Source organism: Phocoena phocoena, chromosome 1, assembly GCF_963924675.1.
Source record: "Phocoena phocoena chromosome 1, mPhoPho1.1, whole genome shotgun sequence".
Classification (NCBI taxonomy): domain Eukaryota; kingdom Metazoa; phylum Chordata; class Mammalia; order Artiodactyla; family Phocoenidae; genus Phocoena; species Phocoena phocoena.
The window spans coordinates 165,224,128-165,512,485 of NC_089219.1; the positions used below are offsets into that span (position 1 = coordinate 165,224,128).

At 40.5% G+C, this 288,358-nt stretch overlaps 3 protein-coding genes, 1 non-coding gene and 1 pseudogene across 4 annotated transcripts; 2 read left to right on the forward strand and 3 right to left on the reverse strand.

Annotated features, from left to right (window-relative positions):
* The first annotated feature begins 2,986 nt into the window (after nt 1-2,986).
* On the forward strand, nt 2,987-106,559 carry NVL (nuclear VCP like). Its single transcript, XM_065871782.1, has 23 exons — nt 2,987-3,043; nt 6,656-6,729; nt 8,432-8,484; nt 8,571-8,670; nt 12,450-12,507; nt 13,738-14,010; nt 16,660-16,792; nt 16,986-17,062; nt 17,593-17,727; nt 19,726-19,827; nt 23,145-23,262; nt 28,607-28,751; nt 40,299-40,548; nt 42,260-42,478; nt 43,324-43,428; nt 48,774-48,836; nt 53,431-53,550; nt 57,175-57,274; nt 74,614-74,720; nt 86,011-86,087; nt 88,824-88,912; nt 92,055-92,125; nt 106,515-106,559. The coding sequence occupies exons 1-23, from the start codon at nt 2,987-2,989 to the stop codon at nt 106,557-106,559; spliced, it is 2,571 nt and encodes an 856-aa protein (XP_065727854.1).
* A 5,086-nt stretch (nt 106,560-111,645) lies between these two features.
* Nucleotides 111,646-130,144, forward strand: LOC136118555 (large ribosomal subunit protein P1 pseudogene; annotated as a pseudogene).
* Nucleotides 130,145-132,668: 2,524 nt separating this feature from the next.
* DEGS1 (delta 4-desaturase, sphingolipid 1) lies at nt 132,669-141,245 on the reverse strand. The gene is made up of 3 exons (XM_065877099.1): nt 141,065-141,245; nt 135,742-136,484; nt 132,669-133,175 (listed from the first exon to the last, which is right to left on the reverse strand). The coding sequence occupies exons 1-3, from the start codon at nt 141,144-141,146 to the stop codon at nt 133,029-133,031; spliced, it is 972 nt and encodes a 323-aa protein (XP_065733171.1). The 5' UTR covers nt 141,147-141,245; the 3' UTR covers nt 132,669-133,028.
* Nucleotides 141,246-163,042: 21,797 nt separating this feature from the next.
* TRNAE-CUC (transfer RNA glutamic acid (anticodon CUC)) lies at nt 163,043-163,115 on the reverse strand. The gene has a single exon. It is a non-coding gene; the product is annotated as a tRNA-Glu (tRNA).
* Nucleotides 163,116-183,729: 20,614 nt separating this feature from the next.
* FBXO28 (F-box protein 28) lies at nt 183,730-211,356 on the reverse strand. Its single transcript, XM_065889737.1, has 5 exons — nt 211,058-211,356; nt 200,044-200,153; nt 196,271-196,409; nt 186,399-186,594; nt 183,730-184,641 (listed from the first exon to the last, which is right to left on the reverse strand). Exons 1-5 carry the CDS (start codon nt 211,322-211,324, stop codon nt 184,247-184,249), a joined length of 1,107 nt encoding a protein of 368 aa, XP_065745809.1. The 5' UTR covers nt 211,325-211,356; the 3' UTR covers nt 183,730-184,246.
* Nucleotides 211,357-288,358: the final 77,002 nt, after the last annotated feature.

Here is a 288,358-nt window from a genome sequence, read left to right on the forward strand (position 1 = left end):
AACCCCCTTGCTATTATTGCAAGCTCTGAATAGTCTTTGCCTGTTCTCATTTGGGTGACTTTCATTTATTTCCACAAAAGGAATACTGTTAATAATTGTGCTTGATCAGGAGGCAAAAATCGGGACTGTCTTGAGTAAATCAGGACATAGATCACCCTAATTAAGAAGCACAATTAGACAAGAGGCTGTTTGCTAGTGAGATACAAAATTTGGGAGGGCAAAGGTATGATGAACAGAAGGTGAAATGTGCCACTACCACTAGGTGGGGTTGCACCACTAAAGAATGGAGGACAATTCAATTACTGCAGGAAGTTCTTGAGATGTATATGCACTCAAGTTACTATTCGGTAGTGTTTTTGGTTTAGGTGTCTGGTACTGTAAAATCTAAACACTGGAATTAAGGTAAAATTGTCTTCAGGGCAATGATTACTGGAAATAATTCCAATGGAAAATGTTCTAGCCTACAGTTATTGATGCCTAGTATTAACTTACTTTCAGTTATCGCCTACTGCACCTGATGCAGTAAATAGGTGAAAAACACACTGCTTGCCCTTAACAAGTTTGCATTCTAGAGTACTTAAGGTCCAGATGAGTTACATAATTTTCAGGGCCCAATGCAAAATTAAAATAAGGGGCCACTTGTTCAAACAGTATTAAGAATTTCAAGATAGCAACTGCAGAGCATTAAACCAAGCGTGGAGCCCTTCTGAGCACAAAGCCCTTTGCGGCTGCACAGATCACACACCCATGAAGCTGACCCTAAGTGTAGAATAGTACTCTCCAACAAATTATAGACTAATACACTATGCTGCTTGGTATATGTTGTAATGCTGCTGGGCCCTTCAGCCTGTTTTATTCTATGTGGTACATTTGGTATGCACAGAATAAAATTACATTTAAAAAGTTACTGGGCAATGAGTATATTTTGCTATTTGCTGTAAGGAATTTTCACTAAAGTTTAATCAAGCACGTAAATATTTAATCCAATTTAAAATATTATAAAAGTTACAATTATAATTATTTTGCTTTTCCCCACAAGACTCAAGGGCAGGGCAGGGACTTATACTGGTTGGTATTCAGTAAATACTTGTTGAATGAATGAAAGGAGGCTTCACTGGGTGGAGATTTTAATAAAAGGAAATATCAGGAAAGGCTGTAAGGGAATGGTTAGCTAGGATGCTGAAACTCATAGGCTGGCCAGGAAGGACATTGTAGATAAGAGGAAATGTCAGTGAAAGCAAAGTGCTGTGTATAATTTATTTATCTGTTTATCATTATTACCTTCCAACAGAACTATACGTCCCATAGAAGCAGGAATCTTTTCTGTTTCTTCATAGCTGTACTCAGTGCCTGTGACATAGTAGGTCTTCAATAAATATTCATTGGCTGAATAAATGCAGGCAATGCTGCTTAGCTAAAAGCAGAGTACCTATATAGTGAAGAAGTAGGAAATGAAGTTGGAGCCACATTGCCCAATGTTTTGAATATCAGAGTGAGAATCTATACTTCATCCAGTGTACAGATAACAACCATTAAAAAGAACAGTGTTATACTCTAAACTCTGAACAGAAAGTAAGTCAGTGGTACCCTGGCTAGAAGATTATCTGTTGTCGACTGAAAAAATGCATAGCCTAAAAGTTGAGGATTATGTTTTATTTGGCAGACTAACTGAGGACTATACCCCTGGGAACCAGCCTCTGCAATAGCTGTGTGATCCAAAGAGGTAAGGGAGGAGCCAGGATGCATAGGAAGTTTTGCTGAAAACAAAAACAAAAACCTTTAGTTGAACATCAAAAGATTACCGCTAATCACAAAAAACAGACATCTCAAGTCAATGATTTTAGTGCTTTTTTATGTACGGGAAGATGCAAGAGTCTGGCCTTATTGAAATTATGCCTTTGATATGCACCTTAACTATCTAGGGTCAGTATCCTGTTTTTCTCCATCCTGAATTCCTCTCAGGGTGCACCACTGGGGGCAGCAAGAGTGGCTGATGGCTTTATGGCCACAATATCCTTTGTTTACTAAAATGGCAGGCAACATGCTTTATCCACACTGTCAACATCTCACCATCTTCTCTTAATTCCATCACTACTTAGGCCACACTTTATATTGTCATAAGCCAAGTAAGACCTCAAATAAGGATACTGAAAACACGATTAAAACAAGCAAACAAACAGAAACTAAAGCCAGTAAATTTTTTGATAATGGTTCCTTTATTTAGTGTCTCCTTCGCTGCAAGATGAACTTATTGCGGGCATACACATACGTTTAATAAAATTCTGGGCAGTTTCTAAGCCAAGATGGAGTCTGCCACTGGATGTGCTCAATGAATTATCTGTCAAAAATACCATAATAGCAAGTGATTTCCAAATGTAACAGATGGTTTGGTTATCTGGGTAAGCTAATCTTTCCTTCTCTTTTGACACCAAGCCCCTTTGTCGGGTCTCAGTAATGCGCGTCACAGGGTGGGAGAGGAAGCAGCAGGGTGGCGGTGTTTTTATCCTGATCTAATCGTCCCAAGTATCTAGTTTTTGTTTTGTTAAGATTCTAAGTCAAGATTAACTTTACATTCGCAAACGGTGCGCCTGGAACGCCTAGAATCTGACAACCAAAACCGGCTACAAACAGATGCGTGGAGCCAGGCGCCCGCACTAACCTCCCCGCAGCCGCCTATGCGCTTCACCTCACAGTTGGGAACAATAAAGTTGAGCGTGTTCAAACGGGTCCTTGTCTTCCAGGGCCTCTCGGACAAGCCTGTAAGATAAGACTCCTAGAAACTCCCTACTGCTTTCAAGTCTTCTCCGTGTGTTTTCGGTAGTTTTTTTTCCTCACTCGCCATACAAAACTCCTGAGGGGAACGGCACGGGCTAGGCCGGCTTGGGGAGCATTTCTGGGGGAAGCCGGCCCGGCGTTCGCCGCGGGCAGCCTCGGGGAGGCCCTCGGTTCACGTGAAGCCCAGGCTGCGGCGACGGAAGCAGAAGCGATGAAGCCCAGGCCCGCGAGGTTTGTGGATAATAAGCTGAAGCAGCGCGTCATCCAGGTGTGTATCCCGAACGGCCAGGCCTCACAGTGGTCCGCGTTCGGTGCCCAGGGTCACCGCAGGCCCCTTCTCGGGGGGCTCCCAGCTCGAACCCGATAAGCCGCCTGCTCTAGTCTGGGTGCGGGCGTGGGGCTGTTGACAACTCCGCTTCTTTGCGAGCGGTTCGAGGCCTTCCCTTCTCACTGTGGGTCGGGGTTTCACGGAGCAGCCCGAGACCGTGGGAGGCTGCGGCTTGGTGGGGCCCAGCCCGGATCTGCTTGACCTCAGTGCAGATCAGCAAGGAGAGTGCAGATGGCCTTTGAGTTTAAATCTTCCTGTCTTGTGAAGTAGGGACGGAAACATTCTTCGAAAGCCCGTGTGGGCGAAGCGCTTTGGGAGCCATGAAGAATACGTTAATTTCCATTCTCAGGAAATTTGGGGTCAGGTTGGGACACAGTAAAAACAGGTACTCTGGATCTGACTTTATAATGGGCACTTTACCTACGGTTTTTTTTTTCATTTTCATAATCACCAGTGGAATGCATTGTGTGGTAAATGTCTCGGAATGGTATAGTCAGCACGCAATCTTAGTTAGAAAGAGAGACAGATACTTTAAGAGCTATATACTCTCCTTCTGTCTCTTTTACTTTTCCGGCCACTGTACAGTCTCCTTTTTGGATCTGTCTCTTCCTACCATCTGTAGGAAGTGCCTTTGAGCACCTGTGCTCTTACCTTCTCTTTCGTTATCCTCGTACTTCTCTCTTATCCATCCACACTTCTAGGTGATCTCATGCAGTCTAGTACCTTTAAATACTATTTACACATTCATTACTTCTAAATTTATATTATAATCCAATGCAGATTTTATCTTGAATTCCAGATTGATACATCTAGCTGCCTACTCACCATCTCCTCTTGAGTGTCTGATAGATATTTCAACTTAACGTATCCAAACTAAACTTTTGATATTCTCCTCCAAACCTGTCCTTTCTTAGTGTTCTTTATCTCAGTAAATAACATCCATTTGTTAAGGCCAAAAACCTTAAGACTCATTCTGACTTTTGCTTCCTGTAACCAATTAATCAGCAACCTATTTGGCTTTACCTTCAAAATATATTTCAAACCTAACCACTTTTTACCATCTCCTCCAACATGCTAGTTCATACCACACTCCCTATTAGAGTATTGGAGTAGCTTCCTAATTGATCTCTCTGATTCTGGTTTTACTTAAAGTCTGTTCCCCACAGAGCAGCCAGGAAGATCCTTTTAGAGGGAAAATTGGAGTTTGCCGGGGCCCTGCTCAAAACCCTGTGGTGGACTTTCAGACGTTTGGAGTAAAATCCATCTGAAATAGCCCTATGTACTTTGGCTCCATCTACCTTTTTGTCCCTTTTGATCTCTCCCTTGATTACATTGTCTTACATACACGGACCCTCTCAAACATGCCAAGCACAGGACTTTCGCTGTTGTAGTTCACTCCGTCTCAGTTACTCTTCCGCTGGATGTTTGCACAACTTGCTCCTTCACTTTATTCAGGTCTCTGAGCAGTGACTCCTAATGGCTAAATCCAGTGGCCTCTTCTCAGTCCTTGCCACACTTGACTGCTCTTCAGCATTTGACATTAGCAGTTTTCCTCTCTTGCTTTTACTTTGGTTCATTATAAAAGTGGTAGGTTCTTATGGTTTAAAATAAAACCATAAGAGGGAGGGTATAAAATGAAAAGAAAGAATTCCTTTCATCTCCACTACATTTCTCCACAGGTAATCAGGGAGAGTTTCTGTTGTATCTTTCTTAAAATTTTGTATGCATATATGCACTTATAGATGTATTAATTTTTGGTAATCACACACATGGGCTCATCTGCATCTATTCTGCTGCCTGCTTGTTTCACTTAGCAGTATGTTTTAGACATCTTCCCACAAGTAGTACACTTGCCTCCTTTTAACTAGCATATTAGTTATCTATTGCTGTATAACAAATTACTCTAAGACTTAGCAGATTAAAGTGGTTTTAGTTCTGTTGCGTTTTAGTTTGCAGTGGGTATGAGATATACATGTATATGTATAATTCAAGATTAACTGTGGTAAATGACAGCATGTTATAGAAGTTCAGAGAAGGGGAAGATTAACAAGAACGGTCCAGCTGTGGATACCTAGTCTCTTGTCATTGGAGACATTTATGCAGAGACTGTTCTTATGTGTTAGGGATCCTTGAGAAGAAATTGCTGTATGAAATGGGGAACCTAGACTGGATAACTAGCAAGTAGTGAAACTTGAGAGTTGATGGTTAGACATTCCAGGTTTGAAATCTGGCCGTGTAACTTACGTGCTGGTGAGCAAGTAACTAACCTTTTAAAGCCTCCTATAAAATGGGGGGAGATTGACATCTACCTCATAGCATTGTGAGTACTAAAAGAGATAATGTGTAAAAGGCCCCTAGAACAGGTTTACCAGGCCCTTAGTTTCTTAGTAATTTTTTTCACGGTACTCCTAGGCCCAAAGTAATACCTAATGGGTTTGTTTATTAAGTAGTTAGGTTCAAGCAACTTAATAACTATTTAGTCCAAATAACTTATTAGCTTTTTGAACAAATAATACAAAAAGTGCAAGGAAAGTTAATGCATTTGTATTTCATTCTTAAAATAGCCACAGTTATTTACTAGTGGGATTTGTGAGTCCATTGGGCACAGCACAACTTCTCATACCTTCGGATCAGATTGACACCGCTCCTCTCATTTCGTGTTCCACCTTGATTTTTTCTTTTCTTTTTTAAAATTAATTAATTAATTTACTTTTGGCCGCATCGGGTGTTCGTTGTTGCACGTGGGCTTTCTCTAGTTGCGGCGAGCAGGGGCCACTCTTCGTTGCGGTGCGTGGGCTTCTCATTGCGGTGGCTTCTCTTGTTGCGGAGCACGGCCACTTTGATTTTTATTACAGCAAATGCTTAAAAAGCCAGTTTTGCAAAGATATGACATCATCAAAAGGTGATTTAATATTGCAGCTGTGAATTGTCTCAGGCTGGTACAGTGGACCCTGGAACAATCCGGGGGTGTGGTGCTGACCACCTCCCCCCACCCCCACCCCTACTCAGTTGAAAACCTGTGTATAAGTGTACAGTTGGCCCTCCATGTGTGGTTCTGCGTTGACATATTCAACCAGCCCTGGGTCACCCAGTACTGTAATACGTATTTATTTTTAAAAATCTGCTGTAAGTGGACTGGTGCAGTTCAAACCCGTGCTGTTCAAGGGGCAACTGTAGTTCCTGCACTATTGGACAGATACTGAATATTACTGTTCCCTCAAATTTAAATTATCCCTCGGTGCTCTCGCAAGTTGAGTGCTTTGTTCTGATATATTTGGGAACCTAGGGTATAAGAAGCCCTCACCTACTTACTGCCTTATAGCTATCCTAGTTATTATTGTTGTGTTGTCATAGTGATTAATAATGTTAATTAAATTCTTTGATTCATATTTGATAATTATTTGGTGATTTTTATTTATATTTCCAGTATACTTTATTAATGGAGAGTTTACATTAACATATGACATGTTTTAGTAGCTCAGTCGCTTACTTGTCGATTAAAGTCACTGAGTTTGAACTATTGTCTTGTATTTATCATGTTTTCTGTTTTAGTACCTCACCAGTAACCGATGTGGCAAATATGTGGACACTGGAGTCTTAGCATCCGATTTACAAAGAATGTACAGGTAAAGAAATGTAGTCTCCAGATTCTTGCTTTTCTTTCCTACCATTTTTAAAGTTTACATCCTGCCTAAATTTCCAACCGATATTAATAGCCGCTGGCAGTAGTTCACCAGTCCATATGTTTAGAATTCAGTTTATCTATACAAACATTTATCAAGCACTTGTGATATGTAAGGAGCCATCCTTGTTGCTAAGGAGAATGGCTGCTGCTTATGTTTTGGCACACGACTCTCTGGTCAGGAGTATACTGCTTTTCCTGCTTCATTAAAAAATTAAAACCGTTAGGCATGATCTCCCTCAGTCTCCTGACTATCTAAAAATGTGTAGTAGTCTTTGAGTAGTCTTTCCACTGAAGATTAAATCCTCCTTTTGTGCCTCTAATCCCACTTCTTCTGCTCTGTTGCCTCTCTAATTGTCTCTGCTTTGTGTATCTCACTATTTCTATTTTCTTGACTTCCTTAGTCTGTATATTAGTTTGCTAAGGCTGCTATAAGAAAGTATCACAGAGTAGGTGGCTTGAACAACAGAAATTTTATTCCCTAATGTTGTGGAGGCTCCAAGTCCATGATCTAGGCATTGTCAGGGTTGGTTTCTTTCGAGCTCTCTCCCTGGCTTACAGATGGCTGTCTTCTCCCTGTGTCTTCACATGGTCTTTCCTCTGTGTGTGTCTGTATCCTAATCTCTTATTCTTATAAAGACACCAGTCATGTTGGATTAGGGCCCACCCATATGACTTCATTTTACCTTATTTACCTCTTAAAAGGCCATGTCTCCAAATGCAGTCACATCCTGAGGTGCTGGGGGTTAGGACTTAAAACATACGGATTTTGGAGGGACACAGTTCAGCCCATAACACTCTGCCCTCTTGCCCCCCACATTCATGTCTTTATTGTTTGCAAATATACTCCCTCCATCCCAGTGGCCCTGGAAGTCTTAACCCTAAATCCACAGTCTCATCTGAATATCATCTAACTCAGATATGAGTGTGACCGGAAGTATGATTCCTCCTGAGGCGAAATTCCTCTCCAGCTGTGAACTTGTGAAGTCAGGCAACAAGTTATCTGTTCCCAAAATATGATGATGGGACAGGCATAGGATAGACATTCTCATTCCAGAGCGGGGAAATTGGGAAGAAGAAAGGAGTCATGGTCTCAAGGAAGTCCGAAACCTAGCAGGGGAAATTCCACTAAACTTTAAGAATAATCCTCTTTGACTCAGTGCTCTGTCCTGTGGGCTCACTGGGATGACTGCCCTGCCATTTGGAACCGAGTGGGAGACTGTGCCTCTCCCTGGACCTGTGTCCTCTGGGCGCGTGGTATCAGTGGCAACCCTGACACCTTCGGAGCCTCCTTTGTAGTCATTCTTTCCTTTTTTGAAGGATAAATGTGTTCGCAGCTGCATTCCTCTTTTGGCCTGCCCTGTGGAATCCAAGAAGTCCAATGGCCTTCCTTCATTTCATCCCTTCTCTGTCTTCTTCAGTACAAGCTGGCAATGTTGCTGCTGCTATAACCCTATTTCTAATCTAGAAAAATTACAGTTGTAAAAATATAAACTCAGAAGTTGTTTGAAAATAGGGTTATGGTCAGTGTGAATACAGTGACATAATTATATATTCATGCAAATTTATGTTCTCAATTTAGATTGAGCTTAATGGGAAAATATTGGTGGAGACCACTGTACTAAACTTCTGGTTATGTTTTTCAGTATAGACTATGGTCGAAGAAAAAGAAATGCTTTTAGGATTCAGGTAGAAAAAGGTGAGTCTTTTAGTGTTAGAGCTGCATTATTAATAAAGTCATAGAAAGAATTGTTTTAGCTCATGACATTTTTCTTTTTGTTTCAGTATTTAGCATAATTAGTAGTGAGAAGGAACTTAAGGATCTACCAGAATTAGAAGATGAACATCTGGCTAAAAGAGCAAGACACGGTGAAGAGGATAATGAGTAAGGATTATAGAATGGAGACATTTTTCCTAAAACATGAACCTGATCACGTTACATTCCTACTTGTAAAACTTCAGTGGCTCTTCATTGCCAGTGAGGCCCAGCATAATACCTACCTGTCCAGACTTTTACCTCAGACCACTGAATGCTCACTGTTCCCCAGAGAGGTCAGCTTCTTTCTTTGTGCCTTTGTGTGGGTGGTTTTCTGTAGCTGGAGTGTTCATTACCCCTTTTTGAACTTTCATTCAGCCTTCAAGAGTTAGCTTTCTTTTTTGGGGTGGGGGGGTTATAACATCTTTATCAGAGTATAATTGCTTTACAATGGTGTGTTAGTTTCTGCAGGAGTCAGCTTTCAAAAAGCTATGTTATTGCTTTTTCATGCCTTTTTGGACTCCTTTCTCAGCATTTCCTTAACTCCTAGTTATAGATATTTAGTGTAGCATGTCTATCATATTATATTGAGAGTATTTGTTTACGTGTTTGCGTTACTAACAGAACTGTCTCATTAGCTCTCTTTTTCTCTGCCCTAATACAATGCCACGTACATTAAAAGGTGCCAATTAATTTTGTGTTTAAGAAGTAATATCATTGGGGCTTCCCTGGTGGTGCAGTGGTTGGGGGTCCGCCTGCTGATGCAGAGGACATGGGTTCGTGCCCCGGTCCGGGAGGATCCCACGTGCCGCCGCGCGGCTGGGCCCGTGAGCCATGGCCGCTGGGCCTGTGCGTCCGGAGCCTGTGCTCCGCAACGGGAGAGGCCATGATGGTGAGAGGCCCGCGTACTGCAAAAATAAATAAATAAATAAATAAGTGATATTGTTGAGTTTTTTATGACTATGTTGCAGTAAAATTGACATACAGTAAGCTGTACTTTTTTTTTTAAGTTCCTTTACTCTTTTTTTTAAAATTAATTTATTTATTTTTCGCTGCTCTGGGTCTTGGTTGCTGTGTGCGGGCTTTCTCTAGTTGCGGCGAGCAGGGCTACTCTTTGTTGTGGTGCGCGGGCTTCTCATTGTGGTGGCTTCTCTTGTGGAGCACGGGCTGTAGGCATGTGGGCTTCAGTAGTTGTGGCTCGTGGGCTCTAGAGCGCAGGCTCAGTAGTTGTGGCACACGGGCTTAGTTGCTCCAAGGCATGTGGGATCTTCCCAGACCAGGCCTCGAACCTGTGTCCCCTGCATTGGCAGGCAGATTCTTAACCACTAGGCCACCAGGGAAGTCCTAAGCTGTACATTTTTAAAATGTACAATTTGTTGGGTTTTGACATGTGTATATACTCATTAAACCATCACCATAAGCAAGTTACTGAACATATCCAACCTCACAGGTTTTTTTTGCCCACTTGCAATTTATTTCTCCTTGCATCCCTGTTCCGAGACAGCCGTTGATTTGCTTTCTGCCACTATATGTTTACATTTTCTAGAATTTTATATAAATGGAATCATAGAGTATGTACTTTAAAAATTTGGATTCTTTCAGGATAATGATTTTGAGGTTTATCAATGTTGTGTGTATCAATATTTCATTGATTTTTATTGCTCTGTATGTATGTATATGCCACTATTTTTTTACCCATCTACCTGCTGTTGGACAGTTGGGTTGTTTCTACTTTTTGGTTATTACAGACAAAGCTACTGTGATAACTTATGTCCAGGAATTTGTGTGGAAAGTGTTTTCATTTCCCTTCGTAAATACCTGAGAGTGGAATAGCTGAGTCACCTGGTAACTGCATATTTAACTTTATAAGAAACTACCAGACTGTTTCCAAAGTGTTTGTGCCATTTTACCTTTATATCAGCAGTATGTGAGAGTTCCACTAGTTCCACATATTACCAACATTTGGTATGGTCAGTTTTTAACTTTAGATAGTCTGTAAGTATAATGTTAGCTGTAGGCTTTTTAAATAGGTACCCTTTATCAGATTGAGAAAATTTCCTAATATTCCTAATTTGCTCAGAGTTTTTATCATGAATGGGTATAACATTTGTCTCATGCTTTTTATGCAGGTATTGAAAGATCTTATTATTGGCTTTCTCCCCTTATTAATTTGGTGAATTACATTGATTTTTGAGTATTAAGCCAGTCTTGCCTTCTTGGGATAAACCCTACTTGGTTCTAATATAGTAGTCTTTTTATATATTTAAATTTTTTAAAAAAAATTTATTATTTTTTGGCTGCATTGGGTCTTCATTGCTGTGTGTGGGCTTTCTCTAGTTGCGGCAGGCAGGGCCTACTCTTCGTTGTGGTGCGCGTGCTTCTCTTTGCGGTGGCTTCTCTTATTGCGGAGCATGGGCTCTAGGCACGGGCTTCAGTAGTTGTGGCACGCGGGCTCAGTAGTTGTGGCGCAGGGGCTTAGTTGCTCCATGGCATGTGGGATCTTCCCAGACCAGGGATCAAACCTGAGCCCCCTGCATTGGGAGCGTGAAGTCTTATCCACTGTGCCACCAGGGAAGTCCCGATTTTTGCCAGTTTTATGGGCAAAAAAATTGATTGTATTATTTTTATTTGTAATTTTTTGAAAACTAATGAGGTTAAGTTTTTTCATGTTTCCTTTGTGAATTTCTTGTTTATGGGTTTTATCTCTCATCTGAGAGCTATTTGAATTTTCCTTATTAGTTGTTAGAGCTCTTTGTATAAAATAGCACCTCTTTTTATATGTATTACAAATGCTTGTCACAGTGTGCCATTTGCCTTTTATTTTTGTTTATGGCATCTTTTAATTAGAGGAGTTTTGTATCTTTACCCAGTCAAGTCTTTCTACCTATTTCTTTACGGTTTGTTTATGCTGATGTACTTAGAAAGACCTCTGTCACAAGAGTGTATAGAATAATTATCTATACATTTTTCTTGTGTCTTTATGGTATTTCATTTAACTCTTTATAATTAATTTTGTTAACTTATAATTAATTTTATTTGTAGGGCATGAATTGTAGAGCAAAACATTTTTTTCCAAGTATTTGAATAATCCACGTTTTTTAACTTGATTAGAAATGCCCCAGATTATACTAATTGAATTTAATGAATAACAGAAGAATTCATGTCTTAATTATAAAGGTGGGCATAGAATTTACATAAATCTTTTTACTTAGGAAAGGTCCATTTCTTGTTTATTTTCTAAAGAAACTATATTAAATGGTAACAGAGTCCTGTAGTTACTTGAAGCTATTAGATATCAGCTGTCAGTTATAATGAACTGAGATTGCAACTTCAGTTTGTAGTTACTAGGATTTATAGTTGTTTTTGGCCGTATTATATGAAAAAAACTTTGTACCTTCATTTCTCATGAATGGACTTGGAGAAGTTGCATTTGGTTACATGGCTTGGTCCTGTTGAATTTGTTACTCAAACTGCTTTATCATGGCTTGCTGGAATATTTCTTCTACTGGCATCTCACATTCCTAAACGAGACCCTTGGATCTGATGGGAATTTGTATGTCACTTTGCTAGAATAAAGATAACCACAATTTATTAAGCGTTTACTATGTGCTAAGGACTTTGCAAGCTTTCATTTGATCCTCTGTTAAGCCAGTGAGATAGACATTATTTATTATCTCCATTTTATAGATAAGGAAGCTGAGGCTCAGAGAGGTTAAGTAGAAGCTAGTAACTTCTAGAAGCTGGAAGCTAGTAAAGCTGGATTTTGAATCCAGATTTCTCTAATTCCAAAGCCTGGACTCTCACTACCATAGTATTTTGCCTCAGTATATTTTCTTGTTTTGGGAAGTAATTTTTTTGGGATGTGGGAGAAAAGCCTTTACAATGTTTCTTTTCTTCTTTTTACTGAGGTATAATGAAAGCTATTCTGATGATGATTCAAATATGGAAGATTACCCAGATCCACAGGTAAGTCAGATATTTTTTTTTTTTTTTTTTTTTTTTTTTTAAACATCTTTATTGGGGTATAATTGCTTTACAATGGTGTGTTAGTTTCTGCTTTACAACAAAGTGAATCAGCTATACATATACATATGTTCCCATATGTCTTCCCTCTTGCGTCTCCCTCCCTCCCACTCTCCCCATCCCACCCTTCCAGGCTGTCACAAAGCACCGAGCTAATATCCCTGTGCCTTGCGGCTGCTTCCCCCCAGCTATCTACCTTACTACGTTTGTTAGTGTGTATATGTCCATGACTCTCTCTCGCCCTGTCAAAACTTACCCTTCCCCCTCCCCATATCCTTAAGTCCGTTCTCCAGTAGGTCTGCGTCTTTATTCCTATCTTACCCCTAGGTTTTTCATGACATTTTTTTCCCTTAAATTCCATATATATGTGTTAGCATACGGTATTTGTCTTTTTCTTTCTGACTTACTTCACTCTGTATGTAAGTCAGATATTTAATGGACCAACTTTGATTTTTAAAAAATCATTATGAATCCTTCTTAGAAAAGATCAATAAGGAATAGAATAAGAGACTTTGAACATCTTCATCAGTAAATAATTGAATATTTCTGTGTACAGCCTTGATGAACCCTTGGATTGGCCATCCTTCCAGTATTTGTGTGTATAGCCTATTATATAGTGGACAGAAGGGAAGAGAATGGCCAGAAATATGGGCAGACAAGAAAAGGACAGACAATTAATAGTAAAAATGGAGGAAAGAATACCTTTTCTGCCAAAGAGCTGGCATTGCCAATAAATAGGCTTGGATTAAAGGGAAGTATGGGAATAATATGTGAAATTATTTATAATTTTCTTTTTTTCCATTGATAATTAAGCTTTTGAATTTATTAACTAAGTCATGATGATACTGTTATATTTGATCCAGTTTTGAATTGATATTTGATCCAACTCATTTTCATTATATTTCATTCTATTATATTTTTTAAAAACAACCATTCTTATTTGGTTTTATTTAACTGCTAATTATGAATTTGTACATTAACTTGGAGTGGAGGGGGTACATCTTTTTGAATAGTAAATGTTTGTGAATTATCCTATTGTAAACACCTGTATTTTCTGACTAGTTGTTTTGAGAAGAGGTGTTGAGAGGAAAAAGTAGAAAGCTTCTTAATATAGGTAATCAAACTTTCATGAGTACCTACTGAGTAATTTATGCTAAAATCATGTTTCTACAGTCAGCAAATCAGATGAACAGTTCCCTGCTCTCCTTATATCGGAAAGGAAATCCTGATTCTGTTTCAAGTACTCCTGACATGGAGCGAAGAGAAACCACGATTTCAACACCACGGATAACTTCCAAAACAGGCTCCATTCCTTTGAAGTCCCCTGCCAGAGGTTCTGAAGGAGGATGGTTTATTGACAAAATCCCGGGTGGGAAGAAAGACAGTTTTTTCTCAGACCTATCAGATGAGAAAAGTAATGATAAGAATCCGATCTCTGAGATAGAGGTATTTTTCTAGTGGAATTTTAGCCCCACGTAGTTGGAGCACATTACACCCTTTTCATTGAACGTAATATCAGACAGATTCTTGTGTTTTGTAAAAGACTTAGGAACTTTGAGATACATGTAGAATTTGATCACTTCCCACTACCATCATCATTTTCATCCTAGTCCAAGCCTCTACTCTTTCTTTCCTTAACTACTGAAATAACCTTCCAACTGGAGTCTGCTTCCATTCTTGTTCCCCTAGTTTATTCTTCACACAGAGATAACTTTTTTACAAGTTAAGTCCGATCATTGTCATTCTTTTATTAAAAACTCTCCAGTGGCTTCATTCATTCTACGGTCAGAGATCTTGCAGTTGCCAGGAAAGCCCTGTATGATTTGGCTGCCCTGCTGCCCTCCTCCCCCACCTCCCAGCGTTGCTTCAGCCACAACTGGGCTGTTTGTAGAATATACCAACCAGGGGACTTCCCTGGTGGCGCAGTGGTTAAGAATCCACCTGCCAATGCAGGGGACACAGGTTCGAGCCCTGCTCCGGGAAGATCCCACATGCCACGGAGCAGCTAAGCCCGTGTGCCACAACTATTGAGCTTGTGCTCTAGAGCCCACAAGCCACAACTACTGAAGCCCGTGTGCCTAGAGCCTGTGCTCTGCAGCAAGAGAAGCCCACAACAAAGAGTAGCCCCCGCTTGCCACAGCTAGAGAAAACCCGCGCACGGCGACAGAGACCCAACGCCGCCATAAATAAATAGATAAATTTATTTATTTATTTTTAAAAAAAGAAAGAATATACCAAACCTTTTCTCACTTGGGGCATTCATACTTGTACTTCTGTTTAGAACATCTTTCCTGAGATTCCTGTGGCTCACTCCATCATTTCTTCACATCTCTTTTCACATGTAATCTTTGCAGAAAGGCCTTCCCTGACATGTAAACTAGCACATCATTGGATACTCTGTTTCCTAACCCTGCTTTATTTCTTTTTTTTAAAGTACTTAAAAAATTACTTATTAGTCCCTTGAGGGATTAATGACATAAATGGATACACTATGAAAATGGACAAAATAAGTAGACACTTTTTTTAAATCTTTTTAAATTGAAATATACCATATATAAAGAAAAGTAAAGCTTGATGGATTATCACAAAGCTAGCATAATTGGATATAATTCTTTTTTTTTAAATTAATTTATTTATTTTGGCTGCACCAGGTGTTAGTTACAGTATGTGGGATCTTTAGTTGTGGCATGTGGACTTCTTAGTTGCGGCATGCAGACTCTTAGTTGTGGCATGTGTGCGGGATCTAGTTCCCCGACCAGGTATTGAACCCGGGCTCCCTGCACTGGGAGCGTGGAGTCTTACCCACTGGACCACCAGGGAAGTCCCCTGGACATCATTCCTACCTTATTCTTTTAATGCATGGCAAAGAGGTGGTTTAAGGTAATCTGTCCCCCGGTAGAGTGGCTGTCTGTGCTCTGGGGCTTGCTGTCCAGTGTGGGAGATATTAGCTACATGTGGCTGTTGAGCCTTTGAAATGCGGTTAGTGCAAATGAGGAACTGAGTTTTTAATTTAAATTTAAAAACTAATAGTTCAGTTATTAGAAAACTTCTAAGTATACTTAGAATAACTTCTACTTTTTCAGCTGTAAATTATATAAAATCTAAATACAAATCTAAATACAAAGTATTTCCCATGAAAATTTAGTGTATGACTTGAGATGTGCAGTAAGCATGAAGTATCCATTGGACTTTGACGACTTACTACAATGTTTTACAAAAACAATGTAAAACATCTCAATTTTTATACTGACTATATGTTGAAATAATAATGTTTTGAATATATTTGGTTAAATAAAATAGATTATTAATTTCCCCCCAAAATTATTTTCCCTTGTTTCTTTTTTCCTTTTTTAAATGTAGCTACTAGAATATTTAAAATTACATATGTGGATGGTATTATATTTCTGTTGGATGATGCTGCTCTAAGTGGTTTTCAAGCACCAAGCCCTTTGATTTGGCAAAACCTCTCCCCTCCCCTTTTGAATTATTAGTGGGCCTTTTCCAAATCCATTTACTTTAGTCATTTGTCCCTAAAGAACATTATTATCGTTGGCAAGGTCAAGGGAAAAACTTGACCCTTAGATTGAATTATACTGTTTTATGGCTGTCAGAGCAGCTCTGTCATCATATTTAATTTAGTGATTGATGAGACATCAAATGAACACCAACTGTATAAAAGGCTCAGTGAGAAATAAAAGATGAACGTTAGTGTCTTAACTCCAACTCCAGAAGCACACAATTCAGTGACGGAGACATAGACAGGTGAGTTACTCAAATACAAGGCCGACTGTGGTAGGCTGTACTACAGTTGCAAATTTAGTGTTCTGAGTGTGAAGAAGAGATCAATTCTAATTAGAAGAATCAGGAAAGGAGGTTTTCAAATGTTAGGATATAAAATGAGAATTAAGGCTATGGAAAAGGACGTCCCCAGCAGAGATCAGCCTTAAGCAAATAGGTTGGGAATAGCTAACAGGTGAAAGTGCTAGGGCAGGAATGATTTTTTTAATAATGCCCATCTTTTAAAAAAATATATTGGCATTATAATTCCAAGCATGGCACATTTAAATTTCCTTCTCCCCCCCACCCCACCCCCAGAATTCAAAAGATTCTTCTCTTCTGGAGAGTAATAAAAAAAGAAAAGGCAGGCTAAACAGCAAAAGAGGCAAAAGGAAGAAAGAAGATCTTCAGGAAGTAGATGGAGAAATAGAGGCTGTCCTGCAAAAGAAAGGTGAGACGCCAGTCTTGTGGGTGGCGGCAGCTGTGTTTGCTCTGAGAGAGGCATCATGATTCCAAGCTATTTTGCATGGGGGACCTTCTGTGTGCAGAGACATCTACTAGAATTGTTTACTTAAAGATTATTCAGTATAGTTCTGATTTGCTACTGAATCACTAATCTTTTCACCTCCTTTTTTGTTTACCAGCTAAAGCCAGAGGGCTAGAATTGCAGATCTCCAAGGTGAAGTTTGAAGATGTTGGAGGCAATGATACGACATTAAAAGTTAGTTCAAATTCAGAATTTCTACCTTAGATGGATATGGCCAATCAGTTATTCAAACAAAGCCTTTCTCTTTTTATCTAATAGGAACTGAGTATAGAAAAGGAAGCCAGGAAGGTGAGAAGGGCAAGCGTGGCTGTACTCTTCAGGGTAGTGAGGGATAAAAGAAACATGTCTTCAACTTTTTTCACCATTTTAATTATAGTGTACATAAGATACATGCTTTATAAGGAGTATTACTTTAACAGTTGTAAAAGTTAACTATTTTTTGGTGTTTGTTTCAGTTACAATCTAGTTACTATTCATTGTATTTGCAAGGTAGATATTATTACAGCTTAGGAAATGGAAGCTCAGAGAGGGTATTGCTAAAGTCACAGGACAGGTACTAGAGCTGGGATTCAGTCTCAGGTGTAAGCCTAACGTCTGTTCTGTCTACTGTACTTTGCTGCTCCAAAGAATAGGTCGTTTCATTCCACATTGATCCTTTCTCTTTGGGGCTGTGAAGATCATCGTTCCTATTTATTCCCTAACAGGAGGTCTGCAAGATGCTCATACACATGCGTCACCCAGAGGTGTACCACCACCTGGGCGTCATACCCCCACGCGGAGTTCTTCTTCATGGACCACCTGGCTGTGGGAAGACGTTGCTTGCCCATGCAATTGCTGGGGTGAGGTTTGCTGACACTTGTTTGCTTTTGTAATTTTTGTTGTTACTCATTTTTATTTTTTCTCTTTGGTCACCTTGAACCACACTTGGCATATTCTCAGGAGGACTGATCCTTTCTTCATTTTTTTACCTCTTTTCATGCAGCTATGTGTGAGATGCTGTTTTGACGTATCCAATTATTTATATGGCAGGGGTTGGGTGGGAAGCAAAATAATACAGCTGTAAACAACTCTTTTTTTAACCACATAGTTTACATTTTAGTCACTTCTCTTTCTCTTTAAGCCAGTGGTTCTCAAGAGCAGTAAAATAAGAAAACTGAAGATTGAATTGTCCATAGAACTAAATATTCAGAATTTCCATTCAGAGTCATGTTTTTATCCTTTTTAGTGTTAAAATATCTTTTCTAAAATGGTGATAATAGGTACTCACTTGGCAAAATAAAAAACAATCTTAATTTTAGTCCCATCAGATTTCTTGGAAACTGTGTTGGATGGTAAAATGCAAAATGTCCAAGTAACTTCAGTTTGAAGAATAGTATACTATGCCAATCATTAACAGATAGTGCTCTATGAAAGCAAATTATTTTTATAGGAGAACTTGATTGATTTGCCTCATTTATTCATTTATTGAATAAATCTTTTGTGTGACTGCTGCATGCTGGACATTGAAATATAGTGATAAGTAAAACAAACTCGGTTGTTATCTTTAAGGAGTTTTTCGATCAAATATGAGAGACAGACATTAAACAGTCTTTCACACAAATAAATGTTGCTCATGATTACAATTACAGTGAGTGAGTGGGAGACAGAAGTGCAGAATGCTATGTGGTATGTTGTTGGTATGTTGTCTTAAGCCAAGTTAAGAGTTAGGATCAAAGAGAATATCATTGAGGAAGTGAAATTTCAAGATAGCCAGAAGAATAGTAGGGTTTAGGCAGGGTTGCTGCCATTTGTATTGGTGGGACAGTGGTAGTTTCTCTTCCTTTACTTTAAGAACCTGCCTCCTCTGACTAGTAACTGGCTATTTCTGTGGGTTCAGGGAGGGAGAAACGCCGGTGGGGTATGTGGGAGACCACTGTGTCACACCCCCCTGCTATTTCCTTTCCAGCAGATAAATAACAGATGAAGTTGTTTTGGCTCAGCTCTAAGTGGGGGCAAACATATTTCTTAAGATTCAAGACCCTTTATTCAGAAGAGATAATAACAGTTTTATAGTGGTATCTACAGAGTAAAAACAAGTAGAAGGTATCCAGTCATAAAGAAGATGTGGCACATATATACAATGGAATATTACTCAGCCATAAAAAGAAACGAAATTTAGCTATTTGTAATGAGGTGGATAGACCTAGAGTCTGTCATACAGCGTGAAGTAAGTCAGAAAGAGAAAGACAAATACCGTATGCTAACACATATATATGGAATTTAAGGAAAAAAAATGTCATGAAGAACCTAGGGGTAAGACAGGAATAAAGACACAGACCTACTAGAGAATGGACTTGAGGATATGGGGAGGAGGAAGGGTAAGCTGTGACAAAACGAGAGAGAGGCATGGACATATATACACTACCAAACATAAGGTAGATAGCCAGTGGGAAGCAGCCTCATAGCACAGGGAGATCATCTCGGTGCTTTGTGACCGCCTGGAGGGGTGGGATAGGGAGGGTGGGAGGGAGGGAGACGCAAGAGGGAAGAGATATGGGAACATATGTATATGTATAACTGATTCACTTTGTTATAAAGCAGAAACTAATGCACCATTGTAAAAAAAAAAAAAGAATAAACCATTTCTCTATCATCAAAAAAAAAAAGGTATCCAGTCAAAGTGTTTGGATTAAATTTTAGATTTTTAGGTAATGTTTTTCATTGGACCAACGCAAGATGAGGTTCCCCAGAAAATTGGTCATTTAAAAAATGTAATTTTGAGAGAGGGACTGAGTGAGGAAAAAGTAGGGAAGTGAAAATTTGACAATTTGGTCATTCTTTTATATATTTGTGCATAGGAACTTGACCTTCCAATATTGAAAGTAGCTGCTACAGAGATTGTATCTGGAGTATCTGGAGAATCGGAACAGAAGCTGAGAGAGCTATTTGAACAAGCTGTGGTGAGTCAGCTAATGGCTCTAATTTTAGGTGTTCAAATATAAGGCTACGTGGAAGATCCTGTTTTCTCTAACGCTGGTATTTGTTAACCTGTTCACTGGCCATTCTTTTCTTTTTTTTTTTTTTCTTTTGCGGTACGCGGGCCTCTCACTGTTGTGGCCTCTCCCGTTGCGGAGCACAGGCTCCGGACGTGCAGGCTCAGCAGCCATGGCTCACGGGCCCAGCCACTCCACGGCACGTGGGACCTTCCCGGACCGGGGCACAAACCCGTGTCCCCTGCATCGGCAGGCGGACTCTCAACCACTGCACCACCAGGGAAGCCCACTGGCCATTCTTTTCTAAACATGGTAGTTTGTTACTCATGGTGGCTAAATGTTTAAAGTAGATTAACTAACATAGACTGTTGGATAAAATAATCTGTTTAATCTGAAAATAACGTAATTGGTGAGAAGTTCTGGGCTGTCATACCCAATAGCGATATGCTGAAAGGAGATTATCTTTGTGATACTTTTTTCACTTTTACTTTCCTTAACATAGGTTTGACCGAACAACCTGTAAGCAGTGTGAACATTTTTAATATTTAAGGATTATCACATTATAAAAGCACCCATGGACATGCCAGGATAAACTCTTCTCTATTTGTATAATTGAAGCTGTGAAAAGAAAATTCTGTTACCAGAGAAATTACAGATTGGATTTTATTCTGATTATAATTCATGTTATCAAAATTTGGATGCTTAAGAACTTATGAGGAAGATGACATTTGTATCTCATGAAAGTTTTATCTTCAGTGTAGTGTTATGGTTAAATGTACTTTCAAGTCAGAAACATGGGTTCAGTTCCTTATGCCACCACATACTAATTGTGTAATCTTGGGCAAGAGATTTAACCACTCTAACCCTTAGTTTCCTTACTAATAAACTGTTAATAATACTACTTAAATCTCATGAGGTTGTTGATTGTATTAAATGAGAAGGTTCATATAAAATCTTTAATGTAGTGTTTAGCACACAGCAAAAGCCAAAAATGTTAGCTATGACATGCTCACTTGAGCAGTCACTAGTCATCACTGGTTGAAAACTAAAAAATAGCAAAAAGTTTAAATTTATGTTGTCATCATTTGCACCCCAATTATATAGGGCCTGGTGAACATGGCCAATGCATCTGAAATGCAAAGCTGATGGGAAATTAGAAGAGAAAGTGTATTTTATCAGTACTTGAAAATGTTTTTTTAAATGGCAAGAATGTAGCAAAATTCGTTACCTAGTCCAAGCTAGTATTGTTTGCTGCCGTAGGCCAGTAAATGGGGAGACAAGTTGTTGAAGCAAGGAATAGAGACTTTATTTGGAAAGCCAGCCAATGAAGAAGAAGGCTTCTTTTATTCTAAAATGGGGAAGAGGTAAAGTCCTGGTTCTGGTCAGACCCCAGAAGGGATGTGTTGTTTTCCTTCCTGCAGTTATTCACACAGGTGAGCCTGGTCAGGATGTTTCCTGTGACTTAAACATAGACTGTCATTGGAAAAGCTGTGGATGCACAAGGAAGGTGCAGAGGAAGGGTGGGAAGGGTACTGTGCAGAGCAAAGCTAAATTCTTTCAGGTGTTACCTGTTTTCCAAAATGAGCTTGATTTGATTAATTGGCATACAGCTGGAAGACAAGTAATAACTTTCGTGTTTATGGTAAACACAATGATGAATGAGGATAAAAGAGACAAAAGGGCAAAATTAGGTTGTTAGTTGTGTGTTTGTGTCTCTCTGGAACCAGTACTGAGCTGGTACTATGCCTAACAGCAGATGCTCAGTAAATGTATGGTCTAGCTCCCCTCTTTCCTGGACCCCCTGTTTCCTAATGAAAGTCAGTACAATAAGGTATGTGTGAATCAGAGAACAAAAAGGTAAAATCAGATCAAATCGTTCTTTGTTGAAAACTACATGCTTGCTTTAGGCTAAATTCTGATGACCATCATTTATTCTTTTTTCCTTTTTTTCTCATTCAGTTTTCCAGAACATTGACAAATACTATTGCCCTTGCTTTCTGAGACCTTTGCTGTCTGTAACTTTACTCTTTTGTAACTGGGTAATGTGTCGAGCAGTCAGAGGTTCTCCTTTGCAAACATCATGAAGAGGATTGGAAAGAGAGGCAGCTAGTGGCAGGCCAAATTTGTTTCCCTTTAAAATGCAGTGGTTCACACACTTTTTAGATATCTTAGCCAGGCTGACAGTCTGACTCTTAGCATAATCAGTGTCGCTCCTAACTAAATAACTAAGGATGAGCTGTGCTTTAGATTGTAAATCTACATCTTTTTATTTAAATTTCTCATTTTAACTGATTCTTAATCTGTTTGTTTTTTATTGTGGTAAAATATATTTAACATAAAACGTGCCATTTTAAACATTTTTACAGTTTGGTGGCATTAAGCACACTCATATTGTTATGTGACCATCACCCCTGTCCATCTCCAGAACTTTCCATCTTCCCAAGCTGAAACTCTGTACCCAGTAATCACTAACTTTTCATTTTCCCCTGCCCCTAGCCCCTGGCAACTGCTGTGCTACTTTCCACCTCTGTGATTTGACTATTCCAGGTAGTTGTTGCTTATATTGTATCTTAACTTAACTCTCTCTGAACTCTATCTAGTTTATGTTTAAAAAAAGACTGAAGGTGATTGTTGTCCACACTGAATGTATTGGAACTTTATCCTCCTTTCTTACTCAATGTAGTCTTCAAACTAAGCCTCTGGTAGTTTCAGTTGGGGATGATGAAAACAACGTAAACGTATTTAATGCCACTAAACCATACACTTAAAATGGTTAAGATGGTACCACAATAAAAAAAATAAAAGCAAAGCCTCTGGTGCTTCTTAAATTCCTCTTATAGCAGATTCTAGGGAAAAGCTTGGATGTTTTTATGTTGGTAGGAACATTCATGAAACGTTTGTAGTGAACTTAGTTTTTCTAGTTTAAAATTTATAAACTTATTATTTTTAAATTTCAGAACATAGCAAATGTGCCTAATTTACAAAAGAATTTCAGTAGTTTTATCATCACAGAACATGGATTGATGAGAAGACTATAACATGGATTGATAAGACTCTAAATGTGTTATCCTATATGTAGTCTCTCACTGTTCTCTTTTAATCCTTTCAGTTCTCCTAAGTCAGATAAAAATCAGAAGTAAATCACTGTGAACTGCCTTCTTTAGGGTTATTCTTTTGGTGAATGATCCTTGAACTTTAAGATTGAAAAAAATGTATATACTTAACCATGCTGCAGTACAGGGAATACATTTATGATTGTCTTTTTGTGATATTCTTATTTCTAGTCAAATGCACCATGTATCCTTTTTATTGATGAAATTGATGCTATTACCCCCAAAAGAGAAGTTGCTTCAAAAGATATGGAACGAAGAATTGTAGCCCAGCTCCTAACCTGCATGGACGGTCAGTTTGAAATAATGAATTCATTTTAAGAAAATGAATTTTCTTTTTTTAGTGTAAGATGTGAAGATATGAAACGTTCAAGTAGCATAAAAGAGTAAAAACAGAAGTCTTTTTTTTTTCATAAAAGATTGCATCGTTAATTTTTGGAGTATATCTTACAGTTATTTTTAATGCATTTACACACATGTATAAATACAGTAACATTGTTTTGCTTTTTACAATACTCTGATTGCACCATACACACTATTCTATAACCTGCTCTTTGTATCTTAATATTTCTTGGAAATGTTGCCACTTTAATGCATTTGTATCTACCTCTTTTTAATTGCTGCTTGGTATCCTTTAGGATAAATTTATCACATTGTACTTAAATATTTCCATTTTGATGGATATTCAAGTTGTTTTGGTTTTTGCTTTACAACAAGTTGTAGGGAATATCCTTAAATGGTCCTTTTTGATACACATGTATTTTTCTAAGACAAAGCAGTGGTTAAAGAGTGTACATTTAAAATTTTTATAGAAAATGGCAAATTGCCTTCCAAAAAGACTTTGCCATTTACATCTTTACTGGCGCCATACGAGAATCACTCTTTCTCCAGATCCTTCACAACATTGAATTGTTTTAATTTTTGCCAGTCTGAGGGATGAAAATTGGTATCTTTGTTGTAATTTGCATTTCCCTGATTACCATTGATGTAGATCATCTTTCCATACTTTTTTGGCTATTCATATTATTTCCAAAGTCCCTTTTCTCATCCTTTTCCCATTGTTCTATTGAATTTTTTAAAAAATTTGAGTGAATATTATATTTTAGTATATTATGGAAACAAATCTTTTGTTAAATATACTGCAATTACTTCCTATCTGTAATTTGTTTTTCAATTTTGTTTAATGGTTTTCGGATACAAATTTGGAGGAAAGGACTCAGCACAAGTAGAACTTTTGGAACTAAATCTTACCTACTGTGAAATAGCATGTTTTATGTACATAAGAAAATTTGAAGTAATACGTATTTTTCATTCCTTGGGATGCTAGGTTGTAGATTGCTTATTCTGCTGTTCTATTTTTATGTAAAATTTTCTTGCCATGTTTTAAGGACTGTGTTCTTTTTTTAAAATATCTGCATCAATTCTTTTTTTTTAAATTAATTTAATCATTTATTTTTGGCTGCATTGGATCTTCATTGCTGCATGCGGGCTTTCTCTAGTTGCGGCAAGCGGGGGCTACTCTTCGTTGTGGGGCGCGGGCTTCTCATTGCAGTGGCTTCTCTTGTTGTGGAGCACGGGTTCTAGGCAAGTGGGCTTTGGTAGTTGTGGCACGTGGGCTCAGTAGTTGTGGCTTGCAGGCTCTAGAGCGCAGGCTCAGTCGTTGTGGCGCACGGGCTTACTTGCTCCGCGGCATGTGGGATCTTCCTGGACCAGGACTCGAACCCTTGTCCCCTGCACTGGCAGGCGGATTCTTAACCACTGCACCACCAGGGAAGTCCCAGGACTGTGTTCTGAATTATCATTATTTTATTGAAGCTAATTTGTTATCAGTTATAAGATACACCATTATTTTATGTACCTCTGAGAAGGAAAATGGCAAAACACCAATCCAAGTATGACATAACACTTATCACATTGATAGTATAAGCATTCTGATTTCAGAGATATTAAAATGTGGAAAAATGAACAAGTACAGGAATTAAGCAGACTACTTATTACTAGAACATTACTGAAAGCCCTGTTAGTTGGGATTTTTGGTGTGTCTTTGTATGTGTTTTAAGTTTTCCCTTTATAAACCAAAGTAAGAAAAACAGTAAATAATTCAACTTACATAGTCATCCTTTTACTGAACTGAACTTGGATCCAGTTGCCCAATGCCCAGCAAAGCCAATTTACTGACACTGGGTTGTGGTGAAGGAAAGTACAGTGTTTATTGCAGGGCACCAAGCAAGGAGAGTAGGCAGCTAATGCTTAAAAGACCCGAAGTCCTGATGCTTTCAGGCAAGGTTTTTTAAAGGTGATATTAGGGGAGGGTCTCAGGGTACCTGATCAGCTCCTGAGCATTTTTCTGATTGGTTGGTGGAAAGGTAACAGGGTGATGTTTTGGGAATTTTAATCACCAGCCAGTCTGGGGGCTCTGTGCTTGTGGTCAGCATGTAGTTACCATCCTCCACTGGGTAGAGGGTCTTAGTTTCTGTAGAACCACTGAAAGGTATGCGTCAGATTGTTATCTATATATCCCTTCTGGAGGAACTACAAGTCCTGTGACTCTGTTGTAATTGTTAGCTGCTTGGGTTCACTTTTTAGAACTCTGCAAAGGCCAAACAAGAAGCAGAGGACACAGAGGGGCTTGTACGCAGGAGGGCTCTGCGGAGTCCTGCTCGGTCTCAGTTCTCCCTTTTCTTTGATACTCCTTAATCCTGAGGGGAACAGGGGTGGGACAAGAAAGGGAATAAAATTTTGCATAGAGATGTTAATCATAAACTCAGTGGAGGAACTCGGTTTTACGGGGACTTGTTTCTTTCTCTCTCCCCAAATAGCCTGTACCATGTGGTCATTTTTTTCCCTACAGTTTGAGAATTTTGTAAAACCTTATTATTAAATCAGAGTTTATAAATCTGAAATTGTAAGAAGTTAACACTTTTAGGTAAATTAATATGAACAAGATAATTAAGGAGACCACTTAAAAAAAACTAATTTCACCTAATTTTAAAAACTTAAACTAGACATAATTCTAATTATTAAGAGCTGCGAAGGATCTTAAAACATCATCATTTGTTTATGAGGAAACTGATGCACAGAGAGCTAAGGGCCAGATACATACAGTGAGTCATTAGCAAAGCATAGGCCAGAATCCAGATGTTTATTTATACATATGCAATTAATGAGCTACCACAAATGCTTTATTTATGAGAGCTATTATCCCAGAAACACATTAACTAGTTTTTGTTTTTGTTTTTTTTACTCTGTGTAAAAACAAGTAAAACTTCATTTTTTTAATAATCAGAAATTCATACTTTTGACTAATGTAACTTCAATTTAAAATGATCAGATCCTCTAAAAGTGAGAAAAAGAATGGGATTTATCTTGTAGTAAGTGGCCGATCGTAGCTAGGGTCTGATTTTTATCTTTCTAGCTTTTGAAACAGCACTTGTGTTACTAAGTATTGACTTCCTGTGGAAGGATATTTTCATTACTGAAGATTTAACAGATTTCCATGATTGTTCTTGTTGAATTCTGTTATTAACCCTTGCTATGTTCAGAGCATATCACCAAGACTGTAGTGTCTGAGCAATGTGAACTAGAAAAAGGAAGCAGACTCCTACCCTTGGTCATTGTTTTAGCTGTGAGACGGAAAGCATCCCTGAATCAGCAGTGGAACGGCTTTGGCTCTATACCAGCATTAGTGCAGGGAGGGTTCAGCATAGGAACATCTTCCTGTGACTGCAAGTTTGTAGCCCGTGGTGCTATGTCAATTCTAAGGTGTCACCTCGTTTTCTGTAAAGTAGTTCTGCTTGTTCAGGGATCTCCTCTTGTAGTGTGAGTCTCTTTTTTAGCTGATTCCTTTTATTCAGTTTTCAAAAAGTATTAAAGAGCTTTTTGTGTCGCTCAAACGTATACCTTATGCCTCTTTTCTTTTCAATTCAAATTTATCCAAAGAGTAGTCACTGCCAATTAAATATGTTTCTATTTCAGTTCTATTCTGTAACCCCACCCCTAGTTGTCTCTCTGCCTCTACCATTCCACTGAAACAGTCATAGAAAACCCGTTGATGATCACCGTTGGCCACATCTTTTGGTTTGCTCTTAGCCCTCACCCCTCTGAACCCACTTCTTACAGTTGTTATCTGGGGGTAGCGATTGTACCTAGAGTAGTTCCTGGCACAGGGTGAGCACCCAGTGAGTGTTACTGGTGGTGGTTGAGAGCATTTGATACTGTGATCGCCTTGTCCTTGTTGTTGTTATCACACTTGGCTTGAGTAACACTCTCTGTCCTTCTGTTCTCTGACAACTCCCTACTGCTTTCCTTTACTTACTTGCCTCCTTTTCTCCATCCCTTAAAGAAAGATATCCCATAAGGATTTACACTTGATCTTCTTTTCTTCTTGCCCTCCCCACTTCCCAACTATCTCCTGTTCAGTGCGTTGAAAAACTGTCAAATTACATCTCTAATCTTAATTTCTGGTAGGCTTGCAACCCATCTTCGCAGCTGCCTGTCAGATACTTGCAGGTGACTGTCCCACGTCCCCTCACACTCGGTGTGTCCAGAGCTCCACGGGCTTCCCCTGTGGCCCTTTCTGCATGTCTGACCTCCCTCCTGTATTTCATATTTAAGTTAACAGCATCCAAACTGAGTTGTCTTTGTCTCTTCCTTCTCTTCCGCCTTCACATTGAATCATTTGCTTAGTGCTTTTGATTCTATCTACAACTTGGACCTTAAACTGGGCTTTTCGTTTTCATCTCCTATGTTCCTCCCTTCACTCATCTCTCACCTGATTATTGCATTCAAATCACAACAAACTCTTTTTGCATTTATTCCTCTTTACTCGATTCAAAATTATTATTAGAGTTATCTTTCTAAAATACAAATCTTACCAGAGGAACCTTTCATGGCTTCCTGTTGGCAAAAGAATATACTCTAAATTCCTCACGACTTGGCTGATAGAGGACTTAGTTACCTGTGAGGGGGTGTAACCTCAGACTCTCTGCTAGTCACCCCTGGTTCAGTTGAGAGAAATAATACTTGTGGAAAATACACTTTAGGCCCTGCATTCTGTCCATTAATAAAAATCTGTATCTGGATTAGGCCAGAGCAACTGGAGACTATATTGTATTCCCCGATCTCAGTGCCGTGAGTCTGTTTTGAGATACAGACTACTCTGTCTTGCCAAGGCTCCCTATTGGTGGACCACTCACCTTGTCTTAACATGCCACACCTGTTTGTACCTCTGTGCTTTTCGCTCATTCCATTTCTTCCATGTAAAATTTCATTAACCTATGTTTCAGCTTATCAATATCCTATTTACCCTTCAAGCCTTTTCTAGAATGTTACCTCCTCCCTAAGTTCTCCCTGATTCCTCAGTCTGAATTCATATCTTCCATCGTATCACTGTGGTGCTTTGTTTATGCTTACTGTGCTTCAAATAGATTGAGCTGCTTGAGGACAAAGTTTGTATTTTCCTTACATCTTTCCCATACTAGACATTTAGTGAATGTTAGTTTTATATACATATATATATATATTGCTATCAGTGTGTAATACTCTCTCTCTAACCACGTAAATGACTTGTGTAAGCATTATTATCCTTAATGTCAAGTGTCTTGTTCACCACTCATCCTGTGTCTGGTTCTTACTAGATCTGAATGACATGGCCGCTACAGCTCGGGTCCTAGTCATCGGAGCTACTAACCGACCAGACTCCTTAGACCCTGCTTTGAGACGTGCAGGAAGGTTCGACCGAGAGATATGCCTAGGTATCCCAGATGAAGCATCCAGGGAAAGGTATACTCTTAGAGAATGAAGTTTATATGCCACTACATCATCTGAACTGAATGCTTTGAAAATGAGGGTTGAGAAATATGATGTAGCCTTTTCTTTCTCTCTCTCTTTATGTGTCAGTGAAATTGATTTAGAAAGGAAAAAGCCCACATTAAATTAATGCTTAAGAAAACAATTTACGCATTGATACGGCAGTTGTTTCAGGCTGCTTTTTTCAATAGTGATATTGGACTTATGTATCCATACTCATTTATCTGGTCTTATTAACAGTGTCTTGTGTTTTTTAGGTGGCCGATCAGCCTAGGGAGAGTGTCTAGAGCTATGGAATAGTGCTCACTGGTCCACATGCAGGCTAAATCTGAGTTTAACAAGTATTTTAACTTGTTGCACTAATCTGCCTAAGGTCACAGGTTCCCTGACAAATAATTAAATGGTAGCCAGAGAGTTGAAAGCTGTCTGTTTGCTCTAGGACCAACCTTTCCTAGTAATTGGGGTTAAATGTCCATAGAGCAAAGAAACATCAACCAATATCTCAGTAACAAAAATATCTCGGGAGGCACTGTTCAGGCAATGGAGTAAAGAAAATCTAGTAATGTGCTGAAGTACCGTATTTTTTTTTTTTTTTTTTTTTTTAGCTGAGTTGGGTCTTCGTTGCTGCGTGCGGACTTTTTCTAGTTGCGGTGAGCAGGGGCTACTCTCCATTGTGGTGCGCGGGCTTCTAATCGTGGTGGCGTCTCGGATTCTTAATCACTGTGCCACCAGGGAAGCCCTGAAATACCGTATTTACAATGACTTTCGGCTTAAGTTAGACACTGAATTGCTGTACACGATCGCCAGTGGCTTTTAGAGAAAGTGGTATGTAGTGAAAGGATAGTTAAGGGGACAGTGGAGAAGGGAAGAGGTGAAGGACAGGAGACTTCATGAATGCAGGACATAAAAGTGATCAGAAGACACTTTGGACAGGAGAAAGCATTCGAAAGGAACAGGTCATCCTTATCTTCTTCCCAGTGATTAATGTGACTTCAACTTTTCATTCATTGACATTTTCTTCTTAAGCTGTTGTATTCAGTGTCATCTATAGGTATGCTCATTGCATTCTCACATATATAATCTTTAAATAGTTACTCAACCATTCAGGTTTCTTTACTAACATGTTTATACCCACAGCAAAATAATATTATTTAGTATTTAAGTTGTTTGTATTTATTCAGCAAACATGTATTGAGCATATAGTTTATGTATATACCACTGGGGTAGGTAATATGAGGAATATAAAAAATTGTAAGTCCTTGCTTTCAGGATGCTTACAGTACAGAAAGAGAAATAAGGCCTGTATCCTTTATCAAGCCTTTTTTTGATTAAGTGCCAAACTTAATGGTAGAGACATAGACACAGTAGAGCCCATCATCCCTGCTAGATAAAATCCTTTGTCCATTGATCACTATTCCATCATCAACAAAGTTCTTAAAGGGCTTTCCTAGATAGCCATATTTTGAAAATTTTCAAGCCTACGGAAAAGTTGAAAAAATAATACAATAAATATCTGTCCTTTAGCTGAATTTACCACTTGTTAACATTTTACCATATTTACTTTCACTCTGTATATAAAAACGTCAGGGCTTCCCTGGTGGCGCAGTGGTTGAGAGTCCGCCTGCCGATGCAGGGGACACGGGTTTGTGACCCGGTCCGGGAGGATCCCACATGCCGCTGAGCCTGCGCATCTGGCGCCTATGCTCCGCAATGGGAGAGGCCACAACAGTGAGAGGCCCGCATACTGCAAAAAGAAAACAAAAAGACACAAAATGTCATATATTTGTGTGTGTGTGTGTATATTTTATTTAATTTTTATTTTATTTATTTTTTTTTGTGGTACGTGGGCCTCTCACTGTTGTGGCCTCTCCCGTTGCGGAGCACAGGTGCCGGACGCACAGCCTCTCACTGTTGTGGCCTCTCCCGTTGCGGAGCACAGGCTCCGGATGCGCAGGCTCAGTGGCAATGGCTCACAGGCCTAGCCGCTTCGCGGCATGTGGGATCCTCCCGGACTGGGGCACGAACCCATGTCCCCTGCATTGGCAGGCGGACTCTCAACCGCTGCGCCACCAGGGAAGCCCTATTTTATTTTTTTTTGCCAGCCCATTTGAAGGATAGTTGAAGACATCATGACACTTTAGCTGTAAATACTTCTCCTGTGTAACTATCATACCATTTTCCATACTAAAGCAATTTAACACTGACAATAGTATTATTTAATACACAATCTATTCTAATTTTCCCAGTTGCCCCAAAACTGTCCGTTGTACCTTTAATCTTTCATTTTGTTTAGCTTTTTTTTTTTTTACCCTAGATTCAATAAAGAGCAAACCTGCTGTGTAGTTGGCATGTCCCTTTAATCTCCTTGAATCTGCCTTTTTGGGGGAGAGAGTACTTTCATGACATTGACATTTTTGAATTGTCTAAATAAGTCTTTTGTAGATCACTCTACAACTTAAATTTATCTGATTGCTTTTTCACGATTAGATTCGGGTTAAATATTTTGAGCAAGAATGCTACATTTGCGGTGAGGTGTCTCAGAACATATCAGGAAGTTCGTAGTGTCAGTTTGTATCGTTGTTGATGTTAAGCTTGATCACTTGAAAGATTTGTCAGAGTTCTCTCCTCTAAAGGTACCTTTTCTTTTGTACTTAATAAATAAAATCCATGTTTCTGGTATCTACAGTTATTTATGATTGCCTTTTGTTGGTTTGTTCAAACTCCATTTTAGATTCAGGAAGTAAATTCTATAGGCATACATTGGTGTTTTATGTAGGCTGTAATCGTCTAGCTAAGTCTTAGACGGCTAGGGGAAGAATTTTCTGAGACTAAAGAGGGTTATTAAATGTTTACTATGTTTAAGGCCAATTGGGAAGAGCAAGGTCAAGCCTGAAAGAAGATAGCTCTTGAATATAATTATGAGGTAGAATTTTTTAAGGAAGAAGTTTTGTTTTTTTTTAAAAACTTTTTGTGGTAAAAAAGCACAGACTTTGCTATCTTAACCTTTTTTTTTTTTTTTTTTGCGGTACGCGGGCCTCTCACAGCTGTGGCCTCTCACAGCTGTGGCCCCTCCCGCTGCGGAGCATAGGCTCGGGACGCCCAGGCCCAGCAGCCATGGCTCACGGGCCCAGCCGCTCCGTGGCATGTGGGATCCTCCCAGACCAGGGCACGAACCTGCGCCCCCTGCATCGGCAGGCGGACTCTCAGCCACTGCGCCACCAGGGAAGCCCTTAACCATTTTTAAGAGTACAGTTCGGTAGTGTTACGTATACTCACATTGTAGTGAATCTCTAGAACTTTTTCTGTCTTACAAAACTGAAACTCCATACCCATTAAACACTAATTTCCCCTCCTAAGGAAGTGTATCTCTCTTTTTCTTTCTTTTTTTTAATAGTTTTAAAAAATTAATTAATTTATTTTGGCTGTGCTGGGTCTTTGTTGGGGCTCTCGGGCTCTTTGTTGCAGTGCACAGGCTTCTCTAGTTGCAGTGTACGGGCTCAGTAGTTATGGTGTGTGGGCTTAGTTCGCCGACCAGGAATCGAACCTGGGCCCGCTGCATTGGGAGCGCAGAATCTAAACCACTGGACCACCAGGGAAGTCCCGGAATAGTATTTCTGATTGAGTCTTTGACAAAGGCAGAATACAGTTTTCTTATTTTTATACTTTTGTCTAGCTCTGAAGGCAGAAGCAAACTAGTTATATTATTATATGCAGATGTTAATGAGTTAAATTCTAAGATGGGGAAATTATATAAATAGAATTAATATATTAATAGAATTACATCAGTGTTTATCAGTAATTCTTAGAAATAATAATTCTTAGGAAGTCATTAATTGAAGAAATATTTAAGCACCTGTTGTTTACCAAGGAGATACAATGGTTGGCACTTCAGTCACCACTTTAAATAATCAGAAGTGTGATGAGTACAAAAAGACAAAGACAGGGTCTTAGGGAGGATATATATATCAGGCAAAGCTAACATGGTCTGGAGGTTCTCTTTTTTTTTAATTTAATTTAATTTAATGTTTTTTAAATTCATTTGTTTATTTGGCTGCACCTGGTCTTAGTTGTGGCATGCAGAATCTAGTTCCCTGACCAGGGATCGAACCCAGGCCCCCTGCATTGGGAGGGCGGAGTCTTAGCCACTTGACCACCAGCGAAGTCCCGGTCTGGCGGTTCTTAGGTTCTTAAAGGCGTCTCTGAGGAAGCTGAGATTCAAAGAATAAATAGCAATTAACTGATCACATGGTGAGAGTGATGAGAGTATTGCTAGGAATAGCATGTGTAAAGGCCCTAAGGTGACTGAGAGCTCAGTATGTCCAGGGAACCGGAAGAAGAATATGGCTATAGAAGTAGAGATAGGATGTGGAAAGGCTGCAGAGGTGTACAGAATCCAGCTCACAGATACCTTGGTAAGGGTTTTGGACTTACTCTGTAAGTGGTAGGAAGCAATTAAATTAAGCAGGACAGTGATAGAAACAGATTTTTGTTTTGAGAAGGTCGCTGTAGCTGCAGTGTGAATAAGGAATGACAGGAGAGCAAGACGGGTTGTGGTAGCCCAGTGAGGGAGCTGTTGTGATATCCAGAGGCAATGGTGGGTGGGCTTAAAGAGGTGGGAGTGCAAATCGAGATAACTGGAGACATTTAGGAAGTAGAATCAATAAGTTATGTTTATCAATAGAATATATGTGTGGAGAGGTGGGGGCTATGAACAAGAGGGAAATATTCCCAGATTTCTCGCTTAAGCACCTGATGGTTTTCAGGTGCTTAAGGGGTGGGAAATACTGGAGGATAAGCAGATTTTAGAAGAGGATTTAGGGATAGATGGAGTTTAGAGGCAATTGCAGGATGTCCAGGTAGAGATGTCAAGTTGGCAATTGGACAAATGAGTCTGGATCTCCACAGAAGCCAACATTTAGGAATCATCGATGTATTGATGGCAGTTGGAGTTAAGAAAGGAGATGAGATTGTCCAGAGAGAGTGTGAAGAGAACATGTCAGAGGTTCTGGGACAGGCCTGAAGAGGCTAACAGGCTCAGGATGTAGGAAGAGCAGCCAGAAGCATTGGGAAAATGAAGAGAAAGTTGTGTAATGGAAGCCAAGAGAAGTCTGTGTTTCCAGAGGGAGGAATGAGAGGTCCAGGGAGGGAGGGCTGAAAAAGTGTCTTTGAATTGAGCAGCCTAGAGGTCACCAGTGACCTTAACAAAAAGCTGTTTGATGGGCTTCCCGGGTGGCGCAGTGGTTGAGAGTCCGCCTGCCGATGCAGGGGACACGGGTTCGTGCCTCGGTCCGGGAAGATCTCGCATACCCCAGAGCGGCTGGGCCCCTGAGCCATGGCCACTGAGCCAGAGCCTGTGCTCCACAACGGGAGAAGCCACAACAGTGAGAGGCCCGCGTACTGCAAAAAAAAAAAAAAAAAGCTGTTTGAGTGGAATGGTAGAGGTAAACTCCAGGTTGGAATGGTTGAGGAGTAAAGGGAAACTGAAAAAGCGAGAGCAGCAGACTTCCACGGTTCACTCAGGAGAGTCTGCAGCGAGGGAGAAGGCAGAAGGTTGTGGTGGCTTCATGAGGTGGTAATGGGGTGTCTAGAGAGGACTTTTCTAAGGTGGGAGAAGCTTGAGTGGTGTCCTTACAGGTTGATGGGAAGGAGAAATGGGAGGAGCAGGGAGTCAGAGCTTATGTATCGGTGCTGGCCTTAGAACGAGGGTTAATTTGTTGACATGATAGTAAAGGGAGAAAGAATGGATATGCAGGCAAGAAGGATTATCAGTTTGGTACTAGAAAATTGAGGGCGTTGTCTCTATGAATTAAAAAGCGAGATCTTCAGATGAAAGTGAGGCTCATGATGGATAGGTTAGAGGTTTGAGGAGGATGAAGATCTGAAATTATACTTCCTTGGCTAATTTGAGATGACCTGGCTGGGGTAACAGGATTTTCAGGTAGTGTTTAGGATTGGGGTATGGAATGGTACCAGTAGGGCTGGTTTAATGATTTTTTTTCCCATAGCAATGCTCAACGTTCTAGGTTCAGGCACGGAGAAAGCAGAGATTTAGAATTTAGATTAAGAAAGAAATAAAGAGACTATGGACTCTTAAATTGTAAAAATAGGACTATTTGATGAGGCGGTGGTGAATCCGAGAACCTACTGAGGTTTGAAAACAGGTGTGTGGGAGACTGAGCGAAGAGGAGATGCTGGAGCTAGTGATTTCAGAGGTGGGACAGATCCAGGTGCTGATAAGGTCCAGGGCATGACTGTCCATGAAGTGGAGAAGAGGGCAGAGGCAGGTGAGATGGGGGTGCAGAGGCCTTCAGTAGGTGCTGGAACTTTGAGTCATTGAAGGAAATTATCTGGGAATCCAAGCGCTGCCCGTATGTCCTGTGCTTTTTTCTAGATGTTTAACATTTCCCAGCTTTAGTTTATTTATCTGAAATACAGTAATAGTAATAATAACAAGACCTTACTTGATCTGTAAAATGATAATAATACTTTAACTTGAAGGCTTCTCGTAAGAATTAAATCAGTGGACCTAGCATAACATTTGGCACATAGCAAGAAAAGAAGTTTTTGAGGTAGTTACTGGTATTTTTCTGAACTGTAAAAGCATTTTATTATGTAAAATGTGTACGCAGAAGGAGTCTAATATAATTGTTTCGGTTTCTATTCTTGCAAAACAAAGCACCCCCAAGTTTATTTTTATTGTTTCTCACCATTTCTGTGGATAAAGAATTCAGAGAGGCTCAGCCAGCTGGTTATGTCTCAGGGTCTCCCGTGGTTGCAGAGACTCTAGCTGGAGCTAGAACATGTGGAGGATTGGGGCAGCAGGGCTGTGCTTGTCTGCCTACTTAGCTATCTGTATACCTATCATTTGATCTTGTCTGTTCCTTGCCTCCTGCCCCCCCAACCCCTTTCTCGTCTTGTCCGCTGAAGGCCTCTCACGTGGCACCCTTTACAGGGTAGTGTGGGCTTGCTCAGAGTCGGGCAGCCTCAGGGTGGAAGGGTTCTTCCATGGCAGGTTAGGGCTGCAGCATGAGGATTGCAGGAAACAGGCTGAAGTGACACTGCTGTTCATTTTATGTTATGTTATGTTATAGTTGTGCTGGGTCTTAGTTGCAGCTCGTGGGCTCCTTAGTTGCGGCTCACCGGTTCCTTAATCATGGCATGCAAACTCTTAGTTGCAGCATGCATGTGGGATCTAGTTCCCTGACCAGGGATGGAACCCGGGCCCCCTGCATTGGGAGCTTGGGCAGCACTGCTGTTCTTGACCTCAGGATTTGTAAAACATTACATCAAAGGGAGGAAAAAATAGCAGTCAAAACCAGCCACTCTTAACACACCCCAGCCCTGTCACCTGGGCGTGTGACTCTCCCCCAGGAGGCCGGGGGAGAGGCAGGTCCTGGGAGCAAGGATCTGCATCCTCCGGTCACCAGTCCACCCGGGGCCATGCTGGAGGGGGTGGCCTGGACTTGGACACTGAGGTCTAAGCTCTTTCTACAGCATATCTTCTAGCCTTGGAAGTGAGGTCACATAGCGTCAATTCCACTGTTCTCTGTTGGTTGATTGCTCACTGAGGTCAGCCCAGATTTGAGAAGAGGAGTCATACATAGCTCCACCTCCCACTGAGAGGAGGGTTGAGAATTTACAAACATGCTTTTTAGAACGGTCACAATAATGAAACCCCATGTTTTTATCACCCAGTTTCAATAATTATCAATATTTTCACAGTTTTATTTTATTTATCCCCCACTTTCTTTTTCTTGGAGTGTTTTAATGCAAATTCCAGGCATTATATCATTTCAGCTATAAATACGTCCATATCTAATGAATAAAGACTTTTTATTTAGCATTACACAATGCCTTTATATACCTAACAAATAATAATTTACCTGATATCCAAACGTGTTCATATATTTGTAGTATGTAGTTGTATTATGAAGTTTGGCTATATCCATATTTAGCATTTTCATTTCTCATCTTTATAAATATTGTTCCTATATGAGGATCACATTTCATTTATTCACCTTTGTAACTTTTCTGAAATTCATGATTGCCAAATTTTTTTCATTTGCTAGCCCTCTTACAATTTTTTCTGCACTGTTTCCTCCAAGTTTTTTTTTTTTTCTTTGTGTATGTATATGTGTATATATGTGTTTGTTTGGGTCTGTATATTATACTGCACTGAGAAATGCTGTCTTTATAAAGTCATAATAACAGGACCTGGCATGTGGTAAGTCTTGACAGTTACTATTACTATTTCATGCTGGCAGCTTAAGAGTGAGGCTAATTGCATGTGTACGATACAGGCTACTTTGTTGAAGTGTGAGTACCATTGTAAAGCAGTCATATGACCAGCTAAATTTTGAGCTAGCAAACTCCAAATATCTATTTCTGTAGATTCTTTTTGTTGAACCAATTCAGACTTTTCAGAAAAAGATCTTCAGACAACACCATGGGGCTGTCTGTCTAGCTGCTGGTCTTCTGACAGGGGCAGCGGCAGGGGCAGGGGCAGGAGGTTGAGCGACTGGACACAGACTTTGACCTTTTTTTCTGATGGAGTTGATCTTACTGTTGTCTACAAACCTGGGGCTTCCCTCTCCTGGTTCAGTTTCTCCAGAGGGTACATTGCTGGTCTCCTGCTGGTTGACAGGGTGGAGGGTATGTGGCGTCTTCAGACTTCTTATGCAGATTTTCAGATAATTTCTGTGTTTTGGCTCCCTGCTGTGGCCCTAATTTCTGTAGTTCAACACTTTGGTGCCTCTGGTTCATGGTCTTTGAGGTTCCACCAGACAAATATACTTCCTTCTCAATAGTGCACCTTTCTGCAAAACGTTAATTTTGACTTTGTGCCCTCTGCAGGGTCATTTACCATTCTCCACAAGTTTCTTCATAAATTTTGGTTCAAGATTACAGATAGTCAAGTATTTGTTAGTCTATACTGATAGAAATAAATGATTGAATAAATAAATGGGTGAGAATAGGCAAGTCTCTGATGCAAAAGAATTTCAAATAATTTATGTGGTTGCATTGCCCTTAAGGAGGTGGAGTATAGCTCCCTATTTCTTAAATGTGAGCCAGACGTAAGTGACTTACTTCCAGAGAGTGTAGTATGGAAAGGGAGGGAAGAGTAACTTCAAAGTGAAAACCCTTTCAAATACCGTCTCAAACCTGGTAGTCAAGGTTCACATCTACAAAAATAAGTCGTGTTGACAGTATGTATCCTTGATGATGATATGATGAGAATGACACTTTACCTCTGTGGTCTTCTTCCCAAAAATGCTTTACTCTAGTCTAATTGTGACAAAAATGTCAGACCAATCCCAGTTGAAGGACATTCTACAAAATACTGGGCCAGTAATCCTGAAAATTTTCCTTAATGGCAGGAGAGGTGTATGAGGTGTACAGAGTTCTCTGAACTATCTTTGCACTAATTCTATAAATCTAAAACTTTATAAAATAAAAGGTTTATTTTTTAAAACTCATCCCATTTACAGTCAGCTATATTATTAAACCTGAGTTTTTATTCTGGGAATTCCTAATACTTGAATCTTTATAGGGATTTGTAGTTCTTAGGGCACCAGCTAGAGCTGACACGGAGAGACCCATGTTGGGTGGCCTTTGTCTTCTTTGGTAGTAAAATATGCATATATCAGCACCCCCCCTCCACAAATATCTGTTTCCTTCAATATCTCATATCAGTGTAGATACCTGTCTTTATTATAGAGCCATAATGAAGCCTATAGCCTAAGACAAGTGTTGATAGCTTTTTAAAGACCTCACGGAGATAAAGACTGATCCTCTTGTTGCAAATTCTTTGCCGTACTTCCAGGATAGCATGGGGGGGGTTGGGGTGAGGGAGTAGAGTACAGATAATTTCCTAGGTTCTTTGACCATGGAGTTTGTGTTCCTGTTTGTTGTTCTTGTTTTGTTTGTTTGTTTTTGTTTTGGAGGTGGGGTGGGGAGGAAATATTGCTGAAACACTTTTACTCAACTGTGTTGAAACTGGAAATCTCGTAATGGTTATTTTCTCCTCCTGTGGAGTTATAGTATGATGACCAAAATTACATTTTTTCCGGAGTAGACTGTAACTGAAAAAAAGGATGATATTTATTTTATCTTAGCTAGTTTTCTTAACATTCTAAATTTCTTAGTATTCTCATGCATAGCAGCAAATCAGGTCTGTATCTTTAGGAATTAGTTCTATAATGGGACTTCTTCTTGGCTCCCATTGTTTACAGTATCAAAGTGAATTATTTTTCATTTGTCAGAAATGTTTATCTGCTTCTATTCTATTCACTTACATGATCCCACATGACATTTGTATAGAAACTTATTCTCCAGTAACTTGACATTTGAAAATATTAGTCTCCTACAAATTTGGAAATTTCAAAATATATTTTCTTGTCCAAGTTAATTTATAATATCACAATATGTAACTAATAATAATAACAAACATTTATTGGGCACTTATTGTGGATCAGTCACTGTTCTAGGAGCTTTGCATGTATTCCACTTAACAGCCCCACTATTAAGTGCTACTGCAATATATATTTAACAAATGGAAAAACTGGAGCACAAAAATGAAATAACAGAGAGTGACAGAGCTGGCATTCAGACTCAAGTGGTCTGGCGTCAGACCTTTTTTTTTTTTTTCCACTGCCTTGGGTCTTAGTTGTGGCATGTGGGATCTTTCGTTGCGGCATGCGGGCTCTCTGGTTGTGGTGCATGGGCTTAGTTTCCCCACGGCATGTGGGATCTTAGTTCCCTGACCAGGAATCGAACTGGCATCCTCTGCATTGCAAGATGGATTCTTAACCACTGGACCACCAGGGAAGTCCCTGGCATCAGACCTTTTGTCCTGAATATCTTTACTGCTTTTAAGTTTTATTCAGTAAATTCTTACCAGAAATTGTTTAAGGTATTCCTTTAATAATAATAATTATCCAGAGTCCATATTTCATTGACACATATACCATGTTGCCAGTTCAGTTGAGCAAAAATTTTCACACATAAGTACAAAGGATGAGCAGTAAATAAAGATAAAGTTGGAGAAATAACTATCCTAATATAAAATCGGATATTAAAGTTTGTATCAGCATAACTTTTCGTGATGAATAAAATTAATGGTTGATTTTGAGTTTAGAGACTTTTTTATTGCTGGCAGATGTCCATTTAAACTACTCTAAAAGTAGAATTTACCTTATATCCTCATAAATCATTTGTCTTATTTCCTCTGTAATATTGTAAAATTCTTAAAGGCAGAATATTTTTTAAAAACCAATTTTTTATTCTTCACAGAATTTAATATAGTTTCTAAAAAAGCAGATATGTGTATGTATTAACCCCTATTGGAATAAGGTAGGATATATTAGAGCGATTTAGCATTTGCTGAATGAGTGAGCTATTTGATCTTATTACCTGTTATGATACCACTGACAGAGGAAAGGCTTCAAATAAATATATTCCGTGACTTGTTTTTACTAGTAGATTAGGAATCTGAATTTCTTTTCCTTGTCTTTTCTACAGAATACTTCAAACTTTGTGCAGAAAAGTAAGACTTGCCGAAACTTTTCATTTTCGTCACTTAGCACACCTAACACCGGGCTTTGTTGGTGCTGACCTGATGGCACTCTGCCGAGAGGCAGCCATGTGTGCAGTCAACAGGGTCTTAATGAAGCTGCAGGAGCAGCAGCAGAAGAATCCTGAGATTGAAGGTTTGCCCTCTGAAGGAGGCCAGGAAGAAAGGATTGGAACTGAACCCACTTCTAAAACACAGGTGCTTTCTCTATAGGTACCTTAAACTGTCATTTAAACATTTTTAATATGTGTTATCTTACAAGCAGGCAAGTGTCAATATAGTTGAGGTTTATGAATTTCTGTTCCATTGGCATTGTATCTTTAGAGTAATTATCAGTTACACCCAGAGTGTCTATAATTTCAAAAGTACAAGTTGTTTTACTTTTTTCAGTTGATTCTGAATAAATTCCTTTTACAATAATGATTATGAAATCTACAGCAGGTGTTGGCAAACCATGGCCCACCTGCTCACTGCCTGTTTTTGTAAATTAAAGTTATATTGGAGCACAGCCATGCTCCTTTATTTTTTATTTTATTTTTTAATACTTTTTTTTTTCTTTTTGGTTGCGCCAGGTCTTAATTGCGGCTCGTGGGCTCCTCAGTTGTGGCATGTGAACTCTTAGTTGTGGCAGGCATGTGGGATCTAGTTCCCTGACCAGGATCCAACCCGGGCCCCCTGCATTGAAGCGCAGAGTCTTAACCACTGTGCCACCAGGGATGTCCCCATGCGCCTTTATTGACACGGAGTCTTCTTCTACTTTCACACTTCACAGCTGAATTCGCATAGACATCCATACAGCAGAGACCGCATGGCCCATAAAGCCTTTGGTGTTTACTCTAATACTTTACAGAAAATGTTTTCCAGCTCTCATGAGAACATTGGCATTTTGTTATATTTCCAGGTTACCTTTTGGTTTGATATACTAAGATAGTCTGCTGATGCAACCATATCCTTGTCCCTAGCTGCAAATGGTGCTGGAGGACAGTGCTGAGAATGCGAGAGGGACATTTATTATCCAAGATCTCTTAAAATTTAGAGTTTTGTGAGTCATGAATACTCAGTATAACATTTATATAGCATTTTATAGCTGGCACAGGGTACTTTTACATATTATATAACTTGCTCCATATAACTTTGTTAAGTAAATATCATTACTTTTCCCATTTCATAATCAAAGAAACTAAGCTTAAGAGATTGTGACTTGCCCGAGGCCACACGACCTCTACTTTCCAGAGCAGGAACTTAGATCTAAGTCTTTTGTTTTCAAATCATTTGTTTGTTCCGTACTCATTTGGAACCACAATGATATCTGTTAAAAATAATAGTAAACTCATTCCTTTTATAATATTGCATATAAATTAGGCTTTTATAAGTTGAATTATTCAGAGTTACTTTCTATACCTGTTCTTTCATATTCCTCGCAAAGCAAGAAATCTGCCTTTGAAGTTCAAGATTCATTCGTACTAGGAAAATTGCCTGCTTTCTGTTTAGTTGATAAACTATCACGGAGCCATATTATGAAATTAAACTGCCACCAGAGTAACTTTGTTTTAATTTTGTCAAAATTCAGCTGTTTCATGAATATTTGTAAATGAAGAATGGAAGTAACATGATTGTTGAAATGAATATTTGCCAACTGCTTATGTTTGCTATAGCTAGCCCTAGTAGAGTAAATAAAAATCATTCTTCTATAGTTGATGACAGTCGATGTATTTTTGCTTGACTAAATCAAATAATCCATTTGGAGCAAAATAAGTGACCTCTGTCAATAGAGAAAATTATTTTAATGCATAGAAGTTCGTGTAGTTTACAGAAATATTGGAGTAATAATTTTTTAAAGTACAAACAATAACGTTTTCAACAAACTTTGTGGTTTTTCATTTTTTCCCCCTCATTTGTTCCCTTTCAGGATGAATTGCAAAGGCTCTTGGGGTTGCTGAGGAACCAAGATCCCCTCTCAGAGGAGCAGCTGCAAGGGCTGTGCCTTGAGTTGAATGATTTCATTGTTGCTCTATCCTCTGTCCAACCCTCTGCTAAAAGGGAAGGCTTTGTCACTGTCCCTAATGTGACATGGGCGGATATTGGTGCCCTGGAAGACATTAGAGAGGAGCTCACCATGGCAATATTGGTAGGTATATCTGCCGCTAACTGTTGTTGGCGTGTGTGATGGGTAAACGACCATGCGTGTGTACTAGGTTCTATGTCTAAATTGGCTTAACTATATGTTTTCTTTTATCTGTTGTATTATTATTAAGCCCCCGATGATGGTTTTTCATTCTTCTGAGATCTGCTTTAGATTTTTTCTTTTGGTTGTGCTTGAATTCTATGGCAGTGAGTTTAAAGAAGAAAAGAAAAGAAAAGATTTTAGGTTTCAACTGAGAATAAATTATTTGAGAAATACTTTCTGACCTTGATCACGCTCATAAGGGTCAAAGCAGTTTTAATGCCCGTGAAACTTTGGATTTTCATTTACTCTTACTTTTCCACTTCCCTGATCATTTCATGGTTCATTAATGATGTATGATCCATTTAGAGGTGTGTAACTACTGAAAGAGAAAATTCGTGGAGATGATAGTGAACAGGTGTCTCTTGCTTTTGATTACATAGAGTACCGCTGCTTCTGATTTCTTAAAGGGGGCCATTGCTTAAAATCTTTATAACCTAGAAATCTAGGTTATAGATTTAGATTATAGATTTAGAAAATCTACGTTTTCTAAAAATTGAGTTTAAAATGTTGAAATACTGTATCTAAAATGTTTTCAGAACTTACATTTAAGTATGAATTTTTCAAGAGCAGGGATTTTAAATTTATCACCACTTACCTCATGCTTGTAACAGAGGTAAGCACTCTGTGCCAGGCACTGTTCTTATCTTCAGGCCTCACAATCAGTGTTGAAAATAGGCATCTAGAGATGAATATGCAGTAGGAAGTGGACATTTGTAACACATTGATGTTGGGATTGTTTTTTCCAGGCACCGGTACGTAACCCAGATCAGTTCAAAGCTCTTGGGTTGGAGACTCCAGCTGGAGTCCTCCTTGCTGGTCCCCCTGGCTGTGGGAAAACTCTGCTGGCAAAGGTATGGAATAATTCAACTGCACGTATTTTATTTCTTACTATCAGTTAGGATAACATGGATTTAACTTTAAATGTTACAGTGAGATATTTTTGCATATTTTCATATTATTAGAATTTCATTTTGGAAAGACTGACAATTTCCTTCAGGAAAGTTTCCCACTTTAATTTTAATTATACAAGGTATATCATTGCAAATTTGGAAAAGAAAATTTTAAATCTACCATAACCCCATTGATTTTAACACAGAAATTTTCATGTTTTCTGTGTATTATATTCTGAGTTTTTAATGAACATTATTGCATAGTTGTAGTTTATAGCTGACCTTGTTTCCTGCTTTGATATAGTTATTATTTATAAGTTAAGTATTTTACATTCCTTATTACAAATGTTATTTTGAAAAATTAGTTTTTTACAATAGAAAATATAGATAAGCAAAAGGGAAAAGCATCATTTATAATCCTCTCACTATTGCCTACTAGTAACCACTGTTTCATTTTGTTGTTAGTCCTTCCAGACGTTCTTTTGTACATATATATCAAGATAATATGAATAACTTTAATACATATATTTACAACTATAAGGTTTTTAAACATGCATTTCTCACTTATCAATATTTCTTGAACATCTTCCCATGTCAGTATATACAGATACACATCGGTATTTTTTTTTTTTTTTTTTTTTTTTTTTTGCGGTACGCGGGCCTCTCACTGTTGTGGCCTCTCCCGTTGTGGAGCACAGGCTCCGGACGCGCAGGCTCAGCGGCCATGGCTCACGGGCCCAGCCGCTCCGCGGCATGTGGGATCCTCCCAGACCAGGGCACGAACCCGTGTCCCCTGCATCGGCAGGCGGACTCTCAACCACTGCGCCACCAGGGAAGCCCCCACATCGGTATTTTTAATGCCTGTGTAGTATTCTGCCATAAAGATGCTCTATAATTGGGCTCCCCTGGTGGCGCAGTGGTTGAGAGTCCGCCTGCCAACGCAGGGGACACGGGTTCATGCCCTGGTCCCGGAAGATCCCACATGCCGCGGAGCGGCTGGGCCTGTGAGCCATGGCCACTGAGCCTGTGCGTCCAGAGCCTGTGCTCCACAACGGGAGAGGCCACGATAGTGAGAGGCCCGCGTACCACAAAAAAAAAAAGATGCTGTATAATTTATGGAAATGATTCCCCTATTAAAACAACACTGCATGAAACAGTCCTGTGCTTACATTTTTGTACCTCAACGGGTAATTTTAATAGAATGCATTCCTAAATAATTTTTTAATAAAAAGAATGCATGTATTTAAAGCTTTTGATCCATTACCACTCGATCAAAATGATCCATTACCCAGTTACACTTGATCCGTTACCAAAGTGTCTTCCAAAAAGTCTGTACCAGTTTCATCCATATAGGGTATGAGTATCCATTTCCCCAACACCCCAAATTAGCAATAGCCATTAACATTGTTTTTAATATTTGACTAATAGGTAAAAATGGTTATCTTACAGTTTTTAAGTTATGTTTTAAAAGCTACTAGTGGGCTTTTAAAAATAATAAGTGTTTATTGGCTTTTTTCTTTATGAATTGTCTGTTTGTATCCTTTGTTTTCTTAACATGCTTGTGATTTTCTTATTTATAATCACTCTTCATATAGTAAGATCTGTTATATTTGTAGTTTGTCAGTGTTTTTGGCATTCTTACTTTATTGATCATAGTTTTGACACTTTTGGGGTTTTTTTTCATATTTATGTGGGCAAATTTCTTAGTCTTTTGTGATTTTTTTCCTTTGGAATCATGCTTACTAGAACCATTTTTCTTGTCTGTATCTTATATTAGTCATCATTTTTAATGTCTGTATAATATTCCATCTATAATTTACTTAACCCTTATCAACTTTTAAAAATACTTGGATTGTGCTTCCCTGGTGGCGCAGTGGTTGAGAGTCTGCCTGCCGATGCAGGGGACATGGGTTCGTGCCCCGGACCAGGAAGATCCCACATGCCACGGAGCGGCTGGGCCCGTGAGTCATGGCTGCTGAGCCTGCACGTCCGGAGCCTGTGCTCCGCAATGGGAGAGGCCACACAGTGAGAGGCCCGCGTACCGCAAAAAAAAAAAAAAAAAAAAAAAAATTTGGATTACTTGTAAATAAGAAATCAAAATTAATGGCATTTTTAATAAGTTTCACAGCAGCCGAATAATCTGTGGCTCCTCAGTAAATACCAAATATCCACAGTGCCATTTGCCCGTGTATATATATATACCTATATAATATACATGTACATTTTTAAAAACATTTTTACTTATATTACTAAATTTCCTTGCTAAATGCTTTCAGTACTCTTACAAGGCATTTCTGTAAAGGAGTTTGGAAACAAAGGAGGGAAAGGAGAACACCACAGTTGCTGGTCTATGTTTTTTCACAACAGTTTTAGAAAATCGTAGCCAGAAAGAAGGTCCTGCAAGCTAATATGTGAATTCACTGGGTGGATGCAGTTCCCTTGCCTGAGTGCCTTGTAATGTTTGTTTATGTTTTAATTATATCTGCCTTTGACTATTTCTGCTTACAGCAGAAAGGAGATAGCTTAGATCATTTGAAATCCCTAAATAATGTTAAGGCATCATAGATCACATTTTTCCTCTTCTTCCCACCCGCCGCCTCCCCAAATTGCCAACATTTTGGTCCCTCTCTGTTCAGTCAGATTTCTGGTATCTGACCATTTAGAGCAGGGAATCTTACCTAGGACTCCATGGATGGACTTCAACAGCTCACTGGATCCATGAGCCCAGGCAATATATTATGAGTATTTGTATTTTTTCCAGGGAGAGAGTTCACACTTTTATTAGATGCTTCAAGAGATTCATGACTACATGCCCTAGAATCTAGAAGTAATAGAAAATGTCCTGGAATGGCAGAAGCAAAGTGTTACTGGAGTAAAGTTATGGAACCACTTATGAGTCAGAACCTGGCAACCTAGAATTGGTTATAAAATTAAGATTTTGGATGACCTTGGTTGTTTTGTTTACTCATGATAACAATAACATAATGAAAAATTTCTAAGCACTAGCACATATTATATAAATAGCATCAAGTAAAGGCATGTGATTGCTGGGGGCCAACACACTGAAAATTGGTGACTAATAAGAAGGAAACTAGAAAGAGAACAGTAAAAATCATTTAGTCATCTGCAACCATATAGTATGGAAGCAAACAGCTCCTAACACTGAGTACAAGATTCATGATGATATCCATGAAAAAATTAAATTATATTCACTGTATTTCATTTATCAATAGAAGACAAAAGATTTCTGATAATTTCAGGAACTCTGTTGGGTGTTTTAATGGGTGAAATCTTAGTTATCTCGCATATGGATGTTGAAAACCTAATGTAGATGAATCATGCTTTATTAGATGTGTATCCTGACTCTACTTAGAACGTGAGAGGTAGGAAAGTTAAGAAATTGGCATCCGGAAAGACAGAGATTTCGAGATGTGGATAAGCTGCATGTTGAGCAGTTTTTGCCTGGCAGCGCCTGCATGCATTCATTTATTCAACCAGTATTTGTTGAGCTACATACACTTTGCCAGAACTTGTGCAAGGTGCTAGGGATAAACTAGCAAACATGACACCTACTCTAATGGAATTTATTGTCTGTCTTGAAGAGGCAGGCAGTAAACAAAACAATAAAATTGCAGATTCAGCTAAGTTATGATGGAAATAAACAAACTGTTGTGGCTGTTTTAGGTTTGGTATTCAGGGGATGGTGATATTTAACAGAGTCCTGAAGGACTAGATAGCCACATGAAGAGGCAGAGAAAGAAGGGGAAGAGTCTTCCAGATAGAGGGAACAGCAGTTGCAAAATCCCTGAAGTGGGAAAGGGCTTGGTGAATTCGAGAACCAGAGAAAGATCTAGTGGCTGGACTAAGAAGAAACTGTCATGTCACAAAATACAGGCTTGCAAGCCATGGTGAATATTTCAATTTGTACTTGAAAATAAATGAGAAACATAGTAAAACTATATGATCTCATTTACATTTAAAAAAATCTTTTATTGGATTATAGTTGATTTACAGTGTTGTGTTAGTTTTAGGTGTACAACAGAGTGAATCAGTTATGCATATATATATATCCACTCTTTTTTTTTAGATTCTTTTCCCATATAGGCCATTACAGAGTATTGAGTAGAGTTCCCTGTGCTATACAGCAGGTTCTTATTAGTTATCTATTTTATATATAGTAATGTGTATATGTCAGCCCCAATCTCCCAGTTTATCCCTCCCCCCTTCATTAATATTTTTGAGTTAAGTGGAGAATGGATTGGAGGAAAGCAAAGAGAGAGAGGAAGCCAGCTAGGGTTTTTTTGGTTTGGTTTGGTTTGGTTTTTTTGCATGTCCAGACAGTAGGTGATGATGGTCTGGATGAGGATTGTGGTATAGTGGAGAAATAGGAAGTATCAGACTCACCTACATTTTAGCATTAGAGCTAATAGAACTTACAGATGGATTGGCTGACCTGACAAGACAGGAGATCAAGGGAAGACACCGTGGTTTTGGCTTAGAAAATATATTTACTGGGATAGGGAGAAAAAGAGTTTGGGGTGTGGGATTTGGGGAGAGTTGGGAGAAATTCAGGAGTCCGGCTTTGGAAACAACAGATTTGAAAATCCTATGAGATCCAAATGTGAAATGAAAAAAAGAAAAAAATAATCCAAGGGGAGATGCTGAGGAATGTGTTGAACATAAATCTTGAGCTCAGATATCAGGTTCTAAGAATAGGAAAGAACTTTATTCCCTGATCATTTTGAAGTTGTGAGTGATTTTATTCGGGTTTCATCTCTACATTCTCAGTGTAATTTTTGTATTCTTCTACACATATAACCATATATTTCTCCTTTGTTATTCTCTTTGGCTTTCAGCCATGCAGTTTAATCTTTATTTATTAAACAAAATAACCTGTAAATACTGTAAAGACTGATACCGATGCTTTTGACTTCTGGTTTATGAATGAATGAATGAATGATTGCTTTCATTGGGCACGGCATTTGTTTATACAGAGATTATGATTTCACTAGGATTCTAAGCTAGGGCTACAAATATACTTACATATACCATGTTTATGTAAAAAAAACATTTACATAAATGTTTCAAGTCATTTCCATCTGATTTCTAGCCTGTGGAAAGTTTTATGTTCACATTTACTTCCTTTGATTTTCTTTTTATTCCCATTTGTCTCCTCTCCTTGAGAAAGAGGCAGCTATAAAAAGGGGGAACTAGAGTATAAACCACAAAAAGTTCTTGCATTATCACAAATTATTGTTATTATTATTTTATTATATGTTTGTCTTGTGTCTTTTTTCTCTTACTAGGCTGTTGCAAATGAGTCTGGGTTAAATTTTATATCTGTCAAGGGGCCTGAGTTACTAAATATGGTAAGTTGTTGTGGCATTAGCCATTATTTTTGATTAGGAAAAGTATGGTCATTCAAATTACAGGGTCCTCAGATCATTGAAACAGTCGAGTTTTTTGGTAAAATCACTGCAATAGGAGTGAAGAGATTGAGCTTTGCTCTGCTGTACTATTTACTGTGTATAAATGCTTTTTTAATTAAGTCTGTTCACCTCTGAGCCTAAGTTTTCTCACCAGCAAAATGGAAATAATCAAAATAATCAACATTTAAAGTGTTAACTCTGAATTTGTCAAGCCCTTTATATATATTATTCTTCAACACCCTGTGAGATACAAATTGTTTTTTTCTCTGATTCACAGATGAGGAAACTTAAGTTTGGAGGGGTCGTATAACTTGGCCAATGTCCAACAGCTTGGGGATAGTGGAGGTGACATTTGATCTGCTTTCCTTGTCCTGTTGTTGTATAGCTCAAATGAGTTAAGGATTAATAAATAAAAATACTTGGGAAAGAAATCACTAAACTACTATATAATAACTTCTTTCTGCATTTAAGCAGCTTATATCTTAAATTTAAGAGACTTTGAATTTCTTGTTTCTTGTTCATGCCTATGAAGAGTAAAATGCCATTCCATAATATTCAAAGAAGAAACGAAAGTGTTATCATTTGTTTTAAAAGGCTTTTTCAATTTATCCCCCCTCTAATTTTTTTTGTTTCCTATTAAATATGTTACTTTGCTCCTAAAATAAGGATTTGTACTTTTATCTTGACTCTTCTTACCCTTCATTTTGGCTTTCTAGTGGAGGAGGTACTCAAAATAAGCGCTGAGGGGAAGGGATTGATGGGGGGTGAAGGGTGAGGCTGGAAAAAAAGTAATATCCAGGCAGTGCAGGGCCTTCATACCAAGCTAGAGTCAAAATGTTACCTTTAGCATATTAGAGAGCTAACAGAATGTAACTTTTTTTTAAGAGTGTAATATTTTTAAAATTTTACTATGAAATATTTCAAGCATATAACAAGTTATAAAGAGTAATATAATGACCCCTCCATGTATCTAACATCCAGCCTTAAAAAAAAACCCAATATATACTCAAAGCCCCCTGCAAACCTTACCTAATCATGTCCTCCATTCTCTTTCCCATAGAATTTACTATAATCCTGAATTTGGTGTTTATTAATTCTGTACACTTCTTTCTACATTTACTGTAAATGTTATATATTTATCCCTAAATAACATGTATTATTTTACATGTTTCAAAAAATAAGTTTATGAGAATTGGAAATGTGAACACCTACTGGACAGTTTATATTAAGAAAATAACTTTTAAGTGTGATAATGATGTAGTTATGTTAAAACCATTATCTTTGGACTTCCCTGGTGGCTCAGTGGTTAAGAATCCGCCTGCCAATGCAGGGGACACAGATGCGAGCCCTGGTCCGGGAAGATCCCACGTGCCACAGAGCAACTAAGCCCCGTGTGCCACAACTCCTGAGCCCACGTGCCACAACTACTGCAGCCCATGCACCTAGAGCCCGTGCTCTGCAACAGGAGAAGCCACCACGAGAAGCCCACGCACCACAACAAAGAGTAGCCCCCGCTTGCCGCAACTAGAGAAAGCCTGCACACAGCAACGAAGACCCAACACAGCCATAAATAAATAAATAAATACATTTATAAATGATGGGATTTTAAAAATATATATATATTTTAAAACATTATCTTTTAGAGACAATGAAATATTTACAAATAAAGTTATGATGTCTGGGCTTTCCATCAAAATATCAAGTAGAAAGAAAAGTGGGCAGAATATAGATAAAGCAAGTTGATTATGAATTGAGCTGATAATAATGAAGCAGGGTGATGGGTATATCTGGGGTTTATTAAACTATTATATCTACTTTTATTATATGTTTGGAACTCCTTTTATAAATGGTAAAGCAAAAACAAAGCCACTTTATATAAATGGTATGTGTTCTTTTGTAACTTGATTTTATTGTTATTTTTGTTGAGCATTATATTTATAATATTTATTGATATATTTACCTCTAGTTATTAATTCTCTGTGCAATAGTCCATTGAATGAGTATAACCACACTTTTAAAAAAATCAGGTTTTTTTTCTTTTTTTAAAAAAAAAAAAAATTTATTTATTTATTTGGTTGCACAAGGTGTTAGTTGCGGCAGGCGGGCTCCTTAGTTGCTGCTCGCCGGCTCCTTAGTTGTGGCATGCGAACTCTTAGTTGCAGCGTGCATGTGGGATCTAGTTCCCTGACCAGAGATGGAACCCAGGCCCCCTGCGCTGGGAGCACGGAGTCTTAACCTCTGTGCCACCAGGGAAGTCCCTTAAAAACATCAGTTTTTTTCTTGACTCATGTTTAGGTTGAACATTATATACATATATCCTTATGCATATTTGTGAGATATTTTCACCCTAGGGTATGTACTCAGCAGTAGAATTGCTGTATCTTACAGTATATACACTTTCAAAAATATTAAGTATTGCCCACTTTTTTCCCAAAGTGGTTCTTACTGAGTTTTACTTTCACCAGCAGTGAATGAAAGTTACTTACGTTTTTGCCAGTCTGATGAGTATGAAATTTTATCTCATTGTCATCTGGTTTGTTTTTTGGAGGTAAATGTGGGAAGAGTTCTGTGGAAGAGTCCAGAATGACTCTGAGAGATTAAGTGATCTAATGAGGAAGATAGACATCTTGGGGTTAGAAAATGAGTTTGCTCTAGGACGTTTTAGATTTATAGAGCCATTTGGAGGGATTCAGCAAACTATAGGAACTGTGAATCTGGAGCTCTGAAGAGATTTGGGAGTAAGTATCAATCTAAATGGCACCTAAAACCTAGGGAATGGGTAAGGTTGAGTAGTATTGTAAGGTGGTCTCTGACAGAACCTTGGAAGACACCAACATTTACGGACCAGGAAAGGAAAAGCTGGCAAAGGAGACTGTTCAGAAGGTGGAGGACGTCCAAGACTTTCTAAGCCTGAAAACCTAGGGAAGATAATTTTTTCCACCTGTCAATATAACCAAACAATAGAAAAGAAATTGAAAGTAGGGCTCTGGTTTAGCAATTAGAATGTCACCAGTGACTTTAGGGAAAATATTTTCAATAATTATGTTTGCAAAAGCCAGATTATAATGGTTGAAAACTGATGGCAAATAAGGAATTAGAAATAATAAGTATAGGATCCTTACTTGAAATAGTTCTTAAAGGCCAAGGTAGTGGGAATTTTAATCATTGTTACATTTCTTAAGATGAATTGATTTTAATCTGTCCTTTTGAAACTTTAGGTTTACCTTCTCCTAAATTAAATTTCCTTTTACTTAGTCATTTTGGTTAGCTATATCCAAAGTCCCTTTGCCGGCTGTATTGATTCTTGTCTTTCATCCCTGTTTGAAACTCTGTCCCAACCCCCTGATATCTTTTCTTTAAAAATATCTACTGAATGTCTTTTCAGCATTCCAAATATAATTTTTGCTGATTTAGATTTTTCAGGAAACTAAATAGGTCTGCTGTATTTGTACACTGAGCAGGATGTTATGATCAGAGAAAAATTTGAAACTGTCATGACTTCTGCTTTCCAAGGACTTTATGATGTAATATAGTGAAGGTAGAATAGCTCAGAAGTTATAATAGTAGGAAGTGCTGTAAGAGCAAAGAAGAGAGGGTGGTGGGAAGAAAGATTAGTGATCTTGATCTAGAATGCAAGAGCTGTTTTAGAGGTAGGTTGGAGAAGCAGTTCAAGTGAGAGAAGCAGAATAAGCAAAAGTACAAAGAAAAGTTACAGGACAGATCTGAGGAAAAGAAGTTCTACTCAAATAGAAAATAAAAATAATCATTGTCATCTGTGATATATTCTGTGCCTTAATTACTTTATTATGACCATATAGTCATAACATAAAAATAACCTTATGATATAATTGGCACCGTAAAGACATTTTCAAATTGTCTTATTTAGCAGTATTATTATGAGAAACAAAGCTTTTCTTAGTTAACTAATTTGAAATTTTACAAGAACAATTTCTTGTGCTTAGCTGAAAGTAAAGCTGTATTTTTACATATAACTTTTTATATTAATTAGTCCTCATGTTATAGCTGCTTGTGAATTGCTTTGTATTTTGATTTTACCGTACATTATGCATTATGAAACCTGGTAGATGTCTAACTGGCTCATTTTGCTTCCTCTGATGTTGTATGACCGTTAGCTCTTCCTTTAGCAAGATGACTTGTGTAGAAACAGCAGTAGAACAGTAAATTGTCTTGTTCACATTTAAAATACTGCTGAATTAATGAAAATTACTGCTGGGTATTTTATATGCATAAAGCTTTGATCTGTTCTAAGATACCATAAAATTGTGGAATTCTTTTGAGCTAGAGGAGACCTTTCATTCTATTTAGTCTTCATTTTATAAATGAGGAGATTTATAATAAGCTTAAGTAATAGCTAATCTTATTAAGTTGAACCACATATAACTGGCTATTTTTGACCTAGTACTTTTTGGACGCTGGCATATAAATGTCATTTAAAACTAGTACTACTATAATTTGGCCCAAACTCCAAAGTTGAAACATCTCTACATTTTATTTCCTTTCTGTATATGGCTAGTATGTTGGTGAAAGCGAGCGTGCTGTGCGACAGGTTTTTCAGCGAGCCAAGAATTCAGCACCCTGCGTGATATTCTTTGATGAAGTGGATGCCTTATGTCCTCGAAGATCAGTCCGAGAGGTAGGTATCATAGTTTGGTGATTACAGATTTTTTTTTAAGCACCATGAACCTTTTGTAAGTTCTTACAAAGTTACGTAAAGTTCAAATAGTTCTTATAAAGTCATTCATTGAGAACACTGAGACTCTTTAAGTGAAGAAACCTAGTAATTTGAAAACAGGGCCTAGGGATAACAATTGTGTTTTTATTAGCCTCTGTATCCATTTTTCTTTCTGCGTATTATTTTGGTTGCACATATCTGATTCACACAAATGAGTTTTTGGGAATGGAAATGATTATTAGTTTTGGATAGCCTACCTTGTAATCGTATGATTGTCTTCAGAGTTCTTGGAGAAAATATAATTTAAGACACCATGCACTCAAAGTAGGGTCAGATGATATGCTTTAAGACGCAGCACCATTTCTATCTGGGGAAGATATAAATTGGTGTGCATTAAAGACCACTTGCATTACTACACTGTGTCACCATTCTTAGAAATTTTGGTACAGTGATTACCTGGAAAACAGTTATCAGGAATACTGTTTGAATCATAGTGAAACATAATATAAAGAATATATTTTAAATATATATATATAACCTTTTGAAGAGGATAGCAGAGACTGTGTACTAAGTACATTTATTACAAGATGATTGAGGAAATGATTATATTTCTTATGTGATTTGTTTTCAATAGTTACTCTGTGTGTGTTCTTGGGTTGTGAAACATTTATTAGGTGCCTCGTTTTGCTTAAAATTCCCAGCATTCAGAAGTTGCAAAACAAAACTTGACTAGGATAAGTGTGCTTTATATCATAGCAGTTTTGTTTGCTCACCCCGCAGTCAGCAATATCACAGAAAATCCTTATTACAGTCTTACCTCTGATAGTGATGTCAGTGGCCAGGGCAGAGATCCTTCCTGGGTTCTCCTGCCGGCCGTCACGTTCCAAAATCTAATGTGGGATCCAGACCAAAATCCTACACACTATATCCAGCTGGTGGGGGCATGGTATGCTCTGGAATTTACTCCTTTTTATTTATTCCCTTTTGCTGTGAATTAAACCCTTTGTTCATTGATAGCCCATTTCACTGGTTTGCATCTCTCTGTTATCAAGTGGTAATTTAAATTAGGTATATCCAGTCAACTCCTTGCCCTCAGAGAAGTCTGCATTCTTATGAACTACATTTCTAACTTCTAGGTTATCTCTCTTGGCTGTCAGCTACCACACATCCCTGTAATCAGATATATGTGTTTTGCTTTAACATTTTCACCTGAAGGGGATTCTGAAAATATTTTTAAATTGAACATATTCTTTTTTTAATGATGCAAGTTATTCATGAATACATGCTTGTGAAAAATGCAAATAAATACAAGTATAGAGTCAAGTCTTTCTTCCAGTTCTCCTCCCTGTTACTCTTCTTGGAGGTTACTTCTGCTGACAGTTTAGTGTTTTGCATTTGTGGTCTAGAACTTTTTCTATAAGCTTAAAAACATGAATGATTTAAACTTATTTTTTTATATAAATATGGTCATTCTATCTGACACTTTACCCATGTACTTAATAACTTATTTTGTAACTATTGAATAAATATTCCACAGTCTGGATAGGGAAGAATTAATTCAACAATTCCCCTGTTTTGGACATTTACATTGTTTCCAGTTGTTTCCCCTATAAACACAACTGTATTAAACATTCTTATCACATATTTTTGTGCACATGTGGGAATATGTGAGAGTTTTGGAAGTAGAGTTTCTGGGTAGAAGATGTATACAAATATTTTGAAAGCTAACACAGTCATTCTTTGCAAAAACTACATACACCTACCAACTAAAAATAACCATTTTCTACACCTTTGTCAACAATGGGTAATACCCATCTTTTTATTTTTCTCAATTTTATTGGCAAAACATGATGTTAAATTTTAGTATTCATGTCTCTGACCCTTTCGCTGTTGAAATGTTTTTCTGTGCTCACTTTGGCAGCACATACACTGAAAATGAAATGTTCCCCCCCTCCCTTTTTTTAAGATTTTTTTTTTTTTTTTTGGATGTGGACCATTTTTTTTTTTTTTTTTGCAGTATGCGGGCCTCTCACTGTTGTGGCCTCTCCCGCCGCGGAGCACAGGCTCCGGACACGCAGGCCCAGCGGCCATGGCTCACGGTCCCAGCCGCTCCGCGGCACGTGGGATCCTCCCGGAACGGGGCACGAACCCATGTCCCCTGCATCGGCAGGCGGACTCCCAACCACTGCGCCACCAGGGAAGCCCTGGACCATTTTTAAAGTCTCAATTTATTGAATTTGTTACAGTATTGCTTCTGTTTGATGTTTTGGTTTTTTGGCCCCAAGGTACGTGGGATCTTAGCTCCCACACCAGGGATTGAACCCACACCCCCTGCATTGGAAGGCAAAGTCTTAACCACTGGACCGCCAGGGAAGTTCCATCTTCCCCTTTTTTTGTTGTTAATTTATAAGAGCTTTTTATATGTGATGGAAATTAGTCTATTGTCCAATTATGTGTGTTGGTACTATTTTTCCCAGTTTTATCACTTATCTTTTTTTATTATATAAAATTTTATATATAGTAAAGTCTGTCAGCCTTTTCATGAATTGATTGTGAGGTTTTTGTCTTGCTTAGGTAGGACAGTGTTTTGGGGTTTTTTTGTTTGTTTGTTTTTTTAAAACCAGTACTTCTTTATTTTTTTGAGTCCTGATTATAATTCTTTTAAGCTCCTAATGGTTAATACTGTGTCTCCAAGGGGTGATAATAAGGTGCACCAAATTTTTTTTCTGGAGAAATCAGTATGTTAAACTCATTACCACCTCTGTACATGAAATTTATGTTGAAGAAAGGCAATTAATGACAAAAAGAAACACAACACCACTTTTCTCATTTCCTGCATTGTGCATTTTAAAACTTTCTGCATTTAAGGGATAAACATCCCCCTATTCACCAACTCCTTGAACGTCTTAGATATTGCCCTGAGGTAGTTCAACTTTGTACTGCATGCTTCAAGGAAAAGAGAAAAGGCCTCAGTGTCCCAGCTGAAAGCTCTGGAATATCCAGTATCCTGGGGAGTCTGATCTGGCATTCAAAAGCTGAGTCTAGATTTGCCCAAAGGGAAATTCGTTGTGGCTATTAGATCTTCTTTTAAAAATTTATTTTATTGGAGTATAATTGATTTACAATGTGTTAATTTCTACTGTACAGCAAATTGATTCAGTTAGACACATATATATTCTTTTTCATATTCATTTTTATGGTTTATCACAGGATATTGAATATAATTCTCAGTTCTTAGATCTTTGGATAACTCAGAGGCATAAGACTGTGGGATCAGCTAAGCCTGAGATTGAATTTCATCTCTACCCTTATGTAGCTTTGAGACCTTGGACAAATAGCCTCTCTAAGCCTCAGTTTCCTCATCTGAATTGTGGATGATAGCAGGATTGCTGGGGAAGCACACTGATGAGAATATGTTTTGCACAGTGCTTAGATATAGTGACTTCTCAGGAAATAATTGTTATATCTTTTGACAAAAGCTTTCATTCAAGTTAGCAAATGTATTATTTTGCATGGAAAAAAAAAAACTGGTGATGTATTTTTCTTTTATTGGGAGCTGATGTAGCTGTATTTATTTGTTTTTAGACAGGGGCAAGTGTCCGGGTGGTAAATCAGCTACTTACAGAGATGGATGGTCTGGAAACACGTCAGCAGGTTTTTATTATGGCAGCCACTAACAGACCAGGTAAGAAAGAAGAATATAAAACAGATGAGTCTAAAAACGTACAGCGTTTATGAACAGTATAATTTATATACGTCCTAGTAAAGGAAGAATAAGTTTGGGAAATCCCTTTTTGGTTCATAAGTTGGAATAAAACCTTAGAAAGCTTTTATGTAAGCTATAGTAAAAACAAAAAATAAAAAAAACAGTATAACATTATTGCTTGGATTCTGTAAGATTTTTTTTCTGTGTTGTGCATAGAAAATTGTCTTGTTAGCAGAGAACCCTTGTAACATACACTTTTGACCACAAAGTATTATCAGAATTTATGTCCTATGGTTTCTCTCAAGCTTATAGGAGACAAGAACCAGTCTCTTTTTCAGTGTTATCTGAAGGTTAAAGATAGGTTTTTAAGGTTTTATACTGGAAGCATGTCCATATACCTGCACTTAACTATTTTTTTAAATTGTTAAAAAGCCTAAGTACTAGTGAGGGATTTAGAAAAAGTCTCAAAACTTCAAAAGTACTGAAGGTGGCTTTTACTTTGGGTCCTCAGTTCTCTTCATATTGTTTAATACTTTGCCATCCACATGCGCCGCTGTATCATAGCTGCTCCTGCATTGATATTTGTGTTAACTATGTCTACTGGCAGTGACTTGGGACTTTAATTGCTTAAATGGATTTTTCAGTTTTCAAGCTGATGTAATTTTTCTTGTAAGTTAGTACAGATACTAAAACCTTCATGAATTATATACCATTTCCTTTTAAATTGAAAAATCGAAAGGTTTGAATTAGACTCTTACCTTTGAATTAGAAATACTCTGAGTTAGGCAGAACTGGGTTTGAGTCCTGGCTCTAGCACTTCATATTTTACTAACTGTTCTCTTTCAACCCTAACTAGTGTATACCAACTGAGTAGGTTATAATTCAGGTCTGACACTAACCACCTGAAGTTAATGTCAGAACCTGCAGGTCAAGGGGTCAGTTGTCTACAAGACTGCCCTATGTCAGATACCAGATGCAAGTGGTGTCTCCAGGACACACGCACTTCTGACCAGCCTGCTACAAACTTGGGGATTCCCGTCACCCCTTTCAGGTTCACTAATTTGCTAAAAAGACTAACAAAATGAAGAAAAGCACTATACTTACAATTACAGTTTATTATAAAGGGTACACTTAGGGCTGGGTCTCAGAGGGAGTGCAGAGCTTCCATGCCCTCTCTCCATGGAGTCAGGGCACATCACCCTCCTGGCACATCACTGTGTTCATCAGCGAGGAATCTCCCTCAAGTTTGATGTCCAGAGTTTTTATTGGGATTTTGTTATGTATCCATGATTGACTGACTCATTGGCCATGTGACTGAACTCAGTCTCCAGCCCCGCCCTACCTCCCCAGATGTCTGGCTCCAAGTTCTAACCCTCTAATCAGATGGTAAGTTGTTCTGGTAACCAGCCCCATCCTGAAGTTACCTGCAGGGCCAACCTTGAGTCATCTCATTAGCACAATAAAGACACTCCTGTTACTCAGAAAGCTCTAGCCAGGAACCAGGGGCAAAGACCAAATGTATTTATTCCTTATTATGCCACATTAATCCTGGGCATGTATTACTTCATCTTGCTAACCAGTACTTCCTCATCTATAAAATGAGGATAATAACACCAAATAGGCAGTATTGTCCCAAAGCTTAAGTGATATTGGTAATGTATCTGTCATAGTGCGTGGCAAGTAGCTGTTTAGTATCATTATCATTATCATGAGCACTTTGGGTATTAGCAGTAGGAGCAGTCATTAGGTCATAAAATCAGAGAGTCATCCTCGAAGAAACCTTGAAAGTCTGTCAGATTTGGACAGAATCACATCCTACCTTTCCTGAGCAGCTACAGATTTTTCTAGTAGATTTCAAGAAGACAGTCTTTGGTGTGCTCTAATAACCTATTCTGTCTTTAACCGTACTCACCATTTTTCATATTTGTTTATTGTAAACACTCTTATCTTTTAGTTTAATCTCTGTAGATTAGAAAATAACAGGTCCTTCAGTGTTACTCAAATAATAGGTCCTTCAATGTTACTACTAGGTTTTACTTAAATCCCTTCCTTCAAAAGGGTTCAGGTACGTTACCTTTCCTCATGGTTTTTTTTTTTTTTCCTCCGATCTCTTTATTCATCTTTGAATTCCTTAGGATTCTCCAGATTCTCCTTAGTTGTAAAACCCAGAACTGAGTACAGTAGTCTCTTGAGTTTAGCCAGTGAATGACAGGATGAATGTGGTACCTCTGTTTTGTTCTTTCCAGTGTTCTTGAGTATTGTCTTCCTCTCCACTGCACCTCACCCATCCCTTTCTCCCCACAACAAACCCCATTACGTTGAGGATCCACATAAATTTAAAAATAGATGTTTTAGATCTTTTCACTTGTATTGATGCCTATTTGGCAGTTCTGTTCCATTGTATTCTATCCTGTGATACTTTGTTTGATTGTTTATAACTTGGATTCTGCTCAGCTTTAAGAATCCCCTTCTTGCCCGATGTCCTGGTCAGCTCTTGCTGCATGGTGAACTACTGTGATACTTAGTGGCTTAAAATCACCATTTTTGCATTTTTCATAATTTTGTAGGTCAGGAATTCAGGGAGGGCTTGTCCAGGTGGTTCGTCTCTGATCCACATGCCACCAGCAGGCATGGCTGGGCCAGAGGATCCCCTTTCAAGGTCACTTCTGGTACTCACATGTCTGGTGCTTTGGTGCGCCTCGGCATTCTGCACACCCCCTCCCCCCAGCCCATCCCCACCACCAGTTGTCATCTTCCAGGGCCTCTCCATGTGGTTTGGCTTCCATTAGAATGGTTCTCTGAGTACTCACATTTCGTACTTGACAGCTGGATTCCAAGAGATAAAGGTGGAAGCTGCCATTCCTTTGAAGGCAAGGCCTAGAATACACAAATTCTCTTGGTCAGGGCAGTGACAGGAAGGGCCAGATTCGAAAGGAGAGAAGTAGAAAGGTAAAAAAAGGGGGAGTTATCTTTAATCCTTCTTATGTATATTTTTCTTTTATCATATTCTTTGTTTTATGGTGCAAGTTATACATTCTGCCTTACAGCTTGGTGTTATAGGTCAGTCATACCAGTATAATTTTCTTTAGTCTCTCAGGTTTACTCCTTCACTCATCAGATATTTATTGAATTTTTATTATATACCTGATCCTACTGAACTTTGGGAATTCAAAAGTTAACAATTCAGAAAAATTCTTTGCCTGCATGTATTCTGACTTGGGGCTGGGGAACAGGGGGTAAATAATAGACAATCAAATAAATAAAATAAAACAGGGTAAGAGGATGGAGAATGACTGGTGTTTGGGGAGAGGAATGCTAATTTAGATATCATAGTCTGGGAAAGCTTCTTCTTCAGAAGTAATGTCAGCACACACCCAAATAATGTGAAGTATCAAGCCATGCAAAAATCTGGGAGAAGGCATTCCAGGCGGAGAACAAACAATAAGTATAAAGGCCCTGAAGTGAGAAGAAGTTTGGAGAACCAGCAAGAAGGCCAGTGCGTCTAGAGTGAAAAGAGTTGGGGGGTAGTGATGGAGAAGTGCAAGGGGCCTTTTAGGCCACAGTAAGGGGTGTGGATTTTATTCTGCCATGAAGGGTTTTTTAAATTTATTTATTTATTTATTTATTTTTGGGCTGCCTTGGGTCTTCGTTGCTGTGCCCGGGCTTTCTCTAGTTGCGGCAGGCAGGGGCTACTCTTTGTTGTGGTGTGCAGCCTTCTCATTGTGGTGGCTTCTCTTTGTTGCGGAGCATGGGCTCTAGGCATAACACGGGCTGCAGTAGCTGTGGCTCGTGGGTTCTAGAGCTCAGGCTCAGTAGTTGTGGCACACAGGCTTAGTTGCTCCACGGCATGTGGGATCTTCCCTGACCACCTGTGTCCCCTGCATTGGCAGGTGGATTCTTAACCACTACACCACCAGGGAAGTCCCATGAACGTTTTCTAAGTGGGGGAGTGAAGTGATCTGATTTTCTTTTTCTTTTTATAAAATATGTGACTTTTAGTTTTACTTTGTATTTTGAAACAATTATAAATTCACAAGAAATTAGAAAAATAATGCACAGGAGTTCCATGTACCCAGTTTAACTCAGTTGTTACATTTTACATAACTATGGTACAAAATCAAAACCAGGAAATAGACATTTGTGTAATTTGTCTATTTTGTTGCCATTTTAGCACACGTGTAGATTCATGTGATCACCACTGCAGTCAATACAGGAACTATTCCATCACCACAAAGATCTCCCTCATGCTATCCCTTTATAGTAACAACCACCTCTCTCCTACCATGTCTAACTCAAGGCAACTGCTAATCTGTTCTCCATCTCTATAATTGTGTCACTTTAAGAATTTTGTATAAAAGTAATCATACAAAATGTGACCTTTTAGGTTGGCTTTATTCACCTATTCTAACGCCCTTGAAATCTGTTCAAATACTTGTGTGTATCAGTAGATTGCTCCTTTTCAGTACTGCGTAGTGTTCTGTGGTGTGGAAGTTCTAGTTTGTTTAACCATTCTCTTCTGGGGGCATTATGATCATTTCCAGTTTTTGACTGTTTCATATAAAGCTACTCTGAACATCTACATATAGGTTCTTATGTGGACATAAGGTTTCAATTCTTTGGGATAGATGCCCAGGAGCATGATTGCTGGGTCGTATGTTAAGTATATGTTCAGTTTTTTAAAGAGGTTGTCAAAGTCTTCCTGAGTGGCTATAATTTCTATCAGTAATGCTAAGGGAGATTCAGTGTCTTTGCATCTTTGCTGGTATTTTGTATTGTCACTGTTTTTATTTTATCTTTTCCAAGAGATGTATAGTGATATCTCATCATGGTTTTATTTGTATTTCTCTGATGGCCGATAAGAACTTCTTTTCATGTGTTTCTTTGCCATCCTTATATCTTCTTCAGTGAATTGTCTCTTTGTGTCCTTTGCCCATTTTCTAAAATTGGAATGTGTATTCTTTGTTATTGTTGAGTTTTGAGAGTTCTGTATATATTCTAGATGTGAGTCCTTTGTCAGATATGTAATTTGCAACTTTTTGTCCCAGTCTGCATCTTGTCTTTTCATCTTCTTAATCACAGAGATCCAAATTATTAATATTTCCTTTTATATATTACACTCTGCAGACCATGTCTAAAATCTGGTTTTCAAAACTATGTCCCAAAGATTTTCTCCACTGTTTTCTTCTAAAAGTTTTATGGTTTTATGTTTTACATTTAAACCTGTGGTCTATTTTTAGGTAACATTTATGTGAGGTGCAAAGTTTAGGTCGAGAGGTTTTTTTCCTATGGGTATCCAATTGCTCCACCATCATTCACTGAAAAGACTATCCTTCCTCCACTGAATCACTTTTGTACCTTTTTCAAAAATCAGTTGGTAGGGCTTCCCTGGTGGCGCAGTGGTTGAGAGTCTGCCTGCTGATGCAGGGGACACAGGTTCATGCCCCGGTCCGGGAAGATCCCACCTGCCACGGAGGGGCTGGGCCCATGAGCCATGGCCGCTGAGCCTGTGCGTCCGGAGCCTGTGCTCCGCAACGGGAGAGGCTGCAACAGTGAGAGGCCCGCGTACCGCAAAAAAAAAAAAAAAAATCAAAAATCAGTTGGTAAATACTAGCAATGAACAATTGGAGTTTGAAATTAAAAACACAATACCATTTATATCTGCACCAAAAAGAAAGAAAGAGACAGACATAGACTTAGGTATAAATCTAACAAAATATGTACAAGATCTATATGAGGCAAACCATGACACTCTGATGGAAGAAATCAAAGAAGATCTGAATAAATGGAAAGATATTCCTTATATATGATGGGAAAACGCAGTACTGTCAAGATGTCAGTCTTCCCAGTTTGTTCTATAGATTCAAAGCAGTCCTAGTCAAAATCCAAGCAAGTGTTTTTTTGTGAATATCAACAAATATTCTGAAGTTTATATGGAAAGGCAAAAGACCCAGAAAAGCCACCACAGTATTGAAGGAGAGAATAGAGTTGGAGGACTGACATTACCCAACTTCAAGACTTACCATAAAGCTACAGTAGTAAAGAAAGTGTAGGGGACTTCCCTGATGGCCAAGTGGTTAGCATTGCAGGCTTTCACTGCTGTGGCCTGGGTTCAATCCCTGCTCGGGGAACTGAGATCCCACAAGCCATGTGGGGCAGGGAAAAAAAAAAAAAAGAGCGATTTATTTAAAAAAACGAAAAAAGTGTAATATTGATGAAAGAATAAGGTAAATAAATCAATGGAACAAAACAGAGGCCAGAAATAGACCCACACAAATACAGTCGACTGATCTTTGACAAAGGAGCAAAGGCAACACAACGGAGAAAGGACAGTCTTTTCAACAAATGGTGCTGCAACAGCTGCATACTCACATGCCAAAAAAAAAAAAAAAAAATCTAGACACAGACCTTATACCTTTTACAAAAATTAACCAGAAATGGTGTTCTTAACCTTGGGGATCTGTGGTTAGAATTTAGGGGGTCTGTGAACCTGAATGTGAAAAACTTTCATCTCAGTTTCACCAACCCCTAACTGAAATTTAGCATCTCCTTGAATTATGAATGTTGGCAACGAGCCCAAGTAGTGCCTGCAGCCGTCAACCAGTAAAATCATAGCTATTTCTCTGTCACCTTACAGTCGTTGCAGATATCACAAAATACTGTTTATACCCATACTACTCCAAAATTACAATTCTATCAGACCTGCTGCTTAAGGTTATCAATAAGGAAGTACATATATTATCAAATTTTTGTTTTTCTAGCAGTTTGATAACTCTTAGTACCATTGATTTCTTTGTAGTCCTATGCATTTTGCCTTATGCATTTAAAAACACTTTTTTTGACAAGGAGTCCATAAACTTTGCTATATTCCCAAAGGAGTTCTTGACACAAAGGAGTTAGAAGATCCATGGTCCAAGGGAGAATTGATGTGGGCTTGGTGGGAGAAGTAAGAAGTGATCAGTGGGGAGCTGACCCCGCTTTGGGATATATTTTGAAGGTAAAACCTATAGAAAGTGCTGGAATTAGATGTGGATGTGAGAAAGAGAATAAACAAAGGTTACTGTTAGATTTCTTTTTTGCCTAAAAAACTAGGTAAAAGGTTTTGCTACTTCCTGAGATGGAGAGCACTTGGAGAGAAGTACACAGGTGTCTTCAGCTCTAAAGTATCTCTAAAAGGGGGTGAAAATAAATCCATCCCATTTTCTTTACTTAAAACTCAACAAATCAACTATACTCCAGTAAAAAAAAATTTTAATTAAAAAAAAAACTCATCAGTGATAATAACTGGAGTTCATGGATCTTTGCTAAATAAATGCTAAGGACTTTGTTAACACATTTTTGACCAGAGATGTATTATGGCCACAGGCAGCAGTTTCTGCAAAAATCCCCCAGTCAGTAATGTGTTAAGTGTTCACCTTGTTAAACCTCACAACAACCCTGTGAGGAAAGTACCATGATGTATATACTTACTGTTGCAAAAGTTAAATTATTTTAATTAAATTAGGTTAAATTATTTGCCCAAGTAGAACTGACAAGGGTGGAGCAGCAATTTGAATCTCAGTCTGCCTGAGTCCAAATAATCATAATTATCGTGTGAGCACTCATATTCCAACCACTGCAGTGAGTGCTTCCCATGTTCTGTCAGGTAATCCCCACTGTAAAGCTCACAGTAATTAGTAGATTTCAATTAGTTTGCCACCAGATAAGTTAGCAGTGGCAAAACCAAGATTTGACCCTCAGGCACCCACCGAATTATATTTTCTTTAAAGCACAAGTTCATTTCCTCTACATTCTGTACCATAGTCACCTCTGCATACTGAAGTTTGTTTTGTTATGTCTCAGATTTTGAACAGTGCTTGTTTTGTGTGACACGGCTCTGGTAAATTGACAAACTCCGTAAGAGAATGGCCATAATAAGCTGTGAGGTTGTGGATCCAGTTGGTGAATGGCATAAAAAAGAAAAACCCGCACAGGGAGATATCAGTAAACATCAAATGACACCGAAAAGCTGGGCTTCCCTGGTGGCGCAGTGGTTGAGAGTCCGCCTGCCGATGCAGGGGACACGGGTTCGTGCCCCGGTCCGGGAAGATCCCACATGCCGCGAAGCGCCTGGGCCCGTGAGCCATGGCCGCTGAGCCTGCGCATCCGGAGCCTTTGCTGTGCAACGAGAGAGGCCACAACAGTGACAGGCCCGCGTACCGCAAAACAAAACAAAACAAAAAAAACCAAATGACACCAAAAAGCTTATAATAAAAACTGTTGGTCCTCTGCGTCCCCCAGCCCCCATCCCAGAGGCTTCTACTGGTAAAATCCTTGAGCTATTTTTTTTTTTTGCTGTGTTTCCTCCATATTTTCAAATAATATGCTCGTACTGCTATGTCTTATCAATTTCACACACTACCCATTAACTTCTTTTCAATGAATGAAGATTCATTATCTTACATTCACCCTTTCTCCACACACATAGCCCAGCCCACCATCACTGCCACACCATGCCCACCATCTGTTCTCGCCACTCCAGCCTCCCAATATTATAATATAGATTTATTATAACTTCTGGTTAAATCACTAGTCAACACTTACATTACCATGACTTTGAAAAAATTTCTCTCCGCTGACCCAAGAATCGCAGCATGATTAGGTTTCCTTCTCCTAAAACCTTTTTTATTCTTAGATTTAGTAACCCTCATTTTTTTCTTTTGCTTTGTTTTCTGTGTTCCCATTCTTCATCAACTATGTTATACATCAGTCAGTATTATTTATCTAGATAATGTATCAATTCCATTTGACGTTTTGTTTGCTTTTGGAGATCTCCCTTCTGGAGCTTTCTATCATGCTCCAGTCTGGACTGGTGCCATCTAGGTCTGTGATATAAATGGCTGTCATTTCAAGACTTCCCTTTCCTGCTTTCCTTTGTTTTGCACTGTTTCTGATCTTATGTTTGTCTCTTGCTTTACTCTTAAATTTTGCTAGAGCTTATCTTTCAGTGGCTTTCTTAAGAAAGGTCATGTAGGAGGTAAATTTTTTTTGAATTCTTATATATGTGAAAATATCTTTATTCTAGTCTCATTATTGATTGGTAGCCTGGCTGGATATAGAATTTTGAGTTGAAAATTTTGTTTTTTGTAATTTGTAGGCATTGCTTTTTTTCTTTTAAAAGTTCTGTGTCATTCTGATCCTTTTTATGTGACTTTTTTGTTTGTTTCACTTGTATGCTTCACACTTGGTGGGTTTTAAGCCTCTTGAATTGATCTACTAAAGTTCTTCTTTTCACCTATTTTCCATCTCTGTCTTTATCCTTTTTCCCTAATTTTTGAGGTACTGATTTTTAGGAAGTAAATTAAAATCCTGTCCTCTCACCATTCTACCTCTGGTTGTTCTGAGAAACTGTGACAGCCTTCTTCTAATGTGTGGTATACCAAAGTCCATACCCTCTTCTGGAAATAAACCAGTTCCCTGTGCTCAACCAAAGGAGATGGAGCTCCTGGTGCAAATTACATCTTGAGCACAGATGCCCTAAATTTAACTCTCCTGTACACATCTTTGCATTGCATTCTTCAGGTACCAAGTCCTGTAAAGGATGTTCTCATTTGAGGAACAGTTCCCACTTAACCCCTGTCTAGCTGGTTAAAAACACTCCTGAGCAGCACGCATAGGTTATGTAACCCAGATGGCCACACTAGCTTATTACTTTTTCTTCTATTGAGTAGGTGTCTATTTCTTACCAGTAGCAATTCAGTATCTAGAATGAGTTTCTGCTCTCCATATATGGTGCAGTCCAAAAAATAAATAAGTAAATTATGATGTGTAAGCTTCTTCTAGGCAAGGAATAAGTCTGCAGTCTTATATTTGAGAGAGAGCTTCAAGTTTAGGGTTTCTACCTATTGTAAGCCCACAGTTATTTGTCAGATGAAAGAGTGGGTGACTTAAAAGAAGATACTGATTTTATTATAGTAAGATATTCAGCCACTTAAGTACCAAGTCAAATGCAATGCTCCCTTACCTATTTATTCTGAATGGCCTTGGATTATGGTTGAATGCTTCTTGAAGGCAGTTGAACAATGACTTGGTGCCATGGTCAAGCCAGTATATCTTGCCCTTTGGTAAGTACTGCCCTTATAAAATTAACATAGGCCCTGGCATTACTTCTGCTGATATACAGGTACCCTGGTGCATCCTAGAACTCAGTAAATATTTGTTTATGAATCATAAGAAGAGATCTACTTCTGATTCATGAAGGCTGTCTGATCTTATAATAATTCTTCTATTTCACTGGACATACTGATAATCTCTTTAGTCTGAGGATCTAATTTTAAAAAAAACAGCTTTATTTAGATATGTGGTATACCATAAATTTTCCCCGTTTTAAGTATACAATTCAGTGGTTTTGCGTATATTTACAGAGTTGTGCAGCCATACCAATAATCTAATTTTAGAACACTTCCATCACCCTAAGAAGAAAATCTGTGTCTCTTAGCAGTCACTCCCTATTCTTCCCCCACTGCCAGCCCTAGGCAACCATTAGTCTACTTACTGTCTCTGTAGATTTCCCTCTTCTGGATATTTTATGTAAATGGAATCATATACAGTATGTGGGCTGTTCTATCTAGCTTCTTTCACTCAGCATGCCTTCAAGTTTCATCCATGTTATAGAATATATCAATACTTCATTCCTTTTTATTGCTGGATAATATTCCAGTGTATGGATATACCACATACTATGTATTCACCAGTTGATGGACATTTAGGTTGTTTGTACTTTTTAGCTATTATGATAATGCTGCTATGAACATTCATGTACAAGTTTTTGTCTGGATATATGTTATAATTTATCTTAGGCAGATACCCAAGAGTGGAATTGCTGGGTCATATGGTAACTCTATGTTTACCATTTCGAGAAACTGCCAAATTCTTTTCCAAAATGTCTGAATCGTTTTATATTCGCACTAGTAATTGTGACAAGGCAGTGTATGAGGCTTCCAGTTTCTCCACACCAACACCTGTTACCGTCTTTTTTATTATAGCCATGTAGTAGATGTGAGGAAGTATTTCATTGTGGTTTGATTTGCATTCCCCTGATAATTAATGATGCTGAACATCTTTTCTTTTGCTTGTTGGCCGTTTATATATCTTCTTTGGAGAAATGTCTGTTTGAATCCTTCCCCCAGTTTTTAATTGGGTTAATGCCTTCTTGTCATTGAGTAGTAAGAGTTCTTTATTTATTCTAGATACAAGTCCATAATCAGATTTGTGATTAGCATATATATTTTCTCCCAGTCTGTGAGTTGTCTGTTTACTTTCTTGATGGTATCATTTGAAGAACTAAAGTTTTAAATTGGTAAAGTTCAATTTATTTATTTCTTTTTTTAATCACATGTACTTTTGATGTCATACCTAAGAAATCACTGTGTAACCCAGGGTCATGTTTTCTTACAAGAGTTTTAAACTTTTAGTGCTCACATTTAGGTCTTTGATCCACTTTGAGTTAATTTTTTGTATGTTGTGAAGGTGTCCATTCATCCTTTTGTATGTGGATAGTCACGTGTCTCAGCATCCTTTGTTGCAAAGACTGATCTTTTCCCCATAGAATTGTCTTGGCACCATTGTTGAAAATTGAGGGTCCATTTGTAACAAAATACTGTTTTCCTAAAGTTGAAAGTTGCTACCATTAGCTCTTAAATTTTAGCGCTTTTTTGATACTTAATAGTATAGTAGTTGCTTTTTAATCAGCAGATCTGAGGGAGAGTTCCTCCTCTTCAGGCATCTGTCTCATTTGTAAGTGAATGGATTTTGTCCTTAGATCTTTGGAATTGTTGGTGACTTCTTCATTGCAAAGATAAGAATTGTTATCTTGAGTCTTCCACCTATCTGACACAATTAGGTAGGGAACCACTTAGGAAGCTGTAAAAATAATCTAAGATACTTTGAACCAGGTGACACCTGGGAATGTAGAAGGAATCTGAATATACTGTGTCATACAGTTGACAGGATTTGCTAATGGATTGGATATAAATGTGGGAGAATGGGATCAAACATGACTCCAAGTTTTAGGCCTGAAAAACTGGAAGGATGAATTGCCATTAACCAAGATGGGAAGAACAATGGTAGGGCCCTGTTTGGGCAGGTGATGGGAAAAGATCTGGATCTCAGTCTTAAATATGCCGTGTTTAAGATGCCTGTTAGTGGGCTTCCCTGGTGGCGCAGTGGTTGAGAGTCCGCCTGCCGATGCAGGGGACACAGGTTCATGCCCCGGTCCGGGAAGATCCCACATGCCACTGAGCCTGCGCGTCCGGAGCCTGTGCTCTGCAACGGGAGAGGCCACAACAGTGAGAGGCCCGCGTACCGCAAAAAAAAAAAAGATGCCTGTTAGTGAAACAGAATTGTTGAGTATGAGCCAGCTTTTCTTTGAGAAAAGATGTAATACGTAGAATTTTGTAAGAGCTTCTGGTAGAGCATAGTTTAAATCATCTAACACATATATACACACACATACTTTATGGTATATAGATTACTCAGGATGCTTTTTACTGTAATTAAAATAAGTAAATAATTTCTTAAAATAATAAACAACAAAATACTAAATGTGATGTTGTCAGAGAATTTAAATGATTATAAAAGTCCTAAACTAAGAATGCTTTCTACGTACAATTGGGATTCTTTATATCAAGCTTTATTTTGGGGCATGCAGATCTGGCTTTAAGATCTCTGTTTGTATATTTAAGATAAAAGGTGTTTTCACAGCATGGTATTGTTATAGACATAGACATATAGATCATTGGATAGTAGAATTTAAAAATGTTCCCACAAATATCTGGACAATTGATTTTTTTTTTTTATAGAGCACAAAAGCAATACAGTGGAAAAAAGATAGCCTTTTCAATAGTTGCTGGAACAGTTGGATATCCATAGGCAAGAAAAATGAACTTTAATCCCTATCTTTTACCATATGCAAAAATTAACTCAAATGAATCAAAGACCAATGAAAACCCATAGCTATAAAACTGCTGGAAGAAAACACAGGAGAAAATTTTTTCTATCTTGGATTAAGCAAAGATTTCTTAGATGGATAAATTGAACTGCTCTTCAAAAGATGCCACTAAGAGAATACAGAGACAAACCACAGACTGAGAGAAAATACTTGCAAAGTATATTATTTTTTAAAGAATATATAATGAACTCAACAACACAACTCAAAACTCAACAACAACAAAAAAGGCATTAAAAATAGGCAAAAGAATTGTACAGACACCTCACCATAGAAAGTATACAGGTGGCAAATAAACACATGAAAAGGTGCTCAACATCGTTAGTCATCAAGGAAATGCAAATTAAAGCCTCAGTGAGATATCACTGCAAACCTTAGAATGACTGACTAAAATGAAAAAGACTAACTATAGGTCATTTCATGGACGCTGGGTTTGCAAGAGCATCTGCGGGTGCCTGGCGGGAGGGAACCGGAAAGACCCAGCTGAGGGTGTGTGGATTTGAGCCTCCGCGTTTCTAGCCCAGGATCTCGAAATGCATTGTGATTCCTGTCCATTAGACTGTAAGCTTTATGTAGGTAATCTTAGAAACAATGGTAGTGACCAAATTGGAACAAGCTTTTGGCCATTGTGGACCCATTCAAAGTGTGTGGGTTGCTAGAAACCCTTCTGGCTTTGCTTTTGTTGAATCTGAAGATCCCAGAGAGGCAGAGCTAGATGGGAGAACACTTTGTGGCGGCCCAGTAAGAGTGGAACTGTTTTTGTTTGTTTGTTTGTTTGTTTGTTGCGGTACGCGGGCCTCTCACTGCTGTGGCCTCTCCCGTTGCGGAGCACAGGCTCCGGACATGCAGGCTCAGCGGCCATGGCTCACAGGCCTAGCCGCTCCGCGGCATGTGGGATCCTCCCGAACCGGGGCACGCACCCGTGTCCCCTGCATCGTCAGGTGGACTCTCAACCACTGTGCCACCAGGGAAGCCCAAGAGTGGAACTGTTGAATGGTGAAAAGAGAAGTCGAAATCTTGGCCCACCTCCTTCTTGGGGTCGTCACCCTCAAGATGATGATTATTTTTATTTATTTATTTTTGGCTGCGTTGGGTCTTCGTTGCTGCACGCAGGCTTTCTCTAGTTGGGGTGGGCGGGGGCTACTCTTTGTTGCGGTGCGCAGGCTTCTCATTGTGGCGGCTTCTCTTGCTGTGGAGCACAGGCTCTAGGCGTGCGGGCTTCAGTAGTTGTGGCACGTGGGCTCAGTAGTTGTGGCTCGGGGGCTCTAGAGTGCAGGCTTAGTAGTTGTGCTGCATGGGCTTAGTTGCTCTGCAGCATGTGGGATCCTCCTGGACCAGGGATCGAACCTGTGTCCCCTGCATTGGCAGGTGGATTCTTAACCACCGTGCCACCAGGGAAGTCCCTCAAGATGATTATTGAAGGAGGAGGCCTCCCTCGCCGCAGATCCACAGATCTCCAAGACAGAGAACCTTCTCCTACAGCTGGAGCGGGTCCCTTTCTAGAGATAGGAGAAGAGAGAGAAATCGCCGTTCTGGAAGAGAAATCACAAGCCGTCCCGAACTTTCTCTATGTCTCGTAGCCGATCTAGGTCAAATGAAAGGAAATAGAAGACCAGTTTGCAAGAGGAGGAGTGTTGTACAGGAAATAACTTCATTTGACAGGAGTATGTACAGAAAAGTCAAGTTTTGTTTGAGAATTCATAAGCTTGGTGCATTTCTTTTTTAATAAATTTATTTATTTTTGGCTGCATTGGGTCTTCGTTGCTGCACACAGGCTTTCTCTAGCTGCGGCCAGTGAGGGCTACTCTTCATTGTGGTGTGCAGACTTATTTCAGTGGCTTCTGTTTTGCGGAGCACGGACTGTAGGCGCATGGGCTTCAGTAGTTGTGGCTCGTGGGCTTAGTTGCTCCGCGGCATGTGGGATCTTCCCAGACCAGGGCTCGAACTCGTGTCCCCTGCATTGGCAGGCGGGTTCTTAACACTGCGCCACCAGGGAAGTCCAAGCTTGGTGCATTTTTAAGATGTTTTAGCTGTTCACATTTGTCTGTCTGTTGGCACAGTGATGCATAAAGGTGTAATCCTCTATGGTTTGAAATGGACTGTATGAGGCATGTAATATCAAGAATTGTTACTTTACAATGTTCCCTTAAGCAAAATTGAATTTGCTTTGAATTTTAGTCTTGCGTAGACTGATAATAAATCTCCAACTCCTGCCCAGCTAAAGTATGATGTTTAATATTATGGAAACAAAACTGGCAAAAATTGAAAAGACTTTTTCCATAGCTGGGATATGGTATGCAGCTGTAGTTAAGCAAGCAGTCTTTAAAACCTACTGTGAACACAAGCCAGCAGGTAAAAATTAAAGCTGCACCCTTAACCTAGATTAGAGGTTTAAAAATTCTACTAGTGTTCACACTGGACAAGAGGCTGTCCAGTTGGTGTAGAATCGAAGAAGTTTCAAGAAATTAGTTTACCTTTGCTTTAGGTCAGAAGTTCCTTCTGTGATTGCTGTATATGAATACATAGCTCTTTGTAACATGATTTATTTGGAAATTTGAGACTATTTAAGGTACCAGTGTCCTGCCAGTTTAAGGGTACATTGTAGAGCTGAACTTTGAGTTGCTGTGCAAGATTTTCTTTCATGCTGTCATTTGTTATATGTTTTGTGAGAATCCTTGGGATTAAAGTTTTGGTTACAAATTGTTGTTTAACCTGAAAGCCTGGTTTTCCTTGCAAAACTAAAATTTGAGCTTGGTACCAAGTCCAGGTATAACATTCCTATTGGAAGCCATACTTATATTTTCTTGTACAGCACTTCTGAAAATAAAATATTAGCATAACTGTGTAATAGTTGAACCCACCATTACCATAGATAGTTCTTGTCCCATAGAAGGCAGTTGGTTACACAAATCTTATTTTGTAAGAAACAGAGTTGCAGCTTTTGAAGTGAAGGGAGTTTTTGGTTGTCCACCTAAGTGATGATACATTTTTAGGAGTAGAAGCCAGTTCAAAGTCCATGATATTCAGTGATCAACATTTTAAGGTAGAGCCATCTGATACATTATAATCCAAAGTTGCCCATAAAAAAAGGCTTTTATCGTTAGCATGAAAGCTTTACACAAAGCTTTAAAAATTGCTTCCATTTTATATAATTTGAGGTGTTTCATGGGAATTCGAAGTTGATCCATCATGATGTAAAATTAACTATATGGTTCAAATGTAACAGTGCAGAATTGAATAGGGAGGTATGCATAACCTTGCTTTTAGAAATCTAGAGGTGTAATTTCAAATTTTTGTGCCATTAGATTAAATCATAATGCAGCAACAGCAACAAAAGACTAACGTATTGACAAGGATATAGAGGATCTTGAACTCTCATATACTTCTGCTGTTGGGAGTGTACAATGGTACAACTCATTTGGAAAATAGCTTGTTGATTTTTTTAAAGTTAAATGTACACCTACAGGGTGTTATAGCTGTACTGCTTTGCATCCCACACTTAGGTATTTACTAAAGAGAGATGAAAGCATATACAAAGACTTGTACTTGAGCGTTCATAGCAGCTCTGTTTGTAGTAGTTCAAAACTAGAAACAGACCAAATGTTTGTCACCAGAAGAACTAAAAAACAAATGTGGCATACCCATACAATGGAATGCTGCTCAGCAATAAAAAAGAATTAAGTACTAATACAAATAACAACCTAGGTGAATCTCAAAATAAGTATGTGGAGTAAAAGAAAGCCAGTAGTATGTGCTGTATGCTAAAGTGCAAAGGTTTCCTGAGACCAGAATTTTGAGAACCTTTGCCCTGTAGAGTCAGGTGACCCTTAGACTTGTCAGAGACATGAGGGTGCAAGTGTTAGGCTTCAATCTGCAGTGGGAAGCGGGAGTTGAGAGAATTGAATATGTATTTTAGGAAGATAACCTTGGCAGCATTCTAAGGGGTCCCAGAGAGGGGAAGTTTAGAAATACGACCAGTTAGGGGGGCATTACATTTGGCCTTGACTTAGGGTCTAGGTAATGGGAGGCGGACTCGATAGAATTGATAGAATGTATCTCCAGTTAGAGGGAAGGGAGAAACCTGCCTGGTATGTGGGGGGGCAGGTGGGGGTCTTCATCTGAGATTGAGAATCCTGAAGGAAAAGTAGGTTTGAGGCAGGAAGGAGGCGGGTGGACTTCACTTTCTTAAGGATGAGCAGAATCTTTTAACTGTAAAAAAGTCTAAATTACCAACTTTTTCTCTTAAAAATGTACTCTTCCTGTCTCTCATGTTAATTATATTTTGTAAAGGATTCTGTTTCATTTATTTAAGCCTTTTTCCTCCCTTCGTCTCTAGATATCATTGACCCTGCAATCCTGCGCCCAGGCCGCCTGGACAAAACACTCTTTGTGGGTTTGCCACCCCCAGCAGATCGTCTCGCCATCTTAAAAACTATCACAAAAGTGAGTAAAGGAAATGGTACATTTTTGTGTATGTTTCTTGCATTTTAAATACAGATAACTAATCATTTACGGTGCCTAATCACTGTCTTTTCTGTAGCTTTAAATATTTGCCCAGCCTATAAGATCTTTGTTACTTTAAAGGAATTGTTCTCAGAGCATATTTGAAATGGAATAGAAGCTTTTGGAGATGAAAAGTAAATAGATATGGGCCCATTTTAAATATCCAGAGAAAAATTGAGTTTTGAAGCCACAATGTTGAATTCTGTCCTCCATGTTGGTATATGCCAACTTTTAAGATGCCTGTACAGTATTGACTTCGCTCTTTTTATAAAAATCATAAGTAGTGAATACAAAGAAGAAAGCAGATCACCCTAAATTGAACTACTGCAAAATAATCTGCATTAACATTTAGTGCAGACATCGTTCCAAACATCTTTATGCACAATGGGTTGTTGGATGGGTGGATGGTTGAGTGAATGAGAAGGAGGAAGGGGAATAAATTTAACACATTATTTAAATAAAGTTAAATTTATTTGAAATTTAACAGAAAACAAAACTAAAGGAATTATTAAACTTCCAAGTACACGTTTCATTTTAGATGGCATCAGTTTAATTTCTGCTCTGAAAGTTAGATAATTAGCATTCTTATATTTCCCTTTTTCCACTTACCAGCTTTTCTTCCCTGTATATTTTTTATTTGCCCAGTGTCATCAAGTTTACATTCTGTTCTAGAGTCATATTCTTAGTTTCACATTTATATAGATACAGTACTCACAGCCAGCACTTTTGCCACAGCTTTTATGTTTTCTAGTTTAGTTCATTTCGTCATTTGGTTGACTGTATTTCATCATCCGGTTTATTCCATTTATTAGTAGTTTATTCAACTGTATTCCTCAAGTTCTTTTCATGGTTAAGAATGTCTGCCTGTTGTCTTTATAATTAAATGATATATTAGCTTTATACTTAAATGATATATTAAATGATATAATTTTTCCTTGGTCACACAGTCTTTCTGGTCTTTGTAGAAATTGCAGCATGAGTTTGGGCATTGAATGTGTTTGTAAAATGTCTGAGGTCAGTCTGATCTTTGTTTTCTCTTTGGTAGGTGACTTGCTTTTTCTGCTTGGATCCCTGAAAAATTCTTTATCTCTGAAGTTTAATAACTGAAATAAGATATGTCCCTGTCAATTTTTTGTTGTTGCTGTTGCTGGTGGTGGTGGTAGTGGGGTTTTATTTTGACTAGTGAAGAACTAAAGTTTGGTGTGCCTTTTTATTTTGTAGGTGCAATTCTTCCTTCATTCCAGGGAAATGTTTCTGTGTTGTATGTATGAATACTTTTTCTGTATCATTTGTTGGATTTATTTCTTCAAGGTCACTGATTATTCTTATATTAGATACCCTTTGTCTTCTGTATCTTTTGTCTACTTGTTTTATTTTTTATTTACTTTTTAAATTAATTAATTTATTTAATTTTATTTTTGGCTGCGTTGGGTCTTTGCTGCTGCACACAGGCTTTCTTCAGTTGAGGCGAGCTGGGGCTACTCTTCGTTGTGCGCAGGCTTCTCATTGTGGTGGCCTCTCCTGCCGCAGAGCATGGGCTCCAGGTGTGTGTGTTTCAGTAGTTGTGGCTCACGGGCTCTAGAGTGCAGGCTCAGTAGTTGTGGCGCAAGGGCTCAGCTGCTCCGTGGCATGTGGGATCTTCCCAGACCAGGGCTCGAACCCATGTCCCCCGCATTGGCAGGCAGACTCTTAACCACTGCGCCACCAGGCAAGCCCCTGTCTACTTGCTTTAATTTGTCTTTTTCTACTGCACTCACTGTGATTAAACTTGAAGTCTTCTCTTTTTTTCCTTTTTTCCTTCCTTTCATTGGAACCCCCAAGTTCATGAAATGAACTTGATGGTTACTGATGGTTACTTCATCCATACCTTCTCTTTGTCCCAGTGTAGAGTGAACGAGTTCTCTCATCACCCTCTCACTCTACCTGGAACTAGTTTTCCTACACTTCACACATTACAATTTGAGGTCTGGTTAATTGCTTTCTGTCCACATTTTTATAGCCTGGGGGTGGGAAAGAGAGCTAAGCTGGTACTGATTTGACCATTATAAGGAAGCCTGAACTTACTCTCTTCTGAAAGAGACCCTGTGAAATGCCTGATGCCTGGACCTGCTCTCTTCATGCAGAGTGTGTCTCATTCCCATGTGCTTGTGCCCCCAGTGCTGCACAGCTCCTGGGGAATGGCATACCTTGGCGTTTCTTCCTGATTCTGCTGAAATCCCCTGATAGTATATCTGAAGGTTTGTGTTTAGCTTTTCCCAGGGATATCTGCTCCAAAGACTGCTTCTCTCCAGATTGGAATCTTAATGGACATTCATAAGATTTTGTTAGCTTCTTTCCTCAGTGCTGCTTCCCAGGAATGGAGGCCTAGTTAATAGCTACTCCAGAATGATCTCTTTCCTTGGAACCCACTTTTCAACATTTACAACATAAGGTTTACCCCCTTTCTTTATTTGGTTGCCACTGGTAAATTTTTAAACTTAACTTTTTTTTTTGGTATTTTCTTTCTGTGTTGGCAAAGGAAGATTCTGTGTTCCTACTTCACTGGGCCACCCTTACTTAAAAGTGCATAGAGCAGTGTTCATAACTGTCTCCCGCAGGAGCGGAAACAGGAGGATAATCAGCTCTGTGGGTTAACAAGACCTCACTGCCGGCAGTATGGAAGGCAACTTGGAGAAAGGTGAAAGTCAAGGTTGTACAATGAGGCATGCCGGAACTAAGGCAGTATCAGGGGAATAGCAAAGAGGACATAGATGTGGGGACTATTTAAAGGTTTTAGTTAAATAGGACATTGGATTAACTATAGAGTTAGGGGGGTAAAGAAAAAGGAAGATGATTTCTCAGCTTGAGCAGCTGAATCGATGGTGGTGTCTATCAACACAAAGAGATTGAGGAATGAGGAGGTGAGGTCATTTGAGTTTCAGATGCTTGGGCACTATCCAAGGGGAGACGTGTAGCAGGATGTTAGTCCCGTGGTTGGCAGTTCAGAGGAGTCCTCTGGCTGGGTTATGGTTTCTCCTGTCATCAGTACATAGCTGGTGGTCAAAGCCATGAAAACACATTGCTTTAGTTCAGTGGCTCTCAACCTAGGGCAGTTTTACCATCACCAACAATCCATCTCACCCCAAGGGCAATGTCTCGGGACATTTGTTTATCACCAAGGCAGGGGAGTGATGGTGCTACTGGACATCCTACAACATACAAAACAGCCCCACAACAAAGAATTTTCCAACTCAAAATATCAATAATGCCAAAGTTAAGAACCTCTTCTTTAGTTACGTGTACTTGTTTCTTTGTATCAATCGAGTTTGATAATGATGCATCAAGGCACTTCTCTCCCTTTCCTTGGCTCTGTCATTAGAGGCTATGATAGTGAGATTCTGTTTGCTTTGGTTAATGTCTATTTAGATCTTCCACCCATTTTTTGTTTGGGTTGTTTGTTTTTTTGATATTGAGCTTCATGAGCTGTCTGTATATTTTGGAGATTAATCCCTTGTCGGTTGCTTCATTTGCAAATATTTTCTCCCATTCTGAGGGTTGTCTTTTTGTTTTGTTTACAGTTTCCTTTGCTGTGCAAAAGCTTTTATGTTTAGTTAGATTTGCTTATTTTCGTTTTTGTTTCCATTACTCTAGGAGGTGGATCAAAAAAGATCTTGCTGCAATTTATGTCAAAGTGTGTTCTGCCTATGTTTTCCTCTAAGAGTTTTATAGTGTCCAGCCTTCCATTTAGGTCTTTAATCCATTTTGAGTTTACTTTTGTGTATGGTGTTAGGGAGTGTTCTGATTTCATTCTTTTACATGTAGCTGTCCAGTTTTCTCAGGACCACTTATTGAAGAGACTGTCTTCTCCATTGTATATTCTTGCCTCCTTTGTGTCATAGGTGTCATAGATTAGGTGACCATAGGTACGTGGGTTTATCTCTGGGCTTTCTGTCCTGTTCCATCTGTATTTCTGTTTTTATGCCAGTACCATATTGTTTTGATTGCTTTGGTTAACGTATGTGTGTATGTATACACACACAAGCACATTTATACAATCCTAATTTGTTTCTGTAAATTTCTTATAGTTATAATGATATAATGATGATACTTTCACACTTGGCTGTGGGAGATCACTAATTAAAGGCAAAGATTGGAGTAATAATTCATGAGGTATTTGGTGTTGAGGGCCTTACAGATTTGGACCCAGAAGAATGACTGGCTCATTCTTCCAGACGTATGTCATCCACTGTATGGTACTCAGCACTGTGCAACAACTTTATACTTCCTTCATCTAGAATTTCAGCTCTATTTGCTAAAATTGTTAGCTCTTGGACTCAGGGGTAAAGGCCCTACTTCAAAGATAAAATTATTAGGAAAATAAGATACTAGAATATTAACCTAAATGAATGATCTTCTAGTCAGTCAACAAGTATTTATTGTAAACTAAATATATCCCTGGTTGTGTGTATACCATGGGGAGACTAAGACACATAAGACATAGTCCTTACATATAAGGAGCTTTTCTTCTAGATGAAAAGAGAGTATGAATGTTTCTAAAACAACAACAGGTATATTAATTCATTCCTGAGAAAGGGAGAAAAATGAAGGCAACTGACTAACCTAGAGATTTCAACTATATAAAGAAATATAAAGAAAAAAGTCAAGAAGAAAATATGAACAGTGCTTGCCTCTTGGGGATGGGCTTACAGTTTACTTCTTCTGCCTTCTCAGTGCCCTCCAGTCAGACACCAGGAACACACTTGGAGTTGAACAAGCAGGGCTTGTTTCTCTTTGAAGTGAGGGAGGACCCGTACCACAGAGAACTGTAGGAGTGGGGTGTCTCAGTAAGAGGATATTAGAAAGGACTTCAGTGATTTGTGTTTGTGTTAGGTTTGGGAAGAGTTTAAGGGGCTTTGCTCTGAATTGCTTTCAAAAACCAGGCATTATTCTGTGATTGAGGGTCTTAATAAATCTTACCAAGAAGGAAGACTAGACCAAGGCTGAGGCTGTGATTGGGAAAGAAGCAGCTGTCATTTACATTAGCTGGGACAGGCAATGTTTGACCATTCTGTGGTTTGGACAGTGTTCACGTTTTATCTGTGTTCAGACATGATTATGCAGGAATCTTGTTTTTCTCTTGATCCATCCTGGTCACGGAGTGGCCTTCTCTGATGTTGATGTTCTGTGAAATTGTTTATGTTCAACAGGAGAGCAGCACTGCCTAGCTGTGAGGGCCCAGCCAGCTCGTAGCAACACCAGGGCCTACTTGCTGGATGTCAGGGCCTGCTTGTCTCTGTCTCAGTGGCTTTATATTTCCAAATTTTCTATCATGAGCATATATGCATATAGTGGGGGGAGGGATATGGAGAATGTTTTGTGGTTGTTTTTTTTTAAACAAAAACATAAATGTTGAGGTTAAGGAGGAAGGGCCTAGAATTAGATAGAAAGACCCTTTGGGCAGCCTCCATGCACAAAGCTGTGACTACAGAAAGAAAAGAAACCAGAAAAAGACATGTTGATAAAAATCTATTTGACTTTAAAAGCAACTTCTGTGATATTGTGGTTTAGACTGTTATATAGTCAGTTCTCAGCATCTGTCTATGCTAAAGGCAAAGGAGGGCTTTTGGCTGTTTAGACTATTTTTGCAGCGGTTATGGGCGTGTCGTGTTCTCAGACCCGCTCCAGAGGAAGGGGCCCACACAGGCCTGAGTGACGGTGCACTTGCTGTTGCCCTCTGAGGAGAGCTGCTTGCACTGCATTTCACATCCTTATCTTACTTTTTCAAACCTCCAGAGGCCTTGAATGTTTTTGCTTAAAGATCTTTGTTGATGGCTAAAGCTAAAGCAGGGTAGAGGGAGAGGAAGCAGAATCTCTAATTTCAGGGCAGAGTCCACGAGGCAGACCTCTTCCTCATGGCAGTCTTTATGAAGACTCAGCCAAAAGTGAGAAAAATTGGCCTTTTTAATCTTTAATAAACCTTTCTATTTCAAAGTTTGCTGGCTTTTTACTCAAATTCCCCAGATTGTTTTATATATACTATTTCCTCTTTTTCCAATTAATACTTGAAATATTTTGGGGAGATTAGAATAAAATTCTTTAGTCTTGGTCCTAAAAATCTAAAGATCTGTGGGTCAGAGCAACTTCTCAGTATCTTTTGGAGTCTAAGTTTCTTAAGAGAAAAACGAGCAATGACATACTGCTTTTTTATATATTCTATTTGGTGTTTCTGCTAATGTTGTGGTAATAAGAGGTTTATCACTAAAAACCCCTTGGACAAGTAGAACATTTTTTTCTTAATTTCTGTTTCTTCCTGTAAATGTCATTAAAACTTGCCCTTATCTCAGAAAGCCAGAAAGGTTATTTGGTGTCTGCCAAGTGCTTTGAGGTAATATGCAGTCTTTAAAATAGTGATAAAAATTCCACTAAGAGACCCAAAATTCTCAATATGTTTTTTAAAATGTGCCCCGTAAGACTAAAACATATAACATCTCACCAAGAAACATATCTGTTAAATTTTCATGAGCTAAGATAAGAATATCTGATATAATAAAAAGTGATATTTATTAAACACTTACTGTGTTCTAGGTACTTTACAGATGTGAATATGCTTAATCCTTGCAAACTGCCTTTTGAACTGTTTGAATTGAATATTTAAATATTCAAATGAATATTATTTCCATTTTACTGATGAGCAAACTTTATCTCATAAAAACAGGATACAAAGATGTGTTTTTTTCTTTTTTCTTCTATTGAAGAAATATAGTTGATTTACAATGTTGTGTTAATTTCTGCTATACAGCAAAGTGATTCAGTTCTTTATATATATAAAAGAATATATATATATATTCTTTTTCATATTCTTTTCCATTATGGTTTATCACAGGATATTGAATATAATTCCCTGTGCTATACAGTAGGACCTTGTTGTTTATCCATTCTGTATATAATAGTTTGCATCTGCTAATCCCAAACTCCCAATCCATCACTCCCCCACCCCCCTTGGCAACCACAAGTCTATTCTCTATGTCTGTGAGTCTGTTTCATAGATAAGTTCATTTGTATCATATTTTATTTTATTATTTTTTATTTATTTTATTTATTTAAAAAATTTTTTTTTTTTCTGTACACGGGCCTCTCACTGTTGTGGCCTTTCCCATCGCGGAGCACAGGCTCCGGACGCGCAGGCCCAGTGGCCATGGCTCATGGGCCCAGCCGCTCCGCGGCATGTGGGATCTTCCCGGACCGGGGCACAAACCCGTGTCCCCTGCATCGGCAGGCGGACTCCCAACCACTGCGCCACCAGGGAAGCCCCCATTTTACTTCTTACTGCCACATTTCAGTTAAGAATAATTAGATTTTAATGATACAGAGATTCCTTAGCCCTTATTTCTACTAATTGGAAAGTAATGTTGCTATTGAAACGTTTGGAAGTATCCTACGTAGACCACACTCCCCAAAAAAAGGCAGTTTGTTACTTTCTTTCAATTGATAGTATTTTGGGGGTTTATTTTTCTAAAAAACTAATCTCCTAAGAATTAGAAAATTGCTGAGAATCTAAATTTCTAAGCATTAATTATTTTTCTAAAATATTACTTTTAGATAAGCATTTGTTTATTGTGTTCCTTTATATATTGAGCTTTCTCAAAAGATTTAACTTAAAGAGTGCCCTAAATATGGCAAGTTGGCAATTGCTCCCCGTATGCAGTTGTGAGAAAAATTTCTCCTCTGGATTCTCATAAAGAAGACACTCAGTTGTGATAGACGTTTTTACCAATATCCCTATCATAAACACAATAATAAGCCTTTCAGGACTGAAGCTGGTGGTTCTCCTATTGTAAGCTGTGGACATAACTAAAAGCCAGTTCATTAAAAACAACTTCATGAGAGGTCAAAGAAATGCACTTCGAGGATGTGTGAGCCTTTATGAAAGTCCGGCTTGACCCAAGAATAGAATTTAGATACTGAGAAGTATAAAAGAATTATCCTCAGGCAGTCCTCCATGAATCAATTTCTTATGATTGAGCTTTTGATTAAAACAGGACAGTAGGGACTTCCCTGGTAGCACAGTGGTTAAGAATCCACCTGCCAATGCAGGGACACAGGTTCGATCCCTGGTCCGGGAAGATCCCACATGACACAGAGCAACTAAGCCCGTGCGCCACGACTACTGAGCCTGCGCTCTAGAGCCCACGAGCCACACTACTGAGCCCACGTGCCACAACTACTGAAGCCCATACGCTCTAGGGCCTGAGAGTCGCAACTACTGAGCCCGAGTGCCTCAACTACTGAAGCCCGCATGCCTAGAGCCTGTGCTCCACAACAAGAGAAGCCCCCTCTTGCCACAACTAGAGAAAGCCCGCACGCAGCAACAAAGACCCAACACAGCCAAAAATAAAAACAAAAAAAAAAACAAGACAGTAGATAGTTTGAGGTAAAATTCTCTAGCAGCACAGGGAACATCCATGTGCTGGGTGACCATCAAGGTAGGGTTGATAGTTCCTTCCTTCCTTCCTTGCTTCCTTCCTTCCTTCCTTTCTCATTGCGGTGGCTTCTCTTGTTGCGGAGCACGGGCTCTAGGCGCATGAGCTTCAGTAGTTGTGGCGCATGGGCTCAGTAGTTGTGGCTCATGGGCTGTAGAGCACAGGCTCAGTAGTTATTGCACACGGGCTTAGTTGCCCCATGCATGTGAGATCTTCCCAGTCCAGGGCTCGAACCCGTGTCCCCTGCATTCGCAGGCGGATTCTTAACCACTGTGCCACCAGGGAAGCCCTAATAGTTTCTTAAGAACATTAAAGAATCTCAAAAGGGTTCATGCCTGATGAGGTAGCCTCTTGCCCCACCTCCTACCTCCTCCTACTGGTAGATTGAGGGACTCAACAAGGCAGTGTCCTCGGGCTTTCCCACTTCCGACATAGTTTGGAAAGTCCAAACATTTCTATTCTCCATCATGATAAATCCTTATTACCTGTTCATCATCACTATTTAAACAAGACTTCCCCTCCCCCTCCCCCTTCCCCTCCCAAATATAGCACCAAATTATCTCTCCTTATCTGGAGATAAGATACTGGGTTTTGGGGGGAATTCCTGGTGGTCCAGTGGTTAGGACTCAGTATTGTGAACCTGGGTTCAATCCCTGGTCAGGGAAGTAAGATCCCACAAGATGTGTGGCCAAAAATAAAATTTTTTTTAAATTAAAAAAAATGATGCTGGGTTTTTTTAATTATGAAAATACGCAGTAAAGATTTGGGGCCTTACCAAATGTCCGTTCAGTTGCGGATTTGAACTTCAGAACTCAAGTTTTTAAATTCCTGGTTCAGTGTTATTTCCACTTTTCAGACCTTTTTATTTATTTATTTATTTATTTATTTTTTGCTGTACGCGGGCCTCTCACTGTTGTGGCCTCCCCCATTGCGGAGCACAGGCTCCGGACGTGCAGGCTTAGCGGCCATGGCTCACGGGCCCAGCCGCTCCGCGGCATGTGGGATCTTCCCAGACCGGGGCACGAACCCACGTCCCCTGCATCAGCAGGCGGACTCTCAACCACTGCGCCACCAGGGAAGACCAGACCTTTTTATTAAAGTATAATGCACGTACAGAAAAGTGGACATATCATTAAATGTCCAACTTCATGCGTTTTTATAAACAAAACCTTCAAGAAAGAATATTAGCAGTTAATTTCATGGAGACAGAAAGTAGAATGGCGGCTGCCAGGGGCTGGTGGAGGGGGGGTGGAGTAGGGGAGGGGAGGGTTGTCCCTTAACACAAACAAAGTTCCATTTTGGGAAGGTGGCTGGTTATGTTTTAGAGATTGATGGTTGCACAGTAACAATGTAATTAATGCCACTAAACTATACATTTTTAAATGGTTAAAATGATAAATTTTGTTACGTAAATTTTACCACAGTAAAAGAGAGAACATTACCAGAGCCACAGAAGCTGGCCTCCTGCTTCCTTCAGGCACTGCCCGCCTCTACCTGCACAAGGTTAACTGATGAGATTGAAGGAAACTTAGGGATCACACAGTCTGACCATCTAGTTTTACACACAACCAGAGGGAGAAAAGAAAAAAGCACAAAGATTGTTTCCTAAGGTCTCACAGAAAGTTTATTTTCCCATGTTTATTTCACAGGTCGAAGTGGATTGAATGGGAAACGTAACTGTTTCTTGAACCTGTGTTAGATGAACATTTGCATTTTATCAAATAATAGCAGCTAGCAGATGTACAGTTGATTAAATTCTTAAACATGCCCAGCTGGGAGGACATGAGAGGACACCCTCTGAGCATGGACCAGACAGAAGCAGGTGATAGCTCAAGGTGCTGGGTCGTCTGACCCTCTGTTTGGAGCACCTGCCGAGCTAATATTTACACTTGAGGCTTAATGACATATGTTTATTTACTTTTTTCCTGTGTGTTTCTTCTTAAACTGTTTATTTCCATGTAATATTTGCTACCAAGGAAAGACAATATGCAATGTAGATTTAAGTTGTGAATCAGAATAATAAAGCAAATACTCACAAACCTACCATCTTAACAACGTCCTGTACTTTAAGTCACTAAGAACTGTTTTGTTTGCCTCTGCAGTTTAAGTCACCAAAAATGTTATTAAGTATATACTGTATGCATGCAAGGTACCGTGTTAGGTGTTGTTGGAATTCTAAGGCTGTTCTGATACTTGTCCTTTCTAGCATCTCTTGGTATGAGCTGAAGGGGAATTGGCACCAAAGTCAACTTTGAGTTTTAGTTAAGGGTTAGGAAAGAACACATTGAGCACAGAGGGCTTTTGGCTTTTTTTTGTAGAACACTTTGCTGATTGTTCTCTCCTGGCCACGTTCAATGTTATTTCTCCCTTCCTAGCCCGCCTCACACCAAAACTAAGCACATATGCACGTCAAAACTTATCACTGCTTATGCACTTGCCATATTTAATCAGGCAAAGGAAATGTGATTCTTCACCATTGGAAAGATTGAAGGTGGTGGGTTTTGTTCTTGGTGTTTTGTTTTTGCTGTAGTACTTACAGATTGTTCAGACTTCACCAGCATAAATTGTTTGCCTTCAGCTTTCCCCAGTTTGGGATCTACTTCTTAACCTCATTTCTCAAAATTGAAATTTGTAAAAATCTGTTATACTAGTCTGGGAGTCAATTATATTCATTTAGTCAAGCAGCCATTACTATTTATTTAGAACCTATTATGTGGGAAAATATAGGTCTTTAAAGCCTCAGTGAAAGTGGATTTTTCTCTCTTACTCAGAATGGCACCAAACCCCCACTGGATGCAGATGTAAATTTGGAAGCAGTTGCTGGTGACCTTCGCTGTGATTGCTATACGTGAGTATCTCCATCTCCAGTCAGTTAACTCTCTGAGGCTCAGTTTTCTCATGTGCAAAATGAGGGAGAATGATGTTCGGAGGGTTAAATTAGGAATCCTGGAAAGCACCCAGCGTCTGGCTTTTCCTCCTTCTTTCTTCTTAGAGAAGGGACTACCCATTTTGGGGCTCTGAGGAGTTCCCAGGAGTACGGGGAATCCTCTCATATGTTCACTCTTGGTACTCAGCTACCCTGACCACCATCGCTGCCTTTCACAAATTGTCTCTGTCGTACCAGAATATTAAAGCAGACATTTCATTACCAGCTGCCAAATTATCGAGGTGCTTCAGCACTTAAAAGAAAATAATCTACAGGTTTTTCAAGGCTCAGAATGCATTTTTCACAGCACACCTGTTAATATTCACACAGCCTGTAGTAAAAGCAGGAGGTCAAATATTTCTGCCTTCAGCTTTCATATGTGTGTGGTGGTGGTTGATCTTGTTGTTTCCTTCATGTGTTTTTAAGTAAATTTGTTAACTTTCCTAATTTTGGTTCACAGGGAAGAAAATGGAATTCACGTTGGACTAACAGGGGACATCTCTCCCTCTGGCTTATTTAAAAAGCCCTGTTGATTGTCCACAATATACTAGGGTGATCATGATATTCCTCTAGGTCAAGGTCAAATAATGTGCTTTCTGAAGCTCAGTCAGTCAAGGAGAGCAGTGTTTTAATCTTTGAGGTCTTCAGGAGTCTCTTGTTCAGCAGTGTAAATTTATATCCAAGGAACATAGCCGCTGGTACTGATATAGGCACTCAGTTCTTTCCAGTTCTGGTTGAAGAATTTCACATAACTGTCTGTCTCTTTTTTTTTTTTTTTTTTAATACATTTATTTATTTATTTATTCATTTTTGTCCGCGTTGGGTCTTCGTTGCTGTGCACGGGCTTTCTCTAGTTGTGGCGAGCGGGGGCTACTCTTCATTGTGGTGCGCGGGCTTCTCATTGCATTGGCTTCTCTTGTTGTGGAGCATGGGCTCTAGGCACACAGGCTGCAGTAGTTGTGGCATGTGGGTTCAGTAGTTGCGGCATACGGGCTTCGTTGCTTCGCGGCATGTGGGATCTTCCCGGACCAGGGCTCGAACCCGTGTCCCCTGCATTGGCAGGCGGATTCTTAACCACTGCGCCACCAGGGAAGCCCACATAACCGTCTCTTATTAAGATGATTCCACTTGAAACCATGCTGGTCATTTTTAGGGCGTGTGGCCAGGATCCAAAATTTAATGTCCAGTGTTTTCATATATGAACATCTAGGGATCTGAGTCTTGATCTTTGTTCTGCCACCTCAACCCCAACGCACTCTGGTCAGGACTCTTGGCTCACTTAAGAAAGCAGTGACTGTCTCAGTGAAAGGGAAATGGTCCCCCAGGCCGTGGTGGTGAGGGGCGTATGTAAAAGCCCTACCTTACCTTTAAGGAGAATGTCTCTCTTCCCCTCATTGGGAATCAAATGCATGCCAGTCTATAATTAATGAACTTACTGCTAAAGAAAATAAGACTTAAGTGAGTAGTTTACATGTTTGAGTGCTAAAATCTGAAAAGATTTTTCAGTTGGTAGCAGAGGCAGTTTTGATGGCAGAACCTTCCCTGGGCCAAATCTTCTGGATTATACCACGTAAGGAGTCAGTTAATAAATGGGTTAGGGTTAAAGTTGAATGTTGTATGTTTTGAGTTTTAATGCCACTGTCTTCACAGTTTGAAAGGCAGTATAATACTACAGTCTTCAGCTACTTGTTACATTATTGGTTAATGTGTGTGATTATTAAATAATGTTACAAACCTAACACATAACCAACAGAAAGATTGGATTCAATTAATAATGTAAACTCTGTGGGTCTTTAATTTTATTAGTTATGTGTGTTGTCACATTATATGTTAAACGTTTGTCTAGAAATGAGGTTCTTATCCCCCAATTCAAAATCTTTCTCAAAGCATCTGTAAGAATCCTGTTAAAGATGTAATGTATTGAAACACCAGTCAGCCCCAATGTCTTTCATTGAACTCAAGAACCATGCTGACTCAGCATATTACACAGAACCATTAAATGAAGGTTTGTTAGTTCTTGTCATATTTTAAGTAATTTATGATGTATCCATTCAGCTTGAGCTTGAATCAAGTGCATCAAAGACTTTTTAGCCTTTGTGTTTTCCTTTTTTGAACTAAGGGTCATAAATGATTTCTTATATAAGCTTAGTTTAGACATTAGGTTATATACTATTGGTATATACTGGTAATGGGCCAGTTAGCACTTTAGCATGGGCCTTGTGAATGAAAATTTTACAATAAATAATGTATAAGTTGCTTTCTACTGACTGGTTGTTTTAGACTTTTTATATTATCATTAGTATCTATAGTGGGATATATTAGCATCTATAGTGGGATATATTAGTGGGATATTTATATTATCATTAGTATCTATAGTGGGATATATTAGTATCTATAGTGGGATATATTAGCATGGGAATATTTATGATTCATTGCATTGTTTCCTTCATAATTTCCTTTTTTCTGAAAGTTAGAAATATTTTAGGTGAAAGCTAAAAGCTCTTTCCTACTGACCATGATCAGTTTATCCCACCGTCATTGGTTAGTGTCTTTCCTGATTGTTTAATATGTGACTTAAAAAGAAATTGCTGTCAGACTTTTTTCTGGGCTTTTGCAGTGTCTAAGAATAAATGAATAAGAATGGTTCTTTTATTACAGGGGTGCAGATCTCTCTGCTTTGGTACGGGAGGCTTCTATCTGTGCCTTGAAGCAGGAAATGGCAAGACAGAAGAGTGGGAGTGAAAAAGGTACAGTTCTCTACAGAATCTCTCAGTCCTAGTTAATTATGACTCTGGATACCTAAAATCACTGTTAACCCGGAAAATGTCCATTTTCTAACATCTATCATCTGTGATACTAAAACTGACATTTTTCTGATGAGACCTTTAGCAGCTGTTCTGGAATATTACATAACCTCTGTGGCTGACAACTATAATCATAGCAAAGTTATTTGGTGCCTAATAAAATGTTTTCTGTCTTTCCTTATCATCATGTACAAATGTTTAGAGTTAGGCAAGTAGGTCCATTTACTGTCTTCATCATGAGTTTGGTCTATTTATCAATACTGGAAAACTTTCTCATTCTTTTTCTAAGGTGATACCTACTTTCATGTTAAAATGTGGCCTAAATTGAAGAGCTTAGAAAACACACAAACAAGAAGTAAAAATTGAAATAACTTTCCATATACTTACATTTTCCTTTGGGGCCATGTCAGCAGCTTTGCATTGTTCTTCACATTTGACAGTGCCTTTGATTGTATTATTTGGGTTACAAAACAATTCATTTGTGACCTGCAGGCCGACCATGCCAAGTACAGAAATAGCCTCTACTTTGCTTGGTTCCTGGGACAGTTGTTTGATCTGTTGCAGTTGCAGTTGCAGTGTGTGGCTATCTTCCTTACAGTACTGTCGAATACCTTCTTCAAAAGACCTGCCTTGTCCTCAAAACCTGTACTTTGATCTGAAGTTCAAGTCTAGGTTGATCTCCTTTTATTCAGTAGATTTCCCAGAAGATGTCTTTCTTTATTCATATTTATTTCTTTTATTCTTTTCCCTTTTTTCTTTGGCTACCAGGAATCTTGGAGCTAACTTTTCTTTACAGTTGCAGCAGCATATGCTTAGCTTAGATTTGTCAACACATGTATCTTGATTGTGAAGTCCCTCATTTTTTTGGTTGTTTAAGATTCAGTTATCTGAACTTCTTTTATTGTAAGCTATTTTAAGTTCATTTTGGAAGTGGGTGGGATATAATTAGCAAAATTAGTATGTCTTATAAGAAATCATTGTGTGGTAGTATGCTACCTGAGAGCTGAATCTGATGACTATCTTTGGATTTGTTTGTCACTAAAAATTAGCAGGCCTCTGTATATGTATTGGCTGCTACTAATAATTCTGATTGGGGACTTCCCTGGTGTTCTAGTGGTTAAGACTCCATGCTCCCAATGCATGGGGCCCAGGTTTGATCCCTGGTCAGGGAACTAGATTCCGCATGCCGCAACCAAAGATCCCACATGCCACAACGAAGATCCCACACATGGCAACGAAGATCCTACGTGCCGCAACTGAGACCCGGCACAGCCAAATAAATAAATAAATGGCTTTTTAAAAAAAATAATAATAATTCTGATTGGATGTTACTTTATAAACATGTGTAGCAAATTTTGACATCCCTGCTTTGCTACAGTCTGCATTTGCAGCTGCCTGTCCTTCAGGGACTTTTTTTTTTTTTTTTTTTGCAGTATGCGGGCCTCTCATTGTTGTGGCCTCTCCTGTTACGGAGCACAGGCTCCGGATGCGCAGGCTCAGCGGCTGTGGCTCATGGGCCCAGCTGCTCCGCGGCATGTGGGATCTTCCCGGACTGGGGCACGAACCCGTGTCTCTTGCATCAGCAGGTGACTCTCAACCATTGCGCCACCAGGGAAGCCCCTTCGGGGACTTTTCATTGATATCTTACAGAACCTGAAATCAGTAATGCCATTCAACTTCCATTTGACCTGTTCAGCAACACATTGTATTTTACTTTTAAATACACTATCTTAATATCTGTATAAAAGTTTACTGTGTTAAGTATAAATTGTCATCACTTAAGTTGTCATACTAAAATTGTAAACCAAGGCTTATTTAACATTTAGTTATTAAATTTCTCTTACTGTGTGATGGCATAACCTTTTAAGGAATTAAAACACCCTTCTATTCCAGTGTTGTGATATGACCTATATATATTATGTATTATGATATAATTCCATAGCATCTAATTATGTGTATGCACTCTTGAATACTATGGAATTCTACTTTCCATTCTTAGTTAAATTTATTTGAATTATCCTGAAAGAGAACAGTTCTACTTCTTCTTCATGAACATTGCCATTAAGTTAAAGTAAACAGTACAAAGATAACAAAGAATTATCTGTTTATGAGTGATAGTTTTCTTTGGATGGTACTGCATTAAAATCTGAGGAGCAGAATGTGGGGAAAATGGGGAGATACTGGTCAAAGGTTACAAACTTCCTGCTACAAGATGAGTAAGTTCTGAGGATCCAGTGTAATAATTAGCAACACTATGTTATATACAGTTAACCCTTGAACAACATGGGTTTGAACTGTGCAGATCCACTTACACGTGGATTCTTTTCAGTAAATACGTAGTATAGCACTACACAATCGACCATCAGTTGAATCCGCAGATAATGGAACCGCAGATTCAGAGGGCCAACTTTAACATTATATGCAGATTTTTGACTGAGGGTCACCACTCCTAACCCTGGCATTGTTCAAGTGTGAGCTGTACTTGAAAGTTGTTTGGAAAGTAGATCTTAAAAATTATCACCACAAAAATAAAAAAGCTATCATGAGGGGATAGAGGTGTTAACTAACCCTATGTGATAACTATTTTGCAGTATATTCACCCATCATATCATCATGTTGTACTCCTTAAACTTGAATGTGTTATATGCCAACAATATCTCAATAAAGCTGGGGAGAAAAACAAAGTAACAAAACACATGAACTGTTTTCTTTAAAGGATAAGAATCTTTATCTAATTAAGTCTGGACAAAGTACTTTCTGGTATAATTTGTTCCACAATAAACTGTTTTGATTGCTGGGGGAAAAAAGATTACACTTTTTAATATAGGATATTATAAACATTACACATTTATGTAAAGTTAAATGTGGTCAGGTATTTGTAAATTAAATTAAAATTTTAAAATGTCTAAAAACTTGAGAATATATCTGGCTTGAGTATTGTTCTGAAAAAGAGTAGAACCAGTGTCATCATTAATTTCCTCAGTGTTCCCCTTGAATGCTTAGAAGTCTCTCAAGAGAAATTAAGTTGTAAATCACAATTAGCATACTGCACCCAGATATGTATATTTATGCATTTGCTCCACAGGTGAACTCAAGATTAGTCACAAGCACTTTGAAGAAGCTTTCAAGAAAGTAAAGTCATCTGTATCAAAAGAGGTAAGCAGTGCTCTTTTTTTTTTAACATCTTTATTGGGGTATAATTGCTTTACAATGGTGTGTTAGTTTCTGCTTTATAACAAAGTGAATCAGTTATACATATACATATGCTCCCATATCTCTTCCCTCTTGCGTCTCCCTGCCTCCCACCCTCCCTATCCCACCCCTCTAGGTGGTCACAAACCACCTAGTTGGTCTCCCTGTGCTATGTGGCTGCTTCCCACTAGCTATGTACCTTACGTTTGGTAGTGTATGTATGTCCATGCCTCTCTCTCGCTTTGTCACAGCTCACCCTTCCCCCTCCCCATATCCTGAAGTCCGTTCTCTAGTAGGTCTGTGTCTTTATTCCTGTCTTACCCCTAGGTTCTTCATGACATTTTTTTTTCTTAAATTCCATATATATGTGTTAGCATATGGTATTTGTCTTTCTCTTTCTGACTTACTTCACTCTGTATGACAGACTCTAGGTCTATCCACCTCATTACAAATAGCTCAATTTCGTTTCTTTTTATGGCTGAGTAATATTCCATTGTATATATGTGCCACATCTTCTTTATCCATTCATCCGATGATGGACACTTAGGTTGTTTCCATCTCCGGGCTATTGTAAATAGAGCTGCAATGAACATATTGGTACATGACTCTTTTTGAATTATGGTTTTCTCAGGGTATATGCCCAGTAGTGGGATTGCTGTGTTGTATGGTAAGTCTATATTTAGTTTTTTAAGGAACCTCCATACTGTTCTCCATAGTGGCTGTATCAATTCACATTCCCTCCAGCAGTGCAAGAGTGTTCCCTTTTCTCCACACCCTTTCCAGCATTTATTGTTTGTAGATTTTTTGATGATGGCCATTCTGACTGGTATGAGATGATACCTCATTGTAGTTTTGATTTTCATTTCTCTAATGATTAGTGATGTTGAGCATCATTTCATGTGTTTGTTGGCAGTCTGTAAATCTTCTTTGGAGAAATGTCTGTTTAGGTCTTCTGCCCATTTTTGGATTGGGTTGTAAGCAGTGCTCTTAAAGGTGTAAGAGAAAAGCGACTAGAATTGAGAGTAGTAGGTATGTGAACTCATGAAAACGAGCAAAACAGTTGCCTTTGTGAGAGTGTTCTTGAGAGACTGTAATGTTGAATGTTTTTGGAGACTAAACACAAAGAGAAAATGACCTCTTGTGTCTGTTTCCACAAGCTCAGAATTTTTAATCAGTCTCATTCAAGTATTATTGGACCTGCTTCATTTCACCCTTTTAAACAAATAATTTCTTATCTTCTTCAACCTAAGCTGCCTAGACTAAGCACTATGGACTTAACCCGTAGTTTCAGGAGACTAGAAATACCTTCACCGTAAGGTCAGAGAAGGGTTAAAAATCACTGTGACTTGTCCTTACAAAAACTACCAGATTTTCCCATATTTATTTCTTACTGTGTTGAGGTATTCTGTTTGTAATAAGTTAAATATTTGCTATTAAGTGAAGTCAGGTTACTATGACACTTACAAAGAGAGCAACAAAATATCCAACCCTAAGAAATGCATAAATTGAAAACTGTTGTGATAAGTTTTGTTCACTTGGATATCTTGTGTTTCTGAACTCCTAGAATGTGCCTTAGCCACGAGATCCTGTTTATTGACTGTACTAAAAGTTCCTTTAAGTCGTTTGCCATTTATTACTCCAGGCTCAGTGTTTATGATTACTCATTGAAAACACTTAAGTCCAAGTTCAAACACTTACTGGGTTGGCCAAAAAAGTTCGTTCAGGTTTTTCCATAACATCTTACAGAAAAACCCGAACGAACTTTTTTGGCCAACCCAATATATGCGATGGGTTGTTTTGTTCCAGTGCCTCTGGTCTTGGTGTAAATGCTCTAAGTTAGTTGACCATCTTATCACTTTTAACTAAAATAATCAGTTAAGGGGTTTGGGCTGGCGGTGGTATCTTTTAGGCCTATGACTTACTTCTTTTTCTGCTAGAGTAAAGTCAAGTCTGCTGAACTTGGACTGGTTCTTCTACCATATTTGGAGAAACGAAAGTCTGCTTTGACCTCTCAGGCATTTTTGTATACTAGAGGAAATGTTTTTATTTTACTGAATATCTTTGAATAAGATAATCTTATTAATTAAAATCAGAAACAGTTTTACAGTTCATCTTACTGGAAGTTTTCATTCTGATCAACAACAGAGTACTGATATGTGTCCTCCCAAAGATTTAGTCATTAAAAAAAATCTTTTTAATTGAAATTGTTTCTTATCTACAGCCACGTTTTGAGGCTTTTCAGGAATTAGGACATACTGACATAGCTCTACATTTGGCACTCTCATCCTGTAACCTTCCTTTTTTTAATTGAAATTTAATGTACCTATGTAATGCACAAGTACAGTTCTGTAAGTTTTGGCAAATGTAACCAGCACTACAATCAATATAGAGGACATTTTAATCCCTTCAGAAAGTCCCTTGTGTTCTTTTGTAGTTGCCAGTCCCTTTCTAAACGCTGCTCTAGGTAACCCCTGATCTGACTTCTGTCATCATGCTCAAACTTTGCCTGTTTTAGAACTTTATGTAAATGCAGTCATACATGCAGTCATACAATATATACTCATTTGTCTGGCTTCTTTTGCTCAGTTTATTGTTTTAGAGACTCATCCACTTTGCTCTGTTTTTCACTAACTTGATCTATCCTCTTGCTGAGTAGTTTCCCATTATATGAATATACCACAATTTACTTATCCTTTCCCCTGTTGGTGGACACTTCAACTGTTTCCAGTTTTTGGCTTTTATGGATAATGGTGCTCTGAATGTGTGTGGGGTTTTTTTTGGGGGTGGGGGGGAACATGTGTTTTTATTTCTCTTGAGTAAATAACCAAGAGAGGGGACTTCCTTGGTGGTCCAGTGGCTAAGACCATGCTCCCAACGCAGGGGGCCCCAGTTCGATCCCTGGTCAGGGAACTAGATCCCACGTGCTGCAACTAAGAGTTCACATACCACAACTAAAAAATCCCAGATGCCGCAACTAAGTCCCGATGCAGCCAAATAAATAAATAAATACATATTAAAGAAAAAAAATGACCAGGAGAGGAATTGGTGGGTCTTATGGTGAATTTATGTTTAACTTAATAGAGAACTGCCAGCCTTCTTTCCAAAGTGGCTGTAATACCGTTTTACATTTTATGAGAGTTCTAGTTGGCTCACAGTCTCACCAACACTTAAATATTTTCAGTCTTTTAATTTTAGCCATTCTACTGGATGTGGAATAGTATCCTTTTGTGGTCTAAATGTGTGTTTCCCTAATGACTAAAATGTTGAGCATTTTTTCATATGCTTATTGGCCATTTGGATATCTTATTTTGTGTCCTCATCTTTTGCTCTTAAAAAATTGAGTTGTTTCCTTATTATTCAGTTGTACAAATTCTTAGTTCATCTTAGATAGAAGCCTTTTATCAGATATGCATATTGAGGATATTTTCCCCTAACCTGTTGTTGACCTTTTTATTTTCTAAAGTCATCTATTGAAGAGCAGAAGTTTTAAATTTAGATGAAGTTCAATTTATCTTTCTTCTTTTTTTTTTATAATTTGTGTGCTTCTGTCATAAGAAATCTTGACTATCCTAAGTTTGCAAAAATGTTCTCCTTTGCTTTTTTTCTAGTAGTTTAATAGTTTCTGCTGTATAACAAAGTGAATCAGCTATACATATACATATATCCCCATATCTCCTTCCTCCCTCTTGCATCTCCCTCCCACCCTCTCTATCCCACCCCTCTAGGTGGTCACAACATCAATTGGTTTTTATATATTGACCTGGGATAGCTCCTCATTTGTCACTGTTTTTACTTTCTTTACCTCTAAAAAGATCACTTCAGTTCTCTAGAAACTTGTTTGTATTTGCTTGCTGTAATTTTTTTTTTAACATCTTTATTGGAGTATAATTGCTTTACAATGGTATGTTAGTTTCTACCTTATAACAAAGTGAATCAGGGCTTCCCTGGTGGTGCAGTGGTAGAGAGTCCGCCTGCTGATGCAGGGGACACACGTTCGTGCCCCGGTCCGGGAAGATCCCACATGCTGCAGAGCGGCTGGGCCTGTGAGCCATGGCCGCTGAGCCTGCGCGTCCGGAGCCTGTGCTCCACAATGGAAGAGGCCAAAACAGTGAGAGGCCCACGTACAGCCAAAAAAAAACCACAAAAAACAAAGTGAATCAGTTATACATATACATATGTTCCCATATCTCTTCCCTCTTGCGTCTCCCTCCCTCCCACCCTCCCTATCCCACCCTTCTAGGTGGTCACAGACCACCGAGCTGATCTCCCTGTGCTATGCGGCTGCTTCCCACTAGCTATCTATTTTACGTTTGGTAGTGTATATATGTCCGTGCCACTCTCTCACTTTGTCACAGCTTACCCTTCCCCCTCCCCATATCCTCAAGTCCATTCTCTAGTAGGTCTGTGTCTTTATTTACCCCTAGGTTCTTCATGACCTTTTATTTTTTTCCCTTAGATTCCATATATATGTGTTAGCATACAGTATTTGTTTTTCTCTTTCTGACTTACTTCGCTCTGTATGAGAGACTCTAGGTCCATCCACCTCACAACAAATAACTCAATTTCATTTCTTTTTATGGCTGAGTAATATTCCATTGTATATATGTGCCCCATCTTCTTTATCCATTTATCCGATGATGGACACTTAGGTTGCTTACATGTCCTGGCTATTGTAAATACAACTGCAATGAACATTTTGATACATGACTCTTTTTGAATTATGGTTTTCTCAGGGTATATGCCCAGTAGTGGGATTGCTGGGTCATATGGTAAGTCTATTTTTAGTTTTTTAAGGAACCTCCATACTGTTCTCCATAGTGGCTGTATCAATTTACATTCCCACCAACAGTTCAAGAGGGTTCCCTTTTCTCCACACCCTCTCCAGCGTTTATTGTTTCTAGATTTTTTGATGATGGCCATTCTGAGCGGTGTGAGATGATATCTCATTGTAGTTTTGATTTGCATTTCTCTAATGATTAATGATGTTGAGCATTCTTTCATGTGTTTTTTTTTAATATATCTTTATTGGGGTATAATTGCTTTACAATGGTGTGTTAGTTTCTGCTTTATAACAAAGTGAATCAGTTATACATATACATATGTTCCCATATCTCTTCCCTCTTGCGTCTCCCTCCCTCCCACCCTCCCTATCCCACCCCTCCAGGCGGTCACAAAACACCGAGCTGATATCCCTGTGCCATGTGGCTGCTTCCCACTAGCTATCTACCTTGCGTTTGTTAGTGTATATATGTCCATGACTCTCTCTCGCCCTGTCACAGCTCACCCTTCCCCCTCCCCTTATCCTCAAGTCCGTTCTCCAATAGGTCTGTGTCTTTATTCCTGTCTTACCCCTAGGTTCTTCATGACATTTTTTTTTTCTTAAATTCCATATATATGTGTTAGCATACAGTATTTGTCTTTTTCTTTCTGACTTACTTCACTCTGTATGACAGACTCTAGGTCTATCCGCCTCATTACAAATAGCTCAATTTCGTTTTTTTTATGGCTGAGTAATATTGCATTGTATATATGTGCCACATCTTCTTTATCCATTCATCCGATGATGGACACTTAGATTGTTTCCATCTCCGGGCTATTGTAAATAGAGCTGCAATGAACATTTTGGTACATGACTCTTTTTGAATTTTGGTTTTCTCAGGGTATATGCCCAGTAGTGGGATTGCTGGGTCATATGTTAGTTCTATTTGTAGATTTTTAAGGAACCTCCATACTGTTCTCCATCGTGGCTGAACCAATTCACATTCCCACTAACAGTTCAAGAGTGTTCCCTTTTCTCCACACCCTCTCCAGCATTTATTGTTTCTAGATTTTTTGATGATGGCCATTCTGACCGGTGTGAGATGATATCTCATTGTAGTTTTGATTTGCATTTCTCTAATAATTAATGATGTTGAGCATTCTTTCATGTGTTTGTTGGCAATCTGTAAATCTTCTTTGGAGAAATGTCTGTTTAGGTCTTCTGCCCATTTTTGGATTGCGTTGTTTGTTCTTTTGTTATTGAGCTGCATGAGCTGCTTGTACATTTTGGAGATTAATCCTTTGTCAGTTGCTTCATTTGCAAATATTTTCTCCCATTCTGAGGGTTGTCTTTTGGTCTTGTTTATGGTTTCCTTTGCTGTGCAAAAGCTTTTAAGTTTCATTAGGTCCTATTTGTTTATTTTTGTTTTTCTTTCCATTTCTCTAGGAGGTGGGTCAAAAAGGATCTTGCTGTGATTTATGTCATAGAGTGTTCTGCCTATGTTTTCCTCTAAGAGTTTTATTGTGTCTGGCCTTACATTTAAGTCTTTAATTCATTTTGAGTTTATTTTTTGTATGGTGTTAGGGAGTGTTCTAATTTCATATTTTACATGTACCGTCCAGTTTTCCCAGCACCACTTATTGAAGACGCTGTCTTTTCTCCACTGTATGTTCTTGCCTCCTTTATCAAAGATAAGGTGACCACATGTGTGTGGGTTTACCTCTGGGCTTTCTATCCTGTTCTGTTGATCAGTATTTCGGTTTTTGTGCCAGTACCCTACTGTCTTTATTACTGTAGCTTTGTAGTATAGTCTGAAGTCAGGGAGCCTGATTCCTCCAGCTCCATTTTTCGTTCTCAAGATTGCTTTGGCTATTGGGGGTCTTTTGTGTTTCCATACAAATTGTGAAATTTTTTGTTCTAGTTCTGTGAAAAATGCCAGTGGTAGTTTGATAGGGATTGCATTGAATCTGTAGATTGCTTTGGGTAGTAGAGTCATTTTCACAATGTTGATTCCTCCAATCGAAGAACATGGTATATCTCTCCATCTATTTGTATCATCTTTAATTTCTTTCATCACTGTCTTATACTTTTCTGCATACAGGTGTTTTGTCTCCTTAGGTAGGTTTATTCCTAGATATTTTATTCTTTTTGTTGCAATGGTAAATGGGAGTGTTTTCTTAATTTCACTTTCAGATTTTTCATCATTAGTGTATAGTAAGCCAGAGATTTCTGTGCATTAATTTTGTATCCTGCTACTTTACCAAATTCATTGATTAGCTCTAGCAGTTTTCTGGTAGCATCTTTAGGATTCTCTATGTATAGTATCATGTCATCTGCAAACAGTGACAGCTTTACTTCTTCTTTTCCAATTTGGATTCCTTTTATTTCTTTTTCTTCTCTGATTGCTGTGGCTGAAACTTCCAAAACTATGTTGAATAATAGTGGTGAGAGTGGGCAACCTTGTCTTTTTCCTGATCTTAGTGGAAATGGTTTCAGTTTTTCACCGTTGAGGACAACGTTGGCTGTGGGTTTGTCATATATTACCTTTATTATGTTGAGGAAAGTTCCCTCTGTGCCTACTTTCTGCAGGGTTTTTATTATAAATGGGCGTTGAATTTTGTCAAAAGCTTTCTCTGCATCTATTGAGATGATCTTATGGTTTTTCTCCTTCAGTTTGTTAATATGGTGTATCACGTTGATTGGTTTGCATGTATTGAAGAATCCTTGCATTCCTGGAATAAACCCTACCTGATCATGGTGTATGATCCTTTTAATGTGCTATCGGATTCTGTTTGCTAGTATTTTGTTGAGGAATTTTGCATCTGTGTTCATTAGTGATATTGGCCTGTAGTTTTCTTTTTTGTGACATCCTTGTCTGGTTTTGGTATCAGGGTGATGGTGGCCTTATAGAATGAGTTTGGGAGTGTTCCTCCCTCTGCTTTATTTTGGAAGAGTTTGAGAAGGTAAGGTGTTAGATCTTCTGTAAATCTTTGATATAATTTGCCTGTGAAGCCATCTGTCCTGGGCTTTTGTTTGTTAGAAGATTTTTAATCACAGTTTCAATTTCAGTGCTTGTGATTGGTCTGTTCATATTTTCTATTTCTTTTTGGTTCAGTCTTGGCAGGTTGTGCATTTCTAAGAATTTGTCCATTTCTTCCAGGTTGTCCATTTTATTGGCATAGAGTTTCTTGTAGTAATCTCTCATGATCCTTTGTATTTCTGCAGTGTCAGTTGTTACTTCCCCTTTTTCATTTCTAGTTTTATTGATTTGAGTGTTCTTCCTTTTTTTTCTTGATGAGTCTGGCTAATGGTTTATCAATTTTGTTCATCTTCTCAAAGAACCAGCTTTTAGTTTTATTGATCTTTGTTATCATTTCCTTCATTTCTTTTTCATTTATTTCTGATCTGATCTTTATGATTTCTTTCCTTCTGCTAACTTTGGGTTTTTTTTGTTCTTCTTTCTCTAATTTGCTTGCTGTAATTTTGAAAAGCTTCTATTTTCAATGTTCAAGTAATTTTATTACAGATGGCTACAAAAATGTCATGCAAAGTTTGAAAGTTGTTTGGCCTGTCCTTAAATTTGGCCACATTTTAATCCTTGCAGCTATAATAATTAAAGATTAAATCTTTATTTTACCACCTTTGCTTACTCTTTGCAGGTAAATTTGAAACCAGTGTTACGTTAATGTTTATTGGGGGCTCCGTCCTTTCTGGTTCTGGTTCTAGTCCTTCACAGTTCAAAGCTGTACCAAAGAACTTCTTCCTTCCTTAAATTTTTTTTTTAATTGATGTATAGTTGATTTACAATGTTGTGTTAGTTTCTGGTGTTCAACAAAGTGATTCAGATATATATATATGTGTATGTATTCTTTTTCATTTTCTTTTCCATTATGGTTTATTATAAGATACTAAATATAGTTCCCTGTGCTACACAGTAGGACCTTGTTGTTTATTTTATATATAGTAGTTGTATCTGCAATCCCAAACTCCTAATTTATCCTTCCCCTTTATAGCCCCTTTGGTAGCCATAAGTTTGTTTTCTATGTCTGTGAGTGTTTCTGTTTTGTAAATAAGTTCATTTGTATCATATTTTAGATTCTATATATAAGTAATATCATATGATATTTGTCTTTATCTGACTTACCTCACTTAGTATGATAATCTCTAGGTGTATCCATGTTGCTTCAAATGGCATTATTTCATTCTTTTTTATGGCTGAGTAGTGTTCCATTTTATATATATACCACATCTTCTTTATCCATTCATCTGTTGATGGACATTTAGGTTGCATCCATGTCTTGATTGTTGTAAATAGTGCTGCTGTGAACATTGGGGTACATATATCTTTTCGAACTAAAGTTTTTTCTGGATATATGCCCAGGGGTGGGATTGCTGGATTATATGCCAGCTCTATTTTTAGAAGAACTTCTTCCTTCTAATTTAGGAGAATTCAGTTGAAATTAGAGGAGTTGTATGGTCAAATAAAATCCATTTCAAAAATCAGACCAAAAGAAAAACATATCCAACCAAAAAAAAGGTGTGGCATTTGTTGAGATGTTTTTCTGAACGTAAGGTTGAGCAGCTCATTTATCAGCCACCTCTTTCTACTTTTAATATTAGGGCTCTTTTAGTTGTAAATGACAGAAGCCCAACTCAAACTAATGTAAGTGGGAAAAAAGAAGAACTCATTGGTCCATATAACAAGGAAGTTGAGAGTACTGCTGGCTTCAGGCATGCTAGATCCATAAACCTCATTGCTTCATCTCATGGGGGTAGATGGCTGTTTGCAGGCCCAGACATACAGACATACATACATAATCCCCAGAGAAAGAGAATTCCCTGATAGCTCTGGCAGGAGAGTTTCAGGGAGCCTGTGATTAGTCCAGCTCAGGTTAGAGCCCATGACAAAACCAATCACTATGACTCACTAGGAAATTAGATACTCTGGCCAGGCAGATTCTAAAGGGCATAGTTTTGTACAGGTCATGACTTCAAGCCCTAGAATGAAAAGCTGTAGATAAGACACTGGCATCAAGTTAATTGACTTGTTAGCGGCAGGGTAGTCTTTTCACACTAAAAGAGAATCACTAGATTTTGTTAAATGTAAAAGGAACACTTACTACATTTTAACATTTCAGACATACTTACAGAGATCGCAGTTGCTTTGAAATGAGTTAACATTAAATAAATGATCAGGAGATGTCAAAAAAGGAAAAAGAAAACTGAAAGAAGAAGGGTGTGCACATTCTCTCCCAAAGTCCGCAGAGCTGATCTTTACAGTTCTGAAATATTCATCATGCTCTCCTGCCAGGTAAATCATTCCTACTAGCTGGTGCCTTCTTCCTTGAAGCAGTTGGCTCCCAGGTGCCACATGGTTGTTAATTTGAGGTTGGGCAACAACGGCATGTGAAGTGGATTCCGTGTCCAGCAATTGGCTGACATGATAGTAGGGTGTAGTTTAGAGGCCAAATGCAGCAACGTGTCACCTGACCCAGTAAATCCTTGGTAACCAGTGAGGGTGGAAAGTAAACACATTGAGCAAATATTCCTTCTCTGAGTCTCTACCCGTATTCCTCATTCATTCCCACTTCATTGGTACCAAACTTTCAGGCTCCATCTGAAGATACCTGCTCTGTCCTAGTTTCTGGTGAGAGGCCATGTCCTATTGTGGTCCTAAGAAGACTTAATAGACTGGTAATTTGTTATGACAGATATCCCAACAAAGAAGATTGAACTCTTTTTGCCAGTTGCTTCTCAGTCACTGTTAATTCTCTCCCCTCAATTAAGTCAAATTCTCTTGTCCAACATGTGTCACTTCGTAGACCTATGAAGCATAACTTATTTTGCTGGTTTGGTTTTTTCAGTAATAACTGCTCACCAGAGACCTGAGGCTAGGTTAACTATTAATAAATGTTGAGACCTTGAGATTATTTTCCCAGCTATTATCTCAAATTATAGCCTTTTCACTCTGCCTACTATTGCATTGTTCAGATGTCAGGAAGGAAACCTCACTCAAACATAAATTATAATTTTTTTTTCCTCCTCTACTAAAGCCACACCATAGAAACTCTCCTGTTTTAGTAACTCGTTGTTTTAGTGTTTTCCACACCCACTGGCCGGAACACATTGATTCTCTTCTTCACACTCAGGATTATATGGTTCATCCATTTGCTTGATCAAGCCTGTCACATTGACATTTATGAGAGAAAAACTTCCCAAGTATAGTCCCTCTTGCCTCTAGCTGTGTATTGAGTTGCCTAAGATCCCATCCATCCATAAATATCACGTACCTACTGTACATATGCCAGCCTCTGTGCTAGACTCACAAGACTTATTTAAAATCACATAAGATGTGGACTAGGAACCATTTTGAGCAATTAAGAGTTGTATGGTAAGCACTACCATAGATGTATACATAGAATACATATTAACCTGGTCACTCAGTTCTGTTAATGTTAGAAAATTGTTTGCAAGCAGCTTTTGCTTCAGAGGTATCAACTACAGTATGACAAAGGCCATATGACTGATTTTATTAAAGAAACTGGACCTATAATTCCACACAAGGTAGAATTTTTTTTATCCTCTTAGGAACGTCCCTTGGAAGGCTACATGTATGCCCTAGTGATGCTACGTGATTCTAATATATTCTCTTTAATATTTTTGGTGATCATAAATCTTTAAGTATTTGATCTCTGGAAACTACACTAGTGAATAAGAAGATATAACTTCTCTTTTGGAGGTAGGCATGGTATGAATTTTGAGTAAATGATAAATGAGACAGATGACCAAGCTGATTATTACTTTGTTTGATCTTTTAGAAAAATAAGGCACAACATTAAGGTAAAGAGACTACTTTCCTTGTTTGGCATATTAACTGGCCCTTATGAAATTATTACTTATGAAACTAACAGTGGTTGCTTGTGGGAAAAGAAACTGAGTAACTGGAGGACAGAGGTGTGAAAGTTGACCTTTCATCCTGTTTGAATTTTGAACCATGTGAATGTATTACCTATCTTTAAAAATTAAATACTTAAAAAATAATAATTTAAAAGATCTGTAAGGCCAAAATAGTAATAATAGTTATCTTTGGAAATTAAGGATTAATTTTTTTTTGCTTATCTGTATTTTCTTTACATTTCTACAAAAATATTGTTTTATAACTTAAAATGTTATTTTATTATTAAAAAAGGAATTGCTTTAATCTGGCTATAAGCAAAGCATGCTTAAAATGTCTTTACATATATTATTTAGCAGTGGTGTTGAAATACAGAGGTCCTTTTATCCTATTTCAGAGTTAATTCAGCATTTCACTTATACCTATTTTCTGTTCACCTTTGACACGGTTTGAGAGGTACTTGAGGGGAGTTGGTCCAGTGGTTAGGACTTGGTGCTTTCACTGCCGAGGGCCTGGGTTCGATTGCTGGTCAGGGAACGTTACATTTATCGTGCACTTTATTTCTATTATTATTATATTGTAATATATAATGAAATAATTATACAACTCACCATAACGCTGACAGGAGGTGGAGCTCAGGCAGTAATGCAAGCGATGGGGAGCGGCTGCAAACACAGATGAAGCTTTGCTCGCTCACCTGCCACTCACCTCCTGCTGTGTGGCCCAGTTCCTAACAGGCCACGGACCAGTACCAGGGGTTGGGGACCCCTGTTCTATGGGATTTGACAAATACGTAATGACATAAGTCTACCACCATAGCGTCTTACAGTATAGTTTCACTGCTCTGTGCGCAACACTCTCTCGCCCAACCCCTGATATTTTTACTGTCTCTATAGCTTTGCCTTTTCCAGAATGTCCTACAGTTGGAATCATACATTAGTGTTTTCAGGTTGACTCCTTTCACAGTGATATGCATTTAAGGTTCCTCTCTGTCCTTCATGGCTTGATAGTCCACTTCTTTCTAGCACTAAATATTCCATTGTCTGGATGTGCCATAATTTATCCATTCACATACTGAAGGCCATCTTGGTTGCTTTCGGGTTTTGGCAATTATGAATAAAGCTGCTATGAACATTTGTATGCATGTTTTTGTGTGGACATACATTTTCAACTCAACTGGTTAAATACCATGGAGCATGATTTCTGGATTTTCTAGTAAGAGCATGTTTAGTTTGGTAAGAAATTGCCAAACTGTCTTCCAGAATGGCTGTACCATTTTGCATTCCCACCAGCAATAGATGAGAATTCTTGTTGCTCCACAGCCTCACCAAAAAAAAAAAAGTTAGCGTGACCACAGTGAGAATCCACTACACATCTACCAGAATGACTAAAATTTAAGGGACTGACAACAGGACTTCCCTGGTGGTTCAGTGGTTAAAAATCCTCCTGCCAATGAAGGGGGCATGGGTCCAGGAAGATCCCAAATGCCGCAGAACAACTAAGCCCGTGTGCCACAACTACTGAAGCCCACGTGCCTAGAGCCCGTGCTCCACAACAAGAGAAGCCACCGCAATGAGAAGCCCGCGCACAGGAACAAAGACCCAACGCAGCCAAACATATATACATAGATAAATAAAAGACTGACAGCACCAAATGGTGGCAGGGATGTGAAGCAACTAGAACTCTCGTACATTGTTACTGAAAATGTAGAATGATACCACCAACTGGGAAATGCTGTGGCAGTTTCTTACAAATGTTAATGTAGTATAAGATGCCTCTGCTTCTGCCTCCCATTCTCATCTGGACCCCATACAGTTTAGAATTTTGCTTTCTTCATTAAATAGATATAGACATAAGAATCTTTTAATCTGATTTTTACAGCAAACTTTAGTCAACAATTATAAGAGTCGTGGGCATTCCCTGTAGAAAGGAGTCTGTATGGACTTTAAATCAGGGAGGTAAGGCCACCTCTCTTTGTTTGCTCCGGTTGCTATAACAAAGTACCACCAACTGGGTGGCTTAAACCACAGAAATTTATTTTCTCACAGATCTGGAAATTAGAAGTCCAAGATCAAGGTACTGGCAGGGTTGGTTTCTTCTGGGCCCTGTTTGGAGATGACGGTCTTCTCCCTGTGTCTTTACATGGTCTTCCCTCTGTGCGTGTCTGTGTCTTAATCATCTCTTTTTTTTTTTTTTTTTAATTTATTTATTTATTTTTGGCTGTGTTGGGTCTTCGTTGCTGCGTGTGGGCTTTCTCTAGTTGTGGCGAGCGGGGGCTGTTCTTCATTGCCGCATGCAACTTCTCATTGTGGTGGCTTCTCGTTGCAGAGCATGGGCTCTAGGCACGCAGCCTTCAGTAGTTGTGGCGCACGGGCTTAGCTGCTCCGCGGCATGTGGGATCTCCCTGGACCAGGGCTCAAACCCATGTCCCCTGTATTGGCAGGAGGATTCTTAACCACTGCACCACCAGGGAAGTCCTTAATCATCTGTTCTTATAAAGACACCAAGTTGTATTGGATGTAGTAGAGCCCACCCTAATGACTTCATTTTAACTTAATCACCACTTTTAAGATCCTGTCTCCAAATCCAGTCACACTCGGAGGTACTGGGGGTGAGGACTTCAACATCTGAATTTTGGGGAACACAGGTAAACCCATGTCATACAGTGACCAGCTCTATATTCTGTCCTCTCCTCTCAGGATCAAGCGATGTATGAAGCTCTGCAGTGGTCCCTCAGCCGGTGACTTCTCCAGCAGCAGGCCTTCAGGGAGTCCAGTGCATCGAGCTGCCAAAGATACCCACGTGCTCTGAGCTGTCCACTTTCAACTTGACACAGATGTGGTCTCACGTAAGCATTTTATGCTCAAATTAATGAGGCCAAGTCAGAGCTAAAGATTCTTCCCATCTGGCCAACCTTGTACGGAAACACCCTATACCTCCTGTTTAAGAAAAAGAAAATAATTTTTAACTGTCAAAATAAAATAAAATACCTTTTTTAAATAGAATGTTTTATTTTGAAACAACCTTGACTCTACTACAGGAAAGTTGCAGTCACAATAGAAAGAACTCCCCCTCCCCCCGAACTGTCTGAGAGTATTGGCCAACCTGATGCCCCATCACCCCCAAATACTTTAATGTACACTTCCTACACACCAGATTTCCCTACATAACCAGCCATCAACATCAGGACATCAGCTGTGATACTTTGCTACCATGTAATCCTCAGGCTCCATTCAGTTTTCTCCAGTTGTCCCAATAATGTCCTTTATAACAAAGGGATCTAGTTTAGAATTAGCTATTGCAGCCGGTTGCCGTTTTCTCTTTAGTTTCCTTAAAGTCTGGAACAGCTCCTGTCTTGACTTTTGACACTCTTGAAGGTTATAGGCCAGTTACTTTGTAAAATGCCCTCAATCTGGATTTGTCTGATGTTTCCTCGTGATTAGACACAGGTTGTGCATCTTTGGCAGGAATATCGTGAGGTGATGCTCTTCTCACTGTGTCGTGTCAGGTGATGTGCAGTTTTGATTTGCCCCAATACTGGTGATGTTCACTTTGGTCACTTAATTAAGGTGGTTCTGCCAAGCTTCTTACACTGTGAAGTTACTCTTTTCCTTTGTAATTCATACGTGTGTTGTGTGGAGGTACTTGGAAACTGTAAATATCCCATTCCTCATCAAACTCAGGTATTACTACTTCTGCAGTGTGTTTTCCGTTACTCTCATTATATGATGTTCAGATTGTCTGAGATTCAGCCAGTTGGGAGCCCCTTCACACTGTCCTCTTTGCACCTTTCACAGGTCTCTAGCTGGTACTTTTGGGAGGGTTTAATTTGTGTCATGTTTCATCTCATCCCTCATTTACAGTGCTGCTCACGGTGTATTCTTAGGTTGTATAGATGGCCTTGGTTACCTCCTTTTTTCCTTCCAAAATTTCTCCTCCACCTCAGTCTATAAAAATGTTTATGCTACTTTGAAGAATGTAATTGACGAGATGGAAAAAATATTAATAGATCAAAGCAAGTGAGGTAAGTAAGACACAGTCCTTTTTTTCAAGGAGTTCACAGATGGATACAGACATCTAAACAGAATATCACAATGCCCAAGGAAGGGGCATAGAAAGGAGGGTGCTGTAGGACCCCAGAGGAAGGAAGACCGAAAGAAAAAGCAAATCAGGATCATGTCCTGGGCATAGATGATTAGTAATGAAAGTTAAATTAGAAGGTGGGCCAGAAGGTCTTAAGCAGTTATGAAATTTGAGGAGTAGATTTGATTGTGCGTGATACCAGCCAGATCAAAAGAGAAACACGCCGAGCTCCCTGGTGGCCTCGTGGTTAGGATTCCGGGCTTTCACTGCCATGGCTCGGGTTCAATCCCTGGTTAGGGACCTGAGATCCTGCAAGCCACATGGTCAAAAAAGAGAGACACAGTCTGGTATATCATATATGTAGGTTATGAGGGATTTTCCTGACGATTGAATTTTCTTGACAATTTCTAGACAATTAGGTCTACCTACCGAACTTTCTGGTAGTTTAGCTTAGCCTAAACAAAAAATGTCGACCGCATCAGAGATCAGATGGGCTGCATGTCCATCAGCTTTTCAAATCAGCTGCTGTGTAGGTTGGACAGCGGCAGTTATTGGTCAGAAAGCCAACCAACTAATGTCACAGTGGATATTGCCAGCCCTTCTCCATAAGGAAGGAAAGATAACATGTTCTAAGTACCATCTGTGTGCTAGACACTGTCATACTCCCTATACAATGGGGATCGGATGGCATCCCCATTAAAAAGAATAAGGTTCAGAGCTTGTTCAAAGTCACCTGTGTATATACATGCATAAGAAGAGTCTGAATTCTGGTCTACAGCTGTCCAGCTTTTCTTTCTTTTGTGAACAACGTCCAGTCCCGTGTTGAGAAGCATCTGGAGTTGTATCCTCTGTAGCATTGTGAAAAATTAGGCAGTTTCATTAAATGCTTTGTGCTGAGCACTGATAACATAATAGTGAACAAACTCAGAACTTACTGCCTAATTTGGCCTAGTTTGTTGCCTAGTTTCTGCCTAATTTGTTAGCAGAAATAGCTGATTGTCCCATAATATCCATTCATCCCTTCTTCCTTTTAGTAGGAGAGTGATTAAGTTCTGGCTAGTGTAATATGAACTCAGGTGATGAGTGCAGCTTCTGGTCACATCCTTACAAAGAAGCAGCAGCTTGGAGACTTGGCAGTCCGGTGATTAGGACTCCACATTTCCATTGCAGGGGGCGTGGGTTCAATCCCCGGTCGCAGAACTAAGATACCGTGTGCCGCCCAGCGAGGGCCACGACCCCCGCCCCCCCCCCAAAAAAGAAGCGGCTTGGACTGCGAACCCATTATTAACTGGGGGCAGCCTGCCTTGAACTCATACATCTTAGCCCATAGGCAGACTCTGGGAATGTCCTCAGAAACCACAACTGGTTTAAAAAAGAGGAAAACTCTGCTTGCTCTCTTAATTCCACTTTTCCTTTTCCAGGGCTAGAATGTGATGAAGTAATGATGAACCAGCTTTGACCATATAAATGGAGACATTCTAGGGGGTGACAGAGCAATAAGACATAAAAAGCCAAGGTCCCTGGACACTTGTGGAGCAGGTTTCTCACTGCTCAGACACAGTTGGCCTAGACTTTTATATGTGACCTTTATCGTGCTTAAGCAATTATATTTTGATCTCTGTTAAAGCAGCCAAATTAATGTCCTAATTAATGCAGTGAAACAAGTAAAGAGGCAGTTGCAAAACAGCCTGAGAATGACTGTGAAGGGATAAGAGTAGATGCCATTCATTAGGAGGAGCACAGAGGAAGGGCAGTGGCGTCCAGGGAGAGTTCTCCGGAGAAAATGATGCCTCAGCTGAGTCCTGAAGGCTGAGAGGGAAGTGCAGGAAGGGAATGCATGATCTAACTGACAATAGAGACCTGCAGATGGGAGAGGGGCTGGTGTCTGAGAAACGAAGGACGGGTGCGCTCCAACATTCATCCACAGGATGTTGCTGAAAACACGTCAAAGTTGTGTTTACAAGAGCATCTTATTTCCAAAAGCTAAAATAGTTAGAAAGCACCTAGTTACATGTTAGGCGCAATCTTTAGTCATTGTTAATATCTCTCACTGTTGAAGTTCTCACTACCTGAACTCAGGAACTGAATGGATTTGGATACATTTTTGCGCTGCCCATGTTCCAGAGCTGAGAGGCCAGATAGATTTGGGATAAAATGGAATCCCACATCATTCAGAGGCTACCCTTAACTCCATTGCTTTAGGTCCATGAGACCTATGCTTATCACTGGCATCAGCATTTTTAATTTTCAACTTATTTTTACAAAATAAGGACAAACAAAAATATTCAGTTAAATGTGCAGGCATTATAGTTGTCTGACTTGGGGTGTCCTGCTAAGTTTCATGAGGAAGGGGTCCTGTCAGTCTTGTCTCCTTAGCATCCAGCCCAGTGCCTGGATCACAGGAAGCATTTAATAAATGTTAAACGAATTACCTTTCTTAGACAACAGGACTGTCAAAATTAGACTGCTGGCTGTGCCCAGCCCCTCCCTCCACGTGAGAACTAAAAATGTTGATTCATTGGGTAATAGAAATCTCACTTTGTCATATGAGAAAAGATAAAGGGACATGTGACTAGCCTATAACCCAGCAGTTCCACTCTGACATATGTATCCAACAGAAGTGCACACACCAAAATAGCAAAATGCATAATTGACCAAAACTGGAAACAACCTAAACATCCATCGACCGTAGAATGGATAAACATGGTGTTTTCATGCACTAGGATACTACACGGCAGGGGTGAACCGTATGCAACAGCACGGGTGATTCTCACAGATACTGAGAGGAAGACGCCAGCCTTGAAATCATCTTGTGTGAGTCTATTTATTAACGTATAAAATTCAAAAAGGCAACTGATCGACACCATTAGAAGTCAGGTTTATGGTTACTATTGGAGGGCAGTGCCTGGAAGGAGCACCAAGTGGGCCAGCCTCTGGGATGCTGGCCACGCCTTCCTTGATCTGGTGATGGCTTCATGCATGTGTTTTCTTACTGATGATTCATTGCACCGTGTGCTTATCATAGCTCTTTTCTATAAGTATGTTCACTTCAGTTAAAAAGATTTTTTAGGGCTTCCCTGGTGGCACAGCGGTTAAGAACCTGCCTGCCAACGCAGGGGACACGGGTTCGAGCCCTGGTTTGGGAAGATTCCGCATGCCGCGGAGCAACTAAGCCCGTGAGCCACAACTACTGAGCCCATGCACCGTAACTACTGAAGCCCACGTGCCTAGAGCCCGTGCTGTGCAACAAGAGAAGCCACCGCAACCAGAAGCCTGTGCGCCGCAACCAAGAGTAGCCCCCGCTCGCCGCAACTAGAGAAAGCCCACGTGCAGCAACAAAGACTCAACACAGCCAAAAATAAATAAGTAAAAATAAATAAAATAAATTTATTGTATAAAAAGGTTTTTTAAAAACTTAGGAAAATTTTTTCTGTAATTCATGATTCTTCATCTGATTTTATTTATAATAAACATTTCAAAAATTTAAAACAATAGGAGTATCAATATTGAAAACGTGGGTCACTTAAAAGTAAAGAGGTGCATAGAGCCCAGTATACTTGAGGATAAGCCAGCCACTCTTTTCTCTTTCTTTTTCCCCTAAAACATCAGGCGTTTTGCTCATACTATCCTCCCATCTGGTCAGTGGTGAGAAAATAAAGTTGAAGAGGTGAGTGGGAGTGGAATTTTGTTATTTAAATTAGCCCAACACTAATATTCTCTCTTCCTGGGAGAATATGAGCTTCAAAGATGCCTGCAGCCATCGAGGTTGTCTGGACCAATGCTGCCTTCGGGAATGTTTCCTTAGATGGCATGCTGGCCATGCAGTCTGGTTCCACTGCCAGGTAGGCCTTGCCCCTGAGATGGGGAGGGAGGGAGGAACTCACCAAAGTGTGTTCCAAAGAACTCCTTCTTAGGTGTGGAGATAAGCAGTCCATGTTACATCGCAGCCAAGGACGTTCTATTTTCCAAGACCACAGTAAGTGTCAAGAGGGAGAAACTGGACAGCTCCTTAGCTTCCCTTCCCTCTATCTGAACACCTGCTCTGTCTCCCACAGTCCTCATCACCCAAGCTAGGAAGGTGGAAGGCATCTTCAGTTCTTCTGTTCAGTGATCAGGCATTTATTACTTAGATGTACTTATTCTCACAGACACTGACCTAGCTCAAGCTGTCTTTGTCTTTCATATGTTTACTTTGGCCTCCTATTTAATCTCCTATTCCAATCTCTTACACACTGAAACTGGGGTTGCCTTCAAAAGATACTAATCAATCATGTCACTTCTCAGCTTAGCATCCTCCTGTGGCCTAAACACATTGGTCTAACTATGCATGGGCCTTTGTAATCTGACATCAGTCCACCTTTGGCACCTGTCCTGCCCCCTCTCCCCTGACTGGATATATTGCCATTCCAGTGGAACACCATGTTCTTTCACATCTCAGGCCTGGCTCACAGTGTTCCCATTACCCACCTCCTCCCTCCACCCAAACACAAGACCCACTCCTGGGCTTGAAATACCCATCGTGAGAAGCCCTGCCCAATCCCTCACTCCACTTTCTGCTCAGACTGTGCTGACCTGGACTGTGGCCATTAAACACCCTCTGCTTAAGTACTAGCTTCTCAGTGGCAGAGTCCGTAATTCATTTTTGCATTATAGCACTTGACACATAATAAGAACAAAGTAACTTTAGCACAATTGAATCACTTTGCCCTATGGCACAAAGCACAGCTAACATAGGGGAGATTTGCTGGAGATTTTATGTTGTTTCCACCCCAGGAATCTGCCAAACTGGAACTTCACGGCTCGTGGCTCTCTGAAGAGAAATCAGCAAAGCTTTGGAGGTGGGGCTTCCTCAGGCATTTAGTTATTGCTGATCAGAAGTCCTTTTAGCAATACTTCTCCGTGGCTAAGGAGCCCCTGAATGTGCTCAAGGCATTCAAAAGAAACTGGTTCTAAGAGCTTGGCCCACACAAGCATTCTCTCTCTAAAGCAGAAAGTTTTAAGGAGGAGATAATATATATTTATTACAACCAAAATTCTAATTACCGTCATTGCACAGACAGGAAAACCTCTGCTACTCTGGCTAACTGTGAGTGAGCCTGGTAAATGGACAATGGGTCTTCCTTACAGACTCCAGGAAGTTTTGCTAGCTTGAACTTTCTCAAAACTAATAATGCAGAAAGCTAAATGAGTTTCACAATAACCGAGGCCTTTAGAAGTGGAGATACCAGGTGACGGAAATAGATTAGGGAACTGTAGAAGCCCTGTTTTGCAGTGTACGTATAAGGAAGTCTGTTTTTCAAATTAAAAAGCCCTATCTGAGAAGGAGTCAAAAGCAAATTAATTAATTCAACAAATACTCTTTGAGCATCTACTTCATATCTGCTTTTTTCCAACTGCCTCCTTTATTTTATTGCTCTCAGCTCACTTAGAACTTGGATGTTGAAGGAGCATCCAGATTCTCTGACCCTTTATTGCCAAACTCAGTTTGAAGTCCAGCTTAGATTCATTTATTAAAAATGACATTGTTTGTGCCACTTTAATTTTGCACCTTGCACGGCACCAGTTTGGAGCATCTGTGCCTTGACACACAAAATGTCACAGGCTTTGTTATTATTGCCGGTGGCATGGGATGGGGGAAGAAGAGGAAGGTGGACTTATAAACTGTATCTTTACTAATACATTAAAACTGAGACATATAGTATCTTCACTTTATATTTGAGAAAACAGGCTCAGAGAGGTTGAACAACTTGTCTTGGTCACACAACTAATAAGTGGCATCTGGAAACTCAAACCCGAGACTGTCTTAACTCTAAAGACTTTGGCCTCCTACATCCTGCTGGCTTTAGGGGCAGGAGATGGACTTCTGTGTCATGTCCCCTGGGGAACTACCAAAATGCCTTCTAAATCATTAACTAGTGTGAGTTGTAATAATAATAATCTTTATTAAATAGTGAATAACATTTTTTTCTTTGACCTCAAGCAACTAGTATCAGAAACCTCTCTACACAGTTGCCGCTCAGTAAACTCTGATGTTCTGACAGACAAGATTTTATTCATTTATTTATTTATTTTTGATCGCACCACATGGCATGCGGAACTTCCCTGACCAGGGAACGAACCCGTGCCCCCTGCAGTGGAAGTGCAGATTCATAACCACTGAACTACCAGGGAAAGTCCTGTCCATGTATATTTTAAATAGTGATTTTTAAATGGCTAGGGTGGAGGCAAAGAAATAACTATTGTATTGCCCAGCCTCAGAAGTAAAAGATTTAAGAAAATGGGCAAGTGTTTAACTCTAGGAACCTTAGAGTATGCTCATATCCCTCCTTAGTCATAATCAGAAGCCAGTGTTTGCATTGTGCTTTTCAAATGCCTTTGAATCCTAGAGAACAATGGGTATTTCCCCACATCGCTGGGGATCTCAGGTTATCCAGCAACATTAGCATGTGTTTTATCTTGCAAAATATTACCTACAGTTTACTTATAGTCTCCTTCTCAAGACTATTGAATCGTAATGCTACAAAAGGCCTTTGAATCCTCTGTTAGGATTTCTCAACTCGATGACACAAGAATCAACTGAGGCTCTTAAAAATAGGCTACCTGGCAGTCTCCCAAGTCAATAGAAATGAAAGCAAAAATAAACAAATGGGACCTAATCAAACGTACAAGCTTTTGCACAGCAAAGGAAACCATAAACAAAGTGAAAGACAACCTACGGACTGGGAGAAAATATTTGCAAATGTTGCAACCGACAAGGGTTTAATTTCCAAAATATATGAACAGCTCATACAATTCAGTAACAAAAACACTCAAATGACCCAATCAAAAAATGTGCAGAAGACCTAAATAGACATTTCTCCAAAGAAGACATACAGATGGCCAATAGGCACATGAAAAGATGCTCATTGCTAATTATTACAGAAATGCAAATCAAAACAATAATGAGGTACCACCTCACACTGCACAGAATGGCCATCATTAAAAAGTCTACAAATAATAAATGCTGGAGAGGCTGTGGAGAAAAGGGACCCGTCTTACACTGTTGGTGGGAATGTAAATTGGTGCAGCCACTATGGAATACAGTATGGCAGTTCCTCAATAAACTAAAAATGGGAGTTGCCATATGATCCAGCAATCCCAGTCCTGGGCATATATCCAGACAAAACCATAATTCAAAATGATACATGCACCCCTATGTTCATAGCAGCAGTATTTACGATAGCCAAAACATGGAAACAACCTAAATGTCCATTGACAGATGAATGGATAAAGAGATGTGGTACATATATACAATGGAATATTACTCAGCCATAAAAAAGAATGAAATAATGCCATTTGCAGCAACATGGATGGACCTAGAGATTGTCATACTAAGCAAAGAAGGTCAGAAAGAGAAAAACAAAATACCATATGATATCACTTATATGTGGAATCTAAAATACAACCCAAATGAGCATATCTATGAAAATGAAACAGACTCAGACGTAGAGAACAGACTTGTGGTTGCCAAGGGTGGGGAGAATGGGGAAGGGAAGGATTGGAAGATTGAGATTAACAGATGCAAACTATCATATATAGATGGATAAACAACAAGGTCCTACTGGGTAGCACAGGAAACTATATTCAATATCCTGTGATAAACCATAATGGAAAAGAATATGAAAAAGAATGTATGTATAACTAAATCACTTTGCTATACAGAGAAATTGACACAACATTGTAATTCAACTTTACTTCAATAAAATTTTTTTTAAAAATGCTACCTAGGCCTCACTGCAGACCTGTTGAATCAGAGTTCCTGGATGGGGCTTGGGTGATTTTTTTCTTTTATTGAAATATAGTTGACGTACAATATTATATTAGTTTTAGGTGTACAACGTAGTGCTCTGACATTTATATGCATTATGAATTGACCACCACAATGTCTAGTAAGCGTCTGTCACCATACAAAATTATTATAATATTATTGACTCTATTCCGTGCTGTACTGAGGTAAATTATATGACCAGCTAAAGCCCCAGTCACGTTGAAAAAGAGAGGAAGCAGAAGCGAGATCTGCCAACGCTGGCTTCCTGATGATCTTGACGGAGCAAACGAAGCCGCCCTGGAGATCACGTGCAGTCCAGATGTGCCTGCCACCCTCGTTCTCAAGGTGAAGCCCCTGGAGGGTTGTTAGCCCAGTGACAGCTCTGGTGCCACACTTTCCCCCCTCCTTCCTTTCCTTCCCCTGCAGCCAAGTCCAAGCAGCTGGCTGTGAGATGAGCTGACACACAGCAATGAAAATTTGCCCCGGTGGAACTTCACAGGCTCCTTCTATCCCTGCTGGAGAGCAGTAGAGGCATTTGAAGTCAAGAGGCTGAGCCAGGTAGGGAGCACAGCATGATTAGCAGCAAAGGGGATGAGGGACAAACGCCAGGAACCCTCCTTCCCGCTGCTTAGTGTGTGACAAAACTGGAAGAAAGGGAAGACTTTGGGATTTATGTGAGGTCTCAAATCTTGAAGGATGCTAAATTTGTTCTCACTTGGGACCTGTAACAGGTTCAGATGCCAGATGAAAATCAGGTTCATTTCAGGTGAGTCTAAAGATTGATTTTTTTTTTTAATTGGCATCAGGGCACAATAGATATAGTAGTTTGCAGTCCATAGTCCACTCGTAACTTGAAATTAGAAACTGAAAAGCAGTCATGTAAGTGGGAGGAGAGATTTCATTAATTCATTCAACAAATATTTCTTAACCGGCAACTGAGCAGGTTCAGTGCTAGTTGCAGACAGTACAGCTCAGAGCAAAACTCAAGTCCCTCCCCCAAGGGCGTCTCCCCCTCCCACGGTGGGGGAGGGCATGGGGAGAAGAAAAGGGCAGAGTCAGTAAGTCCAGGTATGTCTACGTTATGCACACACACCAAATAGAACAAGTGGTAAGTGCTGTGAAAAAAAGGAGGGAAAGGGCTGGCGAGAGCTGTGCGTGCGTCTGTGGGTCGGTGGTTATTTTACGTGGTGGTGGGGGACAAGGAGTGAAAGAGAGGCAGGTAGCCTTTGGGGGAGAGGGTGCTCTGCCCCACGAGACCACAGAACCTAAATGTCCGTCAGTCAAAGGCATCTACACCTAGCTGTGCCACCGTCCCTTCATGTGCTACCAGCCTCTTCATCAGATCCATGACACCTGGTCAGCCTCTTCCAGGTTGACCGGCAGACCCTCGGGTACTTTCAAGCCCCATAACAGGCCAGGTTGGTGGTCTGGTCTTGCCTCTGTCCTCCTCACTCTCCAGGGCAGGACGTCGCAGCATTGCTCCTGTCCCAAGCTCCATCTGTGACATTGATGACCCCTAACCTCTGCAGAGGAGGGGCCTTGCGGAGCCATCATACCTGCACTCCCGGTGGCCTCACGGGTCATTACCTCGAGGCTGAGGGACAGTGGCTGTGAGCTGCCAGCCTTCCCACATTTTAACTCATTCACTTCTCACTGTAGCCCTGGGAGGGATGTGTGACTTTATCATCAGTTTGCAAATAAAGAAACTTGCCCATGGCTAGAGAGAGGCAGAGTTGGGCAAGTCTTATCCACTGAAAACCCCTTTCTTTAAGGAAACAAAGCACAATTATGGAAAGTGTAAACGTCTAGGGTTTAAATAACGCCCCAAGCGTAGTCACAAGGCAAAAACGGTGACTCAGGAAAGGAGAGAGGGCTTAAGTCCTCTTAAGTGCTGGCCATCGGTTGGCACAAAAAAGGATTAAGTGCGGAGCACTTTGCTATGGGAGAGAGCAATTTAATACACGTGTGGATAACTTCGTTCATTTATTTTTCTGTTGCTAAAGGAATTTGTAGAAATTTACAGCAAGGCAGCAGAAAGGTATATGAGTCATCCATAATCTTGCTTTTCAGAGACTACCACTATTAACAGCTGTCAAATATCTGCCTCTAAGATTTCCTCTCATCAGATGGATTGGGGTGATTTTTGTCCCTGGTCAGATGTTAACATTACTTCCCCATGAAGCAGGCCTTTTTGGGGTCCTGTCCCAGTGACCCACCTTCATTCCTACAAAGAATGACTCCCCAAGGTGAAAGTGAGGCAGGAGATAGATGGGCTCCAGGCTAGACACTTACAACTGGCCTCCTGTTCACACTTCCTGGGGTGAGAAGAAGATGGGCTCCAGGCCGGACATTCATTACCAGGCCCCTGTTTACATTTCCTGAAGCAAGAGACAAACGGGCTCCAGGACTACATATTTAGGACCAGACTCCTGTCTGTATTTCCAGATCTGCACCTCAGTATAAAAACCAGCAACAGAAATAGGGTAAATAACCAGACATTGGACATTTTTATGGCAGGGATAGAGTGGGACTAATTAAAAGATCAAGAGGTCATACATTTCCCATCCTTGGGGCAAGGGAAACATTGCAGGTGCACAGAAAGACTCCTTGGGGGCAAAAAGGAGAGGGTGCCACTCCATGATATGTGATGCTAAGGCCGCCCCATAGGCCTCTGGGCTATAATCCATCTTGGAAAAAAGTTGCGCATGCATGTTCGAGAGGGTCCTGAGGCAGATCAGGTGTGGAAAAAGAAACCAGATAATTGGCCAAAGGTAAACAAAGACCCGGAAGAACTGCCTTATATAGATGACTTCAATGCCTCTTTACTGAGCTTCTCATTAGGGAGGATGCCCACACCCTTTCTCTCTGGGTGTGCATCTCTGCCTTGCTTCTGTCTTAAGTAAACAAACTGTTTCTCTGTGTGCTCTCCCGCTTGTTGTGCTGTGTCTCTAATAATAAACTTTGTATCTGTTTTTACAGTTTTTGCCTCATGAGAAATGCATTTTTCACTGGGGGCAGGAGCCAGGGGTTATGGTGGCTAGGATTCCTGGTTTGCATCCAGGCTACCCAGGTTCCATTCCTGGGCAGGGAACTAAGATCTCTCTTCACGCCACCACTCACTGCTGCCTCTCCGAGATCCAAAGGGCACCCTGGCGACACCTGACTCCAAGGCCCTGGGACCAGAATCCTTTTGCTCTGTCTCTTACTGGGAGGCCCATCTCTTAAGAAGCCCCTGCAGAGAAGGGCACCTCATTGCTTTGCAGGCCGGTCCAGGCCTTTCTGAGGCCATTCTGATTGTTGGAAAGCTTTTCTCTCTTAGAGGTAGACTCCAGGTGAGGTCTGATCATTAACACAGCACGCTGGATGGGTAACCCAAGTTGCACTAAGTTTCTTTTTTTTGTCTTTTTTTGTTTTTTAATCACCTTCCTTGCAGCCAGTTTTAAAAAATCCAAGATGTTTCTTACATGAACTACTTGATATCATCTTTCTCAGTCAGCTGTGGCTGCCTTAACAAAATAGCACCAACTGGGGGGCTTAAACAATAGACACTTATTTCTCACAGTGCTGGAGGCTGGGAAGTCCAAGACCAAGGTGCCGGCAAGGTAGGTTTCATTCTGACACCTCCCCTCTTGGCTTGTGGAGGTCACCACCTCACCATGTGCTCACATGACCTCTTTTGTGTGAGTGGAGAGAGGAAGCTCTGGTATCTCCCCTCATAAGGGCGCTAATTCCATCATGAAGGCTCCCCACACCCACCTCACAACCTCATCTAAACTTTATACCTCTCGGACTTCCCTGGTGACACGGTGGTTAGGAATCTGCCTGCCAATGCAGGGGACACGGGTTCGAGCCGTGGCCTGGGAAGGTCCCACATGCTGCGGAGCAACTAAGCCTGTGCGCCACAACTACTGAAGCCCACGTGCCACAACTACTGAAGCCTACACACCTACAGCCCGTGCTCCGCAACAAGAGAAGCCACCACAATGAGAAGCCCGTGCACCGCAAGGAAGAGTAGCCCCTGCTCGCTGCAACTAGAGAAAGCCCACGCACAGCAACGAAGACCCAGCACAGCCAAAAAGAAATAAATAATAAACTTAATACCTTTCCAGGCCCCACCACCTAGTGCCATCACATTGGGGCTTAGGGCTTCAACATATCAGTCTCAAGGGGACACAAACATTGAGTCCATAGCACCATGCCAGGTCTGCCAACCCTGAATGATTTTGTGAACCAACCCTCATCAAGAAAGAATGACTTTTGAAAGGTCTGTAAAGTGAGGGCTGCCAACCAGCTTCTCTGGACTCCATTCTAGGATTGTCTGCCTTATGCTGGCCTTTCTGGGACAGACCCCTCCCACCCATGTCCTCTGCCTGGCTCTTGTTTATAGAAAAACTTTATCCTCCTAGGCCTTCCCTGAGTTCTAAAGAATAAATTTAATCAGAGAAGTGAGAAAATGCAGAAGCAAAGGAAGACAGTCAAGCAAGACAAAATAATAATAGTTTAGCCACTAAACAAGGTCAGGGATCTTTAGTTTCTCCTCAAGAGCTATAGATAATACTCTGAGCCATGTCGTTTGAGCTGTTTTGCAGATACTGAATCCCCACCAGGTGGAAGAAGTTAACTGGATGCTGCCCTCAAGCACACAGACCCCAGAACCAGAAGGTGGGTGATGTTGACTCCTGATGACCTCACCACCAACCCATCAGAAGAGTGTCCATGAGCTGATCGGGACCCAACCCTCCCTTATCCTGTCTAAAAACCTTTCCTGGGCTTCCCTGGTGGCGCAGTGGTTGAGAGTCCACCTGCCGATGCAGGGGACATGGGTCCGTGCCCCGGTCCGGGAAGATCCCACATGCCGCGGAGCGGCTGGGCCCGTGAGCCATGGCCGCTGAGCCTGCGCGTCCGGAGCCTGTGCTCTGCAACGGGAGAGGCCACAACAGTGAGAGGCCCGCATAGCACACACACACAAAAAAAAACCTTTCCTGATAGCCTTCAGGTAGTGTGGGCCTTTTAAGCACTAGCCACCTGGACTCCTTGCTTGGAGCCCAGCAGTAAATGCATACTTTCCTTCACCACAACCCTGTATCAGCATATTGGCTTTATTGGGTGAGCAGGCCCAAGTTTGGTTCGGTAACAATGCCGTGCTCCATGTATCCAAACCCTCTTGGAAGCCAGTTAAATACTTATTACTCAGCAAAAGTTTAGTGAGCACTTCCAGGCTCTGTAGGAGAGCTGGGGACACGGTGGCAAACAGACAAATACGGCTTCTGCTCTCACAAAGCCCATGTGATGGTTCATGACTGAACTGAACAAAATATCTGGATAGGATGATTTCTGGTGGAGAGGCATACTAGGAAGAAAATAAGGGAAAGGGGCACGGGCAGATCCCAGTTTTGGAGCCTGAAGCTTATTTGGGGACCCTCTTTTAGAAAAAGAATACATGGGCTATTAGTTTCCCAGGGCTGCCATAACAAAGTATCACAAACTGGGAGCCTCAACAATTCTCTCACGGTTCTGGAGGCTAGAAATCCAAGGTGTCGGTTCCTTCAGAGGGCTCTGAGGTCGCATGCGTTCAGGCCTCTCTCCAGTCATTCCTTAGCTGGTAGATGCACCCCCCCGTCCTCACCTTCACATGGCATTGTCCCTGTGTTGACGTCTTCTTCTAAGTCTTGTTGGATCAGGGCCCCACTCCTTCAGCATGACCTTGTCTTTTTTATTTTTTTAATTTTTATTTTATGTTGAAGTATAGTTGATTAACAACGTTGTGTTAGTTTCAGGTGTACAGCAAAGTGATTCTGTTTTACATATACATGTATCTATTCTTTTTCAAATTCTTTTCCCATTTAGGATATTACAGAATACTGAGCAGCGTTCCCTGTGCTATACAGTAGGTCCTTGTTGGTCATCTATTTTATATATAGCAGTGTATATATGTCGGTCCCAAAGTCCCAATTTATTCCCACCCCCCGCCAGCATGACCTCATCTTGGCTAATCACATCCACAATGACCCTATGTCCAATAAGTTCCAATTCTGAGGTATGGGCGCTAGGACTTCAATGTGTCTTTTTTGGGGGGCAAGATTCAACCCCCAACACAAGGCTAGGGCTCCTCCAGGGCTTGCAGGGGGCCTGTGCCAGCAGGGGGCTCTGAGGTGTAAGCTTCTTCAGCATGGCAGCAGCTCTACCCCTGGGATGTGGGTGGCAAACTGTGTGGCGAGGGGCCCAGCAGACCCATCAGTGCCCCTCCTGTCCTCTCCACCCACTCTGGAGATCCCAGTCCCCCGTTTGCAGAAGCCCTTCTGGGTCTCTCAAGGGCCTCTGCCCCCAGCCCCAGCAGACTAGAAGTGGCCTCAGGAGAATCCACCAGCCAGAGAGGAACAGGGGTTGGTGAATGTACACCTCAGCCTCTTCCTCCCTCAGACGGACTTTTTTTTTTTTTTTAGTACGCGGGCCTCTCACCGCTGTGGCCCCTCCCGTTGCGGAGCACAGGCTCCGGATGCGCAGGCTCAGCGGCCATGGCTCACGGGCCTAGCTGCTCCGCGGCATGTGGGATCTTCCCAGACCGGGGCACGAACCCGCGTCCCCTGCATCGGCAGGCGGACTCCCAACCACTGCCCCACCAGGGAAGCCCCAGAGGGACTTTTTAAAAGATCTTTTATCGTAAGTGCAGATGCAGAAAAACACAGCGAAGACATCCAGGGCTTCTTGAACTACTCTAAGGCAGACACCCTGTAACCACTGGTGGGACATTGTGCGGTGTGGTCCGTCCAGTCTCAGGAGCCGCAGCACCAAGGTGACCTTTCCCCATCTCTTCGTCGTGCTCCTGGGACCACCTTCCAAATAAGTGGCTTGCACCGAAGTCTTGTCTCTGGGTCCGCTTTGGGGGAAACTCAAAAGCAGGCAGTTGGTAAGGAAAGGCCTCTTTAAAGAGATGGCATCTGAGGCGAGACCTGGGTGTTGAGAAGGCGTTGGCCATGCAGGGACGCGGCCTAGTGTTGAGGGGCGGCAGGGTGCGGGGAGGCGGGACACGACGACCGCAGAGGCCCCAGGACAGTGGGCCTGGGGGTGTACGGGGAACAAAAAGGAAGCCCGGTGTGGCTGTAGCACAGGCACGGGAGAGGCAGCGGAAGCCTGGAAATCCTGCGTGTGTGTGTGTGTGTGTGTGTGTCTGTGCTGTGCGTCCGCAGGTATGCGAGTCACGTGGGAGGTGGGGTGAGGGCCCCTGTGGGGAGAGGCCGCCTCCTTCTTCCCTTTCCACCCCTGCGGGCTGACACGTCCCCACACACACAGGAAGCTGTGTTCTGAAAACCTCATTTCACGTACCCATTCGAGTCCCGCGACAAGTATCTATTCAGATCAGGTCGTTAGGAACCAAATCGTCTCAACAGCTGCGCTAAGTGCGGAGAACCCTGAGTAACCGGGACCCAGCTTCAGCTCCCCCGTGTTGGCTAATGATGGAAACACAGTTGCCGTTGCCCAATAGCGGCTCCGAAGCTGGGGCACCGCTTCCAGTAGAACAATTGGCAGCTATTTAATAAGCCCCAGCTGCAAAGGGGGAATGAGTCAGGGTGTTGAAAGCTGCCCTCACCTGAAGCTGCGGTGGGTGTGGCTCCCTCTCTGACTAATTATTACCTGCCTTTGTTACTCTAGTGTGAGACAGGCCTGCTGTGGAATGCTGGTGGTGTGGATTGACAAACCCAGTGATGAGTTTTGCTGAAAAGAGGAAACCACTCAAGTCAAACTTATAGAGACAGGAAGTAGAATGACAGGTGCCAGGGGCTGGGGGAGGGTGACTTGTTCAATGGGTACAGACTTTCAGCTCTGTAAGATGAAACGGCTCTGGAGATTGGTTGTACAACAATGTGAATGTACTTAATACTACTTAAGAATGGTTAAGAAGGTAAATTTTGTTATGTGAACTTTACTACAATTAAACAGAAAAAATTCTTGGGCTTCCCTGGTGGCACAGTGGTTGAGAGTCCGCCTGCCGATGCAGGGGACACGCCCGGTCCGGGAGGATCCCACATGCCGCGGAGCGGTTGGACCCGTGAGCCATGGCCGCTGAGCCTGCGCGTCTGGAGCCTGTGCTCCGCAACGGGAGAGGCCGCAACAGTGAGAGGCCCATGTACCGCAAAAAAAAAAAAATAAAGTGAGCTCCAGGCCACAGGCTCCTGTTCTGACTTCTGCTTAAGCACCCTGTGGTCCCGTCAAATGTGGAAATAACTTGAGGGGGTTACAGGCTATGCCACCCATCCCCACTCCCACCCTTTTGGGTGCCACCATGTCGCTGGGCCTGCTGCCCAAATTCCTGGGAGTGTTGGAATTGATATTATCTGTAAATAAACTTCACACATTACACTAATTAGGAGAGGGCTCTGAATTCAAGGAAAATGTTCATTGTAAATCCAAATGCAGAACTCATGGACTTTGAATTTAGACACTAGACTTGAGCTGACTGTGGCTTTAGACAAGTTACTTATGCTTTCCTATTCGTTTTCTTGCCTGCGAAATGAGGCTGATACCAATGGGAAGATTAACAGGGCATGAAGAGACCAACCCTGGCAACAGCCCAGTGCCTGGCACATGGCAGGACCCCCGTCAATATTGGCAGCCCCCCAGTTAGGGTTCTCTGGGAACAAGTAGGTTTATCGCCCTTTCGTCCTCAGAAAGTTTGGCTTCTTACCGTATCATTCTGTGAAGTAGATTAAATTCTTCCTACACCTGTGCTTACATTATGCATTTACTCAGTAAACGTTTACAGAGCCTGGGTAACCCTCAGGGCAGGCAGGTCCAAATGGGTCTGGAGCAATGTCACTTTTCCCTAGAAGTTCAACCATGGGCCTAAGCTAGTTGCAGAGACAGCTTGTGGCATCGTTAGGTGTTTCTCCCTGGAATATGAGGAGGAGAATGGGGAGCGGGTGGGCTTCAGCCTTTATGGTAGAGCATTCAGAGACCCCAGGATTCCAAACTGCATGGCACTGTAGCCCAACACCCTTGCTTCACACACGAACAAACAGAGGTTCTTCAGAGATAAGTAAGTAACTTCAGTCATGAAGCCTCTACGCTGTGTGGGCTAGGGCTTGGGCTTGGGAACAAGCTACTTAAGGTCTGGGTTCTGGGAGATAAAAAGCTGGCTAGCCTGAAGCAAGTTACCTAACTTCTTGGATTCTCTGTTTCCTCCTCCTGTAAATGGAAGCAAGATTACCGACTTTACATTGTGAGATTTAAAAGGAAATAATGATGCTAAATTGAAATAAGACACTGGGACTTCCCTGGTGGCACCGTGGTTAAGTAAGACTCCGAATTCCCAATGCAGGGGACCCGGGTTCTGCCCCTGCTCAGGGAACTAAGATCCCACATGCATGCTGCAACCAAGAGTTCTCATGCCACAACTAAGGAGCCCACGTGCCGCAACTAAGACCTGGAGCAACCAAATAAATAAACAAATATTAAAAAAACAAACAAACACTTAACCATTCTTGTCAGGATGTAGGGTTTTTATTTTAAAAAAGAAAGAAAGAGAGAAAAGACAGTGACTTTCCTAATACATGATCACTCTTTTTTTTTAGTTAATTAATTTATTTTGGGCTGTTTTGGGTCTTCGTTGCTGCGCGTGGGCTTTCTCTACTTGCAGAGAGCAGGGGCTACTCTTCATTGCGGTGCGCGGGCTTCTCATTGCAGTGGCTTCTCTTGTTGCGGAGCACGGGCTCTAGGTGCACGGGCTTCAGTAGTTGTGGCATGTGGGCTCAGTCGTTGTGGCTCACGGGCTCTAGAGAGCAGGCTCAGTAGTTGTGGCGCATGGGCTTAGTTGCTCCTTGGCATGTGGGATCTTCCCAGACCAGGACCAGAACCCATGTCCCCTGCATTGGCAGGCGGATTCTTAACCACTGCGCCACCAGGGAAGTCCCTATGATCACTCTTATCTCTGATCCTTTAAGAAAGGAGACAACAAAGGGATCAAAGGGATGAGTGAGACCATCGGAGTCCACCCAGGCACCTCCCAGGGAGCCTGGCCCGAGAGCTCAGGGGCGGAGGAATCTCACACATAGTTTGAGAGATCTCCTGACTCTACAAAGGAAGAGAATCAGGGACTCTAGATCAGTTAGCTAGGCCAACTCAGTTCCCAAAGGACTAAGGAGGTTTTTGGAATTTGACTTTTGCCCTTTCCTCTGGCCCAGCTCCTCCCTCTGGTGGAAACAAACAGCTCTGGTCAAACTGCTTTAGACCCAGCTTGTCTGGTGGCCCTGGGCTGGGGGCCCCAGAGGGAATCGGGTACTCTGAAAAGAAAGAATGAAATCTTCAGGAATTTGATGAATCTGTCATTCAGAGTTGATTTTTGGTGAATCCTCTTGCTTTTATTTATCTGTTTTTGAGAAGGTAGCTGGAGATGAAAAACTTTCTTTTACGAAATCGAGGGATGGCAGAGTTTGAATTAGAATCTGCGGTTGTTTTCAACTCTAAAAGTCGTTAAAGTCGAGTGCAGTGGGTGAGCTACCAGATTTACTTCTGAGCCTGTGAAGAGAGAGCGGCGACCCCAGTGGGGGCACTTGGTCGGGTGTGCATGGAACCAAGGGGACATGCAGGGTTTAGAAGCCTGGCTGGTTAGGCCAGCGCTTTCATTGTCAGCGCTGAAACAGACATGACCAAGCATGGAAAGGTGATATGAAAGTGCTTTCACTCAAGACAACAGCAGAAAAGAACCACTTTCTGGCACACTTAAGGCCCAGCCTGGAGGGGAAACGAGTTGTCAAGACGTGTGGTTATTAAATCAACTAGACTCCAATAAAAATTTTTAAAATAAATAAAATTTGCTTGCAAAATTGTAAAAAAAAAAAAAAAAAAAAAGATGTGTGGTTATGGCTAAGATCGGAGACTGCTGTTCAGGGGGCTGGAAACCTCAACCCTACCCTCCATGTGCCAAAAAAATCTCAGCTCATAAGTGGGAAGGAAATTGGAGGCTTCAACCACTGCGAAACAAAGGACTATCCTCTTCCCTTTTTGACCGATGAAGGGTTACTCTGGGTCCAAGGGCCTGTTCCAGCAGCCTTGCATAATGACCTCACAGGGGAGGAATATTAGTGGCCCTCGGATTAGTGAATTGCTGACCTACAAGGAACCCAACATTGAGGCCAACTCTATTCCTCCAGGTCATTTCACGATGCAACGATTCTGTGCCTTTGCTGAGGATTACAAATACAGGGATGTGTGCCTGGTAACACGTAATCCACTCTTTTTTTTTCTGTTTTGTTTTTGCTGTGTTTGGGTCTTCATTGCTGCACGTGGGCTTTCTCTAGTTGTGGCGAGCGGGGGCTACTCTTCGTTTGCAGCGCACGGGCTTCTCATTGTGGTGGTTTCTATTGTTGTGGAGTATGGGCTTCAGGCACGCTGGCTCAGTAGTTGTGGCTTGCGGGCTTAGTTGCTCCGCGGCATGTGGGATCTTCCCAGACCAGGGATCGAACCCACGTCTTCTGCATTGGCAAGTGGATTCTTAACCACTGTGCCAGCAGGGAAGTCCACGTAATCCACTCTTAACTCTAGAAATGCTGCCTGGGTTTCTTTGGGTTCTGTCTTTTGAAGAAAATTCTAAGTGTGTGCCCCAGACCCCCTCGGACCCCTTCGTTTTGATCTTTGTGTGCCAGTTCACACACGCCTGTTGTAGCAGCTACCTCTGAGCAGCAGTGATGCATTCACTTGTCAGCATCTGAAAGCTTCCCCTCTGCTGGGTCCAGTTATTTGCTTTATGAACCATCTGCCAATTTGGATTAAATTCGGCGAAAACAAACTCCATTTTCAGATGACGCTCCCCATTCTTCTTCCTCTACCATGTCATCAGTTTTCCAACCAAAAAGTACCAGCATGCTCTGACCTGCATATCCTTCTGTTGTCATATCCTGCTCCTTTTTCCAACGGGGACCCTCCCTGGGTTGTTACCACACTCTGTTTTGCTAATCCCCATCGCAGACCTCACCCTCAGCCCGGTGGGGATCTCTGGCTTTGATGTCTTCAGGTCTCTGCTGCCACCTCTCCTCCACTCTGAGCCCCCGTTGCAGGTGCCACCCTCATCCTTGTCCTATCTCAGAATCAGATACACCGAGACGGTCTCAGGGGTTTAGTGCTGTTGGGTTTCTGAGGGTAAAGATTTTTCAGGGCCTTCCCAACCCTAGGGTTAGACTATCCTTGCTTCATTTCAAATGACTAAGGCTCCTGGAGAGTTTTCCTAAGAAGACAAGAAATAACACATTTCCCTCCTTATCCAAGCAAAGTAACTTCTGAGTCAGCTGTGCCAGTGGAACAGCAAGAGCACAGGCGTGGACAGCCCCGCTGCTTGCAGCGCACACCCTCACGCTGATCTCTTGGAACCTCCGTGTCTTCATGTGAGCATGTGGGATATGGTATCTCTCTCCCCCAGGCCAACATGGATTAAAAGGCGAGCCCGTGGGGACAGTCTGGCAGAGTTCAGACACTGATCAACGGCACTGTTTTGTGCCCTCCATTCAGTTCCAGCCACGTCGTGACTCTCCTATGTAAGGCACTGAGTCCTTTGTTACTGAATTCTTTCTTTTTTAAAAAAATTTTATTGGAGTACAGTTGACTTACAATGTTGTGTATGTTTCAGGTGTACAGGAAAGTGATTTTTCCCATATAGGTCATTACAGAGTATTGAGTAGAGTTCCCTGTGCTATACAGTAGCTCCTTGTTAGTCATCTATTTTACATACAGTAGTGTGTGTTTGTTAATCCCAATCTCCTAATTTATTGCTTCCCCTCACGTTTCCCCTTTGGTAACCATGAATTTTATTTCGAGATCTGTGAGTCTGTTTTGTAGAAAAGTTCATTCGTATTATTTTTTTAATATCATGTAAGTTTCAGGTATACAACAAAGTGATTCACAATTTTTATTTATTTAAAAGTATTTATTTATTTATTTTTGGCTGTGCCAGGTCTTAATTGCAGCACGCGGGATTTTTCATTGTAGCACACGGGCTTCTCTCTAGTTGTGGTGCATGGGCTTAGTTGCTCTGCGGCACGTGGGATCTTAGTTCCCTGACTAGGGATCGAGCCCACATCCCCTGCATTGGAAGGCGGATTCTTAGACACTGGACCAGGGAAGTCCCATTTGTATCATTTTTATATTAGATCCCACATATAAGTGATATAATACGATGTTTGTCTTTCTCTGACTTACCTCACTTAGTATGATAATCTCTGGGTCCATCCATGTTGCTGCAAATGGCTTTTTTTTTTTTTTTTTTTTGCGGTACACGGGTCTCTCACTGTTGTGGCCTCTCCCGTTACGGAGCACAGGCTCCGGACGCACAGGCTCAGCGGCCATGGCTCACGGGCCCAGCCGCTCTGCGGCACGTGGGATCCTCCCGGACTGGGGCATGAACTCGTGTCCCCTGCATCAGCAGGTGGACTCTCAACAACTGTGCCACCAGGGAAGCCCTTTTTTTTTTTTCTTTTTTTAATTTATTGTATTTATTTAGTTTTGGCTGTGTTGGGTCTTCGTTGCTGCACGCGGGCTTTCTCAAGTTGCGTCGAGCGGGGGCTACTCTTCATTGCGGTGCACAGGCTTTTCATTGCAGTGGCTTCTCTTGTTGTGGAGCACGGGCTCTAGGTGCGCGGGCTTCAGTAGTTGTGGCACGCAGGCTCAGCAGTCGTGGCTCGCGGGCTCTAGAGCGCAGGCTCAGTAGTTGTGGCACACAGGCTTAGTTGGTCCGCGGCATGTGGGATCTTCCTGGACCAGGGCTTGAACCCGTGTCCCCTGCATTGGCAGGCAGATTCTTAACCACTGTGCCACCAGGGAAGCCCAAATGGCTTTATTACTGAATTCTGATTCCATTTGCATATCCCAGCACTAGAGCATCAGCTCCTTAACTGGGGACCATGATTTGTCTTTGCATCCTCTCTGCCTAATGCAGTGCCTGGCCAAGTACCTGTAGAATGAATAAGTAAGTGCATTTTTACTTTGGATTTAAACCTTAGTGTTTCATATTAGAATTTAGATGGGCCGTTTCCTCAGCTTCTGCTAAAATGCTTGATCTTTCCAAGGAAGCTAAGGCAGTGTTGAAGTGAGGCCCTCATTTCTGGGGGCACCTGTACCTGGCAGCCGCCCACTCGGCACACACCCCTCCACAGCCTCCGTCTCCAAGCTCACCTGAATCTACCCAACCCTTATCCTGCAGGAGGATGAGATGACACTAACGTAGGGTATGATCAACGCCCTCATTAAAGCAGCCAGTGTGAATGTTGAACCTTTCTGGCCAGGTTTGTTTGCAAAGGCCCTGGCCAATGTCAACACCAAGACGCTTATCTGCAGCCTAGGGCTAGTGGCCCTGCCCAGCAGGAGGTCCTGCCCCTGATGGAGGACAAAATGGGAGCAAAGAAAGAAGGCTCTGAGGAGTCTGACAATGGCATAGGCTTTGGTCTTTTTGATTAAATCTCCTTTGTATTATGTTCAATAAAAAGCTGACCTCTTAAAAGAAAATAAAAAAGAATTTTAGATCGTTAAGTCAAAAACCCCCAGAGATCTAGCCAGAACTGCTGGCACACAGGAAGGGATGGACAAGACAGTGGAACGAAAGCACATCTGGTAACGCATGGGAACTATGTTTTCCTTCCCGCTCCCGTTGCAGGACTAGGCTCATTAGACAAGCCCTGTGAAGCACGGTCCAGAGTCTGGGCTCTGGAGTCACTGTCTCAATCTCAGATCCTGTCTCTGCAACTCACTAAGTGTGACCTTGAGCCAGCTACTCTCTGAGCCTGTCTTCTCGTCTATAAAATGAAGATATTAATAGTACTACCTACATCACAGACATACTGAGAATGAAATAAGGTAATGCATAAACTTAGTTCAGGGCTCAGTGAATAAGAATTCTCAATAAATGGCCACAGTGTTCAGTGGACTGAATACACACTCACTTAAAGGTTATTCAAATGCCCTCCATCTTTTTTTTTTTTTTTAATTAATTTTTGGCTGCGTTGGGTCTTCGTTGCTGCACGCGGGCTTTCTCTAGTTGCGGCGAGCGGGGGCTACTCTTCGTTGTGGCGCACGGAGTTCTCATTGTGATGGCTTCTCTTGTTGCGGAGCACGGGCTCTAGGTGCGCGGGCTCAGTAGTTGTGGCTCGTGGGCTCTAGAGCGCAGGTTCCATAGTTGTGGTGCACGGGCTTAGTTGCTCTGCGGCATGTGGGATCTTCCTGGACCAGGGCTCGTCCCCTGCATTGGCAGGTGGATTCTTAACCACTGCGCCACCAGGGAAGCCCTTGTTTCTGTTTTCAATGAAAAGCTTCTCAAGTTTAAGGATAGCCTCTGTCGGTCTCTCTCCATTCATTAAGCACTTACTTTGAGCCAAGCACTGTTCTTGTTAGCGTTGGGGAACAGAGAAATAAAAGGTCATCCCTGCCCTTAAGAAATTACAGCCTCAGGGGAAAACAAAGTATATTTACAAAATAGTATGTGGACCGTGAATGAGATAAATAAACACTGGTTGGAGAGTCCAAAAAGCGGCACCTGACCTGCTGGCGAGAGGGATGGGCTACCAAATACTGGTGTGAGCCCGGAGGACCCAGACCAGGAATGGGGAAAGGGAATCTAGGCAGAAGGGAGAACTCGTGCAAAGCTACTGAACCATGTCTCAGGACCTATCCTTGTGCCTTCAAGGCTCTGCTACCCAGCCTTCCTACCGCCCTGATTCGTAGGTCTCTCTTTGGAAGTCACCGCCAGTGACAGATAGAATGGCCCAAGCTGGCAGATGGAAGCTAGACTGGCCTGGAGACCTCTAGGAGGCTGAACCCTCCGTCAGGCAAGAGGTCACGTAAGCAGAACTGGCAAGTTTTGGGAAGGAAAATGAGACACCCCCGTCTACGGACCAGGAAGGAAATGGAACCGAGAGGGGGCTGAGCTGGCAGAGCTGGGGGTTTTCAGCACTTGCAAGGCAGCTGAGCCACTGACTGAAGTTCTACAGCAAAGGGGAGTGAGTGGAGGGCTCAGTGAGTGTCAAACCCAAGGGGAGGTTTCACAGATACTTTTACTGACTGAGCCCGTACATCTGAATTGTAAAGTTGGTTCTGTTGTCACTCTAAACGTTAAAGCAAAGGGTCATTAAGCAATAGTTCGAAGACGGTAGGAATTTTCCCAGGCAAGAGGACAGGGAAGGGAAAGCAAAGTACTCTGTCTCCCCAGATTACGTCTGTGAAAACCCAATCCTTCTGAGCACGAGCACTGTGCCCTTCACCACCAGCATGTGAAACTGCAGTACAGCTGGGAATTATAAGAGAATTTTATAGCATCTCGTATTCAGGATGACAGAGGGTTGGTGTTATGTACAAACTGTAGACTATTTGATTTTTTGATACCATGGACTACTTTAAAATAGTTCACCAGGGACATCCCTGGCAGTCCAGTGGTTAAGACTCCTCCGGGCGCGCACCGCAGGGGGCACAGGGTTCGATCCCCTGTCAGGGGAAGATGCCGCATGCTGAGCAGCCCGGCCAAAAAAAAAGATTAAAAAATAGTTCACCATCTTACACTACATTTACCCAAATGACACGTTTCAGGTAACCAGGACTGCCGGCCTAACAGCCCTCGATACTGGCTACTTGACTCCAACCATCTACCACCAGATCCAACCAGCTTCCGCTGAAACGAAATGACAAGAAACTCTTGATCAGTTAGTTGAGTTGCTTCTACTTTGAGAGTCCACGCATCTGAAAAGGAAGCTGAAGGTTCTATGCGATTCAGTTCAGTCATGTCTTGACTTATGAATAGGCTGTGCAGGACTCAGCACTAATTAGGTTCCATGTATTGCTACAACAGAAAAAAGTAAAAATGAGTCACTCGGCTTGCAGTGAAAGAAATATAGTTCCAGGCCTTTTTAAATTTTAAAGTAAGCTCACCCCCAGTACTCTGGTTATAGTGTAAAGACAGTAAAATTATTTAAAAAAATACGATACACACTATTTATTGTGATCAACAGCTCAGTTTATTAGATGTTTTAATAAAGTAAATCCTTATAGTGAAAACAACATACTAGAAATAGCTTTTGAAAAGCCATTTTTTTATGATATGCTTACAAAGTGTCAGACCTAAGTGAAAACATCCACCACGGTGGTAATACAGTGAACAAGTTTCCTGTGAGTAAAGCTGAATGCTGCACAGATAGGCTGACTGTTTACAGCCAGATTAGCTTCTTGATACCATGAAGATCAGACTTCGAATTTGTAGGAGGGCAGCTTCTAAACGTCGCTGGTCTTTTTAGTAAAAATTCCACTTTCTCAGCTATTCTGGAGTTTCAGAGAGGAATTCCTTTGGCCTTAATGACATTTACTCCAGAACCACGCTGCCTTTTTGATGCCTCTTCACCCTCGAATAGGGACTTATTGTATCATCCGTCACAAAATCATACAGTACTTTTATCCAGGAATTGTAGTGGGGGAGGCTCTCATAGTACTCAGCTGCTATCTTCCTCACCTGGAAGGGAAAATACAGCAAGATGAGTGAGTGCTGAGTCCTATTACAGATGACAGATGAACGTCTGACACACACACTCAGGAGAAACCATGAGACTTTCTCCCGCCTCCCTCTCAAATAAATAAATAAATAAAAGCAGCAGTTTTGGGAATTCTAAACAAAAAGCAGCTTACATTTCAGCAGTAACATATACTTGATCCTCTAGAGTTAATGACGTTCCAACAAGCTCTGAGGGACTAAATATACTGGTTTACTTGTAAAAGTTGGCAGCTGGAATCTTTAACAACAAATACTTGCAATCCAGTCAGCTTGCTGCTTTTTAAGTGTTGTACTGCATGGCCGCCACCGTAGGGTTTAAAGGCACCACTTGATCCCCTGCCATTAAGGAACCTACAAATACTGATCAATTATTGTGGCATGCCAGTTAGAAATTAATCACTTATCAAGTGTGCGATTCAGCCATCTCAAGTCGAGAACGTCTTTTAAAAAAATTACTGCCAGTGTGATGAGCAAGCAAAACTAGTTACTGCTGAGTGAGAAAAAATTCTGTGGCTTCAACAAAATGTACAAAAACTACCCTAATAAATCCCAAAGGAAGACAAAAACACAGAATCCAAGATGTTGAAGAGAGACAGCACAAAAAACATAGAAAAAATTAAAGAACCTTGTTATTGTGATAAGAATATTCTAAAATTGATTACAGCGATGGTTGTACAACTCTGAACAATCTAAAAACCATTACATTTTAAATGGATGAATTGTATCTATGAGTTACATCTCAATAAAGCTGTTAAAAGAAACCTTGCTATACATACCTGTTAACTAACCACGTGACAGTTATATGCAACATAACTACTGCAGCACAACAACTGTAGAACAAGATACTCCTTGGTATACACCATAGGAAAAGCCGGAAAAGGAAGACTCAAGAGAACTCTGAGAACGTTTGTTAGTTTAGCTAAGCAACAGGAAAACAGTGTGGAATGGAGTGGGAGCTCAATACTCACTGATGAACCATGGGCCTTAGGTCAAGTAATGTTTGAGCTGAACAGTTCAGGGACTGTTCAAGAAAATTACTAGTCAAAGTATGTGGTTTATATTGGAAAAAATTAATTATTTTGCTCCGAAGGTGACTGGCTTTCTCCTTAAACCATAACCTCCTAAAATATAAAAATATACTGTCCTAGTCAGGGAAGAGGCAAGCAAAGGTGGGCCGCACTCTTCAGGCCACAATGACACAAAGTAGCTGCAGCAGCACCACATTACACCGTTTCAAAGCTGTCTTCGGCCAGCTGCGTGGTGCTTTCCCCCATTTTATTTTGAAAAATGTAAAACCGACAGAAAAGTTGAAAGAACAGAAAAACCAACACCCATATGCCCTTCACCTAGGTCCACCAATTGACACTATGTCACGGCCACTTTCTCTCTCTCCATATATAGTACACACCACATACTTTGCTCTCTCTTTGACGAAAGAAAGCTGCAGACATTATATGAAAACTAACCCCAAATTCTTCACCCCTAAATATTCTACACATATCTCCTAAGAACGAGGACATTCCCCGACAAGACCATAATACCATTACCGCACCCAAGAAATTTAACAATGACACAGTATTATGTATCACACGGCCCAGATTCAAAATTTCCCCACTAACTCAATGTCCTTTCTAGATCTTCCTTTCCTCAATTAGCAATCCAATCAATAATCAAACGTTGTATTTCATTGTCATGTTGTATACGAGTCTGCAGACAGTCAACATTTAAAAACTGAAGAGGAAATCTATAAAATTTGGTTGGGTGGATATGATAGCATAAAATACCTGGCTATGGTTCCCTTATATCACAGCTAAAAAAAAAAAATCAAAAAACCCTGATATTACACATCATACCACTTCCCCTTTTTAGAATTACAGAAACATTTTTTTGGTAATGGAATTGTAAAAGTTATCCATTCTGAGGATGGCAAGTCTAATAAGAGAACTCATCAGAAATACAACTGAAGTTTGGAGAGGTTCATCCTGTTTTGGGAAGGGTGAAAGGATGAGTGTCAACGGGCTGTCTTTCATTTACTCCACAAATGACACACTGAAAGTCTATGTGACAGGAAACAGATGGTCCCTACCTGTGGGAAGTCTGTGGTACTGGAAACTGAAGTTCACTTATTTTGCAGAGCAATTATGTAGGACCTCTGTATTTCACAACAAACCAACACAAACCTTAGCTAAGTGTGTTCAGTTTAACAGTGATAAAGGTTATGTGAACTTTTGCTCCCTTCACAGAGGGAATTCATTCTCTATTTCTGAATTACTTTACATGTTAGCCAATTTTGCAGATCCCCCAACATTCTAAACCAAACGTGTTACCGCTAGGCTTAGGGATCCAGGACAGTGAACTCTTTGTAAAGTTAGGCTGGCCAACTCAGGACTTGGACTCTTGCTGTTTTCTTTGATGAACAGCCTAGATGGACAAAATATACTAGATTCCATTTTAAATGAGCACGTCAAAAGTAATTTTGATCATATAACCATCAGAAATTAGAACATGTATCAAATCCTTTACTTACCAGGGGAAGGCTTTTTCCGGGAATGTTGGGGAAGTCATGGTGTTCATTATGGTAACCCACATTGAAGGTGAGTAAATTCAGAGGCCCATAGTATGAGTAAGTTTCGTGTCCTTTTAAGAACATGTAATGTTCAGCTATAAAATGTCCAGAGATTGGGTGCAAACCTAGGCCAAGTAAGGTTGCCGCCAACATGTAGACTAAAGATTTAATTCCCAAAACGTAGTAAATCGCAACATCAAAAGTGATCTGGATCACAGTATTGATGATTTCCAGATAAGAAATTGGTTTGGGGTTGATGAACAGAGGCCGAAAAGCATAAAAGAGAGGTTGAAGAATAACCCAGATAAACTTTCTGAAAGTGGTACAGAAGAACCAGCCTTCAAAATCGGTTGGAATATCCACATCGACGCCATCACCACCGAGGTATCGATGATGATCCATGTGATACCTCTTAAAGGAAATTGAATATGGAACACCAATAGGGAGATTAGCAAATATTCCAAACCAACGATTCCACATAGGTTTGCATTGGCCAAAGGCACTATTGTGGGAAACTTCATGAATAGCCAGAGTCGTTGAATGATTAATGCAGCTGCCAAAGGCATATGCCCAAAATAGGACCCATTTCCAGTCCAAGTCCTTCACTAAGTAAAATGCAACAAACTGAGTGAGAACCATCAAAATTACAATCCATATCAAGTTGGAATCAGGTTTCATTAAGGATTTTATCTCTGGATACTTTGCTGTAAGGGAAAAACAAACAAAAACTCAGAGACTGAGAAAAGTGCACAATAGTTCTGCAATTATAATTAAACTAACATCAATTACATTAACACATGGATTAATTTTTTTCTTTTTCCAAGTCATTATATGCCCTCTATTAGAGACTTTATCAAATATTTGTCTACTACAGGGAAGGAGTGTATTCAACAGTAAAGTTACTAAATACTATGTCACAACAAATTGAGAATTTATGCGGAAAAAAATAAGGCTCAAAGTCTAGACTCTCCACAATAACAGAAAGATAGTCATAAATGAGTAAAGATTTCATGTTATCTAGTTGCCTTTTCACTCCTAACAATTTTTTGTATATTAAATTTATAAGTTTTACAAAGTGGTAATCATAATCTGGTAAACCTATGTGTCTGGCAGATTACAGACTATTACAATATACTTTTATGTAATATATATACAGTATACTATATATGCAATATACTCATATATAATATTATATACACTATATTATATATTTAGATTTCATAATTTCCTTTTTAATGACTAAATCACTTCTAGTTGCCAGTTGTAACTTCTAACCATTTTCCTATTTTTAGACATTTAGATATGTAAATTTTTACCAATGTAGACTTTTTCTAGTCACCTGGAAATTAGGGTAATTTCCAAAGAACTCTATGGATTCACAACACCACGCCCCCTTCTTTCTTTCTTTTTGCATTAGAACTGAACAATACTAATCTGTGTTAGATTATCTGTTGAATTCACATGCAAATATCCAAGTATTATGGAAAGGGCCAGTAATAAAAACCTCTGCATTTCAGGCAAGTGTTCCTACAGGCAAATGCAGATTCTTCTCTGTATCCCGGCACTCCAGAGATGGAAGCCCAGATATAATGAACATCTTTTGTTTTGTGTGTTGTCAAGTTATGTTTGACCCAGGACAGCAAAAGGGAGAAGGACCTTTTTCTTGGGACAGGTCTTTCAGAGTGTTCTTGAAAAGATTCAGAAAAAAGAAGAGCAGCTTCACCCTCTTTTCTCTAAAGGTGAAATGAAGAATTCAATAAAAGCTTAAAATGCAAGACAGGAAGTTATTTAAGTCTAGTTTTATATATAAGAAATAAAGGTAGTGTTAATTTGAGGTAATTATTCTTGTTTCTTTCCTTTCCCCTCTTCTGTCTCCACTCCCTAACCTCTCATCTTTGTTGGTATTAGTTCATTTCATCAATGTTAACAATTTTGTAGGCAATAGGCCAAAAGAAATAATCCTTTTGAGGGTTACTTTTTGATTACTGATTACTCAATAGGTTTGAGTCTAAAACTAATTACCCTGGGATAAATGAAAAACTCAAATAAGTCATTCATTAAAATATGGGCATTTTGAGCAGTCCTCCAAACAAGTGTTTAATTCATTGGTGGACAAGTAATAAATCTTTTGTATTAAAATGTGTTATTTCTGTTTAGAGCTCCAGCATTTTTACCTTACATAAAACTAGATTAAATTGACACGTCTGACAAGGGATAGAAGATAACACACACTTCGTAGTTACACTAAAATCATGAAACAAAGATGGCACATCTTTCTCAGACAAATCAACTTCCTCCAAGTAATTCTGTACCAAATTTTTGCAAAGCTGTAATAGTATATAAAAATCAATACTAGCATGCCAATATAATTAAATGGGGGGAAAGAATAGTCTTTTCAACAAATGGTGCTGGAAAAACTGGTCATCCATGTGCAGAAGAATAAAACTGGACCTCTCTCTTACACCAAACACAAAACTTACAAAAAGGATCTGAGTACTGATACATGCTACAACATGGGTGAACCTTGAAAACATTATGCAAAGTGAAAGAAGTCAGTCACAAAACACCAAATATTTTATGATTTCATTCATAAGAAACATCCAGAATAAGCAAATCTATAAAAACAGAAAGATTAGTGGTTGCCCAGGACTGGAAGATATGGAGACTGCTTATGAGTATAGGGTTTCTTTTTAGGGTGACAAAAACTTTATGAAATTAGATTGTAGTGATAGTTTAAAACTCTGTGAATACACTATAAAAACTCACTGAATCGTACACTTTAAATGGGTCAACTTTCAGGACTTCCCTGGCGGTCCAGTGGTTAAGACTGCGCTTCCAGTGCAGGGGGAACGGGTTTGATCCCTAGCTGGGGAATTAAGATCCCACATGCCCTGCGGCATGGCCAAAAAAAAAAAAAAAAAAGGATGAACTTTATAGTTTGTGAATTATATTTTAATAAGGCTGTTAAAAAAATGCTGTTTCGCTGTGGAAGTACAGCAGTAAAAGGAGCATTTCTTGTGATTATCTGACCCACTAATAATGGTCTAGTTCCTAGCCTTCATTAATTTCGTACATAAATTTTGTAAATTTAGCATACAGATGGTGGTTGTTAAACAACATATCCATGTTCTCTGGTGCCTCTCTCTCCCCCAAAACCTGATACATTTGAGAAATATCTCAACACTTAAGTATAATTTAAACAAGTCTCCAGATTTTTATCTTTCCTGAGGGTATTCCATCTCCACCCCTGAGATGGAACACTGAGCAGTATTTATTTACACCTGCAGGGAAAATGACATTTTCATTGAGAAATATGTAGTCCTTCTACTTTCCAAGTGAAACGGTCCAGTGATGATAAGTTTGTGGAAAAAAGGTTCAGTGTTGAGATAAGCATGAACAAGCACCTTTTGACTTCCTTGATTTTCTGAATTTTAAATAGATAGCTAAGTTCCAGTATTCAGGAGTTGGTTTTTATAGCGTGGATACCAGATTATTCTTATGTAATGTATTGATCAGGCATAGATAAAATGTACCACATGCTATCTCCTATGTGTGATTTGCAAAATACACATTTAGATTAAAAATAAAAAGGAAAGCATCCAAGAACCAAACTCTCTTAAAAGTATACCCTTAATAGCAACTATAAAGGTTCAAGCTCCCAACTTACTGATTCAATTTTAACAAATCCATTTCAAAGGGATCTACTAACTCTTTTTTTTTTTTAACAATTTATAAAGTTCCATTACAGTGTAAAATAGTCCCTAGTGTCAGAAGGATATGGGTTTAAATCTAGATTCCTCCATTTACTAGATCTGTGACCACATGCTACCAAACTCTGGTTCCGCTGTTTGCGGGACTCAAGAGACAAGTATTGGCTGGAAAGGAAAGGTTGCTTTATTCAGGAGGCAGGCAACCTGGAGAAGGTGAACTCTATCTAGTCCAAGAGACAACTCTGAAGGGTCTGCTCGACCATGAAAGTTTTTAAAGGGTTAACTCCTTTCTTTTTGTGAAAACATGAAATTTCTAACTTACCCAACAAAAATCAGGGGCTTGAGTTTTCTTTTCACTGCACAAATGGATGCAGAGAAAAAAAACTAGGGGAATATTGTGTATGAGAAAGAATTCCTCCTATTCAATTTACCACCCACTAGTTTCCAGATCTTTGAAACAACAGCAAAGAGGTTAAAAGCAATGCTTTGAAGGTAATCTAACCCAGATCAGAACTCCCCTCTAACATTTACTTATTCACTCTTACTTCATCTTTAAAACAGGGATAACACCTACCTAATTACTGGGAGGATTAAATTGTGTAATGTTTGTAAAGCACTCAACACAATGCCTAGCTTACCATTAAGAGTACCGTGGGAGAGATGAGAGAATTCTCTATATAATGTAGAAGCTGCAAATAGCTGAGCGCCTTACACCTCTAGAGAGTTGAATAAGGCCTAGTTAACCTGGTGTAAAGGCCCTAAACTAGCAGTCAGGGGACCAGAAGGCTAATCTTGGCAAGTCTTCCATACTTCATTCAGCCTTTTCGTCCACAAAACTGGGATGGATGAAAAATATATATGAATCTGCCCTTCTTGCATGAGCCTCGTTGCGAGGATCAATGAGAACACCGTGAGCGCAGCAGGATCCGGACCCTGGAACGCTTACCTTTCCGGCCCGAGAAGCCCCTGCGGTCAAACGGGTCGGGTACCACGAGTTCCCTCCCCGGCCCAAGGCGGCAGCCGCCGGCGGCAGGATGACCGGCTGGCGCTGACCAACGTCAGCGCGCCCCGCGCGTGGGCCGCCAGATGCTCCAGGACCACGCCCTGCCGCGCACACGCTCGCAGCCTGGCTCTGCCGGGGCCGGCTACCGGGAAAGGGAAAGGAGGAGGAGCGGGGAGGAGGAGGACGGGGACGGGGAGGAAACGGTGCCGACCGGCGGCACGAGAATCTCCAAGCGAGAGGATCTACCCAAGGGTGGCCTAGTCGCGGGGACTCGGCTCTGAGCAAACCCTGGCCTCGACCGCACGCCCGCGCTTGGGGGCGCGCCTGCGCCTCCCAGTCGAAGGGCCGGGGCTACGCGGTGGGACGGGGGAGCGCGGGGATCCCTCCCTCCCTCCCGCTCCGGCCCAGCGCCTCCCCCGGCTTTTCCCGCGAGGCCAGACGGCCCGGGCGGCGGTACGCGGCAGAGTCGACTCTTAACCGGCCTCGGGCGCGCAAGGGCCGCGCGAGGAGGGCGCGTCCCGGTGGCGGGAGGCCGCGGACGCACATAACGGGGCGCGGGCCCGGACCTCACCCAGGATCTCCTGGCGCCGAGTGGCGTGCGGCTGGTCGGTGTAGACCCACTCGAAGTCTTCCCGCGAAACGCGGTTCCCCATGGCGGCGGCGGCTTGCGGGCCAGCTGCCGGCTCTCGCTCCTGGCCGGGATCCTCCGAAGCTGAGGCGGAGATGAAAGCGAAGGCGACGGCTCCGCGACTGGTGTCAGCTGGCTGCTGCGGAGGCGGAGAGCAGTCGCCGACCGGGGCGGAGCCTCGAGGCCCCGCCCCTCAGGCCCCAACCACCACCACGCCCGCCCCGGAGCGTGGCAGGCCGGGCGGAGGCCCCAGCGGTGGACGGGATTCCGCGGCTCACTGGCTGGGGGTTCTGAGATTCTGTGACTCGGCGACCGGCTGAGACCGAGTTCCTGCAAGTCCCGGCTCCTTGCGGCCTGTCCTGCGTGGTGCCGGTGCCCAAGACCGGAAAAAGGTGAAAAAGGAAAGAAAGGTCTCGAGTTAAATAAGACTGCTCTTTAGCGCCTCGGGGGAAGGCCGGAGCTCGATCACGAGGATCCTTGGTCATAAATAAATGGCGACTCGCCCAAATGTTGTTTGATTTTGAAAAGCAGCTTATTCACTGAGCCGTTTTTGGCTGCCTCCTGAAAATAATACCTCAGGAAAAAATGCGGAGCTTGTGGTGATTAAGAGCTAATTAAGAAAAAGGAAATCACTGTTGTTGAGAGTGAAAAATGATGAGGAATTTGTTGTTTTCCCTGAATTATTCTTGTGTGACTATTTCTCTTACAAGGTGATTGCTCAGCCATACATCTGTCACAGAAGTCGTTTGAACCACCACTTTCTGAAAGAGAGTACATTTTGTTTCAAAATTAATTACCACTTTTCCATTCAAAAAGAAACTTTAAGATTACAAAAAGGAAGATAACCAACAGGGTGTTCTTATAATAAAAGAACACCACACACACACACACACACACACACACACACAAAACCACAACGAAATCTGATCAGACCCCTAGATCCAACTACTAATGTATAGAAAATAGAACAGAGGAGCATGTTAAACTACACCATAGAGATAGAATCAGCAAGATCTTGACTGTGGGAAACTCTACAGGACAACATCCTGGGTACTTTAATAAATAAAACGCAAGGGAAACAAAAGAGGGAAAACCTACAGATTAAAAGGGGCTTTAAAAACATCAATCGACTGCAACGTATTGATCTTATTTAGATTGTAATTCAAATTGTCAAAAGCTTTTAAAATTGACATGAGATCATTTAACTCAGATGTCGATTAGATAGATGTGTGATGATATTGAGAAATTATTGTTAATTTAAGTGTGATAATAGTGTTACGATGACAGTTGTTTTTGGTTTTTTTTGAAGTCCATATCTATTAGCGTTTCATACCAGGGGAAAAAAAAAAACCTCAAACTAAAACAAACACATAATGGTACATGCGATTAACCTTACTATGCTATGCCACACTAAAAAAAAAAAATGAGTAAGGTCTTTATGTCTTAATAGATCTCCAAAACGTACTGTTAAATGCAAAACACTGGGTATGGGCTGGGGCGTGGAGTATATTTCATACACAATACATATATAATATGTGTTTCCTTGGATATGGTTTAGAAAGACAATATAGGTTTAGAGAGACAACCAAGAAATTATTATTGTAAGAGAGTAAGCGGGAATCTAGGGGAAAGGGTTGGGAGGGAATGTTTTCACTTAATCCTTTTCACCTTTTACATTTGAATTGAATGTGGATTTTGACATTCTAAAGAAAAGGAAAAGAATTTGACTACAGGATTTTTGTGGGGATTAACAAGCATTTTCATTACACATAGGCATGTTTCTTTAGTGTGGACTTTTTTTTTTTTTTTTAGCGTGGACTTTAAAAGTTTTTAATGTGTTATCTTTCATATCTTTTCCTTACTCCTGCCAGGTAGTTTATCTTGAAGCAATCATACCAGTTATTCTAGAAAGGCACTATCCAGTCTGCTGTTAAAAGCTGTGGGTGAGGACTTCCTGATGGCGCAGTGGTTAAGAATCCACCTACCAGTGCAGGGGACACGGGTTCGAGCCCTGGTCCGGGAAGATCCCACATGCCAAGGAGCAACTAGGCCCGTGTGCCACAACTACTGAGCCTGAGCTCTAGAGCCCGCGTGCCACAACTACTGAAGCCCGCGCGCCTAGAGCCCATGCTCTCCAACAAGAGAAGCCACAGCAATGAGAAGCCTGCACACTGCAACAAAGAGTAGCCCCCGCTCACCGCAACTAGAGAAAGCCCACGCGCAGCAACGAAGACCCAACACAGCCAAAAGTAAGTAAATTAAAAAAAAAAAAAAAAAAAGCTGTGGGAGAATCCCAGTAGTTCCTGGTGATATTGGGAAATATCAGACAATGTAGTTTTCAGAAGAGGGCAGTCATACTTTTGAAATCAAGATGTTCTTCCATGTGGATTTTTCATTGTCCATTTTTAAAAATTTTTAAATGGGCAATTCATTTTTTAAAAATTGAGGTATAATTGATTTGCAATATTGTTAGTTTCAGGTATAAAGCAAAATAATTCAGTTATATATATAAATATATTTTCAGATTATTTTCCATTATAGATTATTACAAGATATTGAATATAGTTCCCTGTGTAAATTCTTGTTGCTTATCTATTTTATATATAGTCGTATCTGTTAATCCCATACTCCTAATTTATCCTCCCTGTCTCCTTCCCCTTTGGTAACCATAAGTTTATTTTCTATGTCTATGAGTCTGTTTCTGTTTTATTAATAGATTCATTTGTATTATGTTTTAGATTCCACATATAAGTGATATCATATAATATTTGTCTTTCTCTTTCTGACTTCAGTTAGTATGATAATCTCTAGGTCCATTGATGTTGCAGCAAATGGCAATATTTCATTCTTTTTTATGGCTGAGTAATATTCCATTGCATATATATACTACATCTTGTTTATCCAGTTATCTGTTGATGGATACTTAGGTTGCTTCCATGTCTTGGCTATTATAAACAGTGCTGCTGTGAACATTGGGGTACATGTATCTTTTTTTTTCCCTCTTAACTTCAAATATATCATTTATTTTTCTTTTTGTTTGTTTATTTGAGTTCTAATGAGCAAGAAACTTTGGGAAGGAAAAGCAAATAACATTCTTACCTGAGTAATCAGATCATAGTGTTAATGGTTAATTCAATTATACTTAATACTCTTGGAGGTTACAAACCCTTAGAAAATATTATGAAAACTATCTTCTTTCCAGAGAAACACACATACACAAAATGTAGTATACAATTTTGGGGAGCAGGTAGTATTTACATACTTTTTGAAGCCCATCACAACTTAGTTTTCTGAGTTCAGGTTAGGAACTCCTGGTTAAATAATCTTTAAGATCCTTTCCGGTTGTGTTCTCCTAAGATAAGACAAGTGCCAGTCTTGTATCCTTGCCTGTATATGGCACCAATCACTTCTTCTTTGTCTTCCCAATAAATCCTATACGGAAAGAAAAAAAATTGAATGGCAAGTCTTCTTGTCTATTTCACACTTGGGAAACTTGGATCTGCAGCTCTATCTTGGTGAGGTCCAACTATTTGGATCAACTTTTTTTTTTTTTTTTTTTTTTGCATTACGCGGGCTTCTCACTGTTGTGGCCTCTCCCGTTGCGGAGCACAGGCCCCGGACGCGCAGGCTCAGCGGCCATGGCTCACGGGCCCAGCCGCTCCGCGGCATGTGGGATCTTCCCGGACCGGGGCACGAACCCATGTCCCCTGCATCGGCAGGCGGACTCTCAACCACTGCGCCACCAGGGAAGCCCGTGGATCAACTTTTGATTATTTTCTTTTTCAATCAATTTTTATTGGAGTATAGTTGCTTTACAATGTTGTACTAGTTTCTGCTGCACAGCAAAGTGAGTCAGCCGGACACATACATACATCCCTTCCCTTTTGGACTTTATTCCCATTCAGATCACCACAGTGCATTAAGTTCCCCATGCTATATGGTGTATTCTCATTAGCTATTTATTTTATACATAGTATCAATAGTGTATATGTGTCAGTCCCAATCTCCCAATTCCTCCCACCCCACTTCCCCCTTGGTATCCATAGATTTGTTCTCTATTTCTGCTTTGCAAATAGGATCATCCATACCATTTTTCTAGATTCCACATATATGTGTTAATATACAATATTTGTTTTTCTCTCTCTGACTTACTTCACTCTGTATGACAGTCTCTAGGTCCATCCACATCTCTACAAATGACCCAATTTCATTCCTTTTTATGGCTGAGTAATATTCCATTGTATATATGTACCGCATTTTGTTTATTCATTTATCTGTTGTTGGATACTTAACTTGCTTCCATTTCTTGGCTATTATAAATAGTGCTGCTGTGAACATTGTGGTATATATATATCTTTTTGAATTAGAGCTTTCATCTTTTCTGGATATGTGCCCAGGAGTGGGATTGCTGGATCATATGGTAGCTCTATTTTTAGTTTTTAAAGGAGCCTCCATACTGTTTTCCATAGTGGCTCCATCAATTTACATTCCCACCAACAGTGTAGGAGGGTTCCCTTTTCTCTACACTGTCTCCAGCCTTTATTATTTGTAGACTTTTTGATGATGGCCATTCTGACTGGTGTGAAGTGATTCCTCATTGTAGTTTTGATTTGCACTTCTCTAATAATTAGCAACATTGAGCATTTTTTCATGTGCCTGTTGGCCATCTGTATGTCTTCTCTGGAGAAATGTCTATTTAGGTCTTCTGCCTATTTTTTGATTGGGTTGTTTGCTTTTTTTGATATTGAGTTGTATGTATATTTTGGAAATTAACCCCTTGTCGGTCGTATCATTTGCAAATATTTTCTCCCATTCCGTAGGTTGTCTTTTTGTTTTATTGATGGTTTCCTTTGCTGTACAAAAGCTTTTAAGTTTGATTAGGTCCCATTTGTTTAGTTTTGCTTTTTTAAAAATTTGCCTTGGGAGACAAATTAAGAAAATATTGCTATGATCTATGTCAGAGAATGTTTTGCCTATGTTCTCTTCTGGGAGTTTTATGGTCTTATATTTAGATCTTTAAACTATTTTGAGTTTATTTTTGTATATGGTGTGAGGTTCTAATTTGTATATGGTGTGAGGTTCTAATTTCAGCAATTCATTTGCTGAAGCCCGAAAGATACATTTATGATAACATAAAAAAGGTACCTAGAAATAAATCTAACAAAAGATGTGTAAGATCTTCAAAAGAAAATAATAACACTTTATTGAAAGACATAAAAGACTTAAATAAATTGTGAAATAGACCATGTCTGTGGATTGAAATACCACAAAGGTGTCAATTCTCCCCACTCTTACAATTCATCTACAAATTCAACGTATTTTAATAAAAGTTCAAATGGGTTTTGGTGGAACTTGATAAGCTGATTTTAAATTTATATTAAAGAGTAAAAGGGTCAAGAATAGCCAAGGCATATCAATAGAAGAACAAGGTAAGTGGACTTAGTTCACCAGATAAAAAAATTCTTATAGGGTTTCCCTGGTGGCACAGTGGTTGAGAGTCCGCCTGCCAATGCAGGGGACGTGGGTTCGTGCCCCGGCCCGGGAAGATCCCACATGCCGCGGAGTGGCTGGGCCCGTGAGCCATGGCCGCTGAGCCTGCGCGTCCGGAGCCTGTGCTCCGCAACGGGAGAGGCCACAGCAGTGAGAGGCCTGCGTACCTCAAAATAAATAAATTAATAAATAAAGATAGCATATTAATAATACAATGTAGTGTAATATAGATAGCATAGTATTAATTCAGGGATAAATAATATAATAATGGGACAGAATAGAGGGTGCAGAAATAAATCCTATCAGTATATAGAAATATAAGATCAGTGAGGAAAAGGGAAGATTTTCAATAAAAATGGTGCCGGGATAATTGGTTATCAATATGAGAAAACATGAGATTGAAGCCATTTCATATTTTACACTAAAATTAGTTCAACGCATCTTATAGACTTAAATGTGGAAGGTTAAACAAAGAAGATTTTGAATTAGGAAGAAAATATTATTTAGGGAAGTTTAGAAAAGTGATTTCTTAAAAGAAGATACAAAAGGCACAAACCATCAAGAAAACATATTTTGAAAGTAGACTGCTTCATTAACTGTAGAAACTGTTCATCAAAAGTCATCATAAAGAGTGAAAAGACAGGATCTCCCTGGTGGTGCAGTGGTTAAGAATCAGCCTGTCAATGCAGAGGACACGGCTTTGATCCCTGGTCCGGGAAGATCCCATATGTTGCGGAGCAACTAAACCTGTGCGCCACGAATACTGAGCCTGCACTCTAGAGTCCATGAGCCACAACTACTGAGCCCACGTGCCACAACTACTGAAGCTGTGTGCACTAGAGCCCGTGCTCCACAACAAAAGAAGCCACTGCAATGAGAAGCCCACGCACCACAACGAAGAGCAGCCCCTGTTCACCACAACTAAAAAAAGCCCAGGCGCAGCAACGAAGGCCCAACACAGGCAAAAAAAAAAGAGTGAAAAGACAAACTATAAACAGAGAGAAGAGTTTGTATGTATAAATACATACATTTATTGATTGTATGTTTTTCCAACACATACAATCAATAAATGACAAGTATTCAAAATATATAAAGAACTCTTAAGAATTAAAAAGAAAAGGAGGGCAGACTATAGAAAAAAAGAAAAAATAATAATTTAACAGAAATGGAAGCACTAATGGTGTATCAGTCAGAGTCTAACCCGAAAAACAGACACCGCGTCAAGTACTTACAGCAGAGGGAATTTAATGCAAGGCACTAGTTATACAGGTGATGGAGGAGTTGAGAGGCAAATGGGATAGTGAGGACAATGTGGGAAACCACTCTCATCCCCTCAGCTGGGCCAACAAATGTAGGAGAAAATGTTCTAGGACCCCAGAAGGCAACATTATCCAGTGAAAGCTGAAATCGCTGTGGGCATGTCTGGGAAGAGCTCAAGTCACAACGACAGCAGGCAAAGCCCAGGGTAAAGAAGGGAGGGGAGAAATCCCTGGCTTCACTTTCCTGCCTTCAAGTGTCCTCCACAGTTGGGGGGACACTATTAGCCAAATTCGGCCAGAATCCAGCTGACATGGGAGCCCACAAGGGTGAGCCCCTCTGCCGTGCACTGGAGGAAAACATGAGGAATGGATCTGAGGGCACACAGGCATAAACTAGCACAAATGACCCAGGATGAGGTGAAAAATGTTCAACCTTATTACATGTCAAGGACAGGCAATTAAAATCCACAATAAAATACTATTTTAGAAGCTCTCCTTTCCAGCAAAACAACTATAACTGGTGAAAGTTTTAGAACACAACAGCTATTTAAAGTCTCTGGAAGGTGCCCTAAGGGCGTACAGCAAATGAAATATTTATTCAAGAAAATCTACTAAATCTCAGTAAGAACAACAAATGTCTGTGGTACCTGAACCATGACCTACTCTTTCTCCCCTTAACCCAAGCTCAGCATAACAGATGCTCCTCTCCAGGTAGCTGTGGCCAAGAAGATAAGGCTCCCTATTCCCCCAGCTCCCAGTCAAGGGCTGTGGTGTCCTCCCAGGAGGGGCAGGTTGCCAGCATTTCTCATGCTTCCACCTCAAGCCCCTCACCTCAGTTCCATGTTGCAGAGGCTAAATTCCAGGAGAATGTAGCCAGGAAGTCAAGGGTCCATTCATCCACTCAGCCATCTCATAGAGTGGAGGCTCTACAACAGTTGTGGCAGACTGAGAATACTGGGCCCTCATTTATCCTCACTTCAATTTGCTTGTATCCCTGGAAGGGGACTCAAATTTAACTGGATCAGATTTTGGAGCAAATTATGCTCAAGGACATTACCAAAAATAATAGAGCTATCAGCCAGCAATTAGAGAAATCTAACAGCTGGGTGTAACACAAACAGAAGCAGACATCTTAACAGACCAGGGAAATCCAAAAAAGAGGGGACATATATATACATATAGCTGATGCACTTTGCTGTAAGTAGAAGCTAATACAACATTGTAAAGCAACTTTTTGGATTTCCTTTGCATTTAGGTTGTACACTTTTCTTATTTGAAAACTCGTTCTTATTGCTGAATCAAAGTTTATGCTAAAACATTTTCAGACTCACTTTGGAGAGATTAGCAGCAGATGACAGATTGGTGCCTGTAGTAGTAGTTTCTAGCACAAACTCACCGACTGCATAAACTTTGATTCAGCAATAAGAACGAGTTTTCAAATAAGAAAAGTGTACAACCTAAATGCAAAGGAAATCCAAAAAAGAGGGGATATATGTATACGTATAGCTGATTCACTTTGCTGTAAGTAGAAGCTAATATAACATTGTAAAGCAACTATACTCCAAAAAAAATTAATTTAAAAAATAAATTAAATAAAAAATAAATTAAAATTATATTTTTAAATGCAAAAAACAAAACAAAAACAACAAAAAAAAGAAAAGTATACAACCAGTTCAGGTTGGCCTTTGAAGTGATGTTACTATAAGCAAAAAATGCTGACCTACGATGGGTCCATGCACGCTACAGAAGATACAGAACAGAGTTGCTTGCGTCTTCTTTCACCTATGTCACTGTTTGGAAAACAGGGGTAAAGTGATACTTTTCTGTAGAAAAACACTTTAGAAGAAACTACTCTTGTGGCAAAATTGCTGAAGGAGCAGACTGGTGGAAAAGGCCATCATATTTCCCAAATGTATTTCTTTCTGTCAACCCTAGAGGCATTGAAGAGACACAGGCTGTAAGTTAAAGCAAAAAATCAGTGTGTTAGGAGGGAATCTTATGAGAAAGTCCTGCAAGCATGACTCTGCCTCCCACTCACGTGGGCTTTCACTTGTTTCTGATGAAAGGAGCCAGACACCTTTGCTTCCTGATAGTCTGGTACCACAGAAAAATACGTATGCATTTTCAGTGTATGCAGGAATCAATGTCAAGTCTCTGCTCACCTGCAGATGTGAAATCAGAGAGAGAGAATTCAAACTTGTGGACTGTGTGATAGGTTTTGTGAGAACATCTCTAGGCAGCAAGTTTAGAAGTATAATCCTAAGTATATTAGAGCTGGATACAAATTTGGCTTTTCCTTTGGTTTAAGAGTTTTATCAGAGGCTCCAAAACTGTGAACAGGAGGGGGTCAGATGTGCCACGTAGGTCATGCTCAAAGATGATGAATACATTTTGCTATTATTAGCTTATCACCCCCCTGAAGTGTAAGAAGAATCAAAGAGACTAATCCTGAAAGGTAAGAGAGGGGAATTGCTTGGCAGTCCAGTTGTTAGGACTTGACACTTTCACTGCTGGGGGCCGGGGCTCAATCCCTGGTCTGGGAACTAAGATCCCATAAGCTGCATGGCGTGGCCAAAAAAATAAAATAAAATAAAGAAAATAAATGAAATCATTGGAAAAAAAAAAAAGGAAGGTAATAGAATTTCTTTAGAGTGAGTTGGTGGTGGGCTGGGCGTCTCTTCTCTGCACGCTTTGTTAATCCCGGCTAAGTGAGGAGGGTTTCATGGAACCAACCCTAGAACTTGACTTTTGTGTCTGGGGACACACGAGGCTGGTCTCCGGCTCGGGCCTGACGATGCCTAAAGGTGAGAGGTACTCGGGAGCTGTCTATGGACAGAGGGTCTCTGCAGGTTGTGGCTTTGCCAGTAAGTGAATCAGGCGAGGTGAGCCAGATTACCACCATTTGACAAGGGCTGGATTTGCACCTTCATGGTTGCTGGCATGACAGAGGAAAATTGTACCAGTAATGTGGGACTCTGTCCTTTTTAAAAAAAATCTGCCTTATCACCACCCCTCCATCTCCCCACCCTCCTCTCCCCCAAGTTAGATGCCACAGAGTCCTGCAAGAGGGGGCAGAGGAAAAGCCAGGAAGAGAGAAGAAACAGAAGACATCCTCCTCCCGGCCCTTTTCCATTGTAAACATCTAAGCCTAAATCAGGCCTGACTGGTAGAAAGCGGAAAGAAGCTTTTAGTCCAGTGAGACAATATCATGTTTATTGGGATCAGACTGCAGTTTTAAATACCCACATAAAGGGAATTAATTTGGTTAGTGACCAAGAGAAACTGAAAGGCTCTGAGCTCTGCTTGAGACTTATCTGAGTCAGGGCAGAACAATTCAGCAGAACAGGGTGAATGACAGTTATCAAAGAAAACGTAATCTGCTCCTGTCAGCACCCTTCCACGTCCAGCTCATCCAAAAGCGGTTATGCTCTGATGACTCTTGCATCCTCCAGCAACTACGGCTTATGCAAAAGCAAAGTCATGATCTGGAAGAGGGGCAAAGGGCAAAGGCTAGAAAGAAAAATCCTGGACTTCAGACTTCTGATGAGATATGTCACACACTCCCTGCATTGTATGTATGAGGAAGTTAGCACCTGGAGAGGGTAAGTGATGTATCTTAGATCACACAGCTCACATAGTGGCAGACGCTAAGAAGGAACCAAGGCTGTCTGGCTTCACATCCCAAATGGAAGAGGGAATGATCTGGAAGGGACGTGCACTGTGGCGAAGGCAGGGCTCAAGACCCAGTGAACACCACGAACTGGTGACAGAACAGTTCATAGGGTGAAGTAGTTTTATCATCTGTGTGAAGCCAACCATACACATGAGTGGAGGAAATGGTGTGTAGCTTTTTTAAAATAATTAATTAATTTTTGGCTGTGTTGGGTCTTCGTTGCTGTGCATGGGCTTTCTCTAGTTGAGGCGACTGGGGGCTACTCTTTGTTGTGGTGCGCGGGCTTCTCATTGTTGTGGCTTCTCTTGTTCTGGAGCACGGGCTCTAGTGCACACAAGCTTCAGTAGTTGTGGCGCATGGGCTCAGTAGTTGTGGCGCACGGGCTTGGTTGCTCCACAGCATGCGGGATCTTCCTGGACCAGGGCTCGAACCTGTGTCCCTTGCATTGGCAGGCGGATTCTTAACCACTGCACCACCAGGGAAGCCCTGGTGTGTAGCTTTTATGTGTGTAGCAGAGTCTGGAAGTGACTGAGTGACTGTGTTTGATAATAAACTTACAAGGGACTTAGGGCTTTTCCAGGCTTTGGGTTTTCTAGAAAACAGAGGCTGTTTTCTAGGCTTTTATAATACATATCCAAAATAAAACTATAAAAGGCCCACACCTTCTTAAAAATACTATGTTTCTTGTCCACTGTTGCCTGGAGAGGCATTAGAATTTGTGCAGACCATCGTGGGAAAAAAAAATAGAAAGAAAGAAAAAAAAGGAAATATTTTCACATTATTGCCCATAAAATGCATAGAACCTGAACATGAAAATAAAATTATTTCTTCTTCTGGCAGATGTGTAAAGGAGATTCTTTGCTGTTTTTATCCTCAACACTTCTGACACCAAGTAAGAGGTTTTTCTCCTCCTGACAAGAAGTATGTGGTGGACTTCCCTGGTGGCGCAGTGGTTAAGAATCCGCCTGCCAATTCAGGTGACCCGAGTTCGATCCCTGGTCCAGGAAGATCCCACATGCTCCGGAGCAACCAAGCCCGTGTGCCACAACTACTGAGCCCATGTGCCACAACTACTGAAGCCCGTGCACCTAGAGCCCGTGCTCCACAACAAGAGAAGCCACCGCAATGAGAAGCCCGCACACTGCAACGAAGAGTAGCCCCCACTTGCCGCAGCTAGAGAAAGCCCACATGCAGCAACGGAGACCCAACACAGCCAATAAACAAACAAAGAAATATGTGGTGTCTTTTCCAACACCATTTCTTCAACTTACTGACACTAACTACCTGGTAGCATCAGATTCCACAGATTTAAGGGCTCAGTCCCACGAGGTGGTCCTCCACTTCAGATGTCAGTTACAAGTCCCTGGCCTCCTGAACTTTGGACCAACCCCAGCTATAAGTTGGGGGTTCCCATAACCCTCTCCTCAGGTTTGATAATTTGCTAGAATGACTCACAGAACTCAGGAAAGTACTTTACTTATTATTACTGGTTTATTATAAAGGATATAACTGGGGAACATCCAGATGGGAGAGACACATAGGGCAACCTTGTGGGCTTGGGGAGAGGCATGGATCTCCCATGCTGCAAGCTCTTTGAACTCCATCCTTTAAGGGGTTTTATTAAGGGTTCATTCCAAAGGTATGATCGATGAAATCATTGGCTATTGTTGATTGATTCAATCACCAGTCCCTTTCCCCTCCCCAGATGTTAGGAGGTGAGCCTGAAAGTTCTAACCCTAATCATGCTTTTCTTTCTGGTGACAAGGCCCCAACCTGAAGCCATCTAGGGCCCTGCCAAGAAACACTTCATTAGAAAAACAGACACTCCCATCCCTCAGGGTGTTCCAAGCCATTTAGGAGCTCTGTGTCAAGAACCAAGGATAGGGCTTCCCTGGTGGTGCAGTGGTTAAAAATCCACCTGCCAATGCAGGGGACACGGGTTCGACCCCCAGTCCGGGAAGATCCCACATGCCACAGAGCAACTAAGCCCATGTGCCACAACTACTGGGCCTGCACTCTAGAGCCCACGAGCTACAACTACTGAGCCAATGTGCCACAACTACTGAAGCCTGCACGCCCGCGCACCGCAGTGAAGACCCAACACAGCCAAAAATAAAAACAAATAAATTTATTTAAAAAAAAAGAACCAGGGATAAAGATCAAATATATATATTTCCTATTGTATCACAGGAGCAGGTACTGTTTAGCCACTCTTGCTAAAAAAGGTTCTCCACATTGGACATTCAGAGAGACATATACTCTCCCTCAGTCCTGAAGAGGATGCTATTTACCATGCCTATCAGGCTCAGGAGGTACAAGTGCTCTAATAATTTTTGAATGCACTTCTGGTGACATGTTTTGAAATGATTTTGATTATACAAGGAGTTTCTCTCCATGGCTGACCAATGTGTTATTTGAAGAACACGTTAAATCTTGTGCAAAGGACTCTTAATCATCTTATCATCTTACCGCAAACAATTGATATAAATAGCAATTCCTTGAAACTGCAAACTTTGAGGCCCATAATCTTTGGGAACACCAGCAGACAACATACTCAGGCACCATTCCCTTCCCCAGGCTTGCCCTTGCAATCATTCATCTATGCTGTGTGGTCAGATAAGGGAATCAACTAATTTCACATATTTTACCTTTGTTAATTAAGCTGAGATTTGTCCTACTGATAAACATAGATATCCTGGAGTATCTGGAGTTACTTCAGGGTGAGATGAATCATCACCATTCCCACCTCCACCTGTGGCCAATTGCTTATATTTTTCTATTTTTTCCCCTAGGCAGTTGTTTTCTTTAAATTATATTTTTAAACCAAAGAATTGCCCCTCCTTCCCTACATGAAAGTCTGATTAAAAAGGGAACTGTTGTGGTTAAAGTTTAAAAGTTGACCAGACATAGAGACAGAAAAAATAATAGAGGTTAACAGAGGCAAAGGAAGGGGGGAATGGGGAGTACTTTTTTAATGGGTACAGAGTTTCTGTTTGGGATGATAAAAAAAAGTTCTGGAAATGGATAGCGGTGATGATTGTACCACATTGTGAATATACTTAACACCACTGAATTGTATGTTTAAAGATGGTTAAAATGGTAAATTTTATGTATATTTTACAACAATAAGAAAAAATGAATAGGGCCTCAAAGAAATGTGGGACACCATTAAGGTCATCAACATGCATGTAATAGAAATACCGGAAGGGGAGGAGAAAAAGAAGCTGGAAAAAGTTTTTTTAAAAAATAGCTGAAAATTATACCTTAAAAAAAAGGGTTTTGTTGCATAGCTTCTTAAGCCTTTGCATTATATACAGGTATATATTCAGTAATTCTTAGCTTGACTTTTTTTTAAAAAATAAATTTATTTATTTATTTATTTTTGGCTGCTTTGGGTCTTCATTGGTGTGCGCGGGCTTTCTCTAGTTGCGGCGAGCGGGGGCTACTCTTCGTTGTGGTGTGCGGGCTTCTCACTGCAGCGGCCTCTCTTGTTGCGGAGCACAGGCTCTAGGCATGTGGGCTTCAGCAGTTGTGACACGCGGGCTCAGTAGTTGTGGCTTGCGGGCTCTAGAGCACAGGCTCAGTAGTTGTGGCGCATGGGCCTAGTTGCTCCGAGACATGTGGGATCTTCGGGGACCAGGGCTCGAACATGTGTCCCCTCCATTGGCAGGTGGATTCTTAACCACTGCACCACCAGGGAAGTACCTCCTGAGCCTGATAGGCATGGTAAATAGCATCCTTAGCTTGACTTTTTTATGCATTATTTTTGCAATACATTATGGGTTTTTGAAACGTATTGCTTTTGTCTAATTTAATAATTCTTTGTACATTTTCCATTTAGGTCCTCCTTTATGGTTAACCTTTAACTGTCTCATTTTTATAACTCTTTTGAGAGCGAGTACTGCCCTTACAATCTGTATCAGCAAGAAGGAAGGACTCTAAGGTTCTTTCTGGCAGTGGAGGTGGTGGGGAAGCAGAACCATCTTGGTGTAGATCTATGAAATGAAGAGTATACAGCAAAGCAAAAAAAAAATCAACCAATTAAAAGGTCCTAAGTCAAGATCCCTTTGAGACAAATATCATACGGTATTGCTTATACGTGGAATCTAAAAAGATGGTGCAAATGAACTTATTCACAAAACAGAAATAGAGTCACAGATGTAGAAAACAACCTTATGGTCATCAAGGGGGAAGGAGGTGGGGAGGGATAAATTGGGATTGATATATACACATTACTGTATATAAAATAGATAACTAATAAAGACCTACTGTATAGCACAGGGAACTCTACTCAATACTCTATAATGGCCTATATGGCAAAAGAATCTAAAAAAGAGTGAATATATGTATATGTATAACTGACTCACTTTGCTGTACACCTGAAGCTAACACAACATTGTAAATCAACTATACTCCAATAAAAATTATAATAGCTGAAAAAATAGCTGAAAACTACCCAAATTTGATGAAAAACATTATTCTACACATCCAAGAAGCTAATGGGCTCCTAGCAGAATGAACACAAAACAAAGAGATCTATACCCAGACATATTAGAGTAAAAATGCTAAAAGACAAAGAGAAAATCTTGAAAGAACAAGAGAAAAATTACTCATCACATAAAAGAAGACCCCAAAGGATTAACAGTTGACCCCTCATCAGAAACAATGAGGGCCAGAAGGCAGTGGGATAACATATTCAAAGTGCTGGGAAAAAACACTGTCAAACAAGAACCTTATATCCAGCAAAGCTATCTTTCACAAGTGAAGACATAATACAGAGGTTTTCAGATAAATAAAAACAGAGAATTGTTGTCTAACAGCCACTTGCTAAGAAATACTAAAAGAAGTTCTTTGACTAAGAGCAAATGACCTCAGAATGTAACTTGAGTCCACATGAAAAAATAAATAGCACCAGTAAATGTTAAGTAATGATAAAAGACAGCAGAAGTGCCTATTTCTTCTACTTTCTTCTCTTAACTAATTTTAAAAGCAATTTATAAAAGCAGTGTATATATATATATGTATTTTTGGGCCTAGAGCATATAGAAATGTAAAATATTTGACAACAACAGCACAAAAGATATGATGGGAGCAAAGCTGCCTTGGAGTAAGGAAACGATACCAGATGGTAACTCAATTCCACAGGAGCAAATGAAGAGAATTAGAAATGGTAAATAAGAAGGTTAGTATAACAAACTCTATATGTACTTTCTCTCCTCTCAGTTTCCTTACAAGACATAAAATTATATAAAGTAACAATTATAACAGTGTATTTTTGGACTTGTAACACATATAGATATAATATGTTTAACAATAATAGCACAAAATGGAGGAAAAGGAAATAGAGCTATATAGGAGCAACATTTCTACATCTTACTAGAATTAAGTTAGAATACATTTGAGATATTCTGATTAGTTAAGATACATATTGTAAGTCCTGGTGTAACCACAAGGAACATAGTGAAAACACACAGTGAAGAAAATCATTACTGGAATTAAAATTTTACATAAGAACATATTCATTTAATGCAAAAGAAAGAGGTAAAAGAGGAATAGAGGGAAAGAGAGATGGGTCATATAGGAAACAAAAAGTAAAAAAGCAAATGTAAATCAGGTATATCAATAATAATATTAAATATGAATGAATTAAACAATCCAATCAAAGGCAGAGATTGACAGACTAGATTAAAAAAGATCCAACTATATGGTGACTACAGGAGACACACTTCAGATTCAGAGATACAAATAACTTGAAAATAAAAGAGTGAGAAAAGATATGTGTGCAAACAGCAACCATAAGAAAGCTGGAGTGGTTTTACCAATATCAGACACAATAGACTTAAAAAAAAAGAGTTACTAGAGATAAAAAGGGACATTTTACAATGACAAAAGGGTCAATCCATTAGGATATGCATCTAAGAACAGAGCCCCAAAATACATGAAGCAAAACTGATAAAATTGAAGGGACAAATAGACAACTCAATAGTAATAGCTGGAGATGTCAATACCCCACTTCCAATAATGGATAGAACAACTAGACAGATGTTCCACAAGATAACAGAAGAATTGAAAAACAACTTAAACCCACTAGACCTCAAAAATGTCCATAGAACACTCCATGAAAAAACACTAGAATACATATTCTTCTCAAGTGCACATGAAACATCCTCTAGGATACACCACATTTTAGGCCACAGGGCAAGTCTCAAAATGCTTAAAAGAATTGCAACATGCTACGTAAGTTTTCTGACCACAGTGGAATGAATTAAAAGTCAAATATAGAAATTTGGGGAATTCACATATGTTCTGAATATTAATTCTTTATCAGATATATAATTTGCAAATATTTATTCCCTCTCTGTGGGTTGACTTTTTAACTCTGTTGATAATGTCTTTTGATCCACACTTTTTTTCATTTTCATAAAGTCCAATTTGTTTATTTTTCTTTTGTTACCTGTGCCTTTGGTGTCATATCTGAGAAATCATTGCCAAGTCCAACATTATGAAGTTTTGCTCTATGTATCTCCTAAGACTTTTATGGTTTTAGGTCTTACATTAAGGTCATGGATCCATTTTGTGTGAATTTTTAAAATTTATTTATTTATTTATTTATTTATGTTGCGCTGGGTCTTAGTTGCGGCGTGTGGGACATTTAGTTGTGGCATGCAGGCTTCTTGCAGCATGCGGATTCTGAGTTGCAGCATGCATGTGGGATCTAATTCCCTGACCAGGGATCAAACCCAGGCCCCCTGCATTGGGAGCGCAGAGTTTTACCCACTGCACCACCAGGGAAGTTCCTTGTGTGAATTTTGTATATGGTATTAGGTAAGGGTTCAATTTGTTCTTTTGCATGTGGCTATCCAGCACCATTCGTTGAAAAGAATGTGTTCCCCCATTGAATGACTTTGGCACCCTTGTCAAAAATTATTATATTATTATTATACATGCAAGAATTTATTTGTGGGCTCTCTATTCTGTTCCATTGGTCTATATATCTGTCTTTATTCCAGTACCACACTGTTTTGATTACTGTAGCTTTGTAGTAAGGTTTGAAATCAGGAAGTGTGAGTCCTCCAGGTTTGTTCTTCTTTTTCAGTATTGTTTTTGGCTATTTGGGGTCCCTTGAAAATTCATATGCATTTTAGGAGGGTTTAACCAGGGCAATAAGCAAGCAAGTGAAAATCATCCAGATTGGAGAGGAAAAGGTAAAACAATCTCATTCACAGATGACATGATCTTGTATATAGAAAATCCTAAAGAATACACTTAAACAAAAAATTAGCTCAATATGCAAAAATCAATTATGTTTCTACCCTAGCAAGGAACAGTCTGAAAATTAAATTAAGTAACAATTCCGTGTACAACAACATCAAAAAGAATAAAATACTTAGAAATAAAGTTAATAAAACAAGTATAAAACTTGTACTCTGAAAACTATAAAATATTGTTGAAAGAAATTTAAGAAGACCTAAATAAGTGGGAAGACATCCCATATTCATGGATTGGAAGATTTAATATTGTAAGATGGCAATACTCTCCAAGTTGATCTACAGATTCAATGGAATTTCTTTGGGATCCATTCAGTGGGAAGGGCCTTGAGCTCACAACTATACACACTCCCAAAGACCAGTACATTTGGGAACACATTTAAATACACATTTTGAAAACAAAGGAAGTTATGCTATTCATTCAGAAGAATGGAAAGGATAAAGGGGTCATTATGGTTGTTGAAGGCAATAGTATTTTTGTTGTTGTTAGCTATGTTTTTAACTCTTATAATATGTAACAGAGTTCTGTTGATTATGAAGGGGCTGATTTCTTCTTTAGTACACAGTGTATTTTTCGTTGTTCTTTATACTGTAAATAATGTTATACACAACAGTTTTATGCTATATTTCACAATAAATTTAAAAATTAGTAGAAAATACATATATATATATATATTTTTGGCTGCGTTGGGTCCTCGTTGCTGTGCACGGGCTTCCTCTAGTTGTGTCGCGTAGGGGCTACTCTTTGTCGCAGTGTGTGGGCTTCTCATTGTGGTGGCTTCTCTTTATTGTAGAGCACGGGCTCTAGGCACGTGGGGTTGTGGCTCACGGACTTAGTTGCTCTGCGGCATGTGGGATCTTCCCGGACCAGGGCTCGAACCCGTGTCCCCTGCATTGGCAGGCAGATTCTTAACCACTGCACCACCAGGGAAGTCCCAGAAAATACATTTTTAATTTAAATTTTATTTCATACAGTTAACATCTGCAGTACTGGCTCATTACAAACCCCCTAGACTGTAATCTGAGAGTCAAATCATCCTGCAGCTAGAGCTTTAAATTGTGTGCAGAAAGACCTCTTTGAGGTCTCTGCCGAATTTAAAACAGTGGATTGCTAGGACATAAAACTAAATTTGAAAGGATACTAGAGGATGGTCTAAATTTCCTGGGCTGATAGATATACAGGATGAAGGCAGGAGATTGAGAGGAAAATGCCTCATTGTTCACATTGGTTGATGAGAATGTCTGGAAGAAAGAAATTTCTTGCTAAAGGGTTGGTGGTTCTGGTAGTATCAGCTCAAGGGGAGAAATGTCTATAGCGACTGTGATTGGCTTGGGCAAAATGGGCAAATTGCTGTGCATTTGAACTCTATAATCCAGATGGAGAGAATAGCCCTTAAGTGGGAATGTTTCCATGACAATTGCTAAGAGTTCAGAGTAGCATGTATATTCTCTTTCTCTTTTAATTGTGGGAAAATCAGTATCCATAAAGAACCTGTAGCTGGTGATATGGAAGCTAAAGTGGGCTTTGGAGACTTGGGAAGACAGAAAGAGACTATAAAATGGAGGCTGACTGATCCTCAGACCTAGACTCAACTTGTACCACTTCCAGGGGAGACAACCTGCTGAGGACCAGTGTGCAGAAAGTGGTGACTCCTTGAAATAGGAAGGCATGGTAGGAGGTTGGGGTTAGGGTTCTGGTCTATATTTTCCATTAAAAAAAAAAAATTTTATTGGCGTATAGTTGATTTACAATGTTGTGTTACTTTCTGCTGTGCGGCAAAGTGAATCATTTATACATATACATATATCCACTCTTTATTAGATTATTTTCCCATACAGGTCATTAGAGAGTATTGAGTAGAATTCCCTGTGCTATACAGTAGGTCCTTATTAGTTATCTATTTTATATATAGTAGTGTGTATATGTCAATCCCAAACTCCCAGTTTATCCCTCCACCTCTGGAACCATCAGGTTGTTTTCTACATCTGTAACTCTATCTCTGTTGTATAAATAAGTTCGTTTGTACCATTTTTTTTAGATGCCACAAATATCGTATGATATTTGTCCTTCTCTGTCTGACTTCAGTCAATATGACAATCTCTAGGTCCACCCACGTTGCTGCAAATGGCATTATTTCATTCTTTTTTATGGCTGAGCAATATTCCATTGTTATATGGTCTATATTTTCTGCTGGTATGAATTAAATACTAATCCCCGTACATGAAAAGGTCATCTGAAGGTTCTCTTTATTTTTGCTATTATAAGTGGATGTTTTCCTTCTATATATCTTCTAACTGTTGACTCTTTTTGAGCATTCTCTTTTAATATCCAGAGCCAGAGTACATATCCAGGCTGACTGACTTGGAGTTCAGAGTTTATGAAATAAACCATGAAGTAGGGAAGAAGATATACTTTACCAAATCGCTCAAAGTTGTAGATACCTTAAAAAAAAGGGAAAAATATTTCCTTGAATCTGGAAAACAAAACATTAAAGAACCAGCAATGCTTCAAACAAAAAGTCATCAAAAAATTACAATCATCCCAATCAGTTCATTCAGTCCCATGTAATTAATTCTTGTTCTTCTTGATCTCAGATTAGCATTTTATGAATCCATCAGCTTCTTAATTTGTTCTGGAAATTCTTACTCAGTCGAGTGTCATGGTCTCAAAGTTATTCAAGTGGCATTCTCACAGTAGCTGCTTGCAAACACTTTCGAAGAAGAATCAGAGTTAATCAATAACTGTAAATGACAAAATACTTTAAAATGGTCATGATTAAAGATGTTATGAGTGTTCATGTCATAAGGAAATTGAGTTATTTCTGTGGGACACAATATTTTAAGATAATGATTAGACAACGAGGGTATTGAGAAATTTCTATGAACTTCATGCAATCTGGAATACTTGTATTAGTAACATATTCATACACATATAACCCGAGGATTTTTCATCACTTGTTATTTGACAATACTTCCAATGTAATTTAACATACCAAATAAAGCTAATTAGCATCTCTCTGTTACAAGGTGAGAGATAATTTTTTTTTCAGATTTTTCCAGAGGCCTTCTGGAAAATCTCAAAGTTAGTTCAAAGTCAAAAAGACTCTATATAGAATTTCAGGGGACTTCCGTGGTGGTCCAGTGGTTAAGAATCCACCTTCCAATGCAGGGGACGCAGGTTCAATCCCTGGTCAGGGAACTAAGGTTCCACATGCCAAGGGGCAACTAAGCCCATGCGCTGCGACTACTGAGCCTGCACTCCACAACTAGAGAGAAGCCCATGTGCCGCAGCGAAGATCCTGCGTGCCACAAGACCCAATGCAGCCCAATAGATAAATAAATAAAAATAAATATTAAAAAAAATAATTTGATTTTTAGAAGTTGTCAAAAATGCCAAAAGGTTTGAACACTTGAATAGGATCACAGATCCTTATGAAACAATACTTAGTTATCTTATTAACCAAAGTGGCATTAAAAGATTTTTAAGGCAAATGCAGAAGGCTAAATAGTTGTGAACAAAACTTAGCTCCTTTAATATTAAGAAGACTTGGTTTTCTTCGGTAATTAAAGACCTGATAAAGACAATGTGAAGCACAGGAAATTATTCTAAGATGCACAACCTTGGTTTCCCAGGTAGATTACTTAAAAAGTAATCCTCCCCCCACCCGCCCTTTCCTTTCCTTTTTTAAAAACTATTTCTTGTTAATAGCAGACCAATAATCTCTTCAACTATGAACCAGGCAATTGTGAACTGTTTGCACATACTATCATTCTGTAGCAAATTTATGAATATACCATTTTTATAATATTCTAGAAGCATGTCTTTTTCATAGTACAACTTCTCATGTTTATTAACAGACCCAAATATATGTAGCTTCTCTATATTGGATACAAAGACAATGCCACAAGTAGATAAACTATGTTCAACAATTGTTTCAGTATTGTATCTTATTTGAAAATGATATAGATATTCAATTAATATCCATCATTTAACTTAACTGAGTGAACTTTAAGGCTTTAAGATATCAAGAAGGTTTTTGAAACTATTTAAGTAGATATATTATAGAACATAATTATTACTGAAAAGTTCATTTGTAAACTTTAATCTCACATCTTTTTAACCCACTTGTTCTTTTTAAAATTTTTTGTTTAAATATTTATTTATTTATTTGGCCACACCGTGTCTTAGTTGCAGCACGTGGGATCTTTAGTTGCGGCATGCAGGATCTAGTTCCCTGACCAGGGATCAAACCTGGGCCCCCTGCATTGAGAGCACAGAGTCTTAACCACTGGACCACCAGGGAAGTCTCTGTTCTTTTTTTTTTATAATTGAAGTACAGTTGATTTACAATATTGTGTTAGTTTCAGGTGTACAGCAAAGTGATTCAGTTCTATATATGTATATATATATACACACACATATATGTATTCTTTTTTAGATTCTTTTCCTTATAGGCTATTACAAGATACTGAGTATAGTTCCCTGTGCTATACAGTAGATCCTTTTTGGTTATCTATTTTATATATATTATTGTGTATATGTTAATACCAAACTCCTAATTTATCCCTACCCCTATCCCCTTTCCCTTTTGGTAACCATAAGTCTGTTTTCTATGTCTGTGAGTCTCTTTCTGCTCAGTAAATATGTTCATTTGTATCATTTTGTAAGATTCCATGTATAAACAATATCATATGATACTTGTCTTTCTCTGTCTGGCTTACTTCACTTAATACGATAATCTCTAGGTCCATCCATATTGCTACAAATGGCATTATTTAATTCTTTTTTTATGACTAATATTCCATTGTGTGTGTGTGTGTATATATATATATATATATATATATATATATATATATATATCTCACATCTTCTTTATCTACTCATCTGTCGATGGACATTTAGGTTGCTTCCATGTCTTGGCTATTGTAGTGTTGTATTGAACATTGGGGTTGCATGTATCTTTCTGAATTATGCTTTTCTCTGGATATATGCCTAGGAGTGGGATTGCAGGATCATATGGTAGCTATATTTTTAGTTTTTTAAGAATTCACTTCTTCTTAACAATTATTTTTAGATTAGTAAGGAAAATTTCATGAGACTTTAAACAAAGCTAGTCATCAATTTATTTGTCGAGAATCAGGTAAGTTTCAAAAATATCACAGGGACTTCCCTGGCAGTCCAGTGGTTGAAACTCCACACTTCCAATGCAGGGGGCGCATGTTCGATCCTTGGTTGGGGAGCTAGGATCCAACAGGCCCCGTGGAGGCTGAGAAAATTTAAAAAAACAAAAAAAATCACAAAAGCAAAGAGTGCAAGAAGCTAAAAACATGGTTCTTATCTCTCTTTTTCACTATGGTACTTGACATGCATTAAGCAATTCATTTCTAATTGTACGTTTTGTTTATAGGTTGGATTTATAATTTTATAATCTTTTTTTTTGGCCACACTGTGGGGCATGCAGGATCTTATTTCCCCAACCACGGGTGGAACCTGCACTCCCTGAACTGGAAGCGTGGAGTCTTAACCACTGGACCACCAGGGAAGTCCCCTACAGTTTTATAATCTTAAACATCTAGTAGAGATAATAGAAGTTTGTTTGACTAATAAACCTAGGTAGAAAAAAATTGTATGTCTGCATTATATTTAATGCTGACAACTCTGAAGACATGCCTATTTTTTATTTTACCAACAATTAGAAAACTAACTTTATTTATCAAAATTACACCAGATCACATGAATTTTAAAAAATTTTGTGTTATTGTCTATATTTCTGAGAGTTTTAGGAATACTTAATTTATATGAGCACTCACTTATCTCTAAGCCAATTTGAATAAAACTCCTTTAAGGGATTTTATAAATTAATATGGTAATACCATCTGGAGGTAGAAAAATATCACTTATACATAATACACACACACACACACACACACACACACACACACACACACATACACACATAAACATACAGGCAGACAAATACAGAGATCTTACAGCTTTTGCTTTAAAATTTTAACCATGTGTCAGGTATATTAATATAAAACTCACTGGTTCATAAAAGAACACTTGGATCCAAATTGTGCTTCTGGCAGATGGAATAAGTTAAGGTTACCCACTCAGATGGCTAAAACACTTTACTAATATCTGTGGAGAAGATCTTTTAAGTTTCTTTTTTGGTTTTTTTTGGCTGCTTTGGGTCTTCGTTGCTGCGCGCGAGCTTTCTCTAGTTGCGGTGAGCAGGGTCTACTCTTCGTTGCAGTGTGCAGGTTTCTCATTGCGATGGCTTCTCTTGTTGTGGAGCACGGGCTCTTAGGCTTGTGAGCTTCAGTAGTTGCAGCACGTGGGCTCAGTAGTTGCGGTGTGTGGTCTCAGTAGTTGTGGCACACGGGCTTAGTTGCTCTGTGGCATGTGGAATCTTCCTGGACCAGGGATCGTACCTGTGTCCTCTGCATTGGCAGGCGGATTTTTAACCACTGCGCCACCAGAGAAGTCCTTTAAGATTTTTCATTTGCCCAGTTTCCAAGTAGATCCTTAAAAAAAAAAAAGTGACTATCAGGTGACTTGAAACCAAAACCAATAAGCCTTTTATGACTAAAACATGGATGCAAAGTGCATCCTCAAAGAGAGTGCAAAAGATGCAGCCCTCCCAATATCTAGAGCCACTTCCAAAGATGGCCAAAAGATAGAAAGACTTAGACAACCCTCCACCCCAGAGCAGGCAACAGCCTCTAGGATGCTAGCCACAAAATGGGTGAAACCTACATTTCTGCCCCTCTGTACTTTGGGGGCCCCTAATCTGACAATTGGCCCCTGCACCTGCAGAACGTGCATGCCTTAATGGGGAAAACCAAGTCAAGTTCTCAGGGCACAGAAAGAGAAACAAACAGGAAAGCAATCCTTTCCTAGGAGGGAAAGGATCGACAACCAGTGGGTACTCTCAAACCAAATTTTAACCAGAGTCATAATCCGGAGAACTAATGTTTTCAAATGTTTCTCTCCTGCTAATCTGAATTTGGAAAGGGAAAGACTCTTACCACCTTCACTTGACAGGTCCCCACAGGTAGAGATCTAAGAGATTAATGAGGTAAGAATTCTTACCTCTGTTGGGTTTTGTCAGAGGTCCAAGATCTCTTTATTATAGCTTCCAGACTCAGCAAGGTGTTCCCAGCTGAAGGAGTTCCTGTGTGGGCACCAGAAACTGGAGGGGAAGAAAACGTTTTTCTGGATCCTCCTAGAGTCTGAAAATTAAACCAACAGAAAAAAGATTAACAAAAGACAGGCATACAAATTTATTTCATGTAAGTTTTACATAACGTGGGAGTCTTCATAAGGAAATGAAGACCCGAAGAAATAGTTAAACCTGAGTATTTTTATGCTAGGCTTGATGAAGGGTGGACAGGTGTGGAGGAGTATGATAGGTTAAGGAACATGGTACATGCGGTAAAACTGGAGGAAACCTAGCAAGGCCTATCTGTTAGCATCTCAGCATCCCTTTATCTTCAGAGATAAGGACGCTCCTTTCCTCTGAGTATAGGGAGGGCATCTCTCACATGAGGGGTTCATGACTGTGTCAGGGGAGAAGTGGGGTAGTTAGGGGGACCTTCCTGCTTCAGCCATTTTCTCAAACTCCTTCAGCTTAAAATATTCAATATACCAAGCTTCCATATTTGGGGTAGCTTATTAAAAATATCACCCCCCCAGAATTGATCTGTAGATTCAATGTAACCCCAATCCGAATCCCATCAGCTGTCAAATTAATTCTAATTCGTAAAAAAAAATTGCAAAGAATCTAGAATAATCAGAACAATTTTGAAAGAAGGTAAAGTTGGAAGACTTACATTACTGAATTTTAAGATTATACCAAAAAGCTACTATAATCAAGACAGTGTTGTGTGCGTATAAATATAGACACATAGATCAACTGAACAGAGTAGAGACCATATATAGCCCACTGGTTTTTTAAAAAAAAACATTTTTGCTTTTCTTTCTTTCTTTATTTGCTTATACAGGGTCTTAGTTGCAGCAGGTGGGCTCCTTAGTCGTGGCATGCATGTGGAATCTAGTTCCCTGACCAGGGATCTAACCCAGGCCCCCTGCATTGGGAGCGTGGAGCCTTATGCACTGGACCACAAGGGAAGTCACGTAGCCCACTGGCTTTTGACAAAGGGGCCAAAGTAATTCGACAGGGGGAAACGATAGTTTTTTTTCAACAATTGTTGCTGGAACAATCCGATATTTATATGTAAAAACCATAAAACTCCACTCTTATCTCACATCATCCACAAAAAAATTAAATCAAAATAGGGTTTAGGCCTTAACAATGTGATTTAAAATCCTAAAATTATCAGTAGAGAACATCTTGGTGACATTAGGGTAGGTAAAGATTTCTTAGATAGGATGCAAAAAATACAAAGTATAAAAGAAAAAGTTGATAAAATGAACTTCCTCAAAATTAAATATTTCTGCTCTTTAAAAATACTGTCAAGGGCTTCCCTGGTGGTGCAGTGGTTGAGAGTCCACCTGCCGATGCAGGGGACACGGGTTCGTGCCCCAGTCCGGGAAGATCCCACATGCCGCGGAGTGGCTGGGCCCGTGAGCCATGGCCGCTGAGCCTGCGCGTCCAGAGCCTGTGCTCCGCAACAGGAGAGGCCACAACAGTGAGAGGCCCGCGTACCGCAAAAAAAAAAAAAAAAAAAATACTGTCAAGAAAATAAAGGAAGCCATTGACTGAGAGAAAATCATCATAATGCATATATCCAACAACGGATCTGTAAGCAGAATACATAAAGGACTCTTATTTAACAATAACAAGACAAGCAGTCCTCCAAAATGGGCAAAAGTTTTAAAGACGTTTTGCTAAAGAAGCACGTGTCTAATAAGCACTTGAAAAGATGCTTACTATCATTAGACCTCAGAGAAATGCAAATTTAAATAACAATGAGGGACTTCCCTGGTGGCGCAGCGGTTAACAATCCTCCTGCCAATGCAGGGGGCACAGGTTCAAGCCCTGGTCTGGGAAGATCCTACATGCCGCAGAGCAACTAAGCCCATGCGCCACAACTACTGAGCCTGCTCTCTAGAGCCTATGAGCCACAACTACTGAGCCTGCATGCCACAACTACTGAAGCTTGCGCACCTGGAGCCTGTGCTCCGCAACAAGAGAAACCACCACAATGAGAAGCCCACATACCACAGTGAAGAGTAGCCCCCGCTCGCGGCAACTAGAGAAAGCCTGTGCGCAGCAAAAAATAAATAAATAGTTACACTTATTTTTTTAAAATAAATAAATAACAACGAAATTCCACCACACATCCACTATAATGGCTAAAAATTTTTTTAACTAGCAATACTAAATGTTGATGAGGATGCAAAAAAACTGGAGTGCTCGGGCTTCCCTGGTGGCACAGTGGTTGAGAGTCCGCCTGCTGATGCAGGGCACGTGGGTTCGTGCCCTGGTCCGGGAGGATCCCGTATGCCGCGGAACGGCTGGGCCCGTGAGCCATGGCCGCTGGGCCTGCACGTCTGGAGCCTGTGCTCCGCAATGGGAGAGGCCACAACAGTGAGAGGCCCGTGTACCTCAAAAAACAAAACAAAACAAAACAAAAAACTGGAATGATCATACATTCCTGATGAGAATGTAAAATGATACATTTTGGCACTTCTTATAAAGTTAAACATACACTTGCCATATGACTCAGACATTCCACTCCTAGGTATTTCCCCTAGAGAAATGTAAACATGTTAATGCAAAGACTTGTCCGTGACTGTTCATAGCAGATTTATGTATAATAGCTGTGACTCTTCATAGCAGATTTATTTATAATAGCTCAAAACTAGAAACAATCTACATATCTGTCACTAGGTGACAGGATAAACAAGTCTGGTATATTTATATGGTAGAATACTACTTAGCAATAAAAAGGAACAAATTACTGACACATGCATCGACATGCACAGATCTCAGAAATATTATGTTGTGTGAAGGAAACCTCACTCAAAAGACTATCTCATATATGATTCTTTTTATATGAAACTCTGGAAAAGACAAGTAAGATCAATGGTTGTCTGGGGCTGGTGTTGGGATGGGAATCAACGAGGAAGGATCAAAGCAAACATTTTGCTGTGGTGAAAAGTTCTATATCTCAGTTGTGGTGGTGGCTACATGAGTATATACATTTGTCAAAACTTAAAGAACTGTACACTTAAAATGGATACATTTCATTGCATTTAATGTATTCCTCTATAAAGTTAATTTTTAAAATGATGGCTAATGCAATCATCAGTTCTTTAAAGTGCTTTATTTTCCCTCTACCTACTTCCCTTTCATCATCATTGATGTCATATGTTCCAAAATTCAGTTATAGCATAGGTATACTATTTTCAAAAAAAGAAACATAGCTTATAAGATTTAAAGTTCTGTTAATTTAATTTTTGAATTGGTGATACATTTCCATGGTTCAAAAATAGAAAAATATACAAACAAGTATCTAGGGATACTCTCACGTGGATTCCTGTTCCCCATTGCAAAGTTGCTCAATGCCAATATGTAACCCGTTAACTCCTTCGCTATTTCTTTAGAGTTTCTTTATGCATATACATGAAATTAGATCGCAGTATGTTATTTCCTCCTTTTTTATTTTTTACACAAAAGTTGTTATACTATAATACTTGTCAGCACATTGTTTTTTTCCTTAACAATCAGTATTGTAGATCTTTCCATATTTGTATATAAAGAATATTTTTTCAATTTTTTAATTGTGGTAAAACACACATAACATGAAATGTACCATCTTAACATTTTTAACTGTACAATTCAGTGTTATTAAATACATAAATAGTGTTGTACAACCATCACCATCATCTACCTTCAGATCCATTTACAACTTGTAAACCAGAAACTCTGTACCTGTTAAACCATAGCTTCAAGTTCCCTCTTCCCCATCCCCTCACAACCACCATTCCACTTTTTGTCTCTATGACTTTGACTATTTCAAGTACCTCAACAAAGTGGAATCAGTTTTTGGTTTTTTTATGACTAGCTTATTTCACTTAGCATCATGTGCCCAAAGGTCATCCACGTTGTAGCATGTGTCAGAATGTCCTTCCTTTTTAAGGCTAATAATATTCCATTATATGTATATAACACACTTTGCTTATGCATTCATCCATCAGTGGACACTTGAGTTGCTTCCACATTTTAGCTATTATGTATACTGCTGCTATGAGCAGAGGTATGCAAATATCTCTTTGAGACCTTGCTTTCATTTCTATTGGGTATTCATCTGGAAGTGGAATTGCTGAATCAAATGGTGATTCTACTTTTAACTTTTTGGGGAACCACCATATTGTTCTCTACAGTAGCTGTACCATTTTACATTCCCACCAACAGTGCACAGTTTCAGTTTCTCCACATCCTTGTCAATACTTGCTGTTTTCTGTATTAGAAATGTTTTTAAAATTATATACTAGCCATCCTAATGTGAGGTGTGTGGTGAGGTGGTGTCTTATTGTAGCTTTGATCTGCATTTCTCTAATGATTAGTGATGTTGAGCATCATTTCATGTGCTTCTTGGCCATTTATTCATCTTCTTTGGAGAAATGTCTATTCAAGTCCTTTGTCCATTTTTGAATAGGGTAGTTCGGTTTTTTTTGGTTTGTTTGATTTTTAGGAATTCTTTATATGTTCTGGATATTAACACTTTATCAGATACATGATTTGCAAATATTTTCTTCCATTCTGTGGGTTGCCATTATACTCTGTTGATAGTGTCTTTTGATCCACAAAATTTAAAAATTTTCATGAAGTCCCATTTATCCACTTTTTCTTTTATGACCTGTGCCTTTCGTGTCACACCCAAGAAATCATTGCCAAGTCCAATGTCATGAAGTTTTGTCTCAATTTCTTCTAAGAGTTTCAGGTCTGACATTAAGGTCGTGGATTCATTTTGAGTGACTTTTTGTATATGGTATTAGGGAAGAATCCAATTTTGTTCTTTTGCATGTGGATATACAGCTTTCCTAGCATCATTTGTTGAAGAGCCTTTGAATGGTTTTTGCACTTTTGTCAAAAATCATTGATTTTATATGCAAGTGTTTATTTTTGGATTCTTTATTCCATTCCATTATCTATATGTCTGTCTTTATGCCAGTACCACACTGTTTCGATTACTGTAACTTTGTAGTAAGATTTGAAATCAGAAGTGTGAGTCCTCTAGCTTTGTTCTTCTTTTTCAAGATTGTTTTTAGCTATTTGGGGTCTCTTGAAAATCCATATGAATTTTAGGATGGGTTTTTCTATTTTTTGCAAAAAATTTCATTGGAATTTTGATAGGGGTTGCATTAAATCTGTAGATCGCTTTTGGTAGTATTGACATGGTAACACTGTGAAGTCTTCCAGCCCGTGAACTCAGAATGAGTTCCAATATTCACATCTTCTTTACTTTTTTCATCAGTATTTTATAGTTTTCACTGTACAAGTCTTTCACCTCCTTGGTTAATTAAGTTAATCCCTAAGTATTTTATTCACTTTGTCACTATTATAAGTGGAATTGTTTTCTTAATTTCCTTTTCAGATAGTTCATTGTTAGTGTATAGAAATGCAACTGATTTTTATGTGTTGACTTTGAATCCTGCTACTTGACTAAATTTGTTTATTAGTTCTAACAGTTTGTGTGTGTGTGTGTGATCTTATGGTTTCCTATATGTAAGATCATATCATACATGAAAAGAGACAATTTTTCTTTTACCTTTCCAATTTTGATGCCTTTTATTTCTTTTTTCTAGCCTAATTTCTCCAGCTAGGACCTCCAGCACGATGTTGAGTAGAAATGGTGAAATTCTTGTTCCTTGCCTTGTTCCTGATCTTAGATGGAAAGTTTTCGTTCTTTCACTGTTGAATATGATGTTTGCTGTGAATTTTTGCTATGTGACTTTTATTATGATGAGGTAGTTTCCTTCTATTTTGACTTTGTTGAGTGTTTTATCATGAAAGGGTGTTGAATTTTGTCAAATGCTTTTTCTGTGTCAGGTGAGATTATTATGTGTTACTTTCCCCTTCATTCTGTTAATGTGGTGTATTATTGAACCATCCTTGCTTCCAGGAATAAATCCCACTTGGTCATGGTGTATAAGCATTTAATATGCTGCTGAATTCAGTTTGCTAGTATTTTGTTGAGGATTTTTGCATCAATGTTTATAAGGAATATTGGGCTGTAGTTTTCTTTTCTTTTTAAGTCTTTATCTGGCTTTGGTATCAGGGTAATTCTGGCCTCATAGAATGAAATGAGGAGTGCTCCCTCCTCTTCAAATTTTTTTCAAAAGTTTGACAAGAATTGGTAATAGCTCTTCTTTAAATGTTGGTATAATTCACTGGTGAAGCTATCACACCTAGGGCCTTTCTTTTTGGGAGATTTTTAATTGCTAATTCAATCTCCTTACTAGTTATAGGTCTATTCACATTTTCTATTTTTTTGTGTGTGTGATTTAGTCTTGGTAACTTTTGTGTTTCTAGGAATTTGTTTGTTTCATCTAAGTTATCCAATTTGTTGGCACATGATTGCTCATAGTACTCTCTTATAAATAATCCTCTTTATTTCTGTAGATTTGTAGTAATGTCTCTACTTTCATTTCTGAAAGTATGAAATTTTTCATCTCATTTCAATTTATTGTTCATCTCATTTCAATTTAATTCTTCTCTCTTTTTTCCTTCATCTCTCTGACTAAATGTTTTTAAATATTACTGACCTTTTTGAAGTACCAACTTTTTTTTTTTTTTTTTTTGTGGTACGCTGGCCTCTCCCATTGTGGAGCACAGGCTCCAGACGCACAGGCTCAGCGGCCATGGCTCACGGGCCCAGCCGCTCTGCAGCACGTGGGATCTTCCCGGACTGGGGCACGAACCTGTGTCCCCTGCATCGGCAGGCGGACTCTCAACCACTGCACCACCAGGGAAGCCCCCAACTTTTTTTTTTCATTGATTTTCTCTATTGTTTTTCTACTCTCTATTTCATTTATCTCTAATCTTTATTTCCTTCCTTCTGGTAGATTTGGGTTTAATTCTTCTTTTTTCTAATTCCTTAAATTGTAAAGTTAAGTTGTTGATTTGAGATCTTTCTTGATTTTTAATGCAAGCTATAAATTTCCTCCTTAGTACCACTTGCATTGTTTCCCATAGTTTTGGTATGTTTTGTTTTCATTTTTATTAGTCTCTAAGTATTTTCTAATTTCTCTTGTGATTTCTTCTTTAATCCATTGGTTGTTTTAGAGTATGTTGTTTGATTTCCATAATTTTTTGAATTTTCTACTTTCCTTCTGTTATTGATTTTTAACTTCATCCTATTGTGGTGGAAGAAAATACTTTGTGTAATCTATTTTTTAAAATCTTTTGAGACTTAATTTGTGGCCTCAAATATGGTCTGTCCTGGAAAAGACTTGAGAATGATGTGTATTGAGCAGAATGTGTATTCTGTTATTGGTGGATAGAGTGTTTTGTATAAGTCTGTTAGATCCAGTTGGTCCGTTGTGTTGTTTAAGTCCTCTATTTCTTTGCTTACCTTCTGTCTGGCTGTTCTGTCCACTATTGTAAGTGCAGTATTGTTGTCTCCAACTATTCCTGTGGAACAATTTGTCAACCTTTAAAACAAAAAGGCAAGCTTTTTAGCCAGTAGAATCAAGTTTATTCAGGAATAGCAGAGGGATTGCAACTGGGAACATGCAAACTATGGTGAACCATAGGCAACCAGAGAACAAAGAAGAGAAGCCGAGGAAAGTGGGGAGTTGGGAGGGTTTTATTTTTTATTTTTAATTTTATTTTTCTGGGCATGCCACGTGGCATGTGGGGATCTTAGTTCTCTCACCAGGGATTGAACTTGTGCCCCCTGCAGTGGAAGGGTGGAGTCTTAACCACTGGACTGCCAGGGAAGTCCCCATGGGAGGGTTGTTTTGAACAAAAGTCCACTGCAGGAAAGTTCAGGGAGTGGTGGTTTCTCATTGGCAGAGTTGTTGCTGAGCAAGGAGAAAATCTTCCTTCTGATGTGGTAGTAAACTTCTTCCTGTCCAAGAGTGTAAAGTAAGCTGTGACAAATGGTATGTTCATGAGAGCTTCCCTTCAGGGCTTCCTGACTCCATTTAAAATAAGGTTTCCCTTTATTAATTTTCACATATCTGTTTCTCCTTTCAATTATCTCAGTTTTTGCTTCATATATTTTAAGGGTCTATCACTAGGTGTGTAAATGTTTATAATTGTTATACCTTCTTACTGTATTGAAACCTTTGCTAATTTATAATGTCCTTTATCTATTGTAAACTTTTTTGATTTTAAGGCCATTTTGTCTGATATTAGAATAGCCACCCCTGCTCTCTTTTGGTTACTATTTGCATGGAATATACTCTTGCACCCTTTGAATTTCAACCTCTTTGTGTCTTTGCATCAGAAATGTCTTATAGACAGTAGATAGTTGGATCATGTGTTTTAATCCATTCTTCAAATCTCTGTCTTTTGATTACAGAGTTTAACCCATTTACATGTAAAATAATTACAGATAAGGAGGGATTTACTTTTGTCATTTTTCTACCTATTTTCCTCACACTTTTTCTTTTGTGTTTAGTCAGTTTTTTTGTAGTGAAATGTTTAATTCCTTTCTCATTTCCTTTTGTGTGTATTCTGTAGGTTTTTTTTGGTGTTTACCATGATTAAATTTAACATCCTAAATTTATAACACTCTAAGTTGAATTTGTGCCTGCCTAACTTCAATAACATACAAAATTTCTGCTCCTTCACAGCTCCATCCCTTTACCTGTCAATTGTTGATGTCACAGAATTACCTCTTTATATTTACAGTGTGTGCCCCCAAACATAAACTAATAATTTTTTTAATGCATTAGTTTCTTAAGTTATGTGGAAAACAAGATTTTGAATTATAAACCAAACTTACAATAATACTAGCTTTTAAACTAGTGATTTTTAAATTTTTATTTTATATTGGGGTATGATTGATTTACAATGTCATGGTAGTTTCAAGTGTACAGCAAAGTGATTTGGTTATACACATATATATATCCATTCTTTTCCAGAATCTTTCCCATATAGGTTATTACAGAATACTGAGTAGAGTTCCCTGTGCTGTATGGTAGGTCCTTGTTGATTATTTTATATATGGTAGTGTGTATACATTAATCCTTAACTCTCATTTATCCCCCCCACCACCTTTCCCCTTTGGTAACCATAAGTTTGTTTTCAAAGTCTGTGATAGACTAGTGATTTTTTTCTTAATGTATTAATCTTGTCACTTATGTGGAAAACTGTGCGCTTACAAATCAGTGTTACAGTAGCACTAGCTTTTATAATTGCAGATGTATTTAATTTTATCAAGATATTTATTTCTGCATATAGCTTAGAGTTAATGTCTAGTGTCCTTTCATTTACTCTTGCAAGACTCCCTTGAGCATTTCTTGCAGGGCAGATCTAGTGGAAACAGAACCCCTCAGCTTTTCTTTTTTTTTTTTTTAATCTGGTAGTGTCTTAATTTCTCCCTCACTTTTGAAGGACAGTTTTGCCAGATATAGGATTCTTGGTTGACAGTGTTTTCTCTTAGCACTTTGAATACATTGACCCACTGCCTTCTGGCCTCCAAAGTTTCTGATGAGAAATCTGCTTATAATCTTACTGAGGATATGTATGTAATGATTTACTTCTCCCTTGTATGATTTCAACATTCTCTCTTTGTGTTTGGTTTTTGAAAGTTTGATTATATGTGTCTCAGCGTGGGTCTATTTAAGTACATCTTACTTGGAGTTTACTGAGCTTCTTGGATGTTTATATTCACGTCTTTCATAAAATGTATGAAGTTTGCAACCATAATTTCTTCAAATATTCTCTTTGCTCTTTTCTCTCTTCTCCTTCTGGGACTCCCGCAATGTGTTTTTTGGCCTATTGTTGGTGTCCCACAGATCCTTTAGTTTCTGTTCATTTCTTCAATCTTTTTCTTTCTGTTCCTCAGACTTAATTTCCTTGTCCTATTTCTGTTTCCTAATTCTTTCTTCTGCCTGCTCAAATCTGCCTTCTAGTAAATTTTTTCATTTAGTTATTTACTCTTCAGGTCCAAAATTTCTTTTTCTTTTTAGGTTTTCTATCTCTTTATTGATATTTCCATTTTGTTCATACATCATTTTCTTCACTTTCTCCATATCTCCCTTTAGTTCTTTGAGCATCTTTTAAAAAGTTATCTTAAAATCTGTCTAGTATATCTGCCATTAGTCTTTTTTAAGGGACAGTTTCCGTTGATTTATATTTTCCCCTTTAATGGGCCATCCTTTTCTGTTTCTTTGTATGCCTTGTGATTTTGTTGTTGTTGTTATTGAAAACTAGATATTTAAATCTAATAATGTGGTAACTCTGGGAATCATGTTCTCCTGCATGCCCAGGATTTGCTGGATTTTGGTAATTGTTTTTGTATATTTATTTATTTTGATTGTTGTAGGCTGTCTCTGTGCTGAGGGTCTGCCTGAGGTGTAAACTTAATGTCCTCTCAGGTCTTTATTTGAGACTTTCCTTCAGCATACCTAGTCACTTTCTAATTTTCCCAGTACATAAAGTGGTTGTTGAATGTCTTTGTCTTTAATGTCTGGCTTCCAGACATTAAAAAAGAGAAAGATGAAGGGGTGGTGGTGGAAAGGGTGCTGGCTCTTTAAATCTCCTAGGAGGTGGTGGGAGAGCTGGTGGGAGAGAAGTTCGCAACAATGGAGGGAGCTACAACAGTGGCTTCCTGCAATCTTTGTCTGCACCTCTGTGATCAGAAGCAGTGATCAGTGATCAGAACACAGATCCCAAATATTTGGGGGACAGGGTCCTTTTAGCCCATCATGGGTTGGGGATGGGTGGCTGGCTGCTCCTGTGCTAAGACCTGAAGTTGACCCAAATTAACCACAAGTCTTTCCTTGGAAGTGCAAGTCTTCAATAGACCCCAGAGTTCCAGAATAATTACATCAGACAGATCCTGCCAGTGTAATTGTTGTCTAAGTGGGGAGACAGATTCCTGGTTCTTCCTACTCCACCACCCTCCCTGAATCCTTTGGGCTTTTGTATCAACTCTCTGAGGTAGGAAGTATTCTACAGATGATGAAACTGAGCCTCAAAGTATTAACCACCCAAGCTGGTATTACATAGCTCATAATTGGTAGAGCTGGGAGTAGGCACTCAATTCTGGTTCCATTGCACATATGCTTGACTCTTACTTGGTTGTGTCTTAAGGTGAAGGGAGTGGAGTTCTGAAGAGGCTCCTCTCTTTATTCTACCAGGTTCAGGTTGAGGTCCTCCTTCCTTATCAGAGCCCTCAGCCCAAGGTGGAGAAGGATGAGCATTTCAAGACTGGTTTCTTGGGACTTCCCTGGTGGTCTGGTGGTTAAGAATCCGCCTTCCAATGCGGAGTTTGATCCCTTGACGGGGAACTAAGATCCCACATGCCATGGGGCATCTAAGCCCGCGTGCCACAACTGGAGAGCCCATGTGCTGCAACTCCTGAGCCTGCACCCTCTGGAGCCTGTGCGCCACAACTAGAGAGAAGCCCACGTGCCACAACAAAGAGTCTGTGCACCGCAACAAAAGATCCTGCGTGCTGCAACTAAGACTTGACGCAGCCAAAAATAAAATTAAATAAATAAATATTAAAAAAAAAAAAGTGGTTTCTCTCCTGTGGCTCTCAAGGAAGCACTGCCGGGCAGTGTAAAAAGTCCTGTGAAATATTAAAAATATTGAAAATAAAAGTTTTAAAATATTGAAAATAAATTTCCCCAGGAGGCTAGAAAGCCTGTAATAGCTAATTGTTTTCCGTGCTTTAAAAAAAAAAAAATTAAATATGCTTAAAGCAAGGATTGAAGGAAATACATGCAGCCAATGCAATATATCTTCTGTATCTCTATTTCCTTAGTCATATCTATCTCCCTATATATATTTACCACAGTTTATTACTTATTACCTGCTTACTGTGTGCTGAGCACTGTTAACCCCTTGACATTCATTCCTTTATTGTCCTCTTACAAGGAAGGCACAAGCTGCCTTTGCTTTGGGAATGGAAAGCAGCTACTATGGCAGCACCTAGGGTTATAGGAACTGGTTATCTAGAGAGCTAAGGCACTTTCTTGTAAGCTTGCTGCAACCCTTCGAAGGAAGAACAAGCATTTTAGGTCCCCTGCTTCTGCTTCCCCCTCCCCATCTTCTGCTTAGCCCTGAGAAGACAGGGGTTTTTCCTGTGTCCTAAGAGAGAAAGCACGCCATAGGTTTTGCATTCCCGGAGCCAATTATTTACATTGCTGCTTCAGATTCCAGGTAGAAACTGACTTTTGTTCAATCTAAAGATCCCAAGGGAAAAAAATTTAAAGAAAACATAAAAGTTGAGAAAGCTCTTTGGTTGAATGTATTTCTATGAACAAAATTTAATGAGTTTTGGGAATTTCATCCTTGATTTGTATTTCCTTTCCAGTCATAATTTGTACTTTGTGCTCAAACATCCGCCACTGTGTTTTTCTCCTCACGATTTCCTATAATTTTGCTTTCAGGAAATGACTCACTAAAACCTGAGGAACATAAGCAAGTTGAAACACATTTTCTGGATGAGAAAAATAATCTTTAATGGAGCCTGTAAGAATTGTTTCAGGAATTAACATGAGGAGTTCATAAATAAAGAGATATCCTTTTATTTTTAAAGCAATGGTATTGGTAAAGATTCTTGGTTTCCCAACAATGTGTTTTTTGCATAGCAACTGAACTACCTGAAGGAGATAGGAATAAAGATCTCCACCCTGATCTACCCTCTGAAGACTGGGAGGTACAGCAGCTGTTTTTATTTTTCTAGGTTTCTGTGATATATTTTTTTTTAATTTTTAAAAATATTTATTTTTGGCTGCGTTGGGTCTTCGTTGCTGTGTGCGGGCTTTCTCTAGTTGTGGCGAGCAGGGGCTACTCTTTGTTGCGGAGTGCGGGCTTCTCATTGCGGTGGATTCTCTTGTTGTGGAGCATGGGGCCCGGGCTTCTGTAGTTGTGGCTCGCGGGCTCTAGAGCCCAGGCTCAGTAGTTGTGGCGCACGGGCTTAGTTGCTCCGCGACATGTGGCATTTTTCCGGACCAGGGATCGAACCCGTGTCCCCTGCATTGGCAAGCGGATTCTTAACCACTGAGCCACCAGGGAAGTCCCTATGTTTCTGTGATATCTTGATGACTAGAATGCAGTGATGGTGTTGGGGTAACTGATACCACGGTTGTCACTCATCTTTCAGCATAAATTCATCTGTGATCTCTTTTCTAAGTTGGAAACAAAGTGAGTGGGTAAAGTATTTATCAAAGAAGAGTGTGTTCTTCCTCAGAAAATTTCATTTCCAGTAATTCCCTATCAGTTACATCTTTATGAAACAGAGATGAAATTGATTTGTATGATTTTATTGCATTGAAATTTTGAATAGTCTTGGAGCTGGAAGGAATTTTGAAAAGAGAACTAGAAGAGAACGAGTATTCTTCCCCGGCAGGACAAGAGAATTGGTGGTCACTACTTTTGTACTGACTGGTAGCCAACATTATAGTAAGGCAACTATGGACATGCGCTAGTGGCCTCCAGCTACATCTCTTGCCAGGACTGCCTATTTAAGACTACAGGTTCTTAGAAGCCTTAAAAATATTTTCTTTTACCTGTATGCCTAGTGTAAATCCATTGTCAAAGAACTTGAGGACAAAAGTTGCCTCCTTCAAGCCTAGTCTTCATGATTTTAAGCTCTGTATGTTACTCTTAACATTAGTGATTTTTGGCATAGACTGCTTCTGGTAGATGTATGAAATGTTCTTCTATATATTTATTGAGTTTGAAGAATTAATGTAATCTAGAGTCTCGTAGGTCCCAGCTGTTTTAGACTGTAGTAGAGTGTAGCAGAAATACATAAGCTTTGGAGGCAGGTAGGTCTGGGTTCAAATCCCACTTGGGCACTTCCTTGTATAACATTCTGGATATGTTGCTTAACCTGAGTTTAACTTCCTTATAGAGAGTAAAACCTGCTTTATAAAGTGGCTGTGAGGATTAAACTAAAACAATATATTGCTTTAAGAGGTGGTAGCTATTAGCATGGCATTTGTTAGATGAAGAGCTCCATAATCTTTGTGCATGAAATACAAAGAAAACAAGTAACACTGGTAAAAACACATTTATTTATGTACCCTGTCGTGTGCCCGGGAGGTGTTTTTCACTTTCCAGTAATTGAATTAGGTTATAACAATTAAAATTCCAGAAGGTAAACTATTGTAATTTATTGTTGCTCATGACCGTAAGTAAACAGACATGGTACCACATAAAGTAATTTTAAACACGTCTAAACTTTTGGTATAGCTTTGATGTATACTTTGGCAATGGACCTAATAGATTACCAATATGCTTCTAAATCCCATGGTTCTCTTCAGACACAACAGGAAAATTTTCAAGTTAATGTTTCAATTTCAGAAATTTAACAAAGATTCTTAGGAAGCTGGAAAAGGCCATTACTTAAGCCTATAGTGTTTACCACAAATATAAATGTATTGCTATTAAAAATAAAATCATGGTAGGCAGCAGTCAACTAATTGCTAATTTCATTTTGTAGATTATATAGGATTTCTTGAAAATAATTCACCTCAGATGGCAGGCTATAGAAGTTTGTTATTTTAAAGTAGTTCTTTACTCATTAACTTTTTGAGGACTAAAGGAATTCCGATCCCAAGTCAAATCATTGAATAGCCTATCATATTGTATTTTACACTAGAAACAGCCATTTCCAAGAGACTGCATCATACATGGCATTTCCTTTGAGAATGCCTTTATCCCTGGCTTCAAATCTTACTTACAGCATATCATTATTTTTAGAAGGTTTGGTAAGTGTTAAAAAATGGGTACTCATTTTGCTAGAGCAGGATATAAGAATGTGCTGATCACCAAGTATGAGATTTTACATTACATTAAATTAAAATTATATACTGTTGGAAATAAACAAGATAGGGAGTTCCTAGATCCTAGAAAATATTATGGCTAAGGAAATAGAGAACTCAAAAGAGGAATCTACCTCCAAGAAACTATTTCAGTATAGTAAAATAGAATTAAGTGCCCTGTCTTAGGAAAAAGTTTGTTAGTCATAAGGAACTGGGACATCATACATTGTTTCTTTGGAGATTAAAGTGCAGGCTATGAAATGGCATATAAAATAATGCATAAAATAGTGCAATCTTAAGGTGCCATTATTTTTATTACACATAGCCTATGTTCATATGTCCATTTTCGCTCAAAAATCCAGCTGTAGTGACACCTTATAGCTTATTTATTTAGGCATTACTTATACTCTGTTCTACCCACCTTAGGGGCTACATAGAATATTTTAACATTTTAACAAGTAGAATAATAGCGCCTACATTTGAAACTACTAAATAGAGATTAAGGCAAGCCCCTGTAAAGTTCAGTACTCCAAAAACACGTTTTACAAAAAAAAAAGTTGCTTCCAAAGCCAGTGGCTTTAGACCTGATGGCACCCCAAGTTTTTAAAACCATATGATTACTCTGATTACATTTGTGTTTGCCCCATTATTTCCAGGCTCTGTACATCAAGAGGAGCTCAAAACAAACAAACAAACAAAAACCAGGTTCTGTATCCTCATGTTCTAAAATAATACATAATTCAGAATATGTGAAAACCAAGCCAAGTCCACATGGGAGATGGATAAGCTGAGAATCACGCTGGGGGCGAGGAGGCAGTCCTCTCCATTTCTTCCATAGGCCCTTCCACATGGTACCTGTTTGTAGTATTGCACCATAATCAATTCGTGAGTGGGACGACTTATTAGAGAAGTCTCCTCTGAAAGACAGCCAAGGAAGATGACAGGAATACTTCATAAAATGTTCTAGGACAACACAATATTAACATACAGCATTTAAATTACCGACCTATAACCCAGGGCAGGATGGTTTCTCTCTTGGGAGGCTGATTTACAATTTTCCTGTAACATATGGCAGTTTTAGGTGAAGGAAATATTTTGTGATCTGTTGAAACTTAAATACCATTATACTACCCAAAGGCAAGTATAACAGCTATCAAATGGGCCAAGGCAACATCCTAACATGTTTTAGCTAGTTAAGATTTAAGACTTAAAACAAACTGTAGTGCTTTATCTCCTACTGTTACGCCACATTCATGCATTAACAAGAGCAACTCATTAACCTTATGGGCAGATGACTACAAGTGTATACTGTAGAAATTTGGATTTTGAAACAGAAAATCTGTCTTTTAATAGTGAGTGCTTATTATGGAAGCCAAATACTCATGTTAACTGAGACTGTAGATACATTTAGGGTGTCCAGATGTAGTTTAAAAAGAGACCCAGGGAACTTTAATTCATTAACAACTATTAAAAAGATCATCTGAGGTTATATCCCTTTGTAAGCCTGTAAACATGTACTCTGTTACTTAAAAGTCTTCCTATTGCCAGGAAAGCAGACTATTAAAGGCCATGAGTATTCCAATAGGCCTCCTCCGAAGTTGTGACAATATGGCCAAATCCTATGATTAAACAAATGAGACCTGCTGAGAAAATGAGTTCCAGACAGGGACTTTTATGGATGACCTTGGCTGACAAATGTTTTTTGGAAATTGTTTATTTTAAAATTACTTCCCAACAAACCATGAAAACACTTGGATGTTATTTTATGGTTTTTCATTGAAAACATACTACATTGTAAATGGAGTTTCAAAGTTAGACAAAGAATTGATCAAAATCTAAGGACAATATTATGTAAGGACAATGTTAAAAATTGATAAGAAAACGTTTCATTTGGTGAGGTTAATCTCAAGGATGCATAACCAAGTCATGTTGGACAGATAAAAAAAGGTAGTGACCTTGTGCTTTTATTCAACTAAGGTACTTACCAAAACCTTAGGTTTTATACAGGTGTTAAACTCCCACCTGGAAAGGGATAGTATTCTATACTACACCTAAGTTTACCTTAAATAACTGAAGCCCAAGGCAACAGTCGTTTAAAAGAACTTAACAGGCAAATAATGACTACATAATTTAGTACATTAAAATAAAACTAGGACAGTAATAGTTGACTGTTTCAAAAATAAACAAGTGGGGAAAATAACCACTGTACACAATTTGGAGGTTGTTAAAGTGACCACTTAGAAGGTTGAACAGTGCAAGACATGCTTTTCCAGTTACAAGCTCAAAACAGGAGTGCAAACGAAATTAAAGCTTTTGTTTAAAGTTGCAGGATAAGGAAAGCTTGAAATTAATATTAAAAAGCTTCCCTCAGGTCATTCCCCAGAAATGAAACGATCAAAATGCTTTTTCATAGTATAATTTTCTTCAGTGAACTTTCTTTCAATGGCAAAACTGCATCCCACAGGTTGGGTTTCCTACTCACACCACTGGTCATGACCACATTTGATCAATGAGCACACACAGCAGTGAGTAAGGAAGAGTACTAGTTGCCAGAAGTCTGACATCAATGTAAAGAATTTGGGGTTCTGCCTTAGCCAGTGTACCTGAACGCTGCAGAGAACAGATAAAGCAGTGGGCTCTAATACTCTCTTATTCTTGTAAGACTGGAGGACAAATGGACATACAAATACCACCCCGCCCCCAGAGGCAAGCTGTTGTGGTGGAAGATGTTAAGCGCTTAAATGAACTAAGACGCTGCTCTAAAAAGTGGAGAAGTGTAGAGGTTCAAGATCAATACCAGTGCAAGAGCTTTTTAAGTGAGTTGACTAGGCAATGCATGCATCCATCCATGCAAATGTAGGACATGGCCCCAAAAGTGAACCGAAAACATGTATATAACAACTGGGTAAGTCCCTTGCCAGTAGTTTATAAAAATATATAGTCAATACTGTAGAGGCCCCTTCTACAGCCAATACTATGGAAGTCCGTTTTAGTTACCCATTACTTCAATACCAAAAAGCATTTACTACTTTTCAGACATTCCAGACAAAGGTCACTTATAACAAAAAGTCAACTTTTTTTTTAAAAACAAGATACTGTCCATTTAAAAAGTAGGTCTTTTCTTTCAAGTGAACAGGACATTTTATGTATTAAACTTAACTTCTAGTCTGTCAAGACTGGTTTAAGATCCTTATGTAATGTGCATATATGCAGAAACAGATAAACTTGCTTTAAACATTATCTGCACAGAAATAAAGTTAACTTCTCAAAACATGATAGGATAGGTCTGGTTAGTACAAATCTATTGCAAAATAAAAGGATTCTGCGCATCAGTTCAACGAGGAGAAGCGGGAAAAGACTGTCCCAACCATGAGAGTTCAAGTTTACGTTGTGTTCTGAAAGCCTAGAGCTAAGGGACACCATGTTGCTCACAGTGTCCTGATATGCAGAACTGCTCAAGCTACGAAGTCAGCGCTTCCTCTGGAGCTAGAAGCACATTCTGGTTTACTTTCTATTCCGAAGACGTTTAGATTTCCTAAGAGAGTCTATGGCTTCTGCGGCCTTTTTGCGTTTCCGAGGAGACTCTTCATTCTGCCCGGACCCTGAGGAGTCTCCCACTGCACTTTCCATTACTTCTCGCAGTTTGCGTTCCAGCTCTGCCAACCGTGCGTTCTGTTCACCTATGATCTGGGTCTGCTCTAGCAGTTTCTGGTCCTGGTCTTGAAGCTGTTTCTGCTGTTCTTGCACTTTGGTGCGAAGCTCAGAAATTTCACGCCTGAGAACAGTCACCCCAGCACCATTTGTCTTAACCTGCTGCTGGAGTTTGGTAACCTCCTGTCTTGAAGGGTTTTGCTTAGAGAAGAGTTGCATTGTTGTCAGGGCTGCAGAAGGTCCTGGAACTGTGGAGAAATAGTTTAAAATGGTCAATCACTTAAAATGCCTCACTACCAGTAATACTTCATTAATTAAACTTACTCAAAAATAGAAATATCCTTTATAAAATCACTTCTGATAATTTCTTCTTTGCAATCTACTTGATCTAATGGATTCATCAGACACCTTGTCTTAACTATAAATGAGTTTGAATTCTGATTCTCATGTTCATGTGGCAATATGTGGAATGCAAGCAAATGGAGATGGGCATTTAATGGCATAAACTTGGATTTGAAATATTATAAAGCATTTTTAGGACCTAGTAAGAAAATATAAATAGTAAAAGTAGAGTAGAATTATTTCACACAAGCAAACATAAAACATCTGAGTTAGAAGTACAGACCTATCATGTTCGCAAATCCTCTCTGCACTTAGTTATATGCAAAGGCTTCAACATTAGCCAAACAACAGGGACACCATCAAAAAGTGGGTTACATCACATGTGATGATCAGGAAGAACTTCTGACATGGTGTAGGAAGGCTTTGGAACTATTCTGTTTTAGTAATAATAGAATGTAACATGGGCACAAAAATCACTATTTTAAACTAATAACCTACTTTTTTAAAACCCTATCTCCTGAAGCTTTTCTAAAAGGACCAGATGGATCCATCCACACCCTAAAACCCATCTTGCTAATTTTCTCCTTATACATTTAAATACTCAGAATATTTTCCTTAGCTGATGCATTCTTCCTTCTCTCTCTGCTTCCCTTTAGCCAACTAACAAGGCTCAGATCAATTCTCACCTCTTGTGAAGTCTGTATCAGACCAGCCAACAATGATTTTATCTTCCTTAAGATTCTCTCTGCTACTCATTTGACATTTAAATGGACACTCCTTTAAACTATTTCTCTTGCCTACGATAATTTGAGTCTGGATATGTCTTACCTTCTGAAATAAGAAGATTCTTGAGAGAAGACACCGTGTATTATACTTCATTTTAGTCCCCACAGGACACAGTACAGTGCTGTGCGCATAATAGGTACTCAGTAAATAACAGATGTGTTAATGCTGAGATGCTGTAAGCTTTATTATTAAATTACAGACAGCCACTCAGTTACCCCACCGAGTACTCCAGGGAGCTAACTGATCTGAACAAAATATTTTACTAAAAGTTTGTTCCCAGATTTAAAATATTTGCAAGAGTTGAAGATATTGAACAATTCATTCTTTCAGTAGATAAGGACACAAATCTCTAGGATCCGACAATGTTCAAAACAGCCTTATGCACCCTGTCTTCTAAAGTAGCAGCCAGATACTCCAGGGGCTGAAATAATTAACTGGTTATTTCCATGAAGAATTTTTTGGGTTTTGTCTGGTATATTTGATTCTGTTATAGGATAACGAATACTAACTAGTCAGAAACATCAAAAACCATTCACATATACATAGCTTTTCACTCAGCAATTTGCTCTGATAAATTTAAGCCAAGTTAAAAGTTGTGGATATGTACAAAGATTTAGCCGCAAGATTGTTCTTCAGAGTGTAGTTCAAATACTGAAAATCTGGAAACAAATGTGCCTAACAGCAGCGGATCAGCTACATAAATTATGGTCTGTGGCCCAATCTGTCATTAAAAATCATGTTGCAGATACAGTTACAGACCCAGTAAAGTTCAAGATACACAGTTAAGTGGTGGGGGGGAAATGCAAGTTACAAATCTATGTACATTATAATAATATGAACATTATTATAAACTGAACATATTATAAACAAAAGATACCTGGAGGAGAGCCCATGAGTCTTCCAGATACATCTGATCCTGGTAATTTCCTCTTTAGAATTGGAACAATCTTTTCATCAAAGTATTCCATTGCCATGGAGGAAATATCCCTTAACTCTTGAAGTACTTCATGAGCTCGCTGAGGGGCTCTGGTAGAATTGACATATCTCAACACACGATAAATCTCATCAATCACCTAAAATAATGAGCTCTCATTAGCACTTTAGGTTTATTTTTTTTTTAAAGAAAACAGCTAAACAGGGAGCAAAGTGACTGCTTGTTTTGCAATTCCTATAAAGACCTACAGGTGACTTAACTGATATACTGACCACTGATAACATTACCATCTGTAACATGGCTTTGGGCTTGTTATAATACTTTATACATTTCATATTTATATTTATTTAAGCATCTTTTCTGTACTGTACTGGTGCTACGGAATCAGGATGATTAAAATACAGCTCCTGCCCTGAAGGAAGTCAGTGTAACTGGGGAGAGGGATGTGTAAAGAAGTGACGTAAAGAGGGATATACAAATTGCAAAAGAAACTAGAAGACTAAACTAAGAGATTAGATCTTGTATGCAAGTAGGGGTCGGGGTGGGGCAATTACCCAAACCCATATTCTACTAATCCTCTGAACCTACTTCACTCTAGTCTGAATCTGTTTCCCAAAGCCCCAGGGACTCAGCCTGATGTCCTTCTCTCTTTCACACCGCCACTATTTGCTCTATCCTTGAAGTTTTGTTTCTCTTAGACTTGCCGTGGATTGGAATGAAGTCTCCTCACAGCCCACTTTCTTGTTATCGCCAAAGGGTAGCAAGAGGTCCTTTTTCATTTTAATAATAATTGCCATGGGGAAACACAAGGCATACATACACGGAGAAGAAAGCTGACAATCCTGACTCCTAATTCTCTTGCTGGAATGGTAACTGAACCTTCCTTAGGCATTCTGCCCTCAGCTTTAATCCCTGTGAGGTCAGCCTTACTTTCTCCTATGGCTTCAGCGTAGACCTGAAGATAATAATGTACATCTCTGAAGATCTCCCGTCTGGATGATATCTGTTCCAATGGGTCTTCACCTCACAAGACTCGTGGGTTAATCAGCCAAACCATTCTGTCACCAAAGTATCTCAAACCACCTTGAATCCCACTCATTTCCACTGCTGCATTTACCTAGCCAGTACCCAACTACGGAACAATCTTATTTATAACTGGCCTTTTCTTCTCCTTTATTCAGACTGCTGAGTACTGCTAGAGAAACATAAAATCTTGCAGAATAGTACCAGGACAAATTACAGTCCGTAACACGTTCTAGACTCTCAGGGCAATGAGATGATCCTTGTCAGTCTAGCATCATGTGTGCTGAATAAATGTCAGCAAAATTAAACTGTTAGGATGTGTCTTTATCATAAATCAGAGAAGACTTCACAGAAGAGGCCACGTCAGTGGGCCTGGAGAGATGACTAGGAATCGGCTTGGCCTAAGGTGGTGTATATGTAGGCAAATGTAATAAGATAGGAGATATGCTAGTTTTGAATTACATGGGCCATGCAGGTGATACTAGACAGGCAGGCATATCTGGAGATACAAGTTAGGAGATCAGGAGAGAAACTCCAAATGATGAAGAGGCCTCAGTAGCCAATGGCATAACAGGGACTGACATTGCTGAGGGAGAAGATACAGAATAGGACAGTCAAAGGCAGAATCCTGAGGCACTAGTGGTTAAGTGATACATTTATTTTTGGCATTACTACTAGATTATGAACTCATTCCAAAAGAAAATAACATTTTTTTTCAATAAAAACTTACTGACTACCATGTTAGGAACTATTAACGTATATTCAAAAAAAAAGAAATGAAGAAAACAGAACTTTCTCTTGGGCTTACAATTTAATTATGTGAACAAAACCTAACCTGTAAGCATTTACTGGTCAGGAGAGGCTTCTTTGACATATTTAAGGTAAAACTGAATGATGATGAGGAACTGGAAGATCTGGGAAGAAAAGCATTTAAGCAGGAATAACAATGGCAATGGCTTCAAGGTCTGAGTCAGTTTGGCTTGTTTAAGTTCAAGGGTTAGAAACATGCAAACTATATCTGTATCTCCAAACAGTAAAAATTTATGGAAGCTAGCATAAGCTCAATGCTTTGAAAAAAAAAAAACAACCTAATATTTATATATGATTACAAAATTGTTAATTACAAAATATATAAGCTAAAGTAGTAATAGAGTATTTTTTTCAAGGTCCTTCATATTGACGGAGAGTCTATGTACTAGTGCTAGGATATTAACTGACAGTAGCTCTGTGTTCATCGGCGTTCACATGTGTGTTATAAATCAGTACTGCGACGCTCCAGTATCATTTTATGCTGGCCTCAACGCCTGTATACTCCAGCTCTAGGTACAAAGTAACCATGAGCTCTTCGAACTACATCAAACCCTCTCTTTTTTACTCAGGGTTTTTGCAAATTATGATCTCTTTTCTGGAATGTTCTCCCTGCATATCTCCCCTACCTTCTCTAGCCCCAAATTTCTTACTCATCCTTGAGGTCTCAGTAACACTTTCTCAGAGTAAGCAGTCTTTTCTGAACCCCCTTTCAGTTTAAATCATGTTAACATCTTCATCAAATCCTTTATTTTACCTTCAGAATACACATTACAAGTTTTAAGTACTACATTTTTCTGTAAATGTCTGTCTTCCTCTAATATAGTAAGCTCAATTAAAGAGACCATGCCTAGTTTCACTGTCAGATCCCCACAGTCTAGCAGTGTCTGGCACAGAGCAGATACTCAATAAACGTCTGTTAAATGAGTGATAAAGACGGTCAAATATCATAAATTGCTTAATATTGACACATCTAAATAAAACTGTTTAGGGACAAGCCACAGGGGTAAAGTCAATACAAGAATATGATTTTTAGAGGCTGGATTTTGAATATAAAGGTCACAGTTAACAGAATTTTTATTGAGAGGAATTTTTTTAAAATACATAATATTTGAAAGAGTATTTATCCACAGCTTTATTAATGGGTCTATTTATATTATGTTTATGTACATAAATACTGGTAGACAGAAGAATATTTACAGTATATTTGAACTAGACTAGAAATGACTGTTATAATGATTCAAGCATGAATAAAACATACATCTTATCCAATGCAAGATGACTTAGTGAAAGACCCATACACAGGAAAGGCTAGCTCAAACTGAGTAAATTCAATGTACAAGAAAAGTGCTGTGTGAAAAAGAAAGTAGAGAGAAATAAGATCTGTTTGAGAGAACTGAGCAGGCCTAATGAAGGACCTGGCCATGAGAAATAAGCAGAATTTCAATGGGGAAGAGAAGTCTGAGCATGACTGAAGGAGGAGTGGACTGAGGAGATGGATGATGTGGATGGAAGGTGACAGCGTAGGAAATCAACATGTATGTAGTGCTACTACGTACCACGCCTTTATTCTAGGTTTTTAAAAGAAATTTATTATGCAGTGAATCCTCTTCCGTAACCCTGATTCTTCAGAATTAACTTCATATCAAACTGTCCCATAGGGATTACTAATACTAAATCACATCTGTAAACCAATTTGTGAAATAATCTTATCTTCACTGTATTCAGCCTTCTAAATATAGTGTGAAAGCAAGGTATCTCTTTCCATTTGTTCAAGTCTTCCATTAGGAAACAATGTTTTCAAAGCTTACTATATAGAGGTTATTTAGTTAAATGGACTCATCCATGTTTTCAATAAAATTAAAAATATTTTCTGGGGCTTCCCTGGTGGTGCAGTGGTTGAGGGTCCACCTGCCGATGCAGGGGACGTGGGTTCATGCCCCGGTCCGGGAAGATCCCACATGCCGCGGAGCGGCTGGGCCCGTGAGCCATGGCCGCTGAGCCTGCACGTCCGGAGCCTGTGCTCCACAACGGGAGAGGCCCCAGCAGTGAGAGGCCCGCGTACCGCAAAAAAAAAAAAAAAAAAAAAAATTTCTTTCCTCTGTCCAAAAGTTATAAGCAAAGGACAATGTGAGGAAAAAAGGACACAGCATGTTAGAACCAAACTGCTTCTAGCATTCAGAGTCATCAGTGGCTACAATGGCTTTAGAGGCACATATTAAGAAAGCATAGTATTTACCTGATTTTTAAAACATTTCAATTTCTGAGTAGGTTTAATCACTTTCTGAAAATTACTTTAGCAACAAGAATGTAATGTGTGAGTCTTGTGTCCAGTGTAAAGATCACAGGTTTTAGGCACGTCACCTAAACTCTTTAATGGCTCTTTGTACACCTTTCAAATAATATGCCACATGCTGAATCCTACCCAAGTTTGAGATAATAAAATAATAGTTATGAAAATATTTTTAAGTTTTAAAAAAGTATGGTAAGAAACCAAATGTGAACAGCTATATTTCTAACACATGCAGTTTACTATATCATGCTTATGTTTAAATTGGCACAGTAATAAATGACATACTATGAATATCATTTAAGTATTTCTACTACTGTAGATGAGAAAATTTCTATCTTGTTTAATCTACTGTTTAGAAAACAAAGCTCCTATTAAAATACTGAACCTCATATGTTCTCATTTTCTGTCTTTTTGTTCCACTTGAGATTTCCTTAATTTTCCTTTCTGCCCCTTTTACTTAAAATTGTTTCTTCCATATTTGTAAATATTTCTTTATATGGCATGTGTTTGACTATTTATTTTCTTATTTCTCTTAGACTATTAGTCACAGTTTAAGTTTCATATCCTTGTATTGCTTTCTCAAAGGTGTATTTTTCCCCATTTGTTTCATTCTGTGTTTCATATTAGTCTGGCAATTCTCTACTCCTTGCTTATACTTAAGAATGAAGCACACAAAAAGCTGATCAGAACTCCTAGTTAGCCAAGATGGTGGGAAAGGTGGGGTATAGGGGGATAAGAGCAGGGACCTAAAAAAAAAAACCAATGAGAATAGATTGATTCTTCTTTTTTCATTTTAAAGTTTTATGGACTGTATATATTTACTTGGGGACCAGCATAGTGAAAGGAGGAAATGCTTCCAAGTAATAGATATTTTTAAGAATGTCTTCACATTAAAACCAATTTTAAGAGAACAAAAATACAATATTCTGGAAACATTAGGTAAACTCAAATTGAAGGATATTTATTCCTCAAAATAACTGACCTATGACCTTCAAAAATGTGAAGCTCAAGAAACACAAAGAGTAGGGAATTATTTCACATTAAAGAGGATTAACAAGTCCATGTGTAATCCTAGACTGAATTCTGGACTCAGAAATAAGAATAGTTAGGGGGACTTCCGTGGTGGTGCAGTGGTTGGGAATCTGCCTGCCAATGCAGGGGACACGGGTTTGATCCCTGGTCCGGGAAGATCCCACATGCCACGGAGCAACTAAGCCCGTGTGCCACAACTACTGAGCTCACGAGCCACAACTACTGAGTCTGCGTGCTGCAGCTACTGAAGCCCACGTGCCTAGAGCCTGTGCTCCGCAACAAGAGAAGCCACCGCAAAGAGAAGCCTGCCCACCGCAACCAAGAGTAGCTCCCGTTCGCCACAACTAGAGAAAGCCCACGCACACCAACGAAGACCCAATGCAGCCAAAAGAAAAAAAAAAGAATAGCTAGGAAAACTATTATTGGGATAAGAAATGAAATTTAAATACAGATTACTGATTAGTTAAGTGTATTGGATCAATGTTAAATTTCCTGAGTTTGATATCTGTACTATGGTTAAGTAACAAAATGTCCTAGTTTTTAGGGAATACATTGAAATATTTAAGAATATAGGGTCACAGTAGCTCCAACTCATCTTCAAATGGTTCAGAAAAAAATAAAGTATTTATATAGAGAGAATAAAAGCAAATGAGACAAAAGGTAAATAATTGCTGGATAAAAGATACATGGGAATTCCTTGTAATATTTTTGCAATTTTTATGTAAATGTGAAAATGCATCAAAACAAAAAGTTACCCCCCAAAAAAGGAATAAAGAAAGTGACCACCACCAGTTATTCTTCATCAAAAACGTTAAAAACAAACCAATAATATGTAGATTTTATGTTTGTTCAGGGAAATCTAGCTTCATGATCTTACATAATCATTTACACTATAAAAACACTGACTTTTGTGTTTCAATAAGCACGAAAGGGTTACTGGGGCTGTTAGTAATGGTGAAGAGAAGAAATTATTCATGTCTTTTCTCATTATATCTCCCAGAATGGTTAGCTGGCCTCTGCTCACATGCGTTTTTCAGTATGTGTGAACTGCTTATATTGACCAAGAGCTTACTATAAAAAGTTTGACTTCTATATGTCAGACAGAAAATCTGAGAAATGTATGCAGGAATAAGCTAAGAATCTAAACTCTAGTTCTGAGAAAAGATGAATGCAACATCAATGTAGTGGTCAGAATCTGCAACTATGGCCCTAATTGACCTGTGCCTATTTTTGTAAATAGGGTTTTTATTGGAACACAAGCACACACCCATTCATTTACCACATGTTGTAGAATCACGGCTGTTTCTCAGAGTTGAGTATTCATGACACAGACCTTGTGGTTCACAAAGCCAAAAATATTTATTATCTGGCCTTTTACAGAAAAAGTTTGCTGATCCCTGCCATAGCCATAGTGAGTGGCAAACTCCCAACTAATCTTTAGATAGATTTTCTTTTAATGCCCTTGCTATTAGTATGCTTTCCTTGTCAAGAGACTCCATTTTAAACCCCTCCAGTGAATAAGCCTTAGGTTTTCACTGAGTAGAAGGGTAATGATCTAGCTTGTTTAGAGCTGGAGAAGGGACCTATAGGTTTAAATCATTCTTAAATATAGATTCTCAACCAACCTTCCTGTTTTAGCCCCATTTTCAGAAATGCTTGGAGCTTTCGACCTAGAATTTTCTAGAGGTTCAGTTGTGCATACTGGGTTGCCTCCCAGCTTCCCCCACTCCCAGTTTAGGAATTAACTTTCTCAGTTCTGCTAAGTCAGTTACCATTTATTCATCTACTCTCCAGCTTCCAAAATTCTGTTGCTACTGTCTACTTTCTGACCTCATTTTCACGGGTCTTTATCTTTTTTCCTTTTAAAAATTAGATCATTTACTCCACTCCACTGACTAGAGTTCTGGGAGAAATTAAGAGGTAAACATATATTTAATCTTCTATCTTCATCCTGCCATTTAATTTTATGAACAAACTCAACTGTTCTTTCAGAGAATAATTAAAAGAAAAAAGTTTTCCCAACTGTTAAAGGTCCAAGATTCTGTTGCATATCAGGCAATCTAATTTAAACTAATGTGCATATTACCCAGATTCACTTAAGTAACTTGTGAAAAGTAATTTGTGAGATGAAATCCCTACTGGAGACCTGAATTTTAACAAAATGGATATATTCTATACAAAACCACGAAAAGAGTTCTCTTACAAAGTATAAGAGCACCTGAACTTTTAAGTATAACCCGGGAGCAAGATCCTGGGAAAACCAAGAATAAACTACCACAGAAATCACACACCAAATCAAGATTATATGCTAAACTGAAAGAAAATTATTTTGTAGAATGTCTTCACTTAAGGATGAGAAAATTAATGCCACATCCTTATGTTCTGAAGATAGAATGTGAAAGTTTAAGGATGAGAAGTTCAAAAAGGAACAATCATAAAACAACCCAAATACTGCAAACTGTTTAAGTTAGCAGTTTAGATTTAGTCTAAGCTTAAAAGTACCAGCTACATAAAAATTAAAAGTAATAATCTGAGTATACAGTGTTGTTTTAGGCAAGGTATAAGCTATATAGATGGCACTTGTAAGAAAGAGAAGAAGCCAAGGTGATAATAAAAACAAAAATTATTTGTTTTCGGGGGGTTGTTTTTCCAGTCAAGTTCAGATTTGTAGGAGAAAAATAAATCAGGATAAGATCTTTGGAAGAAATGGGTACTATGAAGGAAAACTGGAAGACTTTTCCACTGCAGGCAAGGTAAAGGTCTCAGTTAAGGAGCTGTCCAGAGCAAATGCCCAGGGTGATACACATCAGCTTGAAAGCTGAAGACATTCTCCATTGCTACCACCACCTCAGTTGGTACTAGAATTAAAAGCAAAGACAAGTGGTTTCCAAAAAACCAGCAGGACTCAACTAGATTCAACTTCATTTGTATAGATAGTAAATATCATTCTAATCACATGATCCTGATAAATTAGAACAAAAGATGGGCAACTTCTGCAAAGGTCAGGTACTAAAGTATCTTTGGCTTTGCAGGCCATGTGGACTTCGCTGCAAACTACTCAACTCTCGTTAACGACTGACTGAATTGTCTCTAAGGTTATGAAGCTTGGAGATGTGTCTTAATTATTCATAACCTTATGATATGCAATAAAAACTACAAGACTACAGGAGACAACCTATTCTAGTTCAGTGAACATCCCAGGAACACCTAAGAGTTAAGGCCTATGAATCAGACCTGGATAAAATCTGGCATAAGAATCAGAATCTAAAGTTTCTAACCGGTCCCTTTTATTTATTTTTTTTGTTATTTTTTGTTTGTTTTTGTGTTTGCAGTACGCGGGCCTCTCCCGTTGCGGAGCACAGGCTCCAGACGCGCAGGCTCAGTGGCCATGGCTCACGGGCCCAGCCGCTCCGCGGCACGTGGGATCTTCCCGGACCGGGGCACGAACCCGTGTCCCCTGCATCGTCAGGTGGACTCTCAACCACTGCGCCACCAGGGAAGGCCCCGGTCACTCTTTTATAGTACCGTGCAGAAGCATCGGTAGCTAATATGAGGGAAGTGCGCTATACCAAAGTATACTTTAAATAAGAAACAGGAGGGATTCCCTGGTGGCGCAGTGGTTGAGCGTCCACCTGCCGATGCAGGGGACGCGGGTTCGTGCCCCGGTCCGGGAGGATCCCACGTGCCGCGGAGCGGCTGGGCCCGTAAGCCATGGCCACTGAGCCTGCGTGTCTGGAGCCTGTGCTCCGCAACGGGAGAGGCCCGCGTACCGCAAACACAAAAACAAACAAAAGAAACAGGACTCCTCTGGCTCCCAACGTACATCACAGAAAGTTGAAAATGGAGAAAGTACATTAAAAATATTGCCAATGTTAATTATCTATGGAAATAACAAAAAGAGAACATTCAAATTTTACTAGTTATTAATTAGTTCCAACCATGTTAAGGGAACCTTTTGCCAGTATCAACTAAGTAGCAAAATGATCTTTAATTCTACCTCCATCTCTTGGACATAAAAAGATATAGACATTATTTCATTCTGAATTTACACTCAATTCAAGAAGCAAGATACTAGTGAAGGTATGCAGCATGTTGAACGCTGGGATCTTTATTAACTTAGTAACAGTAAATATATCACAATATACTTATTTCTGTGTTAAACAGCACTATTACTTAGCTCTGAGTATACTGTTACACAGTAATTATCTATTCTTGTCAAATCTGGAAGTTTGTAAGTTGTCTTCATGAAACATTTCTCAAACAAAACCAAACCAGCCTGTCTTTCCTACTCCACCTCCCCCGAATTATAACAATCTTGAAGGCAGGGACAATACCTATCCTATTCATTGCTGTATCTCTGGCATCTTAACAAAAAGTAAAAGTGCAAAATTTTTTCTTGAGTATGAACCCTTAAAAAGCTTTTCTAAAGAATAGTAGCACTTCTACAGTATATTTCAAAATCATAATTTTAAATATAAAGATCACATAAATGATACATATGTATATGTTATTGCACAGAAGCTGAACAAAGCCATTCATAGAAATGCATTCAAAGAAGTAGAAATGATTCTATTATTTAAAAAATCACTCTGTAACTTTATAATAATTCAAAGTTTACATAGTGCAATCCAGCTGTTCTAGGTAAGGGATTCTATTTTACCTTTCCTGGGATGAAGCAACAGAGATTGGAGTCCACATACTTCATGAAAGTCATATTTAAGAGAGACAGCCTTGTTTCAACAGCAGCGAGGATGTCTGCATGACGAGCTAATGAATGGTTTCTCCTTTCTGACTCTCTCCTACCAAAAAAAAAAAAAAGGCAACCATTAAAAGAAGTACTGTGGACTACAATGTTAACCAAACAAAATGCCTTAATGTAAGTCTAACATTTACACCTTAATTTAGAAATCTACAATTAGGTCATAATTTGTTTAACTGTCATGATAAATGAATCACTATGTTTAGAAATCCTTGCCAAGGATTAATCCAATACTCACTGATAAAATATTTGAAAAAAATTAGTTTTTTTTTGTTTTGTTCTTTGGCTTTGTCAAGCCTAATGGCTATTAGAGAAATTAATGAAAGAATTACACATGGACATAAAGACAAGAAACCGTATATTTTTGCCCACAAAATCAGCTCATTTAAACTTTTAAAAAGTTTTATTGAGACATAATTCACATACAATAAAATTCACTTTTAAAGGGTACAATTTAGTAGTTTTTACTATATTCACAGTTGTGTTCCCATCACCACTATCCAATTTCAGAACATTTTCATTATCACAAAAAGAAAGCCAAGGGGAAGCTGGGATGAAGGGAGAGAGTAGCATCGACATATATACACTACCAAATGTAAAATGGATGGCTAGTGGGAAGCTGCTGCATAGCACAGGGAGATCAGCTCGATGCTTTGTGACAACCTAGAGGGGTGGGATAGGGAGGGAGGGTGGGAGGGAGACACAAGAGGGAGGGGATATGGGGATATATGTATACATACAGCTGATTCACTTTGTTGTACAGCAGAAACTAACAAGACATTGTAAAGCAATTATACTCCAAAAAATATATTTAAAAAAAATAAAAAGAAATAAAGCCTGTAACCATTATCAATCACTCCCATTACCCAGCCCCTGGCAAGAACTAGTTTACTTTCGGTTTCTATGGATTTGCCTATTGTGGACACTTCAGATAACTGGAATCATAATCATAATATTATGTGGTGTTCTGTGTCTATCTTCTTTCAGTTGGCATAGTTTTCAAGGTTCATCCATGTTGTAGCACGTCTCAGTAGTTCTTCATTCCTTTTTATTGCTGAATAATATTCTATTATATGGACATACCATTATTTTGATTATCCATTCATCTGTTGATGGACCTTTGGGTTGTTTCCACTTTTTGGCTATGATGAATAATGCTGCTATGAATATGTGTGTACAAGGTTTTGTGTAGACATATTTTCACTTCTCCTGAGTATATACTTAGGAGTGAAACTGCTGGGTCATTTGGTGACTCTATGTTTAACTTTTTGAGAAACTGTTTTGTAAAGTGGCTGCACCATTTTATAATCTCACCAGTAACATGTGAAAATTCTAATTTGTCCACCTCCTTCCCAACATTTGTCTTTTTAAATTTTAGCCATCCATCCTAGTGGGTGTAAACCAGTATCCCATGCTATTTTGATTTCCAATGCCCTGATGACTAATGATGCTGAGTATCTTTGATGGGCTTTTTGGCCTTTAGTGTATCTTCTTTGGAGAAATTTCTATCGAATCCTTTGCCCACTTTCAAATTGGGGTTATTTATCTTTTTATTGTTGAGTTATAAGAGTTTCTAATACAATCTGGATATAAGTCCTCTAACAGATATATGAGCTGCAAATGTCTTCTCCCATTCTACAGGCTGTCTTTTCATTTTCTGGATGGTGTCCTTCGAGGCACAGAAATTTTAAACTTTGATGAATTCTCGTTTGTCTACTTTTTTCTTTTGTTACTTGTGCTTTTGGTGTCGTATCTAAAAAACCACTGCCTAATGCAAGTTCATGAAGGTTTATGACTATGTTTTCCTCTCAAGGTTTTATAATACAGCACTGACATTTACACTTAAGCCTGTAATTCATTTTCAGTTAATTTTTGTATATGGTTTGAGAAAGGTTTCCAACTTCATTCTTTTGTCCCAGTGTTATTTGTTGAAAACACTAATCCTTCATCATTGAATTTTCTTGGCATTCTTGTTGAAAATCAATTGACTAAAAATTTAAGGGTTCATTTTCTGGACTCTCAATTCTATTCCATTGATCTGTATGTCTATCCTTTCTTTTAAAATTAATTAATTTATCTTTTGGCTGTGTTGGGTCTTTGTTGCCGCACGTGGGCTTTCTCTAGTTGTGGCGAGCAGGGGCTACTCTTCATTGAGATGCGCGGGCTTCTCACTGTGGTGGCTTCTCTTGTTGTGGAGCACGGGCTCTAGGCGCGTGGGCTTCAGTAGTTGTGGCACACGGGTTTAGCTGCTCCGCAGCACGTGGGATCTTCCCAGTCCATGGATCGAAACTGTGACCCCTGCATTGGCAGGCAGATCCCTTTTTTTTAAAACAAATTTTTATTTATTTGTTTTATTTTTGGCTGCGTTGGGTCTTCATTGCTGTGCACAGGCCCTCTCCAGTTGCAGTGAGTGAGGGCTACTCCTTGCTGCGGTGTGCAGGCTTCCCACTGCGGTGGCTTCCCCTGCTGCGAAGCATGGGCTCCAGGCTCATGGGCTTCAGCAGCTGTGGCTCGCAGGCTCCACAGTGCAGGCCCAGTAGCCACATCACACAGGCTCAGTTGCTCCGCGGCACGTAGGATCCTCCCAGACCAGGGTGCAGCAGGCAGATTCTTAACCACTGCGCCACCAGGGAAGTCCCTATATGTCTATCCTTACGCCAACACCATACTCTTGATTATTGTAACTTTGTAGTAAGTTCTGAAACTGGGAAATGGTAGTCTTCCAATTTTGCTCTTTTTCAAGATTGTTTTGATTTCTGCGCCTTTTGCAATTCTATAGGAATTACAGGATCAGCCTGTCAATTTCTGCAAAAAGACTGCTAGGATTTTGACAGGGGTTGCACTGAATATATATATATCAATTTGAGGAGTATTACCATCTTAATATGAAATCTTCCAATCCATGAACATAGAATGCCTTTCCATTTATTTAAGTCTTCTTTAATTTCTTTTAACAGTGTTTTGTGGTTTTTAATATACAAGTTTTATACTTTTTTGGTTATATTCGTTACTAAGTTTTTTAAATTCTTTTTGATGCTATTGTAAATGGAATTGTCTTAACTTCATTTTTGGATTGTTTATTGCTAGTGCATAGGATTATACATACATACATTTATTTATTTATTTATTTGGCTGTGCTGGGTCTTAGGTGTGGGACATGGGATCTTTCTTTAGTTGCAGCATGTGGGATCTAGTTCCCTGACCAGGGATTGAACCTGGGCCCTCTGCATTGGGGGCACGGAGACTTAACCGCTGGACCACCAGGGAAGTCCCAATACAATTGATTTTTGTGTACTAATCTTATATCCAGGATCCCTGCTGAGCTCATTTCTAGCTCTAATAATTAATGTATTTTATATACAACATCATGTGTATACAAGATCATATCATCTGTGAATAGAGAATTTTACTTTTTCCTTTTCAATCTGGATGCTTTTTATTTCATTTTCTTGCCTAAATGCCCTAGTTTGAGCCAAAATGTTGAACAGATATGGTGAGAGTTGAACAAACCATAGTAAAATGATTTATTGTGATCTGTGTACCCTTTGCTACAAAAATTTGGAAACCATTTAACCCAAGGAAACCCTTAGTGAGATTAAAAACAAACAAACAAACAAAAATCAAGAAACAAAATCCCCAATTGTAAATTATTGCCAATGCTAACCATAACATACCTTGGGAGTTGTGCTTTAACTTGTTTCTGACATAGATTATGGTACCTCTCCACTTTTAGAAATCCCTGATTCAACATTCTCTGGCAGACCAAGTCCATTCTTTTACAAACCTATGGGAAGAGAGAATGAGAAAGAAGAATTTTAAAAAGTAAAAACCAAATTGGTAACAATTAAATTAGGCTCATAACTGATGGTTCAAAATTCTCTGTGCCAGTATTATTCCCCAGTTTGCTATATGAATCTTTGAATCAGTATATGTGGGTGAATCCCTCATTGTAAATTACAATATTGCATTTAAAAATTAGTATTATGTGTAGGCAAGGAATACTTTACTCCTTAAAAAAAAAAAAAATATATATATATATATATATATATATATATATTTAAAGTTTTTGGCTGTGAGACATGGCTTGCAGGATCTTGGTTCCCTCACCAGGGATTGAACCCATGCCCCCTGCAGTGGAAGTGCTGAGTCTTACTTTAGGTATTTGTTGAATGTTCTGGATGTATCCCTGCTTTTATTGTCAGAGACTATAATCCTGATGATCATTAAAGCAACATATTTGAAGGTTTTTAACAGTTTGAAATAAGAAAGTTCTCCTTTGGCCAAAAACATATTCAAACTTGAGTCTAACTGCTCACAAAGTTTTTATGATCTATAACCAGAATGAGAGTTTTTAATTATTTCTTCTAGTGATTTGGGTTAAGTATGACAGATTATGATGGCCAAAGCCTATACCAGATACTGTCATATCCTGCAAAATATTTCAACATGTACAGCAGAAACTTAACTACTTTGAATCCTTTAAAAACATGGTGTTTGGGGCTTCCCTGGTGGCGCAGTGGTTGAGAGTCCGCCTGCCGATGCAGGGCACACGGGTTCGTGCCCCGGTCTGGGAAGATCCCACATGCCGCGGAGCGGCTGGGCCCGTGAGCCACGGCCGCTGAGCCTGCGAGTCCGGAGCCTGTGCTCCGCAACGGGAGAGGCCACAACAGTGAGAGGCCCGCGTACCGCAAAAAAAAAAAAAAACAAAAAAACATGGTGTCTTTATACAATAAAAGTACAGGATCTGGGGCTTCCGTGGTGGCGCAGTCGTTGAGAGTCTGCCTGCCAATGCAGGGTACACGGGTTCATGCCCCAGTCCGGGAAGATCCCACATGCTGCGAAGCGGCTAGGCCTGTGAGCCATGGCCGTTGAGCCTGCGCGTCCGGAGCCTGTGCTCCGCAATGGGACAGGCCACAAGAGTGAGAGGCCCACATACCGCAAAAAAAAAAAAAAAAAAAAGTACAGGATCTGAAGTCACAACACCTAAATTTGACTCCAACCAATATATATCCTTGAGCAAGTCAGCTTCTATGTGAAAGCCTGAATCAGACATCTGTAAAATATGGATAGTATCTACTCCATAGGGATGTCATTAGGATTAAATAACACACACTAAATCACTTGGTAAATTATAAAGTGCTATATAAAAATTATGTTAAATAAATTTTAACTTACCACTAATTTGAAAACTTTGCTTCATATACTTAGTTTTTATATTTCTGAGATATCCCAGTATCTTTTTTATCTTAATGAAACCTACTACACAAAATACATTTGTTCTTTGTTTCCTGAGTATTTTGCAGTGACTCAAAGTGATCAACCTGGTCGTTAATTCTCACTGTATAGGTGTTGCTGAAAGTACAACACTGAGATATTATTGAGATAAATCTACATCAAGGCTAAGTCAATTAGGCAAGGGCTGTCTTATGCTTCTATCTCTCATAGCACCTAAAAACAAATGCTTGACAAATACTTGAAATGAAATACTGATGAAACTTTTGATACAAGTTTGCTTTCTCCTGAGATTATAGGGACAAAAATTCTGGTAAACTAGGTTGAGCTAATGAAGGTTTTGATACTCTAATATTAAATACTAGCTATTCCCTAAATCCCAGTATGCCAAATGAAACGTATGAAGGTAAACAGTTCTTTTCATTTCAAAGTAAATGAAAACATAATAAGGTTTAAGTACTGATATTAAGAGTAATTCTAAAAAATTATATTTTAAAATATGGTGGAATCTATTTCTAACTAGTAAGTTATAAACATTTGTTCAGTGTCTACTTAAAAAGAAAACCCAATATGTATTAACATAAGTAACTGTTTCTAAAACAAAATATTTAATGAGTTACATTTTTACAAATCTCTGATCTGTAGTTTAACAGAAACAAGTGAATTTTCATATCTGCTTCTTCTGCATTAAAGAATGAGAGTGAAAATTGCAAATAATATATTAGTAAAGTAATGAAAATATTTTATATTGTATAGACTCCCTGAAAGGGTCTTGGAAACCCCTCTGGTAAACCTGGACCACAAATGAGAACCAGTGCCCTAATCCTGCGTAAACACGTTGCCATGAACACTGGTACTGAACTTTATGTGAGGAAAAAAGAAATTTTATCATGTTACTGGAGGAAGGAAAAGAGAGTATGTCTTTTTGTGTGTGATGAGGGGGAATAAAGCAGGCTAAATTCTCATCTTTCGTAGTAGGAAGTCAACAGATATTATCAAATAGAAGACAAACAACCCAAAGACTGGAAAGTGGTGCCTCTGAGGAATAAAAATTGGGGGTTGCATTGTTGTTAACGTTGTTAAAACTACTTGATGTGAGACACACTCTAACACAACTTTGTAGAAAAATACTTTTTCTATTTGTGGACTCTATAACCTCTTTGATAATTTCTGAGTTAAATACTGGAACTAAACCCACTGTGGTGATGATTTCCTAATTTTTTAAAAGTCAAATCATTATTCTGTACACCTTAAACTTATACAGTGCTATATATCAATTACATCTCAAAACTGAAAAAAAAAAGTTTATTTACAAAGTGAAGAATTAAGGTCAATTACTGCTGTACTAATTTCCAAGGTAGTTTCTAAATTATTTTAATATACTAGAATTTTGCTGCACTGAATCTAGTAAATACTAGAATTTAGGTATCTCTTAATAATCCAGAAATGCAGTGGAATGAGTACTGACTAGTATGAGTATACAACTGACTGGGGGATGAGAATATGAATAAATAACCAGGTAAGGTCAACCAAGGGACTTCACATGATACAAGATTTGAACTAGGCTTTAAAGGAAGAGAGGACAAGCAAGGACTGCCAAGTTAATACTGACAGAACAAAGGCACAAAGCCTGGAAGGAATAAACCATTAGCAAGCAAACTACTTCTGAAGACAGATCAGATATGTAGGCAAAGCTGAGAGGAATAAAATCTCTCATGTTTTGAGCAGGAAGATCAGACAGTAATGAGAAGTAAGTTTAAAAGGAAAAAGATCACCCATTTTGGGAGAGATCTAGTATTGGTACAGCTGATTGGTCATTTTCTGTTAGCAACTGTAATGTTAAGACTAAAGATGTGGTTCTGGAAATTTCACATGAAGATAGCTGAAACCACTGCAGATGAATCCCAAATGAAGTAAAAGACAAGAAAATAAAGGCTTATAAATGGAGCCTCAACTGACCATTATAACTAAAAGCTGGTAAAAAAAAGATCAGAAAATATACACCTAAAACGAATACTGTAAATCAACTATACTTCAACTAAAAAAAAAAAAAAAATTAGAAAATAGGAGGTCACAAAGACAGACAAACTAGAAGAGCACCACAAAAGCCAAAAAGATTTGAAGCATTAGTCAATATTGTAGGAAAATAACAGTATTTAATGTGGTATTCTTCCATTCATAAATGTTCGATAAGCACTGACTGACCGATAGCATAAAAACAAAGACACGATAGAGCGTATATCTATCTTTTGTTTAGGATTCAGAAGGAAGCAAAGTGACCTCTGAAAAACAGCAATACACTAATTTTCCCCAAGGTGAGCAGTTTAATGTTAACTGCTGACAATGTATGTTAACTTGCAAAACAAAATTATCTTATTTAAAGTATAGCTCTAAATTTGGGGATATTTTAATTATTTCCCAAGGCTAAAGGGAAGAAATTTCATTTCTCCAGTTATTAAAACAAAACAAAAATCCTAGCAATTTGGCAACTTATCCAAGACAGAAAAATAAAATTCTAGAATCTGATATACAAAGATGATGACTATGTCAAAAACAATCAGTGTATTTAGAGATTAGGAAAATATATACTATAAAAACAAAAGGGAACTAATGGAACAAATCAGTCTACAATGAAGACGTTTAGCTTGGCCACTCTGTTATTTGCTGCTCTAGTATGAAGAACAGATTTGTTTTTTTCTTTGTTAATTACTTCAAGATTTAAAATGCCATGTTCTTTTTTTTTAAAAAAAATGTTGGGGGTAGGAGTTTATTAATTAATTTATCTATTTTTGCTGTGTTGGGTCTTCGCTTCTGTGCGAGGGCTCTCTCTAGCTGCGGCAAGCGGGGGCCACTCTTCATCGCGGTGCACGGGCCTCTCACTATCGCGGCTTCTCCTGCTGCGGAGCACAGGCTCCAGACACGCAGGCTCAGCAGCCGTGGCTCACGGGCCCAGCCGCTCCGCGGCATGTGGGATCCTCCCAGACCAGGGCTCGAACCCCTGTCCCCTGCATTGGCAGGCAGATTCCCAACCACTGCGCCACCAGGGAAGCCCCCATGTTTATTCTTTTTATCATTTTCTAACTTAAGTGGTCAGTAATAAATATTTTTCTTCACTTGTGTTTATTTAGAAATCTTTTTTGTTGTGCCACTATGGCCCTTCTTAATGCAAGACACATACGCCATAAACCCATGAAATGCACACTTTTCCTGTCAAACCTAATCTCTAATATAAAATCTTAGTTGATTCTAAGATGTACATTTTTCATCTTTTAACATTTGACAGTGGAATGGTCTTCCAATATATGATATATTACAATATAATTGCCAGCATTTCTTTCTCAGATATCTTAGATGCCTTGCAATATAGTATGCTGGGCTTCTTCAATTTTGTTTAAGACGCTGTAAAGACTTTAAGATATGTTATCAATTTAATAAAAGCTCTTCTGGAAGAAAAAAAAAGTACTGCCACAATAATATATATGCAATTTGATCAAGATGCATTCTCATTTCAAAAATGTTAAAATGGGGACTTCCCAGGCAGTCCAGTGGTTAAGACACTGCACGTCCACTGTGGGGACGCTTGGGTTCTATCCCTGGTTAGGGAACTAAGATCCTGCATGCCATGCAGCGCAACCAAAAAAATAGAGGAAATAAAAAGTTAAAATATGAAACTATACCTTGGAATCAAGGAAATATTGTAATGGAATCACATTTTTATGTACTCATTTCATGCTCTACGTTTTCAAATGAACAGTTCATGTTTTTCTCCAATTAATTAGCAAGCTATTATCAAAGATCAGGCTGCTTATTAGACCCTTGAACTGAAAGGGATGTAGACACCAGAACCCGTCCTTTCTTTTAACAGTGAGAAAACTGAGGCCTTAAGAATTTATGACTTGTCCAAGGTCATCCAGCTACTCAGGGGCAAAAAATGAAATTAAGAATAAGGGTCTTCTAGCAAACAGATACTTATTGTTTATATATATATATGTATCAGTCTAATATGGACTTTAATCTAATATGGATTACTCTCAGTTTCCTCATTTTTTTGTATTGGCTGCACAAGATTATTTGAAGGATTGGAGAAGTGCCTAGGACAGCACCTCAATAAAAACCAAGCTATGTGGGGGGGAAAAAAAAAAGAATCCAGGTCTTCTGATTTGCATCTTTTTAAATTTAGTGATCAGTAGCTATACAGATCGAAATGATTATCCTAATTATTCTCAACTGATTAGAGTCTCAAATAATACTCCACTGCTATAGAAACTGTTGGCACTAGTCTAGAAAGTAGGACTTCTTTATTTTAAGGACATTAGTGGGGGGTTCCTACTACACTACTGAAGTTTAGAGATGGAGCTAGACCAAGATCTTCCTATAATCCTCTCAATCAGACAAATCTGCTGTGTAGAACATTTGACAAGCCATCTGGGCTGGATTCTTCAAAAAGTCATGAAAGAATGAAAACAGGGCTTCCCTGGTGGCGCAGTGGTTGAGAGTCCGCCTGCCGATGCAGGGGACACGGGTTCGTGCCCCAGTCCGGGAAGATCCCACATGCCGCGGAGCGGCTGTGCCCGTGAGCCATGGCCGCTGAGCCTGAGCGTCCGGAGCCTGTGCTCCGCAACGGGAGAGGCCACAACAGTGAGAGGCCCGTTTACCGCAAAAAAAAAAAAAAAAAAAAAAAAAGAATGAAAACAGTGAAAAAGTGGGAGGAATTTTCTAGATTAAAGAGTCTAATGTTTTATTAGATTAAAGAACCTTAACTACCTCCCCAACCCCTCCAAGCTATAAAAAAATATTTTGAGGACAACTGAAAAATCTGAATGTAAAATGTAATATTAAATCCCTTGGAAGTGATGATATTGTGATTATACAGAAGAAGTATTCAGGGGTAAATGTCATTATATTTGCACCTTACTTTCTAATGGTGAATAAGCATACAAGTGAAAGAGATAAAGCAAATGTGGCAAACAGTTAATGACAGGTGATAAAATCATTTAAAAGATGAACAATGAATGAGCCAGGCCTATTTGTTTTTTTTCAGTGAACTCCTCTTAATTTCCCTTACCTATTAAAAATATTGATACAACTTGCCCCCTCTTTCGTAAGAATACTTTAATCTTTTATAAAAAAATTCTATCTACCTGGCACGGATTGTTTAAGATACAATACTATATATAGAGAGAGACAGAGTTAATTCTCAATCGTCTGCTGGTAAAAAAAATTACAACAAATTAAAAATTCTCTGAGTGTCCTCCCTAAATATTCACTTGGAAAGAAAATATAAATTTATTTTAATATTAGCCTGAGCAAAACAATTAGGATAATTACATGCCTTTTTTCTGCTGGGAATGTTCTTCTACCTCTGACTGGATGAAAATTCATGATCTTGAGGAAGCCTCTCCTGATTAACCTCAACATTCTTGTATTTACTACTATGCATTTGTTGTCCTAGTGCTTTGTAAATGTGCTCAAGGAAGGTGTTTACATTCTGTCTCAATGATGATACTGTGGACAGGGTTACTGATTGAACACCTTTGCTTTGAGACTGTGCAGGAGTGAACTGTCCCCAAAATATTATAATTTCTTACCTATACTTAAGTACCTGTTAATAAAATCAATAACCTGATGATGACATGGTAGGGGAAAAAAAAAACCCAGCAATGCAGAGAGTGTATTTTCTATAATACAGCAATACAGAGCAGTGGTCCTCAAAGTATGTGACCCTTGGGATTCCCAAGATCCTTTCAAGAGTTTGCGAAGCTAAACTATTTTCATAATGCTAAGATGTTATCTGCCATTTTCATGCTTATTCTCTCACAAGATACAGCAGAATTTTCTAGAGGTAACATGACATGTGATGACAGCTAAGGGAATTATGCATTGTGTATTCTTGTGTTTTCTAGACTTTTCAAAGGTAAGCTCTTAGGGTCCTCAATAACTTTTAAGAGTGTAAAGGGGTCCCGAGACAAAAAAATTTGAGAACTACTGGTATAGAGCAAGAGATAGGAGGAAGACAGCTTGCCTACTTAAAAAAACAAGTAATGGTTTCCCATTTTCCTTCATATTTTCTACCAATCAACCCTCTCTACAACTGAAGTTTTCAAACACATTTGAAGAAAAGATGTGAAAGGAACTAGAAATGGGTAATAGACTTAACTAGATACAGTGCTTTAGAGAAATATCTTGGGACAAAAGCATATATTTATGTACCTTGTTACCAACTGGAAAATTTCATTCCAGATAATAAGCAGGACTTCTGAATTTAACTTTTAGTCAAATTTGTCCCAAACCACTAATAGGATTCCATTAACTTTATAGGAGCTCCACTAGAATCACAGAGGAGAAGGTGTGATAGGATCTCTCTAAAACAACTTTTTTTTTTTTTGGTTGTGCCACGCAGCTTCCAGGATCTCAGTTCCCCGACCAGGGATTGAATCCCAACCCCCTGTGAAAGCGGGAGTCCTAACCACTGGGCCACCAGGGAATTCCCTAAGACAACTTTTAAAGCCTCCCATACTCATTTTTTCAGTGAGTGAGAACACTGTACTCGTGAGTCAAAGTTATACGTTTAAAGTTAGCTTTGATCTGCTCTGTAACTAGCTGTAGGACCTCACTTCTTAACCTGTGCCACTTGTTTCAAAAACTCTCATACCTGCCAAGGAGGCCTAGGTGACAATCTAATGCTGCATCAGCGCAAACTTGTGTGATTTATTGGCAGAACAACTCAAAGTACATGTTTTGTCACTTCAAAAGTTGTGTTCATCCAATTAATTTTAAATATATTGGAGAAGTTAAATATTTAAAGAGTTATTTTTATGTAACCAGGATTTCCAAGTTCCATGTACATTTTTGGAGCAAATAGTCAATGGCAGAAAAAACAAAACAAAATCCAATTTAATAAGGCATTTGGACAGTCCCTTGGAAATAACTAAATTGGAGAGTCAAACTTCAATAATTCATGGCAACAGGAAGCAAATTATCAACTCAACTGCAATTGAAAAATGTTATTTTAGCCATTTCAACTTAGAGCAAATCTTTTCAAGAAAATACAGAGTGGTTAAGCACATGGATCAAGCACCTGTCCTCTAATTTAGGTGCTAACAATAGTTATTACTGAGGTCCTAATAAGGCAAGTAAATTGGGAAGGAAGAAAAAAAGAAACACCTGAAAAATAAAAAAAACTAGCTCATCAACCATTGAATAGTTGACATTTAACTTTATGGAAACCAATTCTGTTCTTAATTAATATCACTCTCTTCCAATTATATCCAACCTAACTCCACTCAAGAAACTATGTAATTTGTATGCCAGATAGCAGCACACACACTGCTACTGATTTTCTGGCAAACAGCATTTAGGTATAAATGGTCACTTAAATGAGAAAAGGCCTGTAAAGGACCTAACAAGCACTATCTCTAGGCAGCCAATTTCATTAAATGATCGTAATTAAATTAATGCTGACATCTAGTGGCAAGAAAGAATCTTTCATGTTACTTGAATTGTACCTTATGACATCAAACCAATGAATCTACAACCAAAGACACTTCCAAATCCCCACAAAAGATTATCCATTTAATCTAAGAATTATCCATTAACCTTAAGAAAGGAATAAGAAATAGTTCCCCATTACTAAAGCAGAGGAAAAAAACCCATCTTTTAAGATGTAAAACTGGCAGCAGAATCTTTTTGGGGGGTAGGAGTGGAGGGGTGGTAAGGGACTCCTTAGTGGAGGGGTGGTAATGGACTCCTTATGGAAAAAATCTTTGAAACTACAAATTTGTATCTTTAAAACACTAGAATAGAAAACTGCTTAAAAATGAAGAATGCAGCTGAATACTTCACTTGAAAGAGATGTCATTTACTAATAAATTGTGGGGTGTGTTTTTAACTTTGTCCCCTAGGACAGGCTGGTTTTCCCCCCTTTAAAAACGTTTTTAATTTTTTAAAAAATAAAATGACCAACAAATGAACAAATCCCCCCAGTTTTCCTCAACACTTATAAAACAGAACTGTGAACATCCCAAGCTTTACAAAGGCATTGTCTGGCTGAAAGGCTCAATTCAATCAAATGCTATGCCCAATTTCCAGACACCAGGAATGTATACCATGAATTCTGATCAAACATCATCCTTTATAAAAATCTGAAGGAATATTTAAGATTCTACAAGAAATTCTGGATGACATGTCCTGGAAATTAAAGGACAATCATTTTGAAATATCACTTTTCAAGTGAAGAATTTTCCATCCTGCAGACTGGCATGGTTAATGTGCTGTGTTGACAAGAAAAAAAACCAACAACTGTCCACCAGTTTGAATGAATATTTACAACCTTCCTTTAAAAAATAAGTATACTTTCAGAAATACAATTATAATCTATTTTAGACTGGAGGTGTACACCTAAAATATGGCATATTGATTATTAAGAAAATGCTATACACAGCACATTCAGCAATATGTCTTTGTCCTCTTAAAAACAACCCGACCACAGATTTAGCTTCCACACAGAATCGGTCTGCAATCATTTCAAAATGTCCACCTCCTTCAATTTCCTTACCACTTAAATTCACTGAAAGGAAGCAAAATACCTGACTGAACTAAGATATTCATCAAACCTTCAATGAAACTTCTGGAATGAAGAAAATCCCAATGGCAATTTATTTTCATAAATCATGGACTAAACTACTGTGATTTTAAGGTATAAAACCTCTCCTAAAGCTGGTGGGTGGGCGTAAATCACTAGTTAGAAAACGAACTGCAGGAAAGAAAAAAAACCTTCTCAAGGGGCAAGTTGCTTCACTATGGGTGGGAAGTATCAGGGGTGAGGCAAAGCCGGAATAGTCACTTCTCAGGGCTCTACTTTACTGGTCAACTAGGGCGCTGGGGTTGAGGCTACGTTCCAATTCCTCCAAACCTCTACCGGCTTTTGGGAGGACCGACCGATCCGACTTTATTTTCTGGAACAAAAAAACTTAGCGGGGGGGGGGGGGGGGCGGGGTAACAATACGTTATTCTCGCAGACAAACCAAACCTGGCTAGGATCATCTCGCCTACTTCGGAGTGCTGGCCCCCTAACTCCGGCCGGGGGCTGGAGGGTGATATACAAAAGGCAGGTGGCGAGACCCCTCCGGGGTCCACATTCAGGTCGGGAGGAGGTGGGAAGCCCAGCTCCCGCTGCCTCCCCGGCCGCGGCCCCGCTTCCGGGTGGGGGGCACGGAGCCCCCCAAGGCCAAGTTCCCGCACGCAGTCGCCCCCAGCCCCAAAGCAAGGGCAAAATCCGGACAAGACCCGCGGACCGGCCCCGACAGAGACTTTGGGGCGGGAGGGGCGCACTCGGTGCTCTGGCGCCGGCTGAGGCTCCCAAGGGGCTCCCTCCCCGGGGAACGCTCTCTCCCTCTCGGGCCCTCCCCAAACCTCGGCCCGGCGGAGAGGGCGGCGGGGGTCCCGTGGGGGCCTCACCAGGCGGAGCTGGCTAATTTCGTCGTAGGACATAAAGCTGAGGATGTTTTCGATGGCTACGATGGGCAGCGCCACGAGCGTGTTGTTTTGAGGCAGCTGGTCCGGAGCCAGCGCCGGGGGCGGGGGAGCCTGGGACCCCGGCTGCGGGGCCTGGGGCGGGGGAGGTGGGGGCAGTCGCTGGGTAGAGCCGATGGCCGAAGGGGAGCCGCCGTCGCCGTGGCCACCGCCTCCTTCCTCAGCCATCCGCTCCTCCGACGCCGCCGCCATCTTGGGGGTTTGATTCCTTCCTCCCAGAGCAAGGGGAAGAGGGACACTTCCTGTGCGTCACTTCCGCCTCTTGAGCCGCCGGGGAGGGGCACCTGGAGAAGGGGGAGGAGCCCGTGGATGACAGAAGAGAGAGACACATTGCTGCTTGTTCAAGTGGGAAGCAGAGAAGAAAGATAGTCTTTGTAAGCCCTTTCTTCTAAGATTGGAAACGACTTGAAGGCAAGGGAGCCCTGTCTAAAATGAACTTCATCGTGCAATTTTCTTAAAGTGCTTTCCTGATAAAGGGAGATAAAAATTATGTTAACTAGTGTCGATGGAATGATGTAGAGTATCATCATTTTTCAAGAACCATAGTAATAATTGATTTAGTTAAAAAGGAATGAGGGATTGATTAAAACTACCATATGAATGAACTCTGAATACATGTTCAATTAAAGAAGCCAGACACAAAGGACCACGTATTGTATGAATCCGTTGATATGAAATGTCTGAAATAGCCAAATCGACAAAGACAGAAAGTAGATTAGTGGTTCCCAGGGGCTGGAAAGAGCAAAGGAAAGGGGAATGACTGCTAAGGGGTGAAAGGTTTCTTTCTGGGGTGACGAAATGTTCTGGAATTAGATAATGGTGATTGGTGCACAACTTTGTGAATATACTAAAAACCAATGAACTGTACACTTTCAAATAGTGAATTTTATAATACGTGAATTGTATCTCAATAAAAAATTGATTTAGGCAAGAATCATCAAAAGATGCTAAAACTAGAAAGTAAAGGTGTGATGTGGAATATAATATTTACATAGTCTCAAAATAATCCCCATAAATTACCTATCAATTACAAAATAAAAAGGTTTACAATAGTGAAATTTGGTGGACACCACCACACCAAATGATCAAAATTGACATCATGAGTTATGGGGAGAAATGTATATTATACAGCTCCTGATGTGTTATCTTAAAAAGGACATAACATAATGTGGTATTCCTACCAAAAAATACATAACCTGTATTTGAGGTAGACAAATCTAGGTAACTATCCCATCATCTTAAAAAAGGTTAATGTCATGAAAGACAAAAACTATGAAATTTTACCAGATTAAAAGAGACGAAAGCAACAAGATAACTAAACATGGGTGATCCTGGATTGGATCATGGAGTAGGAATAAGCGCAATAAGAACATTACTGTGACAATTGGCAAAATTTGAATAGAGAATATACGTTAGATAATAATATTGTAATCGTATTAAGTTTCCTGACTTGGATAATTTTATTGCAGTCACATAAGAGAATGTCCTTCTTCTTAGGAAATACACGTTGAAGTGTTTAGGGTGTAAAGGAGCATGATATCTCAATTTGCTCTCAAATGGTTCAATATGTAGATAGATAGAGAATGAGATTAATAAAGCAAATATGATAAATGTTAACAATTGCTGAATCCAGATGAAGAGCATATGAGAGTTTGTACTATCTTTTTTTTTTTTTCCTGCCAGTTTTCTGGAGCTATAGTTGACATACAGCACTGTATAAGTTTAATGTGTACAGCATAATGACTTGACTTACATACATCATGAAATGATTATCACAATAAGATTAGGGGACATCCATCATCTCATATAAATACAAAATTAAAGAAGTAGAAAAAATTTTTTTCTTGTGGTGAGAACTCTTAGGATTTACTCTCTTAACAGCTTTCATATATCACCTCTAGCAGTGTTAATTATATTTCTCACGTTGTACATTACGTATCCTTGTACTATCCTGTGACAAGGATTAAAGGTGCACAAATCACTAAATTTTGAAGCTTTCTGTCTTTTGTTAATCTTTAAGTTTGCAATGTGTCCTTTCTTTTCCTGCTTTGGTTTGGAATCTCATTGTTGCATGGTAGAAACTGCAGAAGAAGCTAGGCATGACTAAGGGCTAGAGGAAAGGGAGTGGCAACTAAAGCAAGAAGATGAACTGGAGGTGGTGGTAGTGGTTAGCTTGTTAGAATTGGCGTCCTTTCCCCATTCATGGGTATGTAAACTATTGGTCATTTTACCCATCATTGTTGCAGATCATAAAATTCTTTGACGTTACTTCTTTAGTTCTTCTACCCTAGGATTGCTTAGCATTCAATTATGCCTAAGTATGTGCATATTTATAATCTGTTAACTTTATCTCCACTAATAGATTGTAATTTCATTTTTCTACCTAGGGTATTGCTATATCTTCATAGAACCTGTTACAATTTGATCTGGAATGAGTTCATTTCCTACCTTGCTTTACTAGAGTTATATACTTTCTTGGTAGGTTGGATTGAAATTGAATTTCTGTAAATGGAATCGTGCTTTATCTTTATAAAGAAAACTCTTAGGGACTTCCCTGGTGGTGCAGTGGTTAAGAATCTGCCTGCCAATGCAGGGGACATGGGTTTGAACCCTGGTCCAGGAAGATCGCACATGCCGCGGAGCAACTAAGCCTGTGTACCACAACTACTGAGCCTGCGCTCTAGAGCCTGTGAGCCACAACTACTGAGCCCACGAGCCACAACTACTGAGCCCAGGTGCCACACGAAGAGTAGCCCCCACTCACTGCAACTAGAGAAAGCCCGTGCACAGCAACAAAGACCCAACACAGCCAAAAATAAATTAATTAAAAAAAAAAGAAAATCCTTTAAGAAGTGAATCATCACTCCCTTCATCTATTGGATAAATTGACTAGTTATATGCAGTTTTGTTTTGTTTGAAATGGACCTGTGAAAAGTCTTCCTACTCCCTTATCGCTCCACATGTGGTCAACTAGTTAACATCTAGGCCAGGCTGACCCCTGATCTAAACAACAGAATAAAACTTTGGAAACAATTTAAACCACTTCCTGCCAGTAAGCCCATTTAACTTGTCTTCTGTTTATGTATATTGGATCTGTGCCCCTACATATTGTTTTTGTTTTTTTGGGTTTTTTTGTGGTACGCGGGCCTCTCACTGTTGTGGCCTCTCCCGTTGCGGAGCACAGGCTCTGGACACGCAGGCTCGATGGCCATGGCTCACGGGCCCAGCCACTCTGCGGCATTTGGGATCTTCCCAGACCGGGGCACGAACCCGCGTCCCCTGCATCAGCAGGCGGACTCTCAACCACTGTGCCACCAGGGAAGCCATCTACCATTTTTTCTAATGATTATTTCACAGCTTCTCCTCTCTTCTCAAACCTTCAATACTCCTCCATCTCTCCACCTGCCTTCAGTTATTGATCTGGCTTCTTAATTACTTCAAAGACAAAATACAAACAATCAAAAGAGAACTTCCACAAGCTCTCATCCCACATGTACCCACTGACCTGTACCTACCCATGTACTCTGCCTTCTCTTTTGTTACTTTGGATGAATTTTCTAGTTCCCAGAGAAGGCTAACCTTTCTGCTTCCCTAGTAGATCCCACCTTCCCTCCTCTACTCAAGGAATCACTCCTGCAATTTTCCTTTCTCTCCATTAAAATTTCTCTCTTTACCTAATATTTCTCCTCAGCATACACACATGCCATTAGTTTTCCCATCTTAAAAAAAAAAAAAACAGCTCTTGACCTCACATATCCTTGCAGCTACTACTCCATCTCTCTCCTTCCCTTCACTGCAAAACTTCTTGAGTTGGCCATGTTTCCTGCCTCTAATTTCTCTTCTCGTATTCTCTCTTGATTCTGCTCCAATCAGGCTTTTACGCTGGCCACATCTTCAAAATTGCTCTTATTAAGATCTCCAGGAGCTACACCTTGCTAAATCCCATGGCCAATATTTAGTTCTCATCTTACTTGACGTGTCAAAGGCATTTGAGAAGGTTGTTCTACCCTCTTTAAAATACTTGCTGTGCCTGCTGTATTTCAGGTCACACATCATCCTGGTTTTCCTTCTACCCGACTAGTCTCTTCTTTCATTCTCTCTTCATTTCCCCGATCTCCTAATATTGGGGTGTCTCAGGGCTCAGTCATTGGCCTTCTTCTCTTTATTATCTATATTCACTCTCTAGGTTGTCTCATTTATTGCCTTCTAAAACAAACATATCTCCAGCCCCATCCACTCTTGTGAACTTGAGATTTAAATATCCAACTGCCTAAGGAATATTTCCATTTGGATGTCTAATAGTCATCTCAAATTTAGTATATCTTCAAATGGCTGTATCCCCAACTGAGCTCCATCAAACCTGCTCTTTCCACAGTGTTCCTCATCTCAATGAATGGCCACTTGATCCTTCCTCTTGCTCAGACCCAAAACCTTGAAGTCATTTTTAAAAAAACCAGTTGTATTAAGATATAATGTAAATATCCTACGCCACCCATTTAAAGTGTACAATTCAATGACTTTTAGTGTATTCACAGACTTGGGTGACCATTACCACAATCAATTTGAGAACATTTGTATTGCTCCAAAAAGAAACCCTGCACCCCTGAGTTGAAGTCATTCTTAACCCTTCTCTTTCACAGCCCACATCCAATCCATCAGCAAGTCCTGCAGGCTCTACCTTCAGCATATGTTCTGAATATTCCACTTCTCACCACTTCTACTGCTTGTTCCAGCCTCTATCACCTCTTGCCCGGGTTATTGTAACGCCTTCTTAACTGGTGTTCCTGCATCTTCCCTCATCTATTCTCAACCCAGCAGCCAGAGTGACCCTACTATAAGTCAGATCCCATCTCTCTTCTTCATAGTTTCCATTACTCAGTAAAAGCTAAAGTCCTTACAAAGGCCAACAAAACCTGACAAACTCTGGCCTCCATGACAGCTCCGACCTCATTGTTTACTGCTCTCCTCATCACTCTTATGCTTCAGACACACGGCCTCTTACTCTCCTCACGCCCAACATTCTCCTGCCTCAAGGTCATTCCCTCTCCCTGGGAAGTCCTTTACCTAGATGTTTCCATGGCTCACTTCTTCTTTTTTTGGAGGGGGGCGGTTTAAACAAACAAAAAAAACCTCCTTTATTTCTCACAGTTCTGAAGGCTGAGAAATCCAAGATCAAGGTTCTGGCAGATTTGGTGTCTAGTTAGGGAACACTTCCTGGTTTATGGATGCTTATCTTTTTGTTGTGTCCTCACATGGTGGAGAGCAGAGAGTTGGCTACCTTGTTGCTCTTTTAAGGAAACTAGTCTCACCATGGACTCCACCTTCTTGACTCCATGGTTCACTTCTTCACCTAAGTGGATTTACCATAAAGCAAAGGAAGCTTAAATGTCAGGCTCCTTCACTTCCTATAGGCCCTTTATCGCACATTCAGACAACATTTTAATGAAGGATGGTGAGAGATGATGAGTTGATAGCAGGGAAGCAGGATATTTGAATCTCGATATTCCAGTTAAGTGTTGGGACAGCTAGGCATGATCTGTCCCTATCTCCTGTTGCTATGGGTCAGCGTGTCTCAGAATTGTGGTCAGAAACTTTCATCAGAAGAATCTGGAGTGGTTGTTAAAAATGAAGTTTCCTAGGACTTATCTAAGATCTACCAAATCAGAAACTCTGAGAATCTTCACTGTAAATAAACTCTACACCTATTCCTTAGGCGTGCTACAGGGTTGGCTTTTCTGTATTTATGTGTCCTCCCACCCCCACTCCCATGGTATAATCGATGAGGAAGCTGCTGTTTTTAGGTTGCATAATTGTGTACTCAGGTTCATAGTACTGTTAGAACTCAGATTTTTCTCATCAGTTAACTATTTAAGAACTCTTCTTTTCTCTGGCTTTCAGGCACTGGCCTCTACTTCTGTGATTTTCATAAAGCATTGTGGGGAATAGGTCATCCCACTTTTTTTGATAAATACTTTCGATTTTTTTCCCCCTTAAATTTGGATTTGTAATCCTTTTCAAAGCAAACTTGTCTCATTTATCTTTGTACGCCTCGAGTAGCTGGCATGGTGCCTTGGCAGAGTAGATGCTCACAAATATCCAATGAATTAGATTAAATGATCATGATGCAGAGTGGAGGGGCGTGTTTACAGTTCTTAGTCATTGGAGTGTAATGCGGGGGTCAGCTCTTCAACGTCTGCAGGGGTTGGGCGGTGGTAGAGGAGTTGTCACCAGTGTGAGCCACAGCAGTGTGAAGTCTGAAGGCTATGATTCCCCATGGCAGATCCTGATCTACAAAGCTTCGAGATCAAAAGTGGTTCTGATCCAAGACTAACTAGAGACTCCTACCTACAGAGGCTTCAAAAGAAACGATGGTCCATGACTCATTAGTAACTGCTTCATACTTTCCTAGGCTTCATCGAAATGTGACACCATGGTTTGGAGTCTCAAGCCCTAAACAGCAAGCTAGAATGATTCTGAAGCTTAAAATAGGGAAAAGCCTGAAAACTTTGGATGGAAACACCACACACAGCATTTCTACTGTCTTGATTGTCCCCTGGTCATTGTCCCATACCTACTGGTGGGGGCACATGTTAGGACATAGGTATGGGGAGCAGGTACAGTAGTGCATCAGAGCCACATTGGGAAGGGAGGGCAGAGTTAAGGAGCAAAGCCAATGTATTGCATGTCAGAAAAGAAGATGCCAAGAGCTGAGAGGGTGGATGGTAGAATTGGGAGCATGGAACGGGAGTTAAAGTCAAGAATTTATCAAAGAAAATGAGATGGCAAGAGCTGCAGACTAGGGGTGCCTGGTATATTTCTGAATCTGATGGGGTCTGAACTAACAATTGTGGTTCAGATCCCAGCTGCTCGATTCAAATACATCTCAGAAAGCAGAAGGCCAGTGAGAAGGGCTTAAAAAAATTTTTTTAAAATTATAGTTGATTTACCATGTTGTGTTAGTTTCTGTTGTACAGCAAAGTGATTCAGTGATACATATGTACACATTCATTTTTACATTCTTTTCCATGATGATTCATAATAGGATACTGAATATATTTCCCTGTGCCATACGGTAGGACCTTGTTGTTTATCCATTCTATATATAATAGTTTGCATGTGTTAACCTCAAACTCCCAATCCATTCTCTTGGCAACCACAAGTCTGTTCTCTATGTCTGTGAGTCTGTTTCTGCTTTGTAGATAGGTTCATTTGTGTCATATTTTAAATTCCACGCATAAATGATATCATATGGTATTTGTCTTTCTCTTTCTGATTTATTTCACTTGATATGAAAATCTCTAGGTCCATGCATGTTATCGCAAATGGCATTATTTCATTCTTTTTTTTTTTTTTTTTTTTTTTGCGGTATGCGAGCCTCTCACTGCTGTGGCTTCTCCCGTTGTGGAGCACAGGCTCCGGACGCTCAGGCTCAGCGGCCATGGCTCACAGGCCCAGCCGCTCCGCGGCATGTGGGATCTTCCCGGACCAGGGCATGAACCCGTGTCCCCTGCATCGGCAGGGGGACTCTCAACCACTGTGCCACCAGGGAAGCTCCATTCTTCTTTTTTTTTAAATTGCTGCTCAGTATTCTATTGTATATATGCACCACATCTTCTTTATCCATTCATCTGTCGATGGACATTCAGGTTGTTTCCATGTCTTGGCTATTGTGAACAGTGCTGCTATGAACATAGGGGTGCAGTCCAGATATATGCCCAGGAATGGGATTGCTGGATCATGTTGCAACTCTATTTTTAGTTCTCAGGAACCTCCATATTGTTTTCCATAGTGGCTGCACCAGCTTACAAGGAGGATGGGTTCCCCTTTCTGCATACCCTGAGAGGGGCTTTTAAAGAGCTAGATGCCTGCCTTCCTGCTCAGGTTCTGAGCTTCTTGAGGCTTTGTTGTCTCTGAAGGAATTAAGAAATTGTTACCTCTTTGAAGATATCTTTATCATTGGCCCTGTTACAAAATATTAAGTGCATGCAAGTAACTAAGGTCCTTGAGCATCATTCAGATGTTCTTTGGGTATTGGTCATCTCTTTTATTTTTGGCTGTGTCGGGTCTTTGTTGCTGCACGCGGGCTCTCTCTAGTTGCGGCAAGCTGGGGCTATTCTTCGTTGCGGTGCGCGGTCTTCTCGTTGTGGTGGCTTCTCTTGTTGCGGAGCACAGGCTCTAGGTGCGGGGCTTCAGTAGTTGCCACGCGTGGGCTCAGTAGTTGTGGCGTGTGGGCTCTAGGGTGCCCGCACTTCAGTAGTTGTGGTGCACGGGCTCAGTAGCTGTGGCACATGGGCTTAGTTGCTCCGCAGCACGTGGGATCTTCCTGTACCAGGGATCGAACCTGTGTCCCCTGCATTGGCAGGTAGATTCTTAAGCACTGTGCCACAAGGGAAGTCCCTGGTCATCTCTTATGTTGAATCAAGTATAGTGTCAAGGGCTGGGATGAAGAATACTAGGTGGAACCAGAGCTGGAGAAACTGCCCCCAAGGATGGGTAGCCAGCCGTCCACTCTCTCAACATTCTTATCAGAGGACATTTTGTCCGGTGGATTGAGGCAATATTGGCAGAATTAAGAAGTAGTTCTAAGTTCTAGGAAATCATCTCAGAGAGCAGGAGGTGAGCGGGGAGGCTAGTGAGAGGAAGGCACATGTTAGAATCTCTAGCTGAGCTAATCATGTTCTGGATGGGACTCTGACACTAAACGTGAACTTGCAGAGTTAAATAAGAAACCAGGGCAGTCAGGGACCTAATCTTACAGGTGGGACCAGCACAATGACCAGTAGGAGGACACTCTTGTTCAGTACAGTGAAGGCCATTTAGGAGCTCTGCTGCCCTCACCATCAAATTTGCGTTGTTGTCTAAAGAGTTTGCTCCATTCAAGGACCTAGCCACTGAGCCATTTGACCTGTTTTGTCCTTTGTTCTTTCTCTTGACACCCTTGTTGTACATCCTTAGTTCATTTGACAGGCTCTCGAAACACCCTTTCATGTTGTCGCACGTTGGGAATGAGTATATGAACACCACACCCCCCTTGGGAACTTCTTCCCAGCATTTAGCCTAGTAAAACTTGAGCTCGGTCCCTGGATAGGGTCTGGGCCTCTCACTCTTACCCTGGGCCAGGGGTGGGGAGGAAACGAGAAACAGGGGCACATGAGAAGGGCTATTTGGTGTTCCTATAGATTTCCTTCTTCCATTAGTACTCTCTCCCTAAACTACCATCACAGTCACTTTAATGCTACTTAAAAAAAAAAATACCTTCCTTTGCTCTGTCTGCAGATCTCATAAACTATATCATGGTCTACTTTCTACCTGTAATTCACTGAGTAATCCAAGTCAGCCTCCACATTTCTTTTCTCTTACCATGTGTTGCTTGAGAACATTGCTACTTTGTGAGTGCATAGAAAAAGTAGGTTGAGAGGCTTATTAAGATGGTTCACTGAGGTTCTTCAATAAGAGGGAATGCAGAGGAATGAGAAACATATCCTTATGGATGGGAGCAAACCAACTGGAGGACTGAAAACTACATTGAATCTTTCAGGTCATGATGATGTTGTTTGCTGCCCTAAATTAGTGGTTGCCAACTCATCAGTGCTTGTTAAAAATAAGGATTCCTGGGTACCTTCTCTGGAGATTTGGAGTCGGTGGATCTGGGATGGGGCTCAGGCAAGTTCATTAACAAGAATGCTAAGAAATTCTGTTTCCAGCAAGTTTGGAAAATCTGTCTTCAAGTATCTATTATTGAACAGTCCCACGAGGTCTGAGGGTATACATTATTTTGTTTTGTATAAGAAATTTCTTATAAAAATCAATTGATTCAACATTAAAGAAAAGTTTGAAAACATAAACTATCTCTGCTTCTGTCATTCTAATACAGTAGTTTTGCCCCTGCAATTCCCTGTGTACTGCACTCACATTGTACATACTTGTAAACAGAAAAGTACAGAGAGTTGTGTTCTGCTGTTTTTTAACAAAACTGATACATTTCTCCTTGATATTAGAGAGAGTTGGTAGTTATAATGTGAAATGTCTATAATTTACCTACTCATTTACCAAGTATTAGCCATTTTGGTTGTTTCTACCTTTTTATTTACATTATAGCTGAGGTATAAACATTTTGTGGATACAGCTTTTACCTTTAAAAAAAAACTTTAGGGTAGTCTCTCAGGAATGATATTAGTGAATTAAAGTGTGAATATTTTAAGGTTAAAGGGTCGAATATTGGAATATAAAATAGTTCCTCTTTGGTAGAAATTGGTTAACTAGTTTTCTGTTTAAAACGCTTGCAAACTTATGTCTCTACCTCTTTCTATTTAAAAGTGAATTTTCCTTTACTTGTATAATAACTGTTTAGTGAGAACCTCCTGTATGCCGGTTACTCTTCTAATCACTAGGCCATGGGGAGCAAGAGAGAGAAGGTCCTTATAGAGCTCATTGTGGAGTAAGACAGTAAATAATTATACAAATAAGGAGACAAGGTAATCTTAGATGGCAATGACATAGAATGTGACAGGATGCATGCAAAGTGTAATTGAGATTGAACAGCTCAGGAGGGTGGTAATGGGGAGGTGAGGTTGAGCTGTGACCTGAATGACAATAAGGGGCTGGCCAAGTGAAGGATTCAAGCGACAGAATGCCAGGCAGAGGGAACTGCAAATGCAAAGGCCGTGGGACCAGAATGAACTTGGTGCTCCTGAAAGAAAGCCAGGTGGCTGGGTGGTAGTGAGAAGTAAAGTGTCAGGTTGGGGAAATATCACATAGAATCTTCTGGGCCATGGGAAGGAGACTTGATTTTATTCTATGGGTTCCAGAAAGCTACTGTAGTCTTTTCAGCGGGAAGTAACATGTTCTGATTTGAAAAGGTCACTGGCTGCTGTGTGGAGATTGAACTGGGAGAGGTTTGGGTGATGTGAGTGGAAAAGTCAGGAGCTATTTTAACAAGCCAAGCAGTGATGATGTTGGCTTGGACTAGTATGGTGGCAGTGGAGATACAAAGAAATAGATGAATTAAAGATATATTTTGGAGATAAACCTAAATAAGGATCTTTGATGGATTGAAGGTGGTAAATGAGAGAAAGAGGAATCAAGGCTGATTCCTTGTTCCTTGTTCTTAGCAACAAGGTGAATGATGGGGCCGTTTAATGGGAGGGAGAGACTAAGAGAGCCACAGGTTTCAGCTTTCAGCAGAGAGAAAACTTTAGCTTTCTCTTTCTAGAGTTGAGCTTTAGCAATGTCAATTTTAAGATGTTTGTGGGCTCAGGACTTTCAATGAGAAGAGGAAAGAAAAACGGATTCCTTAACTTGCTCTGCAGAAATACATTGAACATCTTCAATGTGCCACGTACTGTTCTAGGTTCTTGGGATACAGCAGGGAACAAAACATACAAAATACATTCTAGTTAAGGGAGATAAAAAATACATATATAATATGTAAGATGAGGATATGTGTTATGAAGAAAAGTAAAGCGGGATTGGGGGATAGAGAGTGAAAAGAAATTGCTATTTATCTAGGGTAGTCAAGGTTGGCCTCTCTGATGAGACCTTGGGGATAAAAGAATGCAGTAGACATTTCCTGAGATGGGGAACACTGGGAGGAATGTTGGGGTGAAGGGGATCGAGAGTTCCGTTACCTGTTAAGTTTCTCTTTAAAATCAGCTTTATAGAGGTAGGATTTGCATGCAAAGTGCACACATTTTGTTTTTGTTTATTTATTTATTTTGGCTGTGCTGGATCTTAGTTGCAGCATGTGGGATCTAGCTCCCTGACCAGGGATCGAACCTGGGCCCCCTGCATTGGGAGCACAGAGTCTTACCCACTGGACCACCAGGGAAGTCCCTAGTGCACACATTCTGATGCATTATGTCAAATGTGCATGCTCAGGCAAGCACTACCACAATCAAGATATAGAACGTTCTCTGAAATCCCAAATAAAAATATTGTACTTTAAAACGGATTTTTCCCCGAAAAATGATGTAACATCTTAGAAACGATTTTAAAACATAAAAATAAAAAGTTATTTCAGAACACAAAGAAGTAAGGACAAAGATATAACAGAATTGGCAAGTATAAGACTATGTACAAAATATTTGTGGCTCTATGAGACAGTGTTTCTGAAGCTTGTAGCTTTTAGCAAACATTTTTTCACACTTACTTGTGTTAAGTGCGTATGCCTGAGATACACTGCTGATCCAGATTCACAGGTTTCATGCCTTCATTAATCTTATGGTCTAGCAGGAAAGAGAGAACTACCAAAAAAGTTTACCAAGTATAACTTTAGAGGAATTAGGTGGTATAAGTACAAAGGAAAAAAACCCTAAAACAAAAAACAAACATATGTTTATACTAATTAAGAAATAGATTTGACCTGAAACCATAAAATTTCCAGAAGAAAACATAAGCAGAAAGCTCCTTGATGTCAGACTTTGCAATGATTTTTTTGGATTTGACACCAAAAGCAAACATAACAAAAGTGAAGGGAAAAAAAAGTGGCACTACATCAAACTATAAAGTTTCTGCACAGCAAAGGAAACCATCCACAAAATGAAAAGGCAACCTATTGAATGGGAGAAGATATTTGCAAATCATACAGCTGATAAGGGGTTAATATCCAAAGTATATAAAGAATTCATACAACTCAATAGCAAAAAAACCCAAACAATCCAATTAAAAAATGGGCAGAGTAACTGAATAGGCTTTTTTGTTTGTTTTTTGCGGTACGCGGGCCTCTCACTGTTGTGGCCTCTCCCGCTGTGGAGCACAGGCTCCGGATGCGCAGGCTCAGCGGCCATGGCTCACGGGCCCAGCCGCTCTGCGGCATGTGGGATCTTCCCGGACCGGGGCACGAGCCCGTGTCCCCTGCATCGGCAGGCGGACTCTCAAACACTGCACCACCAGGGAAGCCCGATGGTTAGCATTTTTAATCAATGACGTATTTTTTAATTAAAGTAAAAACGAAACTGAACATTTTCATCACCCCAAAAGATTCCCTCGCGTTCCTTCCCAGTCAATCCCCACTCCTCATACCTCTCGCTCCAGGCAACCACTGGTATGCATTCTATAATCACAGATTGGATTTTTTTGTCCTGGATTTTTGTGTAAATGGAATGATAAGTGCCGGAGAGAGGAAGCTGAATCAGTCATGGTCAACTGTCCGGCACGTTTCTCAACTTTTAAGTCTGTGTCCTCGTTGATAACAATAGAAATCTCAGATCCTGTACTGATTTACAGGGTATGTCCATAGCGAGGCATGCCCCCATGTCCCCTACTTTCTTATGACCTTGAGAAACAGTGCTTCTTTGTGTTCTCTGCAGCAAAGATCTTGTTGAGAATTACTTTCAGACATTTTCATATCGAAAATGTACACTTTCATTTCTTCCAATGTAAAGTAATATTAGAACATTATAATGTGATTTCAACTTACATAGTTCACTTCTCCAAATTCTGAGAAGTCCCCATCTTGGGTGGGGGGATGGTCCTTCCCTTTGAGAATCACTTGTCTATTTTTTTGTCTGAGGGGGTGGCTTGTGGGATCTTCGTTCCCCAGCCTGGGATTGAACCCGGGCCACGGCAGTGAAAGTGCAGAGTCCTAACCACTGGACTGTCAGGGAAGACCCATCGCTTGTCTCTTCTAACAATCACATGGAAATTAAATGGCTAACTATTGGCATTGATCTGCCAAAGGACATTCTGGGAAGAAGTTGTACAGCGTTTTGCCTCTCCCTGCCTCGATTTAAAGGGCTTGTCCTTTTATGGAAACCAAACATTTCACGATCACAGACCAAAGCAATTACTCATGTTTTTGTTTTATATCCCTTGGCTTCCTGATATTATTTTTAATAGCTCTTCCATAATCATATAATAGCTTCATTTATAAGGTCATTGGGATCCACGAAATAATGAGCGTTCAAATAGGTTATCCAGAGACTTCAAATAGTTACAAGAGGCAGGACATTCCCAGCTGGGCTGTTGTAGGATTTAGTTTTCACAGCAAAGAAATCAAATAGTATCATACTGCAACTGCAAACGGAGAACATACGAGTGTTGGAATCTAATGTGTCCTAATAGCACATTTAAATTTTGACTAGTGGGATGGCGGAATGCAGGGCACACAGCTATGGAGGAGGGTTAGTTTGTCCAAAGGAAAGAAGCAGTTGATTTACTTATGGAACTACATCCTCCTCTTCTTCCTCTTCCAATTCCTCTTTATGAAAACAGTAATTGTCGTAGTGATTTTGTACTTGGTTTTCATTTTCAGCCCAAGATTTCACAGCTTTTTCTCTAATGCTCAAATTACCAAAGAGCAGGTATCAGAGTAGGAGGAATGAACAAAATACTGAGAAAGAAAAAACATGAAAGAGAGAGAAGCTAGGCATTGCATCCGTTTTTCTAGCTACTCTAAAATCTGTGCATGTGTTGAGACATCAGCAGGAAGCTGGATAACATTATTTTTGTTCCCTATAGATGTTTTTGTGGCTGTCAATGACTATATTACACACTATTTTCTTTGTGAGAGCCTGCAGGAAAAAAAATTTTTCTCTGATTTGAATAGTTGTTCTTTTCCTGTGCAACAAATTGCTTTAAACTTCTGAGAGCACCGTGCATCATGTAATTGATCATATTTTATTCTTCTGTCCTAGAATCCTGAATATTCAGAGTTCAGAATTTGTGGCTCCCACCTCTACCCAGTGAATAAGCCCTCGTAGCTTCCTTCTATTTTTTCTTTCCTGATAGTCCCTTCATTCTGATTTCCTCACTAGATTTTATTTTAATTTTATTACAGTGTATTGTAGGATTACTGAGACACTCTATATCCTCTTTGGAAACAATGGCATGTAAATAAGAACTTGTGGGGGAGAAATGCCTTGATAGTAAGGGGCCTTGGGCAGTTATCTTGTGGTTTTGCAGTTTGAATTTTTATGGCACAGGTTCTGGACTCTGGCCACTGGGGGTTCAAATCTTCACTTTACTACTTCCTGTTTGATCTAAGAGAAGTCACTTAATCTCTCCATGCCAGTAGTTTTCTGCTTAAGCAGATCCATCTCATTTTTTTCACTTACTTAGCATTACTTAGGAAATCCATTTATTTGGTTTAACCTTCTAGGTTCTCTGCGTTCAGGACATCACTGTCTTTTAGTCACAACATAGTCAGTATATTAGTTATGTGTATTCTTACGTAACAAATTATCCCAAAATTTTAGCAAATTATAACAACACATATTTATTATTTTATAGTTACTGTGAGTCAGAAATCTGTGATGGGCTTAGCTGGGTCCTCTGCTTCAGAATTTCTTATAAGGCTGGGACTTCCCTGGTGGTCCAGTGGTTAAGACTCCGTGCTTCTACTGCAGGGGGCACAGGTTCAACCCCTGGTCCAGGAACTAAGATCCCACATCAGCGTGGCCAAAATATATATATATATATATGTATATATATATATATATATATATATATATATATATATATAATTTCCTATAAGACTGAAATCAGGGTGTTACCTGAAGGCTCAACTGGGGAGGGATCAGCTTCCAACTTCACACAACTTGTTGGCTGGATTCAGTTCATTTTGGATTTTTAAAAAATTGAAATATAGTTGATTTACAATATCGTGTTAGTTTCAGGTATACAGAAAAGTGATTCTGATATATATATTCTTTTTAAAAATTATTTTCCATTGTAAGTTATTACAAGATATTGAATATAGTTCCCTGTGCTATATGATAAATTCTTGTTGTTTATCTGTTTTATGTATGGTAGTATGTATCTGCCAATCCCATACTGCTAATTTATCCCTCCCTCTCCTTCCCCTTTGGTAACCATAAGTTTGCTTTCTATGTCTGTGAGTCTGTTTCTGTTTGTAAATAGGCTCGTTTGTATTATTTTTTGGAATTCATGTATAAGTGATATCATGTAATATTTGTCTTTGTCTGATTTGCTTCACTTAGTATGATAATCTCTAGGTCCATCCACATTGCTGCAAATGGCATTATTTCATCCTTTTTTATGGCTGAGTAATATTCCGTTGTATATATATATACCACATCTTCTTAAACCAATCGTATGTTGATAGGCACTAGGGTTGTTTCCACGTCTTGGATATGGTAAATAGTGCTGCTATGAACATTGCAGAGTATGTATCTTTTCAAATTAGAGTTTTAGTCTTTTCCAGGTATATGCCCAGGAGTGGGATTGCTGGTTATACAGTAACTCAATTTTTAGTTTTCTAAGGAACCTCCATACTGTTCTCCATAGTGGCTGCACCAATTTACATTCCCACCAACAGTGTAGGAGGGTTCCCTTTTCTCTACACCTTCTCCAGCATTTATTATTTGTAGACTTTTTGATGATGACCAGTCTGACCAGTATGAAGTGATACCTCGTTGTGGTTTTGATTTGCATTTCTCTAATAATTTGGATTCAGTTCTTTGAGGGTTGTTGGACTGAGGCCTCCCTCAATACCTTGCCTTTTGCTTCATCGAAACCAGTAATAGATTTGACCTGCTAGCAAGATGAAAGGTTACAATCTTTTGTAACCTAAAGTATAATAAAGAATTTTTCTCATCTTTGCTCCTGGTTCCTGGAAGATAACCTCTACATCCTCGGAACTTCCTGAGTTATAGGAGTGTCTTTGTTATTCATGGTGGGACCCCCGACCATACCTGAGTTTATGAGATGAAAAGGATGCAAAGTCAGATTAGAGGGTTGGAATTTTTAGCTCAACCTCCAGGGAGAAAAAGGGGTTGGAGACTGAGCTCAGCCAATGATTAAATCAACCCAGGACAAGTAATGAAACTGCAATAAAAACTTTGGAAACTGAAGCTCAGTGAGCTTCCTGGCTTGCGAATGCACTGATGTGTGTCAGGTTGCTGTGTCCTAATTTTACAGGGAGAGGACATGAAAACTCTGCATCTGAGGCCCTCCCCAACTTTGCTCTGTGTGCCTTTATTTGCCTGGTCCTAATTTGTATCCTTTACAATAAAACTGTAATTCTAAATATAACACTTTCCTGAGTGCTGTGAGTTGTTCTAATGAATTGTTGAACCCTAGAGGGTAGTGAGAATCCCTGGATGTGGAGCCAGCTGCTTAGAAGGGTCAGTGGCTTGGGGATGCCCAAACTTGTGGCTGGCATTTAAAGTGCAGGCAATTTTGTTGGGGTCTGTGCCCTTAAATCTGTGGACTCTGTGGTCACTCCCGGCGGCTAGTGTCAGATTGCATTGCAGTATTGCACCTAATCATGAAATGACATCCCATCACTTTTGCTGTATTCTGTTGGATAGAAGGAGTCACGAGGTTCAGCTCACACTGGAGAGAAGAGGATTGCATTAGGGTGTGAACCCCTGGAGGCAGAGAACATTGGCAGCCTCGTCAGAAATTTTTGATCACAGTCAGTGTAGCCCCACGGAGTAAGGTGATCTGTCTTAGAACATCTTGATCGATTAGATGCACATGAGATCATGGATTATGAAATTTTAATGCTGGAAAGGATGTTAAGTATTGTCTAGTCTCGTTCAACCCTCTTGTTTTACAGATGAGAAAAGTCAGGCTTAGTGTGTGTACGTGTCTTGTTTGAGAGCATGTGATGAGCCAGTGTCAAAGTCAGGACAAGAACTCAATGCTCTTTTCCCAATACCATGCTGACTAAATTATTTAATCGAGCCAATAAGTAAATTAAAACCGCTATAGATAAATAGTTACATTCATTAAAGTACATTCACAAAGCTTATGAGCTCCTTAGCCAAGACAGAAAAACTCCCAGGATGAGAAGATTCAAGTAGGGTCAAAGATTTTGAAAGGCAAAGATTTTAACTGGCAGAAAATTGGAAAAGCTCTTTGTTTCCAGTACATGATGCAGTGATTTTTTAAAAATTAGAAAATCAAATTAAGAAGGAAGTGTAGAATTTCAGAGGTTAGAAAATAAAATGTAGAAGCAAAAGGGAATTAAGCTTCAGACTCATAGTTCACAGAGTATTAGTCATGTTCTCTAGACTGGTCCATATGTGAATTCAGCTTCTTGATTAGTGTCGTGATCAGTGGCAGAGGAGTTCTAGAACCAGTACTGAAATGAATGTTGCACAGCTCACAACACGCTAGCAGAAATTATATGATGAGCTGATTTTCCACTCAAATAAGATGGGCAGAAAAAAATGCTATTAGGACATAATAAAGGAGCTAGTTGTGGCTTCTCTAATTGGTTTACAAAATAGCTTCGATTCTGACTTCTGAGCAGGTTGCCAGGAAACAGCAGTCTTTGACATTGTCGGGGTTGGAGGGAGTGGGTAAGAAGCAATGGTCTGCTTCATTTTCAGCAAAGGCAGAAGGCAGCTTGCAAAGTCAAGTTAAACTTCAAACAGCGATTCAGGACTAACAGGGGCTCTGGCTTCCAAAGGCATTATTGGACAAAAGGACTTCTTACAGTAGAGTGTGGTCATGTCACTGACTACAAACAATATCACTAACTCTATTATCTTCACCAATAAGACCGTGCCCTTCAATGTGTAATTCACAACCGATACTCCCAGCAGTGTCATCTCTCTTGCCACACTCAAAGCGAATCCTTTGTTCCATTCCCACAAGGTTACTCAGGGTTCCTCAGTCAGGCTGTGACATTTTTGCCCTCATGCCTTTCCCTATTCCATCTAAATCTTCCTCATTTTTCTGGACCAGATAAAGTCTGCTCCTCTCTGGGAAGCCTTCTCGTACTACTACCACTTTATCATTGAACAAAAGCCTAGCACTGTGCTAAGTGCTTTATAAATATTAATTCAATCCTTATAATAGCTTTAAGAGGTGGTTACTATTGTTACTGTCAAAGGAAGGCTCAGAGACAGGAGCATTTCCAAAAGGAAAGAAAAAGTTTACTTGCAAAGAATGCAGGAGAGTCAAACTTCAGAAGGTCTGGTACAGCAAACCCAAACACAGGGATTTAAACAGATAAAACCTACCAAGTTGCCAAGGTTACATATCTGTTCACAGTAAAAAACAGCTTTCTCAAGTGATTATCATATTCTCAAAAGTCATGATGTCTGTATAAAAAATAAATAAAATAAAATTCAAAAAAAAAGTCATGATGTATTTTCAGACAACATTGCATGAAATAGATAGAATTGCTTTTTTAAGGGAGTTTATGGGAAATAGTCAAGATTTCTTTATTTGGGGGGACAGAATCAGACATTTTTGGTTTATCTCGGAGTCAAAGTGGTTTTTGTTCATCTGACTATGAACCGTAAAGAATATAATCATGTTGAAAACAAGGCAAAGTATCAGTTTCTCCTTCTGCATATCCCCCACCCCTATCTTGGCTCATTACAGATCAGGAAACGGAAGCAAAGAGAGGTAAAATAATTTGCTTCAGGTTGTAGGGGTGGCAGACGGTGGAGTGGATTTGAACACAGGTGGCCGGGTTCCACTGGATGACGGTAGCTGCCCATTCTCAAGGGTACCTCGTTTCTCAGCAATTACTAGCCGCTTCCTGCCCATCCATTCATTTATCATTTAATGATCCATGGCCCTATACTATTATTTCATTTTGCATATGTAATTATCTTATTTCCCCGCTGGCCTGAAGGACCCTTTCTAGCTGGGACTTTGTGATGCTGGCATCTGAGAGCACTACATACACAGTTGTCGTTCTATAAATATTTGAGAATGGTGAGTGACCCTCGGGCCCATTTCCACCTGTACAAGTTGGTGGGGGACTGCTCATTATTTATCAAACTTTACTCATACTCATGGTTATTGGAAATATATGCAGCATTATTTTGAACAAAAGCAAAATATTGAAAATTGAGATTTCTGGGAGGTTCCAGAAAAACTTGTTCTAGGCTTGGGAATGCCAAAACTTAAGGTATTTTTCTTCCCGTTTACATTGAAACACTTCCCAGGCCTTCTGAAATGTCATTGAAGGTCAAATTTTGAGGTGGCAGCAAAGAGCTGCTGCCATCCAAGGACATGGCTCCAGCCAGTTCCTATAGCAGTGACCGAGGAAAAATGGCTTAATCTTCCCAGGCTTTCATTTCCTATAACACAAGCTTAAGAATCCATCAGTATAATGATCTCCCCGAAGAGTTGAGGTGAGAAATGTCAGAAATAAGCTTTTCAAGTGAAGGAGATTCACAGTAATAAACTTTTGCTAAAAAAGCCATCAATATATTTAACAGGCTAGAAAAATAACCACCTTTTCTTTCCCAGTGAAAAATAATGTGTCCTTAGCATTATCAAGAGCTGACTGCTGGTTAGGCATTCAGTATTTGTGGGTTATTTTATGACTGCATTTTAAATTCTTGCAATGAACGGTTTCTGTCACAAAGCTTGGCCCATCATCATACCACAGAGGTATCTCCAACAGTACCACCTTCATCTCTGTAGCTTAAAAAAAAATCTAACTTCCTCTAAGTATTTACATAGCGCATAATATTCTTTCCTCTGCAAAATGTTGGCTTCGAAATGCATACTTTGGATGTCATTCTGTTGATGCAGAGAATTTTGTAATCTTATCTTAACATACTAGGATATGGTACTCCTTTCCCACTTGGATAATTTTCCCCAGTCAGTAGAAATCCCTTTTTATGAGAAGTAAAGTAAACCACACAGACTGTTCAGTTTCTCTCTGAACATATTATAGTAGCATGCTACCTAATTTTTTTTTTTAATAAGCCAGGTTCTAAACAACACACAAGCAAGCAAATAAAAAGAAAACTAATTATGGTACAAGGAAGCCACAAAAACAAGCCATCATTCTAGTTTGGCGTAAGTCAAGAGATGTGGCATTGTCAGCCAGTGAAAGAGTTGGTTCTAGGCTTAGGCAGTGATTGAAATTGTTCTGTTTTGCCATTGACTCTTGGTTTTGGCCCTTATTTTTTCTTTGTTTTTCCTCTTTCTCTTCAGGAACTGTTTCATGTTCCCTTATCCCATGATCAAAAATTCTCCCAAATGTTCTTGGAACTAGGGTGTCTCAAGGCTGGGTTTTTTGGCTGCCCTCAGTCCTAGCTTGTTAAGCGTCTAGGCTCTGCTCAATTTCACAACTGGCCACTTGATTATGGCTCAAGCTCCTCCATGGAATAGGTCTGATGAGCCAGGACACTGCACATACAGGGGACACAATGTGAGCACCCACAGAGAGGTTCAGTGGCAAGTGTTGTTCTGAGAACACTGTTAACATTTCCATCTTCTTTTTTAAAAATTAATTAATTAAATTTATTTATTGGCTGCGTTGGGTCTTCGTTGCTGTGTGCGGGATTTCTCTAGTTGCAGCAAGCAGGGGGCTACTCTTCGTTGTGGTGTGCAGGCTTCTCATTGCTGTGGCTTCTCTTGTTGCGGAGCACAGACTCTAGGCACGCGGGCTCAGTAGTTGTGGCTCACGGGCTCTAGAGCACAGGCTCAGTAGTTGCGGTGCATGGGCTTAGTTGCTCCACTGCATGTGGGATCTTCCCGGACCAGGGCTCAAACCCGTGTCCCCTGCATTGGCAGGCGGATTCTTTTTTTTTTTTTTTTTTTTTTTTTTTTTTTTTTTTTTTTTTTTTTTTTTTTATGCGTTACGCGGGCCTCTCACTGTTGTGGCCTCTCCCGTTGCGGAGGACAGGCTCCGGACGCGCAGGCTCAGCGGCCATGGCTCACGGGCCCAGCCGCTCCGCGGCATGTGGGATCTTCCCAAACCGGGGCACGAACCCGTGTCCCCTGCATCGGCAGGCGGACTCTCAACCACTGCGCCACCAGGGAAGCCCTGGCAGGCGGATTCTTAACCACTGCGCCACCAAGGAAGTCCCTATCCTTTCCATCTTCTAATAACAGATCCAGGCCTTGCCCAATCCCTTTAGCCACAATAACTCAGGCCTGGCCAGAGTACTCTGTTCCTTTGTTCAGGGATTGGCATATACCCAAGCAAGGAAAATCTGAGTGTTTCCCAGGACTCTTCTGTGGAGCCAGTAGAGACTTCCCCCTTACTTTGAATCCCAACATGGAGAAAGCCTGACCATTGTAGGAGAGAATAAGACCAATTCACAGACAGAATCTGAATGGATAGAGGTAGAGGATGAGAGCTGAGGGCTCCAGCTATGGTTGAGACCTACGCCACTCCTGAACACTTATGAGGCAATAAATTCCCATTTGTGTTAGCTGTTTGGAATTGGAAATCTCTCATCTGCAACAAGTTGAGTCATGACGAATAGGGGCATGAAGCCAGACATTGCCTCAGTTTTGGTAGAGCTTAGTGGGAGAGTTCTAGAAACTGGAATACATGTGCTGAATGCTGTGATGGGGTCCTAGAGGAATTCCCAGTAGGGGAAACCACCCTAGTTTAGGAGGTCAGGGAATGTTTTGCACAGCTACATCCTGAAGGATTGTGTAGGAATTAGGCAGGTGAATAGGGGCAAGAGTGTGAAAGCTCAGTGGAGAGAGAGTGGGGTAAAATGGAGAAAAGATACCATTTTCATATGGTTGAGTAGTGGGGAGAAATGAAGCTGAAGAGGCCGTTAATTGACCGTCCTTGGTGACAGATTTATGTCCTCTTTCTTCCAAATCCAATGATATGTTCAAGCGGTGGTCTTTATTCCTTTGCTTCATTTCTGGACCCTTTTCCACTTGGCTTTGAAGTGTTGGATGAGTTCTAGTCCCTCTTCACTCATCATCAAAGCATTTTCTTAGCAAGGCTAAATGGCTTTCTCAATTCCTTTTTTTTCCTTCATTTATTCATTCTGGTATCAAATTAGTTTTTATTTTTATTACAATTTTTTGTGCACATAGTCAATTCTACAAGACTTGTTACAAAAAATACTGCTTTCCTTTGCATCCTATTTCTTTCCTTAGAGGCAACGACTTTCAAATCTTTAAGCTGCTTCTTTTTTTTGTTGTTTTGTCTTTTTGGCTGTGTTGCTGTGTGCGGGCTTTCTCTAGTTGAGGTGAGCGGGGGCTACTCGTCATTGCGGTGTGCGGGCTTCTCATTGCTGTGGCTTCTCTTGTTGCAGAGCACGGGCTCTAGGCACGTGGGCTTCAGTAGTTGCAGCACATGGGCTCAGTAGTTGTGGCTTGCAGGCTCTAGAGCACAGGCTCAGCAGTTGTGGTACACGGGCTTAGTTGCTCCACGGCATGTGGGATCTTCCCACACCAGGGCTCGAACCCGTGTCCCCTGTATTAGCAGGCGGATTCTTAACCACTGCGCCACCAGGGAAGTCCTAAGCTGCTTCTTTTAATATTTATCTTCCTATCTCTAAAAATTGTCATTTAGAGATATTGTTTATATTGTTATTTCTCGGTATTCCCATTTTAGACATTATCTGTTGACTTCCTTCCATGAAAGGTAAAGATTTAATTCTCTTTCACCACTGCCCTCCACTACCATATATATTATATACATATATATATATATATATACACACACATACACACACTTCCCATCACACCATCCCATCTTGTTTAGAGGATGATTCCATGTTTTCATTATTATAACTATGTATATACTATACACAGATGAGCCAGGGAGCATACTATGATTACCCTTTCTTGCAGAACTTTTTTTTTTTTTTTCGGTACGCGGGCCTCTCACTGCTGTGGCCTCTCCCGTTGCGGAGCAACAGGCTCTGGACGCGCAGGCTCAGCGGCCATGGCTCACGGGCCCAGCCGCTGCGCGGTATGTGGGATCTTCCCGGACCGGGGCACGGACCCGTGTCCCCTGCATCGGCAGGCGGACTCTCAACCACTGCACCACCAGGGAAGCCCTCCTGCAGAACTTTTTATTTTCCCTGAGGTTAATAACTATCTTTTAAAAAAATTGTTGTTGTTCCTTGGTTTTCTTTATACTTGTATTAAATCGACCACAAGCTTTCCACAATTGTCTAAATCTCCTCTTAACACTTCCAACCTCATCTATCATTTTCATCTTCTTGAAGAAATCTTTCCCTGAGCTTTCCAACATGCTCCAGTCTGACTTGGTTGCTCTCTGTGCCTGCAGCACGGCTGTCTTCCCAGAATATCTCTGCACCATCATTCTAGAAAAACCCTTTGCCTTCCTCTTGACTCGGAACTTCTGTTTCTTGTAACTTCCCCTCCCATTGTTGACTCCTTGTTTTGGTGGCGTACATACTTCAGGAGCTTCCTGAGAAACTGTACGTAGGAGGGAAAATTTTGAGGCCATTCATATCTAAAAATATCTTATTTTATGTTTATACTTAATTGATATATGAGATAGAATTTTGGTTTGAAAAATCATCTTCCCTCAAAATTTTGACAGCAATGCTTCATTTTATTCTGTCTTCCAGACGTTCTGATTCCTGATGATATATGGCCTGTCTTCTTGGCCTCTCCTCCATTTTTTTTCTGTTCTTTCTTTATAGAAAACTTACTGTTCAAATATTAGACATTCTTGAATGATCTTTTTATTTTCTCATCTCCACACTCCTGTTTCCCATCTTTTTGTCATTTTCCTCTACTTTTGGGGAAATTTCTTCAACTCTTCTAAACCTTTTACTGGGATTTTCATTACTGCTAATGGTTTCTAAATATTCTTATTTCACGAATGCAACATCTTCTTAACATTGTGAGGTTATTAATCATTGTTTTGCAATGTTTTATCTCTGCAGTTTCTGTTTCCTCCAAGTTTGTGCGTGTGTGTGTGTGTGTGTGTGTGTGTGTGTGTGTTGTGACCTGTTTTTCACACTGGGGATTTTCCTCAGATGCATGGTGAGCCTTAGAAGTCTCCTTATATTTAAGAGAGGCAGTCTTGCAGGTTGTTTGGAAACTCTGAGGGTGTGGGTGGGGCTTGTTTGTGGACTTCACCTATGACGATGACCCGGCTGAGGTGTGTATTTGAGGAACACTAAAGCCTCAGTTCTTGGCACTTTCCTGTTGGACTGGTTGGATTCTGTACAGAAGAAACCACTAACATTTTGTCTATAAGAATGATGCTGAGCCAAAAATATTCCCTTTAATCCTCTGAAAACAGTATGCCAACCTTCCATGGTGCCCTATTGTCCAGATAACATACCTCCTACTAAGAGGGTAGGGAAGGGGCTCCAGGGGTTGAAGAGCAACCTTCATCCAATCAACTGTTTTAGCCCATCTTCCTCTTCACTCTCAGTAGAACCCGAAGCCATCAGTTCTTAAAGCTTTTAGGACTTGGGGGAGCGCATGGAATTGTGTCTTTCCCCACTGCTGGCTTAGGGACTAGCATTCTCTAAAGTGCTAATTTAGTTACCACTTGTCCATCAGCTTTTCAGATGCCAAAATTTTCTTACTGTCATGGCCACTCCATTCTCTTTATCTTTGTGAGTTTGTGCCTTAAACCAAAATCCCTGTTATTGGTGTTTTAAGAGGCAGCAAAAGTAAATGCAGGGTTGTCTGCCCTCTTAATTTAGAAGTCACTCAACTAGGCTTCCTAGTTAACTCTTTGCTTCTCTGGACTTCTTTCCTATTTCCTTTCCTTGAAGGTCCATTATGATCCTTTTTTTTTTTTTTTTTTTGCGGTATGCGGGCCTCTCACTGTTGTGGCCTCTCCCGTTGTGGAGCACAGGCTCCGGACGTGCAGGCTGAGCGGCCATGGCTCACGGGCCCAGCCGCTCCGCGGCATGTGGGATCTTCTCGGACCGGGGCACGAACCTGTGTCCCCTGCAACGGCAGGCGGACTCTCAACCACTGCGCCACCAGGGAAGCCTATGATCCTTTTTTGCCTTGAGATTTTCTTATGGAATCTTTCAATACTAACAAGATGAAATCCAACAGGGGTAAACGTTAAGATTCTACACTCCGAATAAAAACCCTAATTAAACATGAGGTGGGGCAAATCACAAGTTAAAGGACAGGCAAAAAGTCTCAAATCCAAGCACACTGGGAAGTCAGGCCCAAAGGCCAGCACTCAGAACACTGTGATGGGAACCTCCTTCCGGGGCAAATCGGAAATTTAGGACGGTATGGGCATAAGCTTGAAAGTCACTTATCACTGTGATTATACCTGGTCAGAGAGGGGATCATATTCTTGGTAGGGTCTGCTGACCAAATTAGAGAATAGCTTTGAGAATGTCATACTTCCTCCTAATTGACCATCTTAGGAAAAACTGTATGGTGATACTCACAATGCTTTGCAATTATACAGCACTCCTGCCAGAAACACCAATTAATTCATTCCCTTAAATTTCAACTGGAGAAAAGAGTTTCATTCTTGGAAGAGAAAGGGCAGTTACAATTATAAATTCCTATGCTGCAGTTTTAGGAACTGATGGGGCAAAGTTCAAAACAGCTTTTCCTGTTTGACCATCAGAAATGAACCAGCACCCCCTAATAGCAAGGTCCTGTTTTATCTTCTCCTTGTTCTTTCTCTGTAGGTAAAAGCAGAATAGCACCGATCTTTTTGTTTGTTTGTTTTATAAATTTATTTATTTATTTTTTTGGCTGTGTTGTGTCTTCATTTCTGTGCGAGGGCTTTCTGTAGTTGCGGAGAGCGGAGGCCACTCTTCATCGCGGTGCGCAGGCCTCTCACTGTCGCGGCCTCTCTTGTTGCTGAGCACAGGCTCCAGACGCGCAGGCTCAGTAGCTGTGGCTTACCAGCCCAGTTGCTCCGCAGCATGTGGGATCTTCCCAGACCAGGGCTTGAACCCGTGTACCCTGCATTGCCAGGCAGATTCTCAACCACTGCACCACCAGGGAAACCCACACTGATCGTTTTGATTGGGCAAGGGGCAGGAGGTTACAGTAGAGAATAATAGTGAGTAAAAAAAGTAGACTAAATATTAATTTCTTCATGGGTAATATGGGTGACCACAGATGAAATTCCCTGGAACCCATGACCAGGCCACTAGTCATCTAGTTGGAAATGACAGGCTACTATTAAAGTAAATCACACAGTGATGAAAGGAGACCAAAAAAGAAGCACTGAACTTCTTATTTATAAACCTTTTCATTTTCTTAGCTTAAGCTCATTTTAGGAAGTATAATTGTTCCTCTTGATCCAATCAAAGAGGAGTCTTTTTTCTTACACTTTTGGCAAGACATGAATATGATAACCTTATCCTAGGAGACTTCCTGATTATCTTTGAAATGAGAGAGAAGGGGAAAGCATAAGAGAATTACAAAAAAACCCCAATGGTTGGAAAAAACTTTTAGAGGTTATTTAATTTAACTCTCCTGAGTAGCAGCTTCACTTGAAACCTGAACTACTTCAGGAAAAGGAATTTCTTTTCTTAAAAACTCTCAGGGAAGGGCTTATAACCATTTTAGGCACTTAGGCAAGTACTTAGGGATTGGGTTTCAGTTAAATTCATCCCGGTGTTTCTTGCTTCTCTAAAGGATTAAACCCAGAGGTAATCTGTAGAGCCCTTTTGGTTTTAAGTGATTCCATAGGGAAATTAATTCTTAAAGGGGAAGCTACAAGTTGTATTACTCAACTCTACCAAAAGTTTCATTTGGAACTCATCTTAATATTTGTAGTACACTTTAAATACCAGCCCTAGGGCATTCATTCAGCTGTGCATGGCAGGTACAGATGAGGAACCTGAGGTACAGAGAGCTCTGGTAACACTATTAGACAATCTTGCTTTTGCAGCAAAGATGATGCTTTCTTTCTCGGTAAAGATTTGTCTAGACAGTGGTTTTTGCAGATGGAAAATGAGTTCAAGAAGAGCCTCCATCCTTTCATTTGTTCCTTGTGATCAGAATCTAAGATGTAAACCTGGCAATGATGAGTGAGGCTTCATGTATGCTGTGGCTTGGAATAAATTTATATTTCAGGGAATTTTTCATGATAAAGGTTGATAACTGACTTTGAAAAAATTTAAAAAAAAATAGGAAGAAAATTGCCCTTGGGTTGAGAGTCTGCCTGCCGATGCAGGGGACACGGGTTCGTGCCCTGGTCCGGGAAGATCCCACATGCCGCGGAGCGGCTGGGCACGTGAGCCATGGCCGCTGAGCCTGCACATCCGGAGCCTCTGCTCCGCAACGGGAGAGGCCACAACAGTGAGAGGCCCGCGTACTGCAAAAGAATTGGAAAGCGGTAAAGGGTTTTTTTCTTGAAGATGGAAGCAAAACTTCAGGGAACACTTGGGTGAAGGCAAAATGTTGCAATTCCTTGCAAATCAGAATCTCTCAGAGAGCTCATTGCAGCTGTCTGAGTTCTGCTTCTTGCAAATTCCCTTGGGGGAGCGATATTTAACACTATGTTCACCCTCTTTTAAGTGAGAGGAATAGTAGTAGAAATAATACCACTGGGGGTCCCAGCACCTTTAAATTAAATGCCCCACTCCCCATGGGTGTTTCTACTAAGAAACACACAGTTTTCTGTGCAAAAGTGTTTTAAATGTTCAGAAGGAAAAAGGTACATCTGCATTAAAAGGAAATCTCTGGAAGGGACAAAGGAGGAGTAGCCCCCTGCTGCTGGATGTAAATTTCCTCCCTGATACTCTTCATTCAATCCCTATGTTCCCTGCCAAGATCTGGATTATTTTTCTATATCTGCAACACCCTTTTCCCTCTGAGCCTATAAACATGTTCAAATTTTCTCGCATCTAAGAAAGCAGCTTTCTCCACACTGCATTTCTCTATTTCCTCCTTTACATAATTACTCAAAAGAGTAGCCTACAAAAAATAAAAATAAAAAGTAGGCGAACAGTGTTTGACACAGAGTAGGGCACACTATACTTTTAGAATATTTTTTGATGCAAGTTTTATAAAGACTTGTTTTGTAAAGAAAAATATTCTCTCCTTGAAAAGTAGGCTTTGATAGGAAGGGAGGGGAGTTATGAGCTCTGGCAGTATTAAAACATGCCCTCCCAAATTCTTTGACCCTCCTCTAATAGAGACGTGGGGTTCACGTCCCCTCTCTTTGAATCTGGGCTCTGTGACTGCTTGACCAATAAAACATGGTAGAAGAGAATGGTGCCAATCTCTGGGCCCAGGCCTTAAGAACCTGGCAGTTTCCACTTCCTGTCTCTTGGTTGCTTGCTCCCTCCTGGAACCCAGCCATCATGTGGTGACGAAGCCCAAGCCACACAGGGAGACTTTGCTTAGATATTCCAGCCTAAGCTTCCAGCTGGAGGTCCCAGCTAACAGCCAGCATCTCTTGCCAAACGTGAGTAGAGACGACTCCAGGTGATACAAGCCCCACTCATTGAATCTTTGGGCCCAGGCATTCTGGAGTAGAGACAAGCCCCCGCCATATGCCCGGTCAGAGTTTCTATCCCACGGAGTTTATGGGTACAATAAAAAATGGTTATTTTGGTATTCCCTGGCAGTTCAGGGATTAGGACCCCGAGATCTCACTGCCGGGGGCCCGGGTCAGGGAACTAAGATCCCACAAGCCGCGTGGCCAAAACAAAACAGGTTATTTTATGACATATAGGTTTTGAAGTGGTGTATTACAAAGCCCTAGGTAACTGGAATTTAGCCTATCTGTTCCTTTCCTAATCCCATTTCCCTTAATCCTGGCTGGCAGGTAGAATTTCTTTAACTGGCCTGTTGTCTCTCATACTTCACATCTTCGGCCCTATCTTGCCTCTAGGCAGGGGTCACCAACCCAAAAATGAATGCAGGGTGTGTAGGGCAGAGTGCAGGAAGGATCCAGACCATGGAATTTTCTGCGATGATGGAAATGTTCTAAACCTATGCTGTCCAATACACACTGTCCGGCACATGAAATGTGGCTAGTGCGATTAAGGAACTGAATTTTCTTTTCTTTTCTTTTCTTAAATTGAAGTGTAGTTGATTTACAATGCTGTGTTAGTTTCTGGTGTACAGCACAGTGATTCTGATATATATATTCTTTTTCATTATGGTTTATTACAGGATACTGAATATAGTTCCCTGTGCTGTAAAGTGGGACCTTGTTGTTTATCTATTTTATATATAGTGGTTTGTATCTGCTAATCCTGAACTCCTAATATATCCCCCACCTGGAACTAATTTTAAATTAATTTTAATTTAAAATGTAATTTTAATTTAAAATGTAAAATTAATTTAATGTAAAATGTAAACATAGAGCTAGTGGCTATCATATACACCAGAACAACTCTAGACATTAGGTGATAAGATGCTTGGACCAAGGATAACAACTGCCTAATTACATGGCTTCAGCATTTTTTAAATCAAAGTTTAATTCCCCTTAGATTTGTAAAGGATTCTTTTTTTTAAAAATTTATTTATTTTTGGCTGCATTGGGTCTGCGTTTCTGCGTGCAGGTTTTTCTCTAGTTGCGTCAAGCGGGGGCTACTCTCTGTTGCGCACGGGCTTCTCATTGCGGTGGCTTCTCTTGTTGCAGAGCATGGGCTCTAGGCATGCGGGCTTCAGTAGTTGTGGCACGTGGGCTCAGTAGTTGTGGCTCACGGGCTCTAGAGCGCAGGCTCAGTAGTTGTGCACACGGGCTTAGTTGCTCCGTGGCATGTGGGATCTTCCTGGACCAGGGGTCGAACCTGTGTTCCCTGCATTGGCAGGCAGATTCTTAACCACTGCACCACCAGGGAAGTCCCCTGCTTAGATTTTTAAAAATAGCACTAATGGTACTAAAAACAGCAGACCCTGCCCTGCCTTTTAATCTCACTCCCCAAAGTCACCCACTTTCACTTCATTTAGGCTTTTCTTCTGGTATTTATCTCCATGCATAAAGAATATGCTAAACTGTTATTTTTTGATTTATTGATTTTGGACATTACCTATTGATTTTCTGTTATGATAGAGGAAGATTTAATGAATATTAGGGAAGGAGATAGAAAGTATTCAATCCTTTTAGCTTCGTAAATGTGGCACCATCTCTCACTTTATTAGATTCCTATTGCTATCTGTACAAATGACCACAGATGTAATGGCTTAAAACAATAAAATGTACTATCTTACAGTTCTGTAGGTCAGCAGTCTGACAAAAGGCCGACTGGACTGAAGTCAAGGTGCACTGTGTTGCTTTCTGGAGGCTCCAGGGGGAGAATCCTTCTCACCTTTTCCAGCTTCTAAAAGCTGCTAGAACTCTTGGCTTGTGATGACTTGTGCTCACAAAGCATGATATAAAGCTCATATAAAGATGTCCCTTTCCTCAATCTTTATAGCCATTGATGTTACATTGCTCCAACTATTCTTCTGTTGTCACATCTCCCTCTGACTTTGAACTTGGTTGAGAAAGTTTCTCTGATCTTAAGGACCATGTGGTTAGATTGTGCCCACCCAGATAGTCCAGAATCATCTTCTCATCTCAAGGTCCTTAACTTAATCACATATGCAAAGTCCTTTTTGCTGTGTAAGTGTCCTGTGTTTATTCACATGCTCTGGTGATTAGGAGATGCGCATGTTTGGGGGCTATTATTCTGCCCGCCAAGCTTACCTTTCCTCTTCTCTGTATTCAGGTTGACATTTTGATGTGTAACCTTTTTTATTTACTTATTTATTTATTTATTTATGGCTGTGTTGGGTCTTCGTTTCTGTGCGAGGGCTTTCTCCAGTTGTGGCAAGCGGGGGCCACTCTTCATCGCAGTGCGCGGGCCTCTCACTATCGCGGCCTCTCCCGTTGCGGAGCACAGGCTCCAGACGCACAGGCTCAGTAGTTGTGGCTCATGGGCCTAGTTGCTCCGCGGCATGTGGGATCCTCCCAGACCAGGGCTTGAACCCATGTCCCCTGCATTGGCAGGCAGATTCTCAACCACTGCGCCACCAGGGAAGCCCGATGTGTATGTAACCTTTTAAAACACTGTGCTGGTGGGTTTTTAAAGTCATCAATCTGGTTCCTTGTGCACTTTACTGCATTATGTATTTTGCTGTGCAGAGCATAAAAAAAAATGAGTCTGCAGGACCTGTGTAGAGACTGGCCTCCAGTCTGTAAGGGTTGCACCAGAGGTACTGTAAAGATTTGTCTCAGTGCTTTCTCATTGATGGTCAAATGAGTCCTGTTTCTCAAGACTCCTTGAGGGCAGAGACTAGTCTCCATTGTATACCAGTGCTTGGTACATACTGAGTGCTCAGAAGATACTGACCACATAAATGAAGGATCTCTTCCTGACAGTAGAGAGCCCAGATTGAAGCCATTTCCCTGGGTTTACAGTCCTTGCCATGTGTGACCTGGAGCATCAGTCTCTAGGACCTATCATGACCTTGTAGAAGGGCATTTGACCTTACAGCTCATCAAGGACTGCTCCCAATGCACTCTTGCTTCCAGGCTGCAGGAGCCTGATGACTGGTTCAGTGTGGTCTCTGATGTGCTTATGTCTGCCTGGTACCCCTCTCCATCAAAATCGGGGTACTTCGCCTTCTTCCCACCAGTACTGTCCTACCACCAAGTACTAGAATCTGCCCAGGAGGCACAGGCTAGTGGTTGGTGCAACCATCTGACAATTACCGGATGTTAACTCCCTGGATTTCTGACTATTACAGGTAGGGTTCCACCTGCCTATCAGGGCACATGACATATCATGTTAGTCACAGATACTAGCTGTGACCTGTATATCACCTAAGTCAATGCTCTGCCCTTCCTGGAGACTGTCTTCTCTTAGACCAGATGCTGTCCAAATGCTGCCCCACTCCAGCTGACACATCCAGTTTAGATCTGGGGCCTCCCCATCTGCCCATCCTAGAGCTCAGAGTGATAGAAATGTGACTACATGCAAAACAGGTGCAGCCCTGAGCATGACTCAAGTGTATGGAAACAAAGATGACCAAATGGGATGGTGTTAAGTTTAAATGCTCTATTTTGGTGACTCATTTGTGGGTTATACATAATTGGAGAACAAATGGAACAGTGTCATCAGGAATGGTGAACTTTCTATTGATATAAGGCTGATTTCATAAGTGTCCAACAGTTTTATTATTTCCAGGTCATTGTAAGTTTCTCTCCCTCTGGGAGGTTGAAGGGACTGGGTCTCCCCTCCCTCTCCATTACACATTCCCTACACTTTGCTTATGGGTTTCTGCGTCCAGAGTGGGTTTTGAGTGGTATTAGTCAGAAGGTGTCACAGGCATCCATGCTTCTGCTTGACAAAGCAATCTGTTTTCAGCTTGAACTCCCTTCTATAATTTGCTTTTCCTGCCCAAAGTAGTGGAATAGAAAATACCCCTCCAGTTGCCCCAAGGAAGACAGGGCAGGGGACAGAATGGTGGAACTCAGTGGTTGCTCCAGGGAATTATAGAGACATGCAGGGTGGAGGGAGACAGAACCTGTGACGAGCTGTGGGTGTTTTGTACGACGCGTGTGAGGGAAGAACCATCCCATCTGGGACTTCAGCTGAACTCTGAGTTGGTGTGGAACAAAGTGAGGGGAGAGCCAGTGCCTCCTCTCCTGTAGAAGAGGCTCAAGGGAAAGGGATGGGGGAGGCATGCATGGAAGGAGGTCCTGAGACCCCGAAAAGCAAGGGGGAAATGCAAGACGAGGCACGTTAACGTCAGAGTTCATCTCTGCCAACTTCATGTAGATTTCATCCCACAGTGTGAGTTCGTTCATGGTCTTGGCTGTCTTTACAAGCCTGAGTTAAAGCCCCCATCCAGTGCTGGTGTACAGAGTGGAAGGTGGAAAAAACGACTGGGGTCAGGGCAGGGGATGAGGCCCTTCCTCTGCCCCTAAAGTCTTCATAGCCTTCTCTGGCATGTGATGGTTAGGGAGATACCCAGACTTACCATGGGATCCAATCCTAGCGCTAAGAGTAGGCACAGCAGATAAGTGCTACTCCTGACAAGACGCTGGCTTAGCAAGGGCTCCTCGTGTCTGGATGTCTGGTGGTAGCGCAACAGTTAAAGCATCAGCGCTGGAGTCAGATAGACCCGATTAGTTCCCGGCTCCTCCATGGGGTAGTTTTGTGACCCTGTGAAATGTATTTACCGTCTCTGTGCCTCAGTTTCTTCATTTGTAAAAATGGCTATAATAATAGTACACATCTCATAGGACTGTTGAGAACCAAATGTCCCAATACCGTTAAAAGATGAACTCAGTGTTTCATACACTTCACACACAAACACTTACTACTCATCAACTATTATTATTTGTGATCATTGAACAGCACACCCTCCCTTGAACTGAATGTATAGAATAATTCGGGATTAATTAGGAGACTCTACGAAGCAAATCAATGCCTTCTTTCTCGTTATAGAGTAACCTAGCGAGGGCCACCTAGAAAAATAATCTAACCCCCCAATGGTCGACCAGTATTATTCTCAACTTAAAAATGCATTTGCTATAAGAGCTACATGTAAACTCTTCTCTTACTTGCATGAAAAACCTATCAAAAGATAGAATTGGAAGACCTGATTCCTGAATGTTCTTCTATTTTTGTGTTTCCTCTTTTCTCTTTCTTTTTTTCCTTTTTTTGCGGTACGTGGGCCTCTCACTGCTGTGGCCTCTCCCATTGCGGAGCACAGGCTCCGGACGCGCAGGCCCAGTGGCCATAGCCCACGGGCCCAGCCGCTCCGCGGCATGCGGGACCCTCCTGGACCAGGGCACGAACCCGCATCCCCTGCATCGGTAGGCGGACTCCCAACCACTGCGCCACCAGGGAAGCCCCTTCTCTTTCTTTTTAAAGAAAAAAATTCAAATTTACAGAAGAGTTCAAGAATAATACAGAGAACTCCCACATTTTCTTTATCCCAATTTTTCACATTTTGCCACATTGGCTTTATCGCTGTTCTCTCTCTGTATGTTCACATTATTTTGTTCACTAAATTATTTGTGCCCTTTTGCTTCAAAATACTTTAGCATTTTGTTCTTAGTGTCTACTAAGAACAAGGACATTCTCTTGTATATCAATAGTTTATTTATAAAATTCAGGAAGTTTAACCTTGATATAATCCTATTACCTAATACTATACAGCCCATATTCAAATTTTGCCACTTGTCTCAATAATGTCCTTGAAATGACTCTTTAGCCTCGTTTGATCTGCAACAAACCCCTCAGCCTTTGCTATCTTTCATGACTCTGCCATTTTTAGAAAGTATCTGTCCGTAGTTTTGTAGAATGTCTTTCGATTTGTGTTTGTTTTATGTTTTCCCATGGTTAGTTTCATTTTTAGAAGAACAGCACAGAAGTGGTGGTGCACCCCTCCAGGTGCATTACCCTGGGAAACTCAGACTGTCACTGTGTTCCACCAGTGGTGATGTTAACTATTTCTGGTGTTTTAATCACTGACAAGCACAGTAAACACTGAGGGAACAATGAATAAACACTGAGGGAACAATGAATAACCAATGTGTTGGAACCCAGTTAAGTGGAGGACTGCTCAGACTAATGCCATAAATTTTCTGAAGTTTTTTGTGTCTCTGTTTTCAAGTTTCTTTTTGTCCACATCTTCTAATTTTCAATTAGTTTGGAAAAAGCAAACAATTGTAGTGCTGTAACAAGATGGATTTAAGGAAAGAGGATTTGAAACAATTTGAGGCTGGGAGGAGATGAACTGCAGGGCTGATGGGCGCCCCACTTTTGAGTAGAGAGGGCGAGCGCTGGTCCTGGGACTCATCAAAGCCATAGATGGACCTGAAGATTGGAAGGAGGGGCCTGACATCCCCACCACACACACACTCACCTCCCCCGACTTCATATCTTGTATGACTGGTATTCGCCATCCTGCTTCATACTTCTGGTCTTTACACAAGTGTGCTGGATCAGTTGGACGAGAAGCGAAGGGACTGACGTTTATTGAGCTCCTGCTATGACCCATGTACTTTCATGATGCAGAATGGAAAGCTGAGTAATCAGGAAGTAGAGGTCATCAGAAAGAGTAATCAAACAAAAGCTAAGGTGGTCAAGTGTCCACATCCAGAAGTTCCTTTCCAGAGAGACTTTCCTTACCTTTTTAAAGTCTTTCAAATGTCATAGCAGAACTTGTCACCTGGTGGGAGGGGGCTGTCCTTTCAGGCAGATAGAGCTCTCCGGGGAGAGTACTAATAACAACGGTAACAGAAATAGACCTGAGATTAAATGCTGCTCTTTTTATTACCCAGACTATCCCAAAGGGTAATCAAGAGTTGACAATGATGAGAATAATGTTCTATAATGATGGGGCCATTTAAAAAAAGAACAGTGAAACATAATATGTATTTATCTTTGTGAATCAAGTGCTGCTTTATTATGTTTATGGTTTAATAATAAAATATATTGCTGTGTTTCTGGAGGAGAATTGGAGAATGTGCTGCGGTGAAGGGGTGGTTTTCCTGTCATTAAGGACTGAATCTTGATCGCTCACGTGCAGTAGTATGTGGTATTTCCAGAGGAAAGATGAGAAAGAGAGATATTATATTGACTGAGGGTGACAGAAGGTGTGACTAAGAACCCTGACAAAGATGAGAGGAAGTAGTACGATCTGTAGGAAATTGTGATGATAAACCAGGAGCCAGTAAGGTGCTTTTGTGTGCATGTAAAGCTGGCCAATAAATGGTGGTCAATCCAAGTCCTACTTAGTTTGTCTTGCTACATCTGAACTCCAGGAATCAATTGAGGTGTAATTTTATGACACAGCCGCCAGGTGGCCTTGAATTCCCTTGGGTGTGCACGGGCCAAGTCTAGCTGGCCAGTTGGACTGCCTGGGTGCCAAAGGTGGGATATCAGTAGCCTGATCGAGGTATTCTTTCCTCTGCCGGTACTGACCTATTACTGTGCCCATCTGCCCCTCCTTGTTCTGCCTTAATGCTTGCCAGATGGATGTGCTCTTTTCTGAGAATTGAAGCAACCATTCAACCCAAGCCTAATGAAGACTTCATTATAAACTGTTTCCATTCCTCCAAATTAACTTTTTTAAATCTTTGATAATGCCTCTACACAGGCTTTATATAACAAGTTTTTATCTACTATTTGGTGTTCTGCTTTTAATTCAATTTTATTTCACATATTAGAATTAGTATAGTCTACATACATATATTTTAGAAAGTTAAATATTGTTTCAGTGCATTTCACATGTTTTCATTATTATAAATAGCATGGGTAGGAGCATGAGGCTTTTTGATCCAAAATAGAAATAAAAGATAAAGAATGATTTTACAATTTTTTTTTTTTTTTTTTTTTTTTGCGGTACACGGGCCTCTCACTGTTGTGGCCTCTCCCGTTGCGGAGCACAGGCTCTGGACGCGCAGGCTCAGTGGCCATGGTCCACGGGCCCAGCTGCTCCGCGGCATGTGGGATCCTCCCGGACCGGGGCACGAACCCTTGTCCCATGCATCGGCAGGCGGACTCTCAACCACTGCGCCACCAGGGAAGCATTTTTTAAAACCCGATAAAACACAAAGGACAAGAATAGATATTCCTTATGTAGAATAGATAAATCCATAGACAGAACACAGACTAGTGGTTGCCAGGGGTGGCTTGAGGGGAAGGGGAGTGAGGACTACTTAATGAGTATGGGATTCCTGTCTGGGGTGATGAAAATGTTTTCGAACGCGACAGAAGTGGGGTTGCACAATATTGGAAATACACCAAATGCCACTGGATTTCTCACCTTAAAATGGTTAATTTTGTGTTATGTGAATTTCACATCAATAAATTATTTTTAAAACAAAAGAATAGATATTCCCCAGAAGAGAAAAAACAAGTGGCTTCTTAATTTATCAAAAAATACTTGACCTGGGCTTCCCTGGTGGCGCAGTGGTTGAGAGTCCGCCTGCCGATGCAGGGGACACGGGTTCGTGCCCCGGTCTGGGAAGATCCCACATGCCGCGGAGCGGCTGGGCCCGTGAGCCACGGCCGCTGAGCCTGCGCATCCGGAGCCTGTGCTCCGCAACGGGAGAGGCCACAACAGTGAGAGGCCCGTGTAACGCAAAAAAAAAAAAAAAAATACTTGACCTTACTTATAATGTTAAAATTGCAAATTAAAAATTCTCTGGGGGAAAAGTAGCCATAGCTACCAAATTTCAAATTCAGATACTCTGACCCAGCAATTCCTCTTCTAACATTTATCTGGCAGACACACTTGCAAGTGGATGCAAAACATAAATACCAGGATGTTCACTGCACTACTATTTGTAGTAACAGAAGTTTGGAAATCACATGAATGCCCATCCAAAGGAGATTGTTTAATAAATTATGATACAGCCATGCAACGAAATACTCTGCAGCTGTTAAAACAATGAGACAGGTCATACATCTTGATATGGAAAGATTTCCAAGATATATCATAAAATTTAAAAATAAGCAAGGTACTAAAATCGTATATATGTAGTTATCTCAGTGTTTAAAAAACAAAAGCACATATATAAATATATAAATACAAATACATACACATTGTTTATACGTTGACTATATCTGGGAAATATAAAAAAACCAAGAACAGTGGTTGGTTCTGGCAGAGGAAATTGGGAGACTTGGTGAAGGGTGGACACCTCCTTTTCACTTATAATCTATTGATCATTTCGAATTTTATTAACCTACTTGAAAGCAATTAATTATTTAATTTCCAAACAGCTTCCTCGGGACCTCCCTGGTGTTCCAGTGGTAAAGAATCCGCCTTCCAATGCAGGGGACGCGGCTTCCATCCCTGGTTGGGGAACTAAGATCCCACTTGCCCCTGGGCAACTAAGCCCATGTGCCACAGCTATTGAGCTTGCACACCTCAATGAGAGGGTCGGCAAACTACAGAGTCCATGTGCCCTGGAGCCCGCGCGCCACAACTAGAGAGAGAAAACCCGCACACCACAACTAGAGAGAAGCCCGAGCCGCAATGAAAGATCCCACATGCCTCAACGGAGACCCTGCGTGCTGCAACTACGACCCAATGCAGCCAAAAAAAATAAAGAAAATAAATAAATTAATTAATTAAAAATTGATGACCATCTGATTTTAAAAAAAACAGCTTCTTCACAAGAAAAATGCAACAAAAATTTTGATGAAAATCGGGAAAATAAGGTGAAAAACATAACTTACCAACAAAATATTAAAAAAAACAAAGTTGGTGCTCAGATTTCCCGTGACGAGTGGTCAGAGGTGGTGAGTCGTTTTCAGACAAGTAAATAGAAAACAGGTAATCACTGCAGGGGAGGGCCAACGTGTGTTACTAATGAAAGAAGTAAAGATTCGGGCAAAGCAGAAAACATTATACTATCAACGATGAAAACCAATAAACCTGAAACTTTTGAAATGGTTCTATCATTCGAATGGAGTCTGAACACTTTTCCCTAAACATTGTTGATATGTATCAGCTGAAATACATTTAAGTTCTCATCCTACCTAATCTTTCAGAAGGAACAAGTTCACAGTCAATTGAATAGAGAAGGTGGCAAGTCATACATAAAGTGGGGAAGGTGAGGAAACATATTTCAACTTCTCAAAATACCAGCAACTTATTTTTTATTAGGAGTTAGAGGCTTTAGGAAAAGTGACAATTGCAAAAAAAATCTTTTTTTCCTGTAAAGTCATGTGGGAATATATAACAAGAATTTTTTTTTCTTTTTTTTGGGCACGCCACGCAGCATGCAGGATGTTAGTTCCCCCACCAGGGTTTGAACCTGCACCCCCTGTAGTGGAAGCACGGAGTCCTAACCACTGGACTGTCAGGGAAGTCCCTATAGCAAGAATTGTAGGGCTTCCCTGGTGGCACAGTGGTTGAGAATCCACCTGCCAATGCAGGGGACACGGGTTCGAGCTCTGGTCCGGGAAGATCCCACATGCCGTGGAGCAGCTAAGCCCGTGCGCCACAACTACTGAACCTGTGTTCTAGAGCCCGCGAGCCACAACTACTGAGCCCACATGCCACAACTACTGAAGCCTGCTCGCCTAGAGCCGGTGCTCCACAACAAGAGAAGCCACCGCAGTGAGAAGCCCGCGCACCGCTACGAAGAGTAGCCCCCGCCTGCCGCAACTATAGAAAGCCCGGACGCAGCAACGAAGACCCAATGCAGCCAAAAATTAAAAATAAATAATTAATTAATTAATGGGCCCGTGGGCCATGGCCGCTGAGCCTGCGCGTCCGGAGCCTGTGCTCCGCAACGGCAGAGGCCACAACAGTGAGAGGCCCGCATACCGCAAAAAAAAAGAAAAAAAAATTGATATGAAAGAGTTCTTTAAATAGTAAAAAAATGAGCTCTTTGTCATATGTGTTATAAATATTTTCTTTGGTTTTTCGCTTGTCTTTTGTCTTTGTTCATCATATTTTCCTGCAGAATTTTAATATTTATGAAATTAAATATGTGCAATTAAAATACATATGTACATTTATATGTATATATATTATGTATATCATGAGTTTATATTACCATCCAAATCTGACATCACAAGTTTTTTCCCCACCTTATCTTATTCCCTATTGTATCTTCCTTTTCCTAAAGAAAACCTTGTTCCCTGGAACATTAATGAATTTACCCATTACCCTACAATATACACAAGATAGTTTTGGAGCTATATCACCAAGGCAACTACTAAAAATAAACCTATAAATTTCAATATTTCTTTCTAGTTCTTTTTGTCCTTACAGTATGTCCCACTAATGGTATATTGTGTTAGTAATTTCTTTTAATAAGTTCCTTTCTCTGTGTCCAATAGAATCTCTTTTTTTTTCTTTTTTTAACATCTTATTGGGGTATAATTGCTTTACAATGGCGTGTTAGTTTCTGCTTAGAATCTCTTTTGGAAAATGTAATTTAATTCATCGATCTTTTTAAAAAATGGTATCTGGGTTTTGTGTCACACTTAGGATAGCTTCTTCCACTAAGATTATGTAGAACTTTCCCCGTGTTTCTTTAACTACTTTTAATTTTTTATTTTGCATCCAACTGCTATAAGGAATACAAAATTTAATTGACTAGTAACAGAGGAGAAAAGAGAATTTAAAAAACAATTACTGGGACTTCCCTGGTGGTGCAGTGGTTAAGAATCCACCTGCCAATGCAGCGGACACGGGTTCGAACCCTGGTCCAGGAAGATCCCACATGCTGAGGAGCAACTAAGCCCGTGTGCCACAACTAATGAGCCTGTGCTCTAGATCCCGCGAGCCACAAGTACTGAAGCCTGCACACCTAGAGCCCGTGCTCCACAACAAGGAAAGCCACCGCAATGAGAAGCCCGCGCACCGCAATGAAGAGTAGCCCCCGCTTGCCACAACTAGAGAAAGCCTGTGTGCATCAACACACACACACACACACACACACACACACACACACACACACACACAAACAAAACAAAACAAACAGTTACTAATAGCTACAAAGTATAGACAAGACAGACTTCCGGTCTTGCAGAACCAAGATAGTGATGACATGAGCAGAGAAGGGATCTGGGCTGGGGAAGCAGGTTCCCCTGCCAGGAGTAGGAGGATAGGGAAAGAGCTCTGACTCAGGAATGGATCAGGCCTGGGAAACGTGACACTATGATAACACAGGTGTGACTTCTAAGCATTCTGATGTGTAAAAGGATTTTGGGGGGGGCGGGGGGGGTTGTCACTGATGGGAATCCAGCAGGTCACACAAATGGCACCTCTGAGAGGTCCCTGAGTTCAGGGCTCAACTCAGTCCTTGGATTTTTAGGTCCAGCCTCTGGATTTTCTTTGTCTACCCAGTGATAGACTCATGCCTGTTAAGCTGACAGCAGACTGACTTGTCCATTAGAATTCCAGCAGAAGGATTTGCAGCAGGGGTTTCCCTTTGCAGTGACCAGGAGGCGTGAGTCTCCAAGCCATGCCTGTGGGAGCAGAGCCATCATTTGTAGTAGAAGGGCTCTTGGGTGACTGCATTATTAGTCAGAAGGCTGTTTCCTATGAATAGAGTGTCGACAAGAAAGCATTACGGCTGTGGGGAACTCTTCGCCTATGTTCCTGTAAAGCCTGATGAAAAATCCCTTCTCTTCATCAGAGGATACTTCTCCGGTGACAGGGCTGTTTGTCCAGTGACCCCAGGTGCAGGGTCTTGGATAGAAACAGATGCTATTGGTTTCTTTTGTCTCCCTGAACCCATTCTTTTCCCCTAACTCACCTCCTCTCTGACACTTTCTTCTTTAGATGGTTTTAGTATCACTGATTGAAGCTACCATCAAAGGCTATTTCTGTCAGCCCAGCAGATGCTGCAGGTCAAGCTTTCCAGAATTCCAGGGGTGGATTACTGTCTCAGCTAATAATGTTTATGAAATCAGGAGTTTGGGAAGGATTTCAGCTACCCTGAATTTTTTCCAAGTTGACTAATCTGTCATTTGTGCTGGGAAATCAACATGACCCCCTTTCCCAGCAGCCTTGACTGCTCTTCTTTCTGCAGCTCCAGTAAGAGGGGATAAGCCAGACTGGATGGAACATTCTGGCTTCTGCTCCAACTCCTACAGCACGCCTTGGATTCCCCTGCACTGATTTCCCATTTCTTCATCCACAGGAGGAGCAGGTGGCTTTGCTACTAACCATGGTCCCGGACATTTTTCTGGACCACTGTTTCCATTGTGAATTGTTAGCTCACATTACTCTGGCCCTGCTCAGGGGCTCCTGATGAAGTCCTAACCTTTGAAACCTCTTCCAGCACTCCACCACGTTGCAGGATTGTGTGTATGTGCGAATGTCTTCCCTATGAAAACTTTAGAAAATCGTTTGGCGGGAATCCTCTTTTTCAATCCCACTGCAAACCCCTCACAGGCACCAAGGAGTGAGCCTGCAGTGAACACTGAGGCAGAAGGTCTTTCAAGTGGAAATCCCAGGGGGTGGAAAGATGCAGGTCAGTGAATGAATGCCTTCAGGGTTGCTGGCAGGTTGCTACATGGATGAGGACCAGAGAGGGTGAGTCATCTCAGGAAACGTAATACACGGGTGGAGATGGGAGGTAATGTCACACTGGGCACACTTGTTTTAGAGTTAACTTATTAGTATTGATCCCCAGGGATTTAAGCAAATCATTTACCTCTGTTTTTTCCGGAAAATAAACATGGAAAACCCTATGTAATCACAAGGAGGAGATTAAGGGTCATTGACCCAAAGGAAATAGTGCTGACCTGTCTTCTCCTTTGTGGCCTATCACTCTTCAGCTACCAAGCCCACAGGTAGGTCAGGATTACATAGCAGAAAGAGTGGGATTTGGAATCAAGCAGATCTGGGTTTTAATTACAGCTCCACTTACCTGGCTCACATTACCATACCTTTTTGAGTGGTTGAGTTTTTTTCCTCTGTAAAATGGAGATCTAATAACTACTTCACCAAGTTGTGAGAATTTAATAAAATAATATCGTAAAAGTTCTCAATAAATTGTAAGCACTCAAAAGATGAGAGCCCTCACTATTTGGAAGAGCTAACAATGTTATTTTTTTTAAATTAATTATTTATTTATTTATTATTTATTTTGGCTGCGCCGGGTCTTAGTTGCAGCACGCGTGATCTTTTAGTTGCGGCGTGTATGTGGGATCTGGTTCTCCGACCGGGGATGGAACCTGGGTCCCCTGCATTAGGAGCACAGAGTCTTAACGACTGGACCACCAGGGAAGTCCCTAACAATGTCATTTTGTTCTTTTAGTCAGCTGGAGGAAAAGACATTTGGCAAACCTTAAGGTTTCATCTTTGGTTTTATTAGAATCTTGGGGACTAGATTTTATTTCCACATAATTGAGGTTAAGTTATAATACTATAGTTTTGCTGGAGGCTCGGAAAATACACACTTTTTGTTCTTGTTATTTGTTTGCGCGTAAGGATAAGACAAAAATCTTGCATCTTCCTACTCAGGAAAATAAGTTCTACATTGGTCCTAGTAGATTGTGAAAGTCCAGTGCTTGGTACATTAGGCATGCAGAATTCCACTGGGCATGTGATAGTGGGCAAAGGCCAGGGAGAGGATGTGACCACCACAGGCAAAGACACCATTGGGGCCCATGGAGGTGTGTAATAATTTTAGAGCTGTTGGTACCATCTGGAGCTTTTTTCTCCAGATGGTGGTGGTGGTGGTGTACTGCCACCCCTTTACACAAATAACAATTGGCATCTATGACATATTTTATGACAAGGGGCAACGAGATATAGGACATAAAACATGACATTAATTGTGGTATATGGCTCTATAATTTGTATATATATATATATATATATATATATATATGTTAATGCAAATGTTGGTCCAAGAACTGCACAAATTATACATCTCCACTCCACGCTTGACTTTTCCTGCCAATGACCCTCACGTTTGAAACGTTGGTATCTTCTTGGGCTCTTCTCTCTTTGTTCCCTTCACGTCCAAATTGTGAGGTCTATTGCCCAGTTAGCCAGGCAGTGTTTCTATCCTTTTCTCATCCACACTACCAGCCTGGGTTAAGCCCTCTTTACCTGAGTTTATTGGTGTGGATTTTCCCCAAATAAGAGCCTGATAGAAGGACCCGGGTGCAGGGAGTGGGAGTGAGGGGGAGGGGAGAGAGAGAGGAGTAAAAGCCAATATCAAGTTACGTTGCTGAGGGTCTGGATTGCTTTGAGCAATGGAGATGTGATTCCACTGGGACCTTTTAAGAAGTGTAGAGAATACCTCCCAGAACAGTCTACCTAAAGGACAGAAGACAGACAGACACTCAACGCTTCTGTCTCCCATTAGTTGAGGGGAACACTGCACTTCTGAGGTGCACTAGCCCAGGGCCTGGAGGGCTCTCAGAGCCTTAGAGAAAGCCTGGGACTGTCACCTGAAATCACAGGTGGGCTGAGGGGTTGGGATGTGGGCACCATGGTGTCTGGTTCTCTGGGCAATTGTGATAACTTCCTAATTAGTCTTCCTACCTCTGTGTCTTTGTCACCGATCCACCCTACCTATAATCTCAGCTTAATCGTCCTCAAGAACAGCTCTTATCATGTACTCCTCTGCTTGAAAATCTTCAATATCTCTCCATGACATCCTGGAGAAAAGATAAACTCCTTGGGATGGCATTCCAGACCCCTGTAAGCTGACTGCAAACTCTTTAACCTCACAGGAAACCTGGCGCCAACAATGTTATCGGCTGCTCCTTGAATGCTTCCCGACGTTTCCAGCTCTTACCTTTGGCCATGCTCTCCCCTCTGCCTGGAGAGCTTTTTCCTCCTCTTTGGATTTTGAAATCCTGTCCACCCTCAAGGGAAAGTTCAAATGTCACTGTATTAGTTTTCTATTGCTGTGTAACAAATTAACTCAGTGGTTTAAACCAACAGCCATTTATTACCTCCCAGCTCTGTAGGTCTGACGTCTGAGCAGGCTCAACGGGGTTCTCTGCTCAGGGTCTCACAAGCTGGAAACCAAGGTGTCAGCTGGGGTGGGCTTTTATCTGGAGGCTCTGGGGTAGAATCTGCTTCCCAGCTCATCCAGACTGTTGGCTGAATTCTGTTCCTTAAGCTGTAGAAAGAAAAGTCTTTTTTCTTGCTGGCTGTTGGCTGGGGTTGCTCTGAGCTCCTAGAGATTGCTCTAGGCTCCTTCCACGTGGCCCCCTCCATCTCAGCAACAGAGAACCTCCCTTGAGTCAAATTCCCCTCACCTTTTTAAGTTTTCTTCTTCTAGAAGAGTCATGTGATTAGACCGGGCCCACCTGGATAAGCTCCCTTTTGCCAGATAAGGTAACCTAATCACGGGAATAATATCTCAACATATTCACAGGTTCTGCCCAACCTCAAGGGGGATGATATTATATAAGGGTGAGGGTCACTGGGAATCATTCTTAGAATTCTGCCCACAATACCACCTCTTCCAGAAAGCCCCTTCTGATCACTTCTAATGAGAGCTACCTCCTTCCTCTGCACCTTAGAGCACGTTGTGGAAATGAATTCATCGTGTCTGCACTGGAGTTATGGTGATCTCTTCTCCTCTCTCCACAGGGAATAACAGCCCATTGGTCTTGCTTACCTCCCATTTGTCTTTCATAGTCTTGGTTCCTCAAAGTCCCCGAATTACTTTTGTGCCAGAATATATTTTGGTATTGTACTATATTTAAATACAGAAAGACCCATGAAGGACAAAACCTTAAAATGTTAAAAAGAAAAAATGTACAGGGCCATTAATAAATGAAGTTCTATAGAAAAGGAAGTTCTTGAATATAATTTTTACAAGAGCTTTCCATGACATTTTTAGTTATGTCTTCTTGGTGGGTTAAGTATGAAATATCCCTCTTTGTTCCTTTTACTGCTATTTCCTTAAATTCTATAATGTTTTCATTAAGGTATTAATTTTCTTTTTATAGGTAGTAAGCTGTATGTCCTATGAAGAACATTTAGTTGGAATTTTAAAATCCAATCTAAGAGTCTGTCTTTTATTTGGTGTGTTTTACCATTTACATTTATCATGATTACCAATATAAGTAGACTTGAAACTGCCATCCAATTTTTTTTTTTTTTCCGGTACGTGGGACTCTCACCGTTGTGGCCTCTCCCGTTGCGGAGCACAGGCTCCGGACGCGCAGGCTCAGCGGCCATGGCTCACGGGCCCAGCCACTCCGCGGCACGTGGGATCCTCCCGGACCGGGGCACGAACCCGCGTCCCCTGCATCGGCAGGCGGACTATCAACCACTACGCCACCAGGGAAGCCCACTCTCATCCAATTTTGTTTTCTTCTTTCCATGTTTGTATTTACTACTTTCTTTCTTCTTTCCTGCCTTCTATTGAGTTGATAAAATTTTCTTCATGCTACTTATTAAAATTCTGGGTGTAATATTTTTGTGACTACCTTAATTTTTAACGTGCATCCCTAGTATTTTTCTAATAAAGTTTGAAGTTAATCAGTATTTATATCCTCTTCCTGCATGAGGCAAGAATTTAGTGCCTTTCTTGCAAACTCTATCCCCATATGTAGCCTGATATTGGTATTTGTTTTAGTTTGTTTTTAAACATGCAAAAGCTATTTTACTATTAATGATTTCGATTTAGATGTATTACCATATATTACCAGTTTCTCTGTTCACTCTTATTTTTCATATTCTACATCTTCCTTTATTTATTTTTTTTAATTTTATTTATTTATTTTTGGCTGTGTTGGGTTTTCGTTGCTGCACGCAGGCTTTCTCTAGTTGCGGGGAGCAGGGGCTACTCTGTTGCGATGCACGGGCTTCTCATTGCAGTGGCTTCTCTTGTTGTGGAGCACAGGCTCTAGGCACGCAGGCTTCAGTAGTTGTGGCATATGAGCTCAGTAGTTGTGGCTTACGGGCTCTAGAGCGCAGGCTCAGTAGTTGTGGCGCACGGGCTTAGTTGCTCCGCGGCATGTAGGTTCTTCCCAGACCAGGGATCGAACCCGTGTCCCCTGAATTGGCAGGCGATTCTTAACCACTGCGCCACCAGGGAAGCCCCTCTTCCTTTATTCTTTTGCATCCTTTGGACATTTTTCAGTGAGAACACTTCGGCAGTAAACTTTCTAAGTCATTGTACATTTAAAAGAATTTACTTTTTTGTTTTGATTTTTAAATTTTTATAACAAAATTTCAAACAAAAGCGGAGAGTTTTTTTGTGTTATGATCTTTCATGTGTTCATCACAATTTTAACAACTCTCAATGTATCGCCAACATCATTTCCTCTGTATATCTTCACCTACTTCTACTCACTTCCACAGTCTACTGATTATTTTGAAGCAAATTCCACATTATTGTCAAACTGAAGACAAACAATAATTCCTTAGAGCCATCAAATATCCAGTCAGTGTTTAAATTTCCCAATTCTCTCTTTTTTAACTCTCTCTCTGTAGTTTGATATTCAAATCTGTATTCATATATTGTGATAGTAATATGTCTCTTGTCTCATTTATCATAGGTTCTCTCTTTCTCTTTCTCTCCCACACTTTTTCTTTGCAATGTAGTTTGTTTTTTTTTAACATCTTTATTGGAGTATAATTGCTTTACAATGGTGTGTTAGTTTCTGCTTTATAACAAAGTGAATCAGTTATACATATACTTATGTTCCATGTAGTTTTAAGGACATGGGACCCTTTGACCTATAGAGTTTCCCACAGTGTGGATTTCACTGATTGTTTTTCCTGCATGTCACCTAACCTGTTCTTCCATCCCCTGTATTTCCTGTAAGCCAGTAGTTAGCTCAGAGGCTTGACCTTCTAGGTTCAATTGATTTTAGCAATGACTTATATGCAGAAAATATAAATAATTCTCAAAACTCAATAATACAAACAACTGAATTTAAAAAATGGATAAAAGATTTAAATAGACATTCACTAAAGAAGATATATAGTTGGCATGAAAAGATCCTCAACATCAATAGTCACTAGTTATTTGCATTTTAGATACAAACAAATACCACAGCAAGATACCCCTATCTAATTAGCGGTCCAATGAGGATGGCTAAAATGAAAAAGAGTGACCATACCAAGTGTTGGTGAGAATGCGGAGGAATTAGAACTCTCATACACTGCTGGTGGGACTCTCATGCACTTTGGAAAACAGTTTGGCCCTTTTTAAAAAAAGTTAAACATACCTATTATATGACCAAGCCATTCCACTCCCACTTATTTACCCAAGAGAAATGAAAACATGTGTCTATACAAAGACTTGTATACTAATGTTTATAACAGCTTTATTTGTAATAGCCCCAAACTGGGAACAACCCAGATTTCCATTAACAGATTAATGAGTAAACAAATTGTGGTGTAACCAGACAATGAAATACTACTTAACCAGAACCACAACAAAAAAATTGGGATAAGATATTGATGCTCATAAAAACATAGATGGATCTCATAATTATTCAGAGTAGAAGAAGCCAGACAACCCCCCAAAAGTACATACTGTATGATTCCATCTATATAAAATTCTAGAAAATGCAAGCTAATTCTATACTGACAGAAATCAGGTTGGTAGCCACATGGGGAAGAAGGGGGAAAGGGAGAGGAAGGAGGTAGAGATTATAAAGGGGCACAAAGAAGCTTTTGAGGGTGATGGATATGTTTATTATCTTGATTGTGGTGACAATTTCAGAGATTTGCACATATGTTAAAACTTATCAATGGTACACTGTAAATATTGCAGTTTTTAGCATGTCAATCATATCGCAAGATAGTTGGCATAGTAATGGCCCCCCAGAACCAGTGAATATATTACATGGCAAAAAGGAATTCAGGCTACAGATGGAATTAAAGTTGCTAATCAGCTGACCTTAGAATAGGGAAATTATCCTGGATTATATGGGTGGGCCCAATGAAATCACAAGGGTCCTTAAAAGTGACAACCCTTTAAATATTTGAAGACTTTTCTTAGCATTTTATTATGGAAAAATTTAAACTTATACAAATAACAACTTATTAACAAGTTATACAAATAATTTGTAATAAAATACAAATAACGTCGAACCCTGGTCTGGGAAGATCCCACATACTGCAGAGCAACTAAACCCATGCGCCACAACTACTGAGTCTGCGCTTTAGAGCCCACAAGCCACAACTATTGAGCCCGTGTGTCACAACTGCTGAAGCCTGTGTACCTAGAGTCCATGCTCTGCAACAAGAGAAGCCACTGCAATGAGAAGCCCGCACACTGCAATGAAGAGTAGCCCTGCTCGCTGCAACTAGAGAAAGCCCACGTGCAGCAACAAAGACCCAATGAAGCCAAAAATAAATAAATAAATAAAATTTAAAAAAAACCAAACAACTAACATATATAGAGAACAATATAGTGAATTCCCATGTACCCATCACTTACCTTTTACAGTTATCTACTTCAGGCAAATCTCATTTCAATTATACCCTCATCTACTCCTGCCATCCTTTATTATTTTAAGCAAAAGCCGGATATCATATCATTCTATCCATAGCTATTTCAATATGTATAACTAGAAGATAAGGACTTAAAAGAATAAAATAAAAATAGCCACAATAGTATCATTATCACTCTTAAATCTGTAATAATCTCATGACATCATCAATTATCCAATAACTTATTCTTAAATGATAGTTTGGTTGAGCATATAACCTTTTTTTTTTCTGAAAACAATACACATAAAAAGACCTTTCTGGTTTTTCATTTTTATTTTTTTTTAATTATTATTATTATTTTTGCGGTACGCAGGCCTCTCACTGTTGCGGCTTTTCCCGTTGCAGATCACAGGCTCCGGACGCGCAGGCTCAGCGGCCATGGCTCACGGGCCCAGCCGCTCCGCGGCATGTGGGATCTTCCCGGACCGGGGCACGAACCCGTGTCTCCCGCATCGGCAGGCGGACTCTCAACCACTGCGCCACCAGGGAAGCCCCTGGTTTTTTATTTTTAAAACGTCACACACTTGGAAGAGGAGTATATAGTTTCACCTCTAAGTTGCATGTGTGACAAATTTTGCGCACATGATAATTAGGAAAATGGCTTGGGACTTCCCTGGTGGCGCAGTGGTTAAGAATCCCCCTGCCAATGCAGGGGACACGGGCTCGAGCCCTGGTCCAGGAAGATCCCACATGCCGCGAAGCAACTAAGCCTGTGTGCCACAACTACTGAAGCCCATGTGCCACAAGTACTGAAGCCTGAGCGCCTAGAGCCCGTGCTCCACAACAAGAGAAAACACCACAAGGAGAAGCCCATGCATCGCAACGAAGAATAGCCCCCGCTCGCCGCAGCTAGAGAAAGCCCGCACGCAGCAACGAAGACCCAATGCAGCCAAAAATAAATTAAAAAAAAAAAAGGCGGCTCACTTAGAAAGCTGAGGAACCTTGTTCACTTTGGCGTATGGTAAAAACTTTATCTAGACTTGCAAAACAATAATGTTAAAATTTATTTATTTATTTAAAAAATTATTATTATTATTTTAGTTTATGTATTTTTGGCTGTGTTGGGTCTTCGTTGCTGTGCACAGGCTTTCTCTTTGTTCAACTATCTGGGGTTCATAGGCCCAGCTTACCACTCAGCTTAGTGTTTAGATTTGACACATCTCCCCAGCATCCTGTTTTCAGGCTGTCTTCTCCAACCATCCCCCTGCCCCCCCACCCCTCCCTGCTACACACACACACACACACACACAGAGACATCCCCAGGGATGATGGTGTCAACTCACCTGCTGCTTCTCAATGTAAGTGTGAGGCCCCAGCTTTATCCCAACTTTGCCTCCTGGGAGCCTCCTGGCTGTCATCTGGCTCAGCAAGTTCTATCAGTTAACCCCAAGTCCAGGAAGATACTCCTAGTTGGACGCATGTGTGTCCTCATCAGGACTCTTCACAAGACGTATTTGGGCCCTGCCTCAGGACATTGGGGTTTATAAACCTCTTCATGGTCAGCTAGAAATTTTGGTGACCTTGAATTTGGGGAGGGAATCTGCTAGTTAGTGGACACCTATACATTTATGTCCATAGAAAGAACTAGATAAGCTGACCAAAGGAAACCTTTTTCCATCCTCATATAGTTGTAAAAGACGATGAAACCCTTCTTGAGGGTTGAAAGCATCAATCTCATCCTAACGGAACGCTTCAATTTTTGCAGCTTTGAGCTACTAACAAAAGTGACAGACTTCAGACCCTACTGGGGAGCCCACAGAGTTGTAGCTGCTGCTGTTAACTGCTGACATAGTTGCTGCTCAGATGTACCTCCAAGGTTTCTTCTAACCATAAAGTTAGAAGTATGTGCTTTCACTTCTGCTCCTGGCCAAGATGTAGTAATTGGTACTAGACTAACCTTCCTGCCGTAAACAAGAATAAAACTAGACAAAATATATGTGGCAACTGTCTTCAGGCATTTAACAACAGACAGTATGAGATCGTGATCCTTGAGGACAAGGAAGCTCAAGGGGTAAGTGCCATTTGCCCTTTGACTTTGGGCAAATTGTACCTGGGGACAGTTTCCTTGGCATCATGATATAGAACCCAGACAGAACATGGAAGTCCCTCTGAGCTGAGGAAGCAGAGATCAGAGTTAGGGGCTGCTGACATAGCTTGAATCCATGGGCTGGGGGACAAGATACTGGAGAAGAGGGAGCAGTGTGGGGATCTTGATACTATGGGACGTGTAAATCAATGGGATGGAGTGGAGAGCCCAGAAATATACCCACACATATATGATTAGTTGATTTTTGACAAAAAGGCCAAAATAATTGAATGAGGAAAAGACAGTCTATTTCATTGGAATAGACCATATATCCATATTGAAAAAAGAACTTTGACCTTATTTCATAACATACACAAAAAGTAACTCAAAATAGGTCATGGACCTAAGTGTAAAAGATAAAATTATAAATTTTCTAGAAGAAAACATGGGAGAAAAATCTTCGAAACCTTGTGTTAAGCAAGATTTCTTAGGACACAGAAAGCACAAAACATAAAAGAAAAACATGATAAACTGAACTTCATCAAAATTAGAATTTCTCCTCTTTGAAAGACACCATTAAGAAAATGAAATGACAAGCCACATAATGGGAGAAAATAGTCTCAATGCACATGTCTGTCAAAGGACATTTCCCCAGAATATACAAGAAATTCTTACAACTCAATAATCATAAGACGAACAACCCAGTTAAAGGTGGGCTAAAGACTTGGACAGATACTTCACAAAAGAAAATATACAAATGGCCAATAGCAGGAGAAGATGCTTACCATAAGTCATCGGACAATACCAAGTGTTCTCAAATACGTGGCTCAACTGGAACTCTCATATGGCACTGGCAGGAGTGTAAAATGGTCTAACCACTTTGGAAAAGAGTTTGGCAGTTTTTTATAAAGGTACACATACAGTAACCAAATGACCCAGCAATTCTATTGCTAGATATTTATTTGCCAAAGGTAAATGAAAATACGTGATCAGAAAAAGACTTCTGAATGTTCACAGCAGGTTTATTCATAATAGCCAGATCAGGAAACAGCCCAAATATTCAACAGGTGAAGGGATTGCTGGAGTAGGACATTCTGTGTACCTGGATACAGAGGCGAGGCCCAGCCCTTTAAGACTGAGATTTCTTTGGGACAGGGCTGTGCACTTAAATCCAGGCTAACTTGCCTTAAAATGGGCTCATTTGACCCAGCGAGGTATTAGAAAAACTCGTTGCTCTTGGATTCACACGTGGTGTTTCATTTCGATAAGGTTTTCTGCCCTCTTTTTCTATGACAGTTTGCCTGGCAACTTGAGCCGGCCCTGCCCACACTTTGGCCCTCTGCCACTTACCTTACGATGACTATCTCAATAACAACACCTGTCTGAGCCTACCGCCCCCTCCCATACGCGCACTGGTTTAATCACACCTGACCAGCCAAGCCAGCATGGTTTCCTGCAGAACCTCTTGCCATGATGGCTCCTGCCTGCCAAGGGTTCTTCTGTTGGAGCCTCCAGAAGTAGGGGCCCTCCAGACTGAGTAGCTCTCTGCTGGCACCCGTGAGAAGCTGGAAGAATTTTGGACATTAAGCTTATCTGAGCTCCTAATCTGAAGTATTAGAGCTACCTCCCATCACCCCCAAGGGATTTCAGTCCACGATAAGAACTGCAGATGTGTAATGGGCTGAAGTTAAGCTCAGGGTTAGATGAAACTGGGTTTGATACAGCTTGTGCAATACAATGCTTTGTCTTCTTAGCTCCTCTCTTAGGGAAGCCTTTCTGTTTGCAAGACTTCTGTTTTGACTTTTGATTCCATATGTTCCTTTTGCTTTGGATTTTGGATTTTCTTTGGATTTTTTTCAAGTTAACTTAAAAACACAGTCAGTGATGACAATATGTAGAACATTCGATTTGTCCCTTTAGGTGATGTTTAGTTGTAGAGTGCGGGCTTTGGCTGTAGGCAGAGCTAGATTTGACTGTCGTCTGTGTTATTTATTGGCTGTCTGACTTGGAGTGAGACCCACTGCTCTAGTCACTCTGGCTTTCCTTTTGCTTGTTGAACATGCCAGGCTCACGTCTCCCTCAGGGATTTTGCAAGACTTAGAATGTAAAATGGAGATTTCAGTATCTCCTTATACAGTTAGTGCAGATCATACAAGAAAAGGTTTGTAAAGGGCTTAGCATGGTGTGGGCATGGTGCTATAAATGGTGGGCCTAGTTATTATTATTTCTGCCTGCATTTCCTCCTTCCCCAGTTTCTAAGCTTGTCAAGGGCCCAGATCAAGTCTTACTTGTATATTTCATATTGCTATGCACATAGTAGACACTCAATAAAACTTTATTTATTTATTGGCCACGGCGTGCAGCATGTGGGATCTCAGTTCCCTGACCAGGGATCAAACCCGTGTCCCCTGCATTAGGAGTGCAGTCTTTATTTATTTATTTATTTATTTATGGCTGCCTTGGGTCTTCGTTGCTGCACACAGGCTTTCTTTAGTTGCGTCAAGCAGGGGCTACTCTTCGTTGCAGTGTGTGGGCTTCTCATTGTGGTGGCTTCTCTTGTTGTGGAGCACGGGCTCTTGGCGCACAGGTTTCAGTAGTTGTGGCACGCAGGCTCAGTAGTTGTGGCTCGCAGGCTCTGGAGCGCAGGCTCAGCAGCCGTGGCACACGGGCCTAGTTGCTCTGCGGCATGTGGGATCTTCCCAGATCAGGGATCGAACCCGTGTCCCCTGCACTGGCAGGAGGATTCCTAACCACTGCGCCACCAGGGAAGTCCCTTCACAGGCACTCCTGAAAAATATTTGAATAAAGCCCTGGTTTAAAAATGGTTTTAAATGGTTTTGAACTGACTAGAACTCAGTGCATTCTGATCTAACATGGTGTATTTTAACAGAGACCAGGAGGAGATACATGTATATTCCTCACAGTGAAATAAAAACCCCTTTGCGTTGGGGAGAACAAAGCCACAGCAGGCTCTGTTGATGGCCAATGGCCTTTGTGATACCTCGGCACTTGAAAGTGTCCATTTTCAGTACTTCAGGCTAGACTTCTCTTGCTTGCTAACAGTGAAGCCTCAGTTTGACTTTCTGAAGTAACATCAGGTAGACTGTCTTACTTTTCAAATGCTGTGTGGTAATTATCAATATAGTCCTTTAAGGATGATGACATCATAGACCAATCAGCAGAAGGGCAAGCACATTAGGTCTGTTTTCCAGCAACGGGTTTTTGTTCCATACATCCTTTCACCCTCATTCAATCAGAGCCTCTTATAGGCATTTATGAGATGGCTTTTTGGGGTGGTGAGTATAACGTATGGCCATAGGATTGGGAAAATGTGCAAAATGCTGGCTGTTGTGGACTGAATTGTGTCCACCCCCAAATTTATGTTGAAGCACTACCCCCCCCAAGTGTGATGGTATTTGAGGGTGGGGCTTTTGAAGGATAATAAAGTCTAGATGAGGTCTTGAAGGCCCTCATGATGGGATTCTCACCCTTATAGGAAGAGACACCAGAGAGCTTTCTTCCTCGTTCTCTCTCTGCCGTGTGGGGATACATGCTAAGACAGTAGCCTGTAAGCCAGGAAGAGAGCCCTCTCTGTGGCACCAAACTGGCTGGTACCTTGGTCTTGGACTTCCCAGCCTCCAGAACCGTGAAAAACATAAATTCCTGTAGTTTAAGCCACCTAGCCTATGATATTTTGTTATGGCAGCCTGAGCTGATTAATGCACTGGCTTTAATCACATGTGTTACAGGCAAATGAACAACTCATTATTCTCTCTTTTGTTCATTCAGTTATTCATTCTACTACTATGTACCGGGCCCCATTTTAGGTACTGAAGGATCAGTGGTAAACAAGGATGAGCTGAAGTCGATACCCTACAGTTTAAAGTCTTGTCGAGAGACAGGCATGAAATGAATGTGGGAGAGACTAGCAACACAATTTGTCTAAATATTCAGTGGCGGCACGTGGCATAAAGGTGAGGTCCTCGGAGCCATGCTGCCGTATGTCCTGGAAGAAGCACGGAGGGTGAAAGGGACTGAAAAAGGATGGGGCGGCTGAGTCTCAGGGAGGGAGGGGACTATACCTGGTAAAGATAGAGAATGGGCAGGGACAGACATTCAGGGCTTGGAGGCAATGTTAAGGAGAGGCTTTAAGTAGGGTTGTCTATAATCAGAGGAATGAGAGATGATAGTGGCTTCAGCAGAGTAGCGGCGGTGATGGAAAATGGGGATTTTGAAGAAATGATTAAGAAACAGAATGAACACAGCTTGATGATTGAATAGATGTTGGAGATGAGGAAGAAATAAAGTCAAGCATGATTCCTGGGTTCTTGGCTTGAGAAAATGGATGAACACTTGTGCCATTCACAGAGACAGGACATGCTGGGAAGAAAGATTACATGTTTGGTTTTAGACAAGTTGAGTTTGCAATACTTTGAGACAGCCAAGAGGAAATGACTAACAGGCAGCTGGATATGACTGGGTATGGATGTGCAGCACTGTTCAGTAGAACGTTCTGTGATGATGTAAGTATTCCGTATCTACACTGTCTACCACTACCGTCCACTTACATTTAAATGAATTAAAATGAAAATTGTAGTTTCTCAGTTGCGCTAGCCACATTTCAAATGCTCAATAGCTATATATGATACGTGACTTTCTCATTGGACAGCTCAGTTCTAGAGCCCAGAGAAGCAGTCTGGTTTGGAAATATAAAAATTCATACCACGTATAGATGAGGTTTATGACTGGGGATGAGACTGTCGAGGAAGAAGGTAGTCAGTGAAAAAAGGAAATAGTTAGGATTGAGCCTTGAGGACCTTCAACATGTCAAGGCTGGTGAGGAGGAATGAGCTTCAAAAGACACAGAGAAGAAGCAGTGAGAGGTAGGAGGAAAACCATGAGAGCATTGTCCTAAAAGTCAAGGGAAACGGGTGTTTTGAGAGAGAGAGACTGAGTCACAGCTAAGTGCTGGTGAAAGGTCAAGAAAGATGAAAATGTTTATTGCATCAATGAAGTAGAGGTCACCAGTGATTTCATCAAGAGCTATTTCAGAGGGGGGATGGGGCTGGAAGGCAGACTGGATGAGGGAGGGGAAGGTGAGGTATGGAGAGAGAATTGACAACAGAAGCTGAGGAACCAGGAGCCCCTGGTTCCACAACTTGCAATAAGCAGGGACTTATTTAAACCAAATCAACATACAGTCAGTAGCCAGAAAGATGTCTTCAAAGCACTGAGTTTATTCTGCAAAGTTACCAATTTCGAATCCTTTTTTTTAGGGGCAGGTACGCGGGCCTCTCACTGTTGTGGCCTCTCCCGTTGCGGAGCACAGGCTCCGGACGCACAGGCTCAGCGGCCATGGCTCACGGGCCCAGCCGCTCCGCGGCATGTGGGATCTTCCCGGACCGGGGCACGAACCCGTGTCCCCTGCATCAGCAGGTGGACTCTCAACCACTGCGCCACCAGGGAAGCCCTCGAATCATTTTTTCTTGAATTTGGGGAGGTAATTACTGTTCCTCCTTCCTGCCCTAACTGTCTCGGAGAGTAGGTATGAGCTAGACCAAGCAAAGGCTTGGAGGCCATGTATAGAGTATTCTTTACCCTAACAACAATAGAAGCCAATGGAAGGGTTTTCTTTTTTCTTGAAAAAAATTTTTTTATTATCCAGAATTTAGAGTAAACACAAGAAGACAGAAACGTATGATTAACTTCTATGTACATTTATCATCTGGCCCCAGTGTCCTTCAGACCTCAGTTCTACCCCAACCATATGCCCATCCACTTTGATTAAAGACCTTCAAGCATGGGAGTGACATGATTACGCTTTTGCTAAAATGATAGTTCTTGTTGCTCTTAGAGCAGGAGTGGCAAACCTCCCCTTTAAAGGGCCAGGTAGTAAATATTTCAGGCTTTGCCGGACATACAGTCTCTACCACAACTACTCAACTCCCCTGTTGTAGTGTAAAAGCAGCCACAGACAACATGTAAACAAATATGTGTGGCTGTATTCCAATAAAACTTTCCTTAAGGACACAGAAATTTGAATTTCATTTAATTTTCTTGTGTCACAACATATTCTTTTTTTGATTCCTCCCCTCTCCCTCGAGCATTAAGAAATGTAAAAACCGTATTTGCTCATAGGCAATACAAAAACTGGTGGAGGGCAGATCTGGTCTGTTGTTTGCCAACTCCTAGGGAGGAGAATGGATTGGAGGAAACAGGGCAGGAAGACCTGCCTGAGGCTATTGCAGGAATCAGGAACAAAACCTCCCTAGCTTTTGTTCCTAGCAAAGAGAAAAGAGAGCATGGTAAACACTGATTAAGTACCATCAATTCTACATTTATTCAGTACCTACGGTGCCCAGGCACAATGTTCGGGCTGAAGATACACAAATAAATGAACAAACAAATAGCTTTTGCCACTGAGTCTAGTTGGGAAGACAAATGTGTTTTTTTCTATATCATATGGTAAGTACCATAATAAATAAATTGTTTATATATATATATAAATGGCTATGGAATATAGATGAGATATTGATTAATTCTGTTTGAGAAACGTGAAACGTGACTTCCAAGAATGACATTTAGGTAGGCACTTAAGAGATGAGCAGAAGTAGGGTGAGGGGAAAGATATTCAAGGCAAAGAGAAAAGTATGGATGGAGGCAAGGAGGCTTGAAACTCAAAATTCTGCCCCATCTCTGTCTTTTGGTTACTGCTAATTTGAAGGGAGTGTAGGAGAGAACCAAATAAACTTGTAGGCGAAGAAACCTGAAAAATGGAGTATCTGAGATTTCAAGAGGGAGAATAATTGGTCCCGCGCAATCGATCTTCCACCTCCCTTACCACCCTTCTTGTTCACTCAGCGCCAGGCACACTGGTCCTTTTTGCTGGTTTTTCTTTTTCTTTTTTTGCCTGCACCCTGTGGCTCGCAGGATCTAAGTTCCCCTACCAGGGATTGAACCCAGGCCCTCACAGTGAAAGCGCAGAGTCCTAACCACTGGACCGTCAGGGAATTCCCTGCTGTTTCTTTAAGATGCCTGGCACACTCCTGCCTCAGGCTCTTTGCCCTTGCTGTTCCCACTGCCTAGACCCCCATTCCCTCCCTCACTCCGTCCCTCAGAGGACTTCTCTGACCACCCATCCAAAACAGACACTACTCTTTGGTTTACCTAGTTGCTTCCCCTGCCCCACAAAGCATCTATTATAATCTCATTCATTTATTGTCTAACTCCCTGACTAGAATCCAAGCTTCATGAAGGCAGAGTCTTTGTTTTGCAGGCTGTTGTATCTCTAGAGTCTAGAACGGTGCCTGGCAAAATTCAGGCACCCAGAGTGAAATGAAGAAGAGAAAGGAAGTGGAGAAGCCTGCATGATGGGTTGGAAGTGGAGGAAAGGATATTGCAGGTGTGTAACGTAAGCTCCAATAGCCTCTATTTCATTGGGTAAGGAAACCGGGAGTTCATCTTCTGAGCCAGGGAGGGATGCAAGGTTTGGAACACCTGAGGGAAATGGGAAAGAAAGTAACATGGGGAGGAAGTTGGGAACTCAAACATTTGAACTCCAGCCAAACAAGTGATTGATTGTACTGTGCCTGGGGGTGAGGTGAGATCCAAAGAGAAGACAGCTTCTCCGCACCTAGCTGGTGGTGATTTGATTTATCTTTCTCGGAGTTGAATATAGAATTATAGAGTCGGCAGAATAAGCAGGTGAGAGTGGGCATGAAGAAATAGGTGGAACTTTGGAAGGCAGAAAACAACCCATCTGAGAGCTATATGTGATGGCACAGAATCTGAAGGAATGAAACCGAAGCATAGACAGGGTTTCATTGGTTTCATGCTCAACGCTAAAAAAGAAAATAAATGAAAGAAAGAAAAGAAAAGAAAACCAAACCCTCAACAGAAACATGCCTGCTATTTGGCAGCAGGGAATTCTCAATTGGCTGGAAGTGACTTTTGGGACCGATCGCCAGCCGCTGTCCCCTTTTCTTCCTCTCCTCAGGAGAAACAGGCAGTAAAACAAACCGTGAGAACAGGCGGGAAAGAAATAGACCTGGGCCATCTTATTCCAATAATCCTCTCCTTTCTTCTACTGCTGTTATTATTTTATTAATAAGCCAGGGCTGCCGATGCTTCCTCTAAATATAATTTACTATTGTGTGTGACCAGTTTTTGGATGGCAAAGAGAGGTGTTTTCTCCTTGTTGAGGATGGGACATTTAGTGACCGATATTCAGAATCCCTTTCCTGGATGACCTGGATCATGGTATCTTATAGTTGTTTCTGAGATTTCTTCATATGCCAGAAAATAATGAAAGCCAGCAGAATATGAAGTAGGTTTTTGGGTTACATAGTCCCTGCCGGTTGCCAAAAGGGAGTCTTGCTTTCCACACATGTGCTAAATTCCAGGATTAGGGTTTCTCTTATTTTTATTAAGATTCTCAAATTTAACATGATCGCCTCTTCCCTGCAACTTGCCACTCAGGGTCTTTCTCCGTCTCAGTTGGTAGCAGCTTCCATTCTTCAGGACAAAAACCTTGAACTCACCCTTGACTTTTTTACTCTCCTATTCCATATCTATCCTATCAGGAAATTCTATGGGTTCGGCCTTCAGAATACATCCCACATCTGACCACTTTTCACCACATCCACTGTTACTGCCCAAGCCACTTTCATCTTTTGCTTGGATTATTGCAAGGTCTTCCTACAGGTTCTCTGCTAACTTTGTCTGTTTTCCGCAGCAGCTAGAATGATTCCATTAAAATATGTCAGATCATGGTACTCATCTGTTCAAAATCTTTCCATGACTCCCCATTTCACTCAGAGTAAAAGCCAAAGTCCTTACAATGGCCCCCAAGGCTGTACATTATCCGGCTCTTTATATCACTCTACCTCATCTGCTGCTTCTCTCCACCTTATCTAGTCTTCTCCAGCCATCCTGGCCTCCTTGACGGTCCTGGAATGTGACAAGTAGGCTCCCACCTTAAGGCCTTAGCACTGGCTGTTCCCTCTGCCTGGAAGCCTTCATGGAGGCTGTAGTTCAGAGATCCCCAACTGCCTGGCCACGGACTGGTACCAGTCCACGGCCTGTTAGGAACCCGGGCCGCACAGCAGGAGGTGAGCTGCGGGTAAGCTAGCAAAGCTTCATCTGCCACTCCCCCATAACTCGCATTCATCACTCGCCTGAACTATCCCCCCACCCCTCCCCCTCCAAAAAGTTGTCTTCCGGGAAACTGGTCCCTGGTGCCAGAAAGGTTGGGGACCGCTGCTGTAGTCCACTCCAAGTCTGTGCTCACAGATCGTCTTTTCAGTGAGGTCTACCTTGACCACTTGATTTATTTATTCATTTATTTTTAAAGTTTTTTTTTTGATGTGGACCATTTCTTAAAACTTTATTGAATTTGTTACAATATTGCTTCTGTTTTATGTTTTGGTTTTTTGGCCATGAGGCATGTGGGATCTTAGCTCCCAGACCAGGGATCGAACCCACACCCCCTGCACTGGAAGGGGAAGTCTCAACCACTGGACCACCAGGGAAGTCCCTTGACCACTTGATTTAAAATTGCACCTGCATGCCTCATCCCCTTAGCCCCTTTAATTTTTTCCTTATAACTATATTTGGTAATGTAAGTATTAATTATTAATATACTCAGCTACGGATTTTGTTGTCCACCCAATTTTTGTTTTCTTTTTTAATGTATCCCAGCACTTAGAAGAATACCCAGCATGTAGTAGGTATAAAGGGATGAATTCCCTTTACTTGACTTAGGACAATCCTCTTAGAAAAGCTAGACTTTAGACTAGATTTTTGGAGACATTTTAATACTAATCAAATTAGTCATAGTTTAATATTTAATATTTCCAGATATGTACCTAGAAGAGTAGGATAGGACTTTGATGGAGATTCTGGTAAGGGATATACTGGACAACGAAAGAACTGTCCATCCTCGAGGCTAGGTAAATCCAGGTGCTTCACTCCACTTAAGCTCGCTCACAGGGACAATTCTGCCAGAACTAAGGCTTCCTGGAGTTAGGGTTCCCGGAATCTGTCTCCCTGGAAGGTGGAAGAGGGTACCTGAACCAGCTCTGCTACTCTTTCGAAATGAGCCTCTGCAATTCTCCTAGGCCTTCGCTTAGCTCCCTGCAAAGGGAGCAGTGTGTGGTCACATCCGAGACTGTCCTGAGGGTGTAACAAGCAACCTTCAGAGAGGAAATCCAGGACATTCTTGAGCAACAGAAAAGCAGCGCCTCAGAAAGCTGCTTTACGCATTTCAAACTTTTTTGGTTTTATTTACTTATTTTTATTGTGGTAAAACAGGTAAAATTGACCATTTTCGTCATTTTTAAATGTTTGGTTTTTTTGTTTGTTTGTTTTTAGTTATAGAAAGTCACACGTGAGTTCTAAATCAGAATTTGGACGATGGCAAATGAGACGAAAGGCGACAGCCCGAGGACTCCTTCACCAGGAACTCTCGGAATGCGCTGCGGGCTGAGACGGCCCCGCCGATCTCCATCTTGCTGGGACGGGGCAGTGGCCGGGCCTCCAGGGACATCGGCCGTTCCAGCCGTGCGGCCGGGTCCTCCCAGGAGGTCCGGTCGCCTGGCTTCGGCCGAGCCCCGCGGCACCGCCGCGGGGAGGACCCGTACAGGTGCCGAGTCTCGGCCCAAGGTTCAGCCTCCTGGCCCAGTTCGAAACTGCGGGGAGGTGACGGCCGCAGCCCCCGGGCTCCTCCGGCGTCTTTCATTATTCCGTCTTTCAGAGGCGGCCTTACAGTCCCCGGCCCCGCCTGCAGGCGCGCGCTCCGGTCGCTCCGCCGCGCGCCCCCGGCGACGCGTCGTCCGAAGGCAAATAAAGAAAAGGTGACCCGGCGCCCGCCAACCCGGGCGCAAGCCAGCCGCCTCGCCTCCCTCCTGCCGCGGGCCCGCGCAGGCGCGCGCGGCTCAGTCCCCGCGTCCTCCCCTCCCCCAGCCAGCCTCGCGCGCCGCGGGCGGGGCTCCGCGCGGGGGGCGGAGCCGGCGCGGGCTCGGCGGGGGCCAGGCCCCGGGATTAGTTGGTTTCGGAGCAAAGCGGGGGGAGTCCGGGCTGTCGCGAGCGCTGAGTAGACAAAGCCGCGTCCGGGGGCCCGGTCGGAGGTGGGCCCGGGGCTCGGTGGCGCCCCAGAGCGCGGGGAGAACTCTGCGGACCCGCACGCCGCCCCACCACCCGCCGTCGCTTTGCAACAGGTCCGCCGCCTCCCGGGCGGCCTCCCTCTGCGCTCCCCACCCCCGCACCGCGCGACCCCCTGGGCGCCTCCACTCGGCTCCGAGCCGCGGTCTGGCCATCCGCTTCGATGCGGTTCGGGTCCAAAATGATGCCGGTAAGCGGGCTGGCGGGTGGGGGCCGGGGCCGGGGTCGGAAGTGTGCGGGGTCGCGGGCGGGGGTCTGGTGCGCGCCTTCGTGCAGGTCCCGAGAGGAGCCCGGGGGCCTGAGTCCGCGTCGCGGGTGGTCTTTGCGTTGCAAACCTCGGGAGAGCTGCTGCGGCTCCATCCTCGGGGCTCTCCACCCCAAGCTCCTGCTTGCCGGAGCGGGGAGACCCTCACCGCGGGGAGGGGTTCCAGCAACTGCTCCAGAGTCGGTGAGGCAGCCACTCGAACTTTTCTTTTTCTCTCTGGTTGGGTCCTGACTTTTTGCAGTTCTTGAAGGTCAAGAACAAGGGAACCGGGAATCTTGTTATTTGCTTTGTCTTTAAACAAACAACTTTAAGTTGGAGTGAAATATACCTACTGAAAAGAGAACTCTTGCTTTATTTTTAGTTGAATTTCGATCTTGATAGCTGTGACGGCAGCCAAACCACTCTATCTCTCTGGAAACTGGTTTTAATAAATGCAACCTCAAAGGTTTTGGTCGCAGTAAACGCATTTGCCTGGTTCCTGCTGTTTCCCACAACTTGTTTAGCGAGACCTCTGAGAAGATTAGGGAGTTGTTTATAGGCTCTGTAGGCTTTTGACGTGGCCACCAGGACACAGGTGAACAGCTGGTTTGAGACATTTGAAATGCCCCTTTCCTTCAACGGTCGCAGAACCTGAAGGCTTGCAAATGGCTTATGCAGACTTCAGTAGTATTGTTTCCTCGAGGAAGTTGTACTTAAACCTCTCCCACTGAAGCGGGATCATCTTGCAGTCATCCGATGTTTTCTTATGGCTTCATTTGTTAAAGAAACAACTTTTCTTTTACTTTTATACAATCTGTGGAATGAGTGGCGACAAATTTTGTTTATATGCAGTCACAGATGCAGAATATAATATCCTGTCCCCAGGCCCCCTAGCTTGTTAAGGAGGGCGTCCCTCAACTTTCACGTACTGGACACACTTAATTTATCGGATTTGATAATTGAGTTTAGATGGTTTGGGATAGTTTGCCCTGACAGGATTCAGGGAATTTGAAAGTGTTAATAGCATTATGCATCCTATTTTAGTTTAATACCTGGTTATGAAGTTAGGTTTGTGATGTGAATGCCCAATATTAAAATACGGACATTGGATAAGGGTGAGGGATTTTGCTGTTAAAATTTTTTATTCCTTGGATTTACATTTCTTTGCTTTAAAATAACTTTTGCAAGTTGTCTGTGAATTCTTCTTAAAAATAGGAGCAAGACAACAAGTGTGCGTTGTTGCAATATGATTTCTTCCTTGAAGAAGGAAGGTATTCTTTGGGCTTTCTTAATGCTTATGAAAGTTTTATTTCTCCCAACTGCATACCAGATCATCACAATCTATAAAAATTTATGTAGCTCTTTAGACTATATTTAATTTAGCAGCATGGTTCTTCTGATTGCCTTTCCTAATGTCAGTAGACTCTTAATGAGACTTGTGGTGTGATGGCAAGCGCAGTATTTGCTCAGCTCCTACCTTTGTGACTGTACCGTTTTCTTTTTTACTGATTTGTTCCTCAGTTTCACCATCTGCAAAATGGGGATGATAGTAGCTCTTAGGGTGGTTGGGAGGATTAGAGTTACTGTTTATGAAGCAGTTGGTGCCTCATTGCCTCGCTTAGAATAGTTGCTAGATAAGAACTCCTGAATTTGCAATATTGGTTAAACTGGAGATTCTAATACTTGCGACATACAAAAATATGAAACAAATTTTCACTTAGTAACCTCATGTTATATGTGTCTTTATCCTGTAACGTTTGGGGTACTTGAAAATAAGACTGTTTTCTTAAATATATTCTTCTCTTTAGCTTTTAATATGGATTTTTATTCCACCAAGTGAGGTTTTGAATTTATTACTTTGAAAAATTCTAATTTATCAGGAAGAGCATTATGCTTAATATGGAAAAATGGATAGTCTCAGAAAGTAGATAGTTGCCTTGATATACTTTCTTGTTGGGGTAAAATGTACGTAACATAAAAATGACCATTTTAACCGTTTTTAAGTGTATAGTTCTGTGGCATTAAGAGTACATTTTTGATTGCTCTTAAAGGCATGCTAAAAATAATTTGCTGTTGATATTTAGGCTGCATTATATTAAAAATGTGCAAATAAATTGTGTTCATGTGTTTTCTCACCAAACGTTAAGAGAATCAAGTGATTTTCTTCCATGTGGGACATGAAGTGATACTTGGACCCCACACCAGAAGAGGATGATGCATTTTAGCAGGCTAACTAAAAATAAGTAGACAAGCGCTGAGAATCACAATAGAGGTAATGATAGGTTATTGCAGAAAAGGAGGTAATAATTACACTCATTTTCAGATACCTGCCATAGTTAGTATGTCTGGTTCTGTGATATTTCCACAACTTGGTGAGGAGAAACTGATTCTTCTTTCATACTTGACACCTTATTTTTTTCTTCATTAAAGAAAGCGTCGTTTGCAGTTTGACAGCATGGCTTTTTAGTGAGCCACTCTCATATTGTATTTACTTATCAAATAAAGGGAAATCATCATTAAAAGCAAAATTTCTCAGCCATTTAAAATTATATCAGATATCTTTTTTTCATTACTTTCATTTTGTGAAGTGTTGTATTCAAAGAAGAATATTTTTATGAAGGAGCTTAGCTAACTCTAAAAGCATTCACTGTTCTTTTTAGATATAGTTTTATAAAAATTTTTGTTTGTACTTGCTGCTGAAACGTGAAGTAACAAAATCTACACACAAAACCACACACAGTATTCTGCAGTGCCACGTGGAAGGCCAGAGAACTTGAATTTGCCTGTCTCAGTGGTTGATGTCATATATTTGGCATTTATATCTAGCTGTGATGGAAATGAACTGTATCTGTGCTGTCCAGTGTGGTAGCCACCAGACACCTGCAGCCACTGCACTTGAAATGGGACTAGTGGGACCAAGGAATTGAATTTTTTTAAAAAATATATTTAATTTTAATTACATCGAAACAGTCACATGTGCCTGGTGGCCACTGAGTGTATTTACAGCGCAGTTTGACGAAGTGGCACAAAGGATAATTTTACATTTGAATCCCATATTGCAGCTTCACATTTACATTAATAGTTTAAATGAAATAGTGATGGCCTGTTTATCCCTAATGACTTGGAGAATGGTTTTTCTGATTATTTAATTTAGTGTTCTGCCTAAACAAATTTTATCATGTAGCCCTAATACGGATAATATTTTCGAGAAAATAATAGCTTATTTTAAAGAGCTCAATTGAACTAATCATGATTTATTTTTAGGTTTATGGCTTCTTATCTTTTGGTGCTTCAGAGGTATCATAATTATTTCTAGTTATCCCATGATGCTGTGAAATAATATCTGATTATTTGAGCTTCTAGTCTGGGGAGTCTGGGACCAAAAAAATGGGATATTGTAGTAGCTCCTTTAGAAGTTTGATACCTGGTCAGTCGGATTTATATATTTCTAAAGGCAACTAGGTGCAGCTTCGTTAGATGTACAGTCCAAGAGCTTAACTTCTGCTGAAATACTTGTATTAGTTTCATGTAGAAGTGCTGGTTTTGCCCCTACTATTTTTTTATTTTTTATTTTTTTTGCGGTACGCGGGCCTCTCACTGTTGTGGCCTCTCCCGTTGCGGAGCACAGGCTCCGGACGCGCAGGCTCAGCGGCCATGGCTCACGGGCCCAGCCACTCCGCGGCATGTGGGATCTTCCCGGACCGGGGCACGAACCCACGTCCCCTGCATCGGCAGGCGGATTCTCAACCACTGCGCCACCAGGGAAGCGAAGTGCTGGTTTTATTTGCACATATTTTCCCAAACTGAAATTGTGTTTTGAAATTACAAACCTTTCAAGTTATATAGCATTGGAACATTGTATTATTATGATTATACCATGTCCTGAAAGAATTTCTTTTTGTTGTTGAGTAGTAATGTAGTGAGTTAGTTTAGGTTTTATTCCAGAAGAAAGTTTAAGGTAGGTTCTCTATAGAATTGTAATTCTCAAAGGCTGTTAAACAAATCATCTATTTTAAAAAATGTGCAAAGTATCTCACATTTCATGTGCTGTAGTGAAATTTGTTGCCTTGTGACTTCTACTACACTAATTAAAAGCTGAAAAGCATTTAATAATTTCTGTATTTTTACCTGTTTCAGAGAAACCAGATTTAGACTTTATAAAGAAACGTAGCACAAACGTGTACCTGCTTATATTTAAAAAATTAACTTAGAACTTCTTTATCTGGGAGGGACACGGAGGGTCATTTATTAATACACTGCTTCTAGGAAGAACTGTTTTCTCTCCCTCTTCACGTCCCCTGCCCCCCAGCAGCCGACAGTAAAAACAAGAAAACAAAACCTCTCTTTTCTGGAGCTTTTAAGGAATACTGTAGACCTTTATCTCTTGGTAATCTACCGTAGTGTGTGAGACTCCTTAAAAAGTCTTTCTAAAGCTAACTTAACACTGAGCCATTCTTGCAGCTCATGTGAGGTCCAGCCTCTCTCCAGCTCAAATAGGGTAACTGCGTACCAATACATGTTGGTATGATTTGCCGTCATGTATTGTAAACCTCTCACCACCCTTCTCTACTAACAAGTATCACAAAGAATATGAAGAATGGGATATAAGAATTCAGGAATCCAGGGTGTTCTTTTCAGCTCATGCCATGTAGTCAAGTCCAACATTATTTAAACACGTTTTTGTTTGACGATGTGCTAGGTACTGAACAGAACATTTTCCTTAATCAGATGTCATTGAGAAAAGCACACAGAGATGACAGACCATGTGAGAGGTATACTTACGCTGGAGTGGTAGGTGAGACAGTAAAATTTTTCATCTTGTTGGGGAGAGCCAAGAAGTCTTAGTCATTAAGGAGATCCTTTAGGAGCACTGAGCATTAAGGAGGATTCTTAAAACGTTGTGCATACTGTCTTATCAAAAGAAAACTATCTTATCGAAGAAATGCAAATTCTCAACATAGTTAGATCATGTGCAAGAAAAGTAGCTTCACAGACTCAGCCACTGTGGCCATTTTTAGCTCTTTTCTACATAAAATTTATCCAAAAAACAAATGATTTATTTGGTTAGTGGAACCAGATTTTCATTGAAAATGTTCATGGGGCCAGTAAATACTGAACTTTCCCTTTTGAAATGCATATTTCAGTGGTTTTTCTAGAAACATTTATAACTTAGTACTATTTATTTAAATTTGAAACATCTACCAGAAATCCCTAAGGTGCAAGTTTAGGAAAGTAAACTATTGTAGAATACCAGTTGAAACTGCTAGTGGTAAAAATAAAAAATGGTCAAGGCAGTGTATTGGTCTTCCACAGTGGGATGAACAATTTCTCTGTAAACCAGCATGGGTGAAAGCCCTGTGCTCTCATTTCCCACCCAGGATGGAGAGGGAGCTTCTCCTGGAACCCCTGTGTGCCCAACACCTGCCCCGAGGTTAGGCTGCTCATCCCAGATAATCTCCTTATGACCCTGTGAAGCGAGGCTACCCCCTTCTCATACAACAGATAAGGAATTTCAAGCTCAAAGGGTTTCGGTAATTTACTGCAGGTCACTTGGCAGAAATGAAATGAAAACGAGGTCTACCTGTGAAGAAATGTTCTAGAATGGTTTTTTGTTTTGTTTTGTTTTGTTTTGGCTGAGCCGCATGGCATGTGGGATCTTAGTTTCCCCGACCAGGGATTGAACCCATGCCCCCTGCAGTGGAAGCGCGGCGTCCTAACCACTGGACCACCAGGGAAGTCCCTCTAGAATGTTTTTATATACTGGGCAGGACAGTAGTCATGATGTTCTTTTGGCTAATGATAACTTCAAATATTGCTTTTCAGAGCATAACTATAATTATTTTTGACGTAGAAAAAGGAAAACAGAGGTATCTTCCCATATTTAAATCCAAACTGGATGAGAAGATTGGTAAATGTTTCTTACCGAGTTTCGACTGATGTGGAGCTGACCTCACCCTGTACAGAGTAAACATCTCAGTGACTATTAGTTTTCTCTATGTCTAATACTTCCATAGAGATCTTAGTTCTTCCACGTCAGCAGGGAAAGAGAAGGGGTGTAATGATTACCTTTTTTTTTTTCTCTTCTTTTTAATGTTTACCTTTTGTAGGAGGGGTGTTGGATGATCTTTCTTTGACGGTATCTTTAAACAGGGTGTGAAGGTGATGAGGTAGGAAAGAAAGGGCAGAGTAAAGTAGGCATGTTGGGAGCCATGCAGGGCAAGAAAGCGTGGCGTCCGCTGAGAGATTGCCATCGTCATTGTGCAGTCATTTCCAGCGGCTTGAGAGGGACAGCAGTGACTTGAAGGAATGCCCACTGCTGGTGGGATCTCCGGGCGGGGGCAGAGTGACAGCATCTCCCCTTGCTGCCCCAGGGTTGTCTGTATAGTGAGGAATAGTGATTCAGTTTAGCCAGATGAATTTATCGGAAGTAAACTAGGGACTGATGTCAAACGACATCACGTTAAATCGTCGTTCTTCATTCTTCCTCATGAACCTGCTGCTTGTTTTTGGATGGCCTTTTGGAGACAACATCTGTTCAACAGGTATTTTTAGTGAACATCCGCTGTATTCCAGCCACTGTTCTAAGTGCCATGGACACAGGAAAGAAGAAGAGAGTTTTCAGGGAGCTTACCTTTCAAGAAGTTTAGTGTGGGGCTTAGAGGGGGTTGGCTATGGAAAGTAAAAAAACAAAACATGAGAGGTATGTAGGATTTAAATAGCATCACGTGACTGGGATGGCTGCTTTAGATTGGATGGTCAGGGAAGTGACATTTCGGCTGAGACCTGAATGACAAGAAGGGGCTGGTCTTGTGAAGATTTGTGGGAGGGGCATATCAAGTAGGCAGAATTCCCAGGGGTTGGTGTAAAGGCCCGGAGGAAGCAATGGGGATGGCGAGGCTGGAGATTAACAGGCTGGAGGGCGGGTGGCAGGAGCGGAGGTGGAGAGGTGCAGCGTGTAGGCTTTCCTGGGCTGGGGCGAAGATTTTAGGTGGCAGGGGAGGGGATGTGGCAGCCAATGGAAGAGTTTTAAGCAGTAAAAGTGACATAATCTGAGAGGTTAGAAAAGATCCCTCCGTTGCTGTGTGAGAATGGATCATGGCGCGAGAGACTGATAACCCACGTCATAGGAAGACTACAGAAAACCACCTAAGATGGATAAAAGCGTTATCACACCGAGGGCCCAGCTGTTAGTGTGAACTGGATGTGAGCTCAGTCCACACAGTGTGTGACTTGCTTTAGGCGGTCAGAAGCTTCAAGGGTGAGAGAAGAAACAGTAACACCTGCCCGGGGTTGGGATTAAGACCAGGACAGGGATGGGGAGGGTAACATGTCCACAAGCTCCTCCTATGGGACTAAAGAGAAAACAGACTTTTTATATCATTAGAGAGCTCTGCAGAGCTTGAGAGAAAGCCGCCTTCTGTCCCCGTGGTTCTTTAAACGGAGAGGGGCACATCAGGTTTCTTACAGAAGCCATAACCCTGCAAGTGTTTTACAACAACTGTGCCTTTGACCATGTGACCACACCACCTTGGAAGCTTCTGATACTTTCACCTACAAGTTCCTTTTTTTTTTTTTTTTTTTTTAAGCGCTGTGATAATCTTCATTTTATTGACAAATACAAAGCAGCCAGCGATCTAGAAAGGGTCTCCTCGTGCCAGTGTTTTTCTGCGCCCCAACAGTATCTGGTTGCTAACTGATAGCTGGTTTGTGATGTGTAGGTCGTTTTTTGTTAATTTATTGATCTCCTGGAAAGGGGGGGGCTATTTTTTTTTTTTTTTTTTGCAGTACGCGGGCCTCTCACTGCTGTGGCCTCTCCTGTTGCAGAGCACAGGCTCCGGACGCGCAGGCTCAGCGGCCATGGCTCACGGGCACAGCCGCTCTGCAGCATGTGGGATCTTCCTGGACTGGGGCACGAACCTGTGTCCCCTGCATTGGCAGGTGGACTCTCAACCACTGTGGCGGGGTGGGGGGGGCTATTTTGTATAACACTTTTATTTTAAAAGTAGATAGGATCCTTTCTCTGGTAGGTTTTGCTTGCTGCTTTCAGTGGTCCTGGGCGTTATCCTGCTTTCCTTCCTTTCTTCTGTTTTCTCCCATAATGGTTTCATCACTGTCACGGACCCCTCCTCTCTATTCTCTGGTGCTCCTCTTCTGCATCACCCCTTACCTGCCTGGACTGGGGTGATCCTCTCCTTAATTATCTTCTTACCCTTACTGTTCTTCATGCCTTCAATCCATCTGTACTCTTCTTCGTGGTGGTCTTTCTTACACTACTTCGTGGTGGTCTTTCTTTCGTTTTTTAAATTAATCAATTGATTTATTTTTGGCTGCGTTGGGTCTTTGTTGCTGCACGCGGGCTTTCTCTAGTTGTGGCGAGCGGGGGCTACTCTTCCTTGCCGTGCACGGGCTTCTCATTGTGGTGGCTTCTCTTTTTGTGTAGCACGGGCTCTAGGCGCATGGGCTGCAGTAGTTGTGGCATGCGGGCTCAGTAATTGTGGCTCGCGGGCTTCAGTAGTTGTGGCTCGTGGGCTCTAGAGCGCAGGCTCAGTAGTTGTGGCGCACGGGCTTAGTTGCTCCGCAGCATGTGGGATCTTCCCGGACTAGGGCTCGAACCCGTGTCCCCTGCCTTGGCAGGCGGATTCCTGACCACTGCGCCACCAGGGAAGACCCCGTGGTGGTCTTTCTGAAACAGCATTCTGTCTCTTCCCCCTCCAGAATTCTTCCAGACTGACTTGTATTACTTACAGACTATGATATAACCTCCTTAGCTAGATACAAAGTTTCTTTATTGTCTAGCCCAGTAGATTTCGATTTCGGCCTTTTTGTGTCAAGATAGACTTCCAGAATATTTTGCCTCTCAGTGGGCAGTGGAAGTGATTGAAAGACTCAAAACGCAGAACAAGTCAGCACTTCAAACCCAGCACCCACCGTGGAGGTGGAGTAAATAGTGTGTTTGCTTTGTGCTGAATGGAAGAGCAGCTACCTCCTCACTGCTCAGCCGGCCTTCCTTCGGGATCGAGGGGCAGTTCTGGAAGATCTGCTCACCACCTCGCTCGTGCTCCCAGGGACCCTGCATTAGGACTGTTTGTGGGGCCTGATCCGTTTTCCTTTCGCTCACGGTAAGTTGCACCTTCTTGTATATTGCCGTCCACCACCTGCTCTGCGCCATCTGACTTTGCCATAATCCCCTGTGTGTGTAACACAAGTTTTGTACGTTGTAGCTTTCTACGGCGCAGCTGCGGCTCACCGGTTGAAAAGTGACCTGTCTCTTCTGTTTGTCCTCCCACCTTCCTGTTTCAGCAGTTCCAGGATTGCAGTGAGGATAGCATGCTAGGTTTCCTCACGCCTTTACGTGTGATGTTTTTCTGCCTGGATGGCCCTCTTCCTGCTTGTCTTACTCATCCTGCAGTTTTCGGTTCAGTAGTACTCCTTGAAAGGAGTGCTTTTTTTCCCTGTTCTCACTGCACGTCATCTGAACCTCCACCAGGAAGTTTTCCCGTTGTCACATGTATGCTGTGCCCCTGTGTTGCTCTGTGTGCTGCTTGAGTGTGTGGCCGGTCCTCTCGTCTTTGTGTTTCTAACGCAGAGCACAGTGTTTGACACACTGTGGGCATTTAATAAATGTTGTTTGGGTGATGAATATTATTATTTTTGATTTTCTTTGGTGAGGGTAGTTCTTGCCTATTTAAATTTGTGTCCATAGTTGGGTTTTAAGCTTTCCCAGAGATGAAATCTTTGAAAATGGAGGACCACTTCCATAGCAAAGTGCGAGGTAGAAAGGAAAGAAGTAGAAGCAGTGGGTTGGTTGTACTCATGGCATCATGGATGGATCTTAAAAATACACTGCTTACAGGGAACTCTACTCAATACTCTGTAATGACCTATGTGGGAAAAGAATCTAAAACAGAGTTGGATATAGGGCTTCCCTGGTGGCACAGTGGTTGAGAATACCCCTGCCAAGGCAGGGGACATGGGTTCAATCCCTGGTCCGGGAAGATCCCACACGCTGCAGAGCAGCTAAGCCCGTGCACCACAGCTACTGAGCCTGTGCTCTGGAGCCCGTGAGCCACAACTACTGAGCCACGTGCCACAACTACCGAAGTCCGCGTGCCTAGAGCGCGTGCTCCGTAATGAGAAGCCACCGCAACGAGAAGCCCACGCACTGCAACAAAGAGTAGCCCCCGCTCGCCGCAACTAGAGAAAGCCCACGCACAGCAGCAAAGACCCAACACAGCCAAAAATAAATAAATTTTTAAAAAAAAGTGGATATATGTGTATATATAATTGATTCTCTTTACAGTACAGCAGAAACTAACACAACGTTGCAAATCAACTATACTCCAATGAAAACTATTAAAAAATACGGTGCTTAGTGAATAAAAGCAAAAGATAGAATGAGGTCTGTAACAGTATCTTTATGTAAAACAAGACACATGCCTACAAAACAGCAGTACTCAGTTTTGGAGAAAGCATAGTAACCAACGTTAAGCTTACAGAATGGTTGAGATGGTGAGATGGAGAATGAACTAGTTGAATATATGTTTTTAGTTCTTTTACTTTGTTGTTTGTCTATGACAGACATTTAAAGCAGAGTAGCCTAAAGCTTCGGTGGAATTTGAAATCTGTCTAAATCAGGCTTCAGGCATAGTTGAAAAGGAGAGACAAGATTTCTTAGGTTTTCCCAAAGTTAGCAGAATGCTTTGTTTTCTTCACTTGAGACACTGTCTGGCTCTGAGAAAGCTCTGTTTGAAGTTATACCATGTGTTCGCGTATAAACGCTTCTCATGCCTGATGACGTGAACATGCTCTCTTCATGTCCGTCTCCTGTTCACGTTCCCATCTTCTGGGGAACTTTGAGTCTTCGAACCACAGTGTTATCGGTTCAGTTGAACAAACACGTTTTACTGATTTGCTATGTGTAGTATTTTGCGGGGGGAGGAGAAAAACTGGGAGGAGGAAGCATTTAAGGACCAAAACCCCTGTCCCAAAGGAATTTATATATCAGTGAGACAGAAAAGACAGGGATCCAAACAACTGTGGTGTGAGTGGTTGTATGGGAAGCAAAGAGAAAGTTTACTTCCGGCTGGAGGTGTGTATGTGTGGGAGGGACCGGGTTGGAGGCAGTTTTATGGCTTGGAATTATTCGAGAAGGATAGGGATGACTTTGACACTAAGAATAGGGTGGAGGAAACGTGAGCTATGCTAGGGAGGGAAGTGAGGAAAAGAGTGGGTTTTCTAGATTTCTCATTTGGTGATTTGAGGCCCTAACTGTGGGGCAGATAATTTAAAATGCGTTTTGGGTCTTAGTATTTCTTTCTTTTTTTTAAACAAATTTATTTATTTAGTTTTGGTGCATTGGGTCCTTGTTGCTGTGCGCGGGCTTTCTTTTAGTTGTGGTGAGCGGGCTTCTCATTGCTGTGACTTCTCTTGTTGCGGAGCATGGGCTCTAGGCATGCAGGCTTCAGTAGTTGTGGCACGCGGGCTTAGTTGCTCTGCAGCACGTGGGATCTTCCTGGACCAGGGCTCGAACCCGTTTCCCCTGCATTGGTAGGCAGATTCTTTTTTTTTTTTTTTTTTTTTTTTTTTTGGTACGCGGGCCTCTCACTGCTGTGGCCTCTCCCGTTGCAGAGCACAGGCTCCGGACGCGCAGGCTCAGCGGCCATGGCTCACGGGCCCAGCCGCTCCGGGGCATGTGGGATCTTCCCGGACCGGGGCACGAACCCGCGTCCCCTGCATCGGCAGGCGGACTCTCAACCACTGCGCCACCAGGGAAGCCCCTGGGTCTTAGTATTTCTTGAAATTGACCAGAAATTCCTTGAAATTCAAAATATGCAAAGACAAATAGCATTGTATATGAATCTGATTTTTAAAATTGAAGTATAATTGATGTTCCGTATTATGTAAGTTACAGGTATAAAAGTCTGTGATGTTTTGACATTGTCACTGGGTTAACAATCGGCGTTATAATAGTTAATATACACTGTACAGATTAAGGTGCGCTGCTGTTATCTGTTGGTGAAACAACTAATGCTTTACTTTATTTACAACACGTTACCCAGAAACTTAGCTTCATGTTACGTCCCTGCTTATAACCCCCTAATGCAGTGGTTCTCAAACTTCAGTGGGATTGCTGAGCCCCACCCCAAGGTTTTCTGAGTCAGGAGGTCTAGGCAGGGGCTGAGACTTTCTATTTCTGACAAGTTCCCAGGTGATGCTGATACTGTTGGTCTGGGGACCACACCTTGAGAACCACTCTAGTGACTTTTCTCCCTCATTCTTCAGGCCGCATCCCTTATTCTTGACCTACAAGGCCCTGCATCAGCTGTTCGCCTCTCTGCCCTCGTCCACACATGCCTGTGTTCCTGATACGCTGGCCTTCTTTGTGGTCGTGCAACAGGCCAGGCCCGTCCCCGTCTCAGGGCCGCGTCGCATGGAATGTCGTCCCTGGATGTGTCGAGTGGCCGGCTCCTTCAGCCTCAGTTCAGCTGCCGCTCACCAGATGCCTCCCCCAGCCGTGATTGGCTGCCTCCTCTCATCACCTGCATCACTTTCTGTCACGTCACCTTAGACACCATCTGCTCACTTGTCTATCATTAGTCTCTTCTTCCCGCCCCAAAGAGTGCAGGCTTTCCCATCACTGTTCCCAGTGTGACACTGGTTCTCGGTAAATCCTAATGGATGAGTGCATGAAAGATGTTGCAGTCAACAAGGAGTTGGGATTGAGAGGAAACTGAAGGAGGAACTTCTTCACAGTGACTGACGTTGATGGGATAGGACTCAGTCTCAGGGGAGGTGACTGTTCTGTTGACGTAAGATGAAGTGCTTATGTAATCAGATACCTAAGACCAGCTAGTTTTTAGTATGTAATGAATTTTTCCCGCAATTAAAGTAACCACTTCATATGTGCTGTGTCATTTTCCCCAGAATGGTAATTATCTCAGAAAATGATCGGGTACTCTAGGTAACACTGAATGAATGGCTAGGATATCCCATATGTGATTAACTTTTTTTTTTTTTTTTTTTGCGGTACGCGGGCCTCTCACTGTTGCGGCCGCTCCCGTTGCGGAGCACAGGCTCCGGACGCGCAGGCTCAGCGGCCGTGGCTCACGGGCCCAGCCGCTCCGCGGCATGTGGGATCTTCCCAGATCGGGGCACGAACCCGTATCCCCTGCATCGGCAGGTGGACTCTCAACCACTGCGCTACCAGGGAAACCCTGTGATGAACTTTTTTAACAGTACTGTTCAAATTGGTATTGAGACGAATGTGTCATTGATTTCTAGATTCTACTCACTTGCTATTGTGACCAAAGAAATAGCTTATGATGTAAAAAAAAAAATCCATTGAATATGATTTTGTAATTTTTTTTTATGTAACTCAGATATCTCATAGAAACTGATGGACTGATGTTTAAAATATTCCATGCTAAAAAGGCAGTACATGTGGTGTATGAGTGGTACATTTAGTGTAGAAGTAGGTTTAAATGTCATTGATCTTTAATACAACATTAGTAGATGTAACTCATGGTAATTGATGAAGATTTAATAAAGCAGTTTAATGGCCTCGAGAGTAAACTCTAGGCAGGAGAGACGGCTCAGAAGTCATAATAGGCCTCTGTAAGCAGTGATCATCAGATAACTGTAATAAGGTTGGACTGATCATCAGGGAGGCTGGAGAGCATCTCTCTGAGGGAAAGGACTCAAAGCTGTAGTGTCCCCGCTGCTCCTGAGGGAGGCTCCACAGAGACCTCTGTTGGGTTGCCCACTGAGATGGGGGGAGAGGCGGAAGGGCCGACCAGGCTGGGATAACTGGGGTAACGGGACAGCACACTTCCTACAGAAGGCCGGCAGCCCAGCCCACCTCTAGGGCGGAGTGTGTCCAAGATAGGGACCCAAGTGAGCCACCGAGTGTTTCGGTGCACGCTCCCTGCCAGCAGAGCGACCACGGGAGCAGACAGCCGGAACTCCGAGGGGCAGGACGCTGAAAACCCCGGAAGATCGGAGCTCTCTGCATCTCATTTCTAACCCCCTTCCAGGGTTGTAAGCCGTAGTTGGGCTGAATGGCTCTGTGCGTTTGAGAGATTGAAAGAAGCTTTGGTTGTTGCTATGTCTTAATCAAATCCCCTTTCTGTATGTATGAGTGTTAAGAGAGGTTGTTTTTCTTGACCAGTTATAGGAAGCCTAGTGGCAGCATCCTCTTCTAGAAGGAAGTCTGGGGGCTTCCTTCATTCATTACATTCTTTCTCCACAGAGGAATTATTAAATACAAAACCCATCTTGACTTTAATCTCACTACGAGCATTATTACCTG

What these genes read in the sequence shown, in the direction of transcription:
- NVL (XM_065871782.1), top strand. Translation starts at nt 2,987, where the DNA reads ATGAAGCCCAGGCCCGCGAGGTTTGTGGATAATAAGCTGAAGCAGCGC. An exon ending in GGCCTGAGTTACTAAATATG is followed by an intron (nt 48,837 to 53,430) that starts GTAAGTTGTTGT and finishes GTATATGGCTAG; the next exon opens with TATGTTGGTGAAAGCGAGCG. An exon ending in AGTCATCTGTATCAAAAGAG is followed by an intron (nt 92,126 to 106,514) that starts GTAAGCAGTGCT and finishes CTCTCCTCTCAG; the next exon opens with GATCAAGCGATGTATGAAGC.
- FBXO28 (XM_065889737.1), bottom strand. Translation starts at nt 211,324, where the DNA reads ATGGCGGCGGCGTCGGAGGAGCGGATGGCTGAGGAAGGAGGCGGTGGC. An exon ending in GTTGCTTCATCCCAGGAAAG is followed by an intron (nt 186,595 to 196,270) that starts GTAAAATAGAAT and finishes TCATTATTTTAG; the next exon opens with GTGATTGATGAGATTTATCG. An exon ending in ACTCATGGGCTCTCCTCCAG is followed by an intron (nt 184,642 to 186,398) that starts GTATCTTTTGTT and finishes ATTTCTCCACAG; the next exon opens with TTCCAGGACCTTCTGCAGCC.
- DEGS1 (XM_065877099.1), bottom strand. Translation starts at nt 141,146, where the DNA reads ATGGGGAACCGCGTTTCGCGGGAAGACTTCGAGTGGGTCTACACCGAC. An exon ending in TCGGCGCCAGGAGATCCTGG is followed by an intron (nt 136,485 to 141,064) that starts GTGAGGTCCGGG and finishes TTTCCCTTACAG; the next exon opens with CAAAGTATCCAGAGATAAAA. An exon ending in CCGGAAAAAGCCTTCCCCTG is followed by an intron (nt 133,176 to 135,741) that starts GTAAGTAAAGGA and finishes TTTCCCTTCCAG; the next exon opens with GTGAGGAAGATAGCAGCTGA.